Here is a 259,779-nt window from a genome sequence, read left to right on the forward strand (position 1 = left end):
CTTTCTCCAGAGTGGGGTACTTTCTTGTACCAGGAAACTGGGTCCCATTTGTTCACTGTGAATTTTGTATGTGGATCATCAGAGAACTTGATTAGAGAATCAAGAGTCAAGTTGAGTTCAAGACCTCAGCCAACTAATTTGGTAAACTTGGCAAGCTATTTCACATAGCTGGGACTCAATTTCACATCTATAAATGAGGAAATTAGCAAGACAACTTTAATAACTTTAAAACCACGTAAGTATAAATAAAGCCATGGTCACTGCTACAAATATCGGGACAAAGATGGTGACGAATGGCATGTCTGTTGAGCATTTGCAGATGCTAAATACCATGATCGATGCTTTATACGGATAATTTTTTTCTTAATAATTTTGTTAAATCTCCCTATCATACAATATAGGGAAAATATTTTCCTTTATCTCATGTAAGTGGACATGGAAGCTAAAGTGTTTAAGCTATTGTCCATACATGTAACATTAGGGATATAGATAGATAGATAGATAGATAGATAGATATAGATATATGTCTATATCTATATCTATCTATCTATCTATATATGTACATAAGGATCAAACCCAAATTTCTGTGGACCCAGAGCCCTTGTTCTATATAAAATATCAGGGAGTTTACAAATCGCGTTCACATAAATTCCCCTGATTTCATATTGAGCCTTGCAGTCCTATATACACTTAGCGAGAGGTACATTTGATACAGGCACTTTGGTTTGGTAATCATGTAATTAAAAAGTCACAAATTCGATTTTTTTCTCAGAACGAGGACGCTCGATGCCCTCAGTATTTACACATCTGCATCTTTGCTTTTAAGACAAACCAGAAGTGTGGAATGACGGTAGTTTCTACCTTGCACCTCACTCCCATCAAGGTTTCAAAATTATGTAGCGATGGCTGCTCATGGTGTAAGCAGAAGACTACTGCATCAAAATCTCCCGGGGCACTTGTTCAAAACCATACTCCTGGTCCCTTTCTGGCAGTATTTAATCAGAATTCCTAGGACAGAGACTCAGGACACTGCATTTCTTTTTTTTTTTTTTTTTTTTAATTTTTTTTTTCAACGTTTATTTATTTTTGGGACAGAGAGAGCCAGAGCATGAACGGGGGAGGGGCAGAGAGAGAGGGAGACACAGAATCGGAAACAGGCTCCAGGCTCTGAGCCATCAGCCCAGAGCCTGACGCGGGGCTCGAACTCACGGACCACGAGACCTGGCTGAAGTCGGACGCTTAACCGACTGCGCCACCCAGGCGCCCCAGGACACTGCATTTCAACAAGGGCCCCTGGTGATTCTTGGGAGCCTTAATGTTTGAGAACTGCTGTGACTGAAAACCGAGGTTCAGCCAGAGCTTGAATTCAAGGTAGGACAACACCCTCACATTATCCCAGCAGGCCTTGCATGCCGTCATCTTCACGTAGGGTGTTTGTATCTTTCTCACATTTTTTGTGATCTAAATTCTTGCTTATCTACCCGTCGGTCATTCCTGTTCTCTCCATCACCTGCATCCTTGCACACAATACTCAACTTATTGAGGGGAATGTACCCAGTCCTTGAGGATGAATCCTAATTTATCTAAGCCATTGGGCCATCTCCATTCTTCTTTGCTGGGGATTGGCTATGGATGAGAATGTGACCTAATTCTGGCGTAGGTGAGCCAAAGTCTTTGCCGGGGCTTGGTTGGTGGAGTTAATTCCTGGGAAGCATTCCGATTTCTCATAAAAGAAAACTACACAAGGAGAAGGTTCTTTGCTCAATCGCCTCCCTTCCTAACTTGGACACAGGCCCACTAGGATGTGATGTTTGGAGGGACTACACCTATTTTACAGTTATAAGATGACCAAGACAAGGATGAGAAGCCAGAATGGTGAGGGTGGTAGGGTAGAAAAATGCAAAGGGTCTTATCCTTGAAGACGTTCTTAGAGCCACTCAGTTAATCCTGAGATTAACTGACTCTGGTCTAACTGCATGAATAATACATATGCTTTGGGTTATTAAGCCTTGTTAGTCAATGGTTAAGTCATTGTTAGATCCTTTAATGGAGCCTAAAACATCTTAACTTTCTCCTTACACAGTCTTGACCTTTTGCATTTCTCCCTTTCAAAATCTACGTGGAAAAATCATTTTAAGTCTTTATCAACCCAGTGTGCTACTTATTCTGGGAGAGAGTGTAGATGAAGAGAAATTAACATGGCCATTGGACTCTGCTGTGAAATATCTGATGTCAAAACTAATCTTTGGCAGATTCTAGATTGCAGTAAATTAATGGTAGGCTCTTCTAACCAGAATTGGTCCTGTAGATCAGAGGTCAGCAAACTGTGCTCCACAGATCAAATCAGGACCACTGACTATTTTTGTAGATCATTATTGGAACACAGCCACCCTCATTTATGTACACATTACATATTGTTGCTTTTATCCTACAAGGGCAGAGATCGTGAGACACCAAAGGCCCCAAAGCCTGAAATATTCACTATCTGCCCCTTTGCATAAAATGTTTGCTGATCCCTGATACAGATACCTCAGCTGTTGGTCCAAGAGAAAATCTTGTGTTTCGGATACCAGATGGAAAAGAGACTACACGGTCATCCGTCGGAAAACTTTGGGCATCACAGTTCTGCTCTCATCCAAACAGAAGGGCAGCCCGCTTCACCACAGGCATAGACAGGAAGGGCATCGGTAAGCAGAGCTAACATTTCTTCACACAAAAGAACCCCAAATCGTCTCCAGCCTTTGGACGGGAAGAAGAGTAGAGAACAGCAAGACTCAACCCTGGATGCATACCGGAGAAGTAGCAAAGCCCACAGGAGACGTGACCACAACCAAGGGGGAAACTGGATCAATTACTGAGGTTCAAACCTAGAAACCAGAAGGAATGGGTGTGAGGAATCAGGAATGGATGGTCAGGCAGTCCGGCCCAACTCTGATGCACTTCAATTTGTAGGTTGAGAGTTGCCCTCAACTTGCTGTTAAAGGGATTTCTAGGGCCATTCTGGCATATAAATAGCTGTTGGGAGTTACTCGAGTAGCTGATGGTGGACCCATATTTCTGTGTAGCTTGAGAAAGACTACTTGAGCCCATATTTTTTTTCTTTAAGGTATATATAAATCAACATATAACCTCCTTATCTACAGGATTCTGTAAGCACCCAAATAAATATCTTGCTTTAAGTAAAAAAAAAAAAGTCAGGATGTCTTTACAAGGACATTTGGGGTCAACAGAGACACACGTGTGGCCCAATTCAGCTGTGTAAGCTGATACCTCTGAGCCTGTTCTGTTGTCTGTAAAACAAAACAGAGAGGGTATTGACAAAAATACACATGGGTGTGCACATGGCATTCAGAAATACGTGTGAAAAGTACTTCCTAAATTGTATAATGCTGTGCAAATGTGAGGTGTCGCCATTATTACTGCATAGGACTACCTCCCGAAAGGCCTGCAAAGTGAGCTGACCATGAACGATCGCCCAAAAGAGCTGTCTAAATTAACCTGTTGAACGGGGAGAATCCATGACTCTCTTTAAGATGTTGGAGGGCACCTGCCAAAATGGGCTCCTTTCTACCTGGTGTAATTGGCGCTGAGGGGAGCCCTGTGACAGTAACGAGCCACCAGATTCGAGCTCTTCCAAAGACCACTCCTTGTCAGAGGCAATAAAACAATAATATCGGCAAGGATGTGTATGCCTATGTCTCTGCTTGTTAGGAAGAAAACGCACATGCATCTCAGTCACCAAAGAGCTCCGACACACCACTCTGATTTAATACAGAGGTCTGGAACTGTGCGAGTCCAGAAATACGTCCATGGGTACCTGGATGTTCACAGCAGCCCTACCTGGAAAAAAACTGAAATTGACGCTAATACCCAAAATAGCTGAAGGGATAAGTAAGTGGTAGGGTGGCTGAGCAGGATGTACCTGGCAGAAGTCTACAGGTTTAGGCAGGCCACCGTCTCCTGTCCAGGGACACCAGCTCAGAGAGAGGAAAACAAGCAGCTTCCAGATCAAGGAGGTCAGAGAGTCAGCGAGACAAGAAGGATGAATAGGGTTGGGTATTTTTGACTCTCAGACAGCAACAACTCACTCGATGTTCACATCTTTCTAAAGAAATTCTCTGAAATGTTTCCAAATTCTTAATTACACGTGCAAGTTTATGTGCTCCTCATGAGACACAGCTTTTAAAATAATACATGATCAGGTATTGAACTTGAAGGCTGTAAGTTAATCCTGCACCGCTTTCCTTTTTAACACATGGATAGCCTGCTCACATTCTTGGTACCAATCCTATCTTCCCGGTCGTTAAGTGCTGCGAGGTTTATTCAGATTAACAGACTTGCCTCTGTGGAAGCTTTGCACGTGGCCAGGCCCATCCAATACTGCATTTGTAGATAATTCTATATGAAATACAGCAATCCGAATGAATGATCTACAATTGTAGGCAACAGTACGGATGATTCACACATATATCTTGAGCTAAAGAATATAGTCACAGATGAGTCCCTTTTTATAAAGAGCAAACATAGCAAACTCACCCCTCTCGTTGAACACATGACTCATGCATCATTGAACACACGAGTGCTTACCCGCGCAGGGAAGTAGTGACCATAAGAGAGCATCAGAGGTTTTTTGGGGTGCTGTTGATGCTCTCTTTCTTGCGTTTAGCCCATGGATGTATTCAGTTTATAAAAACTTACCAAATTATGTATTTATAATATTTCTACTTTTCTGTGCCTGTTATACTTCTGTAAAAAAATCTCAAAATGAATTAGGAGCCTTGAATGTGAGACAGCAAAGCTCAGGAGAGACCCGGCCAGGAACTCACAGTAGTGCTTTGGGAAAGTCGTTTTAGCTCAGATGCCTCATTTCTAAAACGGGATTGATGATTCCCGGTACACAGCAGACATCCAGCGTCTGCTTGCCATCCTTACACTGTTCAGGCTGATATATTTCGAACCGGGTGGTCCAACGTTAATCACTGTCTTGGTGTTAATCGTAATCAAGAAGCACAGACTCACTGGGTGCTGAAGGGCACCCAGTCTGTGCGATGGAAGCAGGGAAGAGATAAGGAATACTATGAGACAAGGACCTACAGCCAGAAAAGCTCATCGAAGTTGAGCTTATTAAAGTGGCTAAAGAGGCCCAGGTGCTGGATTTTATTCTGCAAGTGAAAAATCCCGAATATATTACTTCAACAGGAAAGCCTCATGGAGCCGAGATTCAGCCAGATTAATCTTCCAGAAAATTAAAAGGGATTAAAACAGAGAGGGCCAGTAGACAAATCCGACCGTACACAAAGTGTATTATTAGGTCTCCAGAAGTCAGAATATGATGACGTTATTCTTGGTGCTATTATTATTAATACTATAAGCAATAACAACCACTAGGATCACCATTATTTTATGGTGCACCGGCTAGGTTTACCAGATTGTTTCAAAGCGTTATGTCATTTAATCCCGACTCAGAGCACGAGACTTGTGGCCGTGGATCAGGTTCTTACTAAGTGCTAGGCACGGCTCCAAGCCTTTTCTACATATTAATGCATTCAATCCCCATAAGAGCCCTGGGAGATACGTACTATTGTCGTCTCCAGTTTATAAATGAGCAAACTGCAGCAAACAGAGATTAGAGAACTTGTCTAAGGCCCTGCTGCTAAGGACTGGGATTCAGACCCCACAGCTTGATTGTAGTGCCCATTCTGATACCCATTATATTATGTCACCATCCTGGGTATCATTATGCCCAATTTCACCCCAGCTGACTGAGACGAGAGTCAGATCACCTGCTCAAAGTCACAGAGAAGAAGAGGGAGAGACCCTGTTTTGCACAATGGTAAGGCCGGCACATTTCATCACCATCCAGTGTGCTAAGGGCAATGGTTTCCAATCGTGGCTGAGAACAAGTGAGGCGTCAGTCAAATGTTTTAAGAAAGAGAAGCAGAGCAATGACATTAGCAGATTTTTACCGAGTGCTTCCACGCCCCAGGAGACCTGTGCACGTTTTATGTGTCACCCGTGCTAATTAACCCTTGCAGAAACCCCGCAAGGAAGGACGGTTTGGGTCCCTGATTAACAAATGAGGACGCTGGGTCTCAGAGAAGTCACAAACTGGTAAGTGAGAAATCCGAAATGGGGTGGGACGCAGCCCGACCCCGAAGCGTGCTCTTACCGTTCCACTCCACTGTCTCTTGGGCGGGGGGAAGTTGACTCCAAGAGCTGAACCTACCTTTCTCCACCCCCAACCCCAGTTAACTCTGCACTCAGTGTCCCGGGGCAGTTTGAAAAGCATTCCAAGTCTTAACCACGGCAAAGAATTCTCAGCTAACCTTTCCAGAGCACGCTGTAGCAGCAAATTCCTTCTCAGGTTAGTAGAGAGCCTCGGGCCTCAGAAGAGCAGGTGCCGGCCTCACCCAAGTGTCACCTGCATCTGATAGATCTCATTAGCCTCAGGGAGACACACAGTCTGGTCTCCCTTCTCCCAGATGCAGCCTGGTACAGCAGCAGAAAGAGCCAAAAGCCTGCTTCTGAAGGAGCCACAGTCAGCCCCTCTTCCGGGAGCCCAGGAAGGGCCTGGCTCCCTCTGCCCACACACCCTCAGGGCCACATGGGGGCTCTCTTAGGATCTAAGGAGGAATTCAGCCCAGCAATGTGGCCGTGGCCAGCCCTCAATTTCCATGGCCAGCAAGCGGGGTTCGGAAGCTCCCTTTAACAGACGGTTCCACTTCCAGTCTTGTCTCGGGGTCTGAAATGCTCCCCCAAATAATGAAGTCTTAGGGTAAAGCTCCTTATGTGAATCTGAGTTCAAACAAAGAAGTAAAAAGCAGAAGCATATGAGATGCAGAGCCAATAGGACACACACACGCACACACACACACACACACACACACACGTGTATCTGTAGAGCAGGCCAGAAGGCTGGAAATTCTAGGGCAGGAGCTACAATCCATCGGTGGGATTTCTTCTTCCCCAGGAAAACCCTTCAGTCTTGCTCTCAAAGCTTTCCAACTGATTAGATGAGGTGCATCCAGATTACAGAAGATAATGTCCCTCGAAGTGAATTGTATATACCTTCCTAGAAGCACCTACATTGGTGTTTAATTGCAGAACCGCATACTAGCTTAGCACCCAGTTATGCACTTAATTTAGCCAAGTGGGTGCATGAAACCAACCATCGCACCCCTCATGGTGCAATGGGAAAACGACCAGGAAAGTGGCTACAGTGCTGACTTTCTATTGTCTTGGCCAAGTCCTTTTTTCTCTCTGATGCTCAGCGTTAGCTTCTGCAGAATAGTTGGAGTAAAGAAAGTAAAAAAAAACAAGTGAGGGAGGCAGAGAGGAGTTGTCTCTAGCTAACAGGGAGGTGGGAGTCATGGAAGGAACACCCAGGTTCTTTCTATGGCGTTCCAGAGGCCAGGGCCAGGGCCATTGCATGGAAGGAGAAATGCAAACTTAAGCATGAGAAAAGAATTCCTCTCACCATGAGATTTCGCCATAAGAGAGGGTGTCTTATGAGATCATGACCTCCCTGCTCTAGGAGGGGTTCAAACGACAATTGAAGGGGGAGGACAATGTGGAACGCATTACATTTGGGCTGGATATACTCACAAATGCCTGTCATTAGGCATCTGGGTGATTATTCTTTGCTGCTGGTGAGGCTTGCCTTCTCTCCTTTTCTCGCCTGGACCCTTCCCACCCGCCCCTGCCCCCCACCCCCCGCGTTTGTCAACTGACTGCCATGCAACACAAAATGTAAGCGGATCCTGGAGGAAACTTTACTCACCAGCCCCTCTCAGATGCATGCTTTGGGTTTATTCATAAGCTTAACTGTCTATCACAAGGGTAATCTCTTAAACCAATTTAGATACTCTCACCCAGCAAGGCACTGGAAGAGGGGAGAGCAGCAATGCATTTTGATTTGGTGGATGAAGCCGGATTTGTAAGGCACACGCTGATGACTGCAGTACGTAAAAACACTGCTTTGCATGAAGATCCAGCGTGAACCAGGCGTGACCCCTGGCCTCAGGCAGCACGGTTTCGGAGTGAAATACACGGCAGCTTATAAGATGTGCTACGTAGAACTGTGAGGTGGGGACAAATCAATCACCGTGAGGAACAGGAACCACATTTTTGTGGATGGGGAATGTTAGCTGAGGGCGAAAATGGACGAGATTTGCACAGCGGGGTGTGCTGGAAAGAGCGCTATGGATGGAGGGTTCACGGTGGCAGAGCGAGGGTAAGTAAGAACGTGCTGAGCGGGATCTGGAGACGGCGAGGGAAGAGAGATGCTTCGAGGGCCGAGGGAATAACAAGGAAGCGGTGGGGTCTAAAAGGGAGAGGTTGGAAAAGAAAACAGAAAGTGACAATTTCCACTTTCAAAAAATGACCCAAAAGGCGTCTGGGTGGCTTAGTTGATTCAGCATCCAGTTTTGGGTCAGGCCATAACCTCACCGTTGGTGGGTTTGAGCCCCACGTCAGGCTCTGGGATGACAGTTCAGAGCCTGGAGCCTGCTTCCGATTCTGTGTCTCCCTCTCTTTCTGCCCGTCCCCTGTTAATGCACTCTCTCTCTTCCTCTCTCAAACTAAGTAAATAAACTTTAAAAAATTTAAAAAAGGGGCGTTTGGGTGGCTCAGTCGGTTGAGCGTCCGACTTCAGCCAGGGTCATGATCTCAGAGGTTGTGAGTTCGAGCCCCACATCGGGCTCCGTGCTGACAGCTTGGAGCCTGGATCCTGCTTTATGTTCTGTGTCTCCCTCTCTCTCTGCGCCTCCCCTGCTCGTGCTCTGTCTCTCTCTGCCTCTCGAAAATAAACGGCAAAAAGAAAAAAAAATTAAAAATTAAAAAAAGAAATTACCCAAACACTGTCTTGTATTAGGTGTTTCCTTGCTACCCCCCCAAAGCCTCTCCTCTGAAGGTATCACGGGGAGTCGTGCCGTGGCCAAGAGCCTGCTGTCCTGGTGGAGGGTGGGGTGAGCTCACGATATGGCCTCAGATACCTCTCAGCGCCTTGGCTTCCCAGCCTGCAAGTCCGTGGGTAATAGTCCCTGCTCTGCGGGCTTGCATGGACGCTGCTCTGCACGCTGTAAACCTGGGCTGCACCCTCATGCCCTGAGGGGTGGCTCTTGTTTGGTACCGGGGAAATTTACAGAAGCTTGAGACTGACTCCAAAATCGGTTGAATGTTGCCATCAAAACGGAGGTGGCAGAGCTGATAGGGAGCTGGTGACAGAGACGTCCACCTTGTGGCCATCAAAGCCGGGTGCTGGGTGTCTGTGGAGCATGTCAGCTGCTCGGATTGTTCGGTGTGAAATTTAATTTGGGCTCCTGGGTGAGCAGGAAGGAGGGCGTGAAAGATACGACACTGGTTAATTTCATGTTGTACAGGCCCAACAACCCCAAAAGTACATTTCTCGGCGAAAACTGAGAACCTGCAGGCCACTGCATGCAATGATACGCGGTCCAGGGGGAAAACGAAGAGAGCGAGGGGGAAAAAAAACCATAAAGAATATATCATTTCCTGAAATCAAATAAACTTACAGCCTTCCGTCTCAATGGGTTAGATTGACAGGCAGAGGCAGGAAGGCAAAAGAGGGTTTCTTTTAACTCTTGCCAATACATTCCCACATGTCTACAAACACTCCTTAAGCTTCACTCGAAGCCCCTGGCCTCTGCCCTCATCCATCTTTCCACGGGCAGATCTGGTCTGATTTCAGTCTTGCTCAAAATCTTTTTTTTGCCTCCTTAAAGACTCCAGCATAAATTACAAACATCTTTTTTTTTTAACGTTTGTTTGTTTGTTTGTTTGTTTATAGGCAGAGACAGAGAGAGACAGAGAGCGAGGGAGGGGCAGACAGAGAGAATCCCAAGCAGGCTCGGCACCATCAGCCCGGAGCCCGACGGGGACTCGATCTTGATCTCGGGAACTACGAGATCATGACCTGAGCCGAAATCAAGAGTCGGACACTTAACCCACTGAGCCACCCAGGCGCCCCCAAACACACTTCTAACTGGAGCACAAAAAGCCCTTCGGGTTGTTCCTCCTGTACCATGTGCTTCCCCACTCTCCCGATGCTGGCCCCAGCAGCCACACCGATTGATGGGTTCCCAAATCTGCTGTCTCCCTGCCTTTGCAGGTGCAAGTCCCTTCTACTTTGGACCGTTTCTAGGTTTCAGGGATTTTCAGGGATATTCAGGGAACGGCTACGAGCCAGGATGTGATGTGGGCCACTTGACATACTGAATGCCGGCTTCCACCACATCCTACCTGCACGACCGTGACGGGTCAGTGAACTTCTCTGTCACTTTCCGGTTACCTGCCCTTGCCGGAAGCGAGAATGCTCCCCTTGTTTCCTGGTTGTTATTGGGATCCAGTGGGCGAATGCATGCGAGGTATGGAAATAACACCGGCACGTGGAAAGTCCTTGGCAAATGGCTTCTTTTCATTACGAATTTAGCTCAGCTGCTACTTCCTGCACGAACCCTCTCTGATCCTCACATGCAGATTTAGGTGCTGTTCTCATTACTCCGTGAATGATCCAAATGCACCTTCAACACGCATCAAATTACTGCCCTGACTGTACTGAACAGTGCACTTTGTAGTCACTGCATCTCTCCCCCTGCCCACTGCACTCTGTGTGTGAGGGTGCAAGGATCAAGTCTGGCCGTCTCTACACGCCCAGTGCTTAACCAAAGGCCAAGCACAGAGGAGGTACTTGAACACGTTGGCCAAATGAATGAATGAGAGGATGAATGGATGACCACACAGGCACATCACCTACAAGGCATGGACCAAGTGCTACATCTCCCGTGACATCTTCTCTGGCCCTATCAGGACGACAGAAGGTCCCCTGTGCAACCTACAGTTTTCTCAAAACCCTCATCATGCTGCAATCACGTGGTGAGCGCTACCTAAGAGGTTCCATGACTTATACCTGTGAGGCCATTGGCGTGGGACCTGGAACGTGTTAAGAATGAAGGACATGTTTTCTTATTCTCCATTGTCACGCTTCTTTTTCATTATCACTATTCCCAAGGCAGCCGACATTTAGGCTTTCATCAGGGTCATGGTGGGGGAAGGGCACGCCAGATGCAGGGGCAGCCATGGGGCTGGGTTTAGTGCCCAAACAACACATATGGATGCAGGCTGTGGCAGGAGCCTCTGGAAGACTGTCCACAGCAACCACAGAAAATCAATATCCAGGAGAAGCTGTGAAAAAAAAATAAGACAAAAAATCTTTTTACCTAGATGGGTACTTACAAGCAAGATGGTGGGTGTCAGCTTGTGAGAACAATATCAGGAGCCATTTTGGTTGCTAGAAGTTCCACAAAGATGCAGATTCACAGAGGCTGACCTCAAAGAGGAAGAACAGGCCTTTTCAAGAATAAAACAAAGTTGCCAGAGGCTGGGGTAATTTACAACGAGCTCAATACAGAGGGCTTTGGGTTCATATTGTGAGTCAGTCAGCATTGAATGAGCATGTGACGTTTCGCATGATTGTTGTGAAATTTACAGTGGGCCATTTGGGCCACTTTTGTTTAGGAAACTCTGGACTGATTGAGATTATTTCTGAGCAAAGAAAAACTTTGGAACTATTCCAGGTAAACAAATCCGGAGGTAAAAATAATTATTGGGTTGATGCACGTGTATTTGAAACTATTCACTGAGTATGTTCATAGGTGAAGGGGAAAATCGTGTCATTTAGTGTGTATTACCTGTCAGCCACTACTCTGAACATTTCACATGTATTAATTAACTCATTTAAAACACACAGCAAGCATGTAAGGTAAGGGTTATAATTCCCATTTATTTTTTTCAACGTTTATTTATTTTTGGGACAGAGAGAGACAGAGCATGAACGGGGGAGGGGCAGAGAGAGAGGGAGACACAGAATCGGAAACAGGCTCCAGGCTCTGAACCATCAGCCCAGAGCCTGACGCGGGGCTCGAACTCACGGACCGCGAGATCGTGACCTGGCCAAAGTCGGACGCTTAACCAACTGCGCCACCCAGGCGCCCCTAATTCCCATTTATAAAGGAGACTCAGGTACAGCAAGTAACTTGCTCAAAGTCAAATGGCTGCTAACTGGTGAGCCTAGATTTTGTCCTCACTCCAGAACTTATATTCTCAGTGTCTATAAAAAGTGTCTGTGTGTATTAGGAATAACTAAGAAGCATGTGCACATGGTGTGATTTTTCAAAACCCATTCAACACATGTGTATGGAACTTTTACTCTTTGTCAGGCCTGGTGCCAGACTCATAAAGTCATGGCGGATGAATAGGATGACACAGGCCTACTTTCAAGGAACTTAAAGCAGGCGAGAGGGTGGCCAACCTAAGCAGATGTTAAAGCCTTCACTTCATTTTAATAAACTCCTGTCACCATTGGTTCTGTGTTAGATACTGTGCCCGGCCTTGGGAGGGCACTGGTAGAACATGATCTGGACTTTCCAGAGGCTCAGAGAGCATCGGATCCCTGTAAGTTTCACAATAACCACTCGAAATGTCACATGCTCATTCAAAGTTGACTTACAATATGAACCCAAAGCCCTCTGTTTTGAGCTCGTTGTAAATTACCCCAGCCTCTGGCAACTTTGTTTTATTCTTGAAAAGGCCTGCCCTTCCTCTTTGAGGTCAGCCTCTGTGAATCTGCATCTTTGTAGAATTTCTAGCAAACTCAAAGAGGCTGAGAGTGAAAACACCAGATTTAATGGTAGATGATGTGCAAGGGTCCTGAATACGTGGCTTGTTTGTTAAGACCAGTGTCTTGCAATGTGTAAAATGCTACAAACATATGGAGGCCATTGTGAGAGAAAAAGAAAGAAAGAAAGAAAGAAAGAAAGAAAGAAAGAAAATAAAAGGAGAAAGGAAGAAAGAAGGAAAGAAAAAGAGAGAAAGAGGAAGGAGAGAGAGAAAGAGGGAGGAAGGGAGAAAGGAAGGAAGAAAGAAGGAAAAAAGAAGGAAAGAAAGGAAAAGGGAGGAAGAAAGGAAGGAAGGGAAGAAGGGAGAAAGCAAGGAAGAGGAAATGCCCTTCCTAATATGACTTTAGTCTTCAAGGTCACTTCTACGCCAGTGGTTGGGACTATTCCAGGCTCCAGTCCAATGAACCTGCCTTCTTTATGGTTAACCAGGTTTTCAGGGACTATGTGGGGTATGGTGCCTACTATGCACGGCCTTCCCTTCTAGACAGAACTGCCCACTTTAAGCACCCTGCTACTTGGGGTAGATACTAGTTGGACCAGGAATAGTCACCTGACATAAGAAGAATTAATTCTTTGGCTGGTAGTGGAGCATGAAATAGCTTGTCCTGGAGAGTGAGCTGAACTCGTCAGATTTCTTCTTCGAGAATTCAGACTGGAAGGACGGAAAGAATTTGTTAGCTGGAAGCAGGCAGAGAAACAGACTAATTAGGTTAGTCGTGGACCACTTGAGTAAGAATTCAGAAGGTCGAGGTGGCAGCATTACTGCGTTTTCTGCCATCTTGAAGCTGGGATAGCCGACAGTCCCGGAACTTCCCATTGTGGGTCCCTGAAGAAAGCCCTGGGATTGGAATTTGCTCAGGTGCCTTGCTCTCCTGGGAAGCCAGAATTATTGGACTGGATCTGGTGGGCAGGGCCACATCAAGGGAGGCAATGTGGATGGGCTCCTCCCTGGGGAAACTCAGTTGACCGTTTGATGAACACTTTCCCTTACACGCCCACACGCACACACACACACACCCCTTATTCCTCCTTCCTCTGCCCCAACCCTATTATTTATTGCTTAATTATAGGTAGGTGAAGTTGCGTGGGTGTGCACATGTAACAGTGTCATTTTTGTGGGCGAGCCTGAGAAATAGCTGGGACCCTCGGTACCCCTCGAAGGCGAGTAGAAACACTACTAACAAGCTGGATTCTCAGTCTGCATAAAGCTGAAACCACCTGTTCTCACGAGAGCATCTCACAGACAAGTGTGGCTGACTCCACACTGCCTCGAGTTCTCTTCATTAAGCAGAAACGTCAGGTGGGAGCAGGGTGTGCAGGCTTTATCCACACTTGCATCCCTGTGATCACAAGATCCTCTCAGAGACACGGAACCTCTCAGAACGGGAATGGCCTCTGGGTGCCACTGTCCGATGCCCACATCTTCTGACCCACTTTCTGGTGCATATTCAGGGGGCTGGGGGCCTGAGTCCCATGCCAAGAGCTGGCCTCAGGCCTCACTCCTCCCTGTCCTACTCACTGCACATCCACAGGGCTCTCCTAGGTCTCTTGCTTGGTTTTCTTTTGAAGGATGTGTTCCTTTCTTCTTCTATCACGATCATTCTCCACTCACGGTCCCCTCTCTGGAACATTTGTTCATATCACCCAGCAGAATCTTATTCCTCTTTCCTGCCCCATTTATCCACCCCCTCCTCCAAGATGCCTTTTCTAATTTTTTTAACATTTTTATTTATTTTTGAGAGACAGAGAAAGAGAGAGAGAGAGCAAGAGAGACGGACAGAGCACGAGCAGCATAGGGGCAGAGAGAGGGGGAGACACAGAATCCAAAGCAGGCTCCAGGCTCTGAGCTGTCAGCACAGAGCCTGTGATGCGGGGCTCGAACTCAGGAACCCCAAGATCATGACCTGAGCCGAAGTTGGATGCCTAACCAACTGAGCTGCCCAGGAGCCCCTCAGAGGCTTTTCTAATGCTTCACCTTGACAGTTGTAAGATCTCACAGCTCCCCGCCTCTCTCTCACAACCTGTGGTGGCTTATGTCACCAATTCTCTATTTCTTTCTTTTGTTTACTATCTATCTTGCCCCCATAAACCGGGGCCTGTCAGCATATGACGATGTTTGCTCCCAATGGGCAGTTGGCAATATCTGGAGACATCATGGGTTGTGACAATCAGTAGATGCTCTCCTAGGTGGAGCCCAGAGTACCGCCACGTGCCTTACAATGTGCAGGACAGCCTCCTTCCCAGAAAAGAATGATCCGGGGTGCCACAGTTGAGAACCTGTCATAGACTGGGAGTTTGATATGGGTAGAGACCTTGGCTGTCATATTGATAACTTTATATCCTGCATTGGGCCACAAGCACATTGATTGATCTATAGTGATGTTCAAAGCTATCTGTGGACGCACACACACGCACACACATGCACACCCTTGGATCAATCTTATGAACAAACCTATGCTTATACTTGCCTCCTTCCCAATGGCCAATCCTATTCTTCCATATACAGCCTCCCACGCCCTTACATTGGGATTCTAATGTAAAGACACATGGTGTATATACACAGCTCCTTCAACCTAATTAATATATAATTTGCCTGTTATCAAATAAGCCCTCTTAGCAGCTTCCCCTTCTACGCACACCGATCCGACACCCACACCCCCGCGTATGTGCGTGTATATGTGCACCTGGGCAGAGACCTGGCCCGTTCACCCTCACCCGCGCCTTCTCTCATGAGACATGTCAGCTCTGCAGCAGAGGCTTTCTCTTCTAAATCACATAAAATGGGCTTCAACCAATGGACTTGCACAGACACACACGTGAATCCACACATTTGTACCAAAGACCAGAAGATGGGGCTGGAAAGTGGGAGAGTGAGGGGGGCCCAGTGCACTTAACAAAACCTCCCTGTGGCCCCATCCAAGCCATGGGGCTGTGAAATGTGTGTCATTAAAACTAGATCTGAAACCAGACTTCAAGCAGAGGTATCAAATCCAACTGCGATTAAACCCCCCCCCCTCTGTCTCTCTCTCACACACACACACACCCCTTTACAAATTTCCTTTAAAAAAACAAAGAACTCAAACTGGAAAAAATAATTTTAATCAACGTCATGCCCGTGTGGGCAGAGGTGAAATAGGGTATTAGTGCTTTTATCTCTGCTGGGGACATGGCTGATCTCACCATTGATTCCATTGGAAGCCGCACCCCAGGTGTGTTCCCATAGCATTTCTGCATTAAGCAGCTGCAAGACAAAGTCTAACATCTTTGATTATCTCGGCAAAGCTGCACACACTGAGTAGTGGGGCCATAATAAAAAGATCCAATACCCCATTAGCACAGCTAAATATTGGACTTCTAAACTCAAGTGGAAAATGAAACTCAGGGCTCGGAGAGGAGCAGGTAAGGGGTTGCAATGTCGGAGAGCCAAACCACAATGCCTTCTTGTTCCAAGCACTGTGCTGTGTCTGAAGCCTTACAAATGCATCTTTTCGCTGAATTTTCACACCTGACGCAGGCATTATCGTGCCTACTTCACAGTGAGGGAACTGAGGCTCGGTGAGGTGAAATGGCTTGTCCAGACCCTACGTAGCCCGACTGAAGTTGCCTGTGACCTGTAAAGCCACAGTGGTCTTGGATCCACGTCTGTTCTCGTTTCTGCCCCAAACTTTCAGTGTTATATCCAGGATCTTCTAAATAGAACATGCGATTTTGGTTTCACATTAGAGGGAGCCTCCCTCCCTTCCTCCCTCCCTTCTTGCCTTCCTGCCTTCTTTCTTCTCTCCCTCCCTCCCAGCTAAAATGTATTGAACCCCCCACTATGTGCTATGTGCCAATCCCATGCCAGACCCTTGGGATGGAATGGTGAGTGAGACCAATGCTGTCCCTATCATCCTGAAGCTTTCCCTCTAGGAGGAAGGACAGAATGGCATCCCTAAATCATAACTGAAGATGCAAAAACAGAAAAATACAAGGAGCTAGAAGAATTCAAGAGATGTGGGTTATGGATATCTTCCTAAGAAGATGACATCAAAGTTGAATTTCAAGTGGGAATCAGCTATGAGAAGGGGAGCAGGGCAGATGGAGAGTTTCCTAGAAGAAAACACGTACAAATGCTCAGAGTGTAAGAGGTCACGTTGGCTTGTGCCGCCGAGAGCAGCTCGTTGCACCGGAGAGGGGGAAATTCATGGTAAAGTTGGCCAGCAAAGCCTCGGTCTGAGCAACGGAAAGGTCTCCAGGGGTTAAGGGACTGTCAATACAAGTGGCTATGGGAAAGGAGAGGACTTTCTCAAGCCTAAACGTATAAATGAGTCACCCGAGGAACGCAGATTTTGATTTGGTAGGTCTGGGATGGAGTCTCATCAGCTGCCTCTCTAACAAGGTCTCAGGTGATGCCCAAGGTGCCGGTCCACAGACCACACTTGAGTAAGAAGGCCCAGACCTATGTCATCTAACTTGGTGCCCACTAACCACATGTGACCACAGAGCAACTGAAATGTGACTGGTTCAAATGGAGATATAGCCTAAATGTAAATTACACATAGATACCAAAGACTTTGAGAGAATAAAGAATGTAAAAATGACTTCTTGGTAATTTTTTATTGTTTGCATGTTGAAATGATAATATTTTTGGTATATTGGGTTAAATAAAATATGACATTAAGATAAAGTCCACTCATTTTTGCTCCTTGAACGTGCCTACAAACATATTTAAATTACATATATTGATTACATGTTCACCTATTTTGAATATATTGGTTTAAATAAAATGATCATTAAAATTACTTCTATTTCTTTCTTTGTACTTTTCTAAATGTGGGTGCTAAGAAATGTTAATTACATATGTTGGCTTATGTCGTATTTCTATTGGACTGCACAGCCTGGACTGTCCCTCTGCTGTAGTTAATTTTCTCATGGCTCCTTTAATACGTTGGGCACTTTCCTACTCTGTGAACTATGTCCACTGTTCTCCCCTCTTCGAAGGACCTCTTAGCTATTACTATTAGCTTACTAGTTCATCAGAACGTGTTGTTTCACTTCCAGAAATTCCTACTATTGGAATCACCAAAGGAACTAATGACCTAACCTTCATTGGTTCTGATTTAAATACTTCATTTGAGCTGATTCTAATGTGTATTCAAGGTTGAATACCCTGAGAATATTGACACTAAAAGGAAATTTAGACTTAATCCAATGCTTATTTTGCAAATGACTAAACCAAGGCTCAGAGATACATATTTAGTTAAGGTCACACAGCAACCCCAGGTTCTTGATCCTCATTACTAGTCAGTCCCTCCTTTTTAGTCTAGTGTGGATGCCATTCACATTGGCACATCATCGTGTCCCTCCTCCAATGGTATTTACATTTGAATCTCTTTATCACTCTTGGAAGGAAACTACAGTGTCTGGGAGGCATGGAGAAATGGAAAAAGACCCCCTTCTCGGACCACCACCTCTGAGAACCAGTGAGGGGGCTGAGCTACGTACTGAGTGAGTAAATGCCTGTTGCGAAAACAAAATGGTGGCCTATTTTAGTACATGTAAACACTGGCAAAGTTAAAGCTTTGCACACACACACACACACACACACACAGATGACTACACATAACTTAATTTGTTTATTATGTCAAAAACCTGGGGCCCTTCATGAACAGGAGGCTGCCAGTTGAATGGCCCATCCAGCCCCAGGGAGAGGCCCCTCCACGGGACACCACACCAACACAGGCTGCCACCTGGTTTGCCAAAACCCAGTTTGGTTACAGTGCATGCCTAAAGCTGGCCTCTCATGGCCTGAGCAAGAATTCCCCTCCGGTTCCTTCTGTGGTCCCTGAGGGATTATCCCAATTATAATCTCCTAAGGAATTTCAGCACATCTCCAGGCAGCTTTGGTTGCAGCCTGGCAACTCATGCCTTCACTTGAAGGACCTACCCTTCCCCCTTCTCTGTGGGTTCATATTTTAAAGTTTGACATGCCGTATGTAGAGGATTCTTCATTAATTCTAATTTTCCCTAAACACCCTTCTGGGCAAGAGAGGGGTTTGTAGAAATGTTGCTTAATAACTCCTAATAAATCAGAAGGCAGTTACGGCTGACATTTGATGGGACAGTTCACACCTGGGCTCCATCTTCCTAGCTTCATGGAAGTTCAGACCTGGGAAGGGCTTTAGAAACCATTGTGTTTGTTCCCTTATTGTACATATGGGGGGATCATGGCCCAGAGATGGGGTGACTTAGTCAAGACTACAAAGGCAGTTGCTGGCAGAACAAGAAAGAGAACACGATTGATAGACCCCCAGCTGTCTTCATGACCCCCAGATGCAATGATATTGACATATGGTCCAACCAAAGATGACCTCAGTGCTTCTCACCTGAACAGAGAAACCAAAAGGAGCAAAGCACTATTCTTCCTCTCAACCAGCTTAAATTCAGTGTGGCTTTATCAGCACCATTAGGGATGTGATTCCCAGTCCTTTTGTTCTTCTCAAATGGTGATAGGAGCTTTCATCATTGAAGGATTTTTGTCTCTTGTGTTTACTGCTACATCTCTATAGCAGTAATGTCCAATAAGAAGGTATTGCGAATCACGAATGCTGGCCACATTTGTAGCTGAAAACTTTCTAGTAGCCACATTTAAAAGGTAAAAACAAAACAAAATAAAACAAAACAAAACAAAACAAAACAAAACAAAAAAACAGGGGTGCCTGGGTGGCTCAGTTGGTTAAGCATCTGACTTCGGCTCAGGTCATGATCTCGTGGTTCATGAGTTCAAGCCCCATGTCAGACTCTGTGCTGGCAGCTCAGAGCCTGGAGCCTGCTTCGGATTCTGTGTCTTCCTCTCTCTCTGCCCCTATCCTGCTCTCACTCTGTCTCTCTCTCTCACAAAAATAAATCAACATTTTTAGGGGCGCCTGGGTGGCTCAGTCGGTTGAGCGTCCGACTTTGGCTCAGGTCATGATCTTGCAGTTCGTGAGTTTGAGCCCCGCGTCGGGCTCTGTGCTGACAGCTCGGAGCCTGGAGCCTGCTTCGGATTCTGTTGTCTTCCTCTCTTTCTGCCCCTTCCCCGCTCCTGCCCTGTGCCTCTCTGTCTCTCAAACATGAATACACGTTAAAAAAAATGAAATAAAAAAAATTTTTAAAGGAAAACGAAGACAAAAAGAAACGGGTAAATATGATTTTAATAATCTATTTCATTTGAACCCATATATCCAAAGTGTTATCATTTTAACATGCAACCAACGGAAAACAGTATTAAAAAAATAAAAAATAAAAAACCACAGTAAAACCTTAAAGGGCATTTTTTCCATTTTTTTCTCATACCACGTTTTTGAAATCCACTGAGTGTTTTTATACCACCAGCACAATTCAGTGCATCCATTTCAGTGCGTCAAAACCACAGGTGCCACCATGTTGGACGGTTCAGCTCTAGAGCTTAGAGAAGTGCCCAGCACGTAGTAGGGACTCGAAAACGTATTTATAAATGAACGAATGGATTGGAAGGGCCCACTTCAGAAGTCCCCTAAGGCAGCCCCCTAGTATCCAACAGGGCGAAACAAGGCCAGAGAAAGGCAGTCACTTGCTAGGTAGCAATTCACCGAACAGTCTTCTTCCGGGACTAGAAGGTAAATACGGCACCCATCTGGGGAGCATGCCCGGCCTACCCCTGACTGCGGTTACCCCAGTGCTCAGCACAACCCCTGACGCGTGTCTGGTAAATGTGTGTGGAGGGAAAGGTCACCTCACTAATTGGTAAGAGAGCAGAGTAGAGAACCCGAGCCTCCAGCCTCCTGCCCAGGGCTCTTTTCCCTCTACCCTGCTGTCATGAAAATTGATTTATGTTCAGGACCTGGAAGAATGCCTAACATTCATGTCAAGGACAGGCTAGGGAGGTGTGGATGCTGAGGCACTGATTACTGTTCAAATGTCTTTGTGAGTATGTGTCCAGCAGGCACGGTTGGAACTCATCGCATTGGGATCTGAATTCGCCTGCAGGAGGATGCTGGATGCCCTTTACGTAGCAGAAGACAGAAGCCCACCTCCCTGGTTCCTTTCAATCAAACGTGCTCGGGGCTCACTGGACTCCAAACATTCTCTCTTAAGCGACAGGGTGTCAGAGCTGGGAACACATCCCCCTGAAATTCCCCGCCCCTTCATCATTTTGTAACTCCATTCTCCCCATCCTTCAGGGCCCAGCCAAGGGCTACGTCCGTGAACCCTTCCCGGACCCGGCCTGTGCAGCCAGAAGCACCCCCTTCCGTTGAGACAGGGCGATACTTCTGTCTCTCCACCTTGTGGATTTCCACCGGGTCTCACAGCAAGTCTATGTTCGAAGGGAGAAGCTGTCTCTCAGAATCAAATAACTCATAACTGTGATAGCTCTGAGTTCAAAGAGACCTTGCACATCTTCAAAAGCAGTTTCCCAAACTTCAGGTGTTTGCGTATCGCCTCGGATCTTTGTTGTAGCGCTCATCTGCATTCGGTGATTCATTTTCTCTGAATCTCTTTGCTCTCTAAAGTTAAATAAATTTATCTTTGAAGGAAAACAATATGTTTGAAAACATGAGCCTGATGTGGATATTACATATGTTATTCTACATACACAAATACATAGCTATTTTACTATAATCTTATCTATGTGTCTATTAGGTTTATTTACTTATTTTGAGAGAGAAACAGAGACAGCGAGTGGGGGAGAGACAGCAAGACAGGGAGACAGACTTCCAAGCAGGCTCTGAGCTGTCACCACAGAGCCTGATGCAGGGCTCAACCTCACAAACCAGGCGATCATGAGCTGAGCCGAAATTAAGAGTTGGGCGCTTAACTGACTGAACCCCCAGGGGCACCAGTAATCAAAATACATTTAATATTTACATACAGGTGTATAGTCCCTGCTTATCTCCTAAAACTATACCTCTGCCAGTGACACGTGTCTCCCTTTTAAAACACTTTTTCCTAGGGCATCACCTTCATTATAGACAGAGAGAAAACTGAGTTTAGGGAGAAGCAGTTTCCATCCCCTGGTAGGTCATACAGAAATTTGGTGGCGAAGAAGTTTGGTGACTTCAGACTCGATGGTTCTAAGACCAAAACTCTATCAACATAGTCTTTAGCTGGACTTGGCCCCAGGCTGAAGTTATAAGGAAACCGGGGCTTTCAAGTCACAGGTTCAAATACCAGCTGCCCGTTTGTGGCTGTATGAGTTTCTGCTAAGTGCTCACTCTTCCCAGTCTGTTTCTTGTCAGGATATGGGTTGTGGAAACATTCGCATTTGGAACCCGCTCACTAAAGATCCCACTTCTCACACTAGCCTGGACCTATCCAATAGAAATAAAAGTAAGCCTCGTAGGTCCTTTTAAATTTTATAGTTGCCACATTAAAAAGGAGTAAAAAGAAACAGGCAGAATGTATTTTAGTCAACTCATTATATTCAAAATATTCTCATTTCAACACGTAATCAATACAAAATTATTAATGGAGTAGTTTACTTTCATAACATTAAAATTTCAGAATCTAGTGTGTATTTTATACTTAAAGCATATCTCAATATAAGCTATACATTTTCTCAAGAAAACTGGACCTGAATTATGATTTCAAAAGCTTTACACCTTGAAAAAGTAGACTCATATACCCGAGCTTTCCAAACATACTTAAAATTGTTCTACTAACTCAATTGAGCATCAGCTTTAGGTTTAAATTATATAAAAGAAAAAAGAAAAGAAAAGAAAAGAAAAGAAAAGAAAAGAAAAGAAAAGGGAAGGGAAGGGGAGGGGAGGGGAGGGGAGGGAAGGGAAGGGAAGGGAAGGGAAGGGAAGGGAAGGGAAGGGAAGGGAAGGGAAGGAAAGGAAATCTGGTACCTTATCATACTGGCTATATTTCAAGCTTTCAGTCAATAATCACATGTGGCTATCATATTAGATGGCAAGATCTGGTATTTTACCTTGTTTTTATATTTATTTCTCTGTAAAATAGAATGTGTGTGTGTATGTGTGTGCATGTGTGCTTTGGACTTAAACATCTTCAAAATACTGGAGCCTGTGATGGTTTATTTGCTTCTTGTGACCACTGCAGACACAAGCTGGATAGATAATAATATACCCATTGCAGAGAACTAATGCTCAGAGGGGTTAAACGGCCAGTCTAGTGCCACACAAGTAGTAAATCACAGAGCCAATTCCAGAATTCAGGGTTGCCAGTTTCCTGAACAGGGCTCTGCTCAGAATCCTTAATGAAAATTCCACCTACTGTTCACGTACTATTTGAAAAGCAGGGAGGTTTGAAGACCAGCTTACCATGTTAATTCCTTTGAAATACCTGTTTTATCACAGAGCTGGTATTATTCGTTAATGGTGTGAGCCCACCCTTTTTTTTTTAAGCTAAAGGGAAGGGGGATGAAGTTATTGCCAAAATGCTGAACTAATTAGCTCGGCTGTAGGTTTACTTAGAAGGGCTCATCTTAGCAGGTGCATTATTTAACCATCAGATAACTGATTTGTTAATAACTCTTTTTCTTCCTCCAGTGAGTGTAATTTTCTTCTCTGGGGTTCAAAAAGGTAGAACTTTCCCCACACAGAGGCCTGATTGTAGTGTTCAGTCTTTGATAAGGTTTATTCTTATACCTGGTTTTCTGGTTTTCTTTCTCTTTTCTTTTTTCCCCAGGTTGCAGGGTGTGTGGGAGTGCTAATCTATATAGGATCTTTTTTTTTCTCCTCTGTTTGTCTTCCTTTGACTATTTTCTCTTGTGAAGGCAAATACAATAATAACATCTTACTTTCTAAAGCTCTTTTCATCCTGATCGAGTTCTGAGCGCCACAGAACACATTGCATTTCAAAACTTATGGAAATGCAGTCTTACAGGTTACAAATTTAGACAACATGAAAAGTCAGACACACAGGGTCCTTGAAGCACATTAATTCACTCACAACATGCCCCGTCCTCCGAGCAGCTACAATTAATTGTCTCTGCGCTAAGCCAAGCCTTTTGCTAAAGGTAGCACAGACCTTGTTAAGAGAAAGGGAATGATGTTTATTTATGTGTCTGCGTTTCCATGTGATTCTTGAGAGCCCACACAGATCTGTTGGGTTCAGACCAGCAATGTTGGAAGAGGGGCTTGTACGCTGCAGTTTTGCAGACAAATCAACTGTTGGCGTTTTTAAAGCTCTCTTCTCCTTTTCTTCTCTCCAGGGCTGAGGAGCCCATGTTCCTTTTACAAACTGCAAAGGCTGCCTTTGACAATTTAGAAGAACACAACCCAGAAGCCTACCACCTTGTGTGAAGTCCTCCTTAAAGAATAGCCTGCCTTATCCCAAACTGTGGATCTCTCTCGCCCACCCCACTCAAGCTACCACCAAGCTGTCTGTGCTGTAGAGCCTCAGCCACGTTGAGATTTTTGTCCAGCTCCTTCCTGCCTCCTTATAATGCTCTTCCCCTTGTAATATGCTGTAATGTGCTTCCGTCTGTGCGTCTGCTGGCACCTTCAAATTTCGCAAGACGTGGCTCAAATAGCATCTTCTCAACTGGGCCTGCTCCGTCCTCTTGCCAAATTAAAACAAAAAAAGTTTATTTATTTATTTATTTTGAAAGAGAGAGAGAGAGAGAGAGAGAGAGAGAGGGAAGGGCAGAGAAAGAGGGAGAGACAGATTTCCAAGCAGGCTTGCGCCGTCAGCATAGATCCTGAGTGGTGGCTCAATCCCACAAACCGCGAGCTCATGACCCGGGTGGAAACCAACTCAGACGCTTAACCGACTGAGCCACCCAGGCACTCCCCACTTGTCAATTTTTATCATGTTTTCTTGTATTATCATTTCTCTTACCGTGCTTCTCTATGTGGTTTTTTTTAATTATTTGCTTCTTTAGTGGTTAGTTCCCCCCATGCAATTTTAGCCATGAAATTGAACGTATAGTGGAAGCCCCACAAGGCTGTTCTCAGCTGCCTCACCCCTGCAAAAGAGAGAGTTTGGGGTTACCCACAGTGGTCTTTACTTACTGCAAATGTTAGCGGTTAGGGTCGGAAATTGATTTTTAAATCTATCATCCATGCTGGAAAGCACTTTAAAGAGTAGCAAATGTATACATGTCTCCCCCAGTTCATGGCTGGAGAAAATCATTGCTCAGCTGGTCAGATTGCTGAGGGAATATGGCAGGAGGATTCGGAATCACTCACTCCGACCTCCAAATATGCAGCATTATTTGTTTTTTCCATTGGTATTCTCCCGGAGAACTTCGTATTCAGCTCCCAATTTTATAATTAATTTCTTTTCACTGTATATAATGGAAAGGGAATGCTAAAATAAGAAGGAATCACTGTACCTTATTCCTAAATCGGGACGCAGGCTGATGTTCAGCAGAGGAAATGAGCCTGCCCTACACTATAGCCGCATAAATTTGGGCAAAAAGAGAAGGAGATGGAAGTCAGGAAACAGAAAATTTGCTCCTGTTTAATGTCAGAACTTCCGAAGTCCTTCCACATAGATTATCTCATCTAATCTTCCAAACAATAAAATGGAGGTTATCATCTGTATTTTCCAGGTGAAAACTGTGGGACCCAGGCAGGAACATAAAGACTTGTTTGTGAAGACCAATAAGCTTCTATATGTACCATTAAAGATGCGTGCTTGTGTGTGTGTGTGTGTGTGTGTGTGTGTGTGTGTGTGAGAGTGTGTGTATATTTCACAAGTGTTTCAACTTAAATGGTTCTTCAATGTTACTTGAAAGTAGTCACTGTGGAGAAAACTCTTAGGGAGAAGTGTAAGGCTGTGTCAGAATTTAGCCAGAAAGTACGGTGATTGATTAATAATGTCTGTCAGGGCCATGGCAGTGGAGGTGCTGGAAAGGCAGAACACACGCCGTATAATGTAAAACCTTTGTAAATTCCAAGTTCCAAGGTTCTAGCCATCTGTGTCATCTGGACTTTGAGTCATCAAGACACCTGGATTCTATTTCTGACTCTTTTCATAATGAGCAGTGTGGTCTTCCAAAGGTCATTTCCTTCTCAAAGGTCACTACGAGTCTGTAAAATCTGAGTATTATAGTAGATGATCGGTAAGGTTTCACGCAGCTGAAGTGGTCTGTGATTTTACAGGAAGTTTATAATGACTGTATTAGTAGAGCATGCCCCCTCTTATATAATAACGGCACATTCAATCCTATTGTACCCGTACATTTCCCCCCTCTTTTTAATCATCCAGATTACCTGAATAGGGTATTTACTTATATAAACAATGGAACTATTTAAAATGCCAATATTGACTCGTTTTGTGTAAAAGTTGAAGCATGCTACGTGTTTTCTCTAACACATACTGGGAAGCCGTTAGATTCTCATTTCTTCTTATTTTTCATGGTGACAGTGGTTGACACCCACGATACATTCTGCCCACTGAACGTATCCTGATGATCATGATGGTAGCAACATAGAGAGCCAGAGAAGCAAACTTATAGGAAGAGAGGATTGAAAGACACTATAATTCCTGACGTTATAGGGAATTTTTCTCCTTGCTAGGACAAAAAATAAAAATGTTCATCATAGAAAGATTAGGAAATGCAGAGAAGAAACAGTTGACTTGCGTGTATAGTCCCTGATCACAGAAACTATGTCTGTCTTGCCAACCATTGTATCTCCAATGATTTGTAGAATGTCTGGGACTCATTAATAGATAGATTCTGAATATATGAATAAGTAAATGAATGCCAGCAAGCTGGAAAAAAAAAAGCACACCTAATCCTGAACTACAGAGATAACCACTGTGAACGTGAAGTGTACCTCCATTCAGGTTTCACAGAAACAAAACATATACATATTCATTTTTAAAAATCAGCTCTATTGAGATATAATTTACATACAATAATAGTCATCAATTTTAAGTATACAGTCAACAAGTTTTGACAAATGTATACAGTCATGCAATCAAGATCAAGTACCATAATCAGGATGAGAACATTTTCTTCATCCTCAATAAATCCTCTGTGACACTTCACTGCCAATCTCCTCTCCCCCACCGGGGCCCCTCACAACCACTGATCTGATTTCAGGCTTCTTTGGAATCAGTGCGTCTGGCTTCTTTCACGTAGCACAAAGCTTTTGAGATTCACCCATGTTGTCGTATATCGTTAGTTTGTTCCTGACTCTTTTTTATAGTTACACAACAATTTGTTTCTCCATTCACCAGTTGATGGGACACTTAGCTTTCCAGTTTTGACTATTGTTACAAAGCTTTTAACGTTCCCGTATACACATCTTCGTGTGGACATATGTTTTCCTTTCTGTTGGGTGAATGTCTAGGAATGGAAATGCAGAGTTCAGTTTTAACTTTATAAGAAATCGCTGACTGTGTATCATTTTGCATTTCCAGCAGCAATGTGTGAGAGCAAAACTTGCTGTTGTCATTCTTAACTTTAGTCATTCCAAATGGGTGCGTAGAACTACCTCATTGGGGTTTTAATTTGTATTTACCTAAAGACTGATGATGTTGAGGACTTTTTCCTATGTTTCTTTTCCATCTGTATGTATTAAATTTTGGTGAAGTATCTGTTCAGATCCTTTTTAAAAAATGTAGTTGTTTATATCTTTTTGTTACGGAGTGGAATGGGTTATATACACTGATTACAAGTGCTCTATCAGATATATACTTATCACATATTTCTCCCTGTGCATAATTTGCCTTTTCGTTTTCACTACAGTGTCTTTTGAGGAGAAACTAATTTTAATTTTGATGAAGGCCTACTAGAAAATTCTTTATGGTTTCTCCTGTGGATGAAATCTTTCCTTAACCCAAGGTCACAAGGATTTCTTTCTCTGTTATCTTTTAGAATTATTTTTTAGCTCCAACATTTAATTTTATAATACATTTTGAGTTAATTTTTGTGCCTGGTATGAGGTAAGGGTTGAGGTTCATTTTTTAAGTATGTTTTTAAGTACGTGCATATTCAATTTTGCCACCATCATTTCTTCAAAAGGATGATACCTTTCCCCATTGAATTATCTTGGCTTCTTTGTCAAAAATCAATTAACCATTTATGTTTGCATCCATTTCTGATATTCTGTTCTGTTCCATTGATTTATTCTTATGCCAAAACAATACCAAATTAATTCTGTAGCTTTCTAATGTCTTCAATTAGGTAGTTGAAATCTTCAAACTTTGTTCTTTTTCAAAATTGTTTTGGTTATGTGAGATTGTTTGCATTCTTATATACATTATATTATTAGCTTATTGATTTTTATTAAAAGTGCTGATTGGGATATTGATTGAGATTTATAATGGGGAGAACTGACAAGTTAAAACTATTGCCTTCTGGGGCGCCTGGGTGGCGCAGTCGGTTATGCGTCCGACTTCAGCCAGGTCACGATCTCGTAGTCCGTGAGTTCGAGCCCCGCGTCAGGCTCTGGGCTGATGGCTCGGAGCCTGGAGCCTGTTTCCGATTCTGTGTCTCCCTCTCTCTCTGCCCCTCCCCCATTCATGCTCTGTCTCTCTCTGTCCCCAAAATAAATAAAAACGTTGGAAAAAAAAATTAAAAAAAAAAACTATTGCCTTCTGATTCATGAACATGATATACATCTCTATTTATTCATATCTTTAAAAAAATCTTTCAGCAATATTTTCTAACATTCAATGTACAGATATTACCATGTTTTATTACATGCTCATGCTTTTTGATGCCATTACAAATGGTGTATTTTAAAATCTCACTATCTAATTGCTCATTGCTGGTATATAGGAAAGCTGTATTTTTGTTCATTTACTGATATCATGCAATCTTACTGAACTCATTTAGTAGTTCTACTAACTTTGTTAATAGATTTTTGGGGATTTTGTATATATATCATCATGTATCTGGGAATAAATAAAACTTTACTTATTATATTCTAATCTATATGTATTTTTTTTGTCTTGTCGTATTGCACACTCTAAGACCTCTTGTATAGTAATGATGAGAAGTAATATGAATAAACATTCTAGCTTTGTGCCTGGACTTATGGGGAGTACATTCTGTCTTTCAGAATTAAATAAGCTGATAGTCATAAGATTTTTGTAAATGCTCTTTACCAGATTGAGAAAAAAAAATTTCTTAGTTTGCTGCAAGTTTTTGTGTCATTAAGAATATTTAATTTTTTCAAATGTTTATTTTGCATTGATTGGTATAATTGTATGGACTTTTTTGTTAGTCTATTAATATGCTAGATAATAATACTGATAAATTTTTGAATGTTGTTATATAATAATTTGTCAGCTCTTTGTCCCTGGTTCCTGGTATGGAACTTCTAAATCTTTATCATTTCCCAGTTGGTAAGAGTATCTTGTTACTCATGATGGGCTCCTGGGAACCTGCCTGAGGTTTTGTTAACGAATTGACTCACAATGAGTCTTTAAATAGTTTAAGATGGGGGTTGGCCTTGCAGGAAAGACCAATCATGTAACTAGAAGCTTGGGGTTTTGAGCCAGATGATATCAGTTTGACTTCTGGGGAGGAGACAGGGGTTGGATGTTGAGCTCAATCACATGCCTAATGATTCAGTCAACCAGGACTACATCATGAAACCCAATAAATATTCTGGACACCAAAGTACAGTTGAGCTTCCTGGTTAATTAACACATTGGTGTGCCAGAAGGGTGGCACACCCTGACTCAGCAGAGACAGAACAAAGAATTTCCACATTCAGCACCCTTCCAGGCCTCATCCTATGGGAATCTTCTTTTGGTTGGCCCCCATTCATATTCTTTATAATAAAACTTTAATTACAAGAATAACATGTTTCTCAGTTCTCTGAGTCATTGCAGTGAATTGCTGAACCCAAGAGGATAGTGAAAACCCCTGAATTTGCAGCCACTTGGTCAGAAGTGTGGGGGACGTGGGAACCCTGTAATTAGTGACAAGTCTACGAAATCATGGCAGTCTTGTTGAGGATCGTGCTCTCAACTTGTGAATTTTGTGTTAACTCAGGATAATTAGCATCAGAATTGCCCTGCAATATTACAAATGTTACACAAACTTTATATCTCTGAAAAAAAAATCCACCTACTCATACAATTTATCTTTTTAAAATATCACTGATTTCAGGTTTTAAATATTGTATTAAGGAGTTTTTATTTTACTTATTTTAATTTTTTTTTCAACGTTTATTTATTTTTGGGACAGAGAGAGACAGAGCATGAATGGGGGAGGGGCAGAGAGAGAGGGAGACACAGAATCGGAAACAGGCTCCAGGCTCTGAGCCATCAGCCCAGAGCCTGACGCGAGGCTCGAACTCACGGACCGCGAGATCGTGACCTGGCTGAACTCGGATGCTTAACCGACTGCGCCACCCAGGCGCCCCAAGGAGTTTTTAATCTACATGTATGAGACATATTGTTCTATATTTTTCTTTTCCTTTAATATCTTGTAATGGTTTTGATGTCAAGGTAGTGCTGTATTTATTAAGCAGATTGGAAAGTGTTATTTCTCTTTATATTTATCTGAAGCGTTTGTAGAATTGGTATTATTTTTTCCTTAAATATTTGGTTGAAGTCACCTGGGCCTAAAATTTGTGAGGTTTCTAAGTGTGAATTTAATAACTTTAATAGATATAGTGTTCCAATTATTCATTTCTTCTTCAAGAGAAACTGTCAGTGCCTTTCAAGTACTTAATACATTTCATCTTAGTTATTAAAATTTTTGTCACAAAGTTGTGATGTGATATTCTCTTATTATTCATTTAATAATGAACAATGTCTATAGGGTCTACAACAATGTCCCCCTTTTTATTCTCGATATTGGTAATTTGTGTCTTCTCTCCCTATTAAGTCTGGCTAGAGCTCTGGCAAATGTTGATCTTTTAGAAAAATCAGATTTTTATTTACTGATTTTCTCAATTATTTGTTTGCTTTCTCTTTGTTTGCTCTCCATTCTCACCATCACTGTTTCTTTTTTCTTTTCCCAACTTACATTACATTTCATTGACTTTTATTTTTCTTGTTCTTATGTAGGAGTTAGAGCATGGACTTGAGACCTTTTTTTTTTTTTTCTAAAATACATCTGTAATGCTATAAATATCCTTCTTTTTTTTAATATATAGATATATCTGCATCTCACAATTTCACCATGTTGTGATTTTTATCTTCACCCAATTCAGAATGTTCTCCAAATTCTCTTGTGATTTCTTCTCGGACTCATGGATTAGTCAGATGCATGTTGTGTAATTTCAAACATCTGAGGATTTTTTCCAAAACATTTCTGTTTTCTCACATCTAATTTCATTTCATTTCGGTCAGAGAATGTACTCCATAAATATTTTATCATTTCAAACGGATTTAGATTTGGAGGGTGCTTACAATGTTATGTAGCACTACCTTTTTACTTGAAAGTATATAAATTCTGCTGCTGTCCTGTGCTAAGATACCTTTTCTTTTTTTCTTTTTTAATTTTTTTAACGTTTATTTATTTTTGAGGAGAGACAGACAGAGCATGAATGGGGTAGAAGAGAGAAAGAGGGAGACACAGAATCTGAAACAGTCTCCAGGCTCTGAGCTGTCAGCACAGAGACCGACACAGGGCTCAAACTCATGGAGTACAAGATCATGACCTGAGCTGAAGTCGGACGCTTAACTGACTGAGCCACCCAGGCGCCCCTAAGATACCTTTTCCTAAGTCAACTTTATTTAGTTATTAATATAGACATCCTTTATTTCTTTTGCTCAGTGTTAGTGCGGTATACTTCTTTTCCATTCTTTAACTTTACCTTATCATTGGCTTTCTATTTAAGTAGTTGTAGGCATCATACATTTAAGTCTTGATATATTTTTTTAATTTTATTGTGGCCGGGGGGAGAATCTTAAGCAGGCTCCACGCGTGGAGTGTGACACAGGGCTTGATTCCACAACCCTGTGATCATGACCTGATCCGAAATTAACTGTTCAACTGACTGCACCACCCAGGTGCCCCAAGTCTTGCTATTTCTTATACAGTCTGACCATTATGTCTTTTAAAAAAATGTTTATTTATTTAGTCTGGGGGGGGGGTGAATCCCAAGCAGGCCCCATACTTTCAGCACAGAGCCCAAAGCGGGACTGGATCCTATGACTGTGAGATCATGAGCAAAGCCGAAATCAAGAGTTGGGCACTTAACCAACTGAGCCACCCAAGCTGCCCCTGACCATTATGCCTTTTATTTGGAGTTTGATTCTTTACATTCAATTTAATTATTGATGTAGATGGGTTTATAGCTACTGTTATGCTATTTGCTTTCTGTTTATACAATCTATTCTTCATTCCCTTTTTTTGGTAAATTTTCCCAACTTTTTTTTCATTAATTAAGCATCTTCTATGATTCTGTCTCATGTCTACTATTTGTTTACAGTTAATCTTCTTTTTCTTCATTGTAGTGATTGGTTGCTCTAGGGTTTGTGGCATATACCCTTCTCTCACTTACTACAATCCATCTTCAAGTAATATTATGTCAAATCACATATTGTATAAAAACCTTGCAAAAATTTTTTTTTAAATTAAAAAAAAAAAAGGGAAGGCACCTGGGTGGCTCAGTCAGTTAAGCATCGGACGTCAGCTCAGATCATGATCTCATGGTTGGTGGGTTCTAGCCCCGTGTCGGGCTCTGGGCCGACTGCTCGGAGCCTAGAGGTTGCTTGGGATTCTGTGTCTCCCTCTCTCTCTGACCCTCCCCTGCTCATGCTCTGTCTCTCTCTCTCTTTCCATCGGAAGTAAAATAAACATTAAAAAAATAAACAAATTGAAAACACCTTGCAAAAGCAGACTTCTGTTTCTATTACCCTGGCTTTCATGCTGCTGCTTTCATACATTTGTCCTTGTACGTATGTTCTAAACTCCACACCACACTACTAATGTGTTTTATTCTAAAACAGACAATTATCTTTTAACACGGTTTGAAATTATAAGAAAAAGAGGGAGATACAGAAAAATAATGTGATTTATTAATTTTAAAATTTATCTTCTAAGACATGACCTTACATTATAATTAATATAGTTCAGTTTCCTTCAATTCTTCAACTTCCATGACTTCAAAAAATTTTAAAGGGCTCTTTTTTTTTAGTGTTTATTTGTTTTTGAGAGAGAGAGAGAGAGAGAGTGGAAGAGGAACAGAGAGAGAGAGAGGGAGACACAGAATCCAAAGCAGGCTCCAGGCTCTGAGCTAGATTTGGGGCTCGAACTCACAAACCGTTGGACGGTTAACTGAGTTGAAGTTGGACACTTAACTGACTGAGACACTCAGGCGCCCCTAAAAGGCTCTTTTAAAACAGTGGTCTTGATAGCACTTTTGATTGTGTAAACCTAACAGTTAAAATATCGTAAATATACACTCCTATATATGTATTTATTGACATTGCTACATGTATACAGTATATTTGTTGTCACCTACATACATAAGAAAATAAACTCTGGAAGATGGGAAAAATAGAAATACAATTCTAATATTTTCTTCTAAAATCTCAAAATGAATTATCTTTGTGTCTGTGAGATGTATATTTACTCACCGTAGAGATCACTACTCTCAAATACAAAATGCTAGAAAAGATAGCACGGACCGGCAAGGCAACCTGTTTATTGAGTAGTCATATGACAATTCAAAAACTCACAGAGCTATTCTTCACATTTTATACATAAGGAAACTGATGTTTAGATAGGTAGGATCAAATATAAGGTAAACAGAAGAATCCAATATAAACGCAAGCCCACTCATTCTGAATCTAATTAATTTTCCTTTGCACCATTGTGTGCCGTCCTTTGGAACTGATACTCTATGCCAGATATATGTCCACAACATTATCAAGCAGCCTAATAACTACCATTAACTCAAAAATCCTTTATAACATGATTAAAACCTTGGTTTCCAGAACAAATCACATAAAATATTTTATTAAATTAATATGACTTAATGATAATTATAACCATATTAGAATATCAGAGGCGGCTCTTAATCCTATGTTTCTATACCATTTGCCCTTAATTCTTCCTTTCATTTCAGGTATGAGAAAAAGTGAAGTCAGTGGGAATTAACTTTGGACTCCCAATTAACGAGGAGAGGTTTAGGGGGGAAAGTAGGCCTAAGAAAAATGACATGGAAATGCGCTAGGAGGAGGGAGGGGGAGCATTTGGAGAATAGAAGAATCTTTGGGGGACGTCCCAAATCCCAGCTTCTATCCAGCAAGTAATCATATAGAGCAGACAGTGAAAGACTGGACCAGATTCAGTCACTGACCTGGAGATGAAATTCTCCATTTTCCATTATCAACTCAGCCAGAAATCCACTCCCCCTGGAGCCATACTTAGCCAACTTGCTATCTCCCTGTACCCTGCCTGGTTCATAAACACAGATACAGGCATGGAGGGGTGCACAGGCCCAGCACTCTCTTCCCAAAGGGCAAACTATTTTTGTACAGCATCAAACAGAGTGCAGGGGCCAGAAATGGTTGTAGTAAATAAAATAACAATATTAAATCCTGTTCGCAGTCCTGTGAGTGATGGGTAGAAGGAGATAAGAGGAGAAGACGAAGAATCAGAACCGAAAATCTTTAGCCCACTGGCTATAGTAAAGTAAATACATTTCGGAAAGGTGCAGTCTGAGGTAGGATAAAGAGCCCGGGTTTCTACAGTGGAAAGACTCGAGTTTACGCTCCGAGTTCTACCATTTCCTGTGGCTAGATTTTTAGTGTATCACCTCAACTTTCCTGGCCTCCGTGCCTTGACATTCCAAATGGGAATTCAGTGAGTGATGCCGCCATAAAATTGTTCTGGATATGTGAGAAGAAACACGAGTACTGGTTTTATCATCTATTATTTACTCTCTACTCATTCCTCAGGGTCACGACCAAGGCGGTCTTCTCAGGATCCAATCATTGTATTACCTTCATCTAAAGTGACCATCCCCTCAAATAAAACATGAAACAAAATTTAAAAAGGGGCGCCTGGGTGGCTCAGTCGGTTAAGCGTCCGACTTCGGCTCAGGTCATGATGTCGCCGTTCGTGAGTTCGAGCCCTGCGTCGGGCTCTGTGCTGACGGCTCAGAGCCTGGAGCCTGCTTATGATTCTGTGTCTCCCTCTTTCTCTGTCCTTCCCCTGCTCATGCTCTGCCTCTCTCTGTCTCAAAAAGAAATAAAACATTAAAAAAAATTTAAAGTGACCATCCCCTCTCCCCAAATCCTTTAAAACAGCTAGCAGCCACATTACAAAGAATAAAATAATATGAATGAAATTAATTATAATAACATTTTATGTTACTGTATATGTTAAAAAGACGTCATTTCACCATGTGACTACTATAAACATCAGTATGGACATTTTCCATTTCTTTTCATACTGTATCTTTGCTGTATGGTGTATATTTTAGACTCAAAGTACATATAGCGGCCGTATTTCTGTACTTCTATTTCTCAACAGCCACATGTGATTAGCTACCGCTACTTCCAAGAACTAGTCCAAGAGAAGACATCTTCCCTCCTTCCTGTGGCCCGGATGCTTTTCCTAGCAGTATTCCTGAGTGGCAATAACCATTCAGCAGCCTGGAAAACATTGTAATACCAGTTCAGTTTGGGAGTCGTAATCATTTTAACTATGTTCGTTGATAGCTGGGGTTCAAACATCAGTTTGAAAATGGGAAGGAGGTGAGGGCGGGACTTGACCTGTAAAAGTTCTTGTGGCTCTAATTCAGTGCCCTGTGGAAACTTTTAAAGGCATCCTCCGTCCCTCAGATAAATAAAGCCGGGAAGAGAGCGAACCAGACCAGTGTAGAAACCCATTGCCCTTCTTTTATGGCATAGCAATGTTCAAGAGTTGGAATGCTGTTGGAATCCAGAGGATTCTGTTTGTGCAGCATGAATGCAGATGTACCCAAGTGTATAAGACCCTTGCTCGGTCTACCATGTCCTAAATTTGGCAGGCTCACTAAGGCATGAGGATTATGCAGTTTAAATTGTTGGAGAGTGGTGATGGTTGTTGAAAAGAGTATCATCGGCGGACAACAAAAATAAAAAACTAAAATAAAAGAGAGGCTCTCCCTTCCACCAATGGAATAACGTGTTATCTCAGGTCTTCAGACTAGACTGAAAATCTAGAACCACACTGTCTCAACGCAATCTGTTAATCCTGACATTTCATAGCTATTGGGTGGAAAAGGTGCCCGTGGATTTCTCAAAGCACAGAAACCCTGGGAGGGGCCTGGATTCCCCTGTGTTTGTGCAGAGGCCTGTGGGCGGGGTCCAGACCTATGATAATTCAGTAGGCAGTCAAGGCCCGCTGATCCTATCTAAGGTGGATGGCGATTTCCCAGGAGACAGATGTTCGCACAACGAGTTCTGGGCACCGTCACATAGGATTACAACTTAGGGTAATATTTGTTTACAGAGGAGAAATGCAGCTCGAATTCCATGAGAGACTGGGAGAGCAGTGGAGTATCAACATAGCTCTCCAGGAGGACGCACAACCCAATTTGAGCTTGTAAAGAACAGACGTAGTTGTTCCAACTTGAAAATAATGCATGCCGCAAGCCCTAAAAATGGGTTGGAAAAGCAACTCCCTGCCTCTTCCAAGCTTCCAAGCTACAGTTGTGAAAACAGCAAGAGGAACAAGGAACTGAGTCTGATTCTGACTCATTGATCCAGGGAACTTGCAGCTAATCTTGTCTCCAAAATGTCAATGGGGAATGAAGGGTCCCTTGCTCAGGGAACCCCTGGGCTGCCTTCCAAGAAGATCGGCAAAGCAAGCAGGACATATCTTGACCCCTCTGGGTGGCCTGTCAGGGATTTGGGAAACAGCCATTGCTGGAGCACTTACTGGGCCTTTTCCAGTATCGAGGTTCATTTCAGTTTACAGATAATTTTTTTAACAGGTTGAATTTTAAAACAAACAATCAATCAAACAAACAAACACAAAAAAACAAATGTTTTTCCTCTCACTCATTGGCTCTACCTTCCCCATTGTATATGGTAAAAAATGGTAACATTGTGCCTACTAGGGAAATATTTTCCATTGTTCAACTAGGTCATAACCCACATTAATGCACCAAGCAGACAACATATTCTGGTTGCTCATTATGTGTTAGATTTTCTAATTTTTGTATGCAGAAAGAAGGAGAAAAAAGAAGATAAGATGAGGTGTTGATGAACCTAGGTGTGTTGGTTTTGCTCATTCATTCATTCACTCAACAGACTCTTGCTAAATGCATCCTTTGGGCCAGATGATACTCTAGGTTCTGGGTTTTAATCCTTAATCTACCATTTAAAAACCATAAGGTCTAGGTTACTTTCTGAACCTTAATTCCCTTGACAGTGATATAACACACAATCTGATTTCATCATATACTGGTTTGAGAATTAAGCACATCAGGCATGATGCCAAGAAGCAATATTTTTAATCTTCACTAAGTTCTTTAAACTAAATATTACTGGGCCAATTATACACATGAGAAAGTGAGATTCAGAGAGGCAGAGCAATCTGGCTCAATCAAACTAATGGCAGAGGTGGGATTTGAACCCAAGTCTGTTTGGTTCCAAAAAGTATGTTCTTTATCACAACGTGAAATTCTTTATAACTACACGGAACTATTTTCCTGTAATGTTTTATGATATAGCTGATTTCATACACTAACCCTAAATACCTCTCTGGAATCTAAGAAGCTTTGTGACTTCTTTTACTAAAACCATTTAGAAGGTTAGAGATGATGTGGTAGGGTAGATAGTGGGTCATTATCATCCTTGGGCCCAGGTCATCAGAAAAACGTATCAGCTGTTGCCATGGAGCAAGACCTTGGCATCAGAGCTTGTGCGGCACCTGGTTCTGGGTCTGTAGCTCCTGGATATAACATAGCAGGCTGCCACGTGGCAATCGTGGGTCCCAGATGCGTACCACAGCTCGTGGAGTCACGGGCTAGCAGACGTGAAAGGTACTTTGAGATGTTTTTGCTTAATGTTCTCAAAACTAAGACCCACAGGGATTAAGTAATTTCCTTAGGGTTTGTGTGAGTCTAGGTTCTCCAGAGTAACAGAGTTTTCTATACATATGGATTGGCTCGTGTGATTATGGAAGCTGACCAGTCCCAAGATTCTGCAGGTGACCAGATATCCGGGCACCCTGTGGCCCAGTCAAGATGACGCATAAAATTAACCATCGTTGGGTCACATCACTGAAAGAGTAGAAAAGCTACAAGGAGAACTTAGGCCTCTGAATTTAATTTGGGTTCTTTCCTTTTACATGCTGATTTCATAGATCTTTCAACATATTGATTAGACATGGCCATCCATGTACTTCAAAGAAACCAATATATCAAAGAAACAGATAGAGATCAAAGTGTGGGAAAATGACACGCAAGTTATTGTTAACTGGTTTATTGGTGTTACATAGACACTTGAATTATGCCCTGTAGTCTCCTTGAGACAGGAAAAAAGAGACAATTAAATTCTAGCTTCCACTTCCTAAGCACATGCACATTCTCCTATTCTTTGTGATGCTTGTGAGTTTGGGCATGTCAGGTTAAGAAGAAATAAAATCAATTTTTACTATCTTTGGTGATGTTTAATAACATCATTAAAATATTTCAAAATTAACTGTGATCATTGAATTGTAAAATGTGTGAGGTTCAGCAGTATTGAACAATCTCTCTGATAGAGTATTCTGGGATTCTGAAACAACCCTTGAAAAAAACATAAGAAAATATTATCTCCATGTTGAAGGTGAGAAAACAGGTTGTAAGAAGTTGCTGGGGGAGAGACAACCAATAGGGAAGGTGATATCCTGAGCGTGCCCCGTGCTTTCCAGGGGTAAGTTTTAAAAATTGAAATTCAAAATTATGTGTGTGTGTGTTTTCCAAGGAGAGGCTAATACCCAGATATGACTAGGGTCAATCTGGCTGGGTGTGTGGACATTGGTTGTCTTCTCTATGTTTCCAGTAATAGCACCCTAGTTTTCTTGGAAAGAGCCACCTTTTCCCCCTTGGTCCATCTGGTTGAGGTGATATGGGGTCATTTCCTGGATTTGGAGCATCAGAGGACCATGATGGAGATTCAACAGTGGGAACACAACGTTATCCCAGCCAGGTGGACCCAATCTTAGAACTTTAATGGGGACTTTGGGGAAGAGTTACCATGCATCTGCCAGCTATGTGTAGAGAAAGTCTGCCCTGGCTTCTAGCCAACCTAGAGGGTGAAGGAAATGAGAGAAACGGCACGAACCCTGAAGACATGAGGCCAAACCCCAAGCAAGTTCTATGTCTGTTTTATTTTCAGTTCCAAGAAGCGACAAATATCTCTCTTCGCTTCAACCAGTTTCGTATGAGTTTCTTGTCGTTTATAAGCAAGAGAGCGCTAATTGATACAGCGAGTTTGATTAACTACTCCCGTTCAAAGCCCATCTGAAGTTGTTGCAGCCCCCTGGAGTGTGTAGTGATTCGGCGAGATGATTAGCATGGAAAAGTATAGAGCTTGGTTGTATCATGGTCTGATTATTTAACAGTGTTATTATCAGCGAGATCTAACACAGGCAAATGTCCTAGCAGAGAAAAACAATGACTACATTCATTAGCCATGGCTTTGTTTGCCCTCGTATTGTTTAATCAAACAGACATTAATGTGTTTCTTGGGATACCTGTCCCTAGGAAAGCCTTCGGTTCGCACATATCAAGGAAAGAGGGTTTGACATCTATAAATTTCCGGATTCCATAAATATTGTATTTCTCACAAGCAGCAGCAGCAGGGACCCAGGCTCCGTAAACAATTTTGTGTGCTGACATCTGCAGTAACACACAAAGAATGATAAAAGGCAAGTAGTGCTTGACCTTCAGGGCAGAAAGGTAAGGGTATCCTTAATTCACAATTTAGATAATTCTTTCTATTTGATCTTGCCATCAGGCAGGCATGCTTTTATCTCTCACATCTATAGAGGGCCTTCACCTGTCTCAGGAAGAGAACACGCTGAGATGACACATAGGTTTCACGTAGGTTTCATCTCCCGTGACAAATCTAACTGATTGGTAGTTGCTGCCTAGAGGGCTGTGCTAAAAACTGTTTTGGGGTATTGTGGGAGAGGGTTTCACCATCAATTAGCAATTGCTGCCCCAGGCAAGAGATGAACAAGAGGTAACAGGGAGGAGACACCAAGAGATATTGACGATCTGAAAATATCTGGTGGTTTGAAACAAAACACAGATTAATCAGCTAACCTCAAGCTAACTGCAATAGAAAAAATTATAAACAGTAATAGAAAGATACATCCACATCATAAAATAACCAACTATACCTTCTCAAAAACAGTGACCCTGAAACTGGAAAAGATGCTTTTATATGCCACTTTGATATCACTTTGGACTCAAGCAGCTGGGGGATGCAGTCTCCGTGTTACAGTGTTGCAAAACTGTAGCCCAGCATGACTGAGCACAGAAGAGGACGGCAATTAAGAACACAGACTTACAGGGTCGAGTTTCAAGGCAAACTTCAGCTCTTGGTACATTGTATTTGTAAGCAAATCATTTTACCTCTCAGATCCTCAGTTTCTTCATCTACAAAAGATCAAAGCAGCGTTATCAGCCAGGATTCTGTTGCCATAGATAACCTGGGAGACAACCTTGAGTCACAGCTTTTTGTGACGCTAATTTTAAGTTCTTTATTTTATTAAAGTTGACAATATTTGTGAAGTACTTAGCTACCTTTCTGGTGCATGATAAATATAAAATTAGCGGCGAGTAAACACAACAACGAGAAACAGCAGCACAAGGCATATCATTTTGTCTAAGCCAATCACATTCTGACCAAGTGATGTAACTCTGGCCAAGTGATTGGCCAGAATGTGTCACGTATGGGGTATTCATGGTGTGGAGGTGGCATGTGTGATTGGGGTCTGGGCTCTAGAGAGAGAGGGAGACACAGAATCCTAAGGGGCTCCAGGCTCTGAGGTGTCAGCACAGAGCCCAATGCGGGGCTCAAACTCATGAACCACGAGATCCTGACCTGAGCCGAAGTCCGACGCTTACCGACTCAGCCACTCAGGCACCCCCCCTTTAAAATTTTTTTTTTCTTTTGGGGCGCCTGGGTGGCGCAGTCGGTTAAGCATCCGACTTCAGCCAGGTCACGATCTTGCGTTCTGTGAGTTCGAGCCCCGCGTCAGGCTCTGGGCTGATGGCTCGGAACCTGGAGCCTGCTTCCGATTCTGTGTCTCCCTCTCTCTCTGCCCCTCCCCTGTTCATGCTCTGTCTCTCTCTGTCCCAAAAATAAATAAACGTTGAAAAAAAAAATTAAAAAAAAATAATAAAAATTTTTTTCTTTAATTAAAAATAAAAATTTTTAATTAAAAATTAAAAAAAAAATTAGTATTTATTTTTGAAGGCGAGAGAGAGGCAGAGTGTGAGTGGGGGAGGGGTAGAGAGAGAGAGCCACCATGTAAAAAACAAATACATAAAGAAATTCTCTGCCCTTTGCTTTAAAGGCATCTCATTAGAAGTGGTAGGAAATCATGGTTAAGTACATTGAACTGTGAGTTCAACTGTATGAATTGAAATATTAGTTTGATACTTACTAGTTCTTTTCTCATTGAGGATGGTGATCATAGCATCTACTTATTGGGATTTTTGTGGAGATTATATGGGTTAATGCATGGGAAGCAGTTACAGCAATGCCTGGCCCAAAGTAAGCATTTAATAAATGCTGTTATTAATAATTATGTAATTCCTCTTTGGAGGTGTAACACATCTAAGCCTGGCACTCATTGATAGAGGCTTACTGCATGCCAGTTTTCATGGCAACTGCTTATCTCATTTAATCATTACAACAACCTTATTGGGAGAAATGTTACTTCCTAATGAGATTATATGTTCCCAAGGGGAATTGTCTGTTCACTGCTATAGACCAGATGTTTGGCTCAGAGAAGGTGCTTAATTAAAAGGTTCTGGGTAAGTTATTGGATCCTCATTTGCCAAATAAGGACATTGAGGCTTGAAGGGGTTAATGTTACGTGTGTACGTTTCCTGGAGTGACTGGATTCTTCACTCAGGGTCTCACAAGTTTGAAATCAGGGGGTCATTTAGGGCTGCGATCGTTACCGAGGGCTTGGTATCCTCTTCTGAGCGAACGGGTTGTAGGCAGAATCCGTCTCCTTGTAGTTATAGGACTGAGGTTCCTGTTTTCTTGCTACCTGTCAGGTGGGGAGTACTTACAGTTCCTAGACACTATCCATTGTTCTCTGCTGCATAATATCACATAATCACAAAAGGGACATATCATCTTGTTCACGGGTTCTACACACCCTGAAAGGAGGGGATTCTACAAAGACAAGGGTCACTGAGGGTCAATCTAGAATCCTGCCCTACCACTTTCACTGAGAACACATGACTCTGAAAGACACCTAGACTTAATTTGTCTGGGGCACAGGGCTTACTAGAGACAGAGCTGGATTGATGGCTATTCATCTGGCTCCAAGTTCATCTCTCTACTTTGGGCTCTGTAAATCAAATATTTCAAAGTTCCACGTTTGAAACTCAATCATCTTGATTTATAATGCTATATTAGTCAGGATACATTTGGAAGCAAGTGACAAAAACCCCAATCAAACTGGCTTAAAGAGCAAGGAAAGTCATTGGCTCATAGAGTCAACTATCTGTCTATGACTTCAGGCATCTCTGGATCTACTTTGCAGACAAGTGTTCTTTCTTGTTGCCTTCTTCCCAGTGTGTTCTCCTCATGGTGATGGCAAAGGTAATTTTCAGAACTCCAGGATTGGATTCTACAAGATGAGTATGTGCATTATTATTAATTTTTCTTTTAGGAGTACTTTCTAATCGTGGTTCCAGTAAATGTTCTGGGGCTGACTCATTGTACCAATCTGTGTCAACCCTCATATCTAAACCAATCACAGTGACCCTTGGGATAGAACACCCTGCCTGGCCAGCTTTGACCATGTGTCCTAGAGCTAGGGGGTAGAATTAGCACTTCTGGAATCAAATGAGCTGAGAATCTTAGAAGGCTAGTTTCCCAAAGAAAAATAAAGGTGCTGTTAGCAGAAGAGTAAATGGATGTGAGGCTGGCAAAAGCTACCAATAGCCTATGTAGGGTTCCCCCTAGTGGAATGTGGAAGAGAGTGAGAGCAGGGGCAGGGCAAGTCAATTGCAAAGAGGGAGGTGCCAAGAGAGAATAGAGCCGAATGGGTTGATTATTAAACCACCAACTCCGTGTTTAACAGGAAAATAAAAGGAACCAGTAACCAGCCTCTATGAGTTTGAATACCTGGGTTAAAGTCGCGGGTCCCTCATTGCTACGTGTTACCCTTCTGTACATTATACTAAGTGCTTGAGCCTGTTATCTTCCTCTGTAAATCGGGGCTACCTGCCACGCCTACCTCATCTTTCAGTCATTGCAAAAATAGAGGCTCCTAAAAACAAAGTAAAACAAGGGAGAGACCATCTGAGATTTCAAAAGGGCTTACATATGCTGCGTTATTAATTCAAGTAGAATATTGAAATTTGCGATAGGGATATCCCTTGAGCCTCAGCCAATAAGATAGTATTTTTCTGGACACCTTTTCTAAATTCCTTTTTAGAAATCATATGTCACCAGGGTAATGGCCTAGGCAAGCTCAGACCTAAGGAAGCTGGAACTTGGGCAACATGAAAGGTAGAGGGAAGACAGAAAGAAAGGGACAGAGGGAGAGGGAGAAGGAGAGGGAGAGGGAGAGGGAGAGGGAGAGAGGGAGGGGGGGAAGAGAGGGAGAGAGAGAGAGAGAGAGAGAGAGAGAGAGATTGTCTAGCAAAACTGGAATGCATGTGTTCGTGTCTGGAAGCATGCATTCTAGTGGCTGGGGGAGCCCGTTGGGAGACCAGGAAAGATACAACTCGTGGTATTAGTAGGTAAGGACAAGTCTCCAGACTTGTTTGCTGAAAGAACACGGTCAATAACTGGGAACACTAAGATCAAGGTTCACATATGCAAATAAGCATCAAAGGCAGAAAGTAAAGAGTATCAAGATAGCTAAAGATTGACGGGCTTAGGAAGAACTCCCGAACTCCTATTTACTCGATAAATGCATAATGGTCCCCTCCCATATAAAAGGCCAGGTAGCCCAAGGACTATGGGCCTGGTGTCTGTAGCAGGGTAGCTTGGGTTTGACTCCTGGCTCTGTTATGTGATATTGGGCAATGTGTTTAACCTTCTCACTTTACCTCATCTTAAAATGGGGGTTATGATCAGATGAATAATATGGATATTAAAGACAGTTTGAAGGATTAAAAGAAAGGATATTTGTGAAGCACACAGAGTGGCTCCTGGGACATAGGGCATGGTTAATGCATGTTCACTATATTTTTATGTGCCAAGATCCCATCATGAAGATATCCTTTGTGCTTGTAATTTTTAGTTCTAGCTCAGGAAACATGCATTTAAAAATATCACCCATAACTTTAAACACAATGATGATACACGTTATGAAGGACACGTTACGAGTTGTGAGAGACCTGGTAGGAGGGGACCTGCCTTAGTCTAGGGTCTGGGAAGTGACATTTACCCTGTTACTTAGAGAACAAGCAGAGCTTGGCTAGTAATGGGAAGTGGCTTCTGACAGAGGAATCGGCTAGCACAAAGTCCAAGGGGCATTAAAAAAAAAGTTGTAAACTCTAGTAATTGGAAGGGGGTCAGTGTGGTTGGAATGAAGGGGGAGACATGATATTAAGGAGAAAGATCATGCACAGCCTTGTACAGTTCATGGTAAAATTTGTTTTACCCTAATTGAATCGATAGAGGATATGGCAGGTAAACTAAATATTTAAGAACGGGTCAGATTTGGTCACGCAAAGTGAAGCATTGCTGGAGAGAGAGAGAGAGAGAGAGAGAGAGAGAGTTGAGAGACAGAGAGAGAGGGAGATAGAGAGGGAAAGAAAGAGATGGGGGAGGGAGGGAGAGAGAGGGAGAACAAAAGGGGGAGGGGAGGGAGGGAGCCCACCAAATGGCACGTGGCATTTTTATTCAATGAGAACATGCTCATAAACACCTAGATGGGAGACGTGGAAGGCTTCAATGTTGCTCATACATAGTAATCACTCAATAAATATTAGTTCTTATTAATACAACTGTTTTTAAAACAAAGTAAAAATAGCTCTCGATGGGTGCAAAATATTATGCCCGATGCAGTGGCAAACTTTCTCTCCTCTTTTCTCTTGCAACATTTCCCATAGACCCTGCATACGCCAGCAACATTCTATGGTGCATTGTGATTATTTAGGGATAAGTATGGCTTGGCAATGGACTTCAGACTTTTAGAAAACAGAGACCAGAAAAGATATTTATTTCTGAATCCTTTACACAACCTCACCTTCAGTCGGCACTTAACAAACGTGGGCTTCTTTCTGGAGTTGTTCCGTCAGTTCTGAACCCAAAGCACCCCAGATTAAGGGATTTTAACTCCTTTGAGATTTGACAGAAGTAGTAAACTTAAGCTTTTGAGGCAGCGGCAGGTGGCTCCGAGTCCTGGACAAATAGGTTTAAATCTTATCTTTATTTAAGGAGGGGGAAGTGGAACCTCCATTTCATCATGGAACATTTATCTATATTTCTCGTCTATTCCTGGAAAAGGTTGTTTACCTACTTTTTGGTTTCCCCTTTCCAATTTCTTCAGCTCAAACCTAAATGAAGCAACAACCTATGAGATCTAAGGTCAGGCTGGAGACCAGAAAATTTATCTACTTGAGAGGTTCTAAAGCGGGGGTCCTGGTGTAGACATCTTTAAAAGAGAATGGTGAGAAGAGATTCTAGGAAATTCAATGACAAATTTTGTGGGCACTTTTGTAAGTATACTTTTCATAAGAGAGAGAGGGCCCATGGCAATGTGAGGTTCTAAAAAGGGTCTGCAACTCTAAAAATATGATCCATTGCTTATCAAATCACCATGCTGGGAAGACTAAAAAGAAACCATCACATTGTCACATTAAATGTCCTTGGAAAATGGTTTCATTCTAGTAGCAACCAAGATCTACAGACAGGAAGTTCTTTCTTAAGTCTACCCTAATGCTTTGGCACCTCTTCCCCATGCAAGCCCTTGGTAAATTTAGTGGAAATAGCAAACAGCTGCTCACCAACACCCACCCCAAAGAAAGAACAAGACATTTCTCACATATCTCAAGCTGCCTTAAATGTTCTTTCTTTGGCAAAGAAGAAAAAAAAGAAATATATTTTTGGCCTCTAAACCTTTTCCCACCCGTGTGTATTTCTGTAGAAATGTTATCCATATGGTTCCGATTGCTTTCTCCATAAGTCATTAGGAATGCCTTGCACTGAGAACTTTTCTGATGGCCAAGGAGTCTTTGGAGACTTTTTTTTAAATGGCCCTTTTAGCCTTTCTTCATAGAAACAGGGAAGCTAAACATAGCCAAATGCAAATGAACTAAGACCTGGAAAGGTTGGAGTTTTAGTCAAAACTCAGAAATCATAAGGCTCGGGTGAGTTTTAAATCTGCCCCTGAAAAGCCTTCACCTCCTCCTCCTCCAGGGACAAGAATTGATAAATACTCCATTGGTAGAGAAAATGCAATGGTCTCAGCCATTTCAGTTGATACTTAGGCTTTGTTGTGGTGACCCCATTAAATTCTGAGCTCTTCCAATCACCCCAAGGCTTCCCGCATTATTTCCAGAGGACACGGTGAAGAGTTTGGACTTAGATCTGGGTGTGGAATTCCTGACTCCATCACTGACTCGCTAGCTATACCTTGGCATGCTACTCACATTTTCCAAGCTCCAATTTCCTATGACGTAAAAATGGGGTCATATTACCTAGCTCATACCTCATAGCATTTTGTGAATTATACAAGATGATTTATGGAAGACCCAAATGAAATGCCTTGTGCATGGAAAAGTAAAAAAAAAAAAAAAAAGAAGAAGAAGAAGAAAAAAATCTTCTCTTTCTCCCTGTCTGACAGTGGTTGGATCTGGGGAGAGATCTGTGCTCCCTGAGGGAAATATTAACTATGTGAAGTGGAGGAGAGGAAGATGGGAAAATGTTCCAGAGTGTTACATCCCCTCTTTCTAAGGCATCTGGACCACAACCCATCTTGGGAGATTGATTAGAAGAGAATAGCTACGAGGAATCAGTCTGTTCTTCGGTTGTCCTCTGAAGCTGCCTAACGAGGTTGTTTCAGACTGATTTCAGAACTGCATTCCCAGAAGGGCTGCTGTTGCCTACTCTCACTCAAGGAGGCATATCTGAGCTGAAGACTGATGGAAAAACAGAGGGAAAGGGAAGAAAGAATAAAAGAAGGGATGGGGGGAGAGAGAGAGGGAGAAGAAACAAAAGAATGAAGCAGGAAGGGATAGGAGATAGAGAGCCACCTGAAGCTTCACACTGAAATGGACGGGAAATGCAGTGTGTGTTGCAAGTGTTTTTCTTTGTGGTTCGAATCAAAGACAGAACTGTCTTGGGAACCACTGCCCAGGATCTGAACCTGGGCCACAAACCTAGGGAAGGAAAAAATTGTTCAAGCAGAACAAGTTTTCTTCCACCAGGTACAGAGAAAGCGCTCCCTTGGTCAGTGGCTGGAGAGCTGTCCGTGGTGCTGAATGCGTGTCCTTTGAATTAGCGTGGAGGAGGAGACATCGCGGAGAGATTTGGACAGGCTACCGCTCCCCTCTTCTGTGCCCCCTTTTTTCAGTCCTGCACTGTTGAGGCTGGAGCTCATTCGGATTAGGGCACTTTCTCCTCCTCTCTTTTTCTTTCCCCCTTTGCCAGTTAAATATTTCTTCTCAAGTTCTCAATTCCTCACTCCAGAATTTCTCTTCCATTTTGTTTCAAGACTTCTAATTCACGAGCTCCTAGACCCTTCTGGACCTCCCTAGTTATCATGTCTCTTTCCTAACACTCTTTGAATAATCCTAACATGATAACAATAACAATAATAATCACAGATAGCATGCTTTAGGCACTCACAAGGTGTCAGGGAGTATTCTAAGTGTTTTTCACATAAATTAACTCATTTAAATCTTACACCAAACATGCTAGATAGGCAGTTATATTATTCGAATACACAGATGGGAAATTAAGGTTTAAGAGGTAACTAATTTGGCCAGGATCATAGACAGGATTCTAACCTGCGGGAGCTGACACTTTTACCGAATCTAGTTTCCTTTAAATTTTTCATCACCTTTTCCTTATTACTCTCTGCCCCTCCATCTGGTAGCTTCACTGACGCTACCTATCCTTGCCTAAGCTTCCAGGAACTAGCAATCTCCATTGCTGGTATTTTTTAATTAAAAAAAAATAAAAAGAAGCAAAGTAAGCAAACATAGAGAATATGCGCTGCGTGAGAATTTAGATCGTGTACTGGCCTTTGCTGCTTCAGGGAGAGGCCCCACGTCAGCAACCCCAGCCTGTACCTCAGGCTAAATTCGGAGTCTTTGGGTCTCTGTATTAATGCCTTCGCCCCCATACCTTCTCTGATTGTATCTAGAGAACTTTGCGTCCTATCAGCTTCTTGCTCCGAGAAGCACTTGCTTAATTCTGGGAGGTTCCGTGGGGCTCATGCCTACACATACAGAGAAACAAACAGTCTTAAACAGGCATACAGAGGCACACGGATACACACGGACCCACACAGTCACCCCCCCAGACAAAACCACACTCGAATAGATACACACAGACGCACTAGCACCCGCATACCCGGAAAAACTCATATAACTCGCGACGCACACAGCTACAGACACGCTTAGAAACACCACGACGCAGGGTTTGCGCACACACACACACACACACACACATCACAAAGTCCCTTTGGGCGCTCATACACGGAGACACGCCACCCTATCCCCAGACCCACTGGACTCCCCAGTGGCTCAGCCTCAGCCCACCCAGGCCGCCCCTCCCTCGGAGAAGGCCTTTTTTCTCTCCTCCTCTCCCTTCTCCTCCTCCGCCTAAAGATGTACAAAACACTCCTCAGAATAAACCCTGGCTTTAGGCTCCTCCCTCCCCGCCCCCGGCAGCCGCTCCCCCATTCATTTTCGCCCGTCGCCGGGTAAGTCCCTCCTCCCGCGTAGCCCGGCCTCCACTGCTCCCCGCCCGGAGACCGCGGCGCACTTGGACTTCCCTCTCCATTCGCTGGCCGCCTCGCTCCCGGTCCCCACGGCTGTGAACTGATCTGGCGCGGGGAGGGGGGAGGAGGAAAGCGCAGGCGAACGAGCGAGCGAGCGAGCGAGCGAGGGAGCGAGGGAGCGGGCGAGCGAGCCAGAGAGCAAAGCGAGAGCGAGAGAGCCGGGAGGCTGAGGGAGTAGTGACCGCCTTCCGGAGCCGGGATTCATGCCTGTCCTCGGGACCTGCGGAGGGGACTTTACGGCTGAGTATGAGCCAGGCTGCTAGGAGCCAGGTACCCCCACGCCTGCAGTCCCCGCGCCGTTCCCGGTATGCGAGCTGGACGCAGGGCTCTCCCAACTTCCCACCGAGCCGAATAAAAAGCGTCCTCCCGCAGCTCTCCGCCAAAGACGGACATTGACTCCAGGTAAGGCGGCGCCGGGCGCAGCGCCCGCCAGCCCCGCTGCCCTTGGAGACGGCCCCGGACCGCATTCGGGGCGCCCCCGCCCGCCCCTCCCCTCCCCCTCCCGTCACCCTTCGTCTCTTCCGTCGGCCGCCCAGCCGCCTCCAAGTCCTCTCAGGTTCCTTGGAGGGGGAGGGCTCTGCTTTCTGGGGCGCAAGGGGTTAAATGCGGATTTTAGTAAGTGGTGTGTGTGCTCCCCGCGCGCTCCCGACGTGTGTACCGTGGTGGGAACTTGATGTGGTGCTAGTGTGTGTTTGCGTGTGCAGCGTCGTTTGCGTTTGATGCGTGTTTGTGCTGTGCTGTGCTCTGTGTGTGTGTGTGTGTGTGTGTGTGTCGGGGAGGAGGTAAAGAGAGGTCCTATAACCTACTTAAGGCACGATGTGTGTGTGCATGTTTGTACGTATGTGTTTGTATGTGTGCACTTGTGTGTCTTTTTAATTAGGTCTTTCCAGCTTACATGGAATGGGATCCTTTCTATAGGATCACGTAGCCATCGGGAGACCCGCTGTGGACTTCTTCTTGGCGCTCTGGGCTTGGGTTTTGGGGAGCATTCCAGGGATAAGGACAGCACCTTATTTACCCCAATATTGATACCGTGGAAGGAAAATTCCTCCAAACGTTGGAGACCTGGTAGACTTGGACTCATCGTTTAATATGAAAGAGAAATGGCCAAACCCTGAGGCAATGACATGCTGTCACTTTAAATTCCACACTGGGCAGGCTCCAGGATTCTGATGGGAATTTGGAGTCACTGGGTAGTGGGTGACAGAGAGAGAAGTCAGCGGTGGGCTCCTTATCTGGGGCTTGGCAAGTCTGGGGTAGAGTCTACCATGCCTCTCCATGTGTAATCATAACAGCAGGACAGCGCCTCCTGGTACTGGTGCTTTTGGGGATGATCTGAGCAAGTTTGCATGTATCCCCCTAAAGGGAAAGGAGGAGAGTCCTCAGAGACCTGCTCATCCATCATAGTTACACAGGATCACAGGGAAAATTTCATATGGGGGCAGCTGTGGGTAACGTGGAAGGAGATGGATGGGGCACTTCCCTAAGAGATCCCTGCTTCCCTTCCCCATTTCAGAAAGGCTTGGGAAGCCCCAAGAGAATCTCTTCATAAACTGTGCCTCCTTATGGCTCCACTGGAGTTAGGAGGAAGATGGGAGAGCAGAGAGATTGTGTGTGCGTGTGTGCGTGTGTGCGCGTGTGTGTGTGCGCGTGTGTGTGTTTCAGTGCTGAGGGAGATCCACAATGTGGGAATGGTTGTGGGTGGGGAATTCATGGCAGAATGTGGCCGTAATTGACTTAAACTGCTATCGATTTGCACCTCACATCTCTTGCTAGGCTCCAAAATACTGCCAAGGGCACGGGTGGGGGGGGGGGCGCGGTGGCGGCGGTGGGGAGAATGTCAGTAAGGAAGACAGTTTGGGTCAGGTGTCTCTTTCCTCTTTCCTCCACCTCCCAGGAGGCTCTCTTGGTAAGTCCCCTGGCCACCCTGGCTAGGTCCTGCTGGGTTTGGACTCTGGGGCCAGCCATTGATTTGATTCCCGGCTGCCTCTTAAAGGCTTGCCCTACTCAGCAAAAATGCTGAGTTTTACTGCTGTTAGCATGGCTTCCAGACTCGGCAGCTGTTACTTTCCCAAGGTAAGAGGCAGCCGTTCTGCCGCCAGGCATGGAGGCTAGTGGAGGACAAGGGCTGAGATGCTGGGACGGCCCCTCGTCTACCCCAGCTGGCAAGGAGCCACTGAAAAGACCTTTTGGGGAAAAGAAAAGTAGAAATATAATTGTGTTTTAAAAATGATAGGGGTGTGTGTGTGTGTGTGTGTGTGTGTGTGTATGTGCATATGTGCACGCGCGTGTAGCTTCTGGGGCAAGATAAAAGCAAACATGTGTTTGCAAGGACCTGCCCTGGCGGGTGGGTGACCGTGCTGCCTGCAGGCACTTGTACCTCAGGCTGCAGCCCTCACGGGGCCACAAGGAATCTGCTTCAGGAAACTCATGTCAGAGCAGGGCCCCCCTGGTTCATTTTGTGTGGGGATGTAAAGTCAGAGGAGGACACCCTGTGTTAGGATCCACTCTCGTTTTATTTCTTTTTCAATTCAGTGACAGTTAAAGCTGGAAGGAATATTAAAGAGCAGACAGGCAGGACTTGTGGCCCGGAGAGGGGATGAGAATTCCACAGCATTCTCTAGCAAGTTCGTGGTATGCCCAGGGCTAGAACCTATGACGGGTGTCTGCCTGACACCCAGATCGATGTCCTTTCCACTTCACCGTACTGCCCGGGGACTATGTATTGCTCCCTAGTCCCAACCGGCCACTGTGCTCCCACCCAAGACAATCACTGTCTCCTGTCTTCAAACTTCTCATTTCAGAGGTGCTCCATCTATAAACATGACCCCGGAGAGAAAGGATCCAATGCCTCAGTCACTCTCCCCACTAGACAGAGAGACAGACTGTCAGATACACACACAGACACACACACAGACACACACACACACACACACACACACCATCCATTCCTTCTCCGGTGGCTTCAGAGAATTACACACAGGCAGGGACCCAATACTGACTATGACTGGTGGACAGAATCCAACAGAGCATCAGACTGTACCTGAGTTCTTTATTAAGGAATTCTTGGCCTTCCAGAGTTAAGTGTATACCCATCTACCAATGCAAATACTTCAGGCAAATTAATTTCTTTATATTAATGAGAATCTTGCCCTATACAGTTATGCATACTGCAGTCACAGGAACACGTCCAAGCACACGTGTGTACGTGCACTCATACACACATGTGCACATGCAGATTTAGAAACCTTTCCTCCTTGCTATAGTCCCCAAAAGGGAATTTCAACCTCCGCACCGAATTGTGTTCCCCTGTATAAAGGCATCACCCACACAAAGACTTGGGACTCATCATCCCAGAGAAGGGGAAATGTAAATCCCTGTGAAGGATAGGCTCTTGAGAAGTCAGAGCCAAGCCCACGCAAAAGTGCTCCCAGAGTCCTAGATGCTCATTTTGGGGTGCAGGCGAGCACTGAGAAAAACATGGGGGTTTCAGGCCCATCTGCAATAGAGCCTTTCCACACAGGCTTTTCCGAGGCTGGATGGCACTTTAGCTCCCAGAAGGGGGAGCTGTGACTCCATTTCAACCAAGGAGAACTGGCTCAGAGATTCCAAATCAGCTGTTGGGCCCCCGTTGAGTTTCCATGGCCCAGCTCAGGCTGCAATGAATACATTCGAAATGGTACAGGTGGGGACTTTAAAAACCCTTCTCCCCTGGTCAGTCCAAATAAAATGTCTTCGTGCTTGCAGGTGTTTATGCTGTTGACCACAAAGTCTTCCGTTTTTCTGGAAGAGCCTTTGGTTGTGTGAAGAGACATTTTCTGTTTGACACCCTCTAGCTTGCCCCCTCCCAATTCCTTAGGTGAAATCATGAGTACTTATCACCCGAATAGGCCACTAAGGTTAGACATAACCCGCCCTTCTCTCCCTGCGTTCCCCTTGCTAAAATCCAAAGATTAATAAATTGGCCGCTGGACTTCTGGTAATCATATTAAAGACAAGATGGGGGTCGTGTGAAGAGGACAGATTTCAAATGTCATCCTCCAGATAATCCCCCCTCATGTTTTCCATGCTAACCCCATCTGCAAGGAGCACTTTTATGTTTCTCTCCTCCATCCCTCAGCTTCAGCCTCCACTTTTTAACATCCAGCTCAAATGACCCTGCCAAGAAGTCTTCCCCAAATCTTATTTTGGAATAAATCTTTCTCCCCTGTTCATTCATATAATTTTGCCTGAAACTCTATTTTAGCTTCTATCCCTGTTTGCCTTGTTTTGTAACTCTGCGGATATATGTCTCTTCAACAGGGTCTTAGTAGGAATATTTTCTTTTATCTCCAGGGACTGACACATAGTAGTTGCTCTGTAAATGTTTGCTATGGCATTTGAGGCTAGGCTCAGTTATAGCTGTCATCCTTCTCTCTCTCTCTCTCTCTCTCTCTCTCTCTCTCTTATTCTTTCTCTTTCTGATAATCGTTTCATGTTCTCACAAAGCAATACAATCATGGTTTCAAATCATGCTACCTATTCTATCAATATAGGGATATCGATGATACAGATGGATGAAATTATGTCCTACTTGGAATAAACATTGCCCTACTGTGTTCCAGGGTCTTTAGTTTTCTTCTCATTCAATCTTCCTTTCCACCCAGTGAGGCAGATACAGTCCTTTTACAGAAGAAGAAGGTGAAACTCATGCTGGCTAGGTCCCTTGCCCAAGGTCACACGACCAGCACAGCCAGAAGTGGAACCTGACTCCTTCTTGCTTCGGCACCTCTACTCTTTCTTGGGGGCCACTGAGTGAATGGTAACCGTTGTGGATGACCAACAGGACTGGGTTGTTCAGCAGATTCCAGTATAGCTGAGAGCATAGTATTGACCCTTTGAAATTGATGTTATGAAGGACTCATGGAATCATTTGATCAACGAATCTTAGTGTTCTAAGGTTTCTGAATAACCAGATCTTTCTCCTTACTCAAGAATCAAGAATCCCTTTTGGAATACTCATAACACATGTCCACTCAGTCTCATTTTTAGCACTTTTAGCAACAGTGAAGTCACTATCTCACAAACCAACCTGTGTTGTATTGGGAGAGCTTTGTTGGGATGTGTTCTCACTGTGACCCTAAATCTGCCTTTTATCGTAAGTCTCTCAAATCATATGACACAAGTATAAGTGTCTTCTAATCTCAGTTCTTCCCATATCGTGGAAGCATCATCATGTCACCACAGATATTCTTCTTCAGACCAGAAGGGCCTGTTTCCACAGCCCTGGATCCTGCAACACCAAGCTCAGTGTTGTTCTCTGGGCATTCTCTAGTGGATCACACTTACAGAGTTTAGAAGCCCAAAAAGGGGGAGGGTGACCGAAAATTGAGTGAGGATTAAAAGGGACATTGAATCCTTCATTTTTTCAACAAATATTTATTAGGTGACAGCCATTTCTCAAGCATTGCTCTAGACCAGTGCTACCAAGCAGAACTTTCTTAGGTAATGGATGTGTTCTCTGTGCTACGCATTACGGTAGCCGCTAAGCACATGTGACTGCTGAGCGCTTGAAATGTGGCTAGTGTTACTGATGGACTGAGTTTTTGATTTAATCTAATTTTAATTTTAATGTCAGTAGCTGTTTGTGATGAGTAGCTAATGGACTGAATGGCACAGCTATGGACATGAGTAATGTAGCACAAGCATGGTCCCTTTTTTTCGTGGAGCTCGTAGTCCCGTGGGAAGAGACGGGTAATAAATGGTAAACAAAGAGATGAGCAAAATCATTTCACGTAGTAGTAAATGTCATGCAAATAATTTGGGGCAAGAGGCTAGAAAGGAATGTGGATGGTGTAGCTTTAGATAGGGTAGTCGGGAGAGACTTCTCCGAAGGCGTGACATTAGACTGGTTTAAGCGAGGGGAAGCCAGCCATGTGGCAGAGACAGCAAAGATGAAGTCACTAGCCACGTGGAAGCTTAGCAGATCCAAGTGATCGTGTGGCTGGAGCTTTCCAACGAGAAGGAGAATGTCATGAGATGGAAATAAGAGAGGGACTTAGGGACTAGGTCAAAAGGTCTTCTAAAAGATGCGGGAATAAAGAGTCTAGAAATACCCTCTCCCTCAAAATGGCCCTGCTTGGGGAGTGGACAGCCTGAGAACTGCAATGCGAAGAGTGTGGAGACTGATAGAAACTCAGCGTCAGGTACCCTCAACAGGTTTCCATCCTGTCCCTTTTTTGTCTTTGAGAGAGAAAACAGAAACATACACATGTGTGCACAGGAGAGAGGTAGAGGGAGGAGAGGGAGGGAGAGAGAGAGACAGAGAGAGAGAGAGAGAGAGAGAGAATCCTAAGCAGGCCCCATGCTCAGTGCAGAGCCCAACGTGGGGCTCGATCTCATCACCCTGAGATCATGACCCGAGCCAAAATCAACAGTATGATGCTTAACCGACTGAGCCACCCAGGCGCCCCTCATGTTGTCCATTTTTAGTCCATCATTTCATTAAGTTCTGCTCTTCATTTCTAGTCCTGCCCTGGGTGCTGCACCCTCTGGACATACCCAGCTCTAAAGGGATGGGGAGAATTGGAGAGGGGGAAATAGACAGAAAAAGAGGAAGAGAATGAACACCTAGAGAGAGGGTAATTGAAATGAAGTCTGGTAAAACCAAATGAAAGCCAGAGTCATTTTGGATCACCAAATCTTTATTGCATATCTTGGCTGGGAAAGACCCTGGACAAAATGGCCTGGTAGATATGGTGATGAATCCTGGCAGGGGCTGGCAATCGAACAGAGGAGATCTGCAGATCCATAATGATCGTTCATGGTAGACCGACAACTCTCATTTCAGCAGTTTTATGAGAGTTCGGGGAAGGTGAAGATTAGATCATATGATGGTGGTTGTGGTGGGGGGGAGGAGGAGAAAGATGGCAGTGACTAAAAGGTCTGGAGATGAGACCATACCTCTTCATTTTATATCTCCATTCATTTTCAATTTCATACAGTCAGAGCACATGGGCTCGGGGCACCCAATTCTAGTCCCAGCTCCTATCGCTGTGTTTCTGGAGCACCCTAAGGACATATCTTCCCCTCTCTGGGCTTGCCTGCTGCCAGTTGGAAAGGACCAAACGGTGGCCTGTCTCACCGAGGGATTTCCCCCAGCTCAATGAAATAACGCATGACAAAGTTCTTGCACAAGCACGGAGAGATGCACATGATGGCCGTACTTCATCATAATGTTTAGAGATCTTCTCAAAAATAAGCAAATCAAAAAGAAGTCATACCTCAGAGCACTGACTGTGACTCAGTCCACGGTGGATGAATGGGATAGATACACCACCATGGTGACCCTTAATATCAGAGTGATTCAGTGGTAGCATGAAACCCACTGTCCTCCTGGAACACAGTGGCCTAAAAAGGCTGCCTAGAAATCCATAGACAGTCCTTGCTACTGAGGGGGGCCAAGAAGACAATTAAGAAGATAATGAGGCTGAGGAAATGTGAAATTAATTTCTTTTTTTTTTCCTATGAGGGTGAAGGGGATCTTTGTGTCTCAAAGGAACTATGTTTCAGAGATTGCAGGTGGCCTTGCGGAGAATAGATTGGACAGGACTGGGTCTGAGAAAGTTAAGAGGGTTAAATTACTGGGCCTGTCTGCTACCCAGTGGAGGACACGCGTGGGAACAGAAACCCGGTGCAGACACAAAATACATCATTCTGAACAACTCTTGTTCTCAGTGTGTGGAGATTTTCTCACCGGGTGCAGAGATGTATCCAACGATGCCGGGGTCTCTTTGAGAGAAGCTAGGAGACTGTATCCCCCCTCCGGTGAGGAGGTAGATTCATAAGGCAATTAACAAAGGCAAGATGAAATCGTTTTTGTCTAAACTGCAAAGGTCGAAGCGACGGGGCTCCAAGTAAATGGCTCATCCGAACAGCTAGAACCCTTTGTAAGGGTTAACCCAATACTGGCCCGGAGATATAATTCATCGAGCCTTTCACAGGTCCTGCAAATGAGCCCGTGGGAACCTCGATGAGAAATAATGGATCCTGGGGGTAATGCGGAGCAGCCGAGTTACAGATTGTAAGCTGATTCGGGTAGAGGAAGGGCAGACATCTAGGATACATGATCGCTTCCGAGCGGTCGGTTCACACGTCTCCGTTCTGGGACTTAGCAATCCCCAAAAGTTGAGGAGATTCTGGTGGGCTGTGGACAGAAACCCAAAGGTTAACCTGGAAGAGCATTCCGAGAGCTGAGACAGAGACCTCTGCCTTAAGCAAGTACGTTTCATTCAGTTTGCGTGGTAGTGGATAAGCTAAATTTCTTATGGGATTTGATAGGCTCTGAGTCTATGGGCACGTGAGAGGCAGAGGACCTGTGAGGAGTCTTGGCCGGTACTCTAAAAAAACATATGCACAAAGCAAAAGGGCCATTAAAAAAAGAAAATCACGGGCGCCTGGGTGGCTCGGTGGGTTAGCCATCCGACCCTTGATTTGGGCTCAGGTCATGATCTCACGGGTAATGAGATCAAGCCCCATGTCTGGCGCTGGGCATGGAGCCTGCTGGGGATTCTCTCTCTCTCTCTCTCTCTCTCTCTCTCTCTCCCTCCGCCCCTCCACTGCTCACACTCTTTCTCTCTCAAAAAAAAAATAAAGAAATAAAAAAGAAATAAATTAAAAAAAAAAGAAATGTAGGAATGTAGGAGAAAGATAAAAAAATAGATTACCTGGCAGGGGGTGGTAATATGGTTTTTCTGCTGAGACAAATGTGGGAGGCAAGACTCTTTGAGATGAAGCTGTCCTCATCAAATGCCATTGCCAGAGATGGCCGAGGCAAGGAGGGCTGAGAGGGGTCCTAAAGAACTTTATTTCAAATGCATATTGGGGCGCCTGGGTGGCTCAGTCGGTTAAGCATCTGACTTTGACTCAGGTTACGATCTCGCGGTCCATGAGTTCGAGCCCCGCATCGGGCTCTGGGCTGATGGCTCGGAGCCTGGAGCCTGCTTCCGATTCTGTGTCTCCCTCTCTCTCTGACCCTCCCGCATTCATGCTCTGTCTCTCTCTGTCTCAAAAATAAATAAACGTTAAAAAAAATAAAAAAAAAACAACAAATGCATATTAACAGGACAGCATAATTCAGTGTCCATTGAAGGATTCCTGAAAACATTACTAGTTCAGCCACGGATTCACCTGCGTTCGCCCCCTGTTTCTGATGGTGGGATTATACGTGTAGGCAGAACACAGGATGGGACTTGAGGGGATTCTGGAAGGATCTTCACCCACAATATTTAGAGGTGGCCGAAATGTCACCACGACCAAGCTGTTCTTGGAGGGGAAAGTGTATGTGCCAAGGATGTTGTATATTCTTTGTGCTATAATGAGAACGTGATACAGATACCTTGTTGAATAACCTCAACAAACTCGTGCCTAGGTGCTATTGTCCTTGTTCTAGAGAGGAGGAAACTGGGGCACAGCATGGTGATGCCGCTTGTCCAAGGCCACACGTGGAATCAATGATGTGTGGAGGCCTTGGGCTGCTTCTGTCTGATGTAAAAGTGTAGTGGGTGAAAGGGTGGATGCTGGAGTTTGAACTCCAGCTTTGCCACTGGCTAGCACTGTGACCTTGGCCGGATGACCTAACGTTCCGGTGCCAGTTTCCTCCTCTACCCGATGAAGAGGACCATGCTGACGCCTCATAGAGATATTGTGGGTTTTAATGAGTCCATATGATAAGCGCTTTGAGCAACGGCTGACAGATCATCCACATTATACAAACGCTAGCTATTATTACTTGTTATTATTGCTATCCACTGCTGCATTAGATTAAATGTTGCCCATGCCTCTAGGTGTGTTCTTTAACTGGGGGTGCTCTGGAGCACAGAGATTATTACCAGGTTCAAAGCACTACCTTGCAAATGAGCTTGCTCAATCATTTTTACCAGTCCCCCTCCCTCAAAGTGGCAATGCGATGCCAACAGTAGGGGAGAGACGGAGAGTGTAGGGAAAGGCACGGAAGGATATAGAAATAAAATGACTGGGGCGCCTGGGTGACTCAGTTGGTTAAGTGTCCCGATGCTTGATCTTGGCTCAGGTCATGATCTCACGGTCATGAGATGAAGCCCCGTGGTGAGCTCCTCACTGGGTGTGGAACCTGCTTAAAATTCTTTCTCTCTCCACCCTCCTCTATCCCTCTCCTCTGCTCACAAGCTCTCTCTCTCTCTCTCTCTTTCTCAAAAAAAAAAAAAAAAAAAAAACCACAACCCAATAATAATAAAATTAAAATGGCTGAGGCAGATTTTTTTTGAATCTCTATGTTACTGTGGATCAGACATCAGATGTAGATATAGGATCATTGGCCATCAGAGCTGAAAATCAACTTAGAGTCCAGATCAATTTTCTGTCACTTTTTTACATACAAACGTTTTCCTCTTTAACGCCAAACTGTATCTGAGTTGGTTCTAGTACCCTACCCCTGCAGTCTGTGTCCTTACACGTCTTGATTTGGTTTTCTTTTTTTTTTTTTTTTTTCAACGTTTATTTATTTTTAGGACAGAGAGAGACAGAGCATGAACGGGGGAGGGGCAGAGAGAGAGGGAGACACAGAATCGGAAACAGGCTCCAGGCTCTGAGCCATCAGCCCAGAGCCCGACGCGGGGCTCGAACTCACGGACCAGGAGATCGTGACCTGAGCTGAAGTCGGATGCTTAACTGGCTGAGCCACCCAGGCACCCCTTGATTTGGTTTTCTAAGCTATGTGACCAAGCGTTCAGCACATGCCTGTGGGAGAGCGTGACTGACAGCATGCTTCATGCTCTTGTGTGAACCATATTAATCCTACCCGTCCTCTTGGTTTCCCTTCTTCCTCATTTTTATCATGAGTTTCACCAAGTGCTTATATGTCTTAACGTGTTTTATTTCCTTCAGCCTTTACAGTCTCGCTCTAAAGTTGTGTTTATTCTCCCCATTTTCCAGATGAGGACCTTGTGACTCAGAGGCAAAAGGACTTGCTCTGAGATATACAATAAATGATAGCACCGGGTCTCAAGCCTGTATCATCAGCAGATGCTGAGCGTTAACATCCTTTCATTGAACTGCCCTCTCTCCACCTACCCGTTGAAGGCATTGTCCAGCCCTTAGTGGCTTGGTGGCCTCCCAAAATCAAGGCTGATTATTGCTGCTTTGTCTCTATTGTCTTAGGCCAGGTCTGTTGTCGCAAATCTTCTACCATTCTGTCACGCGGGCCCTGCCCTCAATCCCGGTCTTGCAGACTCCTAAATGAGAAAGGCATCTATCTTGCAAGTTCCAGGAGATGTTATAAATGGCGTCACTGGAGGGAGGCTTCTTAAATCTCCTTAATAACCTGCATTTTGCTTTCTCTCCTTCTTTATCTGTCAGCATCGTGAATATCTTCCACTCTTCCAGTGCTTTCTGGCTGCCAACTTCATAGCCTCTTAAAATAGTAATTTAACTTCACAATGCCTCAGCAGGAAACCTTAGCTTAGTGTGTTTATTTGTACCGTTAAGTTGTGAGAGTTCAAATGCTGCTCAGACCAGGAACAGGAGTCGTAGGAGAGCTACTTTCTAGCTCTGAGGCAGAGCCAAGAACCAAAATGTTACTTTTCTTGGGAATAAAATCACCAAAGCCACCTCTGGAAACAGTAGCACTTTTAAAAGCATCTCGGGAAATAGCAGGGTCGAAGTGGTATGGATTTTTATAGCCAGATGCTGCAAGAGAAATGGCATATATATGTATATGTGTATATATGTGTGTGTGTGTATGTATATATATGTATATGTATATACATACATACATACATACATATGGAGAGCTCTCTCTTTACACACACACACACACACACACACACACACACACGTATAAGAAAGGAATATTGGTATTGAGGAGAAAAACAACAGATACAGCGGGAAATGTCCAAAGCAGATTTTTCCTTCCTTATTAATAGAACATGAGCCCAGATACTATCATAAGGCCATCTACTGTCAGAATGTGATCTGGGGGTGGAACTTACAGCTAAAAATGGAATGGGGAACACGCATGGCCAATGAACCCATTTAAAAAGCCAAAATATTCAGGTTCTCCAGCAATCAAATAATGGAAATAGTAATGTGGTACCATAAAGCATCATCAAAATGGCTGTTTTTAAAATTATTTGTTTATTTATCTTGAGAGAGTGGGGGGTGGTGCAGAGAGAGAAGGAGAAATAATCCCAAGCAGGCTCCATGCTGTCAGTGCAGAACCCAACGTGGGGCTCAGTCTGCCAAACTGTGAGATCATGACCTGAGCCGAGATCAAGAGTCATACACTTAGCCAACTGAACCACCCAGGTGCTCCCAAATGGCCTTTTTTTTTTTTTTTTTAAATGACAGCATCTAGTCTTGGCAAGAAGGCAGGGAACAAGACACTGTTCTGTAACATTGGTGGAAATCTATATGAATATATCCTTGATAAAATGTGGCTTTTAATCTTTCTTTTAAACAAGCAAACAGACGTCATTCACTGAGCACTTACTCTGTGCCAAGCACTGTCCTAGGAGCTCGTAATACAGCAGCGGACACAGCTGACTTGCCCCTGCCTTCTCGGAGCTGACGTTCTCTTGAGGGAGAAGCGTATAAATAGATAAGCAAGTGAACGTGTAGTGTGTCAGATGGAGGTTGGTGTATTCTAGATGGAGGGTGGCTGGGCAGAAGAGGGCACACTGTTTCAGGTAGTGAAGAAGGGAAGCCTTCATTGAAATACAGACATTAGAGCAGAGATCTGTAGGAAGCGAGAGAGATAGCCAGATGGATGTCTGGGGGAAGAACATTCTGGCAAGAGAGAGCAGAAGAGTATAGTTGCTGAGGTAGCACTGGGCCTGGTGAGCTGAAGGCACAGGAAGGAAACCAGCTGCAGTGAGGTGATCAAGGAGGAGAAGAGGGGGAAGAGGAGATGGGCCAGGGAGCAAGCAGATCTGTATTTCCATCTCCATTGCTACCATTATCTCCATCTCGGTCCCTCTTTTTATTTTGTTTGATTTTTATTTATTTCTTAAAAATATTTTTAATGTATGCTAAAATGTTTATTTTTGAGAGAGAGAGAGAGAGAGACCACACATGGAGGAGGGGCAGAGAGAGGGAGACAGAGGATCCAAAGCAGGCTCCGTGCTGACAGCAGAGAGCCCAAAAGCGGGGCTTGAACTCACGAATGCGAACGGTGAGATCTTGACCTGAGCCGAAGTTGTCCCTCTTTTTCTTTGTCATTTTATTTATTTATTTACTTTTATTATTTGTCTTTATTTTTGAGAGGCAGAGAGAGAGAAGGAGCACAAGTGGGGGAGGGGCAGAGAGGGAGACACAGAATCTGAAGGAGGCTCCAGGCTCTGAGCTGTCAGCACAGAGCCTGACGCGGGGCCCGAACCTACGAACTGTGAGATCATGACCTGAGCCGAAGTCGGATGCCCAACCAACTGAGCCATCCGGGCGCCCCAGGCGTCCCTCTTTTTAAAAACAAGGTGCAAATCCTTCCATTTTAAGAAATTCCCCATTCTAAGAAGTGAGCTAGTTATATGTGCACAGATATGGGAAGAAGGAACTTTATGGAGTGTTTGGGATAAAAGGAAAAGAACAACAGAACAGACCGTGTAATGGAATATCTACAGTCACTAAGGATGACGGTAGAGGAGCACCTTTTTAAGTTAGAAAGTGGAATGCAGACAGGGAACGCGATCTCTAAAACGGAGCTAACTGTGCTACCTCCCTGGTAGTTTTGCTGTGAGGCTCAAACATCACGCATGTAAAGTATTCAGCAATATGCCTCCAGCGCTCAGTATATGGCACTCATGATCTCATTTATTGACGTGGATAGATTTGTGGCGAGCCATTATGTTAAAAATATATATAAGGTAAAACATATTACGTATGGCATGCTATTGTGTCAGGTGCACCCTGATGTTTGAGTGGTTATCTTTGGGTCATAGATTGTGAGTGAATTTCAGTCCCTCGTTCATGCTTACCAGTGTTGCCTAATACTTCTTTAATGAACGTGCGTTCCTTGGGTAATTAAAATTTTAAGTAGTAGGATGTGGGGGGATCGGTGAGGAGTTTTTGGTAGGAAGAAGGGCAGAGGCACATGCTTTAATGCAGAGTTTGCTAAATTTCTTAGTCACTTGTCCAAAATCACATTTAAATACGCTCAGGTTTTTTTCCCCCTCTTTTTATGTGGCCTTAGCCTGAGCAGTGCTACTTGTAAAAACCAAAGATTAGATAAATGATTTATACACTCTAATGGATGTTAAAGTAGCTATTACATCCTTAGAAGAAAAGCTTACCACCTGTGTATCACCTAGAATCATTGGATGTGCTGGTTGTACTTTGGGTACCACGATTTGGAAAGCATGGATTTAGTGGCTGCCATCTTGGAATCAGAAGACTTGAGTTCTGACTCCATCGTCATTTTTAATTTTGGGTAAGGAGGCCCACCGTGGGAGTAGGAGTCATAGAACAGGTGAGGTTGGCGGTCACCTTGCCATGCACAAAGCAGCGGCTTTATCTGCGTTGCTTTATTACTTTTTTTGTATAAGAGTTAAATGAGAAGTTCCAAGGTTTTAAAAAAAATGATTTGACATCATTGGCTGAAACCTCAAACGGTCTCTAAAGCGGACTTACATGTGACAGATTTTGTTCTAGATGAAGTCATTGTCCTGAGCTCTTTGGGGGGCTGTAGAGGACTATGGCATATCCCCAAGGGCTTAGTGGGAACAGAAGGTACATGTAAGACGGTGCCTTGGCCACCTTTGGAATAACATCATATGACACATATAATTGCCATCAATGGATTAAGTGAATTAAAGAAAATAGGAGCTATATTTAAGGCAGCCTCTTATAGAAATGAAATGTTTCCATAAGAAACCTTGGGAGTGAATGCATGCTAATTCAAGTTGCCCGGAAAGTCTTGGGACATGTGATAGCATTGGAGACAGGGTCTGTCCTTGTGGAAGTGGCAAAGGGGACATTCCAGGTAGAGCAAATGGGGGCACAGAGACATGACACCAAGTGTATGTGTCTCTCTCCCTCTCTCTCTTTTCTTTCAAATCACAGAAACATTGAATGTCAGAACTGAGCCAGAAGAATCTGTTGTGTCCAAGCTACCTCTGTATTTGAGAGAAGAAAACTAAAGCTTTGGCTGGAGGAGTGTCATGGCAAAGACCATAATCTTTATTAATAGGGATGTTATACCTAGAACCCCAGATTCTTGACTCCCAGACAGCAGTCATTCCACTGGAACATTATCAAGTCCTTTTCCATGGTGTGCTAATTCTTCAAGAACACCAAGGAAAATGTGTTGTGTGGTCAAATAAATTTGGGAGATGCTTCATGATCTACCCTCTTCTTGGAAATTAGGTGAGATACAAGCAAATTTGAGGTTCTGACAAAGTTTTTTGATCGAAGGAGATTTTAGTGCCAGCCCATTCAAGCCTTCTCAATATTATTTGGCCACAAAATTGTAATGTTCTATATTTTTCATTTAATTCTTATTCATAATTCTATGTAGCTTGTTTTAGGAAACCTACACTAGAGAAATATATCTTCCATTGAAAAATCAGATTATCCCTATGGAAAAAATGTTTTATAAGCAATTCTGATGGTCTATATTATTTCAGGGATGATGGTCATATTAAGAACATTACTATAAAGAACAGTAAGAAGGGAAGTTTCCCAGATTTAATGTTTCACCTTCCAACTCCATTCCCTCCTTTTGTCTCTCCTTCCCTCCCTCCCTCCCTCCCTCCCTCCCTCCCTGCCTCCCTTCCTCCCTCCCTTCCTGCCTCCCTCCCTCCCTCCCTTCCTTTTTTCCTTCTTTCCCTCAGCCTTTATCATCTTACTTTCTTGCTTTATTTTCCTTTCCTTCCTTACTCTCTTCTTTCTCTCTCTTTTAGTTTATTCCTGCTTCCTTACTATCCTTTTTTTCCCCAAAACAAATTTCTTTTTGAGGAGTTACTATGTTCCAGATTCTGGACCATCTGTGATGAATAGGACATTTTCCTGATCTAAAGCTCTGCCAGTCTGATAAGGAAACAGATGTGCAAACTGAGATAATACAGAGTAGCTGCTGCTGAAATTAGAACATACAGGGCATGTTAGGTAATGGAGGGGAGGTCTGTCTGCATGAGCCACAAAGGAATAGCCAGTTGGCTAGACCGAGAAAAGGCATTCCTGGTGGACAGTGGGTCAGGAAGTAGCTCAGTGTGTCTGGAGTATATGCTTGGGGGTGAAGCTAGAGAAATAATCTAGGGCTGGAACATATAAAGCTTTAGAACTCATATTAAGTAATATGTGTTTAGAAAATTGTTGACAACTCTGAAGGATTGACATGATCGGATCTGGGATTAAGACAAGAAGGAGGGTGAGAGGTGGAGAGAGGGGGTTTGCTGGCCCTTTGGCTGGTTATGGTTCAGATGACACAGGGATGACCTTCTAGAATAAGGCAGTGCTAAGGAAGTGGACAGATTGGAGAAATACTGTGGTGTGTGACAAAGGGGAGAAGGGGTAAGGATGGCTTTCTCCAAGGTTGGGCCGGAGCTAGTCCTGCTCCCTCTAAATAGCGTTTCCAGAAACAGCGGGGTCTCAATTATCTCACCGTGGGCTGTGAGATTCTCTAAAAAAATAAGTCTCAAAGCGAAATTAAGTTTAATTTGCTTGAATTGAAAAATAAACACATGTCATGTACAGCACTCTCAAGAGGAGGAAAGAAGGCTTGAAAATGAAATGAACAGTTGGGTGTGGTAGGCCCCCCATGATGAGGAATCTTGAAATGAGAATTGGTGTTGATGGAGAAGATGAATTCAGGGTTAAAGTCAGGGACAGGAAGTAGAGGCTTTCTGTCCAGGTAGTGGTTTTCTGGATGTCTTGTAAAGTGGTTATTTTTATTATGACTAAGAACATTCATTATAAGGCAGTCATGGAGTAAAGGAGGGAGCGCTGAGCTTGGAGCCAGACAGTGTGGGTTGGATCACTTTTAATTGTGTGGCCTTTGGGAAGTTGTTCTTGGCCTTGGGCTTGTCATCTGTAAAAGGGAGGTAATAATCTGTAGGTCACTGGATTCCTATGAGGAGTATGTGATTATTGTACACGGAAGTTCCGACACACCGTGAAGGATGGTGGAGAAAAATGAGCAGGATAAAGCAGGAGGTCCAATATCAGACTCAATATTTTCCTTTCAACTAAGGGCCTAATCTTAGGCTTCATTTGGTATTACCTGATGCACCCTTATTAAACTTGGTAGATTTTAAAGGAAACTTCTGGAACATCTGTTGACCTGAAATAAAATAAAGGCAGAGGCAGTAGACAAGAAGGAAGACGAAGGATATTACAGTGAATCCAACGGACGCATTCAGGCACATGATATTTATTGAGAGCTTCTTTGTTCAGGCCTTGTGCTAGATGCTGGGGGATAAAAAGGCAAGCAATGGCCGAGTCTTGCCTCTATGGCATCTATATTCCAGCAGTAAATATTTTCATCTCTAAGTAGGCCATAGAATGGAGTCAAGAGGGGAGACTGAGCTAAGGGGGGTGTTTGGAAAGCCTTGAGATGTGTCTGAGAAACTCTTGTCTCAGATGGGCATTTTTCTTTCTATTCACAACCCCTTCGCCTTCTCCGTTCAAGTACAGGGATTTGGACCCTGGCTTAGGTTCTGCTTGGCTCATGGGGAAGAGTCTGGTAGTCACATTCGTAGGTGATGGTGGCTTGGGATTGTAAGCTCAAAGTGTCAGATTCTTAGAATATTGGCATCTTAGAATCATGGTTGTAGAATTTTAGGATCTATCAAACCTTGGAATCAGAGAATCTTAGAATAATAAAACCTAGTGCCAGAATCTCTTAGACTCATAGAATGTAATATTCATGGAATGTGAAAATCAACTGTTAGTACCACCGCATCTTCAAAATCGTAGAATCATGAAATTAGAGTCTTTTAGAAGAGAATGGCATTTTACGGTTATCTGGTCCACCCCCCTTCCCAATTCATGGAAAATACGAATATAGAATGAAAAATACAAACGTTCTTGAGAATCTTTGTATAGGGAGAAGGTGGCCATAAAGGAAATACAATACATAATAACACTAATGATGATTATATTTTCCAAGAGGCACTGATGGTAGAGACAGATGGAGTTTCTGAACATTATAGAAGCTTTTGGTGGGGGTGATCATTGACATTACCGTAACCTAAGACAAACACTTATCTTCTTAGAAAGCTCAAAGCAAAATAGGAATTCATGTCTTTGCTTACTGACCATCCCTGCTATAATTATTCATGTGGGCCAAACTCAACAGTGGTGTCCTTTTAGAAAATCATCCCCTAGGGACACCTGGGTGGCTCAGTTGGTTAAGGATCTGACTTTGGCTCAGGTCATGGTCTCTTGGTTTGTGGATTCGAGCCCTGCATCAGGCTCTGTGCTGACAGCTTGGAGCCTGGAGCCTGGAGCCTGGAGCCTGGAGCCTAGTTCGGATTCTGTGACTCTCTCTCTGACCATCCTGTGCTTATACTCTCTCTCAAAAAATAAGTAAACATTTTAAAAAAATTTAATAAAAAAGAAAATCGTCCCCTAAATGTTGGTCTTCTTGTTTTGGATGGTAAACTTCAGGAGGGTCCAAGCTATAGGTGATTCATAGGACTTCTATAAGGTTTCTAGAAAAGTCTTTGGCATGCTATGCCTTTCAGGCATCCGGTCTTACTGTCTTTTCTCAGCGATGCCTCTTGTATACACATGGCAAATTATCATTGATGTGTGTCCTTGCTTATGTTTTCTCTGAAGTATTGGCTTCTATTGCCAAGACTTTTTTTGTTTAAAACCTGGCATCCATTTTGTTTGTAGTAATTGTTTCCTCCACACTTTCTCACAGGACCTCAGATCCAGCAGTATATTTTGACAGGTACAGCAAAAACCTGGCTTAAAGAAGTGCAGAGAATGTAGATTCTTTTGCTTTATACCATGGAAGCTGTGTGTGTATGTGTGTGTGCATGTGCACACACGGGCACGTGTGTGTATGTGCACATACATACACGGGCTGCTTGCATAACATGAGTCTGGATGTTTTTCACATGCGTATGAATTGCATTTCAGTGTATTCATGGGTTCCTATGTGCCTTCATATGTGGATAAATGTTACGTGGACATGCATGTTTCTTGAATAGGTAAGATCTGTAAATGATTAGGTGGCTCTTGACATACGTTCATTGAGCATCTACAGTGTTTCTGACAATGAAATAAGTGTTTTCATGGACAGTAATGTATTTGATTTTACAATGATTAAGTAGTTATTGTAGGTATTAAGGTTTCTATTTTGAACATGTGTCAACTGAGGCTCTTAGAATTGAAGTGATCAGGGCTGGTATTTGAAATGGAGTCTTTGTGTTAAAGATTTTGTTTACATGTTTTTGGTCTGAGTGTACTGGTGTGTGAGTATGGATGTGTGTGCATATATGTACGTGTGTGCACACGCACGTACCCGTATGCTCATGGACATGTGGAGGTGCATGCGTTCCTTTTATTCATACGCATTTCTTAAAATGCATGGATGTGTAAACATACGAATATGTATGTCGCGAATATGTATGCACCCATCAAAACCGTGATCATCCAGCAAAGGACATCTGTGTGGTTGGTCTGGGGGGCCATGGGAATGTGGATTGTGTGAGCTGTTGGGGTACAGGATGGACAGCCCAGTATAAAGTCATCCACAGTGTTGACATGGCTACGTGCTTTGTAGGGATTCTTCAGCACAAGTTATTAACCACTGAGAGCTTTTTTTTTTTTTTCAAAATCTTTTGGAAAGCATCCAGGTGTGTTCATGTCAGGTGTCCCAAGACCAGAATGTGTGGAATGTTCATCTAGATGGTAAAGCAGGCTTAAAAGGAAGAGGGAGGAAAAGGAAGTGCATGCCAAAGATGTTCATGATACAGACGCTTAAGGTAATGGGAAGCTCCTGTGTGGTCACTTGGGCAGGTGCAGGGTGAGTAAAACCTTCAGAGATGATTTTTCCCATGCCCTGCTCCCATTATTTCACCCAGAGCCTGCAGGAAGTCTCAGGGAGAGGCCCCGTTTTCCTCTTTTGCAGATGACATGACTGGCGCTCAGGGCTACGTGATTTTCTTGAAGTCACACAGGAACAGAGCTAGGATTTGAACCCACATTTTCCTGTGCATGTGATTTCTCTCGCCTGCACTTGCCCTCACAGTTCCCTGTGCTGAGGGTTTTTCTCAGGCTGTGACCCGAACCCACATAAATCTCAAGCAGTCTGACACCCAGCCAAGCCACATAAACATTCCAGATTCACTGTGTTGACGCTCCGAGGGGATGAAATAGAACTTTGAAATTCTTCTTCACTTTTAATTAAAAAAAGATTTAGGCTAACCCTGGGTTTCCACTTCCATTTAACTGGGACCGCTTTTAACCGTTGCTGTATTTTTATTGTTGCAAATGTGACGCACCGATCCATCTTCCTTGTAACGCTTCTCGGTTTCTGCTCCATCTGTTGAAGAGAAAACATTTGCAGAAATCCCTCGGCTTCTCTCCAAGGGCTGAAACTTCCGTTGTAGCAAGGAATGCAGTGCAGGAAATGGGGTTGGCCATCAGTGAAATGAGGAAATTGGCAAAATCTGTTTCCAGTATATTTCTGATGATCATTTCCCCAAACTGAGAGCCTAGCCAGCACCACCGTGTTCCCCCGTGTTCATCTAGGGGTTGCTGGACACTCCACATTTAGGTTTTCCCACTCTCCTTGTCAACAGAGCCATCAATTCTGTTCTTTTTGTCTTTGCCCCATTCTCAGCTAGATCCCACATTGGGGTTTTTTCTAATAAACTACCATTAGTTCTTTTTTTTTTTAATCATCAATTTTTAATAATGACAGTGTTTGGTGTAGAAGGGGCATTGGACGTGACATCAGAAGATGTGAGTTCAAGTCCTCACTTTGCCGTGTTTTAACCTGGCACGTCACTCGAACTCTCTGAGCCTGGGTTTGCTGGGAAAACCCCAGGATCAAATGGTTTAATTAAAACCCACATGCTCTGAAATTGGAAATGCTGCACTCATGCTATGCGTATTCACTCATGCTTTCCGTTTGTTACTTCATTTTGTTTGTTTATCCTTTCACTTATTTATTTACGGGACATTTGCCGGATGAATGCTATGCACCGGGGCCTGATTTGCTGTGGGTGATACCGACATGAATAAGACAAACTCCATACATACCCTTCAAAAGCCCACACACGTGGCGGCATAGTAAGTGTTGGCATAAAATCACGAACAGGCTGTGGTTTCCTCTTCCTGAGGGAGATCAGGGGATTTTTCAAAAAGGGGATGACCTTGAACTGAACATTAGAATTGGGGGGGAGGTTATTAGGTTTGGAGTGGGGATAAGGTAGAGAAAACATTTTTGGCGGAGGGATTGGCCTCGGAAAAAGTAACACAGGGTTAGAACAGATTGGGGCATGCTGGAAGTGTCTGCAGGGAATCTAGAAAGCAGAAGCAGAGTGCTGGCAAGAGACTTGGAGAGTGAGACGTGATGAACAATGGGGTAAAGTGACAATAGCTAATGGTTGACATGTAGAGGTAGGAGGGAGCCATTGATAGATGTCATCAAGGAAGTAGTCCAATGTAACGTTGTGATTTATAATTAAGAAATATAATTCTGGTCTTCGTCCTTGAAATTTCGTTAAGTGGCCAAGAGGCAATGAAGGTGTCTTTTGTTATGTCAGTGAGGTGGCTTTTGGGCTTCACAGTAAGGACAGGGGCTCCTTGTCAGGGGAACCAACCATGTGATTGGTGGGTTGGAACTTTCAGTTCCACCCTTCAACCTCTAGGGAGGGAAAGGGGCCAGAGCTTGAATCGGTCACCAATGGCTAATGATATAATCGGTGATGCCTATCTAATGAAGTCTCCGTGAAAACCCAAAGGGGGAGAGTCAGAGACTTCTGGGTTGGTGAACACGTGGAGGTGCTGGGAGAGTGGCACACCCAGAGAGGAGATGGCAGCTCCCTGCCCTTTCCCCAGTCTTGCCTGTGCCTCTCATCCATCTGGCTGGTTCTGAGTTGTACCTTTTTATAATAAACCCGTGATCTCGTGAGTAAATGGATGTCCTGAGTTCTGGAAGCCATTCTAGCAAATTAATTGAATCCTAGAAGAGGGTCGCGGGGGTGTCTGATCTATAGCTAGTCAGTCAGATGTACAGAAAGCCACCTGAGCGTGGGATTAGCATCCTGAATTAGAGCGGGTTGTTAGCATATCCAGTCTGTAGCTGGTCACTTAGAAGCACAGGTAACAACCCAGACTTGTGACTGGCATCTGAAATGTCGGAGGAGGGGCCATCTTTAGGACCGAACCCAAACCTGTTGGGGGATGGTATCAGAATTGCGTTCAAGTGTAGGATACCCAGCTAGTGTCTAGAGAATTGTCTGTTGTTGGTGTGGGCACTCCCACACTGAAATTGGTCCCAGAAAACCTAAAGACTCACTAGTAACGATAGCCGCCTTTTACCAAACATTTGCTGTATTTGTGCCAGACTCTGTTAATGGTTAATGTACTGAAGGTGCAATTTGACTGACGTCGGAACTGAGGTTAAGAGTTGACGTGACTTGTCCGCATGGACGGTGAGCCCCGTGGCTGGAACCAAAGCCAGGCCCGGGCGGGTTTGCCTATAGTCTCTGCTCGTAATCTCCTCACTATCCAGAATGGCATTTTAGGAATACCTGGTCAGTTCTGGGAAGGAGCTGGGGAAGAGGGAGAGGCTGAGCAAGTAACAAATTAGGGTTATTCCTGAGGGCAAGAAAATTCCTTGGAATTTCTAAAAAACCAGGTCACCGGTGATGGAATGCTAGGTATAATTTTCAGCCTTTTCAGGGAGGAATTTGGGGGCAAGAAAGCGAGTCTATGTGGGTAACTTCCTGGTGCCCTGAGGGGAGGAGATGAGACTTTGGGGGGAAATTGGGCATCTCTGGCTTCCGTTAATTAACATCCCAGGGGCGCCTGGGTGGCGCAGTCGGTTAAGTGTCCGACTTCAGCCAGGTCACGATCTCGCGGTCCGTGAGTTAGAGCCCCGCGTCAGGCTCTGGGCTGATGGCTCAGAGCCTGGAGCCTGTTTCTGATTCTGTGTCTCCCTCTCTCTCTGCCCCTCCCCCGTTCATGTTCTGTCTCTCTCTGTCCCAAAAATAAAAATAAAAAAAAAACGTTGAAAAAAAAAAAAAGAATTAACATCCTTCACGTGGACTCCAGTGGGTTCTTAGGAGTTACCTAACATTTCTGGATAATGTCATGGAGGCGTCCTTCCTTGACAATCCACCAGAGATAGAACCCCAAAGTGAAAAGGCCATAAAACAACGCACAAACTGTTTTGTGGGTGCTTCTGTAATTTCATTTTTTATAGCATTTTTTACAAATCCTTGAAGGACAGCCATAGAATCAAGAACTCTGTGGTCTGAAATGTGTCTGGGATTTTTGGCCTCATTCTCAGTTTGTGAATGCCAATTCCAGCTGCATTCTACCTCTTTCTACTGTGGAAATATCTGCCCATTGGGTTTCTCTTTCATATACAAGCCTTTCTATGCCATTCTCCCTTACCCGGGTCTTGTAGATCAATGGTTCTCAAATGCTGATCTGAGATTTGATGTCTAAGTGTGAAGGGTGATCTTTTATTTTAAGGTTATGTCCTCTCCATTTTCAGTTGCTGGCTAAAATGTACTTTCTCTTGCAAAATGCGGGTAATGGTAATTGTAGTTTCTGTATTGTTAAATGCCCTTTCCTAGAATAAGAACGCCTCATGTTGGTCGAAAAACTTGGTTTTAAAAATTTGATTTGGCGGTGGAGCCTGATGTTGACACAATATGCCACATAGAATAAATCTCTTTCTCACTCCGCATTTGCCTTCAAAACACAATCATCATATCTTTGTGTGCTTCATCATCTCCTGTAATACCTTGGTAATGTCTTGCCCATAGTAGGTCATCATTGCATGTGTAATGAGTAAGTGAATCTCCAGGTAATCAGAGATGAATTGAGTACCTTTTCTGTGTTCAGGGCTGCTTGATGTAATGAAGTATGCACAATGCTACAAATAAATTCAATTTGATGACAAAGCTTACAATCAAGCCTCCAGCGTTGAGTAAGCTTGGAGGTTAAGTGCTAAAGTTCGCGGACCAGAACTTTTTAGCTTCTCCTCCAACTAGCTGTATAACCTCAGGCAGTTTCCTTAACGATGTCTTTCCTCACTTATTCTCTCTGTAAGTGGGTATAATATAAGCCTCATAGGTTTGTAAAGATTACATGAGTGTTTATCGAGGTCAAGTTTTTAGAGCAGCGCCTGATATGTAGGCAGGGGCCAGTAGCTGTTAACTCTCATCATTAAGGCTTACACATCAGAAATGAGGGTGTAGGGAGCCCGGGTTGACTTGGGTCAGAAGACCAGGGCGCAGGTTCCTGCTCTGCCACTTATTGGTTGGGTAAACGTGAAAGAATCACTTAACCTCCTTGTCTAAGACCAAATTCAGAACTGAGTAACAGTCCCTAAGTCTTGAGAGAAAACGAATAAAAGCTAATGTACCTAAAATGCAGAAGCTGAAGAAGTCCCCATGAGGCTGAGTGGGGTATTGCTACAAGGAAGACCGCGGTAGGTGGCGGAAAAGGTAGCCCAGGGAAAAGATTTGAAGCTACCTAGTTTCCTCTTTCTGGAAAGTTCTTTGGATAATTAGTAAGACTGTTCTTTTCTCCTAGGGTGGGAGGTATTGAAAGTCTTGCAACTGATGGGACATTGTTATTCCTAGAGTCACCCGGAGACAGAATTTCCATTCTCCCCAGGAACTCACTACCATGATGAATCTCCTTATCATAAGGGCGTTGATGAAAGAGTAGAGCTGAAGTTGAAGACGGAATGAAGGGAAATCAAGTTAGAAGGATGTTGTTCAGGGTCTGGGATTGCTATCAAGTGTACTTAAGATGGGCTCAATCTGGAAGGGGGTTCTGCATTACATGAGCTGAATCAGATGTTGTGTGCCTGCACGCACTGTGTGAATACTCGATGAAACAGAGGTGGTGGGTTCTTCCGGCTCTCTGGGTTTTGCTTGTGGCCAGAGATTAGACTGCCATCTGGATAATACTTGCATCCAGAATGTTGCGTGGGTTCTTGCTGATTTTCAGAAGTTGGTCAACAATGCCTTTTGCTTATTTTCGCGCAGAGAAGAAATACATGCTGGAAGGTTAATGTTATGGGACAAGGCTGGGCACGTGGGGTGGAGACCAAAGCCTGAGGCTCTGCCACTTGTGCTTGGGGGAGTTGGTAAGCCACAGCAGGGGTGAGTTAAAAAAAATCAGGTGTGGGGACCCCCGGGTGGCTCAGTCAGTTGAACAGCCAACTCTTGATTTTGGCTCAGGTCATGATCTCACGTGGGATTGAGCCCCACATCAGGCTCTGCAGTGACAGTGCCTAGCCTGCTTGACATTCTCTCTCTCCCTGTCTCTCTGCCCTTCCCCTGCACATGTACATGTGCGCATTCTCTCTCTCTTTCTCTCTCTCTTTCAAAATAAACAGTTTTCAAAAATCAGGTGTGAACAGAGGACGCTGAATGAGTGTCCCTCTTAGCGAAACAAAGGTATCTGCACAATTGGATGGTGGTTGTGGCTAGAAATTGGGAGGGGGTGTGGTCTCAAAAACTCAGCACTGGGTCTCAGGCAAGCCTTGTAACTAGAGAATTTGGAAGGAAATCCACTCATCCATTGGTGTCTTCATCTGCTCCCTCAGTGAGCAGGTCGTGGAAAGGCACTTCCTTGTGCTAGAGGCTGTGGTTACAGTGACAAAGTAGATGTGTCCATTCTCTGGAGGAGTTTAATTGGTTGAGAAACATTGTATGCACCTACTGCGTGCTAAGTGCTGGTGATATAAGAGTGAACAGACAATAGGATTTATTTTTAATTCAGGATGAAAATTATTATTAAGCAAATAGAGTATGAGAGTGCTAGAATATATATATATGTGTGTGTGTGTGTGTGTGTGTGTGTACGTATATATTCCAAATAATAATAATAATAATATTGTGTATTTATTAAGCATTTACTATTTGCAAGGCACAGTAAACTTTATATATACTGTCTCAAGTAATTCTCCCTGCCACGCTCTGACATAGAGAATATGGTTATTATCCAAATTGTACTAATAAGAAAGTGGATTCAGCAATGTTTAACAAGTGATGAAAGGAAACAAGAGAATAGCAGGCAGTTAGTGGGAAACAAACTGAGGTCTTCTGATTCCGGTACCCTCCCTTTTGGCTTCTCTCCATTGATGCCATCTTCCCAACATGCTATGGGTGCACTGAAGGAAAGAACCACGAATACCGTTGGAACGTGAGACGGGGTGGGGACAGGACAGTTTTAGCTGGGGATCACAGGTCTTGTAAGAGTTCATCAGGAGGTCACCTCCTGGAAGATCATTTCTAGCTGTGGGAACAGCATGTGCAAACACGTGGAGGTCTGACCCATCACGGACTGTTGAGGACGAATAATCAGCTCTGTGTAGACGGGCCGAGGGCAGTCAGGGAGTTCAGGCACGTGAGAGGGATGTTCCAGGCCCTCTGCACAACTCAGCCTTGGGCAGGTTAACAGCATCTCAGATTTCAGTACCTTCCTGGATCACTTACTTCTCAGGGACTGAGTAAAAGAGCAAGAATTCACTGACCTGATTAGGAACCCCCCTGCCGAGACAGAGGGAAAGAGCCACGAGGAAACACGTATTAGATGCAGAAAGATGGGCTTTCAGGTTTAAGGGGCAGGGGTAGCTTTCAAACAGGGTGCTGTGCAGGGGGAGGAAATGTTTTGAAAAAGCCAGGTCCATAAAGTGCAATGTAAATGCAGCCAGTGTGGTAAATGCGAGCAGAGAGAAATCCTGCATGGTGCCGGGCGAGGAATGGAGCGGTTGTTAAGTTCAGGGTTTATGACTTGAAGAACGTGACCCATATAGCCAGCTTTCTCTTACTGATGTGTTTTTAATCGGATGTGCTTCTAAAATTCACCCTTCACTGACTCCATATCTCATTCCCCAGGGGCAGTATAGAGCAATCTGTTTGCATCTGCACTTTCTACAGCTGTGGGTCCTTCTCCTGTCACACCTGGTGGATCACATCTTGGACCCAGCACAACAGCCAAAGTACCATTGTGACGAATGACCTGGGGGAAGCCCGGCTTGACGCTGTGCCCTGATAATAAGAGGGACCGTTCAGTGCACACTTCCTGTGTTCCAGGCACTCTGCTAACTGCCTGATGTGCTCGGATGGGTTTAATCCAGGCAGCAGCCTGACGTATTCTATGAATGTTTACTTTATAGATACGTAAACTGAGGCAAAGAGAAATGAAACAACTTGCCGCGGTCACATAGTTAATGGAAAACCTAGGATTTGAACTGAGGGAGTCTCAGTTCCAGAAACTTGTGCTTGATCTTTCCAGGATGCTGCTTGCTTGATGCTGTGCATAGATTTTCCAGCACAAGCCTGAGGGCAGTTTGGAGCTGTGGCATAGTTGTAGCTACATCTTAGGGATAGGAAGGAAAGCAATATCTGGCCATCACAAATACACTTGAGTGAATTTTGCTCGCAAATCACGTGTATCATGGGTCACGGGGAGTTTTATTGGTTTCATGTCTAAAGGTCTCTTGGGTGTTGAACATACTAACTCCGGGTCTAGCTCCAGGCCATGATGCAAATGGTAGTAGGGCTCCCCTTTTGTGGGGTTCTCCCCAAAATTTAGGCAAGTGTGATAACATTCGCCAGGTAATTGTGGTAGTCGGCAGATTTGGGGTTCAGAGTGAGACCGATCTAGGGCGCCTGGGTGGCTCAGTCGGTTAAGTGTCCGACTCTTGATTGCAGCTCAGGTCATGATCTCACGGTTCATGGGATCGAGCCCCGCATCTGGCTCCACTCTGACTGTGCGGCACCTGCTTGGGATTCTCTTTCTCCCTCTCTCTCTGCCCCTCCTCCATTCATGAGCGTGTGCTCTCCCACTGTCTCTCAAAATAAATAAACTTAAAAGCAAAAACAAAAACACAAAAAAGGGAGACTGATCTGGCTCCAGAGTCCTCGTTCTTACGTGAGACATTGTGCAGACTATTTTCCTTCTCTTTGTCTGTGTTTGTCCCTAAAACAAAGGAATTGGATTCGATCAATATTTTTGAAATGTCAGTCTTTCAGGTACCTTCTTAACAATTTCTGTTCTCCTTTCCTTCTATCTTCGCCATTTCATATTTTTCTTTGAACGTATCGCTTCTTACATAAATGTGCACATTTATAAAGGAAATTCCACATCACCACCACAAAATTCCTTTTCATAAAATTCCTTTTCATACAGCGTTATTTGCACTAAATAGATGGTTAATTGTACAAATGATACAATGAAAACAAAACCAGTGCGATGACGTTGTAGTTTACAGTCTGGCTTCTATATTCTAGCCATATTCTTTCCTGCCGCGTCTCCCATCTTTAGGCCCACTTTGTGTCAAAAGGAATATTGTAAAATCTTAGAGAGAAGATAAAACATAGGAGAAGCAAAATGAGTGTTTCACCTTAACTTAATCATGATGGGGAGAGAGCTCAGGAGGGAATTTTCTCTTTTTCACTCTATGAGTTAAAGTGACTTTATGGAAGACCAGGTCTCCACTTACAGCCACGTCTCTTCCGGCCAGTGTAGACAGCCCTGGTTTTGTGAAGTGCTTGAACCGGGCGTCTGTAGCATCTTCCTAGGTCTTGCATTCTCTGTTTCTAAGAATCTTTTAGGGGTTCTCACATACTTAAAGGCATTTTGAGAGAAGCAGACTTGATTGGGTGACGGAGTGGAAGGTAGGCATCCAGGCTGAGGGACGTAAGAAAGAAGCAGAAAAGGAGCTCCTGCTATGCAATACCTACCTGAAGCATTTAGAAGGGAGGCAGGGACCGGAGGCTATAAAACCCCTCGTGCTGGAAATCTGCTTCCCACCATTTTATCATTTCGCCTCGATGCCTGTTGTCTTCCTACTCTCTGATGGTCCCTTGTCTCTCCCTTTTTGGCGAGAACTGAAAGGAGAAGGCGGATTGCAACATGGAAGCTCTAAGGAGGCTTTGCCTGTTAACAATTCTGTTGGAGGAATTAACAACAGTCATAGGAGTTTACCCCGTTCCCATCCATCGTGGATGGGGCATTTGGTACATGTAAGTTCACTTCCCCTAACAACTCAATGAAGGAAGCAAGGGTTAGCGTATCATTTGACAGGTCTGAAACTGCCACACGGAGAGTATTGATAACCCCAGGAAGTCTCGCCCTTTGGGGGCCTATGGAGTCCGACCTTCTCAATCCTTTGTGGTGTGCTGAATGAAGCACTGCCTGGCTTGGGGGAAAGGGGTTCTTGGATTGGGGGCAGTTCCCGGCTGTCCCGACACCCCGGGGGCAGGGGACACTGTCACACCTCTCAGCTCAGCCTTTCTTTGTTCACCAGTAAATGGTCGATGCTAATGAGACCCTACTCAGGGACTTGAGCCCCTTGGGGGCCAATTAACTTCACTTTACTTCAGCTGCCAGGAACCTCAGAACTAAATCCAGATCAATTAGCTCTTCCCAGGTGCCTGGTAGCATCTCTTCCTGCACTCATTTTTAACTATTCTTTGTTCCATTTTTATTTTTAATTGTCCTGATTTATATCTTATTTAACTTTGTAATATCACGTTAGCTGTGTCTGGGAGTAGGTGGGGGTGTGAATTCCAAATAAGTAAATGAAATCACTTCAGTGTCGTTTCTGGAGAGGTAGGACAGCTCATGGGTCTTCTTCTGGATGGAAAAAGGTGAAGTTGTTCCTGAGAGGGTGGCCTGGGGAAGGGAAGCCGTTCTGGAGGACAAGGGCGCTTGAGGAGGGGCCAAATCTGGCCCACCACCTCTTTTGCCAATAAAGTTTTATTGGAACACAGCCACGCCCATTTCTTACTGTCTGTGATTGCTTTCATGCTACAGTGACGGCTGAGTTGAGTAATTGAAACGTGGACAGTATGGCCCATAAAACCTAGAGTATTTACTATCGGGCCCTTTGAAGGAAAGTCTTCTATTCCTGGTCTAGAGGAAAGCAAGATTAGTTCATTCTGCCATCCAGGTAGAAAGAGAAGCTGAAGTTTTCTTTTGTCTTTTCTTTCTTTTCTTTTCTTTTCTTTTCTTTTCTTTTCTTTTCTTTTCTTTTCTCTTCTTTTCTCTTTCCTTTCCTTTTCAATATTTATCTATTTTTGGGAGAGTGCAAGTGGGTCAGGGGCATACAGGGGGGACAGAGGATCTGAAGCAGCCTCTGTGCTGACAGACTGACAGCAGTGAGCCTGATGCAGGACTTGAACTCACGAACCACGGAATCATGACCTGAGCCGAAGTAGGATACTCAAGCGACTGAGTAACTCAGGTGCCACAAAGCTGAAGTTTTCTTTATGTTCCACCTGCTTAATTTAATGTCTCACTTTTCCTTTCCTCCCTGATTTCTTCTTCCTTTCCTTTCCTTCTGGCCTCACTCCCCTCCCTTCCTTCCTCTCTCTCCTCCTGTTTTGAACTTAAAGATTCCTTCTAGTCCAGTCTTTCCCATTTATGAAGTGGGCACCAAACTCCAAAAACTGGAAATGACAGCAAGATAAGAGAGTCATGGCCAGAGAGTGGCCATGAAGGGACACCCACTTCCCAGTTGGTGCTTTTCTCCCTGCATCTTTCCCCTTGTGCACAGATCGTGGTTAGGAGCTAAGAGGGGACGAGGTATAAAAATATAGGAAAATCATTTAGCACAGAGCCTGGCACATAATAAATGACCAGTGAGGCTTAGCTGAATTCAAAATCATTGAGTCTAATTGCAGAGGCAAAAACATATACCCACCATCTGAATGCCGGGAACTAATCAGAGCCCTACGGATTGAGATTGGTGTTTTCAAGGCAGAGGCAGCCTTGGCCCAGACAGCCACACTAGCACTTTGATACCCTTCTCTACATCAAGGTCACTTCTGAGCCCACTTTAAACCTGCCACCTTAAGCCAATATCCTTATTTCAAAAGGGGTAGAAATTGAGTCTCAGAAAAGTCACCTTGCCCAAGGCCACACAGTAAAGTGGGGGGACAGTTAGGATTAGAATCCAGGTGTCTTAGGTCCCCAAACACTTACCACCGCAGGATTCTATTAAGTAACTATGGAATTATGGCCTTTGTTTTAAAGGACAAAGAATAGTTATATCCCCTCCACGCTACAGGATTTGAGAAGGGGGTGACGCCTTTAGGAAAGGCTTTTGGAGGAGGCAAGTCTGAAGCGGAGGGAAAAAGCAGAGAAAACATTCTGCACCTGTAAAGACAGCAGTATATTTCCCCAAGTGTTAGGAAATTGGACTTATGGTAGTTACAGTATCTATTGTACAGAATGAAACTATTGTTTCAGAACTAGAAACAGGAACTATTGTACAGAATGAAAAAGCAAGGTTAGGGAACCTACTAGTTAAGGGAGAGGCTTGGATGCTTAATTAAGATGTTTGGACTTGATCCCTGTAAGTCCAGGGTCATGAACAGATGCACCTGTTGCCACATGGCTATGTTGCATTTGACCCTCACAGGTCAGGGGTGGGGGAGAGATCATTTGTTGATGCTTAGAAATGAAGAGATTTCATACAAAAAAATTGGATTTCCTTCTGGCTTTTCCTGAGAAGCCAGGTGGGTTGGCAGCCTGGAGATGCCATTCCTATGTGGAAATGGTCTGCTGACCTAGACTGGGTCACCTGCCTACCCTTGGTCATCGTAACCCTTTCTTAAACTCTGTGCCTGGCCGCTCCGTTTCCGTGTGTTTATGGCCCAGATTTTTGAATTTACGTTCTCTGAAGAAGTGGTGATTCACTAAAAATTCGTTAAAACTGACATGATGAAGGGGGCGCCTGGGTGGTTCAGCCAGTTAAGTGTCCGACTTCATCTCAGGTCATGATCTCACGGTTCGTGAGTTCGGGCCCTGTGTCAGGCTCTGTGCTGACAGCTCAGAGCCTGGAGCCTGCTTCGGATTCCGTGTCTCCCTCTCTCTCTGCCCCTCCCCTGCTCGTGCTCTGTCTCTCTCAAAAATAAATAAACGTTGAAAAAAATTTTTTTTAACTGACATCATGAGATCAGCGTTAGAGGCTGTTTATTTGCTCATCAAACGTTTACTGAGGATCTATTTCCTGCAAGATTTTAGAAGGGAAGGAATTAGGAGGCTGGTCCAGTGGTTGAGATGAAAGGGTGAAAATTTGCTTAGAAACAGAACCATTGTGATGGGGAAGAGGTTGGACCCTTCCCCCTCTGTCCCCACAGCCCTTCTTTTCATAGAAAAAGCTGCCCCAACTTATTTCCTAGGAATCAGGCACTTGTCCCTTTAGACTCTTTCGCCTGGTTCTTTTATTATATCCGTCTGAGAAGAGGGATCCGTCTTCTTCCATTCCCACATTCTCTCTCCCTTCCCTCTCTGCCTTTCTCCCTCATCTGGTCAGGTGAACACATCCCATCTGGTCCCGATCCTGTGCGATGCACCCTCTGCATACAGAGTAGATGGGTCTGAACCTCTGAGGGTGGCCGAGAGGAGAGCGGGCCAGCAAGAGCCAGGCCAGCAGCGTCAACCTCAGCGAACTGCCTTTTTGAATCAATACAACAGCTTTGTTTCCACCCCTGTATTTGACTGCGGCCTTCCTGCTCCCTCTGCTCCCCCGCACTGCGCACGCTCCTGCACTGGCTCCCACCCTCTTCATCACCTCCAGCGTGTTCCCCAAAGGCCCCTCCACCCCCCACACGCATCACAGTAAGATCGCTGTCACAGTAATGAGAAGCTGAGTTGGGGAACTTGGCTTCCCTGGAAATGGTCCTTACGGCAAAATAAAACAAAACAAAACAAAACAAAACAAAACAAAACAAAGTAACAACCCCCCCCCCCAAAAAAAATCAATGCTTCTAGGAACAGGAGAAGATGCTCAGAGTTGTAAAAATAGTATGCAGAAGGAGATGTGAAGATGTGTTCTTGGTTTGGTTTCTGCCATTAACTAGCTGTGGGACCTTTGTCATGAAAGGAAGCCTCTGGACTTGATTCTCTTTAAGGCTTATTCAACCTAAAATAGTTCAGAGTATTAGCAGGACGTTTCCTATGGGTTTTCTTTTCAACTCCCACAAGGCTTGTGATGCCTCTAAGATGTACTGATGTGTAAATCAGAAGACTTTTACCCATGTGTTTTCCCCTTAATGAGAACTACCCCCTTGGAGGGCTGGCGTGGCTCAGGTGAGACCAACAGAACTTCCTGACCCTGCGAAATTGTATGGTTCTTAAGGAAAGCCTTTTCCCTGCCTTATACATCAAGTTTAAGGTGAACGTCAAACCGCGTAACGTTCAGATTCCATACTTCGTGGAGATAGAAGGTTAGATCACATGGCACCTTTGGGTCACTCCCCGCGTAAGGAGAGTTGATAATCTCATAGAAAGCCACTTGTAGGTTTATGGATGTCAGTTACTTGATGCCCTATGGTACCAGGTGTCCAATAAGTACCCGTTGAATGGGCGACGGTCACTGGTACTTGATCACAATATATCACAGAATGGCTGACTCAGAAAGGCCCTGGAGATCATTTAAAACCTCCAACTGTTTTCTACACGGACAAACTGAGGCGCGTGGACAGGATGAGCCTTGACCCAGATCACAAGGTGACTTAGAGACTGAGCTGGGCCTGGAGCCTGGGCCTCCTGATTCCCACACCCGTGCTTTGCTGTCCGTCCAACTCCCATCGCATTCAACGTTGTGACTTGGCTCGAACAGGGTAACTGCTTCCGGAAGCTCTTCTGGGTTTTGTGTAAATTTTCTGAGCCTTTTGGGACCCCAGCTGGGCCGCCTCTCCTCCTCTTGGGCTGGCTCTTTCTGTTGGTCTCTGTCAGGAGAACATGATAATTTCTCCCCTCTCTCCAGCAGTGCATGGCACCACATCACTCACTCTAACAGACCCTGCTGAGTACCCACAGTTTATCTGGAAGCCATTTTCTGTTTGGAAGTCAGTGGCGGTCAGCCAACATTTCAGTAATATTTGCTTTCCTAAGGCTTAGACAAATCAAATCCATTCACTTTCTTAGACTCGATCCCTCTTGTCTGGCATAATTTCCCCTCCTCTAAAGCAAGCCAAAATGGAACTTGGTGTGCTCTCTCCTTCTCTTCCTCTCTTCCTCCTTCCCTCCCTCTCTTTGTCTCTCTCTCTCTTTTTCCCTCGCTCCCTCCCTCCATGCCTTCCTCCCCCCTCCTTTCCCTGCCTCCCTGGTTCTTAGTCTTCTGTCTGTCTCAGTTTCTTCCTCTTCTTCTCCTTCTTCTCCTCTTCCTCCTGCCTCCCCTTCCTTTCTCTCTCTCTCTGTTCTTCTTCTTTCTTCCACCAGTATAGAATCCCAGCCCAAGACCACATTAAATTGGAAAGAAATCGAGGAAGACACCTAAGCCAAACTTCCTGCTTGTATAGGTGCAGACACCTGGCATATCAGTTACCTTGTCTTGCCTCTGCAGTGGTATTAGTGATGGGGCTAGAATGCGGTCACCCTGACTCAGCCTAGTCCACTGCCAGGTAAACCTCAGGGCATCTTCCGACGTATCCTTCATAAATAACCCTGCTCCAGGCTGTAGCTTTGCTGCTTGCCCTGGGGCCAGGGTCAGATGTAGGATGGAACATGAGGCTGTGTTGGCATAATCTTAGGCTCCCTACCTCCACTCTCTGGGAGTCCCATTTCCTTGCCCATGAAGTGAGGCCTCAGTTTCCCTACCCTGCAGATGGTGCAGTGTTGTGGGGATCTGATGAGGCAGCGTGGCCCCTCAGTTCTAGAGCACTTGGTATTGTTAGCCCTCTTCCTTGAATAGGAACTTTCAGTATTTCAAAGCTGTGTTTATTCTATAGTGAATATTTGGGGCATCCTGGCAAGAAAGCAGGTAAGATATTTTGGGGCAAAATTTCTCCTTTCGGAACTCTGCCCTTCATCTGCTGCCTCCCTGTGCGGGCCCAGTCCCAGCAGGGAAGCTGCCACCTTCTCTGACTGCCTTTAAAGCCGCCTCTGTCCGGGAGTGCATCAGCTAGAAATAGACCAGGCGTTTCCTTTAGAGTTTCACAAAAATGGATCCTTTGGGTCAAAGACTCCTTAATCTGCAAAACACAAGCTGTTTGCCTGACTTGAGGCCTCAGCAGACTTCCTAGGTTTTGAAGGAGCTTTGGTATGGAAAAATGGTTTGTGTTTTGAAGATTAAGGGTCCTTTCATCCAAAAGATGCAATTTTTTATTTCTTTCCTCAAGCTCCCAGTGAAACACCTTGTTCCTTTCTGGCTTAAAACCTGCGCGCCTCCTTTCTTATGCATAGATGGATTAGGTTACACTGCACATCCACAGCCCATGAGAAGGAGGGAAGCTGGGTGAGTGCCTCCTGGCCCTCTTTTAGGACTAGCCTTCCTCTCCTACTCCCCACGTGGCCTGTTCATCCATACAAATGCAGTAAAGTCCCTCAGGAGTGTTTTAAGACCACAGATTCTGGGCTTTCACTATCAGAATTTATATATATATATATATATATATATATATATATATATATTTTTAATGTTTATTTATTTTTGAGAGAAACACAGGGCAAGAGCATGGGAGGGGCAGAGAGAGGGGGAGACACAGAATCGGAAGCAGGCTGCAGGCTTCATGCTGTCGGCACAGGGCCCAACACAAGGCTCGAACCCACGAACTGCGAGATTTGACCTGAGCTGAAGTCGGGCACTCAACCGACTGAGCCACTCAGGCGCCCCAAGCAGAGACTGCTCAGGACTCAGAAGTCCCCCGCCAGGTTAAAGGCTCCTGGCGTGGGGGCCACGTTCCTCAGCCCGGTGGCTGACAGGGCAGTGTGGCGGTGAAGAGCCTGGACATGCCCAGAATTACATATATCAAGCATGACTCTTAACTATCCACGATGCCACATGGAGCCAGTGACTAAACTTCACTGGCCTCAGTATCTTTATCTACTCAATGGGAATGGTAACATTATAACCTAGCATGTCTGTTAGCTTACTACCCCTCCCCACCCCCTGCAGCACATACACCCTGCCAACCCAGTGGCTTTCAACAACTGACACTATTACAGCTCAATCGTCTGTAGGCCAGTTGATCTCAGCCCCTCTCACTAATCTAGACTGGGCTTGTCTTGCTTTTGCGGATTAGCTAGGACTCTACTCGCAGCCTGCCCCACCGGAGGCGTGCTGGCTGGTCAGTCTGTTCCACACATTCTTTGTCAGTTTTCTGAAACTCCGTCACATCCTTCTTGTGATGATAGGAGCACAAGGGGTTAAACAGAAATCCACACAGTCCCTTGAGGCGCAGGCTCAGAACTGGCACGGCCATCACTTCTGTCTCATGCTAACGACCAAAGGGAGCTACAAGGATGAGCCTGAATTTAAGGGAAAGGGGAACAGACCCCGCGGCTTCAGGAGAACAGCTGGAAAAGTCTATGAGAAAGAACCTGGTTACGGAGAGGGGTGACGACTTGGGGCCAGCCATCGAGCACATCTATCCCATTGGTGGTCGTCGTAGATGTCAACTGAAGTAATGTTTGTATAGTTCTTGACACAGCTCCTCTTGTACACTAAATGTTCATAAGTTATTTTCATCACAATCATTAGGGTAGCCAGGACTCAAGAATGGCGGCTGGAAGGATTAAATCGAGAGTTTCCAAACCCAGCAACATAGCTAGGATCCGCACAGAGAGGTGGTGAAGCTTTCTTGAAATCACACGGAAGGAGCTAGTTGAGCCCTTCCAAATCGATGCGATGATTTTAATTCGAGATTTGATGGACAGTAGGAAGAACCCTGGTTATGGCTCAGGGTGCTACTTGACTTTTCAACAATAGTGAGGCATTTCCTGGAGTTAATCAATGGTCTCAAATAACCCTGCCCATCTCCCTGTCCTGCCAGGACAGTGGACCTTACATGTATGTCGTATTAACCTCAAACACCTACTAAAAATGTACACGTGTGCTGAGAAATGGCTGTTCTCTGGTAGGGCCTTATGTATTGCTAGCAATAGAAAAAACCAAACTTATACTGGATTCAGGTTAAAAAAAAAAGAAAGCAAAACAAAATACCCCGCTAGCTGTGAGACCATGGGTAAATTACTGAACCTTTCTGGCCTCTGTTTCCTTTCCCATGACATGGGAATAATAATCAGACCTTCTTCAGAGGCATATTTTGAGGACTAAGTGAATTACATAGGGCTTGTGAAGATATTTCACTGGTGTTTTCTTGCTGAAGGTTAATTTTCTCATCTCTGGAATGAGAGGTTAAATCTCTGCCCTCTATCTGTGAAAAGTGGCTCTGAGATCAAGCGAGAGCCCGATCCCTTTACAACACAAAGTTATGCAGGAATTCAAGGATGGATGATTAGTGTCTTAAGAGGAGTCAGGGAGAACGTGTACAGTCTCCAAACTGACCACGTTTTTTCAATCAGTGATTGCCCACCCAGCACTTACTTAAACTCTCAGATGTGTGTCCCCCTGATGTCTTCCTTGGGTATCATGATTGTCATGGGCAAGCAGCAGGTGTAACTGTAACAGTCCTTTTGGTCCATCATTTAAAAAGCACCACAGGATGCAGTATTACTGGGCAATCAAAAAGAATGAAATCTTGCCATTTGCAACTGCGTGGATGGAACCGGAGGGTATTAGGCTAAGCGAAATTAGCCAGAGAAAGACAAATATCGTATGACTTCCGTCATATGAGGACTTTAAGAGACAAAACAGATGAACATAAGGGAAGGGAAGCAAAAATCATATAAAAAACAGGGAGGAGGAGAAAACATAAGAGACTCTTAAATATAGAGAGCAAACAGAGGGTTACCGGAGGGCTGGTGGGAGGGGGGATGGGTTAAAGGGGGAAGGGGTCTTAAGGAATCTACTCCTGAAATCATTGTTGCCCTATATGCTAACTCACTTGGATGTAAATTTTAAAAATAAATTAAATTAAAAATAATAAATAAATAAATAAATAAATAAATAAATAAATAAAATGTTATGGTTGCATCTACAAAAAAGAAAGAAAGAAGGGAAGAAAGAAAGAAAGAAAGAAAGAAAGAAAGAAAACACTGTAGGAAGGAATGACGCCATTGCATGAGAAATAACAGAGCCAAAGGAGCTTCTATCCAAATGGAGCCAGCAGGAAACTTTCAGTTGTTTTCATTAGTGACCTGATGGAAACATCAAGCCAAGGGTCAGAGCTTTTGATGAGTAAATGTTGAAATTTAGGTGCAGATGGAAACTTAAGTGTTTTATTTATTTGCTCCACTGAATATTAAGAATGGATGAGCCACAGGGAAGAATTCAGAGCGATTAACTCAGCAGAACACTGTTTATTTATTGAACAATTATATTTTGAGCATCTGTGTAGTACCAGTTCCCATCTTTGGCATTGCTTTCTAGCGCCAGAATCTTCCATGTGCCTCTGTAGGGCCAGCAGCCTTTTCTCACTCATCTCGGTGTCCCCCGCAGTATCTGGTTGAGTGGTTTGCACCCAGTAGGTGGGTTTGCATGATTCCACACCTTTTGCTCACACTGGTCCTACTACCTGAAATGCCTTCTATCCAGTCCCTTTGTCCCCCTTCAGCTGGACAATCACTACTTGAACCATGAGAGCCCCAGTAAAATCTCAGCTCCCCTGAGAAGTTGTCTTCAACGGGCTGTGCGTGAGTTACTCTTTATTTGTTCCAGCAACACATCGTTCGGGACTTTGATCAAACTCAGTCCGTTGTTTTGCGATTTGGAGTGTACGTATTTCTCTCTCTCACCAGCTTCATGGCTCCCTAAGGCCACAGAAACTTTCTTCTTTTTTGATGCCCTAGTGGCTGGAACCGAGTCTGCTACTCTATCCCCATAGCAGGACCCCATGCCGTTCTCTCAATCAGTACTAATTTCTTTTCTTTCTCCTATTTTTCTTTTTTTCCTTAATTCTATATCTGGCCTCTGAGTTTATAAATATCCTCATCCTATGAAGAAAAAACAGAATCCTACATTGACTGTTCACATCCCTCTCTGGTGGAGAGGAAAGGAGCCTTGACTCCTGATTTTTTGATCTTTCCTTCTTTGCCAAGTACTCTCCACTCTCCGCCTCTATGTGTTCATGTCACATTCAGGCCTTAATCTCTTTCAATGAATATTCAGCTCCCATTGAAGCATTGAAAACCGTCACCGCCTCTGTATTCTTAATTCCAATAGGGGTCTTGAGCCCTTATCTTGTTCAACTGCTCATCCTGTAGCTTTTTGAAACTTGAGACCCTTCTCTTAAATATTTCTGCTCCTTTGGCTTTGTGGACATTATTCTCTGATAATTCTTGTTCTTCCCCTCCTCCTATAATCTACTTTATGGGATTCTTTTCTTCTTCTTCGTTCCTAAATAGGAGCATTGCTCTGTGTGTGTTTCCCACCACTCTTGTCTCACACGTATTCACTGGGAATTCTCACCCACTTCCAGAGCTCTAACCATCACTATTCATACTGACCTACAAATTTCTACTCTTAGCCCTGGCCTCTCTGATGATTTGGAGTCGAGGATTCTATAGCCTACTGGAAATTCTGACTCGAATGTTCAAAAGACACCTCAAACTCAACAGATTCAACAGGGTATTTGCCCCCATCCATGGACATTTCTTTTTCATTATTCTTTATCATCATGCATGATATCATCATCAGTCTAATCATCCAACCAGACTTAGGAGACATCGTAGACATCTTTCTTTCTCCACCCCACCTGCCCAGTCATCAAATCTTGCTAATTTTGTCCCCCCATTTTTTAAAAACTGTCAAATAGAAGGAATCTTTTTCAGACCATCGCTAGCCTAGGCAACTGTGTTGGCCTCCTCAATTTTGTCCGTGTCTCTTCCTAAATCTATTCACTGCCCCTACATTTGGAGTAATCCATCTAAAATGAAACTCTAACACAAAATGCTTCTGTTTAAAAGCCTTCAGAGGTTCCCTGTGGTCCCACAGGTCTAATCCTAGACCTTGATTTGTGAAGTTGATTCATTGAATAAATGCTGAGTTAGTGCCTTAGCATATGATTGGTTCCAGATCCTGGGTATACATGGGGGTGACGGGGAAGAATTTATGTCTTTAAGAAACTGCCAGTCATGTGAAAAGCTATGATTATGAAGCATGTGACCCCATTTAGCTCCTTTGCTTCATTTCCTGCCATTCTCTGCTTCAAAATTGCCACTGCAGTAGCTTTGAAATGTTTTAGATCTTATATCCACACCACACGCCTTCATTCCTTTGTATGTTTCTCTCCTGGCTTGAAGTGTAGACCCCAGATGTGTCACCTCACGAATGTCTCTTGATCTCCTAAGGCTTGCTTAGATGTCCTCTCCAGGGAACATTCCTTGGACACCCCTTCTTGGGGGTCCAGACTCCACAGAATGTGGGGTATACCCTGACTTTGCCCTATGCCATTGTACCCAAAATATTACCTGTTTCTTTGTCTATCTCCTACTGTGGACTGTGAGACCTAATTAAAATTGTAGGGATACTCAACAAATACTTATTGAATGTTACCAAACTGGCCCAGAAAAGACCTTCCAAAAATGTTAATTTCACATTCCTTTTTGAAAGATCTCCTGCAGAGACTGCTGATAATTTTGAGGGAACACTTAAAAGGCAGTTGCCTTGAATTTAGATCTTCATATCCTAAATGTGACTCCAGATGAAATCTTTATGGAGGAAGGATACTATACGTACTTATATTGTTAATTACAAACAAAAAAAAAGCATTTCAAAAATGACACAAATAATGAGCCCACATATTTCAGTTTTTTCTCAGATTGCCATGGTCGTCCCTAGATTTCACTTTTCTAGAAGTTTCACGCCTCAACTTATCAGCTATTCTTTTTGTTAACGTCTTCACAGTTAATTTGTGGTTGTTGATGGTTGTCAAAACAAGAAAACTCCAACTTAAGGATGATGTAGTTTCTTAGTTTGGTGTGTTAAAGCACTGAGTCATAAAATTTAGTTAGATTTGGCTTGGATTGAAGTTTAATTCTGTCATTTTAAAATAATGTGACATTGGAAAAAGAATGACTTTTTTTTAGAAGAGTCTCCGTTTTATTAGATACAAAATAGAAATACAGGAAAACCTTGGTTTGTGAGCTTAATTTGTTCTAGCAACATGCTTGTAATCCAAAGCATTTGTCAAAGCAAATTTCCCCATAAGAAATCATGGAAACTCAGAGGATTCATTCCACAACCCAAAAATACTCATATAAAAATGACTGCAGGGATGCCTGGGTGGCTCAGTCGGTTAAGCGTCCAACTTCAGCTCAGGTCATGATCTCGCGGCTTGTGAGTTCGAGCCCCGCATTGGGCTCTGTGCTGCTGGCCCAGAGCCTGGAGCCTGCTTCAGATTCTGTGTCTCCCCCTTTCTCTGCCCCTCCCCTGCTCATGCTCTGTGTCTCTCTGTCTCTCAATAATAATAAACGTTAAAAAAAAACATTTTAAAATGATTGCAATGCTATAATAGAATACAAAATAATAAAGAAAACACAAAATATAAAGAAAACTAAACAAGTTAACCTGCACTTACCTTTTTGCACACCTTCGTGGCATGTTTTTTTTTTCAAGTTATGTCCCACGTTGTTTCTGCTCACTCTTCCTCACACACAGTTTTAGTTCGGTATTGAACGTGTCCAGGTCAGTATATTACAACAAATAAATCACATTTTATTTAAGGGGAGACGTCGCTCTTTCCCCAGACTGTCCTGTCTTTCCCTGGCTTATGACTGCGCTGTATCTCCTCCATCTTGCTGACCTTGATCACAACTTCTTTTGGATACAAGGTTGGGTCAAGAACGGACAGATAAAAAGAAAGCAAGTCTTCCTCGACGAGTACCTTTGCAAAGACTTAGTGTCAGTGCTTCTGACAGGGTGAGTGCTAATGTTTTTTCCGTGCGGCCTTTTGGGGGCACATCTGGAGCATCCCTTCTTCTCTGGGCTCTCTTACTTGTGATTCTCGATGAAGAAAAATGCATCTCTTTTCAGCTCCTTACTGACCAGTAGGGGACCCTTGGTAAATGGCTGGGAGAGTCCAGTTTCCTTTCACCCGAGATCCCCTTTCCCTCCAGGTGGGATCTGGGGCAACCCCTCTTCCTGAGGCTTTCTTTTGCACGTGGCTCACCTCTGCGCCACGGGGAGCACGTGTTGCACGTGAGCGAGGCAGTCGCTCTCCAAACTGCAACCCCTACCCCTTCACCGGGTTTCAGCCTATCTTTCTTTAAGATTCTTTTTTTAGATGTCTCCGGTGTGAGTCAGACGCCAATCAGCCGTACCCCCCCAGGCTCCCGGGAACATTGATCCTGTTCTTTGAGCGATCGTGTTGAAGTGTGAGGTGAATGGCTACTACCCGTCTCTTCCCCTGTTTGGGGGTGGGCAGGAGCACTCCCAACACTGCCAGGTCTCACTCAAGCACCACTCCTGATCCCAGCATGCCGCCATGTGGGTGAGCGGTCAAGAATCTCAGAAGGTGTAGTTTGGCTACCTTTTTTTTTAGGACCTGTATAGTGGGCGTATCCCTCTCTTTAGAATATAGTCTCTATTGTCTGGGGCTCCAGCTGAAGCTGAGGCCCAAAAAGCTGCATTTGAAATCCCATTTCATCCTTATCTGATCCCTAAGAGATGCTGATCCTCCCGGTGTTGCCCACGTTTTACAGATGGGGACACTGAGGCACAGGGCAGGAGGTTATTGCGTGTTCACGGTCCCTCGGCTCTGTGGGTGGCGATCTGGTGAGAAGTCTCATCCAGAGATCCAGGTTTAGAAGTTGAAGCCTGGGGGCTCCTGGGTGGCTCCGTCGGTTTAGCATCCAACTTGGCTCAGGTCAGGATCCCACGGTCTGTGGGTTCGAGCCCCGCGTTAGGCTCTGTGCGGACAGCTCGGAGCCTGGAGCCTGCTTCGGATTCTGTGTCTCCCTCTCTCTCTCTCCCGCTCCCTTGCTCACACTGTCTCTGTGGCTCTCTCAAAAATACATAAACATTAAAAAAAATAAAAAAGTTGAAATCTGAATGAGGTTATCAGGTTGACCTAGGGTTAGCAGGCAAACACTGCGGGTGACCTCAGGTCCTCAGGGGGCTCGAGGATGGAGGCTTAGGGGGTTGGGGCTGCTCCCTTCTCCTCTCTGGCCCAGAATGCGGGCGTGGCCCAGCAGTCCAGCGGAGGGCTCTGGAGGAGGAGCTTGGTGACCCTCCTCTCCTGGGAGACCCTTGTCTGTCTCTTTGTCCTGCCTGTGCTCCTCGGATGTAAATAATTTACGCTGGCAACGATTAGAGAGTGTGCTCTGTGTGGGATGAACCCGGTTCCCTTAATAACACTGCAGGCTTATATATAGCACAGTTCAGCCAAGGGCCCACGTGCTCTCCAGGCCACAGCCCGCATCAGCTGCCCCACATCCACCGGGGCACCCAGCGGGAGCGGGCCTGTGACTCACGCAAGGTCACGGGAGGTCAAGGGCAGTGCTCGGAATAGAACCAGCCTCTTCTTTCACAGGCTCTAAACCCCAGTGGCCGGAAGTTCCCTTCATGAATATTGGAAAAAAACATCAGTCCTCCAAATCATGGTAGTAGATATCCAGGGCTGTCTCTAGTAAATGAGGATTGGAGGTTTAGTCCTTGAACACGGGAGTTTTTACTTGTAATGTATTTATTGTCTCTTTTTTTTTTTAATTTTTTTTTAACATTTTATTTATTTTTGAGACAGGGAGAGACAGAGCATGAACAGGGGAGGGCCAGAGAGAGAGGAAGACACAGAATCTGAAACAGGCTCCAGGCTCTGAGCTGTCAGCACAGAGCCCGACGCGGGGCTTGAACTCACGGACCGCGAGATCATGACCTGAGCCGAAGTCAGCCGCTTAACCGACTGAGCCACCCAGGCGCCCCTATTGTCTGTTTCTTTAGTGATTTTGGCAGGGGAGGCAAGTGCACTGTGGCTCAGCCAGTGGTAGGACAGAGAGTCAAGTGGATTCTCCAGATGTTGATAAAAACAGGGGGATTGATGAATGACCCTCCTGGGCAGCGTCGTAGAGCCGAAAAGGCTCATTTTAGCCCCGCACCATCCAATAAAAGTCCAGCACCATCCGTGTGTGTAGTTTTAAAGTTTTAGCAGCCAGGGGCCCGTGGGTGGCTCAGTCAGTTAGGCGTCCGACTTCGGCTCAGGTCCTGAGTTCATGGTTCAGGAGCTTGAGCCCCACATCGGGCTCTGTGCTGACAGCCCGGAGCCTGGAACCAGCTTCGGATTCTGTGTGTCTCTCTCTCTCTGCCCCTCTCCTGCTCATGCTCTGTCTCACTTTATCTCTCAAAAAGGACTAAGTGTTAAAAGAAATTAAAGTTTTGGCAGCCACACTCAAACGATGAAAAAGAAACAGGTGAAAAAAATTTAAAGAATACATTTTAATAACCCAGCCCGGCCAAAATAGTACTATTTCAACATGTAACCAATATAAATATTAGTGAGATATCATACCACATTCTTTTATTCCTGCTGGGTCTTGAAATCCGGCGGGTGTGTATTTCATACTAACAGCACATCTCGATTTGGGCTAGCAATCTGGATTTCAAATGCTTCCCAGCCACGTGCGGTCAGTGGCTCCCAAATCGGACGACGAGGCCTGCAGTTCCAGCTGTGCCCTTTGCCAGCTTTGTGGTGCTGAGCCACCTCCCTAACTTTCCCAAACCTCAGGTTCCCCGCCCTCCGTGTGTAACGTGGAGACCATAAGTTGTTACTGTATTGCCACGAGGTCACGTGTGGAAAGCGGCTCTGTGGTTTCTAGGACATAGTAAATGCTCAATTAATACTCGGTTCCTCCCGCAGCTACACTGCAGGAGACTGAACGACGGGTTGGCCTCTGACTACTCCCTCTCTCCTCCCTTCCATGGACATTTCTTTTTCTCTGAGCCATCTGCACCCCTCACCCCTTCCCTTCCGTCAGGTGTCGGCTCAAAAACCGCTTTCCCGGAGGAGCTTTTCCTGAACACCACGTGTTTCGGGGAACAGCCTCGCTCCCAGTCCCCTTTATCTGCTTTGATTTTCTTTAGAGGCCTGCTCACCATCGCACATAGAGGTTCTGCCTCTGTGTTCACTCGTCCCAGCCCAGCGGAGAATACGTCCCCTGAGGGCCCTCGCTGGTGCTCTGCTCCTTTCATTTGATTTCCAGCTAAATATGTTAATGGATGAGTGAACGAATTCTTGAACATCTATAGTTCTTTGCTCTTAGTATACGTATAGCACGGAATTGGGATCCGCAGTTCTTTCTTGGTGAGGGCAGGGGGGAGAGGGAGAGAGAGAGACACCCACACCCACGCGCACGCACACACATGCGCGCGCGCACACACACACACACACACAGATAAAACCTCATAGGACGTGTTCTCACCGAAGTCCCTGCCACCCTGTGTGCTAACATGGACACGAGCCCCTCACTCTGCCCTCTCCTACCCCCCTACCCCCCCAAGGCTTGTTTGATGCTACTTGTTCTGCTAGAATCTCCTTTTCTCTGTCTCTGCTTAATAAAACCTTACGTGTGGGGCCCCCGAGTGGCTCAGTCGATTAAGCTTCCGACTTCAGCTGAGGTCATGATCTCCTGGTTCATGAGTTCAAGCCTCACATTGGGCTCTCTGCTGTTGGCACAGAGCCTGCTTCAGGTCCTCTGTCCCCCTCTCTCCCTGCCTCTCTTTCTCTCTCTCTCTCAATAAATAAACTTAAAAAAATAAAACAAAACAAAACAAAACCCCAAAACCTTACATGCTATTTAAGGACCTGCTCAAATACCGCCTGTTCTGTAGGATCCTTCCAAATCACTGTGTTGGAAACAATGCCTGTACATCTATGTCTCCACCGAATATTTTTTGTTTGTTGTAGTTTTCATGACAGCCTATTTTATATTAAAATTCCTCTTGCGTGGGTATGATACCACCTCCCTTCATATGTTGAATCCCTAGAGGGTAGGACCTAATTTCAGCTGATGTGTGGTAAGGCTGGGGGATGTCGTGGAAACTATAAAGACTTTATACAAGGATATACATGGCTTAGGATCTTGAATCTAACACTCAGAAGTTGTGAACTTAGGAGTCATCCAATGTCTCCAAGCCGCAAGGTTATCATCTGTTAAATGGGCAGTTGTACACATCTCATGAAAAAACCTTTATTAACATCTAGCCTGTACTGGGTACATTCACTGCCACCAAGGGTGCAGACTGCTTTAGACCCAAGTATACAGTAGATGCTCAATAAATATCAGTCACAGGCCCTACTATTATCTTGGGCCTCTAGTACAGTTGGTACTATTTGGGGTCTGTTCCCATGAGTCCTATCGTCTTCATGATATGACATGTCTGTTTCACACCTACTAGTCCTTACTCTTGCCCAGCAAAACATCCACTTCTCTTAACACGCACCTTTAGAAACTTTCATTTCCAGTTTTAGTGTTCTGTGGATTATTGTGATTTTCTGAGTCAACAGAGATGTGTCCAGACGTCTTCCACGAAGCACTCATCTCCACTTGCTGGGATGTAAATTGTCTCAGTGACATTTACCGTCCCAATGACAGAGAAGGCTCAAACACAGCCACATGCATGTGCTGCCCTGCCCAGACAGTATGACAGAATGACCCCCAGGAGCTGGAAGACAGGAGCCGGGTCGTGGTCCTGTGGAGAGTTGAGTCAGCCAGGGTTTAACTTTTGCCCAGTTGACATTTGGGTCCAATGTTCTTTGCTGTGCAGATGTTCTGTACATTACAGGATGTTTAGCAGCATCCCTGACCCTGCCCATTAGATGCCTGTGGCACCCCCCTCTTTCATGACACTCAGGACATCCCTTGGAGGGGCACCTGGGTGGCTCAGTCGGTTGAGTATTCAACTTCGACTCGGGTCATGATCTCATGGTTTGTGAGTTCGAGCCCTGCATGGGGCTCTGCACTGACAGTGTGGAGCCTGCTCCAGGTTCTCTCTCGCCCTCTTTCTCTGCCCCTCCCCCCTCACGCTTTCTCTCTTTCTCAAAATAAACAAATTTAAAAAACATAATATTTGTTAAAAAGAAAAGATGTCCTTCAGGGGGGGTAACATGGCTGCCACTTGGGAAACACTGGATTAGATGGGTCAGCTGTCAGCTAATTCTAGGACTATGGGCTAAGAGCTCACCCTCTTACACACACACACACACACACACACACACACAAGCTCTGCGGTTCCACGGATAGGCTCTTCCTCTTTTGAAAGCTGCAGCCCTCTGCATCCTGTTTCCTTGCAAATGGCTGGCAGCCAAGCACTCTGTCATGGGCCCTCGCCCCGCACCCACTCCCAGCGAAAGCCCTGGAGAAGGGCTGAATGCGATTTCGGTGTATTGCAGCGCCTCCTGCCGGCCGTGCCGAACAACCGCCTCCGCCCCCTGCTTGCGCTCAGGTGGACGGTTTTGGCCTCTGGAGCTGCCCCTGTTCTGCCCTCGACACGCACTGCTTTGTTCGACACGCACTGCTTTGTTCGAGGCGCTGAACAGCACTTGAGGCCACGGGTTCTGGCGGCCCCCGGCTCTGCTCCCGTGCCTCTGTCCTTTGCCCCCGACAGCTGGGGCTTGCAGCGCCGAGCAGGTTTTTGCAGCTTCTCGTAATAACAGGGTGCAGTTGGGCGCCAGAGGGCCGTGGCCGCCTGGGTAGGAAATTCACATCTCTTGTCTGTTTTTTTTTTTACTTTCTCTTTCTTAGCTTTACTTTCTTCCCATTTTCAGCCGGAAGCGTAGACGACGAAGATATCCCATCTCTTCATGTTTACGCATGGCATTACACCTGACAACATGTTTATGTCTTCACCGTTTTTAATTTTTTCGGGGTGGGGGGAGGGGCGGAGGGAGAGGGAGAGGGAGAATCCCAGGCAGGCTCCGTTCTCAGCACAGAGCCCAACGCGGGGCTCACTCACGACTGTGAGATCGTGACCTGGGCCGAAAGCAAGAGTCGGACACTCAACCGACCGAGCCACCCAGGTGTCTTGGCTGTTTTTAAATGGTAGGCCTAAAAATCTGAGCTCCGGAGAAGGGAGGTGATTGTCCTGCGTCACACAGCTCGCCCTGTGTAGAGACAGTCTTTTAAAGGTTCTGGCCAGTTACGAAGAGCAAAGCTGACCCAGGAACGAATAAATATAAGAAAAGATAACTAAGGACTGATGTACAGTTTCACAGAGTGAGCAGTGAGAACCGTGAGGAAGGAACAAACACTTTTAGAGAGAACGAAAGACCCGAAATGATCCCTGAGGACCCGACCTCAGCTGGCTACTGAAAAATAAATAGGACTTGGCGGGGCAGTGGAGACAGTATGCACAAAGACACCCCCCCCCCCACCAGGGAAGACATGGACACGATCAGTGTCAACATTCATCATTGTGACTATCCTTCTCATCATTGATGCCATTTATTGAGCACTTACTAAATGGCAAGCCCTGGCTGGGACACTTTACAGAAGTTATGTCACTCCGTTCTCACGCTAGGGGCTACTGTTAACCACATTTTGCCGACAGGGGAAGGAAGACACAGAGATATGAAATGACTTGCCTGAAATGATGCTGATTGTAACTGATGGAACCTGGGTTCAAATCTGCCTTTCAAATAATGAGCGAGATAAGCTCTTCTAGAATGAGTGGGGTTGGGGGCACAAGCACTGTGCTAAGCTGATAATTAGAAAATGATGATAAAGACGAGTGTCAAAAAGCTAAGCATGGCCTGTGGTCTCTCTTCTCTTCTCCCCATGAAGGGCCTCTGCCTCAGCTCTCCCTTAGTCTTAAACTTTTCTCCAACATGGCACCATTATGCTGTTATCAACACTCCCCCCCAAAAAAAGGGAGGTGGGCAAAACCCCACCTAATCTCTTCGCCTTTATTTTCCCGTCTGAACCTCAGGGAAGTTTGAGGCTCAGAATCCTCAACAGCGAAACCACTGGCCACGTGTCCTTGGGGTCAAGGAGACATTCCACTGAGAGGTGTAGAACTGGACTTTCAGGAGCTCCGTGAACGCTTGACCCGCAAGGTGTCCAGCCCCCAGAGCCGTGGTCACAGGCCATCCTCAGACTTTGGGCATTCCTCCGATGACGCAGAAGCCAAGCGTGTACTCGCGTAGGCGTCTGCGTGAGACGAGGGGAGAAAAGAGCTCCCGTTTGTGGAGTCTCGATCACAAGAGGCAGGTTGTCCGTGGAGCTGCTGGGTGGGACAGACGCCTGAGTTCTGCTGCCACATCCCTCACTGGCTGTATGAGACTCTGGTTCTGCCTTCGTCCGTTTCACTCGTCCTTCGAACACATACGCCTTGCATTCCTATGACGCGCCGAGTGCCACGGTGTAGGCATCGAAGCCCATCCTCTGTTTTGCCCTTGAGGCGGCTGCATCCCTAAGAGGCTAAGCATCTGTCCGTGTTCACACAATATGTGAACAGCGAAGCAGGAACGCGAGCCCAGATCTCCCCAGGTGCCGTGCTCTTAACCAGAAACATACTGGGTTTTGTAAACCTTGATACACTTTACTGTTATAATGTTATGAAGATGTTTTAACCACATTTTTTTTTCTTTCCCTGTGTCTTTCTCTTCCTTTTGTTTTATTTTCTCTCTCTCTTTCTCTCTCTCTCTCTCTCTCTTTTTTTTTTTTTTTTTTTTTACTCTTTCTCCTCAGGACTCCACAGAATGGAGCAAGAATGAGAGGAAAAAGGCCGGCAGAAAAGCATGAACTGGAGGTTTGTTGAGCTCCTCTACTTCCTGTTTGTATGGGGCCGTATCTCAGTGCAGCCCTCCCACCAGGAACCAGCTGGGACAGACCAACATGTCTCCAAGGAATTTGATTGGCTTATTTCAGACAGGGGGCCTTTCCACCACTCCAGGAGCTACCTATCCTTTGTGGAAAGACACCGTCAAGGATTTACAACCAGATATAAAATATACAGGTAAGATCTGGGTGAAGCTGGTCCCTGCCTTCCGCGCCTTTCATTCACAGGGTGCTTTCTGGCGTCCGGTGTTGGTAGGGCCTTGCCGCGTGGAGGACCGTCTGGGCCAAGGGATCGTGAGCCTTCAGCGGGTTGTTACTCGCCTTTTCACCTTGTTTTTGTACTTTGCACGAGAGATTGACAATGACAAGGAGAAGAGCAAATAGCTAACATTTATTGAGTGCTTACTGTGTGCCAAGCGTGGTGCTTTACTTTGTATACGCCATCTCATCTAAGGTTTCGTAATAGCCGTCGGAGGTAGATTGCATTTGTTCTCTCCACTGTATGCATGAAGTAACTGATCCTCAGCTGGGTGAAATTATTTGCCTAAAGTCACACAGTCAGTAAGTGATGGGATTGGGGTTCAAACCCCGTTTTATCGGTATCCATGGTCACAGAATTTGTAATCAACCGCGTCAGGTATAGGTGGTGTTGTTTGCAAATGCCACTGATGTACCCGTATCCTTCCCAAACATACTCACACATCTGGAAACAAGTAGGGACTGTCCACGGACAATGTTTTCTTGAGCAGGTCTGAAGTGGCTCTTGACTTTTTAGAATGCCATTCATCCAAAAAGGACTTAGCCCCAAGTTTTTTTTTCTCTTTGAAACCATCTGAGATTCTCCCCATTCCGGGCTTTCACCCTCTCTTTGATTCTTCCACACCTCTCTACACTACCATCTCTTTCGTTTCAAACCGTCTGAAATTAGAGAGTGCCTTTTTGTGTTTCTTTCTTCCCTAACTAGAAACTCTTGGAAGGCAGGACCTCCATGCAATTCATTTTTGGATCCGATCCCTTGAGTGATTTTTTTTTTTTTTTTTTTTGCTACGGTGCGTCAAAAGCGCACAATACGTGTTGTGTACTTAAATGAGTTGGAAAATGCCAAAAGCTCTCTAGAGGTATAATCTTTGTCTCAAGGTCAAGGAAGAAGGGGCACACCCTAACCCTCCTGGGCCAGTGAGAACAGGAGAGCTGGGGAACGCGGTGGAGGAAAAGGATGCTGACTGCATCAGGGAAGGCTTGCATTCAGGGCGTAAGTCTTTTCTTTGTATTTGGTATGAAAATAGACATGTCTCCCTTGCACATTTGGGGGCATTATGGATTAGGGATGTGAGATTCATGCAGCCTCTACCAGCTGTACCTGCCTGTGGCTTATGCTGAATATTCAAACCCTACTTTGGAAGTTGGCCCACTGGTGGCTGAGGTTCTGCAGCGGTTCCATCTATGAAAGAGTTCACAGATGAGCCTTGAAGGGTGCCAAGCAATCGGAGAGTTATTGGGGAGAGGTGCTCTGAGCTTGATGGGAAGCAAGACACAAAGGAGCGTGGAGACAGGGTGGGCAAGAAAAGGAGGAAGGAACACAAAAGTGAAAAATTAGGGGTATTTCCTCTTTAAAAAGAGAAGAATACCAGAATTTTAAAAACGTAATTATTGGGGTGCCCGGGTGGCTTAGTTGGTCGAGCTGCCGACTTCGGCTCAGGTCGCGATCTCACAGTTTGCGAGTTCGAGCCCTGCGTCGGGCTTTCTGCTGTCAGCGCAGAGCCTGCTTTGGATCGCCTGTATCCTTCTCTCTCAGTCTCTCTCTCTCTCTCTCTTAAATAAAAAATTAAATAAATAAATAGCAATGTAATTATTGATTCAGAAGCCCATTCCTGGGGACAACTATTCCTCAACTACCCAAGAACAATAGTTGTCTGCCTAATTTCAGAGTTGGATCCTTAACATAATTTCTGGCAGAATGCAGCCATTGCTATCTGTGAACATGCATGAACCAAACATGGGTGCTTCCCTGATTACTCAGCAGAATGCACCGGCATCTGAAATTCCTGGTGCTCGGAAAGATGGAGGCTGGAGATAAAGGATTGAGGGGAACGGAGCAAGTAGCGGAGATCTAGGAAACACACTCTTTGTGTTTTGTCAGACGATAACTCCTTGGTTTCACATGTGGCTTTTACTCCCACTTGAGCCTCCTGAAGCCACCTTCAAGTTGGATGACTGGGGTTCAAATTTCCGTTTTAAAGATCAGAAGGTGACTGACCTGAATAGAGTGATGTAGCTGAGAAATGACGGAGTCTGGGGTGGAAACAAAGTCTGATTATAAATCCATAACCACGCCAATGAATACGGCAGAACTAAAGGCATCCGTTCATTATTTACAAATGTTTCTTAGCGACTGCTGTATGCCTGGCTTGGTGCTAAACAATGGGGCTGTGTTGGCTTGAAGATGAGTAGTAATGATACAGTAGGAGGGCTATGCTTGAGTTTTCGACGGGAGCTATTCTGCATGTTAGATGATTAACATATGTTTGCGATTGCTGTTGAAATAACCTAGACTTCCGCGGATACCCTGAGTAGAACCATAGACACAAACGTTCGACAGTGGCAGCCTTTAATTGAGCACTTAGGATGTGCCATGAAAAGAGGCCATTCAGTTCTCACAGCATCCTCTGTCAGGTGAGCAGTGCCTTGGCATTTTGTAGGTAGGAAAGCCAGGACTTGGGGAGGCGGAGTGCATTGACCCACTCGGTGGGACCCATGGACACATTCCTTGTGGTAAGGAACAGGATCTGGGGTCCAAACACAGACCTGCCTGACCCCAAAGCCCTCCTTCCAGCCACTGTGCTGCACGGCTGCCCCTCCCCCAAGTCTGGTGCCCCAACGTCGAGTGTGTCAGAGTTCTGAAGGGACTCTTGCAAACATTTTTCCTCCCAACCGCTTTGTGAACCTTTGGGGTTGGTTTTTGAGATGCTAAGAAGTGAAAGTTGCTAGTGAGGTTGGGGGTCAGGACATTTGGATACTAACTCTAGCTTTCTGGGCATTGGTCTTGTGACATTAGTCAAGCTCCCTCCCCTTCTGGATCCTGCTTTCTTCATCTGTCAAATGGTAGCCTTGAAATACATCAGTGGTTTTCAACCTGTGCTCTTGGAAATCTTGAGGATCGATTAAAGAAGTCAAAAAAGCCACTTTAGTGTGGGAATATAGGCAAAGTGTGTGTGTGTGTGGGGGGGGGTGCTCAGGCAGGATCCACCCCCCCCCCCAGCTGTGCACAGTGCTTACACAAGAGAAGGTCTGACTCTGCTGTTTTTACGGTCTGATTTTACGTATCCTTTCCGTTGGATCCCACTGCTAAAGCGCAAAGTGTGCGGTCATCCAACAAGCTGATTTCTACCATGCTTTCTAGTTCTAAAATTAAGTATAAGATTTAACCAAGGTCACATGGTTAATTAAATGATGGAGTTCAACCCAGAAGTCAGGCCCCTGGTCATCTAGTTATTCCTTCCTTCCTCTATTTAATCTTCAAATAATTATTAAGTACCAGCAACAGGCCCAGCACTGTGTTTGGTGCAGATGATATAATGATGAGTACAATGAACATGGTCCCTGCTCTCATAGGAGAGACTGACATTGATTAAACATACACACACACACACACACACACACACACACACACAATAAGTGCTACAAAGGAAAAAAGAGCAGAGTAGGTATAACTGGGAGATCATTAATACTGTAAACATTGATCTGGAACCAGTTTCTTACATGCAAAGATTAGGTGGGGCTCCTATCATAATCTGCACGTGTACCCACATGCAAATGAGTACCCAGAGACATGGTGCCCATCCAGGCCAGGTTCAGATCAGAGCCAAAGCCAGCTAGGACATGCTCATCAGGATAATAGTCAATTGACACTTTGTCCTCATTGAGTGCTGCTTTGTGGAAACAGGAAACTGGTGATTTCCAATGTGCCTTCTTATGTGCTAATGTGAACATAGCATATTAGACAATGGACATTTGCATCATGAAAGAAAGGCTTTCTCTAAGAATGCGCCATATTGTCTTATGCTAGAGACCCAGCTTTATTGAGATGTCTAGTCTTCAAGCTTTGGCCAGTTCACCCCACCCTGAACCCATGGCGGGCCCCAGGATGATCTGGGAGCTTCAGAAAGAAAAAAAGTCTGAGAGGAGGTCTGCTCTCTGCACTTAAGTGGGGTAAGGCCATTTCTTTCCTTTCTTTCCTCATGCATATGCACACAGAGGCTGGTTTCAGCTCATAGAATCATGGTGGGGAGTCCGTGCCAATGGCAAGGATGGGAACCTTTCCCATTAAATCCCAGCAGAAGTCTTCTCTCACATTGTTTCACAAGCCAAGCAATAATATGTGTACAGGCAGTGGTTTGGGTGCACGAGGCACAAGCTCTGTCATGCGTAAGTCTCAGCTGACACATGGAGGGAAGGCTGGGCCATTTCCTGCCTGAACCTGCCAGCATCGTTGAACTTGAAGTCAGGGAACCTGGATGCTGGCCCACCTCTCCTGCCTCCTTCGTGCTTTTGGCCAAATAATGGACCTTTTGGAGCTTGTTTCTTCATCTGTAAAACAAGACTGTTAGCGAAGGTGATCTTCAAGGTCCTTGCCTTTTCTGAAATTCCATGATTCCATGAAATGATGTCCCCTGAGGATTTAGCCTGGGGTAGTGGAGAAGAGTGGACTTGGAGTCTGGAGAATTTGTTTATTTTTGAGCCACTTTCTAGCTTTCTTGTCCTGGGCCGAGGCATTCATGTGTATTCGCTCATTCATACATCGGTTGCTGTAAAATTTAGCTGTGGTCATAATGCCATGAGCTGTGCTAACGATTTAGTGATCCCGAAATGACCAAGAGAAAACAGTGAGGCGCACACCCTCACAAACACACACGCATGTGCACAACCTGTAGTGCCCGGCCCCTCCTCCACCAGACTTGGAGTTGAGGGTGGAAGGTAGAAGAAACATACAAGTCGATAAACAAACAGTTATCGTTCCATGGATAGGAATGGGTAAGGAACGGCTCAGATCCTCAATTTTCTCCTCTGTAGAAAGGGATAATGATGTCTGGCCGACCTAGTAGGTCAAATGAGGTAAAGTTTGTGTAGGAGTGCTTTATGAAATTTAAATGTTCTTCTATCTACAAAATTTTTTTTTTCATTAAGGCTCTAAGTCATCATTCTAAAAAGAAATCATTGATTTTCACTTTCTGCTAAGCCCATACATATATTAGTCATTAAATACTCACAGCCCTTCTGGGAGGGAAATACTATTATTGTCCATATTATGAATGAGAATACTAAGGCACCAAGAGGGTAAGCAAATTGTCCAGGGTCACACATCTGGAATGTGGCACAGCTGGGAGTCAGAAGCGGGCCTCTGAGACCCCACAAGAGCCCTTACCTTATGCTGTCATGACTCTCTCTGGTTTTTAGTTACCTGGTTCACCATCAAATACTGAGAAACTCCTTTTGCCAGTGGGCAAATTGCAACCTCTTTGAGGCTCAGTTTTCTCATTTGTAATATGGGGCTAATATTAAATGCCTTGTGTGCTTGTGGTAAGAAGTAACTTTGATATCAAACGTGTAGAGCTTGGGGCGCCTGGGTGGCTTGGTAGGTTAAGCATCCGACTTCGGCTGACGTCATGATCTCACACTCCATAAGTTCGAGCCCCGCGTCGGGCTCTGTGCTGACAGCTCAGAGCCTGGAGCCTGTTTCAGATTCTGTGTCTCCCTCTCTCTCTGCCCCTCCCCTGTTCATGCTCTGTCTCTCTCTGTCTCAAAAATAAATAAACGTTAAAAAAAAAAAACATGTAGAGCTTGAAATTTTGCAGGACCTGTATAAATTCGACTTGACCCCTTTACCTCAGAGGGCCGACTGCATTGCTAAAAATTATTTATTTTGTTCTCGAGACGATTTAGAAGTCAGTCTGCTCTGAAAAAGCTCCGTTTGCTCCAAAGATGTTTCCTGCCTTTTTGGATTTTATTTTCTGTTTATTTTTTTCCCTGACTTTGCAATCATCAGTAATGGGAAAATGTAGCAATTATTTCAGGGGCATACTTAATAGAAAAATTATAGAACCCTTTGTACACTTGGTTCTGGAGAGTCAGGGCGGAGGGGAGATACTGACAATGGCAGGCACTATGCCGCAAGAGGTGCTTTCAGATTGAGTGGTTTTCCCTGCAGGTTGCTGAGCAAGTGATTTGTGGCTTATGGTGCACCTTCCTTTGAGCCCAAAATAAGTACCTAAAAGTTGAATGTAAATCGAATCCTGGGAAACCAAGTCTGATTGCCTAACCGTCTTGCATAGTTATTTCAGACGTGCATGAATCTCAGTTCTAATCTGATATCCTAATGGTTCCCTGACGTATTTCACAAAAATATCTATAGGAGGTTTTGCGGTAAAGCTACTTGGCTGAATGAATGGGGCTGAGGCTAGGTGGACGGTCTCCCTCAGATGAATGAGATGCGGTCCTTATCCAGAAATCATTCAAGAGTATCTGTTGGGTACCTAGGTATGCCAGATGCTGTGCACTGGCGAACGGATAAAGTACAAGGTAGAGTGATCCCTGCCTTCTAGGAGCTTACAGACAAGCGGTGGCGAGGGAGAGGTCTGCCACTGCACCACTCAGGATGCTTGTGGCTGAACTTGAAAGGAAACCAGCAGCCTCTGGATTCCAGACAGGATCTTAGTATCCCATGGTGCCAGTGTTAGATTTCTATTAGCATAGGGAAATTGAGTCTAAATCAGCATTTCTTAAAGTAGATTATATAGAACTCCAGCTCAACGCGATGTTAAAAGGTGTTTTTTGGAACGGCAACAAAAAAGATCCCACAGTCAAATAAATGATAACAATGATGGCAAGTTCATTGCTAGCATTGAAAGCTTACCAAGGGTCCAGTATGAACACACCGACTATAAATGAGTCCGACTGATTGATCCTTCCAGTCATTCTGTGCACTAGGTATTGTCATCATCTCTGTTTACATAACTTCTCCAAGGAAAGAGAGCTAATTTCTGGGAGAGTAGGATATGTCACAGGTAAGCAGATTCCAGAGCCTGTGTGTTTAACCGTTGTTAACCATTGCTTCCCAAATTTGATCAAATCTCTTTGACCTTGCAAGCTCTTATTCTCAGAGGTATTGGAATTCTAACAGCAAGTTTAAGGAGTTGCTGGTTCTACCTGGCTTTGAGTCTTCCCCTTTTGGACACCAGCCCGGGTCAAAGCTCTTTTTTTTTTTTTTTAATGTTTATTTCTTTTTTTTTTTTTTTGAGACAGAAAGAGAGCATGAGCTGGGGTGGGGCAAGAGAGAGAGAGAAACTGAGGATCTGAAGTGGGCTCTGTGCTGACAGCAGAGAGCCCAGCGTGGGGCTCAAACTCGCAAACCAAACTGCGAGATCGTGACCTGAGTCTAAGTCTGATGCTTTGCCATCCAGGCTAAGACACCCGCCTGTGTCATAGCTCTTAAAGGGACACCTCTTTAACTTGGAGAGCTAGCACTTGGCCAAGGAAGTGGGACAGTGATTGCCAGTCGGGGGTGATTTTGCTCTCTAAAGGGACATTTGGAAATGTCTGGGGGCATTTTTGGTTGCCACAGTTGGTTATGCAAATGGGTGCTACCAGCATTTAGAGGTCAGGGATCAGGGACACTGCTAAACATCTGATAATGTACAAATAGCCCTCTGCAGCAAAGAATGATCTGACACGTAATGTCAGTAGTGTCGAGGTGGAGAAATTCTGCTCTGGAGCAAGTATTTTTGGAACAAAAGGAAAAGGGCTGGTGAGAAGGATATTGGAATAAATAGTCTTAGAATTTGGTCTTCATGAGTTTGAGTTGGACTGGTTGCAATATAGACATCAGTGTAATGGCCACGTTCCCAAAGAGTCTGGCTGCAGGAGCAAAGGGGAAGTGATTTTGCATGTTTCAAGACATGGCCTCAGACCAGAGTGCAAGTTAATGCATTTAGGAAGGTGAATCAATTTTTGCTTCCTGCTGCAGAGAGGCAGTATTTAAGGGAAAGCAGTTATCTCCTCCAGAAACAAACAAACAAACAAACAAACAAAAAACAATCTCCATTCTTCCAGAAGGCCTGGGAGATCTGGTGGGTTTCTCCTCTGACTACAGAATTCCTTAGGAAGTAAGATGTTTACGCTCTGTTGCTAGGTTCAGATATACATGGCCTGAGTTATTAAAAACCAGTTTGGACCAAGTGGGTTAACAGATACTTTTTATCCCTTTAAGAGCATGCCCAGTAGGTATGAAAGAAGATGAGAGTGGGACAGTGTCCCCTGTTGATAGTTATCAACTGTAGCCACTTAAAGAGTGGTGTCACTGGTGAGAACCATTACCCTATACGCTCCCCCTACATTGTCCCTCATTTAATCCAAATTTCTGATCAACTTCTCCCTGAATAGAGAGGGTTGGGGAAGGATACACAGCAAACATCCCCCGGGCCACTTGGAGTCGATTCAAAGATAATCTTTTTTGTTGATTATTTAAAATTGATCTTCCACTTCCAAGAATGATAGCTTTATTGCTACCAAATTGGTACCTTTGCTATCTTTTACCTTTTTGCTGCCTTGTCATTACTGAGCTGACTTCGTGAGCTGCAAACTTGAGTTTGCTTCGATCTTGGCCAAGCAGTGACCCAGCTTTAGTGAGAAGCAATGACCGAAAATGGACAGGCTTGTGCACCTCCCTCACACGGAGCTGCCGACACCAAACATGGCCACTGTTATGACCTGGGGAATTTGGAAGGGAAGAGAGACAAGGCCTTGCAGCTTCAGACTCCACGGCTCCAAACCTTGGCCAAGGAAGCAGGAACTGGATCCATGATCTGGAGCACCCAGCAGCTTTGTCATTCCTTTGAAAAATGTTTACTGATCTCCAAACTCCTACCAGCAGGGGGCACTGCACTGTTCCCTTGGGGTTAAGAAGGGGAAACTTTGATCCCTGCCCTCAAGGAATTCATTACATCTTGGGGAAAATTGACTGAAAGACAAATGAGCACAGTGCATGTGTTAAGTTCCCTGGCTGAGCAGTGCCCTTGGTGCTGTGTTTGGGGGGGGGGGGGGGACTTCCCCTAGCATTGGGGTTGTGACGGTGGGGAAGTGTGGGCTGAAAAGACAAGTCTAAGAAGGCATCCTAGAGGAACGGGCATTGAACTCAGTGTTCAAGGACAATTAGGAATTTGTGAGAAGGCTGTCGAAAGAAAAGCAGCCCAGGCAGATGGAGGAGAGTCTGCAAAGATAAGAGGTAGGAGAAAGCCTAGGTCTATAGGTGTGTGTGTGTGTGTGTGTGCGTGTCGCAGCGACTTAGGGCATAAGGCTGAACAGCAGCTTGGAGGCAACAGTGAAAGAGATTTGGAATGGCAAATTGATTTCAACCAAACTCTAGCTAATTGTCAGAATATTACTAGACACCTATTTAGAGCAATGCTTTTTCTTTCTGTTGGTTTTGCATTTCTTAACCCTGACTCATCTTCATTTTCTTTTCATATTGACACTCAATAAACAGATATAGATGCAGTACAGACAGAGCTAAAGATGTATGATTGAAATGAAAATTCATGAAAAAAATACTTAACCTTAGTACATGTGATATATTTTGATATTTACTGTTCTTTTCCATTCTGCCTATTCCTTTCTGATTCATTTATTTTTTTCAATTCTTTTTAATGTCTATTTATTTTTGAGGGACAGAGAGAGACAGAGCATGAGCAGGGGAGGGGCAGAGAGAGGGGAGACACAGAATCTGAAGCAGGCTCCAGGCTCTGGGCTGTCAGCACAAAGCCTGATGCGGGGCTTGAACTCATGAGCCGTGAGATCATGACCTGAGCCGAAGTCGGACGCTCAACTCACTGAGCCACCCAGGCGGCCCTATTGTTTTTTTAAACGTTGCTGCCTACCAACTAAAGTGATTTCAACCTCCACCGGTGGAGTGGGCCTTACAGTCTGAAAGACACTGACTTTGAGTCTATACTGTGGTCAGTTGGGGCTCAGAGGACAGTTGTGCCGGGTTTGATTCTCAGAGTTTGCCATGGGCTCAGGTTAGAACCTGTGCCTTTCCTGATGTGGGCAACAGAATGATGAAGGGTTTGGAACATGGGGTGGACGTGGTCTGATAATGCATTTAGAAATACCGCGCTGGCTGCAGCGTGCCGACTGAGTGGAAGAGAGTAAGAGAGAAGGGTTCAGAAGCTGTGGCAATAATTCAAGGGAGAGGAAGGGAGCGCCCAAGCCAAGACACAGGCAGTAAAGATAGAGTTCATTAACTCCCAAGTACGACTCAGTGCCACCAGGAGAGTTCCTCCAGACCTACCCGTCAGGCAGTCCTCTTCCCGGGCTACAACCAGACTTACCTGCCCCAATTCCATTCTTGGCACCCTTTGGCAGGATGCATTTTTTTATGTACAATTCAACAGCTGCTGGATACTTTTGTATCCCTTATGAAAGGAATCAGAATGCCCAGGCTTCTGCCTCCAGGCAGTTTCTTTATCTCTCAAGGCCTTCCTTCTGGGCATAAGAATTACTGAGTCTCATTAGCAGTGGATTCCCAGACTGGCTTGGAGGAAGGCTTTGCAGCCCAGCCTTTATCTGTCCCTGGCTTGTCTCTGCAAACCTCGGTGGAAACTTCCAGCCCCAAGTCAGTCTCTAAGCCTATGTGAACTTAAACCAGTCGCTATACTTGAGCGACGGGAAGGAAATCTTTAGATTCAAGCCGATTTTGGTTTGAATCCTGGCTCTGTCATTTCCCACCTATGAGATCCGGGGTATGTTGCCGAAACTTTCTGACCTCAACTTGTCTATCTGTAACATGGGGAGACATTCCATAATTGTTGTAGAGGTTTGAGAAGATAACAAAGGATCACATTTAGCACAGAACAAGTGCTTGAGGACGGGTAGTTAAAATAAATATCCGAAGCACCATTCCCTGGAAATTCAGCAACAGGGACTCCGAGAAGGTTTGCAGGAGACCTCCAACAGCAGGAGGGGTCTGGGCGCTGCGTGGAAGAGGTGTCCTAGGATGACAACACTGGCTCCATTCTTAGACCAAGAGGACACTTGTTAGGAAGCAGATAAAAAGGAACAGAAAGAGGAAGATTTCTGATGCCCTGAAGCACGTGCGGCAGGGATCCAGAGGCCTACATACTGACAAGGTACCCTTAAGCTAGCAGCAGGCGTTGATTCATGTAAACAGCACACATCCCATGATTTGCAAACGTCTAATTTATTAATCAGCCCAGGTGACGGGGAGCAGTCTGCGATACCTCATCTTCCAGTGCCAGCTGCACGGTGTCCACCAGGTTATCTTTGATGTGTCATGCTCAGGAGACGTTGATCCCCGAGGGATGGCTTTTCGCCCAGGCACCTTCCGGCCACCAGCCGCATTTCAGAACGGGGTGTGGTTGTGTGGTGGGGGTAACTCTACTTCTTTTCAAATTGCCTGCGTGTTATCCAGAGAAGGTCAGCAAGGTGCAGCCTCCATCCCTGAGCACTTGTGACATCCTGTCTGTGACTCTAGCGTGACATCCAGTCTTACATCCCATTTATGAGGGGAGGTGTGGCTTGTGTGGGCAGGAAGGAATGGAATACAAATGATATGGGTCTCTGCACCGCCGAATGGTTTGGGATTGTACTATTTGGGAAGGAATTGCTCACCTGTGCATTAATTCAACCTATATTGGCTGAGTCTCTGTGTTGTGCAAGAGCTGTAGGAATGTCTGATGCCAACGAAGCAGTAACTAATCCACACCCCGAGGAGCACCGTAGGGGAGCTGGTGAGAGATAGACAGTAAGGAGTCACATTGCTCCCTCCTCTAGGGGTGCTGGGGAAGAAGAAGAATATTGAGTGGTGTTGCGAAGAAGGGGCACTTCTGGTGGTCTTGCAAGATTAAGGAAGGATTTCAAAAAGAGGATTTTTATTCTTTTATAACTTGAGATCTGGACAGTAGAGTTAGACATAAGAAGGTAGTGTGTGTGTGTGTATGTGTGTGTGTGTGTGTGTGTGTGTGTGTGTGTGTTGAGGTCGTGTCCAGAAAGGGACAGACTTATCCTGGGGTCTGCAGTAAGTCACTGTGAGTGACAGGCAGAGAAAATGTTAGCATGCACGCCAGAGAAGTGAGCTGGGGACTAGGTCATGGAGCCCTATGTATGTTACATAAAAGACATTGAACTTTATCCTAACATGGTGCCTTCCACACTTTCTCATTTCAGGGTGTTCTGAGTGATTTTGTTATGGTTCCTGTAGGAACCAGGGAAATACTAATTCTGTTTATTGAGTAGTTAGGTTCAAACAACTTAGTGAAATATTTATGTCCCCAAAAGTTTAGTGGCCATTTGAAAAATGATGTGTGCAAATTTAAAGAAAAAGCCGTATTTTAATTTTATTCTTTTTTTAAAATATTTTTTTAACGTTTATTTTTGAGAGAAAGAGACAGAGCATGAGTGGGAGAGGGGCAGAGAGAAAGGCAGACACAGAACTGGAAGCAGGCTCCAGGCTCTGAGCTGTCAGCACAGAGCCCGATGCGGGGCTCGAACTCACAGACTGCGAGATCATGACCTGAGCTGAAGTGGGACGCTCAACTGACGGAGCCACCCGGGCACTCCTAATTTTATTCTTAAATAACCACAGCTTTGGGGCGCCTGGGTGGCTCCGTCGGTTGAGCGTCCGACTTCAGCTCAGGTCATGATCTCGTGGTCCGTGAGTTCGAGCCCCGCGTCGGGCTCTGTGCTGACAGCTCGGAGCCTGGAGCCTGCTTTGGATTCTGTGTCTCCCTCTCTCTCTGCCCCTCCCCCGCTCATGCTCTGTCTCTCTCTCTCTCTCAAAAATAAATAAACATCAGGGGCACCTGGGTGGCTCCATCGGTTAAGCGTCTGACTTCGGCTCAGGTCATGATCTCGTGGTTCATGAGTTCGAGCCCCACTGCAGCTCAGAGCCTGGAGCCTGCTTCCGGTTCTGTGTCTCCCTCTCTCTCTGCCCCTCCCCCGCTCATGCTCTGTCTCTCTCTGTCTCAAAAATAAACAAACATTAAAAAGAAAATAATAACCACAGCTTCTCCCACATATGCTTTGCAATCGGATACTGCCCCCCTCATTTCCTATTCCTCATTAATTTTTCTGCGGTACTTTGTAGTCGTATCAACTGCTAAAAATCCACCTTAATGAAGATAGACCATATGAAAGAAAGGTTTGTATGTGTTTATACAACATATGTTTTAATGTTGAAACTGTATACTATTTCAGGTTAGTAATTTTGCGGACGCCCAATAAATGGCAAATACCCCTCCCTTCTCTCGAACATTTATAACATCCCCTGTGTCCCCATGAGTTTTCTCTGTAGCATCTCAGCACGCAATTCAGGAATCATGTCCTAAGGACAATGGGGAGCTCTTTAGAGGATTTTGCCCAGATGGAGAGCATGTCACATTGTCACCATTGGAAGGTGACTGCTGCTAAAATGGGGAGAATAGACTGATGGGGGAAAATTGGGAAAGGGTGCACAATGTATAACGGGGAACAGGAAGGCTATGGCAGTGACCCAGGTAAGAGAGGAAGGTGTCTTGGACTAAAGTAGCATCAATGGGGATTTGAGATATATGTATTTTTCAATTTTTATTTTGAAACGGGCAAGAAGTTGCAAAGACAGTAAAAGGGGGTCTCATGTACTTTTTCCCCAGTTTCCCCCAATGGTTACATCTAATATAACATATAATATAATATAATATAATATAATATAATATAATATAATATATCAAAACCAAGAGATTGATATTGGTACAATGGATGGGTATCATTCTGCATCATTTTATCACACGTGTAGGTTCATGTAACCATCGCCACCATCAAAACGCCATCACCACGAAGATCTCGTGCGCTATCCCTTTATTATCACACCTCTCCCTCCTCCCCTGCCATCGTTAACCCCTGACACTCACTGATTTGTTCTCCACCTCTATGAGTCCCTTATTTCAAGAAATGTCACACAAATGAAATCATAACTTGAGGTATGTTAAGGTGATGGAAGTATCAGTATTGGAATTTGAAGGTTGCAAAGGACTTGGCAAGATCACACCTGAAGTGGCGAATCGCTGGATCTGGGTCAAACAGGAAAAAGAGACGGGGAGCATTTTTCATAGGGTCAGTTGTGTGGGTGGTGGTGCTTTCCATCAAGATAAGCAACCCTGTAAGGCAAAGAGACTCTGGGGTTGTATGTGATTGAAGATGACGAGTCAGCTTTGCAACTGGTAAATTGAAACTAGCCATGACATCCAAATGGAGACTTAGCAAGCAGTTGTACAAATGGCTCTGGCCCTTCGATAAAAAATATATGGTATTCGGGATCATCAGGTTACCGATAGCGATTGTTAGATGTCCCTTAAGGATGTGTTCACTCAGAGGAGCCTGCTTAGCATGTGCAGAGAAAAACACTGAGTGGCTGAGGACTGGCCGATGGTGGAGGAGGGAAGTCAGGGACATCTGGTACCACAGAAGCTACAATAAATGAATGTTTTAAGAAGGAAGATGTGGGTAATCAGGGGCCATGGTTTCTGATAGAGAACATCAAGTGAGAACTGAAAATAGCCTTTTGTGCTTAAAATCTTGACCTTGGCAAGAGATGTTTAAATATAATGTTGAGGACAGGAGCCAGATTGCAGTGGTTGAGAAGTAAGTGAGAAACAAGGAAGTAGACTTTTTTTTTTTTTTTTTTTAAGAATCATAACTAAGAGAGCAGAGAGGTTTTTGTTGTTCTTTGGTTTCTAAGGGAGGAGACCATTAAGAAAGGGAGGTTCTGAGTGGAGTTATTTGTGATGAAGCGTTTCCTGAAGAGGCAGGGAGGGAGGTAAAGCATCCATGGAGGTAAAAGGAGGGACAGCTTTCAGCTGAACTAGGAAGAAAGAAAGGAAAGAGCGTGTGGGTGCAAATCTATTGATTTTATTCAGGATTTGAAAGGACTTCCCACGGCCTCTGTTCTCTTGGTGAAGTAGAAATCCAATGTGAAACCAATTGCTGAGGAAGGGGGACTTGGGGAGTGCCAAAAAGAGTTTGGAGTGTTTTGAAGTCATTGGTCTGTAGAAAGGTAGAGGGATCTGATTAAGGAAATATACAAAGATCACCAGGAAGCACTGAGGGCTCTGATAATGTTGATAACCATCAACTGATAAGGGCTCTAGTCTGTGCAGCTGGGCTATTGTTCTCCAAAAGAACTGAACTTTTGAGGTAAGAGCATGCGTGGTGGACGGAGGTTCAAATGGGGTGGGGGTTTGCCAAGTAGACAAGATGGAAGAGTAATCGTGTAGGGGTTGAAAGTATTGGCGAAAAGTAAACAGATGGATCATTGGAATTAAGTCGATCTAGAAAGAAGTGAAGACATTAGATCGTGGGTAGAGGGAAAGGAGATCGTCACGGGCCCGGAGGTCTTAAAGAGGTAGGGAGCGGGTGTTGTGACGGACAAGTCCGAGAATGGAATCTTTTGATATATGTCAGAGTTAAGGGACTTTGGGAGATGATACATTCTAGGAGTAACCATGGCAGGAAGTAGGGGCTGGAAGAGGGAGGAAGTGGAGATCATTGGAGTGGAATAGGTCAAGGGGCCGAGGGGCTGAGGGTATTGGATTCTAGTCACATGGGATGAAGGGAGAACTTGGGGGTGAAGACACAGTGTGAAAATCACATGCTCAGGTGTTTATTTAACATGAGAGCGCTCTTTGGAGGCTGGTTATTGAACACAAAAAGGAAGAAATGAAGGAAGAGAATGGGGTAGATAACTCCATCTACGACAGAAGATTTGCATTTGAGTCTTTTTTCTTTCTCCATTAGATCTTTGAATAACGATCTATTCTCTCTGAGCCTCAATTTTCTTTTCCTTAAAGAGGAACTTAAAATCTGTACCTCCCCCCACAGAGCTGTAGAATGTGATGCTCAAGAGAGAAAGTGGAAGTGGGGGGCCCGGGTGGCTCAGTTGGTTAAGTGTCCAACTTCGGCTCAGGTCACGATCTTGCAGTTTGTGAGTTTGAGCCTTGCATCAGGCTCTGTGCTGACAGCTCAGAGCCTGGAGCCTTCTTTGGATTCTGTCTCTCTCTCTCTCTCTCTCTCTCTCTCTCTCTCTCTCTGCCTCTCGCCTGCTCACACTCTGCCTCTCTCTCTCACATGCAAAAATAAATAAACATTAAAAAGAGAGAGAGAGAAAGAGAGAAATTGGAAGTAAATGTGCTTGGTAACCCCTGCTCCTTCGTGTAGATATGGACCCTATTGTTCCTGTCTACTGGCCCCCGAGGACTGGCTTTGGATTCCTTCCACAGCACTGATGGAAGATAGTGCGTTGGTACCTAATAATTGCATTTGAATGGCCTGATTTCAGAATATCATTTTAGGATAACAAAATGAATGACAGCTGTAATATCAGAGACGAACCGTTGGATGTCCTATCTTTTAGATGTCCAGAATAAATGTGCGAGAACAGTTGACCCAGACAAATTGACCGATGAAGGGTAACTTGTACTTCAACATAATGAGTTCAATATTCTTTTGATTTACAAAAAGGCGCTGGGGCACCCAAGCCTGGGATGCTTGTCAGCAAAAGGGAAATTTAGATAGTATTGCACTTACTATAGACAACGCAGAGTTTTAACTGTAACAGCTTCAGCTCAAGCTGCATTTACGCCATCATCATCATTATTATTAAGAAGGAGAGGGAAGTGGCTGTTAGAGATGAAGGGCTTCCGAAGGGAGAATGTTCAGGAAGCAGAATCCCCTCACCCTTGGTGTTGAGCAGAAATGAATAGGATGTTGGGGGAAATTCCATAACAGAATCCAGTTGAAATTCGTTCCGGAGCCAAGAACAACATTGAAAAATGAAAGCCCTTACAGAATGGTATGAAGAAACGAGTTTGACGTGATCCTGAATATATTAATAACTACATTACCTAGTAATGTTAAATGGTCAAGTTAAGGGGCGCCTGGGTGGCTTGGTCAGTTATGCGTCTGACTTCAGCCCAGGTCATGAGCTCACGGTCCGTGAGTTCGAGCCCCGCGTCTGGCTCTGGCTGACAGCTCAGAGCCTGGAGCCTGTTTCAGATTCTGTGTCTCCCTCTCTCTCTGCCCCTCCCCTGTTCATGCTCTGTCTCTCTCTGTCTCAAAAATAAATAAATGTTAAAAAAAAAATTTTAAAAAAATGGTCAAGTTAAATCATTTGATCCTCATAACAATCCTGGGTGATGGCTTCTACCTCTAGCCCCACTTTACAGATGAGGAAATAGAGGTTCACAGAAGTATTCTGCCCGAGGTCACACAGCTGGGAGGTAGCATGACTGTGATTCAGACCCAGGCAGTCTGGGTCCACAGTCTGTGCTTGTGACCACGGGCTGTGCAGAGTGCTGGGGAGGGAGAGCAGCCATGGGAACCAAGGAGCTTGTGCCCTGCCCCGTCCTCGATACTGAATCATCTTCTGACCTAGGGAACTTTCCTTTTCTAATGCTCTACAGTTCTCACTTCCCCTCCTCCTTTTTTCTTTCCACTATTCTTCCTGTTCCTTTTCTTCCTGTTCAAATACACCTTCGGTATGTAATGCTTTAAAGTTCACAGGACACGTTCCTGTCTGAGATAGCTACAGCTGTCCCCCGTTTTGAAGATGAGGTAGCCAGAGGTTTGGGCGGCTAAATGGTTGGTCTGGGATGACATGTCTGGAAGGGGTAAAACGTTGACTTGTATCCAAGCCTTCTGACACATCTTTCAGTGCTCATTGTAACTGCCCCACAGTTGCCTTTTCGTTTGATGAGCACTTCTTTTCACTGGTACTCAGTTTAGACGCATCCTTGGTGCTGATTACAGTACTTTTTGAGAGAGAACGGCAGAGTTTTGCAAACAGGGGGTACTTTACTTTGTACCTGCATAAGGATTCCAGAGGTGCTATTTGAAAGAAGGAAAACGGAGACAAATGCAATTCTTACATGGTGTGGTTCCACGGGTCCCTTGGCTTTATCTCACTTGCTCTTTATCTCAGAAAATCGACTCTCATCGGGGCACCTGGGTGGCTCCGTCGGTTGAGCGTCTGACTCCGGCTCAGGTCATGATCTCGCTGTCCGTGAGTTCGAGCCCCACGTCGGGCTCTGTGCCGACAGCTCAGAGCCTGGAGCCTGTTTCGGATTCTGTGTCTCCCTCTTTCTCTGCCCCCCACCATGCTCTTTCTCTCTCTCTCTCTCTCTCTCTCTCTCTCTCTCTGTCAAAAATAAACATTTAAAGAAATTTTAAAAAGAAAGGAAATCGACTCTCCTCAAGTGTCACTTCCAGATTCTGGGAACAAAGTATTTTTTTTCTAAGGTTGTTTTCTGAAAATCAGCAGATTGATATGGTATCACTAAAAACAACTAACTCACCACACCTAAGGGTAGAGATCATTTTGTCTCTTGTGGAAGGAGGATGATAGAGAGAAGATACATAGCCGTATGTATGATGCTGTTCTATTTCAGTCTACTGTATAATTCTCTTCCTTTTTTTGGATCTTATTCTGTTGCTGAGTTCCACCCACCTACTTCTGGGAGACAAGGCCAGGTGAAAGACATCTTCAGATTTCTCAACATCCTCACGCACTTGTCCGTGGGTGCTGGATTTTCAGTAGTAACTTGGAGGCCTGTCTGTCTGAGAGAACCAGAGAAGGTAGCCCCGGCACTGGACCAATAGCTATTGTATGCAGTAAGCTTGGGAACTTATATATACAGAGCCTGTACTGGGGATCAGAGAGCTCCTCAAGGTCTAGTTCCAGAGAGGGAACTGGTAGTGGCTTACTGGACAACAGTCTTCCAGGTGAGATGTTTTTAATGGTCAGAGTTGCTAGAAGATGGGAGGGGGGCACCTTGATGGAACGGAGGAGGAAGTCACTCTTCTCTCACAAAAGTGACTCTAATTAGCATAGCATTCTGTGACCAAAAGAGAATGTAAGCACAGGTAGGAGATTGCCTTCAGTGACCTTGGATACCCTTGACCACCCAACATTGCATAATCATGCCTAAAAGCTGTCATTTATAGGATTGGAGAGAGCACCTTCTTCTAATTTTTTAGGGGTATGTTGTATGAGGGGAGGTCCCGCGTGTCTGATTAACATCCCGCCGTGTTTCTGATGTTTTACCTGAGTCTTCTCTATGGGCCTCTCGTCTGCCAGATCATCAGTCACATAGTAGTTCTTCTTTTGCTCTCCCTGGGTGATCACACCCATTCCTGTGGCTTCCGTTATCACGAACACTCCAGCAACTCCCAAACTTCCGTCTCTCCTCCAAACTCCAAGATCCTTTCACCCAACCCCCAACTGGATATTTCCACTGGACTTTGTCATGAAATCTCAGGATGCTCGTATTCTGCCTTCTCTACCCATCTACTTCTTTTCTTGTGTTCTCTGTCTCAAATAATGGTACCGTCATCCGTCAAAGGTCCAAGCCAGAAGGTTGGACAATATTCTCAGGTAATTCCTCTTCCTTACCCAATGAAACATAGTAATAATAATAGTAATTTTATTGTGATTGCTAATACTTGAATGTTTACCATGTTTCCCGTTCTATGTTAACATTACGTGGATTATATCGCTTAATCCTTTGACCAGCTTCTGACTATTGCATTGTGTCATGAATGGAGAAAATAAATAGCTTGCCCAAGATCACATAGTTAATAGGTGAGGGGGTTAGGATTCAAGAGTACAGAATCTGGGTTCTACTTTCCTCGATATGCTGCTCACATATCCAGTTCATCACCATTCTCTCTCTCTCTCTCTTAATTTGAATATGTCTTCCAATTCATGTACTTTTCCCTATTCCAACTTCCTCTTTTCTATCGTATTTCCCCAATACCTATTTCCTAAGCCAGTGGTCGTTAATGATTATGCATCCTTATCATTAACCAAAAAATCATACCACCATTGTCATCACATATTATAAACATTTACTAATATTTAATGTTTACTATTATGTAAGCATAGACATAGACATTTTAAAAGATAGGAAGGAATAAGTAAGAATTGTTAACATTTTTTAAAACATAATTTTAGTTTATTGATTAACCATGTATTTATTAGCAGTTGTGGATAGATATAAACCTCTTAAATCAGAAGTCTTTTTGATTGTTTGTTTATTTTAGAGAGAGAGAGCAAGTGGGAGAAAGGAAGAGGAGGGGAGAGAGAGAGAGAGAGAGAGAGAGAGAGAGAGAGAGAGAATCTTAAGCAGGCTCCACCCTCAGCACAGAGCCAGATGTGGGCTTGATCTCATGACCATGAAGTCATGATGTGAGCTGAAATGAAGTCAGATCCTTGATCGACTGAACCACCCAGAGACCATGAGATCATGACCTGAGCTGAAGTCAGACACTCAACCGACGGAGCCCCCCAGGCGCCCCTGGATTATTTTAAATCAACTGGCGGATAGGATCGTTGCATCATGACTTTATACTATGACTGCCGAAGTGCTTAACCCAGGGAAAGGAGAAATACCAGCTCTGCCATTTTTTTTTACCTGTATTATTGGTCTTATTTTCAACTGGTGGTTTCTTTGCAGGAAACTCTCGAAGCTATTTGTCCATTTTAGGAGAGCTGGCTTAAATTCAAAACTCCCATGTGACCAAGCACCTGTAAGCTGCTTGGTTGTAGGTTGTAATGAGCTGAAGCCAGAAAGGTGAGCCAAGGCAGTGCTGCCCAGCCCTCATATATCTAAGAACTCTCTCTGCCAGAGTTACATGTGGACCTGCAGTAACTGAGATGATTCATTTCAAGTCAGATTTTGTGCAAGGTGTCAGGTAAGGGTCGGTGTTTATTTTGTTTCCCCAATGTGAATATCCATTTTTTTTTCCAATTTTATTTGCTGCCAAGACATTCTTATTCCCATTAAATTACATCGATATTTTTCTTGAATATCAATTGACCACTTAACCTGTGAACGTTGTGCTACATTCCTTACACCAGCACGGTGCTTTCTTGATACTGGTTAGAAAGCTGATCGGAATTCTGTACGTAAATTTGCAGAGAACTGGCATCTTACCAACACCAAGTCTTCCGATACACAGACATGGTTTATTGCTTCATTTATTAGATATTTGATTGTATTCAGTAATATTTTGCAGTTCCCAGCGTATAAGGGGTGTAATATACTTTTTAAGGATTCACAATTTTGAATAGTAAATAAAATTCTAATTTTAATTTTATGTTTAAATATTTTCACTGCTAGTATAGAGAAATATAATTGAATTTTATATAGTATATCTTCCACCCTTGATGTATCTTCACTAATGACTTTTGGTAGTTTTTTGTAGCCTCCTTGGGATTTTCTACATATCTGATCACACTATCTGTGAGGAGTTTCACATCTTCTTTTCCAGTCTGTATGCCTTTTCTTTCTTTCTCTTGCCTGATTTCATTGGCAAGAACCTCTGGAAAATGTTGAATAGAAGTGTTGCAAGTATAAATCTTCAGGGATTTAGAAAAGAAAGCATTCATTCTTTCACTAAACGTGACGTTAGCTGTAGGGTTTTTTGTTGTTGTTGATGCCTTTGTTTTTATCCTGTTTGGGCTTCATCTGCCTTGTGTGAGTTAATGCTTTTAACCAAATTTGGGGAATTTGCAGCTATTATTTTATTAGGTGTTTTTCTTCCCTAGACTCTCTCTTCTCTTCTTTTGGGACTGGTGATGGTGTCTTTGACTACTTGTTGTCTCCGAGGTGCAGTTCATTCTCTTCAGTCTTGTTTTCCTCTCTGTTCATGCGGTTGTACAATTTCTTATGATCTGTCTTCAAATTTACTTTTCTTTCCCGTGTCATCTCAATTATGCTGTTGAGCCTGTGTTAGGAACTTTTAAATGTCAATTGCTATACTTCTCATCTTTAGAATTTCCCATTTTTTATGTATAGTTTATACTTATCTGTTGCATCTGCCTATTTATTTAATTTTTCCCTTATTTCCTTTAATCTTTTAAATGTACTTTTTAAAAGTTTATTTATTTATTTTGAGAGAGAGAGATGGTACAGGCGTGTGCATTCATGAGCAGGGGAGGGGCAGGGAGAGAGGAAGGGAGAATCCCAAGCAGGCTAAGCACTGTCAACACAGAGCCTGAGGCGGGGCTTGATCTCACGCTGACGCGGGGCTTGATCTCACGAATCTCACGAATCTCACGAGATCGTGACCTGAGCCGAAATCAAGGGTTAGGCGCTTAACAGACTGAGCCACACAGGTGCCCCTAAAAATAGTTTTTTCAACATTTTTTTAAATGTTTATTTATTTTTGAGACAGAGAGCATGAACGGGGGAGGGTCAGAGAGAGAGGGAGACACAGAATCCGAAGCAGGCTCCAGGCTCCAAGCTGTCAGCACAGAGCCTGATGTGGGACTCGAACTCAGGGACCGAGAGATGGTGACCTGAGCCGAAGTCGGACGCTCAACCGACGGAGCCACCCCGGTGCCCCCCACCAATGTAGTTTTTTAAAGTCTTTTGAACATATTTATAATAGATGCTTTGAAGTCTTTGTCTGATAAATCCAACATCAGGGTTTATTTGGAGTTAGTTTCTACTGTCTGCCTTATTTCCCCCTTTTTAAGGACTATAGTTTCCCTTTTCTTTGCAAGTATAGTTAATTGTGGTTGAAAATTAAGCATGATAGGTACTATGACACAGTATCTTTGGCTTATGTTTTATTTTTTCTGAATATTTGCTGTTGTCGTTGTTGTTGTTGTTGTTCTAGTATGCAGTTAACTTGCCTGGACCCGATGCTGCAAAATTGGTCTCAGCTATAGGATGCAGGCACTGATACTCCTGCTTTGTTTCCATGACTTGCAGCTGCTTCGTTTTCAACTTGGTCCTCTGCAGATCTTCCCTGTGCCCCCGCAATTTTGCGGTCACCTGAACATTTGGAGAGATTCTACTCCAATTTGGAGAATCTCTCTCTCTCTCTCTCTCTCTCTCTCTCTCTTTGGTTTTGTTTCTAAGAATTCCCGATACCCCTTTGATGTTCATCTCTTCTTCGTACCTTTGGTACCTTCTGAAACTTCCAAGCCCATCAACATGCACCTTTTGCCACCCAAAGTGCGCAGTTAGGATATGCGCTCAGTTTTTCAAAAGCAGCAAACAGAAATCTTTCTCTGTGCTTCTCTAGAACTGATGGGCAGATTCCTTTCTTTCCCTGGGCCCTCTGGGGTCTCGCCTACCCTGTGTAGCTGAGCCAGCCAGCAGCATGTCATCGGGGCAGTTTTTAATGCAGATTTTGGTTCTCACTCCTTTACAGTTCCCTTGCTAGGAGATTCTCCCTTATAATTTTCTCCTGCTCTTCTGGGCCTGACCTCTGCTGTCCACTGCTCAGGAGCCTGTGAGATTGCAGATTTCCACCACTGTTTGTTGCCTTGGGGCCAGGGAGCGCCTCAGGCCAGGAAGCCAGAGGCTTACAGTTCTTGCCTTTTCAGGTTGCAGTTTTTCAAGAATAAGTTTTCCTGTAGCTCTGTCTGCTTTGGGGTGTTTTCCATTATCTTTAAGTAGTTATTGTCATTGTTTTTTTTTTTTTTTAACTTATCTGGTTTTTATAATTGTTACCTGCTTGACAATTTCCCTCTGATGACTTTACACATTGCCGATTTACTTGTTGAAGGATTACTGTGGGTCCATCAACCAGGAGGGGAGACTAGATTGTAAAGCTCAGACCAATAAAGAGGCTTTCAGAATGCTCCAGGCCAGAGACAGTAACAGCGGGCACTAGGCGATTGTAATGGAGTTGGTGAAAAGTCATCAAATGCAGGGATTTTGAGAGGAAAGGATTATGAGAAGCCTTATAGTTAGTTAAGGACGGAAAACACCAGTCTTCTGACTTACGCCAACGGGTTATTGGCCAATGCATGGGTTCTTCTGCGTTTCTGAGCTGATAAGAACTTGGAATGAGAAGCTCTTGGGACACGTGGTGCTCTTCAGACCTTATCTGTGGTGGTTGAGCCTGAGGTTAGTTCTTTAAGGAGGGTTCTCAGCCAGATTCATAGAGGCACTATTTTCTTCTCACTTTCCACATATCAAATGAGCCATCAAACGCTAGTTTCTGATTTCTCCTTTCTACCCTCTTACTTCCATTCCTTAGCCCTAATACAAACCATCAGCTTCTCTCTGCCCCATAATTGTGAGCCTCCTAATTAGATCTCCTTTTTGCTCAGAACAGCCAGACTTCACTGATTTCCTAAAATAAAGATCAGACCGTACTTTACCTCTTCTCTGTCATCTTCAAAGGCTCCCAGTCCTTACAGATATAAATAGTTTCATCTTCCAGATTATTTCCTTACTGTTCTATTTCTTTACAAAAGCAAGGCTACACCCACTTGCTTACCATTTCCTGACCTTGATTCGCACTGCCCTGCTTTTGTGCCTTTTCTTATCCTGTTCTTTTGTTCTTTCTCCTTCCCCTACATCCTCTGCCTTTGGAACCCGTATTCAGATTTCAAAAGTTTGTTTAAATGATACCTTTTCTTTGGTGCATTCACCTCTTTTCATTTGACTGCAATATTTTTATTGAGCACCTACTCTGTGCCAGGCACTGCGCTGTATCTTAAGGCTATGCGGTTGAGTAAAGGCCTTTTCCCATCGTTTACTGTAGACATCACCCACAAATGGTGGGATCCTGTTTAAGATTTACCGCCATTCTCCCCCAAGACCTGTTACTCCCAGCCTTTGTTTTATCTCTGAGGTAGAACACACAGTAGGCACATATTGATGGTTTCTTAGTGAAATGGGTGCTGAAAGACAAGTGCTCTCCGTGTTGTGTTTTTGCTACTCTTTTCGATGCCTTCCCATCACAAGGAGTCTATTGGTTGATGAGGTCAAGGCTCACACACTAGTCATTCATTCTTTCTCCACGGCATTTCCCATTATATCTTGCATGCATCGGGACACCATTTTATGTCTGAGGTATGGAAAAATTATCTACAGCAACAAGGCAGAAATAAAAAAAAAAGTGCTGAGTGGTAACCGTCGCCATCTATATTTGGCCTCTAAGAGTCACGGCATCATTCACAGTGAATTATTTACAGAAAGCTACTGGGAGGCTGAAGTGATTTGTCCTCCTTTAATGAACCCCTTCAGGTGAGGTGAGAAGAAAGAAGGATGCTGGGAAGAAGCCCTTGTATGCAAATAGACCAGACATTTAACAACTACCCACCCATCTGTCCTGGCTCTGCAATGCAATATATAAGCCTTGGCCCAAAGACAAGACATGTTTTTGCTTGGCCCAGAGTGAGTTTTTAAAGGAAATGATGTGCCTCTGATTTAAAGGAAAAAAAAAAAAAAAAAGGAAGATTTCAGAAAAAAAATTAGATACATGTTTTTTTCTTGACAAATTGGTACATCTGGTAAACCTTTGCCGTCATCTGTGCAGATCAGCCGTGGGCTGACTCTGATAGGGCTGCTCCTTCCGACGTGGATAGTTCTCCGACACTGAGACAACTCTAGTAGATGCGTAGGTACTTGAACACTCCTTCCACGGTCCTGGAAGCCTTTGAGATTTGGATTCCATAGATCGTTTATGTTGCCTTATTTTACTTCCATTTCTTTGACCCGATACATGCCACCAGTTGAATTCTCGTAACTACCCCACCATAGAGATGTGACTAGATCATCTCTACTGTTGAAGCGTTTGGTGTTCGGAAAAGTTAACAAGCTTGTTCCAGGTAGGCCGGACAATGATGAGAAGAGCTAGGATTCACATCTAGAGTTGTCTACTCCCAGAAGACTACATGAATAAAAGTAACAAATGTGAACCGGCTCTGAGCAGGGGTAGTGAGGAAATTTCATCTTGCAATGATATACTAAGGGTGTTATTCAAGAACTGTTCCTTGGAACCAAGTCTCTCTCATGATGGAACACTCTCAAAAGAGAGAACTTAAAGCACCATGTGAATTATTTAAAACTAAAGTGCTCCGTATCCTGTAAACTGAGCCTTTGGAATAATCCAGGAGTAGATCCCTAGAGAGGAGAGATCGATCAATTGAGTTCCACAAGGTGGGTTTTTTTCCCCCTCCTGTCTCAAATTTCTCTTTACCTTTGATTTCCTCAAGGTGAAATCAACCAGTCTATGTGACTATTTGGGGGAAAAAAATGCAGCCAACCACATGTTAGTGCAGTTCAAATATTCAAAGGATCTTTAGGCCTGGAAAAGTGTTTAAAAAGTCCGTTTAGCACTTTTTTGGGAGTGGTTAGAAGACATAATAATTACGCATGCAGTAATGACAGACACAGGGCTAGAACTCCTGCCCACCTGCCCAGTGATTTCCCTGGTCCTCTCGTGTGTGCCCTCTTACAGGTCTGTCTCTGACCTTTCAAAATACCAAACAGCATCCTGTTGGCATGTAAAATCAGAGCCTTGGATTGTCGATTATCTTGTCTACCCAGCTATATCAAAATTCCGTATATGCAAAGATACCTTTAATTCTTCATATTTCCAGCACATAGTAGGTATGCATTACATTTGTTACTCTTTGCTGAAAATGATTGTGGTAATTGCATTCTAGATGCCCTCAGCTATGCAGAGGATATATGATTACAGTGGGAAAAGTTGCCGGTGATAGTGATGTTAACAATCGCAAAGATCGGTGATGGCGATTTTGCCTGTGATAGCAAATAATCGTGTCTCACCAGGTTCCCATGCTGATGTCCATATTAATGAAGATGAAGGTGATAGAAGCTATGATTTTTAAAACTTATTTTAATTCCAGCATAACTCACATACAGTATCGTATTAGCTTCAGATGTACAATATAGGGATTCAACAATTCTATCCATTACTCTGTGCTCATTACGATAAGTGCACTCTTTAATTCCCCTCACCCAGCCCTCTGGGAACCATCAGTTTGTCCTCTGTAGTTAAGAATCTGGTTTTTTGTTCGTCTCTTCTCTTTGTGCATTTGTGTTGTTTCTTAAATTTTACATATGAGTGAAATCACATGGTATTTGTCTTTCTCGCACTGATTGATTTCACTTAGCATTGTATCTTCTGGATCCATCCCTGATGTTGCAAATGACAAGATTTTATTCTTTTTGATGGCTGAGTAATATTCCACGTGTGCATGCATGCATGCATGCATGTATGTATGATATACACATACATAGACACACACGTATGTATATATTTATCCATACATTTATCCATTCATCTATGGATGGATACTTGGGTTGCTTCCATATTTTGGCTACTGTAAATAATGCTGCAGTCAACATAGGGGTGCCTTTATCCCTTCAAATTAGTGTTTTCACACTTTTTGGGTAAATGTCCAGAAGTGGAATTGCCAGACCATGTGGTAATTCTATTTTTAATCTTTTGAGGAACCACCATCTTGTTTTCCACAGTAGTGGCACCAGTTTGCATTCCCACCAAGCAGTGCCTTTCCTCCACATCCTGGCCAACACCCGTTGTTTCTTGTGTCATTGAGTTTAGCCCTTCTGACAGGTGTGACATGACATCCCGTCATAGTTTTGATTTGCATTTCTCCGATGACGACTGGATGCTGGCTATCTTGTCCTGTGTCTTTGGCCATCTGCATGTCGTCTTTAAAGGAATGTCTGTTCGTGTCTTCTGGGTGAAGCTGCGATTTCTGAAGGTGCAGCTAATTGAGGGTTAGTAGTTGTTACTCGGCTTCTAGGTTGTTCTGCTTTTTGTTTAAGCAAAAATGATTCTGTTTGAACACATTTAGTTCTCCTTCCTGGTACAAGCCGGATCCCAGTTCTCCTAAAAACAGAATGAGTTAGCAGTACACTGCAACTGAAAATCAGGAGAAGGATTCTGCTGAGGCCCCTGGTGAACTGTGTTTCTTCCTCGGTGATGCCACATATCACTACTGAGGCATCGGAAATCCACCGGGGACGCGAGAAAGGCTGATGAATGGTCAGGGGATGAGGAAGAAAAAGAGAGAGAAAGAGAGAGAGAGGGAGAAAGAAAGGATACATAGGGGGAACAAATGAAAGAATGGGAGGCATAAAGAATCTTGGGGCCAAGAGTCCTGAACTTGAAGTTCTGTCAGTGGTATTAATCGCTAAATGCAAAATTTTAGCAATCAGATAAGTCATTAGATTAAGCTTTAGGAGCATGCCTCTGGAGTTGGACATATCTGTAAAATGGGCACATTCTTATTTTTCCACTGGTGAGGGTTGAATATACGTAAGTGCTCGGAGTCTGATGCCTCCGTGCCTGACACATGCATGCCCTTCCCTTGTTTCTTTGATGCCCGCTGTCATCCCTGCTCTGTTATGAATGTGCAGATACACCCAGCCCCAGCCCCACGAGAACCAAGGAGGTCTTTCCCACTGGTTTGTTCCATGTCCTGATTTCAGTGATTCTCTAGAACTTTCTTTTTTTTTTCACGCCTACAAGAACTTGATTAGTATGCGAAGGAGTGGCCCGTGCACTCCACACTGCAGCAGGAGCCCAGAGCAGCGCAGAAAGCCTTGGGAACCCTGTGATGCATTTCTCAATGGCAGGCAAAATGAACCCGGGACAAGCTAAGCTTTGCCTGTTTCAAAAACTCTGTCATAAATTAACGTAAAGATGCTCTTTTTTCCCTCACCAGCCAGAGGACGGGCGCGTTTCAGTAGGCAATTAATCTTGGCTGATCTATATTAAATATTTATCTGCTGAAATGAACCCCGTATTGTAGTGGTATTTTTCATTATAGGACTTTATCATTTCCAAAGAGATTTCCATGTGCAGGCTTCCTTGTACATATTAAACCCAAATTTCCAGTAGAATGACACATCTTTCTTGGTGGCGACCTTTTCTCTCTGTAACAAGCTACTGATATGTTGGAATTTACAGGGGGATAAACACGTTTATCGAGAAGGAGGGAGTGGGGCAATCCAGTATTTGCTTTCCTAATAAAAACCCTGGGAACAGGTTCAGGAGTGTGGACATTGGTGCCCATTTTCAGCAGCATGTGGTGAGGGGGCAAGGGTTTGAGGTCTGCTTCTGGAAGAGCCCTGAGGAACGGGCGAGGAAAAGAGTTGCTCTGGTAATAGTCACTGTAATTCCTAGCACTTGAATTGGGTCTTTTACATTCATTTCCATGCTCTCGCTTGATCCCCACGACCATCCCAAGAAAAAGGTCTGACTGTCTGCATTTTAGAAACGAGGCTCCAGAGGTTAAACATTTCTTTCTTTTTTTTTTTTAACGTTTATTTATTTTTGAGACAGGGAGAGACAGAGCATGAACAGGGGAGGGTCAGAGAGAGGGAGACACAGAATATGAAGCAGGCTCCAGGCTCCGAGCTGTCAGCACAGAGCCCGACGCAGGGCCAGAACTCACGGACTGAAAGATCATGACCTGAGCCGAAGTCGGCCGCCCAACCGACTGAGCCACCCAGGCGCCCCTAGAGGTTAAACATTTCTGTCAAACACAGAGATGGGGCCCTAGCTGGTTCTGGAAGGAACTCTGATGCAAAGAGGACCAAGTTCAGGACTCTCGTGTGGGCCATACTGCCTCCCACAGGGCAAAGAGAGAAGGGCAGCATCCATGGCTGCTGGCCCTGAACTTAAAAATTTGATATTCAAGTCACTGGGTAGCATGAATTTGTTAAACCCGAGGGTCAGCCTAGGTCTGGGCTGGGCCTGTCTTAATCCTGGACATTTCCAAGGGTAAAACTAAAGGCAAAAGAAGAGTGGTACAAAATGATCGAGAAGAGGCAGCAAGAAAGGGGAAGGCAGGAGAAAAAAGGAAGAGATTTGGTGGCAGATTTCTCCATCATTACCGTGTATTCACATCAGCTCCGGATCTTATTGAAAATGCAGGTTTGGATTCAGGAGGTCCCTAGTGGGACCTGGGACTCTGGATTTCTACCTCTTTCCAGGCAACTCTCTTGCTGTTGGTCCAAAGCCTGCAATGGAAGCAGTAAGGTGGGAAGGAACAGGCTTAAGGAAGAAGCAGGAGGTGTGTTGGGACCAGGTATCCATACAGCCTGGGCTTGCGGATCTGAGCTGAGGAAAGGGTTGTATAATTTCACCTCTACAGCCCCCCCCCCTTTTTTAATTGTTAGGGCTCAGCTTGTGTCCTATGAAAGCAGCAGGTCCTTTTGTGATCTTTTGGTTCGGTGATTCTGGAACTTTGGCAGACATTATAATCACCGGGAGGATTGCTAAACAGACCGCCAGGCCCCACTCACAGACCTGGAGTCGGCAGGTCAGGGGCAGGGCCAGAGCTTGTGCATTTCTATCATGTTCCGGGTGGTGCTGACGTTGCTGATGCTGCAGGTGCATCCAAGAACTTTAATGACCACTGTTTTATTTCCACCGCATTCATTATAGACATCAGAGAAGACCCAAAGAGGGAAAATGGGCTCAGGTAGAGTGGCAGGACCAGCGAGGCCCAGATTTAGGTCTCAAACTCTGTGACCAGCCTCTCTCTCTGTGGCCAGTTAGCGCCTTGGTCTCTGTATGTCTCCGGGGCTCTGCATCGTGGGTCAGAGGCCAGCAGCAACGCGCTTCTGAAAAAGGGTTCAGAGGAATCTAAGAAGTGGCGGTCAGTGAGGATGGTGATTTGTATGGTTGTGACAGTTGTGACCAATATAGCATTGAAGAGAAAAGGACCCACCTTGCCTTGCGGGCAGGGTGCTTTTGTGTCTGTGGTACACGCAGAAGCATGTACCTGTGAGAGGGGATCTAGCTCCTCTCTTCCCCCTGTAACCAGATCTCACTCTATCCTTGGTCTCACTCACCATGAAAAATATTATTTCTGGACAAAATTAAACTTGGGGTTTTTGAGAAAAAAAGAGAACAACGTTTGTGTTCCTAGTTCCCCTTCCAAAATCCCTTTGTCTTTCTTCTAAAGGCCGTAGCTCCTGGTGTAGCTGCGTATTGAAAAAGTTTAAGGCTTTTCTGTAACCATGAGTGGAGATGGGCTTCTTCTTTATTGTTTCCTTTCTTTGGTGTCTGTGTTTTTAATGTCTATTCAATTTATTTTGAGAGAGCGAGTGAGCACACGTGCACATGCCAGGCTGGGGCAGAGAGAGAGAGAGAGAGAGAGAGAGAGAGAGAATCCCAAGCAGGCTTTGCATTGTCAGCGCAGAGCCTGATGCTGGACTCAATCTCATGAGCCGTGAGATCATGACCCGAGCTGAAATCGAGAGTTGGATGCTTAACCGACTGAGCCACCCACAAGCCTCGGTTTCTGTCTTTTTTGTTACCCGTGTTTCCTCTTCCTCCCCATTGCTGTTTTATGTTCTTCCTTCCTTCCTTCCCTCCATTCTTTCTCTCCTCCATTTCTCTTTTCCTGGCATCACTGGATGTCGGAGCCAAAAAAGACCCTCAGTCACCAAGTCCGCCTGCCGAGACTCCCAGGTAGGAAACCAGGGAGGGTCTAGAAAGCCTCACATCTGAATCGCTAGGCTTTGTAGAAGAGACGTGGTCAGAACATCAGCACTGTGCACCTGCAGGCCCAGGGCTGGACCCGGGTGTCCTGGCTCTTCCCACCTTGGCTGTCCACCGCTTTCCACCCAGCACCGTTCTGAAGCTTAGCGCTGCCCTCAACGGTGACACCTCTTTCAGAGCAATTCTCAGGTGAGGGATGGGGTGCGGATGTTGGGGAGACGGAGTGGCTTCATCGAAACCGTCCCAACCCTTAGAGAAGGTGGACAAGGCAACATTTTCAGATCTTAACTGATAGAAGCATAAATCTGTAGTTTTGAAAATTCAAGATGTCTGTACCCTAGGATTCTGTAGTTTCACTGTAGGAAATATTCACGACGTGTCCAGGGGTGGACTTACAATGATCTTTAGTGCAGCCTTGTTTATACTGGCCAAAAAAAAAAAAAATTAAAAATGGAAGCAGCCTGAATATCTAGCAGTAAGGATTACATCCTTATAATACTGCAAAACCACTGAAAAAAGAACGGAGACAATCTATGTGTACCTATCGCAGGAAAAAAGAAAAACCCAAACCAGAACATGGTACTATCCAGTGAAAAATAAGGTTCCACATACACACATGACCCGATTCTGCTACAAAAAAAAAAAAAAAAAAGAAAGAAAAAAGAGGGAGCACCTGGAAGATTCAGTCAGTTAAGTGTCCGACTCTTGGTTTGGTCTCAGGTCATGATCTCACAGTTTCGTGAGTTCAAGCCCCGCATCAGGCTCTGCCCTGGCAGTGAGGATCCTGCTTGAAATTCTGTGTCTCCCCCTCTCTCTCTACCTCTCCCCTGCTCGCTCTGTCTCTTGTCTCTCTCAAAATAAATAAATAGATGAATAAATAAATAAATAAATGTTTTTTTACAGTTTTTGTCTTTAGGTATAGATACTAGATTTATATAAACATAAGTGAAAGAAATAAGAGCGCAAAGATATAATATAAACTAGTGGATTTTCAGTATTTCTCAAAAAAAGATCTCCCCTGGGCGCCTGGGTGGCGCAGTCGGTTAAGCGTCCAACTTCAGCCAGGTCACGATCTTGCGGTCCGTGAGTTCGAGCCCCGCGTCAGGCTCAGGGCTGATGGCTCAGAGCCTGGAGCCTGTTTCTGATCCTGTGTCTCCCTCTCTCTCTGCCCCTCCCCCGTTCATGCTCTGTCTCTCTCTGTCCCAAAAATAAATAAACGTTGAAAAAAAAATTAAAAAAAAAAAAGATCTCCCCTTTTCCAGTCTTCATATTCTCTGGCAAAATGCTGATTTATTCCTATTTGCCCATGAAAAATTCTATCCTGCCTTCACGTCTCTATTTTAGTCTCTTGCTCTCTCTGTCACGCTCACCCTCTCTGTCTCTCTGTCCCCTCTTTCTTGCCTCCTTCCCTCCCTTTCTCCTCATACACACTGTGTAAGTGACTTTTGAATGCTTACATCGATGCTAAAAGACCCACAGAGGAAGAACCATAGTTCCTGGTAGGTCTTCCGCAAAGGCAGGCTGATTGATTGCAGATTGCAACCAGCTCCAACTTTCTGTCCCAAATGACAAATGAAGAGCTCTTAAAAACAGAATAAAATATCCCATATGAGGAGGAGTATCTCTGCCAGGCCAGGCATGAAAGGCAGTGAGCAATGAGAATTGTGCGTAATTCCTGACCTAGCTGTAGCCCGTCTCATTTCTACACTCTGGGAACCAGGGCAGCGCTGCGCTGGCTGGATTCCTCAGCTTGGCACCCAGGGTCGCTCCACCATCCATCCCGAAGCCACAGTTGTCTCCGTCATCTTCCTTTCCTGCCCCTTTGTGCAGGTGGCTCTGAGTATGGCCTCTGTGTCCTTGTGTGGCTCTGAGTATGGCCTCTGGTCTCTGTGTCCTTGACTGGACACACTGTGTCACTTTACTCGCGCATCTCCTCCGTTTGCAAGAATCCTAGGCAGCCTTCGGGGCCTGGGCCGGTGATTCTTCCTTTCACGTGCTCCTGCTCTTACAGAATCAGGTGACCCCCACCTGCTCTATTATTAGAGCAGTTGCTGGATGTTGCATTGTGCTACCCTTGGTTGGGGCCGATTCTTCACACTAGATTGCCCTTAAGGACAGGAATCACATCTTGTGTGTGTGTATTGAGTGCCTCATACGTAGCAGGTGTTCAGTGAGTGAAATAAAGGATGAAAGATGAAGGAGGGGGAAAACGATTAGACCATACATTGAGTTGGGAGATTCCTGGTTCACTTAGGCCCACTAAGTAATTACTGTTAAATCCCAAGTGGGCTTAACTCAACATCATTAAAGACACTAGATTCTCACTTTCACTACCTAAAGCTACGACCTCCTCTCTCTTCCTTTGTACGTCATCCTATATCCATAGCTCTAACATTAATTTTCCAAATACTTTCCTGGGTCCCAAAAAGTCTCTCCCGAGATCTTCTACCATTTTCCTTATGTTGGACATTTTGTTTTATTGCCGTCTTTTCAAAATTTTAACCAAGGCTGTTATGATCTTCTCTGTACGCATAGCATTTTTCTTCTTTTGAATTATCTCCTTCGGATGGATTCCCAGGAGGAGGATGATTAGGGCAAAGCATATGAACACTCTTGTAAGCCTCATTAATTCTGACCCCACTAATTCAGAATTTGTGCTGATTTGGGCAGGTAGTGAGCTTTCTTTTGCACTCTCCTTGAAAGGAAAATTGCTAAATAATAAATTGATGTAAACACAATTTCCAAGGTGCTGTTGACACTATTTCATGCAAATATTTTAAACATTTTTGCAAGCATCTTTTTCTTGCATATGGAATTGATGGGTCCATTACAATTTATTCTCATCAGTTCGGTAGTGCGGGCTTTCCGTGACCAACACTGGTTTAACTGATTTCCACCTTTCTCTGCACAATCTATGGGCATAGGACATTCGCTCCCTCTGAAGAGTCCCCCATTGGTTTCGTTTGATACATATGTATGAAGCATGTGTTGGGTGCTGGCTACTATTTTAGGTGCTGAAAGACACTGACGAGTAAGACACGATCTCCCTTCTTTCTAGGAGCTCACGTCTGGTAAGGGAGACCCGTGACGCAGTGGGTCAGGGGAGCGGTGGAGGTGTGGATGTATGGTGGATTTCTGGCAGCTTCTCAGAGGAGGTCTTCCCACAGCCAGGGGCCTGGGCAGAAAACTCATGGTCAACCATAGAGCTGAGCTGAGTTGCAAAGGGGTGGCAATTTGCCAACCCAAGACTTTAGATGGGGACACCTGTTTCCCTTACTATGTATGCTAGAGATGTTTGTTTGTGTTCAGATATGAAGTGATTCAGACTTCTCAGGAATTTGCACTGAATTTTCCCCCAAACAGCCCATGTTTGCATTGTTTTGTGTCTCTCCTTGGCCAAGAACACAGGGAGCATTTAAGAAAATCAGCGTTCTAGGCTTGGCTGTGTTGTTGATTTTCTCTGGGCCCTAGCAAATCCATGTATGTGTCTGAACCTCAGTTTTCTCATCAGTAAAATGGAAATAAAGTATTAGATCTGTTTCCTAGGTTGGGGTATTGTGAGAATAAAAAAATTCAATTGACAGGAAAGTGCTTTAAATTAAAAAAAAAAAGATGCAAGGTAAATGAGTTTGTGTTACTTACTCAGTTCATACAGGGCCTCACTTAGCTCTTCAGGAGTGCCCCATCCATCTCCTCATTTGAAGTTCCCTCTTGGAGCAGAGTCGCAGATATAATCTATGGAATGTGAAAATGGTTCCCTAATAAGCTCTGTATGAGGCCAGGAAAAAAATGCCAAACAAAATCAGCAAACCATCAGTCAGGGAGGCAGTGCTGCCTCTAACTGGGTGGGGAATGGTTCACCGCTCAGGAAGATTAGGCTCTAAATACAGCCAGTTGCCCTCTGTGCCGTGGGGCTGTGGGAGGGATGTTGGGAGGCAGAGGGGCATCTGTGGAGGACCAGCGTGGGGATTCAGGGGAGTCAGGAGTCCTGCAAGGGACCTGAGATGGCATCCAGTACAAACCCTGAATTGCAAATACAGAAGAAGTTCCCAGAGAAGGAGAGGAACCAAGAACAAGATCTGTCCACCTTGTCCAAGCCCTGGGATGAGGAACAGTGGGCAGAGGACCCAGGAGTGCAGCTTGATTCTTTATAGATGAGCGCCGGTCCTGAGGAGATTAGGAGTTGCCCGCTACTGGAATGTTCTTTCCCTTATCTTTATCGAGATAAAATTGACAACTCAAAATTGTGTATATGCAAAGTGTACAACATGATGTTCCAATATATATGCATATTAGGAGATGATTTCACAATCAAGCTAGTTAGCACATCTGTCACCTCATTAATTACCATTTTTGGGGGGAAGAGCAATTAATGTTTACTCTTTTAGCAAATTTCAAGCATACAACACATCATTGGCAATTAAAGTCGCTGGGCTGTACATTAGTTCTACAGAACTGATTCATCCTACGTAAGTGAAACTTTGTACCCTTTGGCCAACGTTTTCCTGTTTCCCCCACGGCAAGCCCCTGACAACCATCATTCTACCCTCTGTTTCTATGACAGTTCCTTAAGCAGGAGTCGGTGACCTCCTTTTCAAATATGTCAAACAAGGGAACTGGGGGGTAAGTGAGAAGCGGGAGGTGGCATGAGCTGTCCTCACAATGATCTCCAAGATCTTTGTCACACATGCCATCCTCACTGCCTTGAAAGATTCCAGGTACGCTGAAATTTCTGGAACCTTCCTTTATCTCTAGAAAGTTATAGTCTTTTTTTCCTGGTTCAAGATGCAAGGCACCCGATTCTGACCATCAGACCCTCATCGTTCCCCTGTATACCACGTGTCACAAAGTTAGGACCTTTTGAATGACGTTGGGCTTTCCCTCTAGTTCTGTCATGGTGGACTTTCCTCTTGGAACCCGTGTACTAGTGTATGCTTAACAACCGTTCCCAATGTTTAACAGCCGTTAACAACGCAAATCCCTACCCCCCTATGAAAGCCCTCTGATTATTAGTCTTTTCCGATTTCCCTGGTGGAAATATTCCCACTACCAGGCTAGGAAGACAGCGGTGCAATCAGCTTTCACCTGCCGGTAGCACCTGACTTCTGCCAACCAGTGCCCGGAACTGCATGTTACGCTTCCTTGCTGGAGATGTCATTGCACCTCTTCTGCAAAAGGCAGTGTATTGGGAGGAGGAACAAAAGGAAAGAGGATGTGAAAAGAAGGAAAAAGTAAAGAGAGGAAACAATTCACCTGTCCTTCACCAGGTGAACGGATAAACAAACTTTGGTGCATCCAGGTAATCACAAAGGAAATTAAGAAGGGGAAAATATATATTTGGAGTGCAATTGGGCAGTATCTATATCATTAAAATGGGCCTGTCCTCTGATTCAGCAATGCCCTCTCTGAGTGTCGCCCGTAGAGAAAGCTTGCACCTGTGCACTGGGAGGTATGGACCAGGGTGTTCATTGCCAAATGCTTGTAAAAGGATAGTGAAAATATTAGAAGTGGTCTAGCTATCCATCGGCAGGTTAATGCGTAAATGCACTGTGGTTTATTGATAGCATAGAACACTCTGAAGTAATTAAAAAAGAATAAAGCGTAGCTATTTTTGTTGATGTAAACAATTCTGTAGGGGGTTTTGTTGGGACAAGAAACAAGTTACAGAACATTCCACATAGCGGTGTTCCCCAGGTGTGTTAAACTCACATGCATGCTCACACACAAAGCGGTATATTCTATAAGAGTATATTTATACACCCATAAATGTAAAAAAAGAAAAATTGGGGAGATTTTAGCATGATAATGGCGATTATCTATAATTAAAACCTTTTTTAAAACAAAGAAACTGCATTCAGATATTGCTTGGCTAATTAAATAGAAACGGACTGCCATTAGGAAATATTATGATGGAAACTTATGGACCTTGTTTTGGATGTGTTTAGGAAAGTACCCAATTAAGATCACTGTTATAGATATTACAGGCAAATGAGTCCTCAAGTAAGGTTGGTTTGTCTGGCTGCCATGAGGGGAAACCATAAAAGAGAGGGGAAAGAAGTAGTCAGGGAGGAAGACAAGATAACTAATAAGGAAATAAAGGCGAGAAAGGATGAAGAGAAAGTGACAGGAAACAGAAACTGAAGGAGCGGGGCAGGGGTGAGCTGAGGTCAGTGGACTATCGGTCCCCATCTGGTAGAATGTGCTCCATCAATAACAGGTGCCCAGACACTCACAACTCTTGTGTTAGGATTAATGGTTCCAGCCAAAACTAAGGAAATAGCACCGCAGGTGTGACGGGGGACTTGGTGCTTGTAGAAGACCTTATGGTGTGGGGTGGCCTGGTCACAGGCATCTAGCGTGCTTCGTTGGACCTACCCAACAGCGTGTCCATTTCAGGATTAGTCTTGGAAGGTCCATCATATTAAGACTGTGTATGCTGGGGCACCTGGGTGGCTCAGTCGGTTGAGTGTCCGACTTCGGTTCAGGTCATGATCTCTCACGATTCATGAGTTTGATCCCGCGTCAGGCTCTGTGCTGACAGCTCAGAGCCTGGAGCCCGCTTCGGATTCTGTGTCTCCCTCTCTCTCTGCTCCTCCCCCACTCACACTCTGTCTCTCAAAGATAAATAAATGTTAAAAATTTTTAAACAAACAAACAAAAGATTGTGCACGAGACTTCCCCACCTCTCTTCGTAGCCCCTGGGAATCATCTTGATTTGTCAGAATAGAGTGCCTACGTGGCCCTACTGGGCTCAACATGTATTTCATGAGCACCTACTGTGTTTGGGACACTATACTAAATCGGGACAGAGGGACAGAGATCAATGGAACAAGGCTCAAACCCTAAAGGTGCAAGCTCACAGTCTGCTGGGAGGCAGGAATATATACACAAGCCAAGGGGGGACAGAGTAGCACAGGCCATAGGGGTGGCTTCATGCAGACAGACCGCAGTGTGTCCTTACTGGCTAGAAGAGGTCCTGTTCATTTGACGTTGGACTTCTATAAGCCTAAAATATTTATTAAAAGAGAAAAAGGATTTTCTTTTTAGGTATGCATTATGAACTCCAGCCACCTATCAAGCAATAAAATCGTTCAAGGGCTGGAGTCAGACAGACCTGAGTTCAAATCTCGCCTCTGGTTTTACTAACGAGTGACCTTGGGCAAGTCCCTTTCCTGTATTAGCCTCCATTTTCTTCTATATAAATGGAGATAGGATTTAACCCACGGGGTTCTCATAAACAGTATATAGTATAATTATGTAACTCCATACAGTATATGTTTGTATGTATATATACTACATATGTGTGTTTGTATATATGTATGCTACATATGTATTTTATATATACACATACTATACGTGTACATGTATACATATGCTTATATATTACCATATATGATACACACACACGTGTGTTTGGGGGGTATGTGCATATTTCATTTAGGAGATCTTCCAAGGTAACTGCCAGATTTACTCTCTGGGACTTGGAACCAGAGATGCTCTTGATGCTTTAGGATTCTGCCAAAATCACATACCTCTCTGAACCCCAGTTTCCTAGCTTGTAGATTAGGTGTGCAATAGATTTCTGTGCCCGTTTTCTCACTTGGGCCCTGAGACTGACCTGGGAGGTAGGCAGGGTTGGAACCACCCCTCCCATTCTACCGAGAAGGACACATTGCTGCACAGGAAATCGGAGGGACTTTCTCTCAGGGCTGCCCAGGGACAGAAAGGAAGTTCCTTCGGCTCTGCACATGGGTTCTCCCAGATCAGGGCCAGGTAGGGTCCATTCCAGTGAATTGAATCCAGACCCGTCCAGCTATATCCATTGGCAGAGGCACCTGGGCTCACAAAGGTTCTCTGTGATCTCGACCAAGTCCGTCTCTTAGTCACTGTGGTGGAACCACTCGACTCTGTTGGCCCTTCGTTTTGTTTTTCCTCCTGGAGTTTGCTTCTCCCTCCTGTGCCCTCACATCCCAGTGCCCTGCTTTCCAGGGCTGGGTCACTCAAGGTCAGGAGAGGGAAGCTGGCTTCTCCCTCCGCCCTCATCCCCTGTGATGTGCTCTCTGTTTCCCTGAGCTGGGAAACACCTGCCATTTGGAGAACACAGCCGGCAGGCGGGAGGGGAGGGGAGGGCAGAGGTTTCCTTGGCTGGGCAATCTGGGAAATGACTCAGAATAAACAGAATGTGATTGACTAAGTAGGGTAAGGTTCTCTCCCCACTTTCAGCCTCCTAGCCTGCTACAATCTGTCCTAGGCACCTAATATCAGCCCACTTGACTTTGCATTTTGATAGTTTCGACTCTGTGTCAGGCCCTGAGAGCCTGGAGGTAGAGGTCACCACCCTTGGGAAGCTCTACGTCCAATAAGAATGTTAAGCAGTGGACAGAAAGGATGAAATAGTTACAAAGAGATTTGATCTGGCTGGGTGACCTTGGATAAGTAACATAACCTCTCTGAGCCTGATATCTTTGCATTTTCATCTTGGCCTTTTGGCTGGAACAGTTGAATGAGATAATCCTGAAAGCACATGGTTCAGAGTAGGTGGTCAATAATTGATATATAGTAATTGTTGCTTAGGAGATCATCAGAGAGACCGATTCGGGTTGGAGAGACAGCATGGATACTGGAGATCTGAAAGTGCATGTCTTTCTACCCCATGCCATCCCTCTTTCTATGCTTCTTAGTCCGGCCTCCGTGCCTTGCGCACACGGCTCCCCGTGGCTGGGATTCCTTTATCCCCTTCTTTGCTCAGTCACATCCTCACCATCCCCAAACCCAGCAAGATCCCGCCCTTCCGATTTGTCCATGTGAACTTCTGTGGCCTCATTTTGCATCCAGATTTGGAACCACCCAAGGTTCATACTTACTTGCTGTCTACCTGTTTCACGGAATCGTAGTACGTGTTGACAAGGAACGTTGTTACGGAGTGACAGGGAAATCTCATCCAGACCTTTGATTTTATAGATGGGGAAACTGAGTCCCGGAGAGAAGAAACAGCATGCCCAAGTTGACAAAATCCTTTTTTTTTTTTTTTTTAACGTTTATTTATTTTTGAGACAGAGAGAGATAGAGCATGAACGGGGGAGGGGCAGAGAGAGAGGGAGACACAGAATCGGAAACAGGCTCCAGGGTCTGAGCCATCAGCCCAGAGCCCGACGCGGCGCTCGAACTCACGGACCGCGAGATCGTGACCTGGCTGAAGTCGGACGCTTAACCGACTGCGCCACCCAGGCACCCCGGAGTTGAAAAAACCCTTTGATGATACAGCCAGACCTGGGATCCTGGATTCCTTCTGTTTTCCAGCATTTTGACTTTTTTTTTCTTCCCTTATGTGGATTATGAATTTCTGGAGTGCCTCCCTGTTAAATTTTCTACTCCCCAGGCAGTGGGTGCTAACAGCTGCTAGAATATCTGCTCAGGAAACCGCAGGGCCCTGAAGCCCCTGCTGCTTGTGTGATTTCAGCCCCTGCTTTTGGAAGGAACCGGGAATTCTGTCCACACTTTCCTCCCTGGCCTACATTCTCAGACCTGACAGCTGTTCTAAGGACAGAGCACCTACACGACAGGATGTAGCTCCGATCACTTGTATTTTTACCATAAGCACAATGTAACATAAATACAGACTACCCTGAGTTGTTAACAAAGAGAGGGAGCAGGGGCACTTTCGAGGAGAGGTGGCTGCTTCCGCACTGTGGGCTCTGGGGCCAGCTCGGCCACTAGGGAAGCTGGTTTGTCACGTTTGTTGCTATTGCAGGAAATGGTGTGGGGAAAAAAAAAAAACTTGTCAAGGAGCAGGTTCAACACACACGGAGCCTGCCTATCCTTTGGGCTGCCCCGTGGCCCTTGTTGTGCTTAGGCAGCCGGCTTTCCTTCTCCTTGGAGCTGGCCTGTGGGGACTTGCCGGTGGAGTCCTGAGGAGGCTTCGGCCACACCCGGGAGGTGACAGTTTTATCCGCTCTCGTGCATTCAGCATCGGTCATTCACATGCCCATTTCAGCGTGGGTTCCCCACATCAGCTGCCTCAACAAGATGTCACCTTGAAGTGCAGTATATACAGTGATCTGTTAAAAATAACCTCCCCCAACTTTTTACTTTGAAAAAAATATATATGTTTGAAACATCTTTTAAAAACTAAAAATTTCGGAAGCTTTCACGAATGAAAGAAAAGGAAAATCCACAACTGCTGTGAACTCTTTACTTAGATCTGGAAATCATTAATGTTTTGCTACATCTGTTTCCTCCCTCTCTCCCGGTAAATGGAGTCTTCTATAGCTTTAGCAGACTTTGTGCCACCAACTGGGACAAGCAAAATCCTTTTGTTAGCTTCTCTTTGCTGGGGAGTCTGCAGCCAGAGAAAGCTTTTTCTTTTTTTCTTTTTTTTTTAAACATTTTTTTAATGTTATTCATTTTTTGAGGGAGAGAGAGCACGAGCAGGGGAGGGGCAGAGAGAGAGAGACACACACACACACACACACACACACACAGAATCCGAAGCAGGCTCCAGGCTCCGAGCTGTCGACACAGAGCCCGACGCGGGGCTCGAACTCACAAACCGCGAGATCATGACCTGAGCCGAAGTCGGACACTTACCCGACTGAGCCACCCAGGTACCTAAGGGAAAGCTTTTCCTAATGGATTAGCTCATTATGTGATTCTCCTGTTTGTAACTTCCATTTCCTCTTTATCGTCCCCACGGTGAAACCTACACATATACGATGTCACCTCCCTTAGTGATCTGCCCAGTGCCCATCCTTCTAGCAACCATCTGGTACCAGGTCCATGCAGCCCTCCACCCCCCCCCCCCCCCCCCCCCCCGATTGCCTCTAAACTTTGATTATTCCTTCAGACACAACATGCTCTCTCTCACTTCTGGGCCATTCCCTCTTCCTGAAATACGCCTCTTCTTCCTGTGCCTGCAGCCAAATATTTCTTCAGGTATCAGCTTACATCTCACTGCCTCTAGGAAACCTTCAGGAAAATCCCTAGATTAGGTCAGATGCCACGGCTGTGTAAATCCCATTACCTACTGTACTCCCCCTACCGAAGATCGTATCGTATTGTAATATAGTTTATTATCATAATTGTTTCCTATGCTTCCTCTGTCTTCTGGATAGACTGTAAACACTGTGGGGCAGGAACCCTGCCCATTTTCTCCCAGCCGTATCAACACCAGTTTCTGGCTCAGTTCCTCGTGAACAGTACACATATATCGGTTGGTTGAATAAATCTTGGTGCAGATCACTTTTGAAAGTGAGTAGAAGGTTATCAATAATATTTCCTGCCGAAATGTCTGTCCCCGAATTCAGGTTTGTGTATCCCAGGGCACCCCGGACCTCTCCCATTTCCATACGTTACATCCAGACCTGTACTTCTGACTGTGCCTTCTGGTCACCAGCCACATCCCTCTGCCCATTGCTTCCCCGTCTCATTTAATGGAAACCCTTTGTCTTCCTCAGTTTCCCTTGTTCTCTCTCACCCCTCATCTAATCCACTAGGAAATCCTACTTTTGCAGCTTTGAAAATGCAAGTCCGGGGCCCCCGAGTGGCTCGGTCGGTTAAGCGTCCCACTGCGGTTCAGGTCATGATCTCGTTTGTGAGTTTGAGCCCCGCGTCGATCTCTTCATGGTGGTGCAGAGCCTGCTTGGGATTCCCTCTGTCCCTCTCTCTCTCTCTGCCCGTCCCCTGCTTGTGTTCTCCCTCCTCCTCTCTCCCTCTCTCTCCCTTCCCCACTTGCGCTCTCTCTTTCTCTCAGAATGATTAATGAATGAATGAATAAATAAATAAATAAAAACAAGAAAGAGGGAAGGGAGGAAAGTACAGATCCGGAATCTGACCATGGCCTACCTCCTCTCCTGTTACTCCCTCCTCCCTCTCCTGGATTGCGTAGACGCTTCCTGCAGAGTCCTGCCGCTTCGACTCCTCCACATCTATGTTCCACGCAGAGTGAGCTTTGTCAAACATAAGTTAGGTATGTCACGCATTGACCCCCGTGCCTTGCGATGGCTCCCATTCATTTCATAATGAGAACCAACATCCTCCCAGTGGTCAAGAGGGTCTTACAGGGTCAGAGCCTTGTTTTCTCTCTGACATTACCTCCAGCTACTCCCTGCCCCTCCCCCACTGCTCTGGCGTCACCAGCCCTTCCGGTGTGTCCCTTCTGCTTGGATGGCTCTTCTCCCAGGTGTCGACAGACCAAGCTCACTCTCCATAGGCTTCAGGTCTTTTCCCAGTGACACTTACCCTGACTTCCCTATTTGAAATGGCACCCCCTTTCTGCCGGCTCTCCAATCCCTTTTACCCCACTGCACCTTTCCTTGTTTCCATAGTATTTATAATTTCACGTTTTCCTTGCTGAAAGCATTTTTTTAACATCCCTGCTCGAGAAGAAGATTCTTAAGGCATGGATCTGTGGATGATCGATTCACAGATGTATCTCAAGCGCTTCAACTAGTGTCTGCTGCTTATTAAGTATTTGCTGAATGTGTACATGGATGAATTAATGACATGTTGAATGAATGAATGCGTGAATGAATGGTATGACAAAATGCAGAGAGGAGAGGTCAAGCTCATAGGTACCTGGAGGCTCCTGGCTCTCCCGGCCTGGCTCTTGTTGGCTTTGTGGGTCTTGTACAAGTCCTATCACCCATGCAGCTCGATTTCTACATTTAAAAATGGGGTAAATAAAACTCTCTACACATAGGGCAGCTTTGAGGATTAAACTCCGGTATTTGAAATGTGCTTTGCAAACTGGAAGGCACTGTATAAATGTTAGCTTAAAAGGAGGAGGGAGGGAGAAGGGGAGGAAAAAAAAAAAAAAAAAGAATAGAAACCATGAGGTAAGAGGGACCAGCAGGGAGTGACATATGCAAACTCCCAGGATCCCAAGGCAAAGCCCTAGAGGGGATAAGACACCGTTAAAATGAAGTAGAAGACACTCAGGCTAAAAACACTCCATGCCCCGAGGAAGGCGAGGGTGAATCCTCCCCCAAGCGTGTGCAAAGAATTGAGAAATTGTAAGTCACTGCCTTCAGAGTTGAACCGGTGTCGATAATTGCAGTGTTTGATGAGGACAAAGCCCACCGGTGAAAGAAATTGTAATCTAGAGTTGTGACAGGTTCAAGTGTCAGCTTTGGGAATGCAGCGGAGGGAAGGGAATGATTAGAAGATAACACCCTCTATGGGCACCTTGACGGCCCCTTACGTACATTTTCTCAAAAGGGAAACTCATGGAGGAGTTTAGTGTGTAGGAAACAAGCCCAGAGGCTTTATGTGACCGGGGCAAAGCCATACAGCTGACAAAAAGCAGAGTCAGTTCTTGGACCCCATTGTGACTTGATTTCCAGGCCTATCCTCTTTCTACTAAATTTTAGTGACTCTCGGGGTGCCTGGGTGGCTGTCAGTTAAGCGTCCGACCTGGGCTCAGGTCACCATCTCGCCGTCTGTGAGTTCGAGCCCCGCATCGGGCTCTGTGCTGACAGCTCAGAGCCTGGAGCCTGCTTCCGTTTCTGTGTCCCCCCTCTCTCTCTGCCCCTCCCCAACTCATGCTTTGCCTCTCTGTCTCTCAAAAATAAATGAATACGAAAAAAAATTATCAATTTTAGTGACTCATATTTTGCTGTAAGGTGGGGGGAGTTAGGGAAGTTTCCATAAATGGAATAGGATTTTATTTTGGTCTTGATGGATGGGACTGGGACAGGTGAATTCTTTCCTGTCTTCAGCAAATACTTCCTGAGCACCTACCACGTGCCCAGGCCCATGCTGTGAAGCCCCCAGTGAGTACAGCAGTGTCCTTGTTCTGGAGTTTAGGTTGTGGTGGAGGGTACTGTGTGGAGAAAGGGTCGTGAAGTGTAAACACGTGGATGAGATACTTGCAGACAGTGGCAAAGTTGCCTGCAGGCTCCAAGGGCACGGAAGGCCGATGCACCCAGCCCCCTGGGAGCTCTGAAAAAGGCCACCGTGCGGGAGGCACAGTTAATGGGAGAAGAATGGTTGAGAGGGAGGCAGTCAGCGCAAAGATGCCACGGCAGAGAGTTTTGATTTGATGTTAATTAAAGCACTTTTCTTTACTCAACTCGTCTCTCGTTGACCATCGTTGTTCAGCGGGATCTCCTTCTCAGGGCCTTTGCTGGATGCTTCTCTATTCTGAGGTCTCTGTCCTTACGCCTCTTCTCTATCCCTCCCACGTTTCAATGATTTCTTCTGTTCTCATTTTCTCCAGTGGCTTTACAGACTCTCTCCTGGTGATTTGCTTTTATATCCCGAGCCTAGACCCCTCCCCTGAGATCCACATGTATACACCCAGCTACTTAATAGCCTCCTTTAAAGTGTCAGATCAAAGTCTGAATTCTTGGTTTCTCCTTTCAAATACATTCTTCCACTGGCATTCCCATTTTCGTCTAAGGGCGTTGCTACTGTCCCAGTTATTTGTACCCCAAGCCAGGAGCACCTGAGATCCTATCTGCCTTGCATACCCTGCACCAGCAGATTCGGTAGATTTTCCTTACAGAAGGTGTCTCCGGCATTATCGCCAACCTGACCAACCTGGCCTCATCAGCATTCACCGGGCCACTGCAGTGGCCACCTGGTGGCCTCTCTGCTTCCAACCATGTCACCCTCGTACCTCCAGCTCTTGTTCACAGAGCAGCCAGAGCGATCCTTCTGAAATTTGACTCCTATTCTGTCGCGCTTCTCAGATCCCTTCCGTGGCTTTTCATTATGCTTAATCCAACATCCAGAGTCCCACGATGGTCCACCAGGACCTCCTTCATGTGTCCCCTGCTACCTGTCCCTACGGTCTCTCTCCAAGCCGGCTTTCTGTCATTTTTCGAGATCTCTCAACTCTCACGGCCTCAGGCATTTTGTAGTTGCTTTCCCCCCCTGCCTGGGAGAGGTCTAGGCTTCCTTTCCCTCTGCTAGGTCTCTAGGTTCTCTTCATTACAAAAGCTCCCACTGCCCCCATGTATAAAGACGCTCTCTCTCCCCCTGGCACCTTCCGTCCCTTCACACGAGACTTAACCATTGCCTGGCATTTCCTGGTATAAACATCAGTTTGTTTATTGACTGGCTCTCCCACTAGAATGTGAACTTGATAAGCGCAACATTTGGCCTGCCCTTGTCACTGCTGTATCTTGAATTTAGTGGACTGCCTTGAACAGAGGAAGTGCTTTAAAAAAATACTCGTTGAATGAATGAATAGACCAGAAGTCATGGAGTCAACGGATCATGATGAGAGACACATGGTCATTCTTTTCTCAGTCATTTCAGAACTTACTATGTTGCCAGGCCTACAGCTAGGTGCGAAGACTATTCTGAACAAGCATCCTTTCCAACCCCCGCCCCCCATTCTCATGCAGAATGAATCCTGTAACAGAGACAGAAGGAAGTAAACAGGCAGTTTCGGTACACGTTTTGCTTGGGGAAGGGCAGTGCGCTCTTGATGAGTAAGAACGCCTGAAGGTCACAGAGGGTTGGTATATTTGATGGTGCTTAATAAAGAATAAGGGACTGGGAGGAGATTAGGAATCAAGAAGAAGCTGGCAAATTACGTAGGCAGGACAGGTCATGGAGGTCATTCTACTCAGAATTAAGAGGTCTGGGCTACATTTTAGGGAGTGATTCATCTCGCAGTGTTCATAAAAATGTAAGGGAAAGGTGAAGGTGGGTGATATTAATTATGAACGGGTCCACAGTTGACATTTGACTAGAGTAAGGACAGTGTAACAGGGGAAGGAGCAGGGCCTCTGAAGTTTACCTGTGGTCACGAGACATCTTGAGTAGGAAGCCAGAGAGTGTCCGCTGTATTTTGTAGACAGTGGAGACTCATTGACAGCTTCCCGGCAAGCTGAGCCATGAGCCAATCCACAGTTGGAAAAAAAGGAGTTCTCGCCGTAATATGTGGAAGAATTGTGGGATTGTCGAATGGAGGCAGGGGACCCAGGTGGATGGCATTTGCACCTCTGTGTGTCTTGACTACAAAGCTTGTGTTTTCTTTGGTTTCTTTTTTTTGTTTTTCATCTCAAGAGTTCTTTCGCTGAACTTACTAATTATGCTACTGATTGGACAATGGAAAAATGAAAGTACAAAGGTGTTAAGGATTGATTCCAAAACTCTTCACCTTTGAGGCCTCAGTTGCCACCTCTGCCTACATGTGGAACAGGGTGCAGGCGTAAATAGAAACAGGAAGTCATAAATGGAAACAGGAAGTCGCTACAACTTGGAAAGTTTGGAAACAGGGTCCTCAGGCAACTTGCCAGACTCCAGGAGGGAAGTATTGGCAGTGAAACGTTCTGATCGTGGGGGGTGCCTAAAAACATGAGTTTCTCGGTGCTGGAAAGGAGAGATCCATTCACAAACTCATTCATTCTGCCTTGGTTTATTTAAGAATTATTTATTGGGCACTTTGTAAGTTCCAGGAATGTACAAGAGCGGGACAAAAAGAGATACACTTTCTGCCCCGTGGAGGTTATTGTCTAGTAGAAGGGATGATGGTAAAGTCACCACACAAGCACGTCACTGCCAGCTGTGTTCAGTGATCCGGGGGACCAGAGCTGGCTGGGGGAATCAGAGAAAGATTGCTGTAGAAGTGACCTTATGGCTGAGGCCCAGTACATTGAAAAGCAGTTTACCAGAAGACAATGGAAGAGATGGCAGTCCAAAGGAGTAAAGGTAGTAGTAAGGTAGAGAAGGTAGGAAAGGAGACTGCAGCGGTCCTTCAGCCCTGGGATCCTCTATTTTACTCTGCAAAGGTCACCCAGGAGTTTGTTAAAAAGGCAATGGCAGAGGGCCACTGAGGTGCCTCAGTCAGTTAAGCGTCTGACTTTGGCTCAGGTCATGATCTCACGGTTTGAGAGTTCGAGCCCTGCGTCGGACTCTGTGCTGACAGCTCAGAGTCTGTGTCTCCCTCTCTCTCTGCCCCTCCCCAGCTCTGTCTCTCTCTCTCTCAAAAATAGTTTAAAAGAAAAAAAAAAACATTACAAAATACATTAAAAGATAAAATGAAGATGGTCATAACTATCTCATAGGGTGGTTTGTGAGTATTAATACAAAGCACCTGGCTCGTATTAGGTGGCCAATATTATTTTGGCTCAGGCATATGGATCTGAAGAATCAAGCGTGTCGGTGTTGGAACAGCGGTATATTCATGGCTGCATGTAGGGATGTTGGTAGATAAGAGTCTGCATATGAGAGAGAGGGGGTGAGACTTCTTTTGGAAGGCTCCACGTGAGCTTACAAAAAGAATGGTCTCTGGGCCGTGGCTTTCGTAGGAAGTGGCCATTGAAACATCTTCATACCCAAGAAAAGTAACATTTGCTAGTTGCTCATGGGGACACCAAAAAAGAACCAAAATGTCATGTGATGAAGAGGAGCCATTTTTTATGTGCTTCAGGGGAGAAAGTAGAATTCAAATCTTGAATGGAGGGGTACCTGTGAGATAGACCAGGGGCTTTGCATCTCTCAATGTGTTTTGGAGTACCCTCCAACTAACTCAAAGCAAAAAAAACAAACAACTAAGTAGGTAACCTCTTCCATATCTGTCACCTGTCACCCTGGTGCTTATGTGACACTAACACACCTGTCAGTGATTACAACATTACTGGCTCCTGACTGAAACATTTCCAGTTTAGCTGGGCATCCAGAAGACAGTTCCTCATGTTCCAAACACACTTTTGTCTTCTTGAAACTCCTTGGGTCACCTAGTCAGTAAATACAGCAACAACAACATTTTCCAACCACCTCGTGAGTTCTAAATCCCTCCTAAAAAGCATCTCTGTTCAATCAGTTATTCAGATTCTGCTTTGAAAGCTTTGGACAGGGACCTCCTTAATTCTCAGGGCGTCCTGTTCTCTTCTGATTAGTTCTGTCAGTCAGGAGCTTGCTGTATTGAGCGGGGCTTTATCATGCTGTCGGTCCTTCCTCGTCAATCGGGTTATAGCCCTCAGAGCTGTGTTTTCATGGCCGTACAACTCATCGGGTTCCAACAACTAGGGAAATTGGTGGAGTCTTTCTTCTTCTTGGGCTGTTTGGGCAATCAGGTACCTCTGGGAATGCCTTAGACCCTCCCAGATGATGTGGGTTTTTTTCCCCCCATCATTGCGTATATTAAGTTAATTACCTTGTTTAGTCATCAAATAGGAAATTCCACTTGAAAAAACATGTTTATTTTCTTAACTCAGGTGTGATGTGGGCATTTAAAAAAAATCAGCTCCTTCCAATCTGTATTTAAGTAACGACTTTGTTATTTAGGTTTAAAGGTGCTGCAGACGGGCTGTGTGAGAAAACATCCTTGTTTTCTAGTTTTCTTTGGCCCGGTGGTTTAAAAACAATTTTAGGGTAAGGGAATCTTGTTGTCAAACACACACACATGCACGTGAACACAAACACACACACACACACACACACACACAGAATTTACTGACCTATCTGTTGGAGTAGCTCAATCTATAAATCTTTGATCTGGCCTCCCTGATTATTTCCTTAAACATGCATTATTTGACTGGCCAAGTCAATGGGTTAAATCAGGGTCAGCAAAATTTTCCCGTGAAGGCCAGATAGTAAATATTTTAGACTTCGTGGGCCCTGTGGTCTCTGTTGCAGCTAGTAAACTCTGTCACGTTGTCCAAAAGCAGCCATAGACAGTTCATAAATAAATGAATGCCATGGTGTTGCAATGAAAATTTATTTACAAAACAGGCAGTAAGACACATTTGGTCTGTGGGCCATAGTTTACTGACCTCTGAGTTAAATCTGGTTTTGAGGACTTTGGCTCATCTATGTTGAATAAAGGATGGTTCTAAATCCCTAATTCTTGACATAGAACCCGCAATTCAGTGAATGTGCGTTGAATGAATTGAAGGAAAAGCTATTTCTTAACTAGTTTAAAATAAGGACAGAGAAGCTTTCTATTATATAGGGAAACAGGAGAAGGCCTTTGGGGAAGGCTCTGAGATGACATCTTGCTCGCCAATACCCAAATATTTTAACGAGGAAGCAGTTGGCAATTAAATGCAATATTACTTGCTGGGGAAGTTGTTCATTTTTTTTTTTTTCTCATAAAACTATGCACCAAAGGCGGAAGGAAATGAGCAGAGGTCTGGCTGTGCAAAACCTGGGTTTAAATCCAGGTCTGGTGCCGATGGCTGTGTGTCCCTGGGAAAATTATCTTCCCTCTCAGACTCTCCGTGTTTCCGCCTAACGATTGAGGGCCATACGAAGACGTTATCGTGGTCCCTTGGAGCTCTCAAATTTTGTGGACTGAAAGAGAAAATTCATATAATTGCAATGTTTAATGGGATTTATGATAATTGGAAAATAATTGCTGCTCCAAACTTTTATTAATCTATATTTAGTTATGAGTCATGCTTTCACAATAGATGCTTTGGAAATAAGCAGAGAGACAAATTGAGTAAACAGAATTTTAAATATTTTATTTATATGCAGTTTGTATAATCCCTGGAGCCCATGAGCATATTAAGATCATTTAAAATATCCATTAAAAGTTATGTGTTATGCGACAAACTCCCCTTTTAGAATGCCTCGCCAAAGGATAAATAGCTAACATTTATTGAGTAGCTACTACTGCCAGATTAATTGCATTCATTATGCTTAATCCTTCCAGCAACCCTACAAGGTAAGTACTAGAATTTCTGCTGCACGGAGAGAAGCTCAGAGAGGCTGAGGAATCTGCAAAGAATCACCCAGCTGATGAATGGCTTTATGCTCGTTCACGGCCAGGGCTTTCTGACTTTCTGACACTGTGTCCTTACGGGGTGCCGTGACATCTTCTCAAAGGACCTGTTTCGTGGCCCATTTTCTGGTGCTCAGGGGAACGAGCCATTTGCTTTTCCCTGAGACCTTCTGCAGAGCATCAGCACGGTGGTTTGGGAGCACGTGCACCTGTCCTTCGCCGGCGTGGTCATGCCGGAGCGTGCAGAGGAGGGGAAGGCAGGGAGAGGCCAAGAGGACCCAGGCAGAGAATCATGCCTTTGGACTTTCTGTCTCCACTCCGGCACGGGTTTGCCACATGGCCATCACTGGCCTGGGCCTCAGTTTCCCCTCCTTGTGATGGTGATGGCAATACTCTCCCTCCTTCAGGTTGTTGGAAGGATAATGTGTGTGATGACGGAGCTTTGTAGAGGACCGAGTGCCCTATCGACCCCACACATTGGAGATGATGGGCTGGGGCAGTGGATCAGGACAGAGGACGCTGAATCTGAGATCAGGGACCCAGATTCGAGTGCCGCCTGCCACCAACGGCTTTGTGAAATGACAGGAACGTCCTTGGCTGGCGGCTCCCAAAGCCTTTCTGCCCTGAGTTTGGGATGCTTTGGCACAGAGATTGCCAGGAGATTGAGGCTCAGGAGATTGAGGGCATCTCAGGAAATAAATAAGCCACTTGGAGTACATAAAGCAAGTGCATTCTAAGCGGCTTCTGCCCACAGTGGATTCCCATAATCCCTACGGCGCCCCCTACCCTCAGTCACAGGGCTTCATGAAAAACCCCACTTGCTTTTCAGGAAATGGTCTGTTTATACAAAAGTTGGGCCATTCCAGTATGCCTGTTGTGTTTCTGTCTTTCCTTCTCAAATTTCTATTCAATGAGAAGCCTGTAGCTCCATTCTAAGATGCTTCTCCTGGTTTCTCTGAACTTTATTCCCATCTGAGCCTTTACAACTGCTGCTGGGTCGGTATACACATATAAATGCCATTACTTAAGTGAACACACGTTGGAAAACAGAAAGGATTATATACACGTCGTAAGCAAGGATTATTTTATTCTCCACAGTTAAGTCAGTGTCTTTACTTGTAATTAAAATGAAACTGTTCACAGTCGTGTTTTCAGAGAGCTTTTATATTTTTTCCCTGTTCTACCTCTCTCACCCTCTGTCACCAAATTGCCCCAGAGATCCACTTGGATGCCCCGATTCCTCAACTGCCCTCTCACTTACGTTGAGGGGCATAGAGACAACAGGGGATTTGTCTCGGATGCCCTGGTTGTTAAGATGCATCATTTCCATTTCACATATGCCCTTGGTTTCACCTTTCCCCGAGGTAGCTAGGGATCATGCGGGGAGAGATTGGGAACAGCAGGCAAGAGAAATGTGATCTCTCTCTCTCTCTCTCTCTCTCTGGTTCAGTGACTTCTCCTCACTCTCTTCTGCAATTCTCCTTGCTCATCTCTGGGGACAATTTGCTGCAAGCAAGGGTCCCAGATCCTCCCACCCATCCCCCACACACTCAGAGGTTCGTTTTTATTCCACTTCCAAATGATTAGTTAATGCAACCAATGGGATTCGCCACCCGGAGATGAACACCGTAATCAGTTATGCCATCAACAAACATTTATTGGCGAGACCGTGTCTATAAAGTATTCTAAAAGGTATCTAACCCTGGATTAAGTCAGAGCACTAGAGAGCTATGTATTTAGATTGTAGTATGGTTGACTACAGGGAATTGCTGTAGTGGATGATGCTTCTGGAATATGCATGTGGCGGTCTTGAGCCAGTCAAGCATTGGTATATCACCGACCAGCATCGACTACGTGCATCTCTTTATGAGAAACCATGGGGGACGTTTGTGTCTTCTTGTAGCCTTTGGGACATGTGGCAGATGTGTGTTTCTCCCACAACTGTGAACAACTGCCCTGTTGTCTTCTTGACTGTATGGCTCCTTGGGCTGTGATTCCCTTTTTCCTTTGGCTGCAGGGAAGCTCAGAGACATCTGTAGTCCACTTCTATCAAGCGTTCAGGACATTACAGAATGAAGTTTGTGTGCTAATTTTAACGAAGCTTTAAAATGAAATATTTTCTTCCCTTTATTTTCCCATTTTTCTGTATTTTTAAATTTACATGGTATGTGTTTTTGAAAACCACCTCCAGCTATTTCTGCTATGGAATCAGATTCAAGTAAAAAAATAAAAGCTGCAAAGCATACTCTGTAAAGAAGAGTAAAGCAAGCCTTCACTCTTCAAAAGCCATTAGTAGCCTTGATTCCCTAGAAAACACTGGGAGAAACTCACATGTATCCAACACTTATCTACTGGCCACCACCAGTAGATGGTGCTCTCCTCACAACCCCGAGAAGTCGGAATTGTGACGCCCCCCCCCCCCCCATTTTATACATGGGTGAACAAACAGGAGAATGTTATGCAATTGAAACGTCATTATGAGTGAGCCTCTGTAAATAATCATAATAGAAAAATACCAAGAGCAGTTTACAGCTGTCCAGACCCTGTTGCAATCGACCATCATTTCGTTGATCTCTCAGCTCGACTTGGGGAGACGGGTGGTCTCTGTCTTCATCACACATATCAGGAAATTGCCTGCCTGCCTCACAGCCGTTTATTTTTTTTTTTTAATGTTTATTTTTGAGAGAGAGAGACAGACAGACAGACAGAGCATGAGCAGGGGAGGAGCAGGGAGAGAGGGAGACACAGAATCGGAAGCAGGCTCCAGGCTCTGAGCTGTCAGCACAGAGCCAGATGTGGGGCTTGAACCCACCAACTGTGAGATCATGACCTGAGCCCAAGTCGGACGCTCAACCGACTGAGCCACCCAGGCGCCACTGCTTCACAGCCGTTTATAAGCTGCTGGTCTCTTTCTTAAATTCAGACTCACTCTTTTCTTTTTTCTTTTCTCTTTTCTTTTCTTTTCTTTTCTTTTTTGTTATTTATCTTTGAGAGAGACAGAATGCAAGTGGGAGAGGGGCAGAGAGAGAGAGAGAGAGAGAGAGAGAATGTGAAGCGGGATCCGGGCTCTGAGCTGTCAGCACAGAGCCTGATGCAGGGCTTGAACCCAAAAGCCATGAGATCATGATCTGAGCCACCCAGGTGCCACCCAGGTGCCCCTAGACTCACTCTTTCTAATAGACTTCACAAGGATCAGATCCCATCTATCCCAGAAGTTCTACCCACAGGTAACTTGAAAAAGAGCATGATTGTTTCAGCTCCTCTCCTGCCCCATGATCCACCCACCGTCACCCAGCTTCCCATTGGAGCCTCTCCCAGGACCGGAACCATAGTGACAATATCGACAGTAACTTTAACAGTTTATCGAGGGCTCGTTCTAAGTGCTGTGTTTCATGATTTAATGTGACGCTGAACCCACCCCTCCGTGGTAGATAGGCTCCCCCTGATGACATCCACACTTCAGAGAGGGTGAGTAAACTCCTCCACAGTTTCACAGCTAATTGATGGCAGAGCCGGGTTTTCGTTCAGGATTTCCACCTCCAGCGCCCAGGCTGAGAGACGCAGAGCTGAGGGTCATCTAATCCAATCAGCTTATCTCCCAGGAGAGTCAACACCTTCCCAAGGGCACAGAGCCAGTCCCCTGCCAGTCTCACAGCCTTTTCTCCTCCGTGTGTCATTGAGGATGTGTGTGTGTGTGTGTGTGTGTGTGTGTGTGCATGCTCGCGCCCACAGGGGAGCAGGGACTGTAGAAAGGAGGCGGAGGGAGGAGTCCCAGAAAGGCAATGCTTATATCTAAGCACAGAGCTTTGGCCGTATGGTTTTCTCTCCAGCCTCATCTTAAATGTGCCATCCTGGCCTTGGTCTCCTTCATCCATCCCCTGCCTCTGATGTCACCCGCAGCCCTGCCCCCTGTCCCGCCTCCCGCTCCCCCGGTGGGATGGGCCTCGCCACAGCCACCCCATGCCTTTCCATCCAGGGTCCTTTTTTAATCTCAGTCTAATTGGTTTGCCTGCCCTGCTGAGATGCTTAATTGGGCATAAGCGTATTGCACGGATCCTGTACCATTGTGAGGCCTGCCTTCTGCTCCGAAGGGAATTTGCTTGCTCTGTGGGCTCAGAAGGAAAGATGTACTTTATGTTGTGCTCAGTGCACTGAGAACTTACATGAAATTGTTCCTGGGCCAGCAGAGCAGTTAGACAACAAGACAAGCAAGACTTTCTCACTTTCCTCTATTTTCAACCTCTTTCCGTCTCTCTTTTTTAAAGGTGGTTTGTTGCAGTGGAAAGGGCACTGCGTTTGGAGCCATGAGCCCTAGGGTCTAATTTCAGCCCTACCAATCATTCGCTCTGTGATTTGGGGCAAAAAGCTTAATGTCTCTGAAATTTAGTTTTCCTTTCCATGAATTGTGGGAGTTGGATTTGACGACTTCTATGAAAGGAGTCATAGTGATGCTCTCAGAACAGGGCTCAGGGTGCCTGGGTGGCTCAGTTGGTTAAGTGTCTGACTTGGTTTCGGCTCAGGTCACGATCTCACGGTTCGTGAGCTTGAGCCTCGCATTGGACTCTGCCCTGGCAGTGCGGAGCCTGCCTGGGATTCTCTCTCCCTCTCTTTCTCTCTGCCCCTCCCGCATTCTTTCTCTCAAAATAAACATTAAAAAAAAAAAAAAAGAACAGGGGTCCTGTGGGCCAAATCCAGCCCAACACCCACTTTTATGAATAAAGTTTTATTGGAACATGCTCATACTCACTTGTTTATGTATTGTCTATGGTTGATCACACTTCAAGGACAGAGCTAAGTAGCTGTGACAGATAACTTATGGCTGCAGAGCCTAAACTATTTACTCTCTGGCTCCTGTTTTAGAACCTAAATCAGATTGTGTCATTGCTGAAAACCTTCTTTTGACTCTACACGTTACTTGGGATTTAAAAATAAGACATCTTTACCAAGTCCAACATAGCCTTTTAAGATCAATGCCTACTCTGCCCTACATTTTAATGTTACTTTTCTCTTCTGGCCCTTCCTTTTATCTCCTCTCCTATACTTATCTGCTCATGTAGGCCTGCCTCCTTCATGACCCCTAAACCTGGCAAACATTTCTACCTCAGGACCTTTGTACCTGCTATCCCTTCTTCCTGGACATTCTTCCACCAGGTGGCCCCATGTTCTCTTCTTCATTTCCTTCAGGGCTCTCCTTTCCTGTCATCACAACAAGAAGGCTATCTATATAAAACCACATTCTCACCCTACCCCCGGGGATCCCGACTGCCTTTCTCTGCTTTATTTGTCTTCACAGCCCTTCTCCCTCTCTGACTTGTTAGATTTGGCTCTTTATGATCAGTGCGCTCTCACTAGAGCTTAAGCTCCTTGATATCAGCTAATTTGTTTATTGCAATACCCTCAGATCTGGAAAACACAGTAAGTGCCCAAACTTTGAAAACAGAAATCAACTGTTTCAGCTCTAATGCTATTTAAATCTACTTCTGAATGGGTCTAAGTGCTATGGAGCTCTCTCACTTCAGTCTGCTATGGGCAAAGGTGTAAAATTTTAGAATCCTGTAACCCGTATGGTCTTTGCGCCAACATTTCTGCGATGGCCACAGAGTCGCATGAATTCATTCTCTGAATGTTTCTAGCCTTGATTGTGGGCCAATCAGAACAGAGTTTATAGACTGGAATCTAGTAACGTGGTTTGGCCCACAAGGCCCTTCATCGTGTGGTCACTGACATCCTCTCTGTCTTTACCTCCTACCATTTATATCTCTCTCTCACACACACCCCTCTCTCGCCAACCGCCTCATCCGCTATTTTCGCAGGTGGAGTTCATTCTTCGGGAAACACCCTTTCTCTATCTTTGGCTGTATGTTCTCATCAAGACTGAGCTTGGGGGCGCCTGGGTGGCTCAGTCGGTTGAGCGTCCGACTTTGGCTCAGGTCATGATCTTGCGGTTTGTGGGTTCGAGCCCTGCGTCGGGCTCTGTGCTGACAGCTCAGAGCCTGGAGCCTGCTTCAGTTTCTGTGTCTCCCTCTCTCTCTGCCCTTCGCCCTCTCATGCTCTGTCTCTCTCTCCTTCAAAAATAAATAAACATTTAAAAATTGAAAAAAAATACACTGGGCTTGTACAGGAGAATTCGTTGACCCCTCCACTCCGTCCCCAGCCCTTTGTACAGGTTGGGTCAGGGACCCTTTCTCTGACTAAAGTTACTGTTGCCAATAGCACAGCATAGTTATGTAGCTTTCGTAAACAGGCACTTTTGTCCACTAAGATGGAAGAATTCCTTAGGGTCAGGAACCCTGTGACGCTAAACAGGCCGTGCCTAGCACAGAGGCAGTGCCTCATAATCATACCCCAGCTGTTGACCTCTTCCCACATTCCTGGCTGTGTCCTACCAGGTCACATGCCTCCCCCCACTTAGGCCTTGTGTCCACCCTGTGAGGAAGGAGCTAGGTACTCAGCATCAGCTTCTTACCTAATTTTTTCAAGGAAGCAACCAAGATGGCAGGCCCTGGGTGGGTAGCTGGTGGGCATCAGAAAGATGTAGAGGCTGTGGGAAAAAAGGAGGGAAGGAAGAAAGGAAGGGAGGAAGAAAGGGAGGGAGGAAGGAAGAAAGGGAGGGAGGAAGGAAGAAAGGGAGGGAGGGAGAGAGGGAAGGAAGAAGGAGGGAAGGAAGGAAGGTTGGAAAGGAAGGTTGGAAAGGAGGGAGAAAGGAAGGAAGGGAGGAAGGGAGAGAAGGAATTGAGTCATGGGCTTGTAAGTTGATGGTGGGGTTGGCATTATTCCTGCGTATCAATACTAGTTCTATGGTTTTCACATTTTACTTCTCAGTATCTATATTAAAAGACTGCTCTAAGAATCGGGATACCAATTTGCCACTCCCAGCCCTACCACTAACTAGCTGTGTGACTTTTGATACATTAGCCAACCTCTCTGTATGTTAAGACAAGTTAGCTTTGAGGAATGTAGCCATATCCACATGAGAAAAAAATCAGTAGTCTATGGTCATAAGTTATTATAAATCAAAGTGATTATATATGTACATATTTGTGTAGGTACATAGATATTTGTTTACTGAAGTATGACTATGTTTCTATGCATATATATAACTTCATAATTACATGTGTATATAATTTGATACATTTCAGGGGAACCCTCATGAAGAAAGACTCTTTTCCTTAGAAATATCTGATGATCCTCGTCGCCTTTTGTTGGTCATCTCTTGCTGAGTAGCACATTCCTTCCATAACTTAGTGATTGAATACAACAGTATTTATTACGTCAGTTTCTGTGGGCGGGGCACCTGGGCGTGGCTTGACTGGACGCCCTTGCTGCCTCCCACCTGTGCTTAGTGGGCTTGAGGCTCAGCTGGGGAAGGTCTGCTTCCAGGTTCACCTGTGTGGTTGCTGTTAGGATCCAGGTCCCTCCGAGGCCCCTGTTCCTCAGAAGCTGCTGGCCAGAGGCTTCGCTGGGCTCCTGACCGTTTGGATCTCACACCATGGCAGAGAGAGATGGACACATACACACAGGGCGGGCAAAACAGAAGTCGAAATCTTTTGTAAACTACTCCTGGAAGTAACGTTCCATCACTTCCACATTCATTAGAAGCACGTGGCTGGGTCCCTTCCTGCCCACACTCAAGTGAAGGGGATTGAGTACAGTGGGGTGTGAACACCACAGCGTGGGGGGCATGGGAGTCACGTCACAAGCTACCCACCACACCTATGAAATCCTCCTCCGCTGGCTCCCAAACACCCCCCACTCTGCTCCTGCCCTTCCTTCCGTGGGGACAGTTGTTCTTCATTAAAATTTTTAAAAATGTTTTTATTTATTTTTGAGACAGAGAGAGACAGAGCATGAGCGGGGGAGGGGCAGAGAGAGAGGGAGGCACAGAATTGGAAGCAGGCTCCAGGCTCCGAGCTGTCAGCACAGAGCCCGATTCGGGGCTCGAACTCGAACTCACAAACCGCGAGATCATGACCTGAGCCGAAGCTGGACGCCCAACCGACTGAGCCACACAGGCACCCCGGGACAGTTGCTCTTAACCACATTTCCACCTATCTAAGCCCATGTGGACTTTGAAACTATGCTTCAGATATGACCTCCTCTCCGAAGCTTCCCTAGAGACCTGAGAAATCTGTCCTCTTCTGTGTCTTGTAGTTCTTGATTTACAACAAACTGGAAAGTGCTCATCTTCCCTGCCTGACCGTGAGCTTCTTAGGACGTGGGACTGTGGTGTGTCGATCCCCCTCCTGGAGACATCATACTTTTCACTTAGTAGGTGCCCTGCGAGGGTTCACTGAGTGCAGCTGATTAACTTAATAAGTACTTTGAGCTGACTTTATTTAGAATTTGAACGGTGTCACGAATTGTGAGCAGAGATTCTATAAGCAGGCATGAACCATAAGCTCTGAAGTTTGGAAATGTATTCCAACTTGAAAGCATTTTTTTTCAGACCCACATTCCTCTGCTTCAGGAGTCAGACTCCACCGCTGAATTACAAGGGTGTATTCTGGGGTGATCCCCCCCGCCCCCGTTCGGCTTCTCCTTGCTTCGTACCCCTTCCTTCATTCATCTCTCCCATCTTGTTGGCAGGAAAGAGAGACCTTTTCATTAAACTCTGGTTCCCATCATTTATCTAGGCTGACCTTACCATCCTCTTGGCTGGTCTGTTTTTCTCAAGGGTCTAGGAGCTTGTAATTCAGGAAGACCTGGTGGTTCCAGAAGGAGCTTCATCTTTGGGAGGAACAGAGATCATTATTGAAGCAAAAGCAACCTGAACCAAGGCCCTTCAACTTTCTACTTGTATTCCGTTTGCATGCTTCTTGTTCCCCGTCCGTGAACCTTTAGCGATTTTCATGTCTGGGGATTTGTGAGAAAATATAGTTCTAAAACTGTCTTCCACATTGGATTAGTACCTGGCAGTTTCCAAAGGTATTTTTCACACTCGGTGTTTCGTGTAATCTGTACGCCAGCAATAAGAAGTAGATAATGTTAATTGGATTTTATAGATAAGAAAGTGCAAGTACAGAGAGGTGGTCCAAGATGACACTTGGTCCAAGATGACACCACGTAGTCTGCAAGAGGCAGAGTGAGATCCTGAGCGAGACTCCTGGGTAGAAGCCTCTTCAGTCTTGATCTCCTCATCATTAGTGAAGGGAAGAGTGGAAATTCTCCCACATGGTCTTCGAAATACAGTTTTGTTTCTTGCACACAGTTCCTGCTCCCTGAATGCATGTGAAAAGCGTGAATCGAACTGAAATCTGGGCTGATTATTGGATTCTGGAACCATCTTAGAGCAGGTCTCAAGTTGCCTTTGCTCTAGATCTTGCCCCTTGTTAAAGAGCCTTCTTTTCCTCCCTCTCTTCCTCCCTGCCTTCCCTCCATCGACTCATTTGTTTATTCAGATGGCCGGCATTCTTAGGAATCCTACCTTGCAACAGGCACCATGTACCTAAGAAAGTTCCATCTTTGTGGTATGGTTCACAGTCTAGCAAGAAAGTTGGAGAAGAGCTAGGCAACAATGATTCTTGTATCCTGATGCTCTGTAAGCAACATGAGAACGCGGCCTTGTCTGTCTGGCCTACTACAGTATTCTGGTGGTGAGAACAGTGCTCAGTAAATATTTGTTGGCTGAAGAGAATTGAGGGCTCCCGATCTAAGTATGATTTGACAAATATTAAAAATAATTGCCATCACTCTCTCACCCAAGGAGAGATGCCTGGATGGGATGGTTGGATGGACTTTGCCTTGGGGGGAGAGGCGGTAAATTGAGGCTTCTTGCTCATCTCTCTTGCCCAGGGAGTTTGCCCGTTGGAAGGTGAGGAACACAGCCATCGAGAGGAGAGACCTGGTCCGTCATCCAGTGCCCCTCATGCCAGAGTTTCAAAGAAGCATCCGCCTGCTTGGCAGAAGACCCACCACTCAGCAGTTCATCGATACCATCATCAAAAAGTACGGCACCCACCTCCTCATCTCTGCCACCTTGGGAGGTAGGTTGGCAGCTCCTGGGCCATGGCCTTGTTTGTGCCTTGGGGGTCTGGATTGGAGGGGAGGTTGGGATGCCCTGGGATCCAAGCCAAGCTAACATCTCTGCCGCTGTACGTCACTCAAAAGCATATAAGCCAAATTGACTTGGTTGCTCTGATCATTTCAGAACCCTGGGTTCCATTCCCCGGGACAGTCAGACTTGAGTTTACTAACTTTTGTAGAAATACTAACTTTTGTGGCTTCACCTTGGAATTAGCTCTATTCTTCAGGGATGCTTAATCTGACTATGGTATTAGTTCCTTTGGAACGTGGTCTAATCTGGGGAAATAATTAAGCTTCAGGTGTTGTTTAGAGAGTTGCCTTTGTTTATGTAAGTCTGCTTTAGGGACTGATAACTTGAGGTTATCATTTTACAAATAGGGTATTATTTGTATGTTTTATGGGCTTGGAGGAGGTTAATAGGAAAGCTGACCAGTTGCTTCACGTGGCTTTGCCTTACCTCTCCATCCCCATCAAGTCCAACCCTTAAGAGAGGAGGAGAGAACGGAGGAAATACATTTTTTTAAAGAGGGGGATATGGTAGAGACTAGTGTATTTTGGTGCTTATGGTTCTTGCCCACGTGCATCATTTTATATTATGAGCTAAATCTCCTCACACATCAGTTTTCTGCCATAATGACGAGGGCCACAAAATTTTGAGAAAGCCTCTTTGGTGGGGGAACGCCATGCCTCCTGCTCAGGGAGCTGAGAGGTTGCCTTTAGATGTGACCCTTGCCCGCTAAACAAGAATGGTGTGTTGATGGAGGCGGGGTGGGTGGACTGAGGTATAATTAGAACATTCGATCTTCTCCTTCAGAGGCAGGGGGAGCACCAGGAGCTGGAGTGGCGGGGACAGACTCCATGGGAGAGGGAGCCGTGTAGCTGGCAGGAGCTGGCGAGGCACAGGGGAGGTGGCAGGCGCTTTCTAGGCTGAGTGCACAGTATGCATTGTGAGGAAGCCCGGATTAGGAACTTGGTGATCACGGGGGTGTGAGGGGAGGTTGGGCAACTTCATTCATCCTTACAGTGAGAGGAGCCATTGTGTATTATCTGCCCATAGTAGGCATCGTACATCGCCATTAGTCCCCCAAATCTGCAAGCTAAGTCCAATGAGCTCCATTTTCTACATAAGGAAGCTAAGAGGCAGAAGGGGTGTGGCTAGTAAGTGACAACGCTAAGGGTTTTTTGTTTGTTCATTTGTTTGTTTGTGTTTTCTGTTTATTTAAACTAAAAACAAAACAAAACACAGTTCACAGTTTACTCTACGTTTTTAACTTTGGGCTTTCTGTCCACAAAGCCTGCGCGCGTGTGTGTGTGTGTGTGTGTGTGTGTGTATACATATATATATATTTTTTTTTTTTGACTCAACATCGGTTATCTCTTTAACCAACTCATTCACCTCCCCAATCCACCCGCTCCAAAACCTACCAACCAGCATGGATCCGTTGCCTGATGCTACTCAAATACTAAGTAGGACTTTGAATGTTAAATCATGTAGTATAAATTGTATTTTATTGTGAAGCAAAAGAGAAATCACTTCTACACTGAGTGTTTCATTAAGCTACACCCCTTTTCTTTGAATTTCTCCACCTCCCATTTTACTTGAATACATATATATATTTCAACCTATTCTGTTCTTTAATTAGAAGCTGTGTTCTGTCCGAGTCCCTGGAAATCCCCAATAACAAAGACGTTTCTTTTGCTGTGAAATATATTTTTAATTTCTCCAAGGCGGAGTCGTGAATTATTCACGGAGCCTTGTCCCTCTTCTGTTTTTACAGCACAACATTTTAAAATATGCAAAGCTTTGGATTGAGTTCTAGCGTTGGACAGCGGGCCCTAACTGTGCCCTCGGTCCTCACCGCGGAGGAGCGGGGAGCGGGAAGGGGAAAAAATTTACTGTCGGTTGAACACAGTGTGCCAGATACTGCGTGAGGTCCCTGGTAACATCATCATTTCGTTTACTCGATCGTGGAAAATTGTTTCTTGAGAGCCTCCCCGTGCAAGGGGAGAGAAAGGGAAGGGGTACGTTGTAGTGAATGGAGGGGCAGCTTCTGGAGTTTGCGTGCCTTGGTTCCACACCAGTTTGGCGTCACCTGCTCCAAGCCTCGGTTTCCTCTCTTAGAAAGAGAAACAACTTAGACTATTTTCTTCGTGCGCGTTGTGACAGTGAGATAAAATGGTGCGTTAATAGTGCTGAGCACGGTGTTTGGACAAACAGGTTGTTGCTATTGTCGGTGTTGTTTCATTATTCTCACTATAATTATTGTAATGTAGTGGGGCTGAGGAGCTGGGGGATTTGCGATTCGAGCCCATTCCTACCACTCACCAGGTGAATAGGAGACATTGAGAAATTCACTTTCCTGTCTGGATATCAGTTTTCCTGCCTAAATACAAGAAGGTGCAGAAAATGTTATTCTCTGTAATTTTCCCTAAGAACACCGTGTTCATTTAGAAGAAACCTTCTGATAAGCTGTTGGAGGTGTCAGGTGAGCTCCTAAGGGCATACTCAGACAACAAAAGATGATTCTTAAACTGTCACATGTAGGACAAGTAAATGCATTTATTTGGCTCCTGAGGGAGAGAGAAGGGGAAGGAAAGGCAGTGAGAAAGAGGAAGTGCAGCCAGTGGGAGGGCTGACACACGGCACTTTCATGGGCTCCTCAGGTTGTTGGTGAACTTGATTCATCTCATAAAGTACTTGGTGTGAGTGATTTCCTCATGGAAGGTGGTAAGGGGGAAAATTGGTCTGGAATGACCCATGGGGATACAGGGGTAGGATAGCATTTTCCCTTAGCCCCTCTGAAGATCATGTTTTGGACCAGAGGAACGAGCCTGAGTGATACGTGTGATTAAATTAGCATGAATGGGGGTGCATGCCTCCCCATCGACAGATACGCACAAATCCCCACCTAGACTTGGATGCAAGTTCATCTACACGCAGACGTCCATGCATATGTGGTGCACACTTGCAGACACACTGGGCTCAACGCCTATAGGTGCAATGTACGCATATGTGTGTGTGAGGTTGCACACGTTTGTGAATGTGTGCAGATTCCACGAGTGTCTTTTTATGCGGGAGGGCTTATGTTTTTGTATGCGTGTGTATGTTTGTGTGTATATTCGTTATTCCCCACCCTGCATTTTCGGAAAGCTTCCCTGGGCTGAGAGAAAGGCTGAGGGTAAAGTCACAGGGACTCAGCAGGAAAGGATGAGAGAGGCCCCAGAGGGTCCCAAATCCAGACATCTTCCTCCCCCAGTGAAGAACGGTATCCCCTATATACTCGAAAGGTGAAAGCATCGGCTCCCGCCCCCTCCCCATCCACTGCGAGGCTGAGTCTCACTGTGTTCCCCTCCGAAAGCTGCGGTACAGACAGAGTGAGGCAGATCCCCTGGAGGCCAGAGACACAGAGGAAAGGCCTGTGTGGGGTGAAGAGGCAATTTGCAGGAATGCCCAAATGGGAAAGCAACTCTAAACAGAGCATTCTCTTAATAAACAAGAAATTAAGTCTTAATAATGCAGCAAGAAGCCCATTAACCCCTCTTGATCTAAGGCTTGCTTCTGCCGGTTTTCAGTCCAAAGGGAGCTGGGCCCGTTCTACCTTCTCTTGCGCGGGCTCCTTGGAGAGCCTGCGCTTGGAATATTTATTCCTGTAAATGTGCTCTAACTTCCAGCATATTCACGTATTTAATCATTTACCTCTCCGCCCGCCTATCTATTCATCAATCCATTCAATCACCTATCCACCCATCCATTCATCCATCCACTTACCCCTCCCAGGATACCCGGACACCTGTTCTTTGTTGGGAACATTGCAAAAGAATCCATAGAGTCCTCGTTCCACCAGGCCACCGCCCACCATCCTCGAATTCATTGTCTAATTGTATATAAGGTCATTTTTATGTCAGATCTATCCAGGTCGCTGTGGAGTCCAAAGGACAGAAGATCATGTCCTCCTGCACTACCCGCGAGCCTTCATGGGAAGGTGCAAACATAAGTGTCTTACTCTGAACTCACGTTTAGGCTTGTGGAACCCAGAGGTTAATTTTGATAATGAGTCTTCTCATGGGGAGATTTCAGTCTAGTAGTTGAGGCAAAGACATCGCACAATAAATACTATAGAATCAGATCACTTCCATATAGATTTATTCAGCCACAAGCACTCTGATCTTTGCTAAGCACATAATACTGGTCCACGTTGTGCTGGACAATGACAGTGAAATGATGGCAGCCTCTTACAGACTCCCTGACCTCACAGGGATTCTCCTCTAACGAAGGAGATAGGCTATTAAGCAAGCGATCACCAGGAAATGTGATAGGTGATATAAATAAAATAAAATAAAAGAGAAACAAAAGAGACAGGGAGCACGTGGTTAGAGTTCTTGATCTCCTTTAAGTAAAGAGTGGGGGATTCGGGGAAGGCTTCCCAGAGGAGGTGTTGCCGTAGGTGACATCTGAGGGATGAGTAGAAGTTAGGCAGGAGGACAAAAAAGAAAAGAAAAGAAAAGTCCCGACAATGAGAGAACAAGGCGCATTTGTGCAGGATAGAGCATCCCTAGAGAGTGGCGAGGAGGCAGCTGGAGAGACCAGAGGGTCATTCCACATTCCCAACAGGGAGGCAGGCACCCTTCTTCCAGGCTGCATTCCACTGTCTGTATCCCTCTACCTTTGCTGTCCGTCTGATATATTGAAATGGTCCCCTTATGTCTCTGTCTCCCTGCACCAGCATTGACCAATTAGAAATAGAAGTGTGAGCCACGTAAGCCATTTTAGATTTTTCTCACAACCACTTCATTAAAAGTAAAAAGAGAAAGGGGAGAAATCATGTTAACAATATATTTTATTTAACGTGGCATATCCCAAATATTGTCATTTCCACGTGTAATCAATGGGATAAGCAATTCATGATGTATTTTATATCGTTTTCTTACATTTTAAGATTTTGGAAATCTACTGTGGAGTTCACACCTACGGTGCATCTCAGTTTGGACTAGCCACATTTCAAGGGCCCAAAAGCCACCCTGGTCTGGTGGCTCTCGTATTGGACAGCATACTTGTAGTCACTCAGTGACTCTAGAACGAGGACAGTGTCTTATTTATTTGTCACCCCAGTGCCTACCAAATTGCTCAATGCATGCGTGCTGAGCTAAACTGAATGGACATGATAGAGAGTGAAAGGGGGAAGGTGATGACATCTCCCTTGGGGTCAGGGTGTAGTGGGAGAAGGTCACCAGAAAGGTGATGCCCCAGTGGGTTCTGAGGAATGTATAGGAGTGTTCCAGGTTTCTTACCCCTGCAGGAGGGAGGGGTAAGAGAAAGTGACAAAAGCTGGTTGGGTTTCAACCGTCAGATAGGGGAGGGACAGAATGGCATTCTAAGCAGAGAGAAGCATTTGAGGAGAGGAAATCGGCAGCAATAAATCATGGAGACGGAGGGAATGGTTTGACCGGTGCTCATAAAGGGAGACAGCGGTGAACAGACTGGAAGGTGCATGTGGAGAACCGTGGACAGCAATGGAACTCAGTTCTAGAAGCAGTCATGGAGGGATCCGAGGCACAGGAATTAATCTGTGGGTCAGTACTGTGTGCCCTTCCTAGGATAATCACCGTCCTGAAAGCAAGTTTGTTTGTTTGTTTCTATTAAAGTCAAAAAGCAATCAGCATCCTCAAGAAATTTCAGTTATCTTAGATATTAGACTTTTGTCCTCAGAAAGCATTGAGACTGTTGTTCTCTGACTATCCTATTTTATTGCAGGATAAACTTCATGCAATTGCATGAAAATGTATGAAAAAAAAGAAAAAATTATTTTTCAGTAATCAAGTAACAGTCATCAACACTCCCATGGTACTCACCATGTGCCAGGCAGGGTGCAGGTACTTTATGCAGTTAGCTAATTTAATCCCATGATAACCTTATCCCCAGTTGTGCCCATGGAGGAATTAAAGCCTAAGGACGGTAAGTAACTGCTCGTGCAGGTAGTTCAGTCCAGGAAGGCTTGCCCCCGGAGACTGCTTTTTACGACGACTCTACACGACTTTGCTTACTATAACGAACCAGACCCTGCTGGAAGGACCTTACAAGTATTCACTAATTTATGCTTCTTAATCACTCTATGGAGTAGGTGCCAGTCCTCCCCTAATTTTGTGAATGAATAAGCTGAGAACAGAGACGTTAAGAAACATCCCCAAGTTCACCGTTCATAGGAGGTGAAACCAGACATATAATGGTCAGATTGGTTTAGCAGGTGTTTCTGGATGCTTTTTTCTGAAGTTCTGATGAAACGTCTTGCTATCCAAGATAAAAGGCGCCCGACGTTAGTGCTGTTAGTAATCTATGCACGTGTTACTATGGAAAACTCAATGGAATAAAATACATGAGTCTGTGCATTCATTTCTTGCTCTCTGTTTTTCCACCCCCACTCTCTCTTTCCTTCTCTCGAATTCCTCTCTCTGTGCCTGACATTCTTGCCGCCTTCCCTCCTCTCTGGAGGTAACCTCGCCTGGCTTACGGAGGTAATGAGAATATTTACTGATGGAATGAAAAAAACATTGGTGCATTACCCGGTTACCCTCTACTATAAGCCCAGCCCAGGGCTTCTGTACAAGGGATAGGGCGCTGGTTAATATCGATAGTGTCTGATTTCACTGATCCGACAGTTTGTTTTTTCCCTCTTTTGGGCGTGCGGTTTTCCCTGCCTTTAAACAATGTCTTATCTCTCTCTGTGTCTGTCTACCTCTTTAGCCATCCGTCTGTTCATCTGTCCATGTATCCATCTGTCTAGGAAGGGGCAGCAGCAGGAGAAAGAGAGAAAGGGAAGGAGGAAAGAAAGAGAGGGGAGTGAGTAGTGGAGGACCTGGGTGAGGAGGAGGAAAGGACCATCCAGGGCAAGCCCATCATTTTACAGAGGGAGAGTCTGAGCCTCGAGGAGAAGAGGAGATGATACCGGTGAGAAGTATGTGGTGGGTTGGTAGAGGTTGGACTTAACAGCTGAGGGTCTTTCCATGGTCCTTGTCCTGATAGAATTGGGTGCTTCCAGCCACCTCTGCACTGTTTCTCCTTCGCTATGCTCTTGATTTTCAGAGGCAGAAGGGAATTTGGGCAAAATTAGTGGGAAGTCCAAGGCTCTTTTCAGCATCCAGGCCCCTGGTGGGGGGGGCCTTTCCTCCCACCCCCAAAGCTTGATAGGCTCCCTCCCTGAACTTCTTTCCTTTTCCATGCAGGGGAGGAGGCCTTGACCATGTACATGGACAAAAGTCGCCTCGACAGGAAGTCAGGGAATGCCACTCAAAGTGTTGAAGCTCTGCACCAGCTGGCATCGTCCTACTTTGTGGACCGTGATGGCACCATGAGGAGGCTGCATGAGATCCAGATATCAACTGGAGCAATCAAGGTAGGCTTGAGGGGGGCTGGGCTGAAGGTTCTTAGCCATACTGCAACGCGGGTGTTCTGATAGCAGGTGGGCAGATAGAGTCTCTGGCTTCAGCCATAGAGCGAACAGCGCCCCCTGCCGACTTCCCTGACTGACGCAGTCCAGTGCCTTGTAAGATCAGGAGCACTGTCTTTGGGGTGACCACGTGCACTGATTTACTGGGGCAGCTCTGGCTATGGTCATGGCATAATAATCAACAGTCCTCTCATTTGCTCTTAAAGTTCTCCCGTGTTGATGATTTTTAGACTCCCTTTCTAGGTGAAAAAACTGAAAGCTACAGTGGTTAAATGACTTTCACAGGGTCATAGAGCTAGCAGGAGGCAGCTTACAGATGCCTGATCAGTAATTCTTTCCATTTTTTTTAATGTTTATTCATTTTTGAAAGAGAGAGACAGAGAACAAGCATGGGTGGCGTGGAGAGAGGGGGAGACACAGAATCCGAAGCAGGTTCCAGGCTCTGAGCTGTCAGTACAGAGCCCGACACCGACCTTGAACTCACAAACTGCAAGATCATGATCTGAGCCAAAGTTGGACGCTTAACCAACTGAGCCCCCCAGGCGCCCCAGTAATTTAAACATTTGTGGTTTCCATTCCCTTACTCACCCCTCCCCATTTTACAGATGGGGAAACTGACGTCCAAGAGCTAAAGACTTTTTTTGTTTAGGGTTATACAGCTAGAATACCCTAACAGGGACTACAATTCGTCTCTGGACCAGGACTCAGCTATTTCTGTAAAGGCCGGGTAATAAAAATTTCAAGCTTTGCATGTCATATGGTCAATGTTGCTACAACCCAACTCTGCAGCTGTAACACAAAAATCAGCCATGGACAGTATGCAAACAAATGGGTGTGGCTGTGTTCCAATAAAGTTTTATTTACAAAAAAGGACCTCTGTCACGTGCTGACCCATACTCCCCTGCACCAGTGCTATTCAATATACCCTTCCAAGATCGTAGAAGTGCCCTATATCTATGGTCAAGACAGTAGCCATTAGTCACATGTGTTATGGAGCCCTTGAAATGTGGCTACCAGGGAACTAAGTTTGTAAGTTTATTTCATTTAATTTGTGTGAATTTATTTATTTATTTATTTATTTTAACATTTATTTATTTTTGAGACAGAGAGAGACAGAGCATGAACGGGGGAGGGTCAGAGAGAGAGAGGGAGACACAGAATCTGAAACAGGCTCCAGGCTCTGAGCTGTCAGCACAGAGCCTGATGCGGGGCTCGAGCTCACGAACCTCGAGATCATGACCTGAGCCGAAGTCGGACGCTTAACCGACTGAGCCACCCAGGCGTCCCTAATTTGTGTTAATTTAAATAGCCACATTGACTAGAGTGGATCTAGACTTTCAATTTAGTGCCTTAGAGCACAGGAATTAAAAAAAAAAGATTCTATTTCAAATGCAATAAATTCAGGAATTACCTTTATAAAGAGAATGGGGGGTGAATTTTGATGTAAAGGATTAGTTTTTCTCACGATTTCAGTGCAGATTTTTTGCATCTCACATTTTCTTAAACCAGATTATACCTGCATTCTACATCTCAATCTTCGATCCAATTTCTACAGACCAAGCCTTGTATTAAGATTTTCAAAAATATCTCTGGGGAAAAAGTGTGTGGGTGGCGGGGGGGGGGGGGCAGCAGGAGGCGGGAGGGGGTAAGGGGGAAGGCATTTAGGGAGACTCGGGCAGTGGAGTTAGACATTGACCAAGCCAACAGAAAAATGAGGGAGGGTGTTCCTAGGAGGGAGGTAGGCAAGAGAGAAATAAATCAGATCGACAAACAAAGAGCCAGCTTATCCCAGAAGAATCGCCTCCATTGGGGGGATTATGTCGTTAGGGAGCTCGGCACAGAAAGACAGATCTTTATGAAGCCATCAGAGTCAGAGTGAAGCAAGAGCCTGGTTTTCATTATCACCGAATGGTTCTTTCCCCCCCTGGATGGGATGTGGAATTGAGATGTGGAGGCTCTGTCGAAAGATAATCTTCTTTTGTGCACCCTGGAAATGCAGCCTCCCTCCTTACAAGGAATTTCTCAGAGAAATTGCCCAGAGGCCACTCAAGGAGCCATTCTTATAGAACCACTGTCTTCCACACTCAGTCTGGGACTTGGCTGTTTCGCTTGCCATTTCTCATGCTACCTCAAGACCAGCTGGCTAGAATCGCCAGCTTTGTTTAAGACTAGCAGCTGACCCAGGTGAGGAAGTTCTGCTGGTAGCTTTTTTGCCCAGGGCATCCTTAGCAGAACGAACTGGTCGTCTTGAGCCTCAACCGATAACAACTATGTTATTATTTTGTACACACACACACACACACACAGAGAATAAATGGTTTAAAAAAACATGACTCACAGACCCTCCATTTATATAGTTTCCTAAGTGCTAAAGGCTTCAAAAATATGATCTCTTTTACCTGTTGAGGTGGGTAAAAGTATTGCTACCATTTTATAGATGGGACCTTGAGGCTGAGAAAGGGAGGGTTTTGCAGCTGGGGGAAGGCGTGGCTGGCGTTTGGAGAGTCACGTGGCCATGTCGCAGGTCACACCATTCCTGACAAGTGAGGCTGTGTCTTTACTGGATGCAAACCTCAAAACTCGCCCATAAATGATCTTGTGAAATTATGGGAAGTTAAGGCTAAAGGGATGAGAAGCCTCTTTTCATCCTAAATCATACTTACTTCAAGTTTATAAAACATCTTCTAGAAAATGGGGATAATTTCATCGTTCTTGCCTAATAGTGTATATGTACTCATCACAGATTATAGAGATCTAGGGTAATATGATGCCCATTTTTTAACATGTGCGAAGCATCAGGCGCTCAAACCCGTCGTGTCTTGTCTCACACCCTTCCTGGAAAGGATTTACTAGCTTCAGGTCACAGAAACTTAGAGAAGGTAAGTGACTTCCTTAGGTCATACAGCAAATTCATGGCCCCGTTACGATTTCATGCTGGTTCTCCCGATTCTAAAGCACGTGCTTTTGAAATATACTATTGTGCTTCAACGTATTAATTCATATAATACGTAGAGTGACCTTGTGAAGCGAGAGCCAGGGAATGGGTCCCGTCTGTGTGCTCGATTGCTCTGCTATCCTGATGCCTGTTTGGTGATAGCCCAAGTGTGGTCTTTGCCACAGGCGAGGTGCCCAGGAAGTGGCCGTTGGCTCAGGCCAGGAGACTTTCTCTGCCGGCTTTGCTCTGCTGAGGGCTGACTCTGCGGGGCCCTGTCTCACAGGTCTCTGACAAGGGCACCTGTCTCACACCTGTCACCCTTGATGTGCACTCCAGGTCACAGAGACACGCACTGGGCCTCTGGGCTGTAACAGCTATGACAATCTGGACTCTGTGAGTTCCGTCCTTCTGCAAAGCACGGAGAGCAAACTGCACCTTCAAGGTAGGATGCCCGTGGGAATCGGAGACCAGAGAGGGGGAGGGGGGGAGCCTTGGGATTTTGAGGAGGCATGATGTGGAGGCAGAATAAAGACAAAGATGCAAGACGGAGAAACCAAGGAAGACTACAAATATGGAACTTAGGACAGTTAGGACATGATGCCTTTTAAAAATGTTAACATATACAGGACATTAAATTCATGGTTATTAATTAGTTTTCAGATATAAAGTATGAAAATGGGAGCTTTATCTGATTATTTCGATGAAAATGTCTAAACAGTGTTATTTATAGATGCTCCAGACCTAATATATATTAAAGTTTCATATCTTGCTGTCTGAATTTCCTAGATTATTGTGTTTGATTTTCAATGTATTTTGGCAGGTGTTATTTGAATTCCAAGAGCTATAGAGCATTTTATAGAATTTTTGGTTCTACGTAATCTTCTTTCTCCTTATTCATTCGTCGTCTGTAGTCTTTAATATATGTATACACACGTACATATGTGTTTGTGTGTGTGTGTGTGTGTGTGTGTGTGCTTTCAGCAGAGTTTATAAATGAGAACACTCAATGCTGACAGGGTGTTCAGAGACAGACACTCAGGCACTGCTAGTTAAGAATGCAACAATTAAGGGGCGCCTGGGTGGCTCAGTTGGTTGAGCGTCTGACTTCAGCTCAGGTCACGATCTCGCGGTCCGTGAGTTCGAGCCCCGCGTCAGGCTCTGGGCTGATGGCTCAGAGCCTGGAGCCTGCTTCCGATTCTGTGTCTCCCTCTCTCTCTGCCCCTGCCCCGTTCATGCTCTGTCTCTCTCTGTCTCAAAAATAAATAAAACATTAAAAAAAAAATTAAAAAAAAAGAATGCAACAATTAAAGAAAAAGAATGCAACAATTATGGGATTACTTCGCTGATATCTTTCAACATGTGTATTTGTTTAGTGTCTGTTTTATGTCAGGTCTATGTTAGGGGCTCCAGATATACTTATGACCTTAAGGAAAAGATACCCTTTAAAATAGTAATTTTACCCTTGTTAATTCATCATGAACAGGTGAGGACATTATAAGGAAAAATTACAAGGCTTTGAGTACAGATAGTGCTGTTTTAAAAAGCATAATTTATAATGGAAAAAAAAAAAGTAAAAATCTCAATTTTCCGCATGAGAGGACTAGGCAAATTATGTAGTATCCACACAACATAATATTAGGCAGGTACTAAAATGTTATTTATGAGAATTTCCAAGAATGTATGAAAGCGATCTGATATAGTGTTAATTTAAAAATGGGTAGTGTCTGACTGAATGTGTGGCATGATCTTAACAATGCGAAAGGGTAAGGAAAAATAATATTGCAAGGGAATATGCTGAGATGTTAAAAGAGGTTACCTCTGGATGGTTAGGGTGCAGATGATTTATTTTAGGCTTCCCAGTTCTTTTTCTAACTTTTCCACAACGATCATGTATTAACTTTATAGTTAGGGGGAAAAAAATGGCATGCTTTAACTTTGAGCAGACTAAAAATGTGACCTTCTAGAAAGGTGTCTGATAAAGGTGACTCTGAATGTCAGTGGGAGGAAAGCAGAGCTGAGATTTGCAGGTGGAGCTAAGCAGAGCCTAATATGACTTTTATATTCCAGTTCCTTGGCAATCCTTTGATTCATGCTCCTGTTACAGAAGATGGTTGGAAAATGGCACAGGGAGGGCTTGGTAGAGTCACTTGGGAGCACTGAATGGAAAACCCCTCCGGGAATTGCAGGCCAAGAAAGTGGTTTAGCGTTAAAAGAAAACACAACAAAACCAAACCTCAGACACACAGAGAATAACCCTACCTCCTTTAGTAGAGAAAAGAGTGGATGAGTAGGTTTGGTAATAACCTGATAAGAAAGTACATAAGACAGATCTGCCTTGGGCGTGCCCGGATGATCAACTTATTAAAGTTCCTGTGATACCTACTGGTGACCTTGTGAAGTGAGAGAAGTGTTGGAGTCCAGGAAGCTTGGCTCCAGCCTGCATTTGATAACCCTGCTGTGCATGTTGGCAGTGGAGAGACCTGTGAGTTATAATTGGAGTAAATTTAGAAGGGATTAACAAGATGTTAGTTACCAGGAAGGTATTAAGATCTTAGGGCCAGTAAGAGGCTGATTTCCCATGAAGCTAATGAAGCTTAAGGTCCAGGGCTCCCTCACCATGTAGGTCCCCGAATTTTCTCATTCTAAATACTGACTTTCACACCTCATGTTGAATTCCTTTTCTCAACGAGCAGTTATGGTATAAGCTTCAGTCCTCCAAAATGCAGGTCTACCATTGGTTACATGATTATAAGTATGTTATCCACTAAAAAGGAGGTGACATCCTTGTCTTATTCTAGATTGGTCAGAACACAACTGGAAGGTTAGGGCCAGGTCTGGGCATCACACTTCAAGAGGGACACTAAGAAACTACAGTGTTCCTAAAGAACGGTGTCTTATGAGGAACAGCTGAAGAGAGTTGACTTGGGGCAAAAGGACTGTCTACAGATACCTAAAGGGCTGTCTTACAGAAAAGCTAGTCAAATTCATTAATGTGGATAAAATGAGCCTAGACCTGATGCACTTGCAGAAGACAATAAAGATCCCAGCTTTCTTTTAAGAATCTGTGTTGGGTCAAAGTGGGCATCAGGATGTAGTGGGAAACAGTTTGTGTCCCAAGGAAATATATACCCTATCAGAGAAGATGGGCTTAAACAAACAAAAAGAGGCATAAGGAATTGTAGTGGAGAAAAATGGGAGGGCTTCATGGTACCAAATGGTATGGGGACTTAACCTATCAGGGGATCGGAGAAGATGGATAGGATAGGACCTGGAGGATGACGAAGAGGTCAGGGTCATGGATATGGAGGCAGACAATGAGTATCTATGAAGGAGCATTTGAGGAAATGAAAATGTCATAAGAGATTAAAGCAGAGACATCAGTGGTGAGAAAGATGAAATAATCCTTCGGATCCTGGAAGGCCTGTGCAGCACATTAATGACTCGAACATTAATTTGAGGGTCATGGGCACCATGGAAAGGTTTTTAAAAAGGAAGTAGCATGAGGAGATTGATGTTTTGGAAGATCACTCTGGCTGTCATGTGTCCAGTTAATTAGATCGGGGTAGATTGAGGGTTGATGACCCATTAGGGGCTATTGCAGTACTGAAGATGAGAGGTCACAGATTCAGACCATGAAGGTAGCAGTTGAGGTTGAAAAAAACAAACCACTTTTAGAGTTACTTAGCTGGCGTCAACCACTTCTAGAGTTATTTAGCTGGCATCATGACCAGAATTTAGTGAGATGACCATGAAGAATTTAGATAATCTGGTGAGTGGAGTGTGGGGATGAGATAGAGAGGAAGGGCAGGGAAATACATAAGATTCAAGGCAATATATAATATAATAGAGATAATGAAAGTAATGCATACCATTATGGAGATTCAGAAAAGGGAGTAATTCATTTGGCCTGTCTAGGTAGAGGAGTCATAAGAAAAAAATATCTAATGGGGCGCCTGGGTGGCACAGTCGGTTAAGCGTCCGACTTCAGCCAGGTCACGATCTCGCGGTCCGTGAGTTCGAGCCCCGCGTCAGGCTCTGGGCTGATGGCTCAGAGCCTGGAGCCTGTTTCCGATTCTGTGTCTCCCTCTCTCTCTGCCCCTCCCCCGTTCATGCTCTGTCTCTCTCTGTCCCAAAAATAAATAAACGTTGAAAAAAAAAAAAAAGAAAAAATATCTAAGGAAGAATAATATTCTCTTGGTGGAAGGTAAAACAAAAAAACTTCTTCAATATAAGACAGAAGACTGTCTCATGATTCTTGGATAGGCTGATATTTATTCAGTAGGATACAACAAGCAGTAGGTATAAAGAAAAGGATTTATACATTGAACCACATTAAAATTAAGAATTTCCAGGGGCACCTGGTGGCTCAATCAGTTGAGCATCCAACCCTCGATTTTAGCTCAGGTCATGATTCCAGGGTCATGAGATCAAGCCCTGCATCGGGCTCCATGCTTAGCATGGAGCCTGCTTAAGATTCTCTCTCTGTCTCTCTCTCCTGTCTCCTCTCTCCTCTCTCCTCTCTCCTCTCTTCTCTCTCTCCTCCTCTGCCCCTATCCCCCACTCTCTCCCTCTCTCTCAATTAAAAAAAAAAAAGAATTTCTGTTCATCAGATGCTGCTATTGATAGAATGAAAATACAAGCTGCAGAGTAGAAGGAAAGATTTTTGATACATGAATCTGACAAAAAAAAAAAACCCTGTGCAAAATATATCAGTAACTCCTAAAAACAACAAGAAAAAGGCAGACTGTCCAGTAAGACAAGAAAATGGGTAAAAGACATGAACAGGCACTTCACAAACAAGAATATCAAAATGGCAGATAAACATTTGAAAAGGTGATTAACTTTTCTGGCCCTCATAAAATGTAAATTAAAGCCACAATTTAGTATGCTAACCCCACAATCAGTCTGGTTCAAAGGAAAAACACTGACAACATCAAGGAGTGATGATGTGGAACAATGGGAACTTACATGGAAACTTACTTATAACATCTCCTGCATTGCTTGTGGGAGAATAAATCAGTACAACCACTTTGGAAAACTCTTTTGGCAGTATCTACAAAAAACTCAGTATGTCCTGGCCCTGTGACCCAGAAATTATAATTCTTGGGAGTATGCACAACAGAAATGCCATCTATGTTCACCAAAGGACATGGCTGTTTATAGCAGCTTTATTCAAAATAGCCTACAAATGGAAATAGCCCCAATTGCCCATCAACAAGAAAATGGATAAATACATTGTCATGCATTCATATGACAGGCTACAATGCAGAAATGGGGGAAAATAAACTATTCTTTTCTGCAACAGTATGGAAGAATCTCATGAACATAACATTAAGTAAAAGAAGCTGGACACAAAAGAATATGCGCTATTTGATTCCATTTCTATACGGGTCAAAAACAGCCAAAAAAAAAATGTGTTGCTTTTGTAGCTCAGAGAGCATTAACCTTCAGGGAGGGAGGATAAGGGACTGACAGGAGATGGAAGAGGTTTCTGGAGGTATCTATGATGTTCTGTTTCTTGATCTGGATGGGAGCACATGGGTGTGTTTACTTTGTGAAAATTCATAGCACTGTACGCACGTGATTTATATGTATACATTTCTGTGTGTATAATGTGCGTCTATGAAAAATTTATTTAATAATGTGCTCCATCTTGACATCGTCTGCAAAGAGAAGACATGAATAAAGCAGACACGTAGAAGAACAGAAGGTGGTCCAGCCCAGCCAGAAGACAGCCGCATGGACTGAGGGCAGAGGAGTCAGAAATAACAATGGATAATATTTATCCAGCACTTCCTAGTGTGCCAGGGCCTGTGTTCATTGATTTGTATTACATGCATGTTTATTTGTTTGTTTTTATTCATTTTAACTTCCATTTAATTTTATTATGTAATTGCACTTACTACGTTTTGAATCCTCACCCCATTCCTGGGAGGAAAGCATAAGTAACATCCCTACTTCATAGGTGAGGAAACTGGGGTGAGGGAGGTCACTCAGTCAGTGATTGAGCTCCACATTTAACCCTGACAGTCTGACTTCAGAGCTTTTGTTTCTCAAAATGCTCCTGTTCTCTCTTCCTCTTTCCTCTCCTAATTCCGCTGAAGGAGGCTGGGAGGGGAGATTCTGCAGAGGTTTATTTTGGTGGATTGAGGACGATGTGAATGGCACCCTAATGGCATTGACCTTGTGGTGGTTCATAAACTGTTCGCAGAACAGGGCAAAGGTAGAAGGAAATCGGAAAAAGAAAGAAGAGGTTTGGAGAAGGACACGAGGAGTGAGAAAGACAGGATCATAGAAATGATCACAGGCTATTAGTAGTCGAAACAGCAACAGCCAAACTGGTAGTAATAACACTAATGGCATAATGATAACTTCTTATTTTTATACTTCTCTCTCCAAGAAGCCCATTGAGTGTTTTGCTGACATTGTCATGTAATTTAATCTAGTATCCATCTGGTGAGGTATACAGAGAGCAGAGCTCTGCCTTGGTAGCTCACTGATGTGGAAAGGGATGCAGAGAGAATATTTTGCTGAAATCTGGGATGATCCATAAATTTATTCATTCATACATTCATTCATTTAGCAATATTTATTGAATATCAACTACATGTCAGATACTGTTTTAAGAGCTGGATATATAGCCGTGAATAAGCAAAGTCTCCATCATTTTGGAGTTTCTATTTAGTGTGTGGGTGTTAGGGGAGCAGCCAATAAACAAGCAAACAAAGAAATATATTTTCTTTACAATCAGAGAGATGGTGAGAGAACAGGTCATGTAGAAATTTGTAGACCATGGAAAAGACTTTAGACTTCTACTCTGGATGAAATGAGAAGCCATTGCAAATTCAGGCAGTGGCGTAACCTGACCTGACTTACATTTTAAATGAATCGCTATGAGTGCTGTGTGGAAAAGACTAACACAGAGGGCAAGAACACATAAAAGGAACCCAGTGTGGGGGCTGTCGTGTTTACCAAGGTAAGACAAAATGGCGGCCAGGACCATGAGAGCTGGTGATGTGGGTTGTGAGGAATGATTGCCCTACGGGTGCATTTTTTAAGTGGTGCTGACATTATTTGGTGATGAACTAGAAATGTTTGTGAGAGAAAGAGAGAAGTAAAGGATGACCCCAGAGTTTGGCCTGAGCCACCGCAGTGATGGAATCACTTTGCTGATACAGTGGAGACTGCAGGAGGGGTCACTTTTGCTGCGACATGAGGAACTGGGTGAACCACATTTGAGAAGTGTGTTCTAGATACAAATGTGGATGCTGAATGGGCATCTGGAAAGTCGGGGTGGGGGGAGGACTAGAAATCTAAATTAGCATAGAGATGATATTTAATGATGTGAGGTTGGGTAAGATGACCTTGGAAAAGAGTGTAGATAGAAACAAAAAGAAGGAATTCAGTTATTGAGCCGTGGAGAATCTCATATTGAAGGGTTGGGATAATGGAATGAGAATGAGGAACAGGAAGAGGAAGCTAAGAAGTGTCAGGGGAAGGTGTAAAGGGAGTGGTGAGAGCATGGTGTCCTGGAGGCCAAGTAAACAATGTTACCGGGGCGCCTGGGTGGCTCAGTCGGTTAAGCGTCCGACATCGGCTCAGGTGGCGATCTCATGGTTCGTGGGTTCGAGCCCCGCATCGGGCTCTGACAGTGTGGAGCCTGCCTCACTGAGCCTGCCTCAGTTTTCCTCTCTCTCTACTTCTTCCCCATTCCCCCGTTCATGCTTTCTCTCTCTCTCTAAGCTAAATAAGCTTAAAAAAAGAAGATAAAAAGAATGTTCCACAAAATGGAGATTGTGGTCAACTGAGTAGTAGCATGGCAGGCATCGGTGAACTTGACGAGGATCTTTCTCCCAAAGCACATGCGTCTTCTCTACGGCACTAGAGTTGACGTCTTTAAGGCCAGAGTCATGTCCCTTCATCCCCCAAATGCCACCGCCTCTGAAAAGCCTCTTTTAAGACCTCTTCTCTGGCATGATTTATTGGTTTTCCTGTACCTTGCAGCATGTTTGGGGGGGGGTTGGGTTTTACCTGTTCTATAGAGTAGATGATAGGCTTCTTTAGAAAAGGGATTTTTGCCTTGCCAACTTTGTTTTTCATTATATTCAACAGTGCTGGGGACATAGGAACTCGATACATGTTTGCTGAATTGAATGTTTCCTTATGATTGGTGCTTAAGTAGCAATGGAAGGAGGGGGACTAGGGGAAGGCAGAAGGAGAGCAAGAAGAGGGAGGTGGAGGAAAGGAGAGAGAGGGAGAAGAAGAGGGGAAAGGACTTGAGGGAGGAGGGTGAAGGGCAGAAGAGGGAGGAGGGCAAAGGGCAGAAAGGACTTGAAGGAGGGAGGACGGTGCGGAGGAGGAGGTTGAGGAAGAGAAGTAGCATCACCCATCCCTTTCCTCAGTAGCTGGGCATCATAAGTGCCCAAACTCATCTTGCGACAAGTAGCAGAAACAGAGGGACAGAGTGTAGAAATGTCAGATATGATACTTTTTTCTGCTGCTACTCCCTCTTAGGCATTGTGTGTATATCCATTAGCCACTTCGGCCCTCCCACCAGCTGAGAGATAAGGATCATGCTCCCCATCAAACAGATGGAGACACTGAGGCCCAGAGAGGTAACCTTCCCGAGGCCCCCCTTTTGGTTCCCTGTTGCCTGGGCCCCAAGCCTGCTTGACTTCGCTGGGAGGCTCTGAGTCAGCACAGCACAGTTCTAGATGTGGGTACGATGGGAATAAGTCCTTGCCCAACCGCAATAGTAGAGGAAGGGGGCACCGGACATGATTAGGTCTTTCTGTCCACAAAGCCCCCTCCTCTCTCACCCCCTGTCACCCCGTGTGGCCTCGGGCCCCCAGGGTGGAAGGCTGAGCGATTGTTGCCAATGCCGGTCAGTAGCTTCGGGGTGGGTCCTCCACAGAAAGAGCCCAGGGTGCGGGCAGGGGCTTGTGATTAGGCCCTTCTTGTCTGATCAGCAGCGCCTGGAGGCACTGATGGGGCTCCATGTTTCTCCCTTCCCGCGGCTCTGTCCGGAAGGCCCGCTGAATAAAAGGGCAGTGTCTTCATGACTGAGGGGGCTGCTGACGTCCACCCAGTTGGCCGCATCCAAGCTGGTTTTCCTTCATGCACCCAGGAGCACTCTGTTCTCGGCCTTGTGATGAGGACAACCGGAGTTCCTCTTAGGAAGTGGATCGAAAGTATCAATTAAAGACTCAGTCGGAACGCAGATAGAATCAGGAGGATCCGGAGGGCAGGCTTGATGGTGATGAGACCTTGGACTAGTTAACCCTCTGAGCTTCTCTAGGTCTTCTGCTCTACGAAACGGGCATAAAAACACCTCTGTGGCAGAGCCTTTGTTCTGCATTTCATTGGAAAACATGTAGAAAGCACCTGACCTAAAAACCAATAGGGCGGATGTAAAATAATACTTATGCTTACGATTTACTGCGTGATTCTCATCTGCCGGGCAAAGAGCTCATTTCTTTATATCAAGATCTCCTGTATACCCCACTAAAGACCCATTTTGAAGACTTGAAAACCGAGGCTCACAGATGTTAAGTAACTGTCTTGTAGGTGGCAGCATAAGAATTTGAACCCAAGTCCATTCAATGTCAATGCTCTTGAACCATATTGTTTCCCAACCTGGAGCATATGAATCATAACCATGATTTTTATTAGAGCAAATAATTCCATAGCCCTTTCTGTGTGCTTGTAGGCCCTGCTATTTACTTTGGAAAGTCTATGCTTTTCTTAAAACTACTTGCTAACTTGTATATGTTTATAGGTGCCCCATTTCTATAGCTATTGTCATATTCTAAAAAGACTGAGAACCAGGAAGGATCACATACCCCTAGAACACAGATTACTAAGGCCTTGCAATATACCCAGTGTACATGACTATAAAATGAGCTGCCACTTTCCTGGGGATATCTGGAATCATTTGGCAACTCAAGACTCACACTTGTACAGAAAGTGCTGGAAATTCTGATGGCATCTAGCTGATGTTGAGAGAAGTGATCTCAGGACTCACCCCTGTTTTGTTTTTGTTTTTGTTTTGAAAGAGAGAGATGGAGGGAGAGAGTGAGAGGCATGGTTGGGGAAGGGGCAGAGGGAGAGAAAGAGAGAGGGAGAGAGAGAATCCCAAGCAGGACCCACGCTCAGTACAGAGCCCATCACGGGACTCGATCTCACGACCATGAGCTCATGACCTGAACCCAAATCAAGAGTCGAATGCTCAACTGACTAAGCCAACTAGACGCCCCTCATCTCTTGGCGTTGTAGTCATGCAGGGTCTATACTTTTCAAATGAACTCATGGCCAGGCGTACAACAAGGGAATCCTGGCCGATAAACAGTCAGTGTGGTGATTTGGTTTATTTTAACAACAGTGTCTCATTGAACTCCTGGTTGGTCTCATTGATTGGGCAGAAACCAGGCATCAGGGCACCTCAAACCTGAATAAACCACCTATGAAAATTAATTCATTGATCCCATGTAGCTAAGGCACCTGTTTATATTTAAGATAATTAAGTCAATCCTTATTTTTTTCCTGTCACAATTCATCTTGGTCATAACTAAGCTGTCCTTTGACACTGCAAACATAGCACTCTCCACCTGCTTTTCTTTCTCTGCTCCTAGATACGTTCTAGCTTGTCTTACGTGTAAAACTGGACGTGGCGTTATTTAATTGTAATTAAGATCCCTGAGAGTAGAAGCCATACCCTTTTTTTAATGTCTTCATTAGTCACTTCTCTGGAGTTCAGTGTTTAGCTCGTAGTAGGTGCTCAATAAATTTGTACCGATTTAAAGTAATTTGAACTGTCACATCAATGTATTTGGAATCTTAGTCTTTTTATGAGGGTAAGTATGTATTACATTAAGTTCAACATCATAACCATCTTAAAATGTGCAATTCATTAAGAGACGCTAAGCATCTCACAGTTATTGTGCAACAGTCACCAACTATCTAGTCCCAGAACTTTCTCACAACCTCAAATAAGCAGTCATTCTCCACCTCGCTTCCATCCAGCCCCAGGCAACTAGTCTGCTCTCTGTCTCCGTGGATTTGCTTTTTCTGGAGATTTCATACAAATGGAGTAGCACAATATGTGGGGTTTTTGTGTCTGGCTTCTTTTTATTTAGCAGAACGCTTTCAAGGGTCACCCGTATTGTAGCATGTATCACTACTTTGTTCTTTTATGACCGAATTAATATTTGATTGCATAGATATACCACATTTTGTTTGCCCATTCATGGGCTGGTGGACCTGGAGATTGTCTCCACTTCTTGACCATCGTGAATAGTGCCGCTAGGAACAATGGTGTACAAGTTTTTTGTTTGAATGCCTGTCTGCAGTTCTTTGGGCTGTATACCTTAACAATGGAATCACTGGATCGTATGGCAATTGAATTTTTTTTAAGAAAAGGTTTGATGCAAAAACAAGTTAATCTATCCCATTGTTCCCTCCCCTAAAAGGATTATGTACACCAGTGCGTCCCCGTGTGACTGGCGGTGCTGTCCTGTGGGAGATGTATACTTCCCGGCTAGTTGGCATTGCCCTTGGCCATGTGATTCGCTTTTGCCAATAGAATGTGGGAGGACATAACCCATGCCCCGCCTTAGCATGAGGAGACATTGTCTGGCTTGGCTTTTGCTCTTTTCCTTCTGTCATGATAATGGCGTACCCCTGAGCAAAGCTGCTCCTTCAAGTCTGGATCCAAAATGAAGAAGACGTCTGGAGCAGAGCCAAAGCCCAGCCAACATGAGACAGAGCAAGAAATAAACCTTTGTGCTTATCAGCTGCTGTGATTTTGAGGTTATCTGTTACCATGCAGTAACTTTAAAAAGCTCAATAATACTGAAACATCAGTATTAAATAGCGTAAACCGCACTTATTTACTGCAGGACTTCTCAGTGCCTTAACTATGCTAATATATATTATGAGTCTCAAGAGGTAGATTAAATATGGAGTTTCCTGAATATATTTTATCCTGGTTACACTTGCAGATCTGAGGCTCTGCAGCATACAACTTGGAAAATGCTTGACTGTTCATACCATTTCGGTTCAGTCTTGTCCAAAATAACTCTTCTGGACACTTTTACTCTGATAAAAGTTGAAGTGTCTTCTTTTTTCTCCTACTGAATCTTGCATACATTTGCATGTGTGTGTTATTATAATTTTATCTTTATGAATCTTGTTCTCTCACCCAACTGGAGCTCCCGAGAGCAGAAAATTGTGCTTTATTCATTTTCCATATCTAGCATCTAGGATAGCCCCTGGCTCAGTAAGTTGGCGGGTGGACAGACTTCACTAATAGTTGCTGGACTGAGCAGTTTTATGTTTGCACACCTACTGTGATCTTGCTTGATATCTTGGAAAGAATGCCAAGAGATATAGGAAACAGTTATAGTTCTCAAGAATCATAATTTGTAGCAATGGATCCAAAACAAAAAGTATGTGTTAAAAAATTCGTAGTCAAGAAACACCTTCAGCAGCATTGTTCTCTTAGGATGTTTTTTTGGGTTTGTTTTTTTTTTGTTCTGTTTTTTGTTTTTTGGGTTTTTTTTTGTTTTTTTGTTTTGTCTCTGTGGTTTTTTTTACTCAGATGTTTCTGAACACCTGTTCTTGTCACTACTGCGTCAAAGTTGAAATAGCTCGAGATTTCAAGCTCTGATGGTGGGGAAGGTGACACAGGGCCTGCTCAGGAAGGAGGGCTGTAGAGAGGAGGAGCATGCCAAGCACAGGGCAGAAGAAAACCACGGTCTTCCCTGAAACATGTTCTGTCTAAACTCAGCTTCATTCAAACACACTGACTAGGAACTACTAATGTGCTACAGCTGACGGGGAGATGGAACACGAACGAGGCATTGCCTCTGGCATTCAAGGAGATCACAGACCAGGAGGAGCATGAACACAAGCACATAATATGGTGTGATAGGTGTTCTATTAAAATTTGAAAAGTGTGCAAGGTGTTTCTGGGTACCGACAGAGGGGGTGTCTGAGATTGCCAAAGGCCTCGAGGGAAAGCAGTAGAAAACAGGGTGAGGACAAGAAATGACATTAGTCGAGCAACTGTCCTGTACCAAGAGGTTCGCGTGTGTGATCTGATTGGTTTTCTCCTCCAGACCATTGAGGTCTAATTTACATACAGAGAAGTTCACCCTTTCGAGGTGAAGAGTTCTGTGACTTTGAAATATCCGTCCTGTAATCAAGATACCACCACAAGATACAAAAGGGTTTATTTGATTTTTACATGCACCCCCACAATGGAAGCTCTCATGAAGAAATTGAGAATCAGAGAAGTTAAGCCTCTTGATCTTAACTTCCCAAGGTCCTGCGGTTACTAAGAGCTGGAGGCAAAATCTGAACGGGGGGGCCTTTCTACATTTGAGGGCCAGTGGCTGTGGTGTGGCAGGCTATAGCAAGAAAAGGGAAATAGAGAAGATTTGGACACATCCACTGATCTGGGGATCTGGTAGCACAGGGTTTGATAGGTGTCAGGTTTGGGTTTTTATCATGAATTCTGCGAAGAAGCTTATAATTAAATAGAATCAACCTCTTCTTAACACCCTCTGTAAGGGTATCTTCATGTTGAAATTTTAGGAAATTGAATTTAGTGTTTTTTTTTAATGTTTATTTGTTTTTGAGAGAGAGACAGAATGTGAGCTAGGCGAGGGTCAGAGAAAGAGGGAGACAGAATCCGAAGCAGGCTCCAGGCTCTGAGCTGTCAGCACCGAGCCCGATGCGGGGCTCAAACTCATGAACCAAGAAATCATGACCTGAGCCGAAGTCGGACACTCAACCGATGGACCCACCCAGGCGCCCCTGGGAAATTGAATTTAAAATATATGTTGGCCTCCTTATCCTTGGTGATTTCATAGCTTAGTCCGACCACATTTGCTTTTGCAAAGTTCAAATTGTCATTTAATGGGGCACCTGGGTGGTTCCATTGGTGAAGCGTCCAACTCTTGATTTGGGCTCAGGTTATGATCTTGCGTTTCGTGGGTTTAAGCCCCACGTCAGCCTCGGCACTGACTGTTGAAGCCTACTTGGGATTTTTTTTTTTTCTACTTCTCTCTCTCTCTCTCTCTCTCTCAAAATAAATAAATAAACGTTTTAAAAAGTAAATAAAAATAAGTGAATGAACAACAGCACAGAGTAGATGCATAGAAAATCAAGATTGGAGGGACCTTAATGGTCAGCTAGTAGGGGAGGCAGCAAACTTTCTCTGCAAAGAGCCAGATGGTAAATGTTTTAGGCTTTGTTGTCTCTGTTCTTACCACTCAGCTCTTCCATTGTAATGTGAAGGTAGCTATAGACAGTACTGAAACGAATCTGTGTGGCTGTGTTCCAATAAAATTAATTACAAAAATAAGCTGCAGGTCAATTTGGCCCATGGGCCATAGTTTGCCAACTCCTGTATAGCCTTGGTTGTGTTGTGCTAACGAACAATCCCTGAATCTCAGTGGCTGGCAAGAGAAAAGGCTCATTTCTTGCTTACGCTGCATCATGGTTGCAAGTCAATTGTGATTCTGTTCCTCCGGTGGCCTCTGTGTGGAATATGGCTGTTTTCCGTGGTGGTGGGACAGAGAAACCGATAAACCCACGTGTTGGTTCTTATAGCTCTGCTTTGGAAAGTTGTACCCCTCACCTGCGCTCACATTTCATCGGCCAAAGTGTGTCACGTGAACCCGTCTGAGTGCGGACGGTGGGGTGTGTGTAATTTTTTCAAAGAGAGGACACCGCAAAGGGAGGAGAACTGAATATGGGTTAGTGATAACCACATGCCATTTGGGCCCTGGGTTCTTTAAACTGTGCTTGTATGCTTCCGATGATGAGGAGTCTTCTACCTACTAAGGCAACCTGTTTCATCCCTCAAAACTCCTGATGGTAAAAAGGTTTTGCTTTTATTGTGCTGAACTTCATTTACCCGAATCTTGCATCTAAGGGTTCCAAGTCTATTCCTTAAGATCCCGCAGAATGGATGATGATCCTTGGGAACACAAAGGTTACTCTGTCCAGAAGGGGGCGCCAGAACCCACCCACTTTCCCCCCAGGTAGCTGCCTTTCTTCATTTCTCCCAGTGCAAATGACCCATCACGGAGACAGGGCTGAACTTCTGAATGAGATCATAGCCTTTTCGCCCTTTCTGCACGGTTTCACCCAGTGAATTATCGTCTTATTTTCATTCCACTCCAATGAGCTGTCAGCGATGGATACTGTAATTCACAGCAATAGAAACACAAACAGATGGGTAATTGACCTGCATGCCTTCATTACACTGGAGTTCAGAATGGCTGTTGGAGCCATAAAGTCCTTTATCTGCCAGTCTGAGATCCCTGGGCTTTCACAAGGAAGGGGATCAGGCTGACTTTCTGCGAAAGGTGCACTTCTGGTTCTCCCCAACCCGTGCTTTTCGGAAATGGACAGAATTTGACAAGCAGAACTTAGCAGGTACCAGGCAACAGCCAGACTTCTGTAGCGCTCAGAGATATCAACAGGGGGCCACATTCTGATGCAAGCACGGGAGAGAACAATATTGCCACTCAACCAAAATAGAATCTTGTATTTTTTTTCCCTTTTCCTCTTAGCACCAAAAAAAAAAAAAAAAAAAAAAAAAGTGAATTTAATACGTAATGAACTAGGTCAGAAAAGAGTACATCCATCAAAACTACTACTATTTTAGGTAATTACGATAAGATAGAATAAGATAAAACAAAGTTCATCCAAAAGACAAGCAAGCAAACAAACAAGCAAAACCAGAAAGATATATGGTCCTTGCCTTGAACAAGACTTTGATTGATCCAAGGTATTCACACACTGACTCATCTTTGCTCAAGGTACACCCTCTGCAGGGAATGCTGTGGCTCCCTCTGTATCTATTAAAAACCATGCTCCTGTTTCAAGATCTACCCACATCCCACACACATCACGAAGTCTTCCCTAATTATTGTCTCCAGAGTCATTTTCTTTCATCTTCATAATAGATGACTGGCTTCTTCAAAATGTAAGATATATTTATTAAACACCTACTGTGTTCCAGATGTGATGCTGCTTTTTACGTTTCAATCATCGGTTCGGGCCTTTGTCTTTTGTACTTGGATTTTATGCTTTAGTTTTGAATCTCCAAGTAGCCCCTTGGTGTCCTTGGAAAATGGAAGCATCTCCTCCAACAAATCCCCACGAACTACTTGTTGAAAGAAGAGAAGGAGGCTAAGAGTTCCTAACAGCAAAAGAGAGCAGATCAGCATCAGAGATGAAGGCTGGACTACCCTCGGCAGATCTTAGAGGTGCTTTCAGCTTTTGTTGATTTGGTCCTCTTTTCTCTAGCTCACCGAGCAGTCACCTGGACCAGGTGTCTGCTTCAGACAGCTGTACTGACCGTGTCATTGAAGGTACCAAGGAATTCAATGTAGGGGTCCCCAGAAAGTTCTTCTGTTACTTTAGTGCTCCCCAGTGGTTGAAAATCAACAATGCAGTGAGCCCTCTTTGCTTTTTCTGACTCTCAGCTAAACTCTTGGTCTGTAATGGACAAGGATCCTTGACCTCTGTTGCTGTAAGCAATGCTGTTCTTCTAATAAGCTGGCAGATCTCTGCCCCCTGTCATTCTTCCCTTAGGAGTCTTGATCTTCTCTGAGGCAGTGAGAAAGCTTTCATCTCCTCTCTAGGGAACCTGGAAACAAACACAAAAACAAAAAAAAGGTGAACTTTATTCAGAAAGGAGGGTGATGGTCAGGTAGGTTCTTAGTTGGAAGGAGTTCTGTTGCTTGAGTCCTTTGTATAGGCTGTTCCCACTTTCTTCTTGTTTCTTCTACTCTACTCCCTGCTGTTCCCACTTTCTAAACGGCTCTTCTTGTGGACCCCTCGTCCTGTAATTCCTGTGAGTCCATTAGGTCCCAGCCCAAAAGCCACTTTCTGCAGGAGAGTGTCTGTGACTGCCCCTAATCCAACCTGGGTTAGGTGTTTTCCTTTGTGGTCCCTGAGCAACCTCGTGCTTTGGGTAGAGCCCTGGTCTCCGTGCATCCAAGCAGCTTGTTTGCATGTTTGCTTCTTTAACTAAGCCGTGAGGTCCATGAGGGCAGGGAATGCCTGCTTTCTTCACCCCGGTGTCTATGGCGCAGTTACTGGCACACGGGAGGGCCTACGTGTGGAAAGAAGACAGAGGGAGAGAAGCAAAGAAGGAAAGATGAAAGGGAGGAAGATTCGCTGAAGTATAACCAAATGGAAGGATGAAAAATGGAGACTTGTGGTAATTCCTGTAATGGTATTAAGAGATGATGCACTCTGGACATGTCTCCTACTGGTCCAAAGGGGGCTACTCAGGAGGATGTTTCCAAGAACGACTCAGGTTTGGTTCAGGGAGTGGATTATGTTCTGATGTATAAATGGGGGGACCTACCATTTATTGAACACTTAATTATGCTAACCATCTGCTCGGGCTGCTATAACAAAATGCAAAAACTGGATCGTTGAAGTGAGAGACCTTCGTTTCTACAGTTCCGGAGGCTGGAAGTCAAAGACCACGATGCCGGCCCATTCGGTGTCTGGCTTGTGGACAGCCGTGTTCTCACTGCGTGTGCATGTGGCTTTTCCTTGGTGTGTGCTTATGGAGGGAGAGGGGGAGAGACAGCTTTCCTGTCTCGTACTCTTCTTACAAGTCCATTAATCTTACCACGGAGGCCCCACTTTTGTGACCCGATGGAAACCCAATGACCAGCCAAGGCCCCATCTCGATACCATAACTCTGGGAGTTAGGGCTGTGACATGTGAACTGGGCAGGGGAGAGGGGGGAGAGGGTGGGGGTGGTCACAAACATTCAGCCCATAGCAGCCAGGCTCTTGCCGGGTGCCCTTTATGCCTTTCCCATTTATTTATTCTTCCCAACAGCCCTGGGATTGGAGCTTCACAGGCAAGTAGCCTGAATTTCAGAGAGAGGCTAAGACACCTACCTGCAGAAGCCACCCTGGACCAGGGCCACCTTGAGAACACTGAGGCAGGAGTTTGTCTCAGTTTTCAGTCTTTCATGCCAGAGAGCTGGGAGGGCCCGTAAGGGTTTCGGAACTCAGAATTCTGGGATTTGAATCTTGAGTCTGTTAGTTTGGTTGTGGGGCTTTAGGCCAACTTAGGGCCAATTCCAATATCCTCAAAGTTTTTAGAGACCAATGTTTTGTTTTGTTTTTTGTGTTTTTTTGTTTTTTTTTGTTTTTCAGTTGGGGTGAAAAAGAGAATGGTTGTTGAATGAAAACCTATACTGGCCTTGGCCTTAATTTATACTCTGGGGGATCTATAGTGGACAGACAGGGCTCCTGTCCCCCGGAAGCCCACTCCCTAATGGGGAAGATGAAAACAAATATGAAAACACATGAATAAGATGATTTCTGTCAGTAGCTAATTCTATGATGAAAATAGAAGAGGCTTTTTTAATATGGGTCATCTGGGAAGGTCTGGATTGCAGGACAAGGGAGCCATGCAGAGATCTGGGAAAAGAATATTCTTGGCCCTGGGAGGTACACTTGCAAAGACTCTAGGGAGAACAAGACCAGCACAAGGGAAGGACCAGGAAAGAGAAGGATGCCTGGTGTATTTCAAAAAAAAAAAAAAAAAACAAAAACAAAACAAAGGAATAGAATATTAAGAAATAAGGAGAGAGGAAGCGAGGAAATAGAGATAGCCTATCGTGTGACACAGAGGAAAAATCCTTCCTCCACACACAAAGACTGGATGTAAAACACAAGAAATATCCTGAGATGTCTGCCTTGAAGGTGAGGTGGGAGGAGGACTAAGGGAGACAGGGCAAAAATTAGGAAAAGAGAAAGAAGATGATGTGGATGTTCCCATATCTACATTGCCCACTCACTTCGCGGAACAGTGACACATTCCATTTTAAAGTATAACAAGATTTTTTGTAAAAAAAAAAAAAAGTATAATGAGATTGGGGGAGATATCCCATATGTTCAGCACGAGTCACTGGGTGTGCAAGTGAAACTCTCAGCCTTCACCTTCTTGGGTGTTTTGAGGCAAAATTTACATGCTCGCCCATAATGGTGACCTCTCTCTGTCTCTGATTTTCTCAGCTTGTCTCTCTCTCTCTCTCTATTTCTCTGTGTGTCTTTGGGAACTGTGGGGCCAGAATATTCCACCCCAGCCGGCAGCTGTATATCTTTCAAACAGTGGTTCCACAGGCCAAATCTCCCTCCAAGTTATTTATGACTCCCATTGAAGCCGGTGGTACTCAGGCGCCAACCTAGGAGGTCAGCAATGGGCCTCTTTGTTGGACACAGGTCATCAGGAGACGACTGCGGCGGTGACTGCTCTGTGAACCTCCGCTGCCGTAGAAATGGTTATGTAACTTTAAACAGTAATGACATTTTGCAGAAAAGTGCTTTTTAATTGCTATGTCTTCATTATTCTCTTTCAAAATTGCCCAGGAGATTCTGCCTCAGAGACAGCTCGGCATGATCTGAGTTTCCATTTTTAAAGAGCAATCAGTTTTGTGTTTCAGCTGCTCCCAGAAACCCCCCAACCCAAAACTTCATCTGTTTTCAGTTGCATTAAACGGGGTAGGTAATACTGCCTTTTGTATCCTTGCCAAACGGAGAAATGATTTGACGCAATTTTCTAAAAATGCTCTCCCCAAATTCCTTTTGGGCTGGGACCAAGAATAGAATATTTTATCCCCTACAAAAGGGAGAAAGAAAATGATGAGCAAGCTAGAAAAATAGGACTGAGAGTATAGTCTATAGAGTTCCAACAGAAACTTAACCCCAATCCGTAGACTCAGATGCCTATAGGGGATTGGGATCAGCTAAAAATAAATTTTGCTTTGGAAGCGAAAAACCCTGATACAGATAAAATGACTCAGGAATGCATGCTCTGAAAGAATTGTAGACTTAGTTGAGCAGGGACTCACTCTAGTGATTGGCCCCATCGTTTGGTGTTTGTATCCTGCTCCTATGCCGTGAGCCCTTCCCAGCAATCACTCAAACTCGTGCAGACCCCTTGCTCGTTGGTGTGGAGTTCACCCATTCTCGCAGCCGGCCAGTGCCCAAGCCCTGTAGCTCCATCTGTCTGTTAGAACCCCTTTCACCCATACTGATATGGATCCACCTTCTTGAATAGCCGTCCCCCCACCACCCCCCTGCTTCAACAGGCACAGAATTCTAAACCCTCCTCTACAAATAACTCCAGACTGCCTGCTGAGGATTTTCTTCTGATTGCCCACAGCTATCGTTCATGTATCCTGAAGGTTCTGTTGAAACTTTAAAAAATGTCAGTCACAGGAGGGATTTCACCATCACAGCATCGCCGTCATCATCATCGTCAGAAATGGGAATGAATAGCATTTACTGGGTGCTTGCCGTGTGCCCAAGAACTGTTGTGACGATTTGCAGGGATTCCTTCACTTAGCCCTCTCAACAACCTAAAAGCACCTCTGTTTTACAAAAGAAAAAGCAGAGGCTTAGAGAGGTTGAGTGACTTACCTGAGATGTCTAGGTAGTAAGTAGAGAAGCCTGACTGGCGATGCCCAGCTTTTAACTACCTTCTGCATCCCTGCAGTAAGGTGTGCCGAACACATCATCCTCTTTCCCACAATGCCTTTTTAAAAATATTTTCAATATTTATTTTTGAGAGAGAGAGAGAGAGAGAGCACTCCTGGAGGAGGGGCAGAGAGAGAGAGAGGGAGACACAGAATCCAAAGCAGGCTCCAGGCTCCGAGCTGTCAGCACGGAGACTGACACGGGGCTCGAACTCCTGAACCATGAGATCATGACCTGAGCCGAAGTTGGACGTTTAACCAATGAGCCACCCAGGCGCCCCCCACTCCACCCCACAATGCCTCTCTGAACACAGTTGTTTTTAGCTGCCAGATGAAGACAGGTTGAAATGATGGGGCTTCATTTTTTAAAAAATTGAAAGTGAGAGAGGGAAAGATAAAAATCTAGAAACACAACTGTGAAGTACAATGAGAGACATGCCGAGCTGATTCAGCAAGCCCCTGATGAGTAGGATGAGGGTGTGTCCCTAAAACATGAATAAGAAAAACATTTAATCGAAAGAACACAGTTATTTTTCACACAATGGGTCATTAAACCATTACCCCTATATGCACTGGTAGCTGAAACTGTCCACAGCACTAGACGAGGTGGGGAGAGATGTCTTCGTGAATTAATTTAGCCCAGAGTTTTCCTTCTTTTTGGGCACCCTAATCAATAGCCTGCTATGATGACATCTCAGAGGTACATGAGTAGTGCATGTGCCCAGATAGATCCTTCTCTATCCTTGGCTGTCCAGATTAAGACTTTGATTACTCAGATATAGAGACAAGATTATGAGGTGTGGTCCGGAGTGTTCATCCTATAGCCTTGGGCTAGTCACTTCCCCTCCATGGGCCTCTGCTTCTTTGTGTTTACAGCTAAGAAAAAAAAAAAAATTAATCCTCTCTGATGGGATTCTGCACTGATATTTTTATGATGCCCTGGTCTTATGAAATTATACCACTCTCCTTTATCACTTGTATCCTTGAAATTTACCAAAGTATCCCATTATCCACAGGATGAAATCCAAATCCCTTAGCATACAAGAAAGCCCTGTGCACTTTGGCCTCCACTTGCCTCTGACACATGTTCCCCGACAGCAATGCACCCCACCCATCCAAATTCGTTTTTTCACCAGCAACTCCCAGACATGTACATCTTTATTCTTGCTGCTACCCTCTTTAGAATGTGCTTCCTGTTCCTTTTTTTTACATGGTGATCTCTTATTTACCTTCCAAGAAGCCCAAACGCCATCTCCTCTCTAAAGGTTTCCCTGTTGCCCTGGCAAGGTTATTTGCAGACCTCTCTGTCCAGTTGCCTCGTCTGGACCATCTCTGCTCCAGGCCCAGAAAGCTGTGTTATGATGATGTGTGTCTGTGTCTATCCCTGCTGATTACACTGTAAACTCCCCAAGGGCGAGGATCTTGTCTTTTTCATCTCTATAGACTCAGTGCCTAGCTCAGGACTTGGGCTTCGTAAATAGAGTCCATCAATATTTGAAAAAAAGAGAACAAAAGAAATGAAGGAAACAAGAAAAAATAAACAATAATCTTGTGCTTTCAAGAAGGGTTTTGTCCCAAAATGGAAAAGGTATATACCAGATCTGGCTGTGGCCTCAGTCCTAATGTAACGGACTAGAGTGTGCCTTTCAGAGGTGGCCGAGGTCATGACTTGAGAAGTTTAAGTAGACACAGTGTAGCTGGAGGCCTCACCAACCGGGCCCTGTGTGGATCTAGGCGGGCCCAGAAATACTCGGTTACAGTACACAGGGAGAAAGCTAACAGCTTCAGATTCCTATGTTTCACCTTTCAAACCTGTTAATGAAACACCTTTTTTAACCTTTCTTTTTTTCCCCCTTCTCGCTGTTCTCGCACAGGTCTTCAGATAATCTTCCCTCAGTATCTGCAAGAGAAGTTTGTCCAGTCGGCCTTGAGCTACATCATGTGCAATGGTGAGGGAGAGTATGTGTGCCAGAACAGCCAGTGTAGATGTCAGTGTGCAGAGGAGTTCCCACAGTGCAACTGCCCCATCACCGACATCCAGATCATGGAGTACACGCTGGCCAACATGGCCAAGTCTTGGGCCGAAGCTTATAAGGACCTGGAGAATTCAGGTAGAGAGCCTAACGTGGTTGTACTGCATCCGTGGCCCTGAGCCAAGCCTAGAAAAGAAAACTGTCTAGCCAGAATTAGGACCACTGTGAGGGACTGTTCAGTGACTCCAGTTATTTCACGTGGGAGGGACCAGAGCCAGGTCTGGGAGCTGTCATGGAGTAGGTACTCAGTCAGTCTCCATTGGATGGAATAATGAATCGCGTAATTGAGTTTGTGGTCCTAAGATGTATTGTCTGCATTGTACCCAGAAGACAGAGAGAGTAATGCCACATAGCACATAGAAGCCTCTGGAGAATGGAGAGTCAAAGGTACTTGTATTGATTCCCGAGTCTGTGTGTGCGTGTGCATGTGCGTGTGCGTGTGTATGCGCGCGCCTATATCTCTCGATAAACAACTATGTATGTATGTCTAAATATGTATATGTGTATGTATTTTTATCCATGTACATGTATATAGATAATGATACGGATAGAGATATCCAAACAATTCACAGATTGTCAAAGCTAAAGCGACTTTTCAGGTACGTGGCTGTTTCCCACTTTTCATGGTTAAGGAGACGCGTGGTCATGAATTTCAGGGGAGGAAAGTCAGCCACCCAGGGCCATACAGTGGGTGAGGTACAGAGTTGCATCTCTGCCTTTCTGGAGTTTCTAGTTGATGTGAAAGCCAGCCATGAATCGTATGACATTTTAATCATGTGAAGGAGAGGCTACTGTGAGCAAATCCATGCAGGGGGAGGTTGAGGAGGTCAGGAGGGTCAGGGAGGTCAGGAGAGGCACCTTGGGGAAGAACATCAAACTTTGATGCAGAAGCCAGTGGGTGAGTGCATGTCAGAGAGCGGGAGGCCATCACAAGGTGCCTCGGAGGGAGAGGACGGAGACGTGGTTAGCGTGGTGGGACAGGTGCTAAAAGTGGAGAAGGTGCAGAGGTACCGAGGCGGTTAGAAGGGCAGATTAGCAGGGCTTGGTGTTACACGGGCTGTACGTGGTCGAAGAGAAGGGCGTTGAGATTCAAGAGCTTTTTTTAGGTATGTTTGGTAGACAGTTTGATGGAGGCTGGTACCATTCACTGAGCTAGAACACCCTGGGTGGTTCAGAAACAGAGACTGTGTATGCAGCGCTGGGCATGAAAAGCTTGGGCATCCTTGAGATTTCTAAGAAGAGATGCCAGGTAAACAGTTGGCATCTACTATGCGTTCAGAGATCTGTCAAATAAATGGACATATGCAGAGAGCATTACTGGCTTTTAGAACAGCTCAATATTTCTTAAATTTATGACAGCAACTGCATTACAATGAGTAGTGATAGTCCTGTATCCTGGGGGGGGGGGGGTGTGGGGGGCACCAAGACCCGGTGTCTTCCCCAGGGTTACATAGTTAGTAAATGACAGGGTTGGGAACAGAATCCCTGATTCCAAACCTCGTGCTTGTAGCAGCTTTTTGTATTAATGCTCCTTTACCCCCGAGGCTTCAGTTCCCTCATCTGATATATGAGAGGACATGTTTGTGGTTTTAATAGTTGAATTTATTTAAATTTTTAGCCGAGAAACCCTTTGATGGAACAAAATCGTACCTTGGAGCCACTGTGTACCCACAGGTAAAAGCTGAGCCCTACTGAGCTGTGTTTGAAAACCATTGGTTTCCATGAACTCTAAGCCCCTGAACCAGCTTTGGGAGCACATAATGCATGAGTGATTCTGCTCTCGTGCAGCTCGAACGGAGCTGTGGCTGCCCTATGGACCCGCACCCGCCAGTCCATTTAAAATCCCAGGAACTCATAGAAGAGAGGTTCATGATGGAAATGTGTGACGACAATTATTTGGCCTCAAACAAAAGAAGCATTTGATAACATGCTTTTGCAAGGAGATTGCACTGATTGCTAAAAAACAGAGGGGCATGAAGTCGATGTGCACAAGCAGTAGGGATCTTTAGCATAGAATCCTATCCCCCAGGAAGAGAAACCACTTTCAGCGGGTGGGTAGGTGGGTGGGGAAGGAAACACAGAAAGCTGAAATGCTGCTGAGTAGCTGAATAGGCCGCAGAAATGATTTACGTGGCACGCTTTCTCTCCACAAGAGCACACGTTCGCTCTAGATACCCTGTACTTATCCATCTGGAATGGTTTTACCCATTAAGACAAATCCATCGATACCTTCGTGTAGATGTGGCTTGTGCGTGTGTATCTTCCTCCTCTTCGTTTCAGGCAGTGGCCTTAATGATTCAGCAACTAGGCAGCTTGGAGGGATTCAAGACCCGGCCAAAAGGGAAAAGCCAATGATTCCTTCATGGTCGGAGCACTGGTGGTCACATAGAGCCTAGTTTACACACATGAATGGCGGTCTACACCTCCTTTATTGGGAGGGAGCCCTTCCACTTTCAGTCAAAAAATTAAATCATTTTAACGTTTAAATTCTGTGTTCCTAACTGACTCAGGTTCAGGTTCAGTGAAACGACTGTCATGTTCTCCAAGGTCAACAGCGCTTCGTACAGGAGAGCAGCATATCTTCCTTGGGGGTTGGGGGAGGCTGTGTATTGTGGGCAACCAACACACAGGGTCATTAGGGCCAGCCCACTGCCTCCAGCCAACTCCCCGAATAAACCAGCCGGCGTTGTCCTATGCTAGCCGCCCATCCCCTGGGCGCGTTCTGTATGTCGAGGACTATTTAGGCAGATACAGTGCTGTGTCACTCTTTCCTGATTTGCATTAGGTGCTAGGTTACCTGTTTGACAGATGGAAAAACTGAGGTGTTGAAAGAATAATGGTCATACAGCTGCCCAGGGGTCCAGATGCAACTTGATCTCCTGAATGTCTGACTGGCAATAAGGAGGCACTGTGAGTTCTGTAGGGGTCAGAGATTCCTATTTTTGGCACCATTTATTTAGTTAGTTAGTTTCTTTTTTTCCCCCGGTATACTGATCCTCTTTATGTGTTGAGAGTAAGTGTATAATGCTGAGTAAAAGCATACATTCAGAGCCTGCTTAGAGTTCTAATTCTGCCATTTACTGGCTGTGTGACCTTGGCAAGATAACTGACTTCTTTGTGTCCTAGTTTCTATAAAAGAAGGCGCTGAAAGTACCCACCTCGTAGATTTGCTGTAAAATCACTTATATGGGTGAGGTGTTTCAGAGTGAGCGTGGTGCTTACTGAAAGCTACGTAGGCATTTTTAAAAATAAAATGAATGCCTAATGTACCTGAAATTTCCTGATAGCTTTTGCAGCACGAACTAAAAGTACTAAGCTGCAAATATATATACATACATATATATACACACATATATTTATATTATACATATAAATATGCATATATTATACATATTTATATATTTATATTTAAATGTGTATATATATATATATATATATATATATCCCCAACCATTTGGATTTTTCCCCCCGCAAAATGACCAACCTCCTAATTCTTTTATTTTCCCGGTAGTTGGGGAGCATGACAAAGGTAAGTATTATATTGAAAAAAGAATAGCTCAGATTCAAGTCCTGCCTCTTGTCACTCCTTGGCTGTTCTACCTTCAGAACATCATTTCCCTGCTCTGGGCTTCATTTTCCCTCTGTGTAGAACAAGAAAGCTGACCTAGATTATCTCTAAGGTTGTGTCGAGTTGCAGAAAACACAGAAACTCTGAAACACAGAACCAGACTGAGGCAGAAACCTTCACCTGGGAGACCCAAGATTTGCCCCCATCTCTTAAGGTGGGCTGTCTCTAAATGGGATGTGACATGAGGTGGTACACAGACAACTTCCAGTAGGACTGGATCATGTAGCAAGGAGCTTGACCCATCTCAGCTCTCCCTCGACCCTGCAGATGACATCAGAGAGAACGTTCCAGTTGGTGCTAATATGCCGTTAGCACCTCCCCGTGGCTCGGCTCTCTACCTTCCTGTGTACTTCACAGTGAGAGCAGGACCCAGGGTTTGATCACTTAGCTGGCAACACTATCCGGCCAGGATTTGTTAATACTGTTTTCATAAATGTATACTTTTACAGCTTTATTTTTATAGCTCCCATTCTACTGAAGGCATGGGATGGAGGTTTTCTAATGCAGAATTGGATAAAAATTTGGTTGAATCGATTCAAAGAAAATACTAAGTAAATACAAGTACAAATATGTGAATATCATTATCAAGCTGGCATTCAGATGACGGAAGTTTGGAAAGCCTTGTTTTTTTTTTTTTTTTTAAGTTTATTTATTTATTTTGAGAAAGAGAGAGAGAGAGAGCATGAGCTGGGGAGGGGCAGAGAGAAAGAGAGAATCCAAAGCAGGCTCAACACTGCCAATTTGGAGCCCGATGCGGGACTCGAATCCATGAATGCTGTGATCATGATCTGAGCCAAAATCAAGAGTCTGATGCTTAAGGGACTGAGCCACCCAGGCGCCCCCTGGACAATCTCGTTTCTAATAAGGATACAGGATGCAGATTCCCTCCTGTGGGAGCAAAGTAAAAGAACCTTCACTGAAAGTGTAGTGGCCCTTGCACGGCCTCCCAGGAGCTGCCCAGAGGCTAGTGCAGAGTTCATGGGGCCTCAAAGGAGTGAGTTTTATCTGCAAGCCTGCCTGACTGGTAGGTGGGGCTGAGCCTTCCAGGCAGCCTCCAAGGGGGGGGAGGGGGCAGCCTTGCTCAGTCCTTCTCTCTTGGCCTCTGTCTCTCGCTAGATGAGTTTAAATCGTTTATGAAGCGTCTGCCCAGCAACCACTTCCTGACCATCGGGAGCATCCATCAGCACTGGGGCAACGACTGGGACCTGCAGAACCGTTACAAGCTCCTGCAGAGCGCCACCGAGGCCCAGAGGCAAAAGATCCAGCGCACCGCCCGCAAGCTCTTCGGCCTCAGTGTCCGCTGTCGCCACAATCCCAACCACCAGCTGCCTAGAGAGAGGTAAGTGCGACCCCCCACCCCACCCCCACCGCCTCTGCAGGCTCAGACCTGTTTCTGGCTTAAGTTCCCTGTGGCCCAGGGAAATGCCATGCCGATGATGATGCACCTGCTGGTGGCAGGCCAGGCCTTGCGTGGACCAGACCAACCACTTTCTGGATCATCTCTGGCTTCTCTGCTTCTGGTTGCTGCTGTCCTGGGTTTTCTCACTGTTTCCTGAATATGCCGGGAACTTTCAGCCTCTGTGTTCTGTCTGATCCGTCGGACTGTGGGAGGGAGCCCGCAATAGCCCTGACTGCTATGTGACATTATTCTGGTTGCTTGAAAGGTATTATCTATTTAATTTAAAAGTTACTTGACAGATTGGGGCCCCTGGGTGGTTCAGTCGGTTAAGCATCTGACTTCTGCTCAGGTCATGATCTTGTGGTTTGTGAGTTCGAGCCCTGCTTCGGGCTCTGTGCTGACAGCTCAGAGCCTGGAACCTGCTTCAGATTCTGTGTCTCCCTGTCTCTCTTTTCCCCTCCCGGCTCACGCTCCACCTCTCTCTCTCTCTCTCTAAAAAATAAATAAACATTTTAAACAAACAGAAATTACTTAACAAAGCAGATTTTAGCATCCGCATCTTAATGGTGAAGAAACTGGGTTAACTAATCCCTCAGCTATATATTGAGGACCTTTGATCAGGGCTTGGAGTCAGAGACACAAACAAGGCAGGGACCAGGAAAATTTAAGGAGGCACTCCCTGGCTGGGTCTTGTGAGTACAGGGTCCTCACCTGAGAGTGAGAGCCTCCTTAAACACCTGGATGCCTCACTTCCTTCCCTCTGGGCTGACAAGACAGAAGTTCCTGGGTCTTCACAGATCTTAGGGTTTCTTTGCTCCCTCTGGAACTTCTGGGGAAGAAGCCAGGATTGAGATCCAGCCCTTTCAGACTCCATTCTCCCAGGGCATGTGTGAGCTGCTCCCTGGCAGGGGGGGGAGTGCGGTGGTTTCTGTAGTGGTGCCTCTGTGGATTCCACAAAGGCATCTCCATCCAGCAGAAGGCAGGTTTGGGGGCTGTGCACCCTGCTTCGGCTAGCGCAGCTGTACCTTGATTTGTTTCACATTTGGGGGTTTTGCACTCAACTTTATTCAGAGAGAAGAGATCCACTCTTTAAAAGAGTAAGGCTAAGTCACATTCACTTACCAGATTTGCGGTCAGCCACGTGTCTGTATAGCTGAGTGCTACGCTTTTTGCACAGAGCAGAGAACCAGCCCAGAGAGGCCCAGTATTTGGTCCAGAGCTACAGTGCACATCAGTGGTTCCCAAGAGGAGGTGATTTTGTTCCCGGGGAGCATTTAGAAATGTCTGAAGACATTTTTGAGTATCATAATGGGTGTGGGGTGCTATTACACAGGGCAATCCCCACAGCAAAGAGTTTATCCTTTGCCAAAAAGTCAGTGATGTTGGGGTTTGGAAGCCCTGACATAAGAGGAAGAGACAGGATCCCCCAGCGCTATGATGCTAAATACCGTGCTCTTCCTCGCCCTCCTGGGCAGGCACCCAAAGATTAAAGATCCATGACACTTCTAAGCATTTCCCTCATGCCAGCCACCCCCACGCACTTACTCGTTTTCCTCTTCATTTTTTCAGACTCAGATCAAATGCCGCCTCCTCCATGAAGTCTTTCCTGATTGCACCAGCCACTACAGAGGCTCTTTATTCTAGGGCCCCATTACGCTAAAACCCCTACCCATCTTCCCTTTCTCCCCCCACTGTGAAGTCTCCTCCTTTTACTCCTGGCCATGCTGACCCGTGTGTTTCCCATTCCTTCCAACTCTGAACCCATTGCTTGGCAGCTAGTTTGTGATCATTACTTGGGGGACCAAACAGGATTTGCTCTGGCAGTCGCTCCCTCGCTGCAGTGCGGCGAGTGCAGGAACTAAAGAAAGGGGTCCAATCACAGCGTGGTTTCCTTGTCATCTGCAGCGGGTGCCCAAACTGCCACCACGAGCGAGTGCCCAGATTCCATCTAGATCCATCAGGCTTTGGTCACGTGACCCACATTGGATGCAATGAGGGATTCAGAAAGGAGCACAGTACACAGGGCTGTGAAGGATGTCTTTCAGAGGAGGGGCTCTGTTAGCAATCACGAAAAACCCTGTATGTGTATATATATATATATATATATATATGCTTAAAATCAGCTTGCTAGTGCTGCCATAGCAAAGTACCACAGACTGAGTGGTTTAGACAACAGAAATGGATCTTCTCACAGTTCTGGAGGCTGGGAGTCTGAGATTGAGGTGGTCTGCAAGGTTGGCTCCTCTCTCCTTGGTGACACGTGGCCGCCTTCTGCCTGTGTCCTCCCGTGATGTTTCTGCTGTGCATCTCTGTGTCCTAATCTCTTCTTACAAGGACACCAGTCCTTTTGGGTTAGGGTCCCACCTCAATGACCTAATGTTAACTTAATTACCTCTTCGAAGCCCCTTTCTCTAAATAGAGTCACATTCTGAGGTACCGACGGTGAAGGCTTGAACATACGAATGTGGGGGAGATATAATTCAGCCCAGAACCCCAGAAAAAGTGGTTTTTGATCTATAGGTGAAGAAACCCTGCAGCCCCAGGATTCGCCACACTGGATGCAAATCTGGTGGCAAAGGGTAACATTTAACCGTTACCTGATTTTAAACAGATTGGTCTGTCAGTTTTGCCGTGTGTCCCCCTCAGAGAATGAAATGGAAGGTCCAAAGTCGGACACATTTATTAAAGGTGAGAAGAATTTCCAGGGTGCAGGTCACAGAGCACCATCAGTCCTGCCAGGCCTAGGAAGGCTCAGGAGGGTTCCAGAAGGAGAGCAGCCAGACTGGCATTACAAAGAGGAAAGGAAAGGGACGCCTGGGTGGCTCAGTCCGTTAAGCGTCTGACCGGCTCAGGTCATGATCTTGCGATTCCTGAGTTCAAGCCCCACTTCAGGTTCTATGCCGACAGCTCAGAGCCTGGAGCCCGCTTCAGATTCTGCCTCCCTCTCCCTCTCTGCCCCTCCCCTGCTCATGCTCTGTCTCTGTGTCTCTCAAAACTAAATGAAACGAAACAAAAGGCAGTAGCAAAGAGGGGCAAAAATGGGCAACGGGAAGAACACCGCACGGAATCACGGGGCTAGACTGCGATCCCGCCCCACCATTGGCAAGCTTCGCGACCTTTGGCAGGTCGCTTCCCTGTTGGGAGGGCAGATGTCCACATCTGTCCACGAGCTGCTCTTCCCTTGCAAGCCGCCAGGCCAGAAGTGTCCCACCATCACCAGGACCTTCAAAGAAAGACCTCCCAGTGTGGCCCTCTGTCCTCCCTCGAGAGAAAACTTGCCTGAATCCTAACATCCCTGCTCTAACTCATCTGGAGAGGATGTCTAGGACTCCACCTTAGCAAGGCAGTCAATTATGTTCATTTAACAAGTATTGACTACTGGGGGCTGGGGGGTGCAGGGCACAGAAACTCGGCTCTGGGTGGATTCCTCTGAAGCCTTCCCAGGAGAGCTGAACCTCCTTGCTGGCTGTGAGCTGCTCCCTGACATCTGAATCGGAGCTAATGAGTGTTTCTCACACCAGCAGGCAGGGCACCTCCCCGCCACAGAGCAGTGTCAGACAAAGGTGCTAACACGGGGGACCTTGGGCCACCTGGACTGAGCGAGCTGGAGTTTGCAAACGAGCTGATTGCTGTGCATTGGTCTGTGTGTGCCAGGCTCCGGGGGAGATGAGTCCACTGAGCAGATGCCTTTGCTACCACAGGTGTCAGAGGGGTTTTTACACGTGTCGCAGAGGGGTGATGTCGAGGCGTGGTGGGGGAGGGAAAGAGCACGGGGCTTTAGCTGCACGCAGACTGGGTCCAAATCCTGGCTCCGTGGCATTCCAGCCACGAGGCTCTGCCTGCGTCCCTGCACCTCCCTGGCGATGGGATAATAACGCTTTGCCTTCAGGTTAAGTACAAAGACTAAGATTTTGAAATACAAAAGACCTGGTAAAACACCTAACTCAGTTAAGACTGGAGGCAGACGGGGAGAAAGAGGATGCTGTCACTTTATACATGTATTCTAAAGGCCAGGCACTGTTCTCAGCACCCGATAATGAATTAGCTCATTTCTTCCTCACTGCCACCCTCCAAACTAGGTACCTTTGCTACCCTACTATTCCTACTTTACCGCTAAAGGAATTGAGGCACAGAGAGTTTAATAAGATCCCCAAGGTCAATAAGTGTTAATTATTTTATTGTTACTTCAAAGAGGTGGCTCCCCCTAAAATTAAGTGGTGAGCCGATGATCGGAGCTAGCTTTAAGGCATCCTGGAAACTCGACGCTGGTCTGGAAGGCAAATGCCGCCAATACACTCACCCCAAGGCTCAGTGGCTCAAAAAGAACACTTTCTCATCAGCCATCATGATTCTGCAGGTTGACTGGGCACAGCCGGGGGTCCATCAAGGCGGCGGAGGCTGGGGTCATCTGAGGGCCGACTGGACTGGGCGTCCAGGATGACTCACGCCCACGGCTGGCAGACTGCTGGCTGGCAGCTGGGAGCTCGGCCGAGGCTGCCAAGCAGACTGCCTACACGTGCCCTCTCCATGTGGCCTGGGCTGCTTGCAGCGCGACAGCGTCCCGGGACTGGAAGGAAGCGGTGGGACTTTTTGCATCTTAGCTCCGGAAGTTAGACACCGTATTCTACTGGCCAAAGCCCCGCCCAGATTCCAGGGTGTGAATATTGGGAGCTGTGGGTCTTTGCAGGCAGAGGGAATCGTTTTTGGCGGTTAGGTACTACGGGATGAATTAAGTAGAAATAGAGCTAGACGTGACCATCTTACATGTAGGGCAAATAAAATTAATTACAAAACCATAACAGCCTCTTACTGAGCAGCTGTTATAACAGGCAGGAGAGCTGGCTAAGTATAAAGAGTCTACAGTCAGACTGGCTGGGTTCGCATCCCAGCTCTGTCGGCTGCTTACACTGTAACCCTGGGGAGGTCAGCACCAGCTTTGAGCCTCAGTTTTCTCAAGTGTCAAATGGAGCTAATAATAGTGCCAGCCTGCCGGGAGGATTCAGTGCTTTAACCCCATCAAATGCGAGAGCAGCGTCTGGCACAAGGACGACCAACGGTTTGTTAGCTTCTTTTCTTGTTGTTATTTTTACCCGGAACTGATACTTTGCATGTAAGTTACTTAGCCCATGTGATGCTCAATAGGTCTAAGTGTTGCTAATGATGAGGACCCATCTACTTCTCCTACTGTCTCTACAAAGTGGATGCCGTTGGATTTGTTTCATAGATGGGGGAACCGATAAGGCAAAGGTGTAATTAACTTGCCCTGGGTCACAGGGCAGGTATGTGACAGGATTGGAATTGTCTTGCTGACACCATTGGTGGGCTTCATGGTCAAGAGCCTTGTGCAGGCTCTGAGCAGTGTGCAACAGCAAAGAGACGCCGCTGTGCTTGGCTGGGGCGCCCCGTTTTGAGTGTATGTGATGCCAAAGGCAGGATTAGCTCCTCAAGGGCATGGGGGTGGTGACGGATCAAGATTAGAATTTTATAGGCTGGAATGGAAATGGCCCCCGGTTGTGGAGCCCTGAACCACCGACTCTGGAGCCCAGGCAGAAACCCAAGCGGACACATCAGACCCATCCCCTGTAAATAGAGAGAGAAGGTCAGGTTCGGTGTAAGTCAACTCAGCAAGCATTTGCTGAGAGCTTACTCTGTGGCGGGCTCTGAAAGCACCACGGGAAGTAAGACCCACCCCACTGCAAGGCTCAGTGTTTGTTGGGATGGGGGCAGCAATGCTAATTCCAGACTGCACTTGCCAACGGGGATTCAACAGCCAACCAAATATCTATGGGTCCCCATCATGGGTCAGGTTCTTTTTGGGGTCCCAGGGATACCGGTTAGCCTGTTCAGGAGCTGACGCCAATGTGGCACCACGGTGCTGCAGTTTGGAGAGGCAAAGGGAAGGCAGAGACCCACAGGAAAGAGCTGTGGATGGTTTCACTCCCCAGAGATCCTCATGTTGTGCAGCTAAAAAGGGGCAAAGACTGGGAGGTGGAACTTGAGTTTGGTCATGGCTGTTTGTAGACAAACTGACACTTTCTGAGCCTTGATTTTTCTCCTCTGTAAAATAGGGATAATAATGTCTTCCCCCTGCCTCAGAGGGTCTATGTCTGGCTCACCTGAGATGGTGTGTGGGGAAGCACTTTGTAAAACTCGGAGAGCTCTGCAGAAAGGAACTGTGCGAGCAAAGTGAACGAGAAACATGAAATTCATCAGGAAGAGGACGAGGCTGAGTTTAGGTCCAAGGCCACACGTAATAGTTAACATTTCTAGTTTACCAGGTACCAGGCCCCGTCCTAACCACTTTCACCTCCACGTAATCACCATGATGACCTTATCTGGTAGCACTGACTCATCCCATTTTATGGGTAGGGAAGTTAAGGCACAGAGACGTTAATTGACTTGCTGAAAATTACACTGCAGGTAAGAGGCAGGATTCCGGTGCCAGCAGTCTTTTCCTATAACCTGTAGGCTCTTACACCTCTCCCTGAGGCATGATGGTCCAGGGCATTCAGATCAACCCGCCTAGACTACAAACTGCATGGTGATGGAATTCACCTCACACTGTTCCTTGCAAAAGAGTGAAGGGAGGACGGAGGGATGGAGAGAGGGAGAATGGGAAAAAATAGGAAGATAGGAAGGAAAGGAGGAAAGGGGGAGGAGAGAAGAAAGCAGCAGAAAATCAGCTTGGGCAGTGCTGGATTCAGCAGGTTTCTGTGCAATTCCGTAAATGTGGACTGACCACCTCGCCTCCCAACCCAATGCCAGACCCTGAAAGTCACTTAAATACGCAAGCAGCAGGGCCTTTGTCCTCTAAACATCATTCTTTAGCATCAGAAGGTACTTTGGAGAAGGACAGTGTTCGAACCAGAGGACCTGAGTTCCGTTCACGGCTTTGCTGTGTGTGGGCCAGCCTACATCCATAATGGGATGCTCCTGGGAGCCCTGGGTATAAAACTCGTGCCTCGCGTGGGCAGGTGCAGGTTGAGTACTGCACAAATACCCCTCACGTTTCCCTAGAGCGACTATGTTCTTTGTGGGAATTCTGCATTAAAACTCACTTGGGAAAACAGGGGATTTTTTTTTTCCTTAAGCAATTTGAAAACCGCTGGACTCAGTTACCTTGAGGTCTTGCCCAAATGTAGGAGAAATATCACTCCCAGAGATTGAGAGAATAACAGTTCAACTCCCAAATATTGGTATAAGGCCAGTAATTGAATCTTAGTCCATTTTAATGAGTAGCCTGTACTTCAGACTAAGATCTTTGGCCCCAAATTACAGTGGCCTTTTAACTATATCTCCCAGAATCTACTGTAACCACTTTTCAATCTATGTTGCACGAGGAAGTCAGAGTTATTACTTAAGAAGCAAATTCGGTCTTGTCGCATCTCTGCTTAAAGCCTTTGGTGATGAATCACTGCTCTTAGGAGGAAGGGCAAAATCGGTTTTTTAAATTTGTTTTTAAGATGTGTTTTTAATTTTTTAATGTTTATTTTTGACAGAGAAAGAGCACAGGAAGGAGGAGGGAAGGGGGGGGGGCACAGAGGATCCAAAGCAGGCTCTGCACTGACAGCAGTGAGCCCAATGGGGGCTCAAACTCACAAACCCTGAGTTCATGACAAAGTCAGACGCTTCACTGACTGAGCCACCTCAGCACCCCTTTATTTGTTTTTAAATATTTATTTTTGAGAGAGAGAGAGAGAAAGAGAGAGTTCAAGCGGGGGAGGGGTAGCAAGAGAGGGAGAGAGAATCCCAAGCAGGCTCTGAGTTGCAGTGAGCACGATGTGGGGCTCAAACTTGGGAAGCGCAAGATCGTGACCTGAGCAGAAGTCCAAGGCTCAACCGATGGAGCCACCCAGGGGTCCCAGGAAGAGTAAAATCTTAAGCTGACCTATAGTTCTGCCATGATTTGGCCACTGTCTCCCTCCCGTCTGTGTTTCATGCCTTTTCTTGGCTCTCACAGCTACAGCCCCACTAATGTTTCAGTTCACCCGATGTACATGCTTCCTTCTTTTTTTTTTTTTTTTAATTTTTTTAGGTTTTCATTTTATGTCTTAGAGAGACAGAGTGCAAGTGGGGGAGGGGCAGAGAGAGGCGGAGACACAGAATCCGCAGCAGGCTCCAGGCGCTGAGTTGTCAGCACCGAGCCCGACGCGGGGCTCGAGCTCACGAACCGTGAGATCATGACCTGGGCCGAAGTCGGATGCTTAACCGACTGAGCCACCCAGGTGCCTCATGTACATGCTTCCTTCTGCTCCACAGGGCTTCACATAGGCTGTTCTCTCTACCTGGAATGTGTTTTTCCTTTTCCCTCCCTTTCTGTAGCTTCTGTGTGTCCTTCAGAACTCAGCTCCAAAGGCTGTGCTCCTTGCATTGAAAGGGTGTTGGGACCCATTTGATATGCTTTCCTAACATCCTTAATTCCCAAATGAAACCCCAAACCTCAGGTTACCATAATACCTTTGTTTATATATTCATTAACACCTGGCTCTCTTGTGAGACTGTCGGTTCCAGGCGCATACCTGTACCCATGTTCTTGACCACTTAAACATCATAACTTCTTTGCGTGGCCATTGGCACATGGTAGCTATTGAAAAAAAACTTCGATGAATGGACAAATAAGTTATTTTCTACGTGGAATGGGGTCCCAAAGGCATGGTGAGTTGTATTTTACAATTGTGCCCCATTGCCATATAAATAATTTAAGGGTTTCTTCGCATAAACTGTGTGTGGTTAGGTCACCTTCATCATTCCTAGGTGAAAAAGCTGAGGCTGAAGGAGGTTAAGTGCCTTGTCTGAGGTCACTCAGGGAATTTGTGAATAGACCGTGATTAGAACTGAGGCCCTCAGACTGTGACAGTCCAAACAGTATGGTCACATGGAAACTGCAGATGGGAGATTGTCTTCAACTGACCTGGATCCAAATCCTGAAAGTATCTCTTGTTACATATGTTACGTTGAGAAATGTACCCTATTGAAGAAAAAAAGAAAAAAGAAAAAAGAAACAGAAAGAGGATGAAAATAGGCACTTCCCAGAGTCTATGAAATTCAACAGGATGAAGAAAAACCCGTAGCACTGAGTAGGTCCTTCATGTCAGTGCGATTTGGGGTTTCTTTCCTACGTGCTGTCACCTGATTTTCGTGGAGGTTAGAGTCTTGTAAGGCAAAGCAGATTCATGGCACTTTAACTCGAGGGCAGGCAGTGTAATTATTGGCATCTTCCGATGACTTTGGTTTATTTTTACGTCTCATATTCACATGGCCTTGATCCAGCAGTCCGGGTTTTCGCCAAGCAGCGTGTAATTATGCATTGTTGAGATGAAAATCTCTTGGGGGCGTCCACCTCAGGCTCCAATCCTGGGGCCGTGGCTTCTGAACCCATGTCAGCTTTTAACATATTTCTTGTTCCACATAGTGTTTAATTGGTGTCTATGGAAAGACTCTGGCCACCAAGATAATTGTTATCCCTACTATGATGACCCTCAGTATCCATGCTGGTTTTGATTCTTCTCTCTGAACCCTATACTTACTTCCCTCTGGATTTAATCTCCATAGACTCCTGCAGGGGAGCAGAGGGATAGGACTTCTTATATTTTATTTGAACTGAAGTCAATTTCAGTTTATTAGACTGACAGTCTCTGCTCTGCCACTTATTAGATGCATGACCTCCAAAAATCTCTAAACCTACCCAAGCCCTTTGTTTCCTCATCTGTATGGTCAGAGTAATAAGAATAGCTGCCCTATAGAGTCAATGTCCCAGGCAATTTATAGGATATATGTGAAAACTCTTTGTAACTTACAAAAAAAAAAAAAAAAAGTGCAGATACAATATTAATACAATCAAGAACACAGGGGTGGCAAACCCTAGATATTTGATGGAGACTCTGTTTTTGCCCCCAAGAAATGAATGTTTCCACTGGAGAAGACAAAGCATAAGCCCGACCACACATAACAATATAGTAAACAGGCAATGGGATTTAAGATACTTACGACTTCAGGGATGCCTGGGTGGCTCAGTTGGTTAACCATCTGAATCTTGATTTCGGCTCAGGTCATGATCTCACAGTTTGTGGGTCCGAGTCCCTTGTTGGGCTCTGTGCTGACAGTGTGGAGCCTGCTTGAGATTCAGTCTCTCCCTCTCTGCCTCTCTCTCTCTCAAAAATAAGTAAATAAACATTTTTAAAAAGCTTAAAAAAAAAAGGTACTTAAGACTTCAGACTCTGGAGTCTAACAGGCCAAGAAGAAGGTACATTTACTAACAATGTAAACTTGGCACAGTATTAAGGTTTCTGAACTTCATTTGTCTAATGGGTATGGTGGAGATAAAAATCATGCCTAATGTTGGAAAATCAGTAAAAGATCACGTATGTCACTTTTTGCGTATAGTAAGGTGTCAAAGCACAAGGCTCCTTATCAGACAAAATTAGAGACCAATAGTGTGTCAGTCAATTGAAAAAGTTAAGTTAAAATGGAGACTCTTAAGAGGCATATACATGCTGCACATATATAAACACATTTTATTTTAACTTAAAACGTCCAAATGCATATTCCTTGGCCAGCCTTTTGAAGTAGGGCCAGAATCTTTTTTGAGGGTGTTGGTATATTTGATTTGACATTCTGCTGGCTTTCTTGCATAAACCATGCCCGTAATTGCATAACATTTCCAACTCTGGTTTATTCAAAGTGAGGAATAGCTCGAAGACTGTTAAGACAATCTAAACAGTGGTAGATGTTCATGTCCCAATCATTTTCAGGTACTTCCCCCTTCAGTTAAATCGATGACATTTTTTGGCCAGCAAACGTCTTTCTAGAATTTCGTTCACAGCATGCAAATTAGGTTCCACAGAAAAAGACAGCTCATGTTTTAATTGATTTGACTTTTAATTCCGTGATACAATAATAGCAGATACAAGTGGCAGAAGCAGATGTGGGAACAAGCGTGCGTGTTACTTGGAGGGAACAGACCAGCGAGTCGTGAGTATTCAGTGTGCCGTGAGTGTCACACGTTTGTCTGAGGGAAGGGAGGGAGTCACTGTGAGGTGAGTCACTCACATGGAGGCCAATTACGCGAGCTCGTCCTGAGACAGAAGCACTTATTCCAGCTAATTTTCCACTGTTAGTGGGGCAACTTGTGTAAGGTCATATAGTGAGGAGAAAAATGATCATAACAGTTAACGTATATACCAGACACAGTTTTAAGTGTCTTCCGTATATTTACTCATCGAATCCTTACAGCGGGCCTATGAAATAGATTCTGTTATAGTTCCCTTTGTGAAAACAGAATTTGAGTAGCAGTAGAGGTAAGAAGGGAGAGAAATTCGTTCCCGTTGGAGAAGAGTGGAGAATCCCCTGGCCTCTTTGCCTGGATTACTCTATCTGTCCTTTACTTTTCAGATCAAAACCGCACTTCTTAGGATGCATGTCCTGACGCACTAGACCAGTTTGCGCTGTCCTACAGGATGTCTTTACTGCATCCCACATGGCACATTTGCAATGGTGTATTTCATCCCAGACTTACCCTTCTTGACCACAGATTCCATGAAGGCAGGGACAAGTCGATCCCTCCGCCTCACGGTGACGGAAAAGGTGCCTGGTGCATAATTACACAGTCAGCGCTTGCCAAACTGAAGTGAGGGAGGGAGCTTTTGAGATGGAAGTTTTAGGACGATGCAGGATGATGATGCTTTGCATTCGGGGCAGAGAATTGTTTTCTGTTCTGGAAAGCAGCAAATAAAATAACGTATGTAATCTTAATTGTAAGATTAATTTCATCCAGAAGTGGGAAATCAGAAAATAGAGAGAGAGCAGAAATCGACATGAGTGCATAGGCTTTAAATCTGACAGCCTGGTGTTAAGTCCTGGTGAGCTGTTTGCTCAGTGTCTCTGGTCTTAAGTGCCATCATCTGTAAAATAAGGCAAAAGCAGCACTTCGCCCACCGAGCTATTGTAAAGATTACCCAAGACAATATATGCAGTGTTCTTAGCATATAGTAGGTGATCAGTTAACATTAACTCTTAGTGTATTGGTCTTAATTGTTATTGAATAAGATTAGACTAGACCCATATGGGAGCGCCTGGGTGGCTCAGTCGGTTGAGCGTCGAACTTCGGCTCAGGTCATGATCTCACGGTCTGTGAGTTCGTGCCCTGCGTCTGGCTCTGTGCTGACAGCTGGGAGCCTGGAGTCTGCTTCAGATTCCGTGTCTCCCTCTCTCTCTGCCCGTCCCCCGCTCATCCTGTGTCTCTCTGTCTCTCTCTCTGTCAAAAATAAGCATTAAAAAAAAAAGATGAGACCCATATGTTGAGATGAAACTCTGGAGAAATTGAATACCTAACTATGGAATTTGTATATTATCATTTAGGTGATGAGTAGAGAGGAAAAAAAATTGGAAGGAATGCTACGGTTTAGTAAATCTCTGCTAGCCATTTGAAATATGAGCTAGAGAATCGATGGAATTTTTCTCCCGGGTGTAAAAAGATTCAGTATTTCTTCCCTGGGTTGTCATGAGCTTTACCACTGATCTCTGGATCACAGCAGTGGCTCTGAAACTAGAGTGGGCATCATGATCACCTAGAGGGCTTTCCAAACATGGGTTTCTGGGCCCCACCCCCAGGGTTTCTGATTCAGCAGGTCTGGGTTGGTTCCTGGGTTGCAGATGATACTGATGTTGTTGGTCTGGGGACCACACTAACCTTGGATTAGAATGCTCCTCTCAATGGCCTAAGTACACCATCACCTCACTTGTTAGAAACGAAGCAAAAATGAATCCCCCTGAGTGAATCCTATAGGATATTGCGATGTGGGGGGAAAGGAGGTGATGTGTTTGGTTGAAAAAGTTTAAAAACTGTTCAATTAGAAAGAAAAGCAAAGCGAGGTGGGGTCATATGTATATATTTTTCAAACTTCTTTGGCCATCGAACCCCTTTTTCTTGAACTTTCTCAAGAGAGGGGTCCCTTAATACACAACCTTACAAAATCAATGCCTTACACCAGATTAAGAGGCAGTGACCCAGATTGTTTGGTGTGGTACCACAGGTATCCTTCCTGTCAACAGATCCTCATCTTGAAGCTTGTCTTCTTGGAGTTGAGTTTCTCACACCTTCTGCTTAGGCAGATGCTAATGGCTTTGTATCCCAGCAGGTACCAGTCCTGCTGAGAGGTGGCATGAGTCCTAACCAGCAGCAGCCAAAGTAACAGCAGGAACGTATTCAGTTCCTGGTATAATTAGAGAATAAATTTACCCCATTAGGCTCGGGGACATTCCTAACCTTTAAAAGTAAGCTAAGACAAATACCTTCTGTACAGGTTATTTTGCTTTGCAGAGGGCTTTCACATCAATGATTTGATCTGATCTTTATACCTAAATAACCTGTCAGGGATCTACAGCAATGATTAGTCTCCCACTTACAGGTAAGCAAACTAAGGCTCACAGAAATTAACGACTGGCCTGGCATTATGAAATAATATCCTTCTGCTGCCATTCTATGTAGGCATTGTCCTTTATTCTTGCCAAAGAATATTTACATGAATATTTTCACTGAATCTTCATGTACTCATCCGTTTGTTCCTTCCTTCGGCAGATGCTTAGTGAGTGCCTACCAGGTGGCAAGAACTATGCAAAGGGGAGTGGTGGAGCAGTCGACGAAACAAGGGGGACCTCACAGAAAGCTTGAAATCCAGCCCATAAAATAAAATTGGCAGAGGACCAGTCTCACGCCCGTACTTTACCTTAGGAATCAGAGGCTCAGGAAGGTTAAATGACATAAAATTATGAAATGCATAAAATAGCATAGCCATCAGGGACCCTAACAACTAATTTATTCCTGTCATTTTATTAAAGAGTAAAATGAAACCAAGTCTCGGTCAGAGTAGTTGTATGAGTTTGGTATTGTTGGGTAGCCCATACCAGAGGCTTAAAGCAATAGACGTTTACTGTGTCCCAGTGTCCTTGGGTCAGGAGTCCGGGCGTGGGATAGCTGGATCTCTGCCTGTGCTTCACAGGCAGGAATACAGACGTGGGGGTTCTGGGGCAGAACCCGCTTCTAAGCTCATTCAGGTTGTTGGCGGAATTCGCTTCATGGTGGTTGGAGCACTGAGGTCACCATTTCCTTGATGGTTGCTGGCCAGGGTTTGCTCTTAGCTCCTGGAGTCCACTCTCCAGTCCCTGTACGCCGACCGCCTGCACCTTCAAAGGAGCAAAGGTGCAGTGAATCCTGCCAGAGAAAATATTCTGCTTGTAAAGGGGCACGTGTGGTTACATTAGGCACGCCTAGATGATCTGCGTATTTTTTAGGTCAACTGTGCCAAGTTAACAGGCCACAATCAGAGGAGAGATATTTTACCATTTTCACAGATCCTAGGGATTACTGCTGGGAATCTCGGGGGACGAGGGGACATGTTTAGAATTCTGCCTCGTACAGTAACATAGGTTGGTAGTAATGGAATAGGGAAGAGATTTCCTGAGTTCTCTTTGGGGCTCACAGTATATAGAAGTTTCAATATCTATTGCTAAATAACAAGTTGACCCAAACTTTAAAGCACCAACCATCATATTATGCTCAAGACCTATGGGTCAGGTATCTGTGCCAGAATTGGCTGAGTGATTCTTCTGTTCCATGTAGAGCTGACTTGAAATCCCTTGAATTGGTATTCAGCTGGCAGCTGGATCGGGCTGGAGGTTCCAAGAAAGCTTCACTCATGTGTGTCTGGTGCCTTGGAAGAGACAGCCAGAGGCTGGGCTCAGCTGCACACCTCTCCCTGCCCCGCGTTTCTCCATGTGACCACTCCAGTGGGGTGGTCAGACTGCTTGTAGGTGGTCTCAGAGCTCAGAGCTCCAAGAGGGAGTTTCCCAAAGCTGCAAGTCTCTTGAGATCAGAATCCGTACACTGGGTGAATTGCTTCTGCCTTCTTGTATTGGTCCAGGTTCAAGGGAAGGAACATAGATCTCCTGTCTCTGAAACAGGTGGATCTGTGAGCCACCTGCCATACATAGTGGGTTTTGTTTAGTTTTGCAGGGTAATATATTTTAGTCTAGAAAGAGTGCACTCTTTAGAGACCTTGTGAAGAAACATTTTGTAATACAAAATTGCCCTTTAGAACCTTTGTCAATCAAGATGGTTGTTGAGTGTGTTTATCTTAAGGTTTCCGCCCCTTGCTACGTGTTTCAACTTAGGTGCATATATATATATATATATATATATTTTTTTTTGCTGTTGTTTTGTTGTTTTGTTGTTTTGTTTTGTTTTCTTGGAAGCCGGTTAAAGGCAGAGAATGTTCCATAATATGATTTCATTCTTCGCTGGGTAAATGTAGAGTGTGGGTATTTGACGTGGGAAGAGGACTCTGCCAAGTTACCGAGTATTCCAAGTATGTGTTCTAGAATCAGGGAAATAACTATAGGAAATCGTCGCTGGACCCACTGTAAGAAAGACCAAGCTAAAACTCTGTTGATTACCTGACTTCCACAAACACTTATTCTGCCTAGTGGACCACAGTGACATTTTTGTCTTTGGGAATCGGTATCAGTTCAGATCCAGTGTCCAGTAATCCTTGACAAGGGTGAGTATTTCCTCTTCCCCAGTGCGTAGTCACCCCAGGTAAAAGGCTACCTTTGGGAGAGGTAGGGGGAAGGTGAAGAGTGTACGTTTCTGTCAAAGTATGGGGTTCTTCCTCAAGGGGATGATTCTGGCTCTGAGCTTCTAGGTACTACTTGTGTGACTTCAAACAAGTCACATAACCTCTCTGGACTCTGCTTCCCATGGACCAGGACTTGTCTAAGCATCATTCAGCCCCAGGATTCTGAAAATCTGTCACTCTAAACCCACAGACAGCTCTCCCTGGAGCAAATTGCTATGTGGATAGTCCCTGACCTACTCATTTTTGTGTGTATGTGTATGTGTCTGGGGGAGGGGAGGGGAGCAATTTGGTGACAAAGACCTATTCTGAGTGTGTATTAAATTGTCCTATTAAAGAAGAGGTGCAAACCCACAAATAACCCCCGGCTGGCTCAGGGCAGTTCACTGTCAGTCAGAGAAGCGTACAAAGTGCCGTCCCAACGATGGGGCGATGAAATGTTTAGCTAAGGATATCTTTGGCGTTGCTTTTCTATTTATGGGGGTAAAAAAAAAAGCAGGCAGCCAGTGAGGCAGAACCCCACGGCAAGCCAGGGGTGTACCGCGTGGGTGAGGGGTGTGGAGATGTGTGCGGGCAGCTGGGTTTCGCCAGGAGTGATGTAGAGAGTTCCTTGTAACCAGCACTGCTGGGCGTCTCTCCAATCTCATCCCTGTTTGTCACTCTGAATTTGCAGCAAGTAGGGCAGTTTGACTCACTCCGCTGACGTAAGGCAAGAAAATAGGCATCTTCAGACCCTTTCTGTTGGTTTTAGTTTAGTTGTTTTGTTTTGTTTCTTTCTTCCCTGGGGCTCACAAGTGGCTTCCTGTTCGGAATAGAATCTAGAGGCTCAGAGGACCGAGTCAGAAATAGAATGAAGTTGTCACAATATCCGTGGATAGCTCTTTCTTCTCCTCCAGGGCCAATTCCAATCCACCTCCCCACTTCCGCCCTCCAAGTTGGCCAGCAAGCTCACACACGGGTGAGTTATAATCCCAGCAATGTGACAGCCCGCTGGTGACGTGCAAAATAAGTCACGTCTCCTCCCGGAGCCTGGTTTTTCCTATCGTGAAAGTGAGATTCATGATACCCTCTTAACCCAGCCCACAACACAGAAAAGTTGTGACGCTCAAATTAGAGACCCAAACAGGAGAGCTTTAGGGGCGCCTGGGTGGCTCAGTCGGTTAAGCGTCGACTCTTGATTTTAGCTGCGGTCATGACCTCAGGGTTCGTGAGATCGAGACCTGTGTGGGTCTGCACCCTGAGTGAGGAGCCTGATTAGGAGTCTCTCTAAATAAATTGAAATAAAAATGTAAAGTACGGCTGCCTTAATAGGATAATTCTGGATGTTTTAAAGGAATTTTTTTGAAATAAATGTTTTATTGAGGTATGGAAGACACAGAGAAAGAGAAGGTATCACAGATGTACAGCAAGATTACTTTTCACAAGATGAGTTCACACATGTACCCAGCAGCACCCAGATACAAATTAGGGCATTATCAACACTGCAGAACCCGCCCACGTCCTCTCCTGGACACTGCCAGCCTGCTCTCTGGGGGAACCACTCCTCATCGCTACACTCACCGCAGCTTGGTTTTGCCCCTTTCCATACCCAATATCTACCTTTAGTAGGTACTTTCCGGTTTTCAAATTCGCTGAACCACTTTTCTCTTCTGCCACTAGCATTGGAGAGTGTCACTTGGGGCACATCCTTTTGCTCAGACTTGGTGGTCCCCATCTTTTTTATTTGTATTCTTTATTTGATTTTAGCCATCCGGCTGAAGAGGTATGTATTTCATTGCAGCTTTTTTTTTTTTTCCTGCGCCTAGAGTGGAGAGCCCGATGTGGGGCTCCAACTCACAAACCGTGAGATCATGACCTGAGCCCAAGTCAGACACTTAACTGACTGAGCCACCCAGGCGCCCCTCTCATTGTAGTTTTAATTGGCATTGTCCTGATGACTAATGAAGTGGAATTGTGTGTACTTATTGGTCTTCTGAATATCCTTTACTATGAAATGCCTGTTCCTATCATTTGTCTTATTTTCCCTATTGGTTATCAGATTTCTTCTTACTGCTATATAGTTTCTTTCTTTCTTTCTTTCTTTCTCTCTCTCTCTCTCTTTCTTTTCTTCTTTCTTTCTTTCTTTATTCTCTTTCTTTCTTTCTTGGGCAAATCACATTCATTATACAGTGGGTGCATTGTCCAGAAAAATAAAAATTGTGATAATTGCATCTACTCTGATTGAAAGAGACCCAGGAAGGAAGGGCAGACCCTAGACAGCATAAAGTGCCTTAGACTAGCCCAGCATCCAGCCAGTTTAGGAGTTACCTGTATATTATAAATACAATCTTTGATTGGCTAGAGGTATTGCAAATGTACTCTCTGACTGAGGGTTGTCTTTTTATTCTTTGATATCTTTTGATGGGTATATTTGATGGTAATATAGCCCCCTCCCATTAATCATTTTTTCCTTTATGGTGAGCTGTTTTAAGCGATCTGTGTCTCCGCCAATATCACAATAATGCTTCCCTATGTCTTCTTCTAAAAGCCATTCTGTTGATGTTGGTAGTATTGTTACTATTATTTTACTTTTCCCCTTTAGATCTGTCCTTCATCTCTCTATGTTTGCGGATACATAAGAGATTGTCAGGAAGATGTTCTGTTGTTGTTGCTGTTTTTATATCAGTATTCAGCTGACCCAGTGACATTTATTGAATTCTGACCCTGGGTTTATAATCTGTAACTACTTACTTCGAAGGGACCGTTTTCTGTGTGAGCCAGACGGACACAATAGTTTGTTTTCATGAGAGACAGTGCACACCTACAATATGTCGGAAGCTTTATATATAGTAGCTTACCTGGTTCTCAAACGTACCATGTTATTACTCCATTCTGTAGCTGAGAAAACGGAAGCTTTGGAAGGACAAGCAATTAGCTGAAGGTTAAATAATGAGTAGCGGAGCTATGATTCAATACCCAATCTTTTTCTGACTCCAAAGCCGATGTCTTGCTCTCTCTTCAAACATCATGGTGACAGCATTCATTAAGACTGTGGAGGGTGAGTAACCAGAGAGACTAGGGTACTAAGCTACAATCAACTAGTAACTGAGAGCGATATTTTTACCCAGAGCATTTATAAACCGCAGCCGGTTGTTTCTTGCCCTCAGTAACAATAAGGGCGAATGGTTAGTCATCACTTCCTTTCACTGAAAACCTCCCAGGCGTATCTGATCCTGGTTCTGAAGTCACGGTACGTGTCACCTGCCCCGTTTGACAGACAAGGAAAGGGAGAATCCACGAGGTGAGGGGACTTATCCAAGGTCACATAGCAAGGTCAAGTATCCAAGGGCAAATAGTGGTAGAACAGGGCCCAGGATGTGTTTTAGCCAGCTGGCTCGTGCACCTGTGATCACTCCCCCCCACTGCACCCCTCGTTGATGTAGATGACCCTTAGTGTACTTCATGACTGTATGGAAGCCCGTTAGCCCCGATTATTACAAAAGATTGTACTTTCTAGCCTTGGGGTCTTAGTCGCTCATTCCTGTGCCTGGCTACTGCCAGGAACAATAAACCGCTCTTGCAGCCCTGCCCCCCGGAACTGCTTGTGCCTTCAGCCTTTCCGTCACCTCCAGAGAGGCTCCCGGGTCCCTCCTTCACTTGTCTCCAGCACATCCATGCCCCAAAGCAAAATGCCGAGTTTGAATATGCAGCTGATGTTGTCTGTCACCTCCTTCCAGACACAGATCTGTGTAATTGCAAAAATTGTTTCATAATCCTCCCCAATTAAGCTCCTGACAACCTAATTTTAAAGACTCTAGTGGATTTCTACATGGCTGTTCTCCCCATTCCTCCTTCTAACCTCTACCTCTGTCCTCTGCAAATAAGACCGATCACTTATTCCACGATGCCGGACTAGAAGGCATCTCCACTGCGGCAACGGACTACAAAACTCTTCTTTTGGTCTTTCCTTCCTTATTGCTGTGAGCCATTCAATGAGGCTCTGACGTCATTTCAAAAACCGAGACAAGCAGGGAACACAGGTTTTTAAGGCAACGACAGAAAGTCAGAGAGGGGAATGAAGGATTAAAAGCTAAATATTTTTCTGGGGGAAATGAGGCACACAGAGTCGGTCTGATGGCCAGTTATGATTCACACTAGCACATCCAGAGGCCAAGGCTTCCTCCACTTGAGCCCCAAACATTCTGACATCATTGACATATTCATTGTTATCAGCACGTTGCCTTTAACAGGCACACGCACGCAAGTGCACACACGCACGGTCATGTGCAGCACAACCAAAAAAAAAAAAAAAGGCAAAAAAACAAAAAACAGTGCATCATCAGAAGCCTAGAAACAACTGTTTTTGCCTTCCCGGTCTAGAGTACGATCTACAGAGTGTACGTTTTGTGGCGTATCACTGAATTACTCAGACACCCATTACAATGTCAAAGAAATGCCAAGGAAGAAGCACAGGGCATAAATAAAAGAATAATTCAGAGCTCCAATTTCATTTTTTTTTTCATTTCCTCTCCGCTTTTAAATAAACACTCCTGGTAGGCAAACGGGAATTATGGATTATAGTTTTCTATTTTAGCCTAGATCTGTTTCTCCCCCCTCTCTCCTTGGCACTCAGTTTGTGTGATCTTCCCTAAAATGCCACTGGCCTGGCACTGCATTCCTGTCTTAGGCAAAACCTCCAATTAAAATCAGCGGGGAGTTTGCTTGAATTAGGAATCCCAGCCTGGGCTCCCCACCCGGGTGGTTCTGAAAGGGAGATGTGTGTCTTTGAAGCCAGTGATGGGAAGCCCTGGGTGGCATAGCCTCTGTCCTCCAAATGACGAGCGACTCCAGCTGTGTCACTGGGAGACCTGTCAGGTCGCCAGAAAATCCTGGCTGAGGCAAAGACAGGGGCCTGCAGGGGAGCATGGCCTGGAGCCTAGCTTCTCCTCGGGTCTGGGTTGTCAAGAGTAAGGAAAGCACAGCGGGGACTGGAGGGGAACACTGGGTTTGGATCCAGAAATCCTGAACTCTGGTCTGTTACATCCATGCTGTGTGACCATGGGAAAGTCGCCGTCCCTCTCTGGCCTTCGGCGTCCTCTCAGTAGAAGGAAAAATCACAAAGGAGTCCTAACTCAGGGGGTTGACGTGAGGATAGAGGGATAACAGCCACAATGTAGAAAGCACTCAGGAGACACTGATCCTTCGCTTCACCTAAGCAGCAAAGCCTCAGCATTCAGGTCTACACGTGAGGGGGATGGGCTGAACATTTCCCAGTCTTCTTCTCGGAGGTTTTCTGCTTCTGTGGTCCAAGCTGCTGCACGTGGCCCTCGGAGGGAGCGCACCAATCAGGGGCCAAGGTTTTCGGGCTTTAAAAATAAAAATGCAGGCTTCTGCCCTCACCTCCTTCCTCCTCTCCTCCCTCCCCTCAGCACCCCTCCTCTCCCCGTCAGATGAATTGAAATCCCATCCAACAGAAAGATGCTGATTTGGATGTATTGGAGTTCATCTTTGGCTGCAAGTGGAAGATGTTCTGGATCCCCAGGGACAGAAAAGCCTTTTAAAACTTGGTCCCCGTTGCCTCACGCTGACTGCCTTGCGGTGGGGCTGTGTCAGCCCTTTGTGAGACCCTCCCTCTGGAACCGGCCTATTAAGCCACTCCTCTGTTGCCAGGGTTGAGGCAGGCTGTCACCAGCTAGCCTGGGAAATGGTATTTATAGATCACAGTCCCTCCTACCCCTGGTCCCTAGCCTCTCCCCGAACACTTGTCGGTGAGCTCCAATTATCTGTGAATGGAGGAGAGGGATCCTGGCAGGTCCAGAGGAAGCGGGGAATGTGATAATAGGCCCTTCACACACTCAAACTTGCAGTATTTTTCCATGATTTCAATCTATTTCTCTTCTCGTGGCCTGTTTCCTCCTTCTCCTTGCCTCACCGTCATAATGTTACATTCTAGTACGCAGCACCAAGCGTGGTGCCTCTGGGGTTAGAGAGCGTGGAGTGTGAACCCGGAGTAGCTCTGGGTCTCAGACGGGCGTCTCGCTCCTCCAGGGCTCAGTATCTCCATCTGTGACTCAGTCAGATGGCGTGTGTGAGCCTGCAGCCCAGTGCCTGGTATACAGTGAGTGCTCAATGGTTGTAAGCCGCCGATCCCCGTGGCTGGTTCGGGGTGCCACGCGCAGTGGAGCATTGCCCAATTTCTGAATACCACTCACTCATCGCTGCCCAGAGCACTGGTTGCCGATGGTGTAGGAGATGGGCCTTGACCGAGGCAGAGTCCTCATTGTGGGAAGCTGCTTGCGTCCGGCACAAACACACAAAACCCTGGAATGAGCTCATTCTGGTTTTGCTCTTCCCCACAGAAGGAGGTCCTGGAAAGCAAAAGAAAAGTTGGCCGAGCTGGGAAGTCAGGGTTGTCACCAGTAACGTTGCGTCCTGTCTGTGACACCCAGCCTCCGCTTCCCAGAAAGGGCCAAATCGCCCTCTGAAGGCCTATCCGGCGTCCGCGTTCCCTGAGCCGAGCGGCTTCATTTCTGTCCTCCCCTCTCTGATTTCGTCCCCTCGCGGTGGCCCTCTCCAGTGCCCTGCTCCCACGTTGTCTCGTCCTCTCCTCTAGGTCGGCCTCCCCCGTCTCCCCCAAGGTCTCCAGCAAGGAGACCGGCTCTTCTCTTGCCAGCCTTCCTCGTGCTCCACCTCCCTCCTCCGCGTTCTCTTTCCTCCTGCCCTGGGCCTCGCGCTCCCTGCCCACCCCACCCCACCCCCCCCCCACACACGCACGCGGCCCCGCTTTAAGTCCTCTGGCTGTATCATTAATGCCTTCTTTGATACGGCCCACAACCTCACGATTATTCTGAGGTCAGGAGATGCAGGTGCCAGGCAGCTCACTGATGCGCCTCAGAGGGCCTCTGTCCCCAATCCCTCCTGCTCGACAGGGCTGGAATCCTAATTCGCCGCTAGCCCCTTCGCTCTTTGCAGCATCACCAGGGACTTTCATCTTTTTATTTCCCCCACCGAGGATTCTGAGGGCTCAGCCACAATGAGGCATTGATTCAAGGGGTGAGGGCTGCGGGGCTGACAAAGGGTCCCAATGATGGGACACGAGAAAGGGGGCGCTCTGCGGGGTTATAGAATGCCTTGCAGATGGGAACAGAGGAGCTCTAAATGGGGTACTGTCCTGTCACTTGGAGAGGGAGTGACAGGGGCAAGTGTGGGCCATTTGAAAGAGGCATTTTGGAATGACGCTCTCGTCAGATGGAACCGTGCAATCAGAGACGTGTGGCGGGCCCCTGCAGCTCACAAAAATATCAGATGACTCATAGCCAATATTCAGTCAATGTTCTGGTTTGGGAGGTGGGAGCCGCAAAGCTCATTATCATTCCAGCTCCGTTTCCTGAAGGCTGGGCCTGCTGCTGTTCTCCAGGCTGTAATAGGATTGGTCTCGTGAAGCAGACACTGGGGAGGGCTGGAGCTGTGTGGGTGGACGGGATCGGAAACTAATACCGCAGTCCAGAGGGGAGAAGAGAAGTTGGGGTTTGCTTTTTGGTTTTTTAATGGAGAATACGAGAAAAATACTGATTTTGTGCGTTCATTCATTCAGCGAACATTCATCCCGCAAACCTTTGGGGCGCCGAGCTCGGGGGTGAGATGCTCAGGGAAGGACGGATCTCCCCTCTGAAGCCCTCAAGCCTGGAGGGGAAACTGACAGGGGAAGCGGGGGTCTCCAGTACGGTCTTTTGAATGTGACCAGGGAGATTTTATTGCCAGGACTGGGTGGCTCTGTGGATGTAAAAGGCAGAGCGGCTTTGAGGAGCGCACTAATTATTCCTCCATTTTCTCTCGGCTGATAAGCAACTTGCTTCAGGCAGAGCATTCTGGGAAGCCGTTTCAACACTATCCATTTTCAAATGTCCCACAGAACAAAATGGCTCCCCTCAGACTCCAGAGAGATAGTGAAATCCCTGAGAGTGTCTCAATACCTTCAAAGGAATAGCTTATTCTCTGGGAGAAGAGTGCTTACTATTATTACCTGTTTCAATAATTGATCTATGCCAGGCTCTGTGCTAAATGCTTTAACCATATTATCTCCCTCAATCCTCTCACCCGTTGCCTAAGATGGGCTTTATGATTCTCATTTTAGATATGGATACTGGGGTTTAGAGACACAAAGTGACTTGTTCCTGGTTACAGAACTGAGTTTGGAACTCAGCTCCTCTTGGGCCAACACACATGCTTTGTCAACATCGGGTTCTACTCTCTCCCTCGTGGCTCTTGGGCTCAGCGACCACGGCGGCACAGTGGAAGTGAGACAGTTGATGGATTGCTGACATTTCCTTGCACAGGCAGTCTGATTCAAGAGGGCTTCTCTTTCCGGTTTCCTAAAATGGGGGGCATGAGCCACTGCCACCACCGTCATTGTCACCATCCGCATGACCACAGCACACTGCAACCTTAAGAAAGGCTTTCTTGACTCTTGCTTGACATATATTTTAAAAACCAATAGCTATGAGCCAGGAGACTTCTCCGCTCACTGGGTGTATGACATTGAGTCCATCATTCCGACCGCTGAGCTTCTCTCTGGCATCTCTAAAATGGAGCCGAGAGTCCCTTTGCAAGAATAAGAAGAACTAACTTTTATCGAGTCCTCGATACCTAGCAGGTTTGGGGATAAGCCTTCACATCAAAATTCAGGTAATCCTCAGCACAGCCTCATGTGGTAATGACGATTAGGAAGGTAGAGGAAACTGCCCGGCACCGGGAAAGTGGAGGAGCCAGGATTTTCATCAATCTCCCAACTGGCCTCACATCCCAAGCTATTTTCAGGGTGTTGCTGTGAGGTTCAAGTGAGAAAATGGGAGTGTGCCCTGTTCAGGGTAAAAAGTGCCAGGCACAGGTAAGGGATTATTCATTGCACGGAAGACAGCGGGAAATGACTTGTGCAGAAATGAGGAAAGACGAGAGGCTACCAAGCTGACTGCCTTCCGTATTTCTCCTCATTCCTCTGCTGCTTCCTATCTGATCTAGTATCCGCCTCCATCAGAATGTTTCAGTGGCCGGAACCCCAGGGACAGGGCGGGGGTAGCGTTTCAAAAGCATCGAGGGGCTGTGGGGAGGGGGACCTACAGGTACATGTTGTGACGGGAGTTCCACTGACTTGAGAATTTGGAGCTCGGGGAAAAAATGGGGCAAATAACATCTTTCTTACATGTGAGGATCACGTAAGATCACCAGGGTGGACACACCAGACGATCTCTAGGACAATATAAAATATAATTTGGTTTTGGTTGAAGTTGAAGTCGTTGGCCATTATGTAACCTCCTGGGAGGAATCTGGGAAGAAGGTTGAAACAGGAGATTCAGGTGAAATGTACTAGCCTCTAGGTGCTCCCCTGTTTGCTGATTTTTAAAATCTGTGGTCATCTGGCAGGGATGTTGGAGTTCAGACACTAGTTTCTTGGGTCAAACTTCTTTGGGGCTACAGGGCGATGGAATCCTGGAGCTGGAAGGACCCCAAAGCACACTTACTCCAGCCCCTTCACCTCACAGATGAGGACACTGACCATTGGAGGGGTGCAGTGTTATTCAGCGGGTCGGTGGCATCACAAGGGACTCCAGTGTATATTCAGAGCCCTTCTTACCATAACCGTCCTACCCCGTCCCTTCATCTTTTGCGCACCTGCACTTTGCCTACTCAGTTGGGTCACCGTGACCAGCCCGCCCCCTGGTGGCTAATGATCTCCATTTTCCTTCCGCCCACCCCCCCCCCCCCCCCCCCCAGGACAATTCAGCAATGGCTTGCAAGGGTCCAGTCGCTCCTCTACTGCAATGAGAACGGGTTTTGGGGAACCTTCCTGGAGAGCCAGAGGAGCTGCGTGTGCCACGGTAGCACCACGCTGTGCCAGCGCCCCATCCCCTGCATCATAGGAGGGAACAACAGCTGCGCCATGTGTAGCCTGGCCAACATCTCCCTGTGCGGCTCCTGCAACAAGGGCTACAAGCTGTACCGGGGCCGCTGCGAACCGCAGAACGTGGACTCGGAGCGCAGCGAGCAGTTCATCAGCTTCGAGACCGACCTGGATTTCCAGGACCTGGAGCTGAAGTACCTGCTGCAGAAGATGGACTCGCGCCTCTACGTGCACACCACCTTCATCAGCAACGAGATCCGCCTCGACACCTTCTTCGATCCCCGGTGGCGCAAGCGCCTGTCCCTCACGCTCAAGAGCAACAAGAACCGCATGGACTTCATCCACATGGTGATCGGCATGTCCATGCGCATCTGCCAGATGCGCAACAGCAGCCTGGACCCCATGTTCTTTGTCTACGTCAACCCCTTCAGCGGGAGCCACTCGGAGGGCTGGAACATGCCCTTCGGGGAATTTGGCTACCCGCGCTGGGAGAAGATTCGTCTCCAAAACAGCCAGTGCTACAACTGGACTCTCTTGCTGGGCAATCGGTGGAAAACGTTTTTCGAGACGGTCCACATCTACCTACGTAGTCGGACTCGGCTACCTACCCTACTGCGTAATGAGACCGGCCAGGGCCCGGTGGACCTGTCCGATCCCTCCAAGAGGCAGTTCTACATCAAGATCTCCGACGTGCAGGTGTTCGGGTACAGCCTGCGCTTCAACGCCGACCTCCTTCGCAGCGCCGTGCAACAGGTCAACCAGTCCTACACGCAAGGCGGCCAGTTCTATTCTTCTTCGTCCGTGATGCTCCTCTTGTTGGATATTCGGGACCGAATCAACCGCCTGGCCCCTCCTGTGGCCCCGGGGAAACCCCAGCTGGACTTGTTCTCCTGTATGCTCAAGCACCGCCTGAAACTGACCAACAGCGAGATCATCAGGGTGAACCACGCCTTGGACCTCTACAACACCGAGATCCTCAAACAGTCGGACCAGATGACGGCCAAACTCTGTTAACCTGGGGACTCCTTGCCACGGGCTTTCCCTTTTGTTGTACACACATAACAGAACAAAGCAAAGCAAAGCAACACAAACAACAATTTGTAAAATGTAATTCATAATTCAAAGAAAAGGAGGAAGAGTCTGCATTCGTTGGAAACTAAAACGTTCTAGCAACTGTATAAAACCGTTGGGCATGTTTGTTATTTCTATACTCTGTCATGAAGAAGGGTCTCAGCCTTTGGAGGAGCTTGGAGGGGTTGCTTCTTAGGCCTCAGGTGCTGTATTGTGGGGGGAGAACGGGGAGAGCATATGCAATGAATTGCAAAGATCTCTGCTGTGCAGGTGCTAAGATTAAACACTAAAAAGAAAGAGAGATATATGTAATGTACAACCGACACTGCCATTTTTCCTTGTGGGAGGAAATGGACATACATAAAGATATTTCTTGGGTTATGATTTCTTCCCTCTTTATGCCTAATTCCTTGTGGTTCTTTCGACTCCTTCTTGCACGGGGGCGACAGTGCTATCTTACCCGTAGAGCTTCTTTCATTCGGAATGAACTGAAGCTAATTGAAGGGGGACAACAGGTGGGCTTAGGGGGAGAAGCATAAGCCTCATCACAGGGTGTTAACACAATAAGGAACTTTATACATCAGCTGTCACACTCCTTGATTTAGCTTGTGAAACAGGCGTGGGGAGAAATGGCACGCCCAGTAACCCACGGTTGCTGCCTGAAGAAGGATTTGAACTCTGCCTTCTGAGCCCCTTGGCAATGCTCCTTTTTCTAAATTCCTCTGGCCTCTTTTCTGGTTTTTCTCTTCCAGCTACACTGCCACAGGACGGAATGTTTTTCAGTCTCAGGTTGTTTTGATAGCTTTTTTTTCCCTTTTTTTTAATGGAGACTCCTTTCACCTACTTTTTCCAAAAAGACATGGTGTCAGATTTCCTAGAAGTGCTTTGCATATTAAAATTTCATTTAAATACAAATCAATAACCACAATAGACTAAAACGGGGTAGGTTCTGAAGTTGCATTCCTCACTTCAGTCCTCTGCCAGGCACCTCCCCCAAGTCGCTAAAAAATGATCCTTTCATTAACTCAGAACATACACTCACACACACGCATGCACAAACTAACACTGCCATTTCTCTGGCATCTATGAAAGTGAGAAGCCTTATTTTGGGACTTCGGAGCAAAATTGAAAGGAGAAACTCAAGAAAGAAAACTCATTTCAAAGCACTCCTGCAGAGGATTTGGGCAGATATCCCTTCGTAGTATTCAGGATCTCTATGTTTATCTTTTTTGCTGCAGTGGTACTTTCTAGAGGTGCTTCAGAGCATCTGAATCTTCATTTCTGTATTGTCAGAGGAACAGGATCACAAATTTCAGGGTCAGAAGAGAAAATGGAATCCCTCTGGTCTAAACATGTGCGCAGAGTGCGAATCTCCTCTCTGCCGTCTTGGGGAGATAGCTGCTGTTCACCGCCTGGACCATTTCCAGGATAGGAAACCAATTGGTTCTATCTTCTACATTCCTTGCATTCCTCTTTTACTGAAAGGCAACAATAAGATTCATTCCATTTTGTGTTATGAGACAGATCTAATTATTAGATAGTTCTTCTATACCTTGGCCAGCTTTTACATACCTTCTACTCACTGGTTCTAGTTCTGGAATGTGCATTTCTCTCTCTCAAGTTAATGCTGTCCTAGATTAAATAGAAAGACCTGTCTCAAGTGTCAGCCGAGTCTGTGATAATATGACTCAAAGGGAACATCATCCCCAATATAGTTTAAGAGGAAAGAAGGAGAGGGCTTCAGTGCATAACAATTACCTAGTATGTATGTGTATGTACGTGTGTGTGTATTGCTGGGGGTGGGTGGGTGGGAAGGAGGGAGTAAGTCTTTTTATTTTATTACTATTTTTTTGTAATGGTAAATTCCAACTTTAATGTTCCAGTTTTTAGTATGAATTAGCATATATTCTGATACCAACTTTAACACTAACACGCACTTCACATGAACATAGTTTTTTTGGACCTTAAATTTTGAAGATTCAGGATTCATTTAGATTGGAAATTCTTTCATGCCAGAGATCACATAGCAGCTATTCATCAAGCACAAGATTTTGCAGAAAGTCAGCAGATCATCAAACATCTCTCCAGTGCCTATTATATGAGCGGGGCATGTCAGAGAAACAAAAATTCGTAAAGACATGGTCTATACTTTTGTGCCACTCACAAATTAATGAAAAATACAGACTTACGAATCAATTTAAAGAATAAACAATAATTACAGTACACCATGATGAGTGAGTGCTATTGTGGGGTCAGACACACAGAGAGGAGCCCTAAAGAAATAATTTTCTCGTTAATGGGGTTGGCAAAGACATTTTATATGGGCATATTTATTCTGAGTGTTGAAGTGAATCAGACTTGGGCAAATAGCAGGAGCACAAGGGCCAAAGGAACAGAGGGCAAAACCACAAAGGTATAAATGGTACAAATATGCACAGTATATTTGAGGGTCTGTTAACAGCTTTAGAAAGGTGTCATTTTAAATGGTAAGCCTAACAAGGCCAGTGAGGATTTTAACTCTGTATGAGAAGTTGAAACCATCATCCACGAACTTCATGACCTGAAAAATGAATTTAAGACTGACCATCTCTCAGTTGCCTCTCTTCCTTTTTCCTTTCATCTCTACCTTCCAAGTAGTTCAAAGACTCATGCTATACTAACCCCTGTACTTCATAGGCATTGTGCCACCAAATCCTTATCATAATTCAGTTAGGGCTTTCCACTTGAGTTCTTCGCCTGACTTTACCACTTCGTATGTGCAAGAAAATCCTCTTTCCTTCACCTTGAAAATACCAACGGCTTCACTTCATATTACAAAGAGAATACAACAATGTCCAGTGATTGGAAAGGTCAGGGAAATAGATTTTCAAGGGGCGAGAAAGATGCAGACATCAAAATATTTATTCCAAGGCAAATGAAAAATACTTTGCTATAAAAGGACACAGAGTTCTGTGGATTTTCCACTGTCTCCTGGATGGGTCTGGCCCTTTGAGCTAACAAGGTTCCTCTCCAGCTGGGAGGAAGAGAAGCCTGAAGCCTTCAAGTGAGATTTTAATTCAATTAGTGTCTTACCAATTTGATGCAGCAACCAAGGACCTATGGTGTCTGATTAATATGCTGATGCTAAGGCAAAAGGGTGGATAGAATGCCCATTTGGATAAGGCCTGGCAGCAAAGCGTGGCATTTCCATGGAAACCACAGAAAGCCATTAATTAGCCATCAAATAAAATCATTGGAAAATTCTGGACCCTGGCATATCTGCCCCCTTCAAAGAGGAGGGCAAGAAGAGGTCATACTAACAGCAAGGCTCCCTTCAATGATTAAAATCATATTTGCACAGAGACTACACATCACAAAGTGGAAGAGATTGGAAGTAAAACACATGGACACAATGAAAGAAAAGAGGCTTTGGGATTATTCAGGTCTAAGAATATAATTTTAAATGTAAAGTATCTTATTGGGTTTTCTATGCTGGTAAAATTTTCTCAATGGCAAATATTTTCTCCTGTTTTCTGTTCTGTCGAAAGAAAGTGAGAATAATATGGATCCAATATGTAGTGATAAGTGATCAAGGGAAGGGACCATAAAGTTAAAAGTGTGGAGCGATTAACCCCTAAAATAATAGCTATAGGTTGTATAATGTTCAAATTAATAGGGACAAATAAAAAAATTAAAATTAAGGCAGAAAGGGAGAAAAAGGAATCATTAAAATTGGTAGACACATAGACATAATAACAAAACTTACCATACAGATATTCACAATAAATGTAATTGGATAAAACTGACAAGTAAAAAGAGGTGGTCAGACTACATGTTATATGTTAAAATAATAAAGTTTAAAAGAAAGAAAGTTTGAAAATAAAAGAACAAAGATATGCTAGACAAATATTAACTAAAAAGCTGATGCAGCATTGTTAATAACAGTTGAAAAAGACTTTAAGGCAAAATACATCTTTAGTGTTAAAGATGGTAAATTTAGCAGAGAAAGTGAGACAAGAGTGGACTCATAGAACCATAGACTCTGAACACTAAAAGGGTCATTAAAAATCTGTAACACTTCAACCTTCAGAGATGAGGAATTGTACCTAAAGTTATTCCACAAGGTTTTCAACACCGACCATGATTATGGTTCCTTCTCTACTATCACTAAGTGAAAGGTTGTCTAGCATAATCTTTCCAATAAAGAATCAAGAATTACCCCCATGACATTTAAACTAATAGGATACAAACTCACACAGTTATGTTCTCTCTTGATAGATAGATAGATAGATAGATGATAGATAGATAGACACATATGTAATATATACTATATTATATATTATATTGCATTATATTACATTATAATATATATTTTTTCTTAAGTCAGTACCATCTCATGTATGAGCATTTTTCCAATTGAGGATCTACTCAAATCCTTGGATTGTATAAGGAACTCCGGTTGAGTGGAGATCACTCTCTTCCTGAAAACTAAATGTTATCAGTGGTTCTAGCCCTGTCAACCTCAAGAACCTAGAAGGAGCTCTCCTTTCTCAATATCTGTTCTCTCTCCAAATCATTATCAGAGCCTTTAGTTACAAATGTAAGGTCATATATTCCTTTTCAATATCAGATGTAATTGTAAGCATTCTAAGTCAATGCACATGGTATACTTTCTCTCTACTTCAGTTGAGAAGCCTTCTTCCCTCTCAACAAATCCACAAATCAAGATGGATTCAAGGAATAGAATGGTGTAGATTTGAATTAAGGGGCAGAAAATCACCTCAAAATCACATGGTTAATTTGGGGGAATTACAGATCTCCGATAAATGTGAAAGCTCTGGACTCTTTCCCAATAAAAACGTGCCATCAAATACACTTTTGAATAATGTTTCATAGATCCTTTGATGACCTTTCTTGGACACTCTGGAAGATTACAAACTTTCAGTAAGTGCCTTGGATCTAGGCTAAAGTTTCTATTCTACAAAACTTAAACTTCAACCTTCAGAGATGAGGAGTCATAGCTAAAGTTATTCTACGAGTTTGGAACATTTAGCATGATTTTAGTTCCTTTTTCATTATGTCAAGTGTATGTTGGTCTAGGATCACAAGTCAAGTTAATGTAGCTCATACAGCAGAATCCTGCCCTCCAGGAAGGCATAGAGATAAACATCCTGATGAAAATGGCAGTTATGGTCACTTTAATAAAACCCCATGTATACTAAATCCCAAATGTTTTCAGTAGGTATATTCAACTATAAGTACTAAATAAAAGAAAGAGGCCTCTAAACTCTTTTATGAGTATGGTTAAGGGGTGTGCAGGGATGCTGCAATGCATACGGCATCATCAGAGGACAGAGTCTAGTCCACTGAACCTAATACAATTATACATGAAGTTTGAAGGAGAAGGTGTTTGTCTCAGTCAGTTCTGTCTTCTGTAATAAAATATACCACAGGCTGGGTGGTTTAGACAGCAAACATTTATCTCCCACAGATCTGGAAATCCAAGATCAAGGCATTTGGTGTCTGGTAAGAATCCTCTTCCTGATACACAGAAGGCTGTCACCCCACTGTGCTTTAACATGACAGAAGAGGCAAGGGTCTGTCTGGGGTCTCTTTTATAGGGGCACTCGTCTCATTTATGAGACCTTCATTCCCATGACATCACCTTCCTACCTCCTATTACCATCACCTTGGAACTCAGAATTTTTTATAGGTATTTTTGAGGGGGGCACAAAAATTTAGTCCTTAACAGAGTTTAATCAGTAAAAGGGGAGGGGGATGGGTGAGGAACAACAACAAAACCTCTATTAAGTAGCTTGAGTAAATAAATGAGCTTCATGAATCACAAGTTGAGTTGCTCTCTAAGTATCTGACCTCCATTCTTGAACTTCCTTGGTTGGTAGGTGTTCCCCAAACTGTCCTGGCTCCACCCAGGGACCAATATTTCCCTAAGGATGAACAAGGAGCCTCTCTATAATCAAGATCTCACAGTGTCAATAAAACTTCTAAATGGAGCTATTTACTCCATGAAGAAAATGATTTTGATAAAAAATTTAAATGAAAGCTTCAGAGCTGATGATAGGAGAAAGAAAGAATACACAAGGTGCAGGTCTAAAGTTTAGTGTTGATGTCACCCAGATGGTTGTATTCTTTCTGTCAGGTGACCCCTGCAAGCCTGAACCAGGGACCAGCAATTGGTCTGACTTTGCCCCAGGCCTGTGCAAGTGAGGAAATCGTAATGTTCCTATAAATTAGAGGATGATTATAAACACTGTCAAGGGATTGTTAATTATATGGTGTTAATTGTATAACACGTAATTATAAATTAATAATAATGTCACCTAATCTTTTATTAGTGCACAACAGGATGCTGAGATTAAACCCTATGAGCTGAGTTTTCCTGAATTATTAGGCATCTACAGAACGAAGATTAGAACTCAAATTTCCCAATCCCCAGATTAGTGATTAACCATCACAAGTCAACATTATTCCTGATATGAGAAAATCACTGGCATCAGGTGCTGTGGCTGAGAACACAGACCTAGAAGACAGGAAGAAGGAGGCAGTGATTAGAACTCAGCCACTTATGGGGCACCTGGGTGGCTCAGTCCGTTAAGCGTCTGACTGTGGCTCAGGTCATGATCTCATGGCTCATGAGTTTGAGCCCAGCATTGGGCTCTGTGCTGACAGCTCAGAGCCTGGAGTCTGCTTCAGATTCTGTCTCCCTCTCTCTGCCCCTCCCCAGCTTGTGCTCTGTCTCTCAAAAATAAATAAACATTAAAAAAAATTTTTTTAAAGAACTCAGCCACTTATTACCTATGTGACCTGACTGAGGTATTTTACTTCTCTGTGCTTCAAATTTTCCCATAAAAATGAGGTTCTTAATAGTTCCTTTCTAATAAGGTTGTTCTACAAATTAAGTACATTTCAAGAGCCTAGAAGAATCATTGGCATATAGAAAGCCTATCTATTTGTTAAATAAGTGACATAAATAAAAATGTAATATATATATGCAAATGAATCATCTTTATGATAGCTAGAATCAATTGAGCTAGCTTTACCAGCCAAGCACTGTCATAAGATTTGATGAACTTAAATGCAATAATCTCATTTAACTTCACGGAAACTCAGTGAGGTGGATGTAATTTTCACTTCAGTTTACACATGAAGAAACTGAGTCTCCAATGGATGAGATAACTTGCCTGTGGTCACACTGCTAGTGATGATTTGTCAGTGTCTGCAAATAAGCCTCCTAATTATTCCACCTAGCGTGTCTCATAAGTGCAAATAAGTGGTCTAAATTATCTGTAAGAATAACCCAGACCTTGTGTGGAAGTTCCTCAAAAAGTTAAAAATAGAACTTACAACCCAGCAATTGCACTGGTAGGTATTGACCCAAAGGATACAAAAATACCTTGATTTGAAGGGGCACATGCACCCCAATGTTTATAGCAGCACTATCAACAATAGCCAAACTATGGAAAGAGCCCAAAGGTCCATCAACTGATGAATGGATAAAGAAGATGTGGTATATAGATTTTATATATAATGGAATATTACTCAGCCATCAAAAAGAATGAAATTTTGCCATTTGCAACAATGTGGATAGAGCTAGACAGTATTATGCTAAGTGAAATAAGTCAGAGAAAGACAAATACCATATGATTTCAGTCATATGTGGAATTTAAGAAACAAAACAGATGAACATAGGGGAAGGGGAAAAAAAAGAGAGAGGGAAACAAATCTTTTTTTAATGCTTATTTTTGAGAGAGAGAGAGAACAAACATGGGAGGGGAAGTGAGAGAAGGGGACAGAGGATCCAAAGTGGGCTCCATGCTGACAAAAGGAACTCAACACAGGGCTCGGACTCAGGAACTGTGAGATCATGACCTAAGCCTAAACCTAAGTCAGAAGCTCAACCAACTAGGCCACCTAGATGCCCCCTTTAATGACTCTTAACTATAGGGAACAAACTGAAGGTTGATGGAGGGAGATGGGTAGGGAGATGGGCTAGATGGGTGATGGACATGAAGGAGGGCACTTGTTGCAATGACCACTGTGTGTCATATGTAAGTGATGAATCGCTGAATTCTACACCTGAAACCAATTTTACCATATATGTTAACCATAACCATATATGTTAACTAGAACTTAAAATAAAAACTTGAGGGGCACCTGGGGGGCTCAGTCGGTTTAGCATCCGACTTTGGCTCAGGTCATGATCTCACGGTTCGTGGGTTGGAGCCCTGCGTCTGGCTCTGTATTGACAGCTCAAAGCCTGGAGCCTGCTTCGGATTCTGTTTCCCTCTCTCTCTGCCCCTCCCCTGCTCAAGCCCTGTCTCTCTCTCAAAGATATACATACATACATACATACATACTTGAAAAATAAAGGAATAATCCAGACCTTAAAAGGCACCTAGTGCCACTCCTTTAGTACGGACCACTCAGTTCCTCTGGGAGCCAGAGTCAAGGGTGGGTATCCAGATGGTGTTAAATGCACTGACTCCTGGAGTCGCAGAGCTTCAGCAGGCACCCAGAAGGAATGGGCTGTCTTAACAGACCTTCTATCTCCAAGGGCAAGATCTGGCTCAGAGCCCTAGATGCATTTCTTACTCCTTCTCAAAACACCTTAGAGATGCTCACTGGCTTCAGGTATAGCCACTACTTCTTCGGGCAAAGCATGTTTGACTTGGGCGTTGTTCTTCTCTGGAAAAGCACGGTGGTGAGGGACTGGAGCGAGGAGGTGGTGAGCAGGAGATGGAAACTATAGTCTTTCCCCAAGCTATCATAAGAAGAGGAAGTCTTCTGATCTCCAACTGGGCCAATTCCCACGTTCCAACATAGTAGGTGGGGAAGGAATCAGTCAGATGCCAGGCTCCTGAAAACCCACCATAGGCCCATCCACTGTAGACTCAACAAAGCTGGAGGGGAGCTCCAGGATGAATGGGAGGATGACGGTGACTTCCACAAACAGTGGGTAGAGCTTCCTGTGGTCATGCTACTTGCTTAAAATATTTGCATCTCCCCATCCCAGTATTGTCATCTTTGGCCATAACATGCAGATCAATTTTCTTACAGTGGCACAAAGACTTTATTGGCAGAAAGGCAGGATGGAGAAACTATATTAACTCTATTGTGATTAGGGATTTTAAATGCTTAAAAACAGAACCATGTCTACAAGTATTTTCTCAAGCAATGTTTATGGAAAAGGGCAATATGCAAGCCCATTCTACCTTCTAATCTTGTGAGGTCAGCCAGGTCAGCCAGGTCTTAGGAAATGGGATTCAGCACACATTTTGTGAGAAGGAAGAGAAGGCAAGTAATGTTTACCGAGCCCCTATGATGTCCCAGGTATTTACCATGTATCTAATTCAATCCTCATGAATCCCTGAGAGAGTTGCTATTATTTACATCATATGGGTGAGGAAAATAGGGCACCGCAAAAGCCAGGTGACCTCCGTTTAGTTTTGCAATTTACACATTTAGCACAAAATTAAGTGGTAAGATGGAGTAGTTAGCAGCATGAGATCTAAGGCTTGAAGAGGTTCCGATATTGGTTCCCTTTACAAACTCTGTGACCTTGGAAAATTGCTTAAAGTGTATGTGCCTCAGCTTCTTCATCTGTCATGTGGGGAGAATAATAACTCCCACTTCATCAGGTTGCTGCGAGAATGTTTTCTTCTGCCAAATTTCCTCCTCTTACCTGAGTTAGTGCAGGTAAGGGCCTGCCCAGAACTCCCTGGTACATCTTATGCACTCAGTAAAAGTTAGCTTTGGTTATTCCTCTGAGCCAGGCGTGGCTCAAGACTGGGACTTGAAATTGGGGCCCCTTCAGGTCCTTTGGCATCCCTTGTTGCTTATGTTACTCCTCTGGAATTGTCTACTGCCCAGGAACTGGGCGAAAGACTTAGATGAATCCCTGTCTTCCAAAAGTTCACAGGCACTGCAGAAACACACATATTTAAAACCCCAAATTGGGGCAGGATGCAATCGAAGAAATCATTTTTAAGTTATAAAAATGGAATCTTGGAAAAGGAGAATAGAAGACTGACCTGGTAAGAGAAGTAATGAAGACAAGAAGCTCCAACTGACTGTTCCCAGCTTTGTCCCTGACAAAGCCTGGTACAGCCTCACCCCATTTCCAGGCAAGCAGGGACGTTGCTTAGCAACCCAAACAGGAACAGTGGCGTGAACTCTGGGAACCAGAGCTCCTGAACAGGACCAAACTTTTGCTTTAAACTCCACCTACAGCACAAGCGACACCTGCAAATTGAAAGCACTTGGGAGGAGAGTCTTCTGAGAGGTTAGATTGGGCAGAAGGCAGGCATAGGGGAAAATACTCAGTCTAAATTACTGGGAAAATGTAGAGTGATTTTTTTTCTTTCCTTCAAATGGTGCAGAAATTCGATGTGCTAAGAAAGATTTGCCAAGCCAAGGGCTTGGTGAGTCTGCTTCACTGAATGTTGATGTGGCAATTGAGGCCAGCAGGACATGCCCAGTTTCTAGCTCATGTGGCCACCTCTCCCAACAGCTGCAGTCTCTTGATTGCCATCTACAAATTCAATCTCAAAGTAAGATCCAGAGAAAATACTGTCCTTGCTCAGTAGAGATTGAAGGTGTTAGAGTTCAACTCTATATTCATTCCTTCAACAGATATTTTTTGGAAGCTGGAAGGTTAGAGAGGAAGACAGGCATTAATTTTTAAGTGTGATACATGTTAAGGAGGGAAAGTATAAGATGCTGTGGGAATATACAGCATGGACCCCTAACCTAGAATGGACAGTGAAGGGGGAAGGTCAGGAAAAGCACCAGAAGATGTGATATTTAATAAGAGTCATGAATGATAAGTCAGAGTTGCACAAAAAGAGGAAGGGAAATTTGTTCCATGTGAAGTAACAGTCTATGCAATGGTCCAGTTCAGTGACAGAGAGGAAAGGGGAGAGAGAGAGAGACAGAGAGGAAAAGATAGGGAGGAGGGGAGAAGATGGGAGGGGGAGGAGAGAATGAATTGGGGGTGAGGGTGAGGAGGAGTAGGAGCAGAATATATGAGTATTATGTAGTTATGCAGAGTCTTTCGATTCATGACATTTCTGGAATTTATCCTAAGAGCAACTGGCAGCCATTGCAGAATTTCGAGCATGTGATCACATTCTCTAGCATACAGTCAGCCCTTCTGTAGTCCACTCCATGCTTGGATCCCAGTGCTTGGGTCCCTGGTCTAGTGTCTTGAGCTCCTGGTGTGGTTTCCTGCCTAATTTTCTGAAGTGAAGAGATCCTCCATATTGTCACCCTTACCCTAATGTACGGAGTCTTATTCTTAAGCCTGAGCTCATTTGCCTCCTCTCCTTCTGATTTTGCCTATTTTAGGACTCTCAGTCACAGGGTTTGCCCCTCCTGCCCCTCCCCATATACCATTATGATTGCCCAGTGGCTGGTTGATTGGACTATCTATCACCGACTATCGTTTTCTTCATCCTTCCAACACAAGGTAAAATCCACTGAGTGGTCATCTTCCTCTTCACCTGCAGCAACTGTGTCTGAACCAACCAACTACTCGCCCAGGAACTGATCCACTCCATAGAATAGTGTCTCATATCAAGTTCTGGTCATCCTAGGGATGACACAAGAAATCCATCTAACCCACTAGCCTCTTGAAAATAGTGGTTAAGGTCCCAAACTCTGGAGTCAACTTCCTTTCAGGGTGCACCCTGGCCAATATCAAGCCTTAGCTGTGTGATCTGGCAAGTTAATTCATCTCTTTGAGCCTCGTTTCCTCATCCTTATGTGAGATATTCACACCTATCTCACAGGGCTGTTATGAAGATTGAAAGAGACCATGGAGAGAAAAAAAACAACAACCTAGAATAGCACCTCACACTTAGTGGGAAGAAAAGAAATATTCCTGTCCACTATTCCTCTGGAAGTGCATTACCTCCTTACATTTCTGGTTTTGATCCTTACACTGACTTCCTAAGAGTGAAGAATTAAAAGAGATAATGCATGTAAAGCACCAGATAAATAATAAACACAAGATAAATATTAGCTATTGTTATTAATTATCATTAATGAAGCAGAACAACCTATGAGGAGAGATGAACTGTGTCTTATTTTCGGGAATACAGGCTCATAGTAAATGAACAAGAAGTAACCAACTCAGGACTGTCCTTTTTGTGTCTTCACACATACCACCCACAGGAGGCAGCATGTGTTCTTTAAAGGGCTTTTTTCAATCTTTGAAAAAGATTGAAGAAAAGCATTTTCTTTGGTTTCAGAGGCCATCCTATAAATGACTCCGTCCAGGGAGGTTAGCAGAATTGCTGCACTGCACGACTCCATGGGTCCCATTCTCACCTTAGTCTAGAAGAATGGCATCTTGTGCCGTAGTTGAAAGTGCTAATTACTGTTATGTGCTGAATTGCGTTCCCCCCAAACTCATACGTCAAAATTCTAAACCCCTGGTACCTCCGAATGTGACCGTATTTGGAAACAGAATCTTTTTTTTTTTTAATTTTTTTTTCAACGTTTATTTATTTTTGGGACAGAGAGAGACAGAGCATGAACGGGGGAGGGGCAGAGAGAGAGGGAGACACAGAATCGGAAACAGGCTCCAGGCTCCGAGCCATCAGCCCAGAGCCCGACGCGGGGCTCGAACTCACGGACCGCGAGATCGTGACCTGGCTGAAGTTGGACGCTTAACCGACTGCGCCACCCAGGTGCCCCTGGAAACAGAATCTTTAAAGAGGGAAGTTAAAATGAGACTGGTAGGGTGGGCCCCCATCAATGTGACTGATGTCTTTATAAGAAGAAAACAACGGGACACACAAAGAGACACCAGTGAAATGTCGACACAGGGGAAAGACCTTGTGAGGACACAGCAAGAAATTGGACATCTGCAGGCCAAGGAAAGAGGCCTCAGAAGAGACCAAATCCTCCAACGCCTTGATCTTCAGCTTCGAGAGTCCAAAACCGTGAGAATTTCTGTTGTTTACCTACCTAGTCTGTGGCAGCCCTAGGAAGCTCATACAGTGCCTATAAGTAGGCTGGTGTGACTGTGGAGGTAGGTGGAGAGAGACTGGTACTTGAATCAGAAGGAAGAACTGGTTCACCGGGAGACGCCACGGTGAACTTGGGTTTGCCGCGAATGAGGCTGCACCTTGCGTCCCCGTGGGGGACTGGATCTTTGATGCAACTGCTGACCTAGGTGCCACGGAGAATGGACACACAGTGTAGGGCCTGAGGGAGGTACCCAGCGTTCTTCTGAGTGACCTCAGTGTGACCCTCTGTGTGACAAGTAAGAGGAATCCCTCCGCAGCGTCTCCCGATGATAGCTGCAAGGTAGCGGTCAGTGGAAAGCAGACAGCAGGCCTCTGCCTCATTTTCCTGGGACGATACATGTGCAGAATGAATGCAGTATTCAAAAGGGGATTGGAGGGCACTTCGTCAATGAGGGTGGTGGAGGTCATCCTGGTGATCAGGATGGTGACAACTCAAAGACGTAACTTAAAAAGCAAGAAGCATTTCTGGCATTTGTGTGTTGTGGAATAAATGGACAGCCCTTATATGCAAGTAGGCAGAATAGCTATGAAGTCACAGTATTAGCATCAGGGCCGTTTTCATCTCGATTTCTCTTGCATCCCTGGTACCAGCCCAGCCCCTGGCACCAGGTGTGTGCTTGGTAAGTATTTGTTGAATGAAAGCAATGTCCTTTTTACTTCACCCATTTGCTGTTTACTTTCTCTCAGAGATGCACAAAGACCCAGAGCAGTAAAAGCGACCTAGCCAATGTCACATAGTGGTTGTGCGTCCTTGGCAGACACACGGTGTCCTAGTCAGTTTAGGCCTCGAAAACAGAATATCTTAAAATCAGTAGCTTAAATAGCATTTATTTCTCATAGTTCTAGAGGCCAAGAAGTCCGAGAGCAAGATGCCATTCAGTTCCTGGTGAAGGCCTTCTTGGTTTATACTGGGCTTATTTTTTTTAAATGTTTCTTTATTAATTTTGAGAGAGAAAGACAGTGTGTGTGTGTGTGTGTGTGTGTGTACAAGTGGAGAAAGGGCAGAGAGAGATGGAGGGAGAAATTGAGAATTGCAAGGAGGCTCTGTGCTGTCAGTCCAACTGGGAGCTCCCCACAAATCATGAGCTCATGTCCTGAGCCGAAATCAAGTGTCAGACAATTAACTGACTGAGCCACTCAGGTGCCCCATAGAGGGCTTCTTGTTGTGTCTTCGTGTGGAGGAAATAGCTCTAGACTCTTCCTGTTTTTATAAGGACACTAATCATTTTGGGAGCTTAACCTCATGACCTCATGTAAACTTAATTACCTTTCAAGGGCCTCATCTCAAAATATCAGGGTTATGAGGGTTTCAATATCTGAATTGGAGTGGGGGGGGTACATAAACATTCAGTCCACAATACAAGAAAATAACAAAAACATCTGACTTCCATTCCAGTGCTCTGCTCAAAGCCTATGTAGATAGTTAACATTCTTTCTCCAGAAGCATCTGGTTCAGGATTCTGCCTGGGCCACGCCAATGGATGGGCAGAATGATCTAGTGTGACAAATCCTCTTTCCCTCTGTCCCCTTGTGAAGGGAATTTGCCATCTTCTGTGATCATCAAGCTGGCAACATCAATCTGGATGTTCGTTAATGACACTGACCTCAATCTGTCATGTTGCAAGGAACCCTTCACAGCAGCTAGGATTTGCTGCCATATAACAGCTTTACTGTACATGGAAGTCTCTAATAAGCTGATTAAAAATATTTTTGAAGCCTTAATGTGTACTTTTCAGACATCTGATGAGAAATAGTGAATGGAAACATCATGCCGAGTGTAGAAAGCGGGAATCCTGTTGAATTAGAAGATTCTCATACTTGAATCATGGCACATTTCTCATGGTTGAGAGAGCAAAAGTCTGACATGATGATATCCCCATTTAAACTTTCCCTTGTTTCTTTTTTTCCCTTTTTTCTTTTTAAAATTAAAGTTTATTGAAATTAAGAAAACAACAACAACAACAATAAAACAAACTTCACCTATTTCTTCCATCCCCAACTTCCTACTTCTGGCAACCACTGAGCTGTTCTCTGTGTCTGAGTTTGGTTTTTGGTTGCTGTTTATTTTTTTTTCTGTTTTTGTTTGTGTATGTATTTGTTTAAGATTCCACATATTATGGAGGTTATTCATTATCTGTCTTTCTCTGTCTGATTGATTTCACTTAGTGTAATGCTCTCAAGGTCCATCCATATTGTCACAAATGGCAAGATTTCATTTTTATGACCGAAAAATATCCCATCGTGTGTGTGTGTGTGTGTGTGTGTGTGGTGCGTATCACAGTGTCTTTATTCATTCATCTGTGATGGACACTTAGGTTGTTTCCATATCGTGACTATAGTGAATAGTTCTTCAATGAACATGGGTACATATGTCTTTTTGAGTGGTTTTTTTTTTCTTTAGATAAATACCCAGAAGTGGAATCGATGAATCATATGATAGTTTCATTTTTAACTGTTTGGGGAACCTCAGCCCTGTTTTCCGTAGTGGCTGAATCGATTTATATTCCAACCAACAGTGTACAAAGAGTCTCTTTTTTTCCACATCCTTGCCATCACTTGTATCTCTTGTCTTTTTGATACTTGCCATTCTAACAGGTGTGAGGTGATATTTCACTGTGGTTTTGATTTGCATTTCCCTAATGATTAGTGATGTTGAGCACATTTTCATGTACCTGATGTCCATCTGTATGGCTTCCTTGGAAAAATACCTATTCAGATCTTCAACCCATTTTGTGATACTATTTTCTTTTTGCTATTGAGTTGTACGAATCCTTCTATGTGTTGAATATAAGCCCTTAATCAGATACATGATTTGCAAATATTTTATACCATTTAGGAGGTTGCCCTTTCGTTTCGTTAATTATTTCCTTTGCTGTGTGGAAGCTTTTTAGTATGATGTATTCCCACTTATTTATTTTTATTTTTGTTGCTTTAACTTTGATGACACATTAAAAAATTCTTCTCTAAGACCCGGGTCAAGGAACTCACCGCCTGTGTTTTCTTCTAGAAGTTTTGTGGATGATTTCAGGTCTTACAAGTCTTTAATCCATTTTGAGTTAATTTTCATGTATGGTATACGATAGTGGTTTTATTCTTTTGCATGTGATTACCCAGTTTTCCCAACACTATTTTTTAAGACAGTGTTCTTTCTCCACTGTATATTCTTGGCTTTTTGTTGTAAATTAGTCCCTAATCTGGGTTCATTTCTGGGCTCTCTATTTTATTCCATTGATCTATAGGTTTGTTATTATGCCAATATCAGATTATTTTAATTATTCTAACTTGGAAATATAGTTTGGAATCAGGGAGTGTGATACCCCCAGCTTTGTTCTTTCTCAAGATTGCGTTGGCTATTCAGGGTTTATCTGTGCTTCCGTATAAATTTGAGGATTTTTTGTTCTATTTCTTTGAAAAATACCATGATAGGGATGACATTGAATCTGTAGCTTTCTGTGGATGATATGGACAATTTAAAAATATTGGTTCTTCTAATCCATGAGCACAGAATGTCTTTCCATTTATTTGTGTAGTCTTTAATTTCTTTCTTTGGTGTCTTACAGTTTTCTATACACAGATCTTTTACCTCCTTTGCTAAATTTATTCCTAGGTATTTTATTATTTTTGATGCAATTGTAAATATAACTGCTTTCTTCATTTCTCTGATAGTTTATTATTAATGTATAGAAATACAACAGATTTTTGTGTATTGATTTTGTATCCTATAACTACTGAATTTGTTTACTAATTATAACAGCTATTTGATGGGATCTTTAGGGTTTTCTCTATATAATATTGTTATCTGAAAATAGGCATAGTTTTACTTCTTTTCCAATTTGAATGCCTTTTATTTCTTTTTCTTGCCTAACTACTCTGGCTATGACTTCCAATGCCATGTTAAATAAAAGTGGTAAGAGCATGCATCCTTGTCTTGTTCACGACCTTAGAGGAAAGGCTTTCAGTTTTTCACTGTTGAGTGTGATGTTAGCTGTGGGCTTGTTCTATATGGTCGTTATTATGTTGAGATACTTTTCCTCTATACCTACTTTGTTGAGAGCTTTTATCACAAATGAATGTTGAATTTTATTAAATGACTTTTTTGTATCTATTGAGATCATCATATTATTTTTATCCTTCATTTTGCTAATGTAGTATATCCCATTGGCTGATTTGTGGTACCAAATCATCCTTGCATCCTTGGAATAAATCTCACTTGATCCCTCATTTGTTTTATTGCCAGTTCAACACATGAGGGATAAAGTCATAGGTAAACAGTAGGCCTCCCTATAATGGACTGACTTCTGACTGTGCCTCATGAAGCAGGACCATTTTATTACTTATATGCCTGGCACCGAGCTGAAGGTCACATTTCTAATTCTCTAAAACACTTTGAAAGAAAGTCGGGCGTAGTCATCTCATTTTACAGAAGAAGAAACTGAGTCTTAGAAAACATCTTTGGCTTTGGGGCTTTGGAAGAGAAGGATTCACATCAGCTCTAATGCCCATGCTCATGTTATTAAAATCATTCGTTTCTTCTTTTGTCTAGCAAATCTTGAGTGTCTACTATGTGCTTTGTCCTGTACTTAAATGCCTCGCTGCCTCAAAAGGAAATGGTGGATCCTCTCCAGTCAATAAACTCTCATAACATTCTTTAGTGTATCAGTCTTCTATGTGAAAGATAGACCTCATTCTTTTGGGTTCTTTACCATCACATTAGGAAACCTAACTTTATAGATGAGTACAGTACTGTGGGATTGACCATTATGCAAGCAAGGATTGACTGAGCAGACCTGGCTTGCTCAAACCATTCACGTTCTTAAAAAAAAGCCATCTTTATGACTGGCTCTTGGCCAACTCCTAGGAGATGAGACCTGAGCTTCTGGAATTCTACCTGGTGAGAGTGTTCATGTATACCTAGGGATCTGGAGCCGTATTGTACCCATTTCACCAGATAGTCCATGCTAACAAATGTGATTTACTATGAATGCCTGTTTTTGCTCTAAGGACATAAAGTCAGAGTAGCTGAGATCAGTCACATAGACACTGCATCCCCACATAACTGACCCCAATAAAAACCTTGGACACCAAGCTTGAGTGATTTTCCCTGGGTGGCAATGCTTCACATGTGTTGTCACCCATCATTGCTGAGAGAATTAAATGTATCCATGCAACTCCACAGGGAGCAGACAACTGGAAGCTTGCATTTGGTTTTCTTGGACCTCACTCTACTTACTTTTTCCCTGTGCTGATTTTAATCTGTGTCCTTTTCCTGTAATAAGCTATAACAGTGAGTATGACACCTTCTGAGTCCTGTGACTTTTTCTAGTGAATCATGGAGACTCAGAGTGGTCTTGGGCAGCCCTGAAACAACCATCCACTTCTCCACCCATCATCTGCTTCACTCCTTATCACACTTCAGAGGGCACTTGCACTGGCATATCTATTGCATGAATGAGGGATGCTAGGCTTCATAACAACAAGTACCTTCCTTTGACAATGTCTTAGGGGGACCAATGTCACCTGCATGCTAAACCACTTGAGATTCAGAGTGGTTAAGCAGTTGAAAAATCTAAATATCACCACCACACGGATAAAGGAGAGACTCGGGTGTGCATCATGCTGGGCTCCCTGATAGCACACCCCAGAATTACAAGTATACCCACCCAGACACAGAGCGCACTGGAAAACCAGAGGTCTCTCTCCTTGAAAATAAAGCTTCCATCCCAAGCGTATGGTCTATTGGGGAGGAGAGCAGTGAACTACTTTACAAGGAGACAGATTTCAGAGAAGAAAGGGCACTGGCTCTTCCTAACAACCGTTGAAACGCCCTCTACTTCCATGTGAAGGGAAATTAAAGAGGTAAAGAGGGGCCTGGAGCATGCTTCTAATTAATGGATGTCCTTGTGCCTGAATCAGTGCCAGGAGAAAGCAAGTGTCTTGCATGTTGTGAGAAGGGAGTGATGCTCTCAGGACTCGAATTCCCAGTGGTCCTAGAGCCTAGGACACATCCCCTCATATCATTCTACATTGACTTCATGGCAAACGCTGTGCTTCTTATTGTTGACTTATAACTCTCAAGGTCTCAACAGTGTCAGGCACTGCAGATATTTAAAATGCAAAAAGTCTTAAGTAACCTTCATTGAACTTAATTAACATCATCTATTTAAGGAAAACAACTCTCCTCCCTTCAGACCCAGGACTGTTTCCCAAAGCCTGTACCTGATACGTAAGATAAGCATAAACCTTTGTGTACAAATCGCTTCACCTCCCATCAGAGTGCCTCCGGTTATTCAGACCTGGCTATGTCACCACTTCGCGGGCCTATTTCGCCTTTCCCTCTTTTGGCGGACTAATAAAGTGGTTTCATTCCTTCATCTGTTGATGGAATGAACGTTTGTTAAGCATTAGCTATGTATTAGATGTTGTTCTATTTTCTGAGGATCTGACAACAACTAAGCCTTTGCCTCAGAGGATTTACTTATAGTATTAGGAAGTGGGGCACACTCACAAAGAGTGCAAGTAGGAGTCTCAAGAAATTTGCAGGATAAAGGAGGGCATTGATGAGGAAGTGGTCCATTTCCAGGTCGGTCACCTCTTACGTGCCCTGCAAATACACTTGCTCTTCTGCCTTCCCATCACCTCCTCTTCCTCTCTCTGGCCTCCATTTGCCTCGTTTTGCTCCACCCCCCAATTATTCCCAACACCCACTTGTGATTTGGCAGCTGTCTGATCCCTCACCAACAATGGTATCTCGGACCAGACGTTCCACTGACCGCTGGCCGGTGCTCAGACTATACCAAACTCTAGTGCCATTCAGATTCGTGGTCGGCCTGCCTTGCAGCCTGCCTTAGCATCTTTTGCTGCAAGGCTCTTGCTGACAGAGCCCGAATTGCACCTCCAGAGACCCAGAGCCTGTGGGGTACTTTCTGTGGCAAGCCTGTGCCCCGGAATTGCTTATCCGTGCTGAAACACAATCCACTCACCTCCTGGTTAGGAAGCAAGATTTAAAACCTTAATGGCGTCTCATCGATTTCTTAAGGTCTGCTCAGAGCTGGTGTTCTGCTGTTGCATATTTGAATTGTTACCGTTTTGTTCTCGCATCCCGAGGTGATTTTACCAGGAGGAACACGTGCTTAAAGAAGCTGAATTAAATACAGGCAAATCGCATTAATTCAGGCTCCAGTAATTCAGGCCAGACTAAAACATAACTTTGTGTTCTCCAGAAGTAAAAAGATTTCCTAAATAAATCAGCAGTGGAGATAAGACTGCATGGTGAGAAGTTTCACCTGTTTAGAGGCAGTGTTCCCGAACACCTCCAAGGGATTCCAGAAGGGCCACAAGAAGCACTTTCTGTTGTGTTTGCTCATTAAAGGTAAAGACCGGTTCTTTAAAGAATAATTTTCTGTTTGGCGAATGTTTTCTTTCGTTTGCTAATCTGTAAATTTAAGGCTTATATATCTTTCTAAAATATTCACGGGATACTCTCCCCCATAATGCTAAATATATTACAAACATATTGTACCTACACATAAACATATGTGTGTCTGCATTAAAAATACAATGAAAGCATCTTAAAATGAAAGAGCTTATTTATGGTTGGGGAGGATTAAAGGTGATTTTTATTTTCGACTTCATATTCGTAAGTATTTTCTGTAATGAACTCTTACTTTTATCATCAACATAAGAACGTAAATCAACATTTCCTAATATTTACCAGATCTTTCCCCCCAAATAGTTTGTATGGAATAGAGTTAAATCTGGGTGGGGAGAGCGAGAAGCCGGCTGACACGAAGGCCAAAATTTATCTTTATGCCATGTTGGAAGTGACTTGGTCCTGAAATCAGCTTAGACTATGAAGTGAGTCAAGACTGCTCCTTATTTTGTATCCGAAATCATCTATTATTCTGTGGGCAAGATTGTGGTAGGTGAGGAAGGTAAGCTGCCTTTGTGTGTGTTCCCCAGGAGCTCAAGCGTCACCGTCAAACAGAGGCAGCTCACGCATAGCACAATAGACCACGTGACTTCTCAATGTCGTACAAGCCATAACCTAACTATCTCCAAGAACACTCCACCAACGGCGACTGGGTACCACCACAGTTACTGCAGGCATATTGAAGATCTCATTCGTGCTTGGTAATTTTCCATGCATTTTCTAGGCAGAATTTACTTTTTTTTTTTTTTTTTTTTGCTACAAATAATCACAGATGGATGCTCAGGGGTATTAAAAGTGCTCATGTCTCCAGAGCTGATACATGATAGAGGTAATGTTCAGACCCACCCAGACAAGGCAAAGCCCCTTGCCCTGAGTCCCATGTGGCACTGTCTGTCACAAACCTATGTGCCAGACTGCATCCTGGCTGTCTCAAATATCTATCTACCCAGTGACTCGGGACTCTAAGGAGTCCTTAGCATTTGCTGGTCATTCTTGAAATTCAATCTTTGATTCTTGAGATAAACACGGATTTGGATTGACCAGATAATGCTCCTTGAGCCTGACATGTATTTCTAGGCTCAGAGAAAGTGCATTGTATAGAATGAATACGGGATTAGTGGTTAGACATTTTGAATTTTGAGCCCAGCTTCTGCTACTGATTAAATGTATGACTTTGGGCTTTGTGCTTAACCTCTCTAAACCTCAGTTTTCTGTAAAATGATCAACATAGATAGCTGAGGAGGAGAAAAAACGAGAAAAAGTGTTTGTAATACCTCAGAAAATTTTCTTTTTATTAATATATTTCTTTTTTCAATTATTTTTTGTTGAAATTTTAGTTAGTTTCCATACAGTGCAATATTGGTTTCAGGAAGAGAATTTAGTAATTCATCACTTACATACAACACCCAGTGCTCATCACAAGTGCCCTTCTTTTTTTTATTTTTAATTTTTAATGTTTATTTATTTTTGAAAGAGAGAGACAAGACAGAGCATGAGGTGGGGGAGGGGCAGAGAGAGAGGGAGACACAGAACATGAAGCAGGCTCCAGGCTCGGAGCTGTCAGCAGAGAGCCTGACACAGGGCTCGAACTCACAAACCAGAGATCATGACCTGAGCTGAAGTCAGATGCTTAACTGACTGAGCCACCCGGGTGCCCCACAAGTGCCCTTCTTAATACGCATCACCCATTTAGCCCATCCCCTCACCCACCCTCCTCCATCAACCCTCGGTTTGTTCTCTGTAGTTGAGAGTCTCTTATGGTTTGTTTCCCTCTCTTCTCTCCACCCCCTTCCCACATGTTCATCTATTTTGTTTCTTAAATTCCATATATGAGTGAAATCATATGGGATTTGTCTTTCTCTGATTGACTTATTTCACTTAGCATAATGCGGTCTAGCTCCAGCCATGTTGCTGCAAAGGGCAAGATTTTATTCTTTTTGATGGCTGAGTAATATAATTTCTAATGAGTAACATCTTCCCCTCCATGATCCTCACAGCTCTAAGCATGCAACGCAGATGGTGCACGTGAGCTTATATTTAATACAGGCATCAGCAGGCCTTTCTGGAAGCAAAGAGTGCCATTTTAAACAAGGCATAGTCATCCTTGAGTCCACGTCCCTCCTTGAGTCCAGTGAAGCAAGTGTTAGTAATACTTTCTCTCTCTCCTACCCTAACTGTCCAAAGCCCAAATCTGAGCTCAGATATTTAATATTGACAGAATGATGCCCTGATGAATGACCACTTAGGAAGATTGCACTGACTATAATGATCCCCAAATTTCAGCGTCATAACAGTGTAACAATTCTATTTATCTCTCACATGATATTCCAATGTGGATTGGGTGGTTCTCCTCGGAGGCTCCCCTCTAGGTGGTAACTTGAAAATCTGGACTCCCTTCTTCCTGTAATGTATGTATCCTAAAGATGTGTCCTCTGCAGGTCTCTGTAGAAGAAGAAAGGGAGGACCTGGACGTGGCTGAAGATTTTAGGAGCCGGGCCTGGCTGTGCTGTGCATCCCTTTAGCCCATCTTTTATTTCCCAGATAGAGCCACATGGCTGTAGCCCACTGAAGTCTTCCTGTATGCCCAGGAAGAGGAAATGGAGTATGAGAATATTGTGGCTTCTTTTCTGGAAGCAGAGCTGAAATGGAGCCTCAGTATGTCCAGAGTCTGTTCTCACTAGATGGAAATATCAGAATTGTTAACCTGTATACCCGTGGGAACCAACTTTATCAACTAGAGTATGGTGTTGATGTGCAGTTTTTTTTTTTTTGCTTTTTGTCTTACAGACACTATTTCAAAGTGACTTAGGTCGGCATTTCCCTCCCCACCACCACTGACATTGAGGGTGTTTCGTACATTTGTGATACAGTTAGATTCTCTTGCCATGATGTACATTCCTTGCTGGGATCCCACAACCTCTGAGATTTTTTTTAGTTTGCATATATTACGATTTGCTCTTCGTGCTATAAAGCTCCGTGGGTGTTACTAATGCAAAATGTCATGTATCCACCATTACAATATAATACAGAATAGACCCATCTTTCTAAAAATCCCCTGTGCTTTACCTACTCAACCCTCCCTCTTTCGGTCTCCGCCTAGTTGACTCAATAGTCTTACCTTTTCCAGAATGGCACATACTTGAAATCATACAGTATGTAGCCTTTTGAGACCGGATTTTTCATTTAGCAGTATGTACTTAAGGGTTATCTGTGTCTCTGATGGCTTAGTAGCTTATTTCTTTTTTAAAAAATTAATTGTAGTGTAGCATACCATGTTGTATTAGTTTCAGGTGTACAATATAGTGATTCAACAATTGTATACAGGATTCAGTGCTCAACATATTCAGTGTACTCTTCATCCCCTTCACCCATTTCACCCATCCCCCCCCCACTCCCATATAGCTTATTTATTTTAAATGCTCCATTTTGGGGTGCCAGGGTGACTCAGTTCGTTAAGCGTCCAACTCTTGGTTTGGGCTCAGGTCATGATCTCATGGTTTATGGGTTCAAGCCCAATGTCAGGTTCCACACTTACTGTGTGAAGTCCGCTTGGGATCCTCCGTCTCTCTCTCTCTCTCTCTCTCTCTCTGCACCGCCCCCCCCCCCCGCTCACTCTCTCTGTGTCTCTATCTCTCTCACAATAAATACATAAACTTTAATAAATAGAGAAGTATTCCATTTTATTGATATACCACAATTTGTTTATGTACTCCCCTATTGATTTGTCGCATTGACCTATTGAAGGACATCTAAAATGTTTCTGGTGATTGTAATACAGCTGCTGTAAACATTCACATGCAGATTTTTTTTAACATTTATTTATTTTTGAGAGACAGAGATAGAGCATGAGTGGGGGAGGGGCAGAGAGAGAGGGAGACACAGAATCTGAAGTGGGCTCCAGGCTCTGAGTTGTCAGCACAGAGCCTGATGCGGGGCTCCAACTCATGAACCATGAGATCATGACCTGAGCCGAAGTTGGACGCTTAACTGACTGAGCCACCCAGGTGCCCCCACATGCAGATTTTAACTGGACATGTGTTTTCAAACCACTGGAGAAAAAACCTAGGTGTGCAAATGTTCAATGGCATGGTAAGACTGTATTTGGTTTGTCAGAAACTGCCAATTGTCTTCCAAAGTGGCTTTTTCCATTGGTATTCTTAGCAGCAACAAAAGAAAGCTCCTGCTGCTGTATATTCTTACCAGCATTTGGTATTGCCAGCTTTTTGTAGCAGCTATTCTAAAAGGTAGGCATCCTTCCACAGCTTCAACTATTCTGGGGTCACAATGAGAAGATTCAGCCATGGTTCAGCAGATCCCCCATGGAATACACAGTATTTGCTCTAGGCAGGGGTGTCGGGGGTAGCTGGTAAGGTGATGATGTAGGGAGAGATGATTTTCCCCATGACGACTGGATGAGCAATTACAGAGTTAGGCTACAGAAAATCCACCTGCACTAGAAGTCTGGAAGATCAGCTGGTTGAAAATTCTGCCCTGACTCTATTCCTAAGGCACTGCAACCAGGCCTTTGCCATGGTCTCGTCTGAACTCATCTCCTGTATACCTCTTTGAAACACAGGTCTGCTGCTAGATCAGCTCTGTAATCTTTCACATGGCACAATTAGCTGCGTAAAGATAAACAGATCTAAATTATCACCTAGAGCACCATAATCATAGAGGGATTCCAGGGAAACACAAGAGACTTCTTCTTCCAGAAACAGAGACATCAATCACTAAGGAGAGGAATGAACTCAGGGAAGAGGATATAACAAATAATTAGATATAACAAATAAAATAATAGACAAATAATTACAACTTAATTATAGAAATTAAATTATCATGAGAAGTAAAAAAGAGAGAGAGTTAAGACTTCACTGAACACCAAAGCGTTTAGGTTTAGAAAAATAATATAAAATAACATGAAAAAGAATAAGGACTAAAAGTGATCAGAAAGAAAAATGTAGTGACACATTCTAGAGGAGAGAAAACATATGGATGATGAATGTTCCCTAAAAAGAGAACATATTAGACCAAAACACACACCGATATGCTTATAATAATGTGACAGAAAACATAATGAATTAAAGAAACACCTACATGTATCAAGTGAAAGGGCACAACTGGTCTTGGGAGAGTGGATTAACAAAGCCAGACAAGCAAAAGCATATCAACTGTGAGACACAGCCATATAGGTTCTTAATTTTCAAAGATAAAGAATGCCTCCTGAAGGCACTTGAACACACAGACAGGATCCCCTAAAGAGAAGGGAATGAGGAACACTCTGGCTTCTGTTTCTGTCTAGACAACATTCACTGCTGGCAGACAGAGAAGCAAGGCATACAAGCAATGTCTACTCTGGTCCAAGGCAAGGGAAATGTGACCCAAGAATTTCATACCATGCCAAATTGGTGTTCAAGCATAAATGCACCCGAAAGCCATTTTTATACATGGTAGAACTCAGAGGAAATGTCACCCATGAGCCTTTCTTGAAAAAAAGGAATGGTTATACAATCCAGTCAACCAAGAAATGAAGCAAAATAAAATGCATAGAAAGGAAGAACTATAGAAGCAAAGTTCTTATGCACTCCCTTTATTTTAATGTAGAACTAAGTTTAAAGAATTGTGAGAATTTTGGTTGCAGTGCAAAATGTAGCTCCTCTAAGCCATGAAAATATATATGAACATGAAACTAACAAAAAATTGAAGTGGAAACATGGGAGGTGTAAAGACGTGTGTCTGTGTGTGCATACACGGAGCTAATTTTTCTTATTTTCCACCACGGTGGGAGGATTCCAAAAATATTACTTCTACTTGTTAAGTGGAGAAAAAAATATTTAGGCATATTATTACTAACTATAAATATAACCAATAGGGTGTTTTAAAAACTCTTTCCAAAGAATCTTCCAACTTCTCAGAGGAAATGAGAGATACAAGATGAATCAAAGAAGCACATGTCCAAAAGCAAAATGTAGAAAATCTAATGGTCACAAAACTGAGAAATTAACATAAGATAAAATGACAGAACTGAAATAAAACCCACACATACTATTTAATTACAATGGGCTGAACCCACGGATTATTCAAGAAGACCACTGTATTGATTCATAAAACAACATGAAGTTAGAAGCAGTTTGAACAAGTGCCTTTGAAAGATCACAGTACCGAATGAAGACCTACTATTCAAACAAAAACATACCGGGAATTAAGTTGCAAGCATAGAATAAAATCAAAACCAGGGGGAAAAAAGAACGAAATAAGATAAAGAAGGGGGTTTACTAATGATACAACAATGGGGATCTCAAAATCATCACTTGTTACGTCCCTAATACCACAGCATCGATATTAAGGGAGAAAATGTAGAAAATGTCAAAATTACAAAAACCATTGACAGAACTTAAACAATTTTTTTTAATGTTTATTTATTCTTGAGAGAGACAGAGATAGGGCATGATTGGGGGAGGTTTAGAGAAAGAGAGAGAGGGAGACACAGATTCTGAAGCAGGCTCCAGGCTCTGAGCTGTCAGCACAGAGCCAGATGCGGGGCTTGAACTCACAAACCGTGAGATCATAACCTGAGCCGAAGTCGGAAGCTCAACCGACTGAGCCATCCAGGCACCTCGACAGAGCTTTTTAAATGAACTCTCAGCTTAAGAAAGACACTTCAAGTAGAAGAAAAGAGATAAAGAATTACTTAAATAACTAAACCCATGAGGCAGATATTAATTCTATATCAGAGGATAGTAAACACCTATTGTTTACAAGTGCCCATTGGACATTTATGTATTTCAGTCTCGTATTTCTTTACTATTAAAACTTCAATAATTGATCAAAGGTAGAAATTGGAAAAGTCATTTTATCATTAAAAACTCAGAGAAATGAAAAAACAAAACCTCAGAGAAATGGCTTAAATTATTAGAAGTAAGATGAGTATAAGATGATTAGTCAGAATTATTAGTAAAGTTCAGTAATACTTATAATTATGTTATGTTAATATAAATTTAAAGTAAGAAAATGTCCATTATAAAAGTAATGATAAAGATTAATTTCCTAGAACAGAAACAAGACAGATATAAGGCCTATATGAAAAAAAAACTATAAAACTTTACTCATAATCATAAAAGAAGATTAGAGTAAATAAAAAGATGTTCCTTACTCTTGTATAAGAAGGTCTAAACAGTTGAGGCACCCGGGTGGCTCAGTCAGGTGAGCATCTGACTTCAGCTCAGGTCATGATCTCATGGTTCATGGGTCTGAGTCCCACATCGAGCTCTGAGCTGACAGCTCAGAGCCTGGAGCCTGCTTCTGATTCTGTGCCTCCTTCTCCCTCTCTGCCCCTCCCCCACTCACAGTCTTTTTGTCTGTCTCTCTCTCAAAAATAAACAAACATTTAAAAAAAATTTTTTTAAAGAAGGTCTAAACAGTTTAAAAGATCATATTTTCTGATCACAGTAAAGTCATAATGGGTTTGTAAGGACAGGGGCAAAATCAGAATCCTCACTGATTCCACCCTCTTTGAATGACCCCTAGAACAAAGAGAAAAGCACAGCTAAAAATGCTGAATATTTTAAAAATAGCAGTGATGAAAATACCATAGATAGGGCCTTATGTAATAAAGTCATAATTATGCTCAGGGAACTATTCATAGATGCATACACATTGCTATATTCAAAAAGCATGAAAATAAATGAATTAATTATCCAACTAAAAAGGTTAGGAAATGCAACATAAAATAAAAGGAAGGAAAAAGGTGGGAATTAATAAGTAAAAATCAAAATTAATGATTTTGAAAACAGAAACACAGTAGAATAAATAAAATGAAAGACAGTTGTTTGCAGGAAAAATTAGACCATCCATTATCTACTTTGTTTAAAAAAATTTTTTTTTTAATGTTTATTTTTGAGAGAGAGAGAGTCAGAGTACAAGTAGGGGAGGGGACAGAGAGAGGGAGAAACAGAGTCTGAAGCCTGCTCCAGGCTCTGAGCTGTCAGCACAGAGCCCAATGCGGGGCTTGAACTCACGGACCGTGAGATCACAACCTGAGCCGAAGTTGGACGCTACGCAGGTGCCCCCATTGACTATCTACTTTAAAGAGTGTATGTGTGTTTATGTATGTTGAGCAGGGGGAAGTGACTGGAAAAAGACAATATTGATTCCAAAATCAGATAATTAGGACAAAATAGGAAAATGCAGACACATCTCATCTCTGAATACTGATTTAAAAAAAATTTTTTTAACATTCATTCATTTTTGAAAGGCAGAGAGAGACAGAGCGTGAGTGGGGAAGGGAGACACAGAATCCAAAGTGGGCTCCAGGCTCTGAGCTGTCAGCCAGAGCCCAATGTGGGGCTCGAGCTCACGGACCACAAGATCATATCTGAGACCAAGTCAGCGGCTTAACCGACTGAGCCACTAAAGCGCCCCTCTGAATGCTGATTTTAAAACCCTAAACTCCTAGTAAATAGAGCCCATCTTCACATGAATTAACACATTAACACATTATAACCAAATAGATTTTTTCTTCACCTAGGAAGGAAAGAACTATTCGAGATTAAGTATGAATTAACAGTAGTCAATATTTTACTAAGTCAAGGGGAACACTCAGCATGTGGTTATCTCAATAAATACCAAAACAGAAAAATGATCAAATTTGTCTATACCTGATTTTTTTTGGTACTTAATAAAGTATAAAATAGATAGATACTCCCTTAGCCCTATGTCAAATAAAATGTTAATATTTTGAAATAATGAAAGCTTTTTCATTATAATAAAGAACAAGGAAGGGACATACCATGTCATCTATTATTTAATATTGCTCTGGTTGTATTAGCCATTGCATTTAGAAAAGAAAATTATAGGGGCGCCTGGGTGGCTCAGTTGGTTGGGCCATCCGACTTCAGCTCAGGTCATGATCTCACAGTCCGTGAGTTCAAGCCCCACTCAGGCTCTGTGCTGTGCTCCAGTTCAGAGCCTGGAGCCTGCTTCAGATTCTGTGTTTCCCTCTCTCTGCCCTTCCCCTGCTCATGCTCTGTCTCTCTCTGTCTCAAAATAAATTAAAAAACATTAAAAAATTTTTTTAGAAAAGAAAATTATATAAAAGGAAAAATAGAAAATTATCATCAAATGAAATGACTCTATCATTAAAAACAGAGAAATTACTTAAATTATTAGAAGAGGATCATAAGATAATTGGTTAGAATTGTTAATACAAAATTCAATAATGCTTATATATTATATTAATGTAAATTTAACATATGAACATATCTCATTTATAAAAGTAATAATAAGGATTAATTTCCTAGAAATAAACATAAGATATGTACAAGGCATGTATGAAAAAAAAAAAGCCTGTAAAACTCTACTGATAACCATAAAAGAATACAATAGTGAATAAAAAGACCTACTTTATTCTTGTACAAGAAGGTGTAAATGGCTTAAAAAGTCAATTATATTAATCTAAATATTCATGGTAACCCCAACAAATATATTAATATAATATTTCACCTTAGAACTTGAATATGTCATTCCAAAATCCATCTGGAAAATAAGCATGAGGAAATTGCGAGAACCATTTTGAACAAGAGAACATGAGAGAGGCCAAGTCCCATCAGATACTAAAATGTATTACAAGGAAATAGTAGTAAAAACTATGTGCCATTGTAGCAAGAAAATACTAACAAATTAATGGAACATAACAAAAATTTTCCAAATGGGCCCAAATGTACATTGAACAAATGCATTATTACAGTCTTTCAAATGTGAGGGAAAGATGGCTTATTAAATAGATTTTCTGGGACAACAGGCTAGCCATTTAGAGTGAGTAGCACAGTAGAAGCTAAATCCCCCATCTTTTTTTCACACCAAAATAAATTCTAGATGGAGCAAAGATCCAAGATGAAGTGGAAAACATAACGAGAAAAATATCAAAGAAAGTCTTGAGTTGGGACGGTCTTAATATACTTGGCCTAAAACCACAAACTACCAACATATAGACTATTAACTATATATACATAAATACTTTGTGTAACATTTAGAGACATAGCCAAAATATAAACATAAGTCATGAGAATTTTATATGCAACACAGGGAAAAGAGTTAATCCCCTTAATATTTAAGGAACCGTTACCAATCAGTAAGAAAAAAATAACTATTGCCCAATGAGAAGCTGGAAAGGACATAAAAACGTCGTTCATAGAAAATTTCACTCATGCACAGACACACACAAATAGCCAGTGAACATGTATATAAGATGGCCAAAATTTCTCATAATTAAAGGAAAAAAATTAAAATAATAAGTAGACACCATTTTTATTTATCATTTTGCCAAAGAGCAAATGTGTTAGCAAGTAAGTATAAGGGGAAAAAGACATTATCATGTACCACTGATATATACATATATATGTATATATCAGCATATATATTTCCATATATACATATATATACATATATTGCTGATATATATAAATTGTGGATATATATGTATTTTCTGATATATCTATATCTATATCTATCTCTATCTCTATATATAGAGAGAGATATATAGACATAGATAGATAGATAGAGATAGATAGATATATAGAGAGAGAGAGAAAGAGAGAGAGAGTCAATTTGGCCACCTCAATTAAAATTAAATATGTACAGCTTCTTTTAGCCAGCAATTTAATTTCTAATAATTTATCCCTAGATACTGTTGGTCATGTATATGTAAGAACTTTTCTTATGTCCATAAAAGATGAATCCAATTAAGTAAGGTATACTCATGCAACTCTTTATTCCATTTAAAAAACTGAGACTTTATTTTTTTAATTGAAGCACAGCTGATACACAGTGTTGCATTAGTTTCAGGTGTATAACGCAGTGATTGGACAAGTCTGTAGGTTATGCTGTGCTCACCGGGAGTGTAGCTACCATCAGTCACCATATGATGCTATTACAATACCATTGACAATATTCCCTAGGCTGTACCTTTATCTCCATGACTTCATTCCATAACTGGAAGCCTGTATCTCCTACTCCCCTTTACCCATTTTGCCCATCCCTCCCCCCACTCCCCATCCCTCTGGCAACCACCAGTTTGTTCTCTGTGTTTATGGGTCTGTTTCTGCTTTGTGTTTCTTCATTTGTTTTGTTTTTTACAGTCTACAAAAAGATTGAGGACTTTCTTATGCGCAATTACAGAAGGATCTTTAATCCACATTTAGAGAAAAACAAGATCAATGTTTCAAACAGTGTATATAGTATGACCTCATCTGTTTTTAACAAATTAAATAAAGGATATATACATATGCTTGCTTGTGCTTTCAACATTTCTGGAAGGATTCATACACGCATACACACATATAAGCAATCCACAGTGGTATTCTTTGATGTGTAAATGTGAAGCTGACTTTTCAGGGAGACTCTTTTTTATTATTTTATTATTTAAATGATTTATATTTTTACTGTATGCATGCATTTATTTTATAATAAAAGTTTAAAAATAGACAAAACGGTCATTTTTTCTATGAATGAGTGAGAGCTGGATAACTATATTATTTGTAACAAATATTTTTCAAAAATTTTTTAATGTTTATTTATATTTATTTTAGAGAGAGAGAGTGAACACAAGCAAAGGAGGGGCAGAGAGAGAGAGAGAGAGAGAAAGAGAGAGAGGGAGGGAGACACAGAATCTGAAGCAGGCTCCAAGCTCCTAACTGACAGCACAGAGCCCGATGTGGGACTAGAACTCACCCACCGTGAGATCATGACCTGGGTTGAAGTCAGACACTTAACCGACTGAGCCACCCAGGCGCCCTGTAACAACTACTTTATACTTTATTAAATCAGTTTTCAAATACATGCAATGTATTTTACAGTTGACTCCTGCACAGTACGGGGTGGGGCCTCCAAACCCCACACAGTAGAAAATCCACATGTAACTTTTGACTCCCCCCAAAACTTTACTAATAGACTATTGTTGACCAGAAGATTTACCAACAACATCAATAGTCAATCAACACACATGTTATCTGTATTATATGCTGCATTCTTATAATAAAGTAAGCTCAAGGGGCGCCTAGGTGGCTCAGTCAGTTAAGCATCCAACTTCAGCATCCAACTCAGGTCATGATCTCACGATCTGTGCGTTCAAGTGCCACGTTGGGTTCTATGCCGACAGTTCAGAGCCCAGAGCCTGCTTCCGATTCTGTGTCTCCCTGTCTCTCTGCCCCTCCCCTGCTTGCGCTCAGTGTCTCTCTCTCTCTGTGAAAAATAAATACCCCTTAAAAAAATTCTTAAAAAAAACAATAGCATAAGCTTGAGAAAAGAAAATGTTTCTTAGAAAATCACAAGGAAGAAAAAATACATTTAGAGTACTATAATGTATTTATTGGGAAAAAATCCACATGTAAGTGGACCCATGTTGTTCAAGCTGTGTTTTGGCTCAAACTGATAGATGAATTATAAAATATTATGTAATGGTTAAAAGATCAATCCACAGACGCATGCTGGTATTTTGGGGGTTCTCCCCCTACCACTAAAATACACACAGTCTGTATTCATTCATTCAACAAAGCAACTACGTTCTAGGCAAACTGCTTACTTTCCATAAAACTTGATTTCATATTAGTATCCACCTCATCTATTATAGTTATTAAATAAGCAAAGGGCCATAAAGCTTTTAGCATAGTTCCTGATATAGGAATTACTTAAAATGTATTAACTAGAATCAAAAAGAGCAGGAAAAAATGCCAGTCACCCTCTCACTCCAGGATTATCCATGAAGACATTACAGAGACAGACAGACAACCCCCCCCCCCACACACACACACAGAGGGAGAGAGCGAGCAAGCAAGATCCATATAAAGATACAGGCATATCTATTTATCTTTGGAATGCAAAGTGGGATTCACATTATTTAGAAACTTGTTTTTACTCATTGGCAATACATAGCCAATATCTTCTATATCAATAAATACACTTCCATTCCCACCGCCTTGACTGAGTTCGAGTTTCCTTAGTTTTCTTGCCTGAATTTTTGTAAGAATCCCTAACTATCTCCCTGCCTCCATTCTTTCCCATGTTCTTGTTTCTTAACTTCACAAACTCTTTAAGCATTCCACATTACCCACAGGGTCTGACTCCACCATCTGGCACACTAGGCTTCCTGGGACCTAATCCTTGTCTATATGTATGGCTTCGTCTCTCATCACTTTCCTCCATGAACTTTATGCTCTCATCACACCTTCCCTAGCAAAGCAAAGTACCCTAGCACATGCCTTCCCAGAAGGCAGCGTGATAGAACACACACATGGAAAGTACATAAACTTTGGATCCAGGTCAACCTATATTTTTTCAATTATTTTATTATTTTATTTTATTTTATTTTTTCATCATTACAAGTGCCCTCTTTAATCCTCATCCCCTATTTCACTCATTCCCACACCCACCTCCCCTCTGGTGATGGGATCATCAGTTTGTTCTCTATAGTTAAGGAGTCTGTTTCTTGGTCTGTATCTCTCTCTTATTTTTCCTTTGCTCATTTGTTTTGTTTCTTAAATTCCACATATAAATGAAATCGTATGGCATTTGTCTTTCTCTGAATTATTTACTTCGCTCAGCATTATACTTTCTAGCTCTTTCCATGTCATTGCAAATGGTTAAGATTTCATACTTTTTTATGGCTGAGTAATAGTTTGGCTATTGGAAATAATGCTGCAATAAATGTAGGGGTGTATATATCCCTTTGAATTGGTGTTTTTGTATTTGTTGAGTTAAATACTCAGTAGTTTGATTGCTGGATCATAGGGTAGTTCTATTTTTTGAACCAATCTACATTCTAATCTTGGTTCCAACATCGACTGTAGGGTGGCCATAGAAAAGTCACCTGACCATATTTGCTAACAAAATTTGCTTTGGATGAGAGAAACTTTTCTTGTCTAAACATCAAAATAATTACTGGGCTTACAAGCCAGAACACAGCAATAATTAACAAAAAGTACAGTGTTCCCCACATAGTAATAATTGACTAAATGTTCATTCCCTTAGAACAGCTGCAGTCTTTCTCACATCTGGACTTTTCTTTTATTTCCATGATAAACACCTCAGTCCCCTTGTTAACTCTTACCTGGATTATTATAACAGCCTCTAACTGGTCTCCAAATCTCCATCTTGTCCCTTCCCTATCCTGTCTTTCAGAGGCATCTGACCATGTATTTCTCTGACCATGTTGCTCTGGTGTTCAAAAATCTTCAGTGGTCTCCATCACCTCCAGCCTAAGCCCCCACCTTCTGCCAATACTCTTCCAGCCCTGTGGCATCCCCCTACCTTTGCCTGGGCTCCAGCACTGTCCAGGAAATATAGTTCCCTTTTTTAATGGCATAGCAGTGATACGCCAACCACTGCGTCTGGCCCCTTACATCTGTTTCTCTTCACTGTTATGCTCATTTTAGGACGTATGATTCTGATAAGTTAAATGATTTTCTCAAGGCCATTCACCAAGTGAAGAAACAAAAAAATTAAAAATATAGATGTAGATAGATATAGATATAGATATAGATGATATAGATATAGATATAATCAGGCTGGCTCTAAAACTTCCATGCCATTTTTTGGACCATATAGCTGCATTGAAATACACATCATAAATTGTTTTATTCTGCCAAATGAGATATGCTATGTTTGTTAATTTGTTAGCCTGGTTCATGAGGTTCATGTGAGAGAAAGTTAAGACACAAAGTATATATGAACCAGAGTGCCAGGGGTTTGGAATACATATGGTACAGTTTGGATTCACTCCTATAGCAAGGGAGATCCTGGCACTAAATAATTACAACAGGGAAGCAAACAAGCCAAAGAGATAACCACTGGGAAGCTGAGTCACCAAAGGAGGTGGTAGCTAAGGCAGAGATGATGGAGAGGAGATGACTGAGTGAAAAGATACTTAGAATGTTGTCTATTTAACAAGTTTAGCAATTGCCTCTTGAGCAAATGCCATGCAACTGTGTGAAGTTCATTACAGCCTCCAGTGTAACTGCTAAAACCAAAGTGAAATTTGTGGTTACTATTGCCCACGGGTCTAAGTTTATTCTGTCATCATTAGTGGGGATACAAGGCCTTCCAACAAGGAAAATGATCATTTTGCTTCACTGCATTCTTATATCAGTTTAAAAGATGCCAAAGTACAGCACTCACGTGGGTATATGAGAGTTAGGCTTCCCA

General features: G+C 44.4%; 1 protein-coding gene across 1 annotated transcript; it reads left to right on the forward strand.

Annotated features, from left to right (window-relative positions):
- Positions 1–49,059: 49,059 nt before the first annotated feature.
- BRINP1 (BMP/retinoic acid inducible neural specific 1) lies at positions 49,060–224,554 on the forward strand. The gene is made up of 8 exons (XM_047830438.1): positions 49,060–49,131; positions 98,428–98,695; positions 159,350–159,540; positions 166,799–166,968; positions 170,294–170,399; positions 192,362–192,598; positions 197,265–197,487; positions 222,927–224,554. The coding sequence occupies exons 2-8, from the start codon at positions 98,478–98,480 to the stop codon at positions 224,065–224,067; spliced, it is 2,286 nt and encodes a 761-aa protein (XP_047686394.1). The 5' UTR covers positions 49,060–49,131; positions 98,428–98,477; the 3' UTR covers positions 224,068–224,554.
- The last annotated feature ends 35,225 nt before the right edge of the window (positions 224,555–259,779 follow it).

Source organism: Prionailurus viverrinus, chromosome D4 (genome assembly GCF_022837055.1).
Source record: "Prionailurus viverrinus isolate Anna chromosome D4, UM_Priviv_1.0, whole genome shotgun sequence".
NCBI classification, from domain to species: Eukaryota; Metazoa; Chordata; class Mammalia; order Carnivora; family Felidae; genus Prionailurus; species Prionailurus viverrinus.

Bases quoted from the DNA above. Each gene is read 5' to 3' on its own strand.
- BRINP1 (XM_047830438.1), top strand. From the start codon at position 98,478: ATGAACTGGAGGTTTGTTGAGCTCCTCTACTTCCTGTTTGTATGGGGC. The intron at 159,541-166,798 runs GTAGGTTGGCAG...TTTTCCATGCAG, and splicing joins CATCTCTGCCACCTTGGGAG to GGGAGGAGGCCTTGACCATG. The intron at 170,400-192,361 runs GTAGGATGCCCG...GTTCTCGCACAG, and splicing joins GAGCAAACTGCACCTTCAAG to GTCTTCAGATAATCTTCCCT.